General features: G+C 47.2%; 8 protein-coding genes, 3 long non-coding RNA genes and 27 pseudogenes across 20 annotated transcripts; 35 read left to right on the forward strand and 3 right to left on the reverse strand.

The window, feature by feature from the left end:
• Positions 1-5,597: 5,597 nt before the first annotated feature.
• LOC144933769 (gamma-crystallin S-like) lies at positions 5,598-30,554 on the reverse strand. Its single transcript, XM_078858860.1, has 3 exons — positions 30,472-30,554; positions 7,471-7,713; positions 5,598-5,971 (listed from the first exon to the last, which is right to left on the reverse strand). Exons 2-3 carry the CDS (start codon positions 7,651-7,653, stop codon positions 5,696-5,698), a joined length of 459 nt encoding a protein of 152 aa, XP_078714986.1. The 5' UTR covers positions 7,654-7,713; positions 30,472-30,554; the 3' UTR covers positions 5,598-5,695.
• LOC144933768 (gamma-crystallin S-like) lies at positions 26,500-29,402 on the forward strand. Its single transcript, XM_078858859.1, has 3 exons — positions 26,500-26,508; positions 27,497-27,739; positions 29,127-29,402. The coding sequence occupies exons 1-3, from the start codon at positions 26,500-26,502 to the stop codon at positions 29,400-29,402; spliced, it is 528 nt and encodes a 175-aa protein (XP_078714985.1).
• A 25,119-nt stretch (positions 30,555-55,673) lies between the features above and the next one.
• LOC144933703 (gamma-crystallin M2-like) lies at positions 55,674-58,697 on the reverse strand. The gene is made up of 3 exons (XM_078858772.1): positions 58,689-58,697; positions 57,384-57,626; positions 55,674-55,949 (listed from the first exon to the last, which is right to left on the reverse strand). The coding sequence occupies exons 1-3, from the start codon at positions 58,695-58,697 to the stop codon at positions 55,674-55,676; spliced, it is 528 nt and encodes a 175-aa protein (XP_078714898.1).
• A 5,620-nt stretch (positions 58,698-64,317) lies between these two features.
• LOC144933704 (gamma-crystallin S-like) lies at positions 64,318-68,505 on the forward strand. The gene is made up of 3 exons (XM_078858773.1): positions 64,318-64,326; positions 65,985-66,227; positions 68,230-68,505. Exons 1-3 carry the CDS (start codon positions 64,318-64,320, stop codon positions 68,503-68,505), a joined length of 528 nt encoding a protein of 175 aa, XP_078714899.1.
• Positions 68,506-75,750: 7,245 nt separating this feature from the next.
• On the forward strand, positions 75,751-76,479 carry LOC144933961 (uncharacterized; annotated as a pseudogene).
• A 31,497-nt stretch (positions 76,480-107,976) lies between these two features.
• On the forward strand, positions 107,977-127,125 carry D2HGDH (D-2-hydroxyglutarate dehydrogenase). Of its 4 annotated transcripts, none has more exons than XM_078858862.1 (12): positions 107,977-108,377; positions 108,502-108,619; positions 110,517-110,695; positions 111,645-111,824; positions 113,199-113,256; positions 115,102-115,241; positions 116,616-116,809; positions 117,230-117,398; positions 118,470-118,613; positions 119,845-119,987; positions 120,932-121,097; positions 124,949-127,125. In XM_078858862.1, exons 3-12 carry the CDS (start codon positions 110,542-110,544, stop codon positions 125,200-125,202), a joined length of 1,602 nt encoding a protein of 533 aa, XP_078714988.1. In that variant the 5' UTR covers positions 107,977-108,377; positions 108,502-108,619; positions 110,517-110,541; the 3' UTR covers positions 125,203-127,125. The 4 variants fall into 4 exon arrangements, with proteins under 4 accessions (XP_078714988.1, XP_078714987.1, XP_078714989.1 ...); XM_078858861.1 differs by having other exon boundaries at positions 108,502-108,614; XM_078858863.1 differs by having other exon boundaries at positions 108,502-108,537.
• Positions 127,114-140,925, reverse strand: LOC144933771 (PIH1 domain-containing protein 1-like). Of its 7 annotated transcripts, none has more exons than XM_078858868.1 (11): positions 140,639-140,925; positions 138,104-138,177; positions 136,301-136,370; positions 135,090-135,287; positions 134,670-134,731; positions 134,023-134,104; positions 132,427-132,523; positions 130,750-130,791; positions 130,094-130,181; positions 129,141-129,287; positions 127,114-127,923 (listed from the first exon to the last, which is right to left on the reverse strand). In XM_078858868.1, the coding sequence occupies exons 2-11, from the start codon at positions 138,173-138,175 to the stop codon at positions 127,891-127,893; spliced, it is 891 nt and encodes a 296-aa protein (XP_078714994.1). In that variant the 5' UTR covers positions 138,176-138,177; positions 140,639-140,925; the 3' UTR covers positions 127,114-127,890. The 7 variants fall into 7 exon arrangements, 6 of the variants coding, with proteins under 6 accessions (XP_078714994.1, XP_078714995.1, XP_078714993.1 ...); XM_078858869.1 differs by having other exon boundaries at positions 140,612-140,925; XM_078858867.1 differs by having other exon boundaries at positions 140,591-140,925.
• A 6,050-nt stretch (positions 140,926-146,975) lies between these two features.
• LOC144933998 (small nucleolar RNA SNORD53/SNORD92) lies at positions 146,976-147,061 on the forward strand (annotated as a pseudogene).
• Positions 147,062-150,556: 3,495 nt separating this feature from the next.
• Positions 150,557-150,642, forward strand: LOC144934022 (small nucleolar RNA SNORD53/SNORD92; annotated as a pseudogene).
• A 1,065-nt stretch (positions 150,643-151,707) lies between these two features.
• On the forward strand, positions 151,708-151,793 carry LOC144934023 (small nucleolar RNA SNORD53/SNORD92; annotated as a pseudogene).
• Positions 151,794-152,865: 1,072 nt separating this feature from the next.
• Positions 152,866-152,951, forward strand: LOC144934010 (small nucleolar RNA SNORD53/SNORD92; annotated as a pseudogene).
• A 1,082-nt stretch (positions 152,952-154,033) lies between these two features.
• On the forward strand, positions 154,034-154,119 carry LOC144934011 (small nucleolar RNA SNORD53/SNORD92; annotated as a pseudogene).
• A 1,080-nt stretch (positions 154,120-155,199) lies between these two features.
• Positions 155,200-155,285, forward strand: LOC144934024 (small nucleolar RNA SNORD53/SNORD92; annotated as a pseudogene).
• A 1,075-nt stretch (positions 155,286-156,360) lies between these two features.
• LOC144934025 (small nucleolar RNA SNORD53/SNORD92) lies at positions 156,361-156,446 on the forward strand (annotated as a pseudogene).
• Positions 156,447-157,525: 1,079 nt separating this feature from the next.
• LOC144934012 (small nucleolar RNA SNORD53/SNORD92) lies at positions 157,526-157,611 on the forward strand (annotated as a pseudogene).
• Positions 157,612-158,694: 1,083 nt separating this feature from the next.
• Positions 158,695-158,780, forward strand: LOC144934026 (small nucleolar RNA SNORD53/SNORD92; annotated as a pseudogene).
• A 134-nt stretch (positions 158,781-158,914) lies between these two features.
• LOC144933705 (uncharacterized) lies at positions 158,915-161,252 on the forward strand. The gene is made up of 3 exons (XR_013637081.1): positions 158,915-158,977; positions 160,070-160,141; positions 161,231-161,252. It is a non-coding gene; the product is annotated as an uncharacterized LOC144933705 (long non-coding RNA).
• Positions 159,855-159,940, forward strand: LOC144934013 (small nucleolar RNA SNORD53/SNORD92; annotated as a pseudogene).
• LOC144934009 (small nucleolar RNA SNORD53/SNORD92) lies at positions 161,025-161,110 on the forward strand (annotated as a pseudogene).
• A 932-nt stretch (positions 161,253-162,184) lies between the features above and the next one.
• On the forward strand, positions 162,185-162,270 carry LOC144934014 (small nucleolar RNA SNORD53/SNORD92; annotated as a pseudogene).
• Positions 162,271-163,351: 1,081 nt separating this feature from the next.
• LOC144934021 (small nucleolar RNA SNORD53/SNORD92) lies at positions 163,352-163,437 on the forward strand (annotated as a pseudogene).
• A 134-nt stretch (positions 163,438-163,571) lies between these two features.
• On the forward strand, positions 163,572-169,654 carry LOC144933706 (uncharacterized). The gene is made up of 3 exons (XR_013637082.1): positions 163,572-163,634; positions 164,724-164,795; positions 169,633-169,654. It is a non-coding gene; the product is annotated as an uncharacterized LOC144933706 (long non-coding RNA).
• LOC144934015 (small nucleolar RNA SNORD53/SNORD92) lies at positions 164,512-164,597 on the forward strand (annotated as a pseudogene).
• On the forward strand, positions 169,424-169,509 carry LOC144934027 (small nucleolar RNA SNORD53/SNORD92; annotated as a pseudogene).
• A 932-nt stretch (positions 169,655-170,586) lies between the features above and the next one.
• LOC144934016 (small nucleolar RNA SNORD53/SNORD92) lies at positions 170,587-170,672 on the forward strand (annotated as a pseudogene).
• Positions 170,673-171,753: 1,081 nt separating this feature from the next.
• On the forward strand, positions 171,754-171,839 carry LOC144934028 (small nucleolar RNA SNORD53/SNORD92; annotated as a pseudogene).
• A 1,074-nt stretch (positions 171,840-172,913) lies between these two features.
• Positions 172,914-172,999, forward strand: LOC144934017 (small nucleolar RNA SNORD53/SNORD92; annotated as a pseudogene).
• A 1,092-nt stretch (positions 173,000-174,091) lies between these two features.
• Positions 174,092-174,177, forward strand: LOC144933999 (small nucleolar RNA SNORD53/SNORD92; annotated as a pseudogene).
• Positions 174,178-175,257: 1,080 nt separating this feature from the next.
• Positions 175,258-175,343, forward strand: LOC144934029 (small nucleolar RNA SNORD53/SNORD92; annotated as a pseudogene).
• A 137-nt stretch (positions 175,344-175,480) lies between these two features.
• LOC144933707 (uncharacterized) lies at positions 175,481-177,986 on the forward strand. The gene is made up of 3 exons (XR_013637083.1): positions 175,481-175,540; positions 176,630-176,701; positions 177,792-177,986. It is a non-coding gene; the product is annotated as an uncharacterized LOC144933707 (long non-coding RNA).
• On the forward strand, positions 176,418-176,503 carry LOC144934018 (small nucleolar RNA SNORD53/SNORD92; annotated as a pseudogene).
• LOC144934030 (small nucleolar RNA SNORD53/SNORD92) lies at positions 177,586-177,671 on the forward strand (annotated as a pseudogene).
• Positions 177,987-178,745: 759 nt separating the features above from the next.
• Positions 178,746-178,831, forward strand: LOC144934019 (small nucleolar RNA SNORD53/SNORD92; annotated as a pseudogene).
• A 1,080-nt stretch (positions 178,832-179,911) lies between these two features.
• On the forward strand, positions 179,912-179,997 carry LOC144934031 (small nucleolar RNA SNORD53/SNORD92; annotated as a pseudogene).
• A 1,074-nt stretch (positions 179,998-181,071) lies between these two features.
• On the forward strand, positions 181,072-181,157 carry LOC144934020 (small nucleolar RNA SNORD53/SNORD92; annotated as a pseudogene).
• A 1,085-nt stretch (positions 181,158-182,242) lies between these two features.
• On the forward strand, positions 182,243-182,328 carry LOC144934032 (small nucleolar RNA SNORD53/SNORD92; annotated as a pseudogene).
• Positions 182,329-193,620: 11,292 nt separating this feature from the next.
• Positions 193,621-218,190, forward strand: LOC144933708 (NADP-dependent malic enzyme-like). Its single transcript, XM_078858775.1, has 14 exons — positions 193,621-193,755; positions 199,974-200,107; positions 201,692-201,841; positions 203,659-203,734; positions 205,017-205,178; positions 207,788-207,891; positions 208,418-208,527; positions 209,793-209,890; positions 211,361-211,474; positions 212,155-212,260; positions 213,788-213,930; positions 214,747-214,920; positions 215,345-215,443; positions 217,351-218,190. Exons 1-14 carry the CDS (start codon positions 193,663-193,665, stop codon positions 217,504-217,506), a joined length of 1,719 nt encoding a protein of 572 aa, XP_078714901.1. The 5' UTR covers positions 193,621-193,662; the 3' UTR covers positions 217,507-218,190.
• Positions 218,191-246,793: 28,603 nt separating this feature from the next.
• On the forward strand, positions 246,794-257,979 carry CTSZ (cathepsin Z). Its single transcript, XM_078858874.1, has 6 exons — positions 246,794-246,960; positions 251,927-252,090; positions 253,556-253,735; positions 254,268-254,418; positions 255,840-256,011; positions 256,640-257,979. Exons 1-6 carry the CDS (start codon positions 246,827-246,829, stop codon positions 256,754-256,756), a joined length of 918 nt encoding a protein of 305 aa, XP_078715000.1. The 5' UTR covers positions 246,794-246,826; the 3' UTR covers positions 256,757-257,979.
• Positions 257,980-260,818: the final 2,839 nt, after the last annotated feature.

Below are 260,818 nucleotides of genomic sequence, written 5' to 3' on the forward strand. Positions count from 1 at the left end.
CCACGTTTCGGAAGCAACACAAGCCTCCGTCATCAGGTGTAACTGCTCCAATAAAATTACTGTAGCGTGTGAAGTGCTATTCAAGACACGTTTTTTTTTATCTGTGATGAACACTGCAATTCCCACAGTTTTCATGCAGGGGGCGCGTAGGTTTGAACGACGGAGGCGTACAGACAGACGTTCGATTACGTTGGAATCGATCTGCAGAACGAGACGATTCTGTGTTGATTGCCAGAATCGATTCCCAGAACAGACTTGGCCCCCACTGACACGATTTTTGCATTTGTTTGGCGACAATTTCCAATTCTCCCCGCATACGCTAACACAATAAACAGGTCGCAGGAACAGACGTTCGATAACGTTGGTAAGCGTACACCTTCATCTGTCTATGATAAACATGATTAACGCTTGAGAGAGAACGAGGCGATTCGGTCTTGATTCCCAGAATGGATTTCCAGATTCGACTTGGCCCCCACTGACACGACTTTGGCATTTCTTTTGCGACGACGAAAATTTCCCATTCTCCCCGCATACGCTATCACAATCAACAAGTCGCATGGACAGACGTTCGATTACGCTGGTAAGCACACTACTTCATCTATCTTTGTATGATGCATATGATGAACGCTTGCGAGAGAGAGAGAAGAGCGAGGAGAGGCCAAGGAGAGGTGGCCCACTCTTCTCTCTCTAGTTGCCGTCATAATGTTCCTTAAATATTTTTTTCACTTCCAGTAACAAATTATGGACGAGGACGAAGATCCCCTCGCAAAAAAGTGTCGAAAGGCGAACGAACGAAAGCAGAGATGGTTGGCCAAGCACAGCCAGGAGTCTCTCGAAAGAAATCGTGCAGCTCGTTGTCAATCTCAACAATGTTACATCAATCGACAAACTGCTGAGCAATCCCAGTCGCGGCATGAACCAGATGCCACAGCCAATCCACTTCGAATCGCGGCTGAAACTCATGAACAATCGCAGTCGCGGCGTGCAGCAGTCGTTCAGAGTCAGTGCTTAGTTACAGAGCGTCAGAGACAAGCGTTCCGCAATGAAGCCATACATTTCGACGACACTTGAGTAGAGGCGCACAATTGCAGTCCACTGAACATCATCTGCGAGTTCTGCGGCTCGAGGAACTTCATCTCAGAACGCCCTGTTGATCGGAAAGTCACTTCGTGCTACCGTAAGGGCAAATTAAAGTTGCCAAAGCAAAAGGACATCATCGGAGTTGAGCCGGAATATCCTAAGTTTCTCCACGCATTGCTGGCTGACCCAACTCAGCCGAACCACGCTCACTTCCGCGATCATATTCGATCCTATAACAGTGCGGTCTCCTTCGTGTCGATTTGCCAGGACGAGGCCCATAAGTGTCCCAGAAATAAAATATTGAATTGCCTCGGCCATTTTGTATTATTTGCTACCCCGGGGTACTGCCATGGGGATGAACTAACCAAGGCAACCAAGACACCGCCTACAATACAATAACAGCCACATACCGTCGTACACTCACCTACGTGTAGGCCGTGACCTGCTATATTTGCGCAGTGCAACCTAGCGTTGTGACATCGTTATCACAGCTATGGGCGACCTTTTCACCGCACCTGAATGGGTCTCAAACGGGGTGGCTAAAATGTGAAGCTCGTCGCACTGAATATAGGGACATCTCTCACTCGGACACCTTCAGAGCAGCCCTGAGACCTCGCCGTGGCACAAATCAGACTGTGGTGTTGCAGCGGATTCTAATATGAACTTAAAATGTTATCTTCATTTGGCAATTCACGTTATATGTTCATGTTTAAAACACAACAAAAGAATGTATAGAAAAGTATTTTATTAGAAAAATGATTTATCTCCAGGTGCTTGGTGGGGCGGAGCCCCAACGCCTGGTTGTGAAACCAAAATATCGTTTGTAACAAAGGAAAAGAGAATAGTGCTCTGTTGTTTCATCACCCTGGTGTAGAAGGTCAAATAGTATTGTAATAAAGGACTTTGACGACACACAGCTTGGTGTCCGTCTGTCTTTATTGTTGGTTATGTCCGCTCACACTCCACTGTTCCTTTTGCGTGCCGTGCACCCTTCCCGTCAGCCGCTCTCCTCACTGCTCCCGCACACCGTTGGCTGACGGTGTGCTCGGAGCCGTCTCCAGCCACGTGGCTGATGGCGCCCGGAGACCTCCAACAACCCAGTATGGTCCCGCTCCTTGACCACGCCAACTGACCACGAGTCTCTTCCGGATCCCCCTTATATTCCCCTCACACATCATCCTGTCTCCACCCTTCACCACGCCCTTTCCGAACCTTCCAGATTACGCCCTTCCCTTCGCGCCGCTTCGGCTCCGCCCTTAGGCTCCGCCCCTGATCTTCCGAGCATCCGATTGGACCGGAGGTGGGCGGCGGACCTTCCCATACGCCCACATTACTGGGCCCCGCCCGCCAATACTCCGGGCGTCTGATTGGCCCAGAGTTGAGCGGCGAACCTCACTCACGCTCGCATTACAGTATCATTAAAATAACGTTCACTACTTCCACATGACCATCACACATCAAGCTGCATATTCAGAAATGTTCATTGTACGCTGTGTGAAATCGGGAGAGCAACGCGAGTTAGACATCTGTTTTGTGGACATGTTAAACAGCATAAATATATAAAACATGAACCCATCACATTTATTTTGTTGTGGTTGACCTCGGCATCTACAACGTTGTACGGTTCACCGTGTATAATCAGTTTCAAGGACAATGCATATATTATCAGAGTATGTTTTTTGTTTGCATTCTGACCACAAGCATTGTGGTTAATGCAGACCTGATTCCTTGTAAAAGGTTTCAGTTTGGTGTTGACATCTTAACACCTGTTTTGTTGTCAGAAAGAAGGGGAAAACCCTATTATCAATAGCAAATAACTTAAATTAACATTCCTACATCAGCATTTTTGTCTAAGTTCAGGGTTTATTGGAACTGGATGAAAATGGTAATACTTCTTTAATATTTATGAAAGAGATATATGGTACTGATGCAACTCAAGTTTTCTTGATAAGACTTGTACAGTCCCGAAAGGATAAATGCAGGCACCCTAAGGACGGGTGATCTTCGTCCACGTCCATAATTTGTTACTGGAAGTGAAAACATCTTTAACTAACATTATGAAGGCAAATAGAGAGAGAATAGTGGGTCACCTCTCCTTGGCCTCTCCTCGCTCTTCTCTCTCTCTCGCAAGCGTTCATCATATGCGTCATACAAAGATAGATGAAGTAGTGCGCTTTCCAGCGTAATCGAACATCTGTCCCTGCGACTTGTTGATTGTGATAGCGTATGCGGGGAGAATGGGAAATTGTCGTGATGGCAAAACAAATGCCAAAGTCGTGTCGGTGGGGGCCAAGTCGAATCTGGGAATCGATTCTGGGAATCAACACAATCGCCTAGGGTCTGCAGATCGATTCCAACGTAATCGAACGTCTGTCCGTGCGCCTCCATCGTTCAAACCTAAGCGCCCCCTGCATGAAAACGACGGGAGGTGCAGCGTTCATCACAGATAAAGCGAGACGATTATATATAAGACTAGCAGAAGTACCCGACGTTGCCCGGGTGAAAAATATATTTCTTAATAATCTTACATATATACACAGATGGGCTGCTACCCCTGCCCCCCCCCCCAGCCACGATCTCCTCGGCCGCTGTGCAGTAATATGTATGGCCTATAGTGTGGTGGGGTGTCGAGGCCTAGTACCGTGCAGAGCCTCCGGCCTCGCCTAAATTGCCCATCCGACTGAGGCTGGGTACTGGGGCCGTTACCTCCCCCCCCCCCCCCGCGCTACAATAATACTGTCTAATCGCTATAATTTTATTATCTACCGACCCTATAATAGTAATTGCACACATTGGGGTGGGGGGGGAGTGAAGAGGACGTGAAACTTTGATGAATTTACCTCAAAGTCGCGTGTTAATGCGTGCGCATATTTTTAACGGGAATTAAAAATGGCGTCCACCCCGCAGCGAATGCGTCGCTACCCGTTGCCACGGGCAACTGCCGTGGAAAACCAAACGGACCAATCGTGTCTCGCAAATCCCTCACATTTCGTCCAATGAAACTGCGTATGGTCCGGCGACACACAGACAGACAGACACACAGACAGACAGACAGATTTGCGATTTTATATATATAGATATCTATTGTGGAAACCCAAAATTCGATTAATAGTCATTTGGAAAAAAATCGAGTTTGCCCTTGGCCAATACACCTGTAGAGAATATGTAAATCTTAAACATCAGGAGGACCTGGGAAAGAGAGCAATATATACTGCAGGGACATCTGTACCCGAGATCAATCGTGGGAAAAATTGTATAGGCCAATCGCTAAACAAACGCAAAGTATTCCCACACAATGTGTCGCTAAGATCACTGTAGAAAATCGAGCTGGAAGGCAGGCAGCAACAAAGAAAACAATACAAAAAATACCTCAGTTAGAGGAATGTATTGTAACATTAAGTGTTGACACATTTCAACCTTAACAAACAGCCAATCAAAGAGGCAAAAAAGGGCACATGCAAAAAAGACTGGTCAAGGAATAGCTTGCAGTTTCTGCAGTGAAATTAACTATTGAATTAATTAAGTATGGGAAGATCGAAGTGGTGCCAGCTTCTGAAATGTATGTTTTTTTACTGAGTTTACGCGTAAAGTTTGATAGAATGTGAAAGCGACCTTTAAAAAAGTTTTGTTGCATTAATGTTTGTCATTTTCTGATGTTAATATTTTTGGTTATTGATGTAATATTACGAAGTTTGTACTTTTTATGTTTGTCATGAACTTTGTGTGAGCAGGGATAGAGCAGAGATCAAGCACGGATGGAGCTCCGATAGAGCACGGATTGAGTACGAATTGAGCTCCCATCAAGCTCTGATCAAGCACGGATCGCGCTCCCATCGAGAACCGATCGAGCTCTGATGGAACACGGATCGAGCACCGATCGAGTTATGACATTTTGAATATATGTGTCTATGTGTTTGAGCATGGATCGAGCATGGAGCAAGCTGCGAAATTTTGATTACCGGTGTCTATGTGATCTAGCATGGATCAAGCTGAGATATATTGAATACCTATGTCTATGTGTTCGAGCGTGGATCAAGCTGTGGTATTTTGGATACCTGTGTGTATTTGTTCGAGCATGGATCGAGCATGGAGCAAACTGTGATATTTTGATTACCTGTGTATATGTGTTCGGGCACATATTAAGCTTTGAAGTGTTTAATAACTGTTGTATTTTACTGTAAATTAGGATGAGAGTCTACCCACTGTTGGATGAAGTTGTCTCCATGCCGTTTTGGTCACTGGGTTTGTTGGACTATTCTTCACCATGATGCAAGGGGTACCTAAGAATATGAATTTGCTACTGGTATTCGCCATATCTAGGTATCAAACTAAGGTTATGGATTCATATTGCAGAGTACTAACCACTGCTCATCTCGTATATATGTTTTATTGTTGTGATATTTAGCGATATATGATTAGATCAACAAACGCACCCGTTGGTACCATTGTCAGGCATCACAAGAAATATCACACTCTCAGAGAGGTAATGCTCATTCAATCAATTTATTGGACAGAAAACCAATACAATTGTTTTTTTTAATTTTGAAGAATGTTCAGCACGAGTTTAGACCGTTACATGGGGTTTTTTTAACCTCGGTAAGCTGCAGCAAAGCATTCAGAATCGTCGGATGCAGCGCACCGACTGCATGTTCGGGCTCATTGCGCCGTACTCGCTGCACTTGCGGTAGTCGCCCTTCTCCAGCAGGTACTGGCGCCCGCGGTAGTGCGGCTCCTCGTACCCCACCCAGGCGCCGTCGTGCACCCTCACAGAGCGCACCTCTCTCATGCTGAAGCGGTCGTGCAGGTGTGAGCAGTCTTCGGTCAGCTCCATGGTTTGCCCACCGAAGTCATCATGCTGATACATGGCCATGCGGAAGTTGGAACTGTTTTGCTGAAAGAAGGGAAAAAACCGACACACAAACAGGATTTTAGATTTAATGCGTGGGGTTTTACAGCCAATGTTATGGTTCGTAATTGATTTTGTTTTTGGGGGGTTAGGCCCCGTAATGATCCTCACCGGACAACTTCAGATATCACGTGTACATTTTGCATGTGAGAATGTTTAATCAACCTGGCAGGTGAAATAAATAAAAAAAATACATTGCGCGTAAAAACTGTGGTACACGTGACAACATCCTTTATTTAGATATATCCCGGTGTTGGAGGGTCTTATGACACACATTTGAGCAGATCATTGTGGCCTTATCTAAAAAGTCATTTATGTATCAGCATTGTTAAATCTCGTTATTTTAAACAATTGAAATTAAAAAATAACTCGAGGGGTCTCAGCTACTTCCAAATCAGCTTCGTGTAGTTCTTCTTGGCAGTGGTTTTTTATTTAGAAATGTATCTTGTACTTATTGGAACATTTCACCTGGAAAATCCTACGAGATGAAACGTCGCATTGCAAAGGTGTCCAGGATGTCAATTGACACGTGCATAGCAGGCATATATATGAAAATTTTAAATATATAACCTATACCGCATTTTATTAACACACAGTTGTTGAACACAGGCCCAAAACGCCAAGCAGCCAGCAACACACATTCAGTGCGACCTGATATAGAGCCAATGTGGTGCTCAAACCAAACGCATGAACATTAAAACGCCGCATAACCCTGCATGTTTGAGTATTTCAAGTTCGTTTGAATGACAATCCAAAGGTGAAAAACATAGAAACGGTCAATGAGCAGCAACACAAATAATAGTCGACACCATACGAAATATGTACAATAATACGAGTCTACAAATCGCTTCATGGTCTTGCCCCACCATATCTTGCCACTCGTTTATCTTTCTATGTCCCCTTCTCGCCCTCTACGTTCTCAATCTTTGCTGTCGCTCTCTGTTCCTCCTTCGTCTTGCGCGCAATCCACGCTTTCGCTATTTCTCTCTTCTTGCCCCCCATCCACTGGAACAAACTTACACATTAAGCGGTCACCTTCACTCACTCAGTTTCCGCTCACTCTCTCAAAACTCAATTATTGCTCCCTAGCTCACCTCACGACCCCTTAATCCCCCCCCCCCGTCATAACCACCACCGTTACTGAACAACAGCATTACATGGCGACCACTCATTTCCCATTCATTCAATCCACCATTATTCATTGTCATCAATTCGCTTTTGCCGAATTCACGAATCACAGATTTGCCCCATTGGTTCATTTCATCTATTTAATTCACCTCATCTTCCACCGTTACATTCACGTACGTTGTACCGTTATTAATTCATCGTAAAGCGCCTTAGTTTTGGCCCTTTTAAACTATTTCAAGTAGGATGAGATAAGCGTCAGGAAATGTCGGAAGTCATCACTCAGGAGGTCACACTTTTCTTTCTGCTCCTTCCCCCTCCCCACCCCCTGTGCACTGGCCGCACGTTGGGATACTCACACCACGGATGGTTCTGCAAGAGCCGATGTGGTCGTTGTGCGCCATCCAGCGCTGGTACTCGGGGTACTCCCCGGGCTCCATGATGTACATGTTGCCCTTGTGGTCCGGACGCTCGTAAATGACCCAGGCGCCACCCTCCACGCGGATCGAGTTGCAGCGGCTCAGGTTCGACGCCATGTTCATGCAGTCCTGGCTGTACTCAAAGCGGCGACCCTTGAAGTCCCGCTCCTCGAAGAAGATGATCTGTGGTGCGCAGCCGAGTGTGGGCACACACGCCGGATATCACGAGCCGTTAAAGGTTGTGAAGTTTCTGCTAAGTGAACTTACACGTAGAATCATAGGTTTATTAAATGTACTATATGTTTTATCTAGTACTGTACTGCCATTCAGAGGAAAGGAAGTTTTCAATAATTGACGAATTGGCTTTCCTCTGAGAAAATCTTCCGTTTCTTTTCCGTGACTGTGAAAAAGAAACCACCACTCTGCTATAATGTCTACAAACATGTTCAAATCCAATTACAATTTGATTTTGTTTAGCCAGGTGAAACTCCTTGATGCCAGGATGCGTCTCATTTTCAAGAGTAACCTGGGTCACCGAATTACAAAAACAAGAGCATGAAAACACAAGTTCCACAATGAAGCAAATAGAATTAGAGAATGAAAAAACTCCTAAATGTTACTCTTTATTTAAATCAAAATATTGTTAGTCTGATTTAGAATTCACCAACAAAAGCCTCTCGCAGTGAATATAAAAAAAATCTTCAGAAACAGCACTCGTGTGTTTCGGTGTGATATTAGATTGTACGCACACAAATTGTATTATTAATATATTTAAAATGTTTGCTTATGTTTCACGTATTTGCTCCGTGTCAGTTGAGACTCTGGACACCCTTTACAAAGAGACGTTTAATCTCGAGGGATTTCAAGGTAAAATATAACACCCAAGATTTGAACCTATGTGGCCATATTTGCTGCACAGTGTGAACCATCAGCAATGCCACAGATACCCACAAAATATTCAGGGAGTGAGTAGTTAGAGCTACAATGGTGAACGCTGTGCGATATCTGTATGTATGTGTGACACGCTGTATATAGGCACATGCACACATTGATTGTTCTTATTAGCAAACCAAATGTATGTACTTTCAAACAACCACCTCTTCATCCCACCTCATATTGACAATACAATGGCGTGTACCATTTACGTAAAAACGATGCTCAGCTGAATTGTGGTATATTACCAACACACCGATACTTTACCACTTTACCTTTTTCATGGTGAGGCTGTGGTTGTCAGCGCAGAGGAGTGCACTTAGTCGAGGCTGCCGGGGCACTATATATAGGGCTGAGCGTTCCCCTTTGGTTGCAATCCAATTGTCAACCTCTCACAATGTATTCATTGTTACCCTGCGTTTAGCAAACCGTTGCTTATTGAGTGGTGCATCAGCAAGATAAATGTTTACTCTGTACATCTATATCGCTCGTGCAGCGAGCATCCACCGCGTGTTGAATGTTCACTCTCTGTAATTAGTCATTGTTAAGCTAAACATCAGGAATACATTCTTCAGAAATAGTTCTACATTAAATGGCATAATTTGCGTGAAATAGACAAGCCCATACACCAATTGTACTATATGCATTATCTAATTCATATGGAACATATCATATAAACCGCAAAACACGTAAAAAACAAGTTTAATTGTGAGAAATTAGTTGTGGTCAGCACCTAGGCTGATTATCTTACTCTGAATGATCTTCATCCGATTATCTTTGGCATCGAATCAGCTACTCGCTTTAGATTGAATCTGAATATGTGTGTAATATACACTGAAATATACCACATAGAGTGTTTAAAACACATATATGGGCTCGTTAATGTATTTTTTTCTTGGCAAATGCTGTGATGTGTATTTAATAAAACAGAGCAAGGCAGTTGATTGCTTATATTAATTTGATTTATCTTGATTTGAAGCTTTCGTGACGGCAGGAATCCATACTTTTTGATTTTTTCGGTAAGGTCACGTAGGTATAAAATTAAATGAATCACGACGTTTCGGGCGCAACACAAGCGTCCGTCATCAGGTGGGAAAGCCGGGATTTAGTTTATTTTATGCCTACCTGACTTTACCGAAAGAACAAAAGAGTATAATTTGATTCATGGTTATAATCAGAGACCCGTTAAATAAATACACTAGTGTCTGTACTTTTGTTAAAGGGTTAAAATGTCTTGACTTAAAGCTTTCGTGACTGCAGGAATTCATATTATTTGGGTCTTTCGGTAAAGTCACGTAGATAGGTTCAAAGTAGATAACAACTACGGCGTTTCGATCGAAACACAAGCTGTCGTCACCAGGAAAAGGGGGGTTAGCCTCTAAAGGCAAACTGTTTATAAAGGTTTTAAATGGACGTAGCCCAAGTGTCAGCAGCATGGGTGGGGCAACTAGTGTTAATGTTAGGGATTAAAAACGGTGTGCCCCAGCATGTAGGGGGTGCTGGAAGGTGATGTATTGAGGTGTAATAGGTGATGGTACTCGTAGTGGGTGACGACTACGCTGGTGGTGTGTTTCCACCAATGAAATGGTTGCAAGTAATCATTGCACCTCGCTTAACAGACTCACACTGTTGACGGTGCAGGTTCCTGCCAGAGGTGATGGTACTCGTAGAGGGCCTCGACGGCACTGATGGTGGGCTTCCACCAATAAAGGGCTACTGCTAGTGGTGATGGTAGTAGTGGGCAGTGATGGTCTCGGTGGTGGGCGTCCACCAATTAAAGGGTTGCCAGGTCTAAAATGTTAACATTACAGCCAGTTATGACTTAAACTGGTTGATAACGTCCTTCCAGTGATGGCTTTGTTTGTACCCATCTTCTCGGTTGAAATTGTGTCTATGTCTGTATATATGGATGGCTTCATTATCGAATCTTTGTTGATAGCCAGTCGGTTTGCAAAGTACCTTCCATCTTAGATAAATCAATTTCGTGTGAACTCACCGCATTAAAACAATAATCAGCCATGGCCAAGGTATTACTCCTACCGTGTTTCAGATCTGCCAAATGTTCACGAACACGGTCAGAGAGATGTTGCTTAGTTTCTCCAATGTAACTAATGCCGCAGACACAGCTTAGTTTGTAGACGCTGGGGTATTGCGTGTCAAGGATCACATCCTTCACAGATGGGCTCAGATCACGAATTTTATGTACTGTGTTAAATAGAACATGGATCTGGTGTTTGCTCATAATTTTGGAAATATTTTTGGTGACCCCTGCTATGTACGGCAAGGTGATGGTTTTGATTGGGTCCTCAGATGGTTCTATCCCAATGGTCGGGGTGATAGCTTTGTGTAGTCCATTCTTCTTGAGAGCTTGGTGTACATGTTCCAGTTCACTGGCTAGGTGATGATGGTCGGAATAACATCGAGCTATATGGTGTAGAGTTTTGATGAGGGAATTCTTCTGAGATGGATGGTGGTGGGAGTCAGGTTTTAAGTCGGCATCCATATGGGTTGATTACCTGTAGACAGAGTGGCCTATTGAGCCATCTGGTCTCGTTTCGAATAAAACATCTAAGAATGGTAGCTTGCCATAATTTTCCACCTCCATGGTGAATTTGGAGGCTAGGTGTATGGAATTTATGTGGTTGAGGAATTGGTTCAGAGCTGGTCGGCCATTTGGCCAGATGACGAACGTGTCATCTATGTTCCTCTTCCACAAGGACGGACTTAGAGTGGATACCTGGATGGCGTCTGTCCCAAAATTTTCCATTAAAACATTCGCTATTCCCAGAGAAAAAGGAGAACCCATTGGGGTACCTTTTTGTTATTTTCTTTGAACCTATCTACGTGACTTTACCGAAAGACCCAAAGAATATGGTTAAAATGTCCTTTCATGTTTTAAATCACGTTTAGGTAACAGCCAAAATCTTGTCCCGTGTCACTTATGACCGTGATGAGGAACATTCCTATGCTATTGTTGTCCTTGCAGCCTCGAGAATATAGCAGATAGGGCAATGTGATTGGGTATTCTGCGCGGATACAGCTAATTGTGGCATCGGAGGGCCAGGAGAGATGGTGATGGCGTGGCCTTTATCCAGCAGTAGATAGAAAATGGCTTATGTTGATATTTAGTTTGCTGTTGCTGCCATTATTTCATGTCAACTGTGGATTGTGCTGCAGCAAAGAGGCATGACACACAACGCTGCTCGTACAATGGACTCACGGATCACTTACCCAGCAGAGCAACACTGAGTCCAATTACTCAAACCCAGGGCGGTCGTGCATTGCTTTTTTACATTAAAACTTTGCATTTTTATGTTAGCAGGTAAGCCCCACTCAGCTATATAGACCTTTTTCAAAAGCGACCTAGCTATCACAAATGATACCTCAACGAAGTGGTTTTCATGTGAAAATGTATAGCAGCCAAATACTCTAAAGGTGTGTTGATTAAAAATGTGGAGGGGAAAACCCGGAGAACCCGGAGAAATATTCACGTGACCACATGAAGAACAGGCAAACTAGAAATATACAGCTGGCATCGGGGTCGGGATCGAACCCACGAGCTCCTGTATACTAGACGAAATTGTCAAAATCCCACCCGCACAATCACGGGCGATCTAATAAAAACGAATGCTTGTTTTTCCATTCACAAATACTGTACGTAGAAAAACAAATTAAATGACTACAGTGTAATGCGGGCGTAAGCGACCTTCCGGAGGTGACGTCACGGGGGGTGGAGTCATGTGACGTGGGGGGAAGGTTCGGGGCTTTAAGCGGGTAAACCGGAAGGGGAAGGCAGTCGGGGTGTGAGCGGAAAAGAGTGAGGCCACGCGGGCAAGTGTGGAGAGGGGGGGCGCCGACGGCCATCGGGAGCCAACCCCGAAGATAAGAGGAAGCTGCGGAGTGGTGTGCAGCTGGGGAGGAGACAGCCAGGAGGGCTGCGTGTTAGAGGCAGCGGTGTGGCTGCCAGGAGGAGCTGCGGAGAGAGAGAGAGAGGGGGCTGCTTGTTAGAGGCAGCGGTGTGGCTGCCAGGAGGAGCTGCGGAGAGAGAGAGAGAGAGCAAGAAGCTGTGAGAGCTGCGGAGGGAGAAGAGCAGCAGAGAGTACAGCCAAGGGGGGCTGTGTGAGAGAAACAGCAGCGGAGCTGCTGTTGTGGATCGGGCCGACATTGGAGTCAGCACCGTGGAGAAGCTACAGAGTAAAGACAGCCGTGTGGGTGTACAGCACGAACCGAATAATAAAGGACACTGAGCCAGACATCGTGGTCCAGTCGTTTATTACACTGGTGTCGGAAGTGCAACGGCATGTCGAAACAAGTGAGGAAGAAAGTTAATCCGGCGCCTGCATCGGCTTCTTCGTCCGACGACGACGAACTCCCTCCAACCGCGGATCCTGTTGGGGTGGTGGAGGAGAGCCCGGCTGAGGCGACCACGGGAACGGGAGTGGAGGATGTTGGCGCGGTGGCGGGTCCGTCGACATCATCAGACGCGGATCAACGATGGCAAGCGATGGCGGTACAACTGGAGGCACTTAAGGACGTCCTGGCGCATCTATGCCATCTCGTCGCGCCAGGGACGATGGATGATGCAAGTGGTGCTCCGCGGGCCGCCACGTTGCCTGTCCTGCCGCCGCCATTGCCCACGCGGCAAGAGGCCGCCATTTTGCGCGCTCCGTGGCGCCAAACCGCCATCTTGGCCACGCCGCGGGCCGACGCCATTTTGAATTTGCCATCACAACCACCACCATTGGAAGACGGCGGGAAGAGGAGTCGGAGTCGCCACCTTACAACAGTTAAAGAATTTTCCGTCGGTGGGGACTGGAGCGCGTTCGCCTGCCGCTTCTTGGCGGCGGTACGCACAGCAAGATGGACCGATGCGGAGGCTTTGGAGGTGTTGCCGACTCTCCTGGACGACGAATCTGTCCGATTCTTCCGTTCCATAGCGACCGATAAGAAGGCAACTTTACGTGGTGTTTTTCAAGAAATGGCCGATGCTTATGAGCCACCAGATGATGCGCATCGGCGATTCGCTCAACGACAACGAGCACCAGAGGAGTCGCCCGTGGCGTTCAGGGGTGCGGTGCTGGAGCTGGCCATGGCAGCTTATCCTGAGACGCCACAGGACCTGCTTGAGCCTCTCATATTAGGGAAAATGTTGGAGCTGTCTCGGGATCTAGGGATCCCCATGCCTGTGTGTGGGCATGAGAAGCTAACTTCCCGGATGGCTGCTAAGTGTCTCGATGCGCAATTCAACCTCCGTCGCTGGAAACAAGTGACGGCGTGGACGGGGGGGCCCGTCAAAGAAGGGGAGGCGTTGGGGTGGAACCCTGCGCAGGCCGTCTATGTTCCGGATGACCGGGGCCCTCAACAACTGACGGCCGCCTCCGCTCCATGGACGGGACGCGGCGGGCCGAGACCGCGCGCGGTGCTACCAGAACGGGGCCGTCAGGAGGCGAGGCCTGCGCTTCGGCGCAACGAGGCCGAATGTTTCCGCTGCGGGCGTAGGGGCCACTACGCCAGAGACTGCTGGGCCCGCTTCCCGGCTCCGCCGCAGCAGGAGGCCTCGGCACCGGTCAAGTCGGCTAAAGATCCTCCGAAATAGGCATGTCGGCACGCACCAGACACTCGGCAAGGCTTTCCACCTCACCCACCACCTGTGTTGCGCGATCCTATTGTTGTTGTTAAAGAAAGGCCATCGACGGGGCCTTTTCATTCAGTTACGCAGTGGCGCAAATTGGCACGGAGAGTTGTCGCGGCCGCTACGGGTTCGTCCACTGTACCGGGGTCCATACAAGGTGTGGACGTGCGCATTTTGGTTGACTCGGGGGCGTCTGCGACTATTATATCGGATGTCATTTTCCATCTGTTGGGCATTCCGTCGGGGGCTGTGCGTCCGGTTTATGGGTCGTGCGTCGCTGCGAACGGGGGTAGCATGGGTATCGTGGGTCAGGTGGATGCTAAGATATCTATTGGGGATGTGTCGGCCTCGGGTGTTGTGTTGATATCGAGATCTTTGGCGGTTCCTTGTTTGTTAGGCACCGATTTTTTGGCTAAGATGCCCATTTTGATCAAAATCAATGAGAATTGTATTGAACTGCCGGGGGGCCGTCAAATCTCGTTCCTGCCGTCGCCCTGGGGGCGACCTGCTTCGGCCGTACAAGTGCAGGCGCTGTCCGTCGCATCTGTGGACATCCCACCTGGTACACAGATGCTTATACCCTTGCGGTATCGGAAGCCCCTGCCTGATCGGCTAGGAGCAGTAGGGGTCTTGTTGTCACCGTCCGCCACGATATCAACCGGGTTGGCGTTAGTGGGGGCACAGACCATCGTCCGGCCGGATCAATTACCGTTTTTACAGGTGCTTAATGCGGGGGGAGAAAACGTCCGTGTCCCGGCCGGTACGGTTGTGGCACATGCCACTACGGCGTTTGCGACCCATGATTGTCCACATAGCCGGGGAGTTGTTGCTGGGGTTTCCGAGCCAAGGAGTTCGGATGATCGTTGGGTTGCTCATTTATGTGACGAAAATTTTTCCCTGTCCATGGAGCAACGTGGTGCGCTGCGTAAATTGTTGTTGACATATTCCGATGTGTTCAGCTCCGATGATTTGGATTTGGGCCGCACTTCCTTGCTTTACCATCACATTGAGACGGGCGATGCTGCCCCTATTCGATTAAATTCGCATCGGATGAGTCCTGCGGAGCGAGAACACGTACGGGGGGCAGTGGAAGACATGTTGGCTGCGGACATTATATCGCCATCTAACAGCCCATGGGGCGCTCCAGTCGTTTTGGTTAAGAAGAAGGATGGCAAATTGCGATTTTGTGTTGATTTCCGCAAATTGAATAAGATATCGGTGGCAGATGCGTACCCCCTGCCGCGTATGGATGACTCCCTCGACGCATTGTCGGGGGCTAAGTTCTTTTCCACACTGGACCTCTCTTCGGGATTTTGGCAGCTTCCCCTTGACGAGTCCTCACGGGAGAAAACCGCATTCCGTACGCCGCAGGGGTTATTTCAATTCAACTGTCTCCCGATGGGATTGAATGCCGCCCCTGCTACATTTCAAAGATTGATGGAGCTCGTTTTGACGGGGTTGCAGTGGGAGACATGTCTTATATATTTGGACGATATCATTGTCTTCAGCCGCACATTCGATGAACATTTGACGCGGCTGGAGACAGTGTTCACGAGGATGCGTTCTGCCAAATTGAAATTCAAACCAAAGAAATGTCACCTACTGCAACGGTCCGTCCGCTATTTGGGGCACATCGTGAGCGCTGAGGGAGTGTCCACGGATCCGGAAAAGACGGCGTGCGTCCGGGATTGGCCGACTCCGGCCACCGTGGGGGATGTTCGGCGGTTTTTGGGATTTGCCTCGTATTACCGAAGATTCGTGCCGGGTTTTGCGACGATTGCGAGGCCTTTGCATCTCCTTACGGGTAAAGGACGGAAGTTTGTTTGGGGACAGCCGGAGGAGGCGGCCTTTCGGAGTCTGCGTGATCTATTGGCCACGGCCCCAACATTGGATTATCCCGATTTCGATCACCCATTCATTCTTGATACGGACGCGAGTGACACAGGTATTGGGGCGGTGTTATCACAGTCTAAAGGGGGTGTAGAGCGTGTCGTGGCGTATGGTAGCCGAGTCTTGTCTCCTGCGGAAACCCGCTACTGTGTCACTCGCAGAGAACTATTGGCGGTTGTTTTTTTCCTACGGCAATTTCGACCATACCTCTACGGTCGTTCTTTTATTGTGCGTACGGATCATGCGGCCTTGCAATATGCCCTTAAAATTGACCAGCCATCCGGACAGTTGGCACGTTGGTTGGACACGCTACAGGAATTTTCCTTCCAAATTCAACATCGGAAGGGAGTGCGCCATGCGAACGCTGACGCACTTTCCAGATTACCGCGGCGCGCCCCTTGTAAATGTGAGTCGGGGACGCATAGGTGTTCGCCGATTCCAAACCCCCCTCAGCCGCTCACGTTGGCCGTCGAGAAGTCGGACACTCCGATGGAACCGGGACCGGCTGACGGGGTTTTGAATCTGCCGCGGTCTGTCTGGATCCGGGAACAGATGATGGATGAGTCATTGGTGTCCTTGCGGAAGCGGTCTGCTAAGGACAATGGGAGTCCGAGTACGGCTGTGGGGCCGCAAACCGCTCTCCGAGATGGTCTGCTTATGTGGCGGGAGGGGTTCCAGGAACGTTGGCGCCTGGTGGTACCAACGTCCTTGCGGTTCGAGTTGATTAGAACCCTCCATTGTGACACTCTCTTACATTTAGGGGTGCAGAAGACCTTGTTGACGTTGCAACGTCATTATTTTTGGCACGGCATGGCGACAGATGTCGTAGGGCACGTGCGCGCGTGCCCTGCGTGTGCACAACGTAAGCCGCCGAAACATCCTTACGTGCCGCCTCTCCAGTCGATTCAGGTGTCTCGAGTCAATGAATTGGTGGCGCTGGACATATTGGGACCTTTTCCACCATCGGCGAGGGGTAATAAATATTTGCTGGTAGGGGTTGAGTACCTCTCCCGTTGGCCGATGGCCTGGCCGTTGCCCGATCAGTCGGCCGCGGCCATTACCGACGCCTTTTTGTTTGGGTATATTATGGATAAGGGGGCGCCTGAGAGACTCCTCACGGACCAGGGCAGGAATTTCTCTTCTAAATTATTGGCGGAAGTGTGCGCGGGCCTTGGGACTAAGAAAGTACGGACATCCCCATACCATCCGCAGACGGATGGTATGGTTGAACGGCTGAACAGGACGTTGTCTGCCATGCTTTGCCATACCGTGAGTGAACAACAATCAGATTGGGATCTGCACATCCCCGGGGTGCTTTCGGCATACAGGATGACGCCTCATGCGGCTACAGGATATTCGCCGTTTTACCTTATGTATGGTCGGGAAAACGTGCCGCCGGTGGATGTGCAATTGGGAACTGGGGTGAAGGGACCTCGTAAACCACTTCCTGAATACATTCAGGACACGGTTCGCCGAGTCACGGAGGCGCGGGAGAATGCCCGCGTGGCTACGGCCAAAGCCCAGGCCCGGAACGAGCGATATGCGCGACGGTCTGAGGGGGAGTGCCCTTGGAAGGTTGGGGACCTAGCCTGGCTTCATTGTCCACAGGTACGTCCGGGGACCTCGCCGAAATTGCACAAACCCTGGCATGGTCCCGTACGCCTCATTGCGGTTCCCAACCCACAGTCAGCACGCGTCCAGATTGGGTCTCGTCGCTGGGTTGTGCATACGTCGCGCTTGAAACCATATGTTGCTCCCTTACATGATGCGTCATCCCCCAATGTTGCCTTGCCGGGGTCTGTTGCTGCTGACTCTCCCCTGCCTGCGTCCATTGATCTCGCTAGAGCGCCTGTCGTACCTGTTCCAGACAGGCCGGCCGTGACATTGCGGGGGACGAGGGGCCCTGCTCGGAGGACGCCTGCCAGGTCTGCGGGACCTTCGAGCCCTGCAGCTCTTCCGACCCAGCTGCGGGCACGGTCACAGGACAAGTCCAAGACTAACTCTTTAGGGACACGGGACGTCGGTGGACTTCCGGCTACGACAGGGGGATTACCCCCTGTCATTCCTCGACTTTCATCGCGTTCCCGTTCTGCGAGTGGGCCGCCGACCGTCCGGGACGGGCCGGCGACCCGCACACGTTCCAAATCGCTTACGTTTCGTTGATTGTTGCTGTCTTGTTATTTTTTTCTTACAGTTGTATTTATTGCATGCTTTTGTACGTTCGTTGATGTTAATTGCGTTGTTGTTGTTCTTGTTGTTACATTATATGCTTAGTGTCCTTTAGGGGGGGAAGCTCGGTTCGCCGCATTACGATTTGCTATTAGTCAGCCGAGGTCGGCTGGGATTTTTCTACGGGGGAGGGTGGTGTAATGCGGGCGTAAGCGACCTTCCGGAGGTGACGTCACGGGGGGTGGAGTCATGTGACGTGGGGGGAAGGTTCGGGGCTTTAAGCGGGTAAACCGGAAGGGGAAGGCAGTCGGGGTGTGAGCGGAAAAGAGTGAGGCCACGCGGGCAAGTGTGGAGAGGGGGGGCGCCGACGGCCATCGGGAGCCAACCCCGAAGATAAGAGGAAGCTGCGGAGTGGTGTGCAGCTGGGGAGGAGACAGCCAGGAGGGCTGCGTGTTAGAGGCAGCGGTGTGGCTGCCAGGAGGAGCTGCGGAGAGAGAGAGAGAGGGGGCTGCTTGTTAGAGGCAGCGGTGTGGCTGCCAGGAGGAGCTGCGGAGAGAGAGAGAGAGAGCAAGAAGCTGTGAGAGCTGCGGAGGGAGAAGAGCAGCAGAGAGTACAGCCAAGGGGGGCTGTGTGAGAGAAACAGCAGCGGAGCTGCTGTTGTGGATCGGGCCGACATTGGAGTCAGCACCGTGGAGAAGCTACAGAGTAAAGACAGCCGTGTGGGTGTACAGCACGAACCGAATAATAAAGGACACTGAGCCAGACATCGTGGTCCAGTCGTTTATTACAACAGGGAAGCGTTAACGCGAAATCTCCCAGAGAACTCTTATTATTATCATTACTATGATTATTATCATCATTATTCGTTCGGCCGCTGCCGGGTACACCACGGGATTGACACTGTGGAGACCGAGAACGCACTGATACGATGTTGCGTGAGTATGTGGGTCTCTATTTGAGACTGTGGCATCTATCTGTGGGAGTCTATGGGGTCTCTGTGTGAGTCTATGGGGTCTCTATGCGAATCTGTGGGGTCTCTATATGAGTCCGTGGGTCTCTGTGTGAGACTGTGGGATCTCTGTGTAAGTCTGTGGCGTCTCTATGTGAGTCTGTAGGGTCTCTATGTGAGTTTGTGGGGTCTCTATATGAGTCTGTGTGGTCTCTGTGTGAGTTTGTGGGGTCTCTGTGTGAGTCTGTGGGGTCTCTTTCTTCGTCTGTGGGGGTCTCTACGTTCGTCTATGGGGTCTGTTTGTGAGTCCGTGGGGTCTCTGTGTGAGCCTATGGGGTCTCTGTGTAAGTCTGTGGCGTCTCTATGTGAGTCTGTAGGGTCTCTATGTGAATTTGTGGGGTCTCTATGTGAGTCTGTGTGGTCTCTGTGTGAGTTTGTGGGGTCTCTGTGTGAGTCTGTTAAGTTTCAATGTGAGTCTGTGGCGTCTCTGTGTTAGTCTATGGGGTCTCTGTGTGAGTCTGTAGGGTCTCTGTGTGAGTCTATGTGGTCTCCGTGTGAGTCTGTGGGGTCTCCATGTGAGTCTGTGGGGTCTCCATGCGAGTGTGTAGGGTCTCTGTGTGAGTCTGTGGGGTCTCTATGTGAGTTTGTAGGGTCTCTGTGTGAGCATGTTCACAAAAGCAATCAATCAATCAGATTCCAAACTCTCCACCATGGCCAAGACTATTGAGCTCCCCAAGGATGTCTAGGACAAGATTGTAGACCTACACAAGGCTAGAATGGGCGACAAGACCATCGGCAAGTAGCTTGGTAAGAAGGTGACAACAGTTGGTGCGATTATTCGCAAATGGAAGAAACACAAAACAACTGTCAATCTCCCTCGGCCTGGGGCTCCTCCGTGTGAGTCTGTGGGGTCTCTGTGTGAGTCTGTGGGGTCTCTATGTGAGTCCGTGGGGTCTTAATGTGAGTCTGTGGCGTCTCTGTGTGAGTCTGTGGGGTCTCTGTGTGAATTTGTGGGGTCACTATTCGAGTCTGTGTGGTATCTTTGTGAGTATGTGTGGTCTCTATGTCAGTCTGTGGGGTCTCTGTGTGAGTCTGTGTCGTCTCTGTGTGTGTCTATGGGGTCTCTGTGTGAGTCTGTGGGAAAACATCCTACCTTTCTAGATTTGAAGTTTTCATGACTACAAGGATCCATACTCTTTGGTCCTTTCGGTAAAGTCACGTAGGTAAATAAAATAAAATAAATTAAATCACGACGTTTCGGACACAACACAAGCGTCCGTCATCAGGTGGGACAACCACAACAAAAAGCAGTTGCTGAAATAGGTAAAAGAGCTGCTGATAACAGGGGATTATATAGATGAGGCAAGGGGTTGGGGCCAAGGATCGGGAGGGGGGGGGAAGGAGGGAACAAATATGACATTAGGAGTAGGGAGCGGTAAATGAAAACTGCTATGCAAGACTAACATGTACAGGAAATTTCTGAATGATGGAAATGAGCAGGGCTGGGTGTAAGAGACTGGAGATGCGGATATGAAGGCAAACTATAAAGCAGTTAAGGTTTCACCAGGTTAATAACATCCTTCCAATGATTGCTCAATTTGTATCCATCTTCTCGGTTGAAGATATGTCTATTTTTGTATATCTGGATGGCTTCGTGCAAAAACCTTTGATGGTAGCCAGAAGGTTTGCAGAGCACCTTGGTCTCGGAAAAGACAATATCATGAGAGCCCACAGCGTTGTAGCAATGATCGGCAACGGCGGAAGACTCAATTTTGCCGTGTTTCAGATCTGACTTGTGCTCGCGGACACGATCAGAGACATGACGTTTCGTTTCCCCAATGTAACAATCACCACAGATGCAGCTAAGTTTCTAGACTCCCGGGTATTGCAAGTCAGGAATGACATCCTTCACAGATGGGATTAGATCACGGATTTTGTGTACTGTACTGAATTGGACCTGGATCATGTGTTTGTTTAAGATTTTGGAAAACTTTTTGGTGACGCCAGCTATGTATGGTAACGTGATGGTTTTGATCGGTGTCTCAAGGGGTTGTTTCTCCATGGTTGGAGAGACAGATGTTTCCCCATAGACTAACACAGAGACCCCACAGACTGACATAGAGACCCCACAGACTCACATAGAGACCCCACAGACTCACACAGAGACCCATACAGATTCACTTAAAGACCCCACAGACTGACAGAGACCACACACTCATACAGAGACCCCATAGACTCACATAGAAACCCCGCAGACTCACACAGAGACCCTACAGACTCGCATGGAGACCCCACAGACTCACACAGAGACCTCATAGACTCACACAGAGACGCCACAGACACACATAGAGACCCACAGACTCACACAAAGCCGTATCAGTGCGTTCTGGGTTTCCACAGTGTCAATCCCGTGGTGTACCTGGCAGCGGCCATACGAATAATGATGATAATAATGATAATAATAATCAAACTAATGATAATAATAATAAGAGTTCTCTGGGAGATTTCGCGTTAACGCTTCCCTGTAGTCATGCAATTTGTTTTTCTATGTACAGTATTTGTGAATGGAAAAACAAGCATTCGTTTTTATTAGATCACCCGTGATAGTGCGCGTGGGGTGTTGACTACTTCGCCTAGTATACAGGAGCTCGTGGTTTCGATCCCGACCCCGATGCCAGCTGTATATTTTGAGTTTGCCTGTTCTGCATGTGGTCACATGAATATTTCTCCGATTTTTTTCCCTCCACATTTTTTTATCAACACACCTTTAGAGTATTTGGCTGCTATACATTTTCACATGGAAAACCACTTAGTTGAGCTATCATTTGTGATAGCCAGGTTGCTTCTGAAAAAGAGTTATATAGCTCAGGGTGGCTTACCTGCTAACATAGAAATAAAAATACAAAGTTTTAATGTAAAAAAACAATGCACGACCGCCCTGGATTTTAGTAATTGGACTCAGTGTTGCTCTGCTGGGTAAGTGATTCGTGCTTCCATTGTATGAGCAGCGTTGTGTGTCATGACTCATTGCTGCAGCACAATCCACATTTGACATGAAATGATGGCATCAGCAGCAAAATAAACATAAACACAAGCCATTTTCTACCTACTGCTGGATAAAGGCCTCCACACGCCATCACCATCTCTCCTGGCCCTGCGATGCCTCAGTTCGCTGTATTCGCGCAGACTACCTGATCACATTGCCCTATCTGCTGCATTCTCGAGGCTGCAAGGACAACAATAGCATAGGAATGTTCCTCATCACGGTCATAAGTGACACGGGACAAGATTTTGGCTGTTACCTAAACGTGATTTAAAATATCAAAAGATATTTTAACCATATTCTTTGGGTCTTTTAGTAAAGTCACATAGATAGGTTCAATTATAATAACAAAACGGTACCCCATTGGGTTCTCCCTTAGCTCCGGTTGTAGCGAATGTTTTCATGGAAAACTTTGAGAGATATGCCATCTATGCATCCACTCTACGTCCGTCCGTGTAGAAGTGGTACGTAGGTGACACGTTCGTTATCTTGCCACATGGCTGACCAGCTATGAACCAATTCCTCAACCACATCAATTCCATACACCCAGCCATCAAATTCACCATGGAGGGGGAAAAGGATGGCAAGCTACCATTATTAGATGTTTAAACGAAAAAATAACAGATGGCTCAATGGGACACTCTGTCTACAGGAAATCAACCCATACGGATGCCTACCTAAAACCTGACTCACACCACCATCTATCCCAGAAGAATTCCCTCATCAAAGCTCTACACCATAGTGCTCGATTTAATTCCGACCATCATCATCTAGCCAGTGAACTGGAACATGTACACCAAGCTCTCAAGAAGAATGGACTACACAATCCATAAAACTATCACCCCAACCGTTGGGATAAAACCATCTGAGAACCCAATCAAAACCATCACCTTGTCATACATAGCAGGGGTCACCGAAAATATTTCGAATATCATGAGCAAACACCAGATCCAGGTTCTATTTAACACAGTACATAAAATTAATGATCTGTGAAGGATGTCATCCTTGACATGCAATACCCCGGCGTCTACAAACTAAGCTGTGTCTGCGGCAGTAGTTACATTGGGGAATCTAAGCGACATGTCTCTGGTATTAAAGTATTAGTGAACATAAGGCAGATCTGTAACACGGTAGGACTAGTACCTTGGCCGTGGCTGATCATTGTTTTAATGCGGTGGGCTCACCCGAAATTTATTTATCCAAGATGGAAGGTACTTTGCAAACCCACTGGCTATCAACAAAGATTCGTTCATGAAGCCATCCATATATACAGACATAGACACAATTTCAACCGAGAAAATGGGTACAAACTTATCAATCACTGGAAGGACGTTATCAACCAATTTAAGTCAAAACTGGCTGTAATGTTTCCATCTTAGACCTGGCAGCCCTTTATAATTGGTGGAAGCTCACCACCAGTGCTGTCCTGGCCCTCTACGAGTACCATCACCTCTAGCAACAACTTCCACCATAAACAGTGTGAGTATGTAAAGCGAGGTGCAATGATTACTTGGCAACACTTTAATTGGTGGAAACACACCATCAGAATAGTCGTTAACCCTCTACATCACCATTTAGCACCCCCTACATGCTGGGGCACACCGTTTTTAATCCCTTACATTAACATTAGCTGCCCTACCCATGCTGCTGACACTTTGGCTACGCCCATTTAAAACCTTCAAAAACAGTTTGCCTTTAGAGGCTAACCTCCCTTTTCCTGATGACGACCGTTTGTGTTGCGGTCGAAACGTCGTAGTTTATGTTATTTACTTTGAACCTATCTACGTGACTTTTCCGAAAGAATATGCATTTCTGCAGTCACGAAAGCTTTAAGATATTTTAAGCCTTTAGCAAAAGTACAGACAGTGTATTTATTTATTGGGTCTCTTACTATAACCATAAATCAAATGAATATAAGATATACATCAAAGCATTTTCCAAGAAAAAAAACATTAACGAGCCAATAGATATGTTTTAAACACTCTATGTGGTACATTTCAGTGTACATTACACACATATACAGATTCAGTCTAAAGCGAGTAGCCGATTCGATGCCAAGATAATCGGAAGAAGATCATTCAGAGTAAGATAATCAGCCTAGGTGCTGGCCACAACTAATTTCTCACAATGAAACTTGTTTTTTACGTGTTTGCGGTTTATATGATATGTTCCATATGAATTTGATAATGGATATATTGCATATTCTTAGGTTTTTTCGGTAAAGTCACGTAGGTAAAACATTAAAATTAATGAAAGTAAAATAAAACAAAATAAAAATAAAAATCACGACGTTTCGGAGGCAACACAAGTCTCCGTCATCAGGTGGGACCGTCACAGCCGAATTATCTGCATCAAGTGAAGCAATGATTCAAGATGTAATCCCTTATAAGCAAGTTGAAGGGAGGTGGAGAGGGGGGGTTTGGAGAGCTTATCAGACTGTGGTAGCCAATGAATGGAAACGTATTGGGAGGGAGGAGGAGCCGTGATCAAAGACTGCACGTAGTGCTCAACACAATGAATGGACACGTGTCGGGAGGGAGGAGGAGCGGTGATCAAAGACTGCACGTAGTGTTCAACACAATGAATGGAGACGTGTCGGGACGGTGGGTGAGCGGTGATCAAAGACTGCACAAAGTGCTCAACACAATGAATGGAGACGTGTCGGGACGGAGGGTGAGCGGTGATCAAAGACATCACGTAGTGCTCAACACAATGAATGGAAACGTGTCGGGACGGAGGGTGAGCGGTGATCAAAGACTGCACGTAGTGCTAAACACAATGAATGGAGACGTGTCGGGACGGAGGGTGAGCGGTGATCAAAGAACAATGAAGAGATTACTGTTAAACACTGGGGATGTTAACACTCGGTGAAGTAAATTAAAATAGTGCCTGTCAGATAAGATGGTCCAAAAAGTGTAATTAAGTCTTTTTTGCGTGGTTAATAACATCTTTCCAGTGATTACTAAGTTTGTACCCATCATCACGGTTGAAATTGTGTCTGTGTTTGTATATTTGTATGGCTTCGTGTACAAACCTTTGATGGTAGCCAGTAGGTTTGCAGAGAACCTTGGTATCGGAAAAGACAATTTCATGAGAGCCCACAGAGTTGTAGCAATGATCGGCAACGGCCGAAGAATCAGTTCTGCCGTGTTTCAGATCTGACTTGTGCTCGCGGACACGATCAGAAACATGACGTTTCGTTTCTCCAATGTAGCAATCACCACAAATGCAACTCAATTTGTAGACTCCAGGATACTGTAAGTCAGGAACGACATCCTTCACAGATGGAATCAGATCACGGATTTTATGCACTGTACTGAATCGGACTTGGATCTTATGTTTGTTTAGAATTTTGGAGATCTTTTTGGTCACGCCTGCTATGTATGGTAACGTGATAGTTTTGGTCGGAGTTTCATGTGGTTGTTTCTGTGTGGTGGGAGAGACAGCTTGGCGGATAGTACGGTCAGAGTATCCGTTCATCCTGAGGGCCCGATGTACATGTCTTAATTCATCAGTCAGGTGGTGTTGGTCAGAAATGCCATGGGCTCTGTGGTATAGCGTTTTGATGAGAGAATTCTTTTGAGATGGGTGGTGGTGGGAATCCGGTTTCAAGTAGGAATCTGTGTGGGTGGCTTTCCTGTAGACAGAATGTCCCAAGGATCCGTCAAGCCTCCTCTTAAACAGAATATCCAAGAATGGTAGTTTACCGTCTTTCTCCACTTCCATGGTGAATCTGATAGATGGGTGTCTAGAATTGATGTGGTCCAAGAAGTGGTTCAATGCTGGGAGGCCATGTGGCCAGATGACGAAAGTGTCATCCACATATCTCTTCCACAGGGAAGGACGCAGGGTGGATGTCTGGATGGCGTCTGATTCAAACTTTTCCATGAACATGTTGGCTATAACTGGTGACAAGGGGGAGCCCATAGGGGTACCCTCATTCTGTTTGTAGAAGGTGCCATTCCAGGTAAAATTGGTGTTGGTGACACCAACATATATTGCAATTGGTGTATGGGCTTGTCTATTTCACGCAAATTATACCATTTAATGTAGAACTATTTCTCCAAGAATTTACTCCAGATGTTTAGCGTCGCAATGACTAATTACAGAGAGTGAACATTCAACATGCTGTGGATGCTCGCTGCACGAGCGATTTCGACGTACAGAGTAAGCATTTATCTTGCTGATGCACCACTCAATAAGCAACGGTTTGCTAAACGCAGCGTAACAATGAATACATTGTGAGAGGTTGACAATTGGATTGCCACCAAAGGGTAACGCTCAGCCCTATATATAGTGCCCCAGCAGCCTCAACTAAGTGCACTCCTCTGCGCTGACAACCATAGTCTTACCATGAAAAAGGTAAAGTGGTAAAATATCGGTGTGTTGGTAATACACCACAATTCAGCTGAGCATCGTTTTCACGTAAACGGTACACGCCATTGTATTGTCAATATTGGGTGGGATGAAGAGGTGGTTGTTTGAAAGTACATACATTTGGTTTGCTAATAACAACAAGCAATATGTGTGCCTGTGCCTATTTACAGCGTATCACACACATACACACATATATTGTAAAGCATACACCATTGTAGCTCTAACTACTCACTCACTGAGTACCCACTCACTATGTAGTGCGGATCTGTGGCGTTTCTGATGGTTCACACTGTGCAGCAAGTATAGCCACATAGGTTCAAATCCTGGGTGTTATATTTTACCGTGAAATCCCTCGAGATGGAACTTATTTTTGTAAAGGGTGTCCAGGGTCTCAACTTACACGGAGAAAATACATGACACAAAAGCAGACATTTCAAATCTATTACTAATACAATTTGTGTGCGTACAATCTAAAACCACACCCAAACACACGAGTGAATTCTAAATCAGACTAACAATATTTTAATTTAAATAAAGAGTAACATTTTGGGTTTTTTAAATTCCCTAATTTTATTTGCTCAATTGTTGAACTTGTTTTTTCATGCTCTTGTTTTTGTAATTCGGTGGCCCAGGTTACTCTTGAAAATGAGACTCATCCTGGCATCAAGGGTTTTTACCTGGCTAAACAAACTCAAATTGTAATTGTATTTGAACATGTTTGTAGACATTATAACAGAGTGGTAGTTTCTTTTTCACAGTCGCGGAAGAGAAACAGACGATTTTCTCAGAGGAAAGCAAATTCGTCGAAATATTGAGAACTTCCTTTCCCCTGAATGGCAGTACAGTACTATATAAAACATAATGTAGTACATTTAATAAACCTTTGCTTCTACGTGTAAGTTCAGCAACTTCACAACCTTTAACGGCTCGTGAAATCCGGCGTGTGTGCCCCACACTCGGCTGCGCACCGCAGATCATCTTCTTCGAGGAGCGGGACTTCAAGGGCCGTCGCTATGAGTACAGCCAGGACTGCATGAACCTGGCGTCGAACCTGAGCCGCTGCAACTCGATCCGCGTGGAGGGCGGTGCCTGGGTCATCTACGAGCGTCCAGACCACAAGGGCAACATGTACATCATGGAGCCCGGGGAGTACCCAGAGTACCAGCGCTGGATGGCGCACAACGACCACATCGGCTCTTGCAGAACCATCCGTGGTGTGAGTATCCCATCCTACGGCCAATGCACAGGGGTTGGGGAGGGGGAAGGAGTAGAAAGAAAAGTGTGACCTCCGGAGTGATGACTTCCGACATTTCCTGACGCTTATCTAATCCTACTGGAATTTTTAAAAGCCCCTAAACTAAGGCGCTTTACGATTAATTAACAACGGTACAACGTACGTGAATGTCACGGTGGTAGGTGAGGTAAATTAAATAGATGAGATGAACCAATGGGGCAAATCTGTGATTCGTGGTGGTTATGAGTCTCGTGAGGTGAGCTAGGGAACAATAATTGAGTTTTTAGAGAGTGAGCGGAAACTGAGTGAGCGAAGGTGACCGCTTAATATGGACGTTTGTTCCAGTGGATGGGGGGCAAGAAGAGAGAAATAGCGAATGCATGGATTGCGTGCAAGAAGGAGGAACAGAGAGCGACAGCAAAGATTGAGAACGGAGAGAGGGGACGTAGAAAGATAAACGATTGGCAATATTTGGTGGGGCAAGACCATGAAGCGATTTGTAGACCCGTATTACTGTACATGTTTCATATGGTATCGACTATTATTTGTGTTGCTGCTCATTGACCGTTTCTAAGTTTTCCACCTTTGGATTGTCATTTAAACGAACTTGAAATACTCAACATGCAGGGTTATGCGGTCTTTTATTGTTCATGCGTTTGGTTTGAGCACCACATTGGCTCTATCTCAGGTCGCAATGAATATGTGTTGCTGGCTGCTTGGCTTTTTCCTCCTGTGTTCAGCAACTGTGTTTAAATAAAATACGGTGTAGGTTATATATTTAAAATTTTCATATATGTGCCTGCTTTGTATGTTTTTATTGACACCCTGGACACCTTTGCAATGAGACGTTTAATCTCAAAGGATTATCAAAGTGAAATGTTCCAATAAGAACAAAATACATTTCTAAATAAAAATCACTGCCAAGAATAACGACACCAAGCTGATTTGGAAGTAGCTGAAAGACCTCGAGTTATTTTTAAAAATAAAATTGTTGAAAAAAATAAGATTTAACAATACTGATACGTAAATTACTTTTTAGATAAGGCCACATAATTATCTGTCCAAATTTGTGTCATAAGACCATCCACCACCGGGATATATCCAAACAAATGATATTGTCATGTGTACCACAGTTTTCACGCGCAATGTATTATTGTTTTATCTCACCTGCCAGGTTAATTAAGCATTCTCACATGCAAAGTGTGCACGTCTAATCTGAAGTTGTCTGGCTACCATCCGCTGATGCCATTACCGGGCCTAACCCCCCCAAACAAAATCCATTTCGAAACATAATATTGGCTGCTAAAAACATAATATTGGCATTAAATCTAAAATCATGTCTGTGTGTGGGTTCTTTCCCTTCTTTCAGCAAAACAGTTCCAACTTCCGCATGACCATGTATCAGCATGATGACTTCGGTGGGCAAACCATGGAGCTAACCGAAGACTGCTCACACCTGCACGACCGTTTCAACATGAGAGAGGTGCGCTCTGTGAGGGTGCACGACGGCGCATGGGTGGGGTACGAGGAGCCGCACTACCGCGGGCGCCAGTACCTGCTGGAGAAGGGCGACTACCGCAAATACAGCGAGTACGGCGCAATGAGCCCCACCATGCAGTCGGTGCGCTGCATCCGACGATTCTGAATGCTTTGCTGCAGCTCACCGCGATAAAAAAAAAAAACATGTAATGGTCTAAACTCATGCTGAACATTCTTCAAATTTAGAAAACAATTGTATTGGTTTGCTGTACAATAAATTGATTGGATGAGCATTACCTCTCTGAGAGTGTGAGATGTCTTGTGATGCCTGACAATGGTACCAACGGGTGTTTGTTGATCTAATCATATATCGCTGAATATCACAACAATAAAACATATACAGTATACTCACAGGCCCTTCGGATTACACCCGTTGGGTTGCACTCCCTCGTCGAGGAGGCCGCTCTTCTTCTGCTTCTTTTCTACAGTTACATGCTAATTTCTCACATTAACATAGCCACTTCCGTACCCTCGTCTAGGAGGCCGCTCTTCTAGCTTATTTTTACATGCTATTGTGGGGGCCGTTGGCCCCCGGGGTCTCTCCCTCACGTATCCCCTATTCCGGTTGCGTTGCCGCACCGCCCTATTCCCCACTAAGGTTCAGCCGGCATTCGAACGCGACGCCCCTACTATTACAGCTTCGCGCAGCGCTCCCACGCTGCGAGCATACGTGCGCACGGCATCATCACCCAAACGCCATACTCCCCCTCTTTACACCGCTACGTACAGCTCTCGCACGCTGCGAGCGTGTGCCCGTCTACAGCCTGGTGCGGCACTCGCCTCCACGTCGAATAACCGCGTGACCAATGCGCACCCGTATCCGACACGTAACGAACGTACGCGCACTCACGCACACAGCTCCCCGAGCGCTCACTCACCACTGAGCACTCACGTTGTGATCGCGCACCTGTATCGTACATGTAGTGAACATACGCGCACTCACACGCGCAACTCCGCGCAGCACTTACTCACGTGGCGAACCACTGTGTACACAGTACCACACACGTTCACACCTCTCAACGAGATCACAGGCCGCGATCAGCTATTAATGATTTATTGTCTGCTACCTGCGAATGGATGTTAAATCAGTGAGTCGACGAGGCTGGCCTATCCTACTTCCCCTGGACCTATTCCCTATTTATCGGCTTATGATACCCTGTCACCTTGCTACTCACGGTTCGAAGTATTCGGCGTCCTGTGGCTTTTCCTCTATGCCGTCGGGACACGTCACGCGGACGTCCGGAGGGCAGAGCTGGGAGCCGACTTGCACGCGTGGCTCTTGAAGAGAAGTGAGATCTCTCTACCTTGCGACCATCCCTTTTATCCTCTCTCCCGTACTTCCCGAATGCTCTCCGCTCATGAGCGGCGCATATGCTAATCAATGTGCTGCGTGCGCGGCGTAAATTCTAATTAATCCCTTTCTCACGCATGCCTTTGTTATTGCAGATTATGCGGCGGAGTCCATTACAAAGGCTCGCCGTGGGAATTTGTGCACGGGCTCCCCGCGTGCGTCCGCCCTCCCGATTATTCATACTTTCCGCTTAGTGCTTTACCTTCCCTAACAATGGTGCCTGCGCGCTCAAGCGCAACCATCCTAACCATCCGCGACTACGCAAGAGCCGCCGCATTCCTGCTAATTATGCCGTCCCGTCCCTCCCCTGCTTGCCTCGTCGACACGTGGGGGGTGTGTGTGGGGGATGCGCATCAACCGCGGTGGCCGAATGCCCCTCGCCGCAACCATACCATCTTAAGGTCGGTCGCAGCGCCGCGGTGCAACGTAGCGTCGGGGGAGGTCGTCCAATTCCCTGGTCGCTGGAAACCGTGAAAGTCAATCCCGATAAGGGCTTCTCGGATAAAAACCGGTCGCTCAGGTGATCTCCCCTTCCAGCTCTATGGGTGGGGGAAAGTGCGTGCGGGTGTGTTCATGTGAGGTGAGGTGAGGGGGACGTGGGGTCGGCTCCGTCGCTTGGTGGTGGCGAGGTCGCAGATGGGGCGCCTGCTGAACGGCTTCGTGGCGGTGGCATCACACAGCCCCCCGAGGTGCCAGTCCCCGTCCCGGGTTGACTGGAGCACCTTGCTTGGGCCGCGCCCACGAGGAAACGCTGCGGGGTCCGGGGGATCCGTCCGGACCTGGTGGCTGGTCTCGGGGCGGGTGGCTCCGTCCTCTGCAGCTCCTGCGGCGGCCTCCTCCTCCACTCCAGCGGCTCTCCCTATCCCTCGGTACCTGCGGGCTGGGGCACAAACTCAGCAGCGGAAGGGTTTAGGAGCCGTCGTCCGCGTCGTCTCCTGACTGGATCAGGGCGTCTCGGTGGCCCGGCGGGGCCCATGTAGTGTGCGAGGCCCCCCAACACGAGGGGTGCGGGTACCCCGGGATTTCGGGGCCTTCGGGCGACGGGGTTCTCTCTCGCCGGGGCCGCTTTCCATGGTTTTACGCGGCGGACGTTGACCACCGTCTCTCGACCCCTCTCCCCGCCAGATTAGTACCGTCCAGGGGGAGATCTGTCGCACCACGGTCCAGGGTCCCCGCCAGTAGGTCGTCAGTTTCCCCACCTGCCCGGCCCCGACGCGAGGGGTGTGTAGCCACACCTTAGCGCCTGTCAGGAATAAGGGGGGTTCCATGCGGGGTCGGGTGCCCTGTTCCTGCGGCCGATGCGCGACTTCCCCTTGCGGGTATGCTCGGCCTCGGGCTTCTCGCAGGGTCTCCATCAGGTGTTCCACGGGGCAGCTTCCCTCCTCCGGCTGGGGGGAAGGAACGCCGAATAGCAGATCTGCGGGTAAACGAGACTCACGGCCGAACATCATTAAAAACGGGGTTTGTCCCGTCGACGTGTGTACGGTGGTGGCGTAGGCGAAAAGGGCGTAGGGGAGGTGTTCGTCCCAATCCCGTTGATTTGCGGCCGCCATACGTTTGAGTTTCCCCGCTAGGGTCTGATTCATGCGCTCCACCATACCGTTCGTTTGGGGGTGGTACGCTGTGGTTCGGTCCTTCTGGATTCCGAATTCTCGGCACAGTGCCTGGAATAGCTCGGCCTCGAACTCGCTACCCTGGTCGGTGAGGACTCGTTCTGGGATCCCGTGCTTCAGTACGTAATGTTCCACAAATGCCCGGGCCACCACCAAGGCCGTTTTATCAGGGATGGCCACTGCCACGGGGTAGCGGGTGAAATACTCTACTGCGACCAGGATATACCGGTTGCCTCGATGGGATCGCGGGAATGGCCCCTGTAGGTCGATCCCGACCAGCTGATTCATGCGGCTGACGCGGAACGGCCTTAGGGGTACCTGGTATCGTGCCGGTTTCGGCCCGCACTGCTGACAGGCGCGGCAGCCCTGTACCCAGACCGCCACGTATTGTGCCAATTTGGGCCAGAGATACTGGCGACGCAGGGTCTCTCGAGTGCGTCGTTCCCCATCGTGGCCCCCGAGTGGGTGGTCATGCACCAGCCGTAGCAGCTGGGGTCGCACCTGGGCAGGAACACAGATGCACCCCGGCTGGCCGGCCTCGGTTAACTCCCGTACCACTCCGTTCTGCACACACAACCGGGCATACAAACCGCTCCAGGGTCCTGGTAGGGCGCTCTTTTCCTCCCGCAGTGCCGCCTCCACTGCCGCCAGATCGGGATCCCGCTGCTGCGTCTGTCTCAGCTGCTCGTCGTTCAGGCCCGGGAAGGCGCAGCCGATGTCCTCCTGGATCCGTCCGATCAGGGCGGGGTGATCCGCCGGGTCCCGAGCCGTGGGTCCCGCGCTTGCCGGGCGGTTGACGGGATCCTCGGTGCCACCTGTGAGGGTCTCTGTGGCGCACACTGCACTCTCTTTCGCTGGGGGGGGGGGTCAGTGGCCGCGGCCCCTCGGGGGTCCGTTGCCTGTCGGCAGCGTCCCCCCGTGAAACACGGGCAGGCCTCCTCCGCCCTTGTCTCGGCGTACACCGTGGGCCGCCTCGACAAGGCGTCCGCGTTTGCATGCGTCCGGCCAGCCCGATACTCGATTTGCAGGTTGTACTCCTGCAACTGCGCCAACCACCGGGCCATCTGCCCCCGCGGCTCCTTGAATGTAAGAAGAAACTGCAGAGCATAATGGTCAGTGCGTACGCGACATTTCCTGCAGTACAAATACGGCCGGAACTGCTTACATGCGAAAATCACGGTGTACAACTCTTGGCGGGTCACGCAATAGTTCAGCTCGGCCCCACTCAAGGTCCGGCTGGCGTACGCGATGACTCGTTCCATCCCATCCTGTACCTGTGACAACACCGTGCCCAGCCCGCTGCTGCAGGCGTCGGTGTCAAAAATAAAATCGGTGGTAAAATCGGGGAAAGCGAGGGTGGGGGCGTGGGTGAGGTGGTCTTTGAGAGTGGTGAAGGCCGTCTGGCAGGCCCCCGTCCACTGATAGGGGTGCTTAGGGGAGGTTAGTTGGGTGAGGGGGCGTGCAATCTCGCTGAATCCCTTTACAAATCGACGATAATAGGTGGCGAGCCCCAAAAATGATCTGATCTCCGTCAGATTCCTTGGCCGTGGCCACTCCACTACGGCGCATACCTTCTCCGGATCGGTGCGCACGCCTGCCTCGCTGACGCGATGCCCGAGGTACCCCACCTCGCGTTGTGCGATGTAACACTTACGGGGCTTGAGCTTGAGATGAGCCGCTCGCAGTCGCTGGAACACCTCTCGTAACCTGGACCAATGCTCAGACAAAGATCTGCTGAACACTATCACGTCGTCCAGGTAAATCAGGCACTGTTCCCATTGCAAGCCCCGCATCGCGGGCGCATTGGTGAGTCCGAACGGGAGTACTCGAAACTCGAATAGTCCCATCGGGGTGGTGAAGGCGGTTTTCAGCCGATCCTCCTCCGCCATCTCCACCTGCCAGTACCCGGACGCGAGATCGAGGGTGGAAAAATATCGCGCTCCGGCGAGGCTGTCAAAAGTGTCGTCGATGCGAGGTATGGGGAAGGCGTCGCCGAGCGTGACTGCATTCAATTTACGGTAATCGATGCAGAACCGGGTTGACCCATCCTTTTTCGTTACTAGTACCACCGGGGCTGACCAGGGGCTCGCCGAGGGCTGAATTATGTTATCGCGAAGCATGTCCCCAACCGCCTCTTTGATCTGGGTGCGTTCGGGTGCGCCCACTCGGTACGCAGGGAGTTTGATGGGTCGGGCTGCACCGGTGTCAATTTGGTGCTTAACAAGGTCGGTCCGACCCACGTCCGAGTCGTGTTCGCTTAATACGTCGGCATACTCCCGCAGTAACTCGCGCAGCCGATCGGCCTCTCCCTTAGGTAAATCCGCCCATGGTACAAATAATGCGTCGAGCAGGGGATCGACCTCGGCTCGGGGAGTCGGGCCGACTCGCCAGGCCAGGTCCTGGTCACACTCAGGACGACCGGGGTCCTCGGCCCAGAGTGCGAACACCGAGTCGTTAGAGTGGCGTGCGTGCAGGGGGTGTACGGTGGCTATCGGGGTGCGCCGTCACAGTATCGCTGGGGTATTGTGGAGGTTAATCATCCGCATAAACAATCGGTCCCCATCTGCGTTTACCAACGTGGCGGATCCCACGACCCCATACCGTTTTGCCAACTCCGGGTGAGGAGTTAGCATTACCTCCCCTGATGGTCGGAGCGCGGGGTCGGTGGGGGATGTTGCTACCGGCACCAGCATCTCGGTGAGCGGCCCAATGGTGACTGCCGTCGCCAGGATAGCGGCCACAGGTGCGAAGCGGGGGCGCGTCGGTTCTCGTCCCAGGAACGGAATCCGCTCGCCGTTGCTCTCCATGGTGGCGCATCGCTGGCGGGGTTGCACGTTGAGTCCCAGCCGTTCTAGGAGGTCGGTACCTGCGATACACTCGTGACACAACGCACTCGACAAGTAGAACTCCTGGGTGCACACCTGGCTGCCTATGCGGACCTCTAGGGTGGCTCTCCCCAGCAACCCCATTCCGGCTCCGCTCGCCGTGTGCAGCGCGCGGTCCGGTGCCTGCAGGTGACGCACGTCGACCCCGATCGCGCTGCAGTGCGCTGCGCTCACGAGCGAGGCCACCGCCCCCGTGTCCAGCAGGATTCGGGTACGCACTCCATTTACCTCCCCTTCCACCAGCGACGTGGCCCCCGTGATCCCCGCCACCAACTCCCGTAGCCAGTCGCCCGGAGTCACCGTTTCCGCGGGCGTTGTTGCTGGAACCTGTGTGGAGATCCCTCACTCGCCATTATCACTACAGATTGTTTGTGTCGGGGCGACGTCGATTTCACCCCCCGGTGGTCCCCTCTCTAGGGGGCCCTTAGTGTTTGACATATGCATCGGCCTCGCACGGGCGAGCCGAGGGCAGTCCCTCATAAGATGCCCTCGACGGTCGCACACATAACACGTCCTGGGAGGGGTGGCGGCTCCGTAGTGGGCCCCCTGCCCGCTCCCTATCCCTGTACGCAGTTGTTCCAACTCGGACTCTAATTGAGATACCTTCCCGGCCAGCCCCCCTACTGTGGAGTGTAGTTCACCCATCTCAGACTGGATGGTCTTCATATTTTTAGTCGCTTCCTCGCGTACTTGGGTTACCCTGTCACCTACTTGGGTTATCATATCTCCCATGCCGGTCTGTAACCCAGCTACCCATCCCGGGGTGGTCTCGCGGGGTCTCTGGGGCTCTCTTGCCCGTCTCCTTATGGGGCTGGCGGGCTCCTCCTCATCCTCCTCCTCGTCAGGGATCAGGCTCGCCACGGTGTACTCCTGTCCCGACCCTCGGAGCTGCGCGCGTTCACTGGAGAGCTCCTCACACTCCAGTGCGCGCTCGACTAGGGTATTGAAAGGGAGGCCTGCTCTACTCTTTTTGGGCTGCCACCACGCGGTTAGAGCTAGGTACCTGAGTAGCTTGTCTGCAGCTAGCGCGTCAATGACCTCCTTCGCAAACTCTGGACGGGCGATCCGGGTTAGTGATCGCACGTCCTCGGCGTAGTCTCGGAAGTCGGCGCGCCTCTAAGGCCGTCTTTGCCCGTATCGCGTTGCGCGTGCCGAAACGCAGGTCTAATCTACGCATTAGTTCTTCTAGTTGGGTTTGCGCGCTTTCGGGTAGTGCCTCTACAAAGTCGGCTGCCCGCCCATCTAAGTTCAACGTAAGATGTCGTAACGCCTGCGCGTCCGACCAGCCATTAAGCTCTTTAGCCCCTATGATATTGCGGGAAAACGCTTTCTATGTAGGGGTCCCCTGGCCGGTGAACACATGCCTTACCTTTGCGTGGAGTAACGCGCTACCTTCCCGTGAAGATGTGAGGGTTCGTACGACTTCTGACACCAATATGTGATGGCCGTTGGCCCCCGGGGTCTCTCCCTCACGCATCCCCTATTCCGGTTGCGTTGCCGCACCGCCCTATTCCCTACTAAGGTTCAGCCGGCATTCGAACGCGACGCCCCTACTGTTACAGCTTCGCGTAGCGCTCCCACGCTGCGAGCATACGTGCGCACGGCATCATCACCCAAACGCCATACTCCCCCTCTTTACACCGCTACGTACAGGTTTCGCACGCTGCGAGCGTGTGCCCGTCTACAGCCTGGTGCGGCACTCGCCTCCACGTCGAATAACCGCGTGACCAATGCGCACCCGTATCCGACACGTAGCGAACGTACGCGCACTCACGCACACAGCTCCCCGAGCGCTCACTCACCACTGAGCACTCACGTTGTGATCGCGCACCTGTATCATACACGTAGTGAACATACGCGCACTCACGCACACAGCTCCCCGAGCGCTCACTCACCACTGAGCACTCACGTTGTGATCGCGCACCTGTATCATACACGTAGTGAACACACGCGCACCCACACGCGCAACTCCGTGCAGCGCTCACTCACGTGGCGAACCACTGTGTACACAGTACCACACACGTTCACACCTCTCAACGAGATCACAGGCCGCGATCAGCTATTAATGATTTATTGTCTGCTACCTGCGAATGGATGTTAAATCAGTGAGTCGACGAGGCTGGCCTATCCTACTTCCCCTGGACCTATTCCCTATTTATCGGCTTACGATACCCTGTCACCTTGCTACTCACAGTTCGAAGTATTCGGCGTCCTGTGGCTTTTCCTCTATGCCGTCGGGACACGTCACGCGGACGTCCGGAGGGCAGAGCTGGGAGCCGACTTGCACGCGTGCCTCTTGAAGAGAAGTGAGATCTTTCTACCTTGCGACCATCCCTTTTATCCTCTCTCCCGTACTTCCCGAATGCTCTCCGCTCATGAGCGGCGCATATGCTAATCAATGTGCTGCGTGCGCGGCGTAAATTCTAATTAATCCCTTTCTCACGCATGCCTTTGTTATTGCAGATTATGCGGCGCGTCCATTACAAAGGCTCGCCATGGGAATTTGTGCACGGGCTCCCCGCGTGCGTCCGCCCTCCCGATTATTCATACTTTCCGCTTAGTGCTTTACCTTCCCTAACAATGGTGCCTGCGCGCTCAAGCGCAACCATCCTAACCATCCGCGACTACGCAAGAGCCGCCGCATTCCTGCTAATTATGCCGTCCCGTCCCTCCCCTGCTTGCCTCGTCGACACGTGGGGGGTGTGTGTGGGGGATGCGCCTCAACCGCGGTGGCCGAATGCCCCTCGCCGCAACCATACCATCTTAAGGTCGGTCGCAGCGCCGCGGTGCAACGTAGCGTCGGGGGAGGTCGTCCAATTCCCTGGTCGCCGGAAACCGTGAAAGTCAATCCAAGATAAGGGCTTCTCGGATAAAAACCGGTCGCTCAGGTGATCTCCCCTTCCAGCTCTATGGGTGGGGGAAAGTGCGTGCGGGTGTGTTCATGTGAGGTGAGGTGAGGGGGACGTGGGGTCGGCTCCGTCGCTTGGTGGTGGCGAGGTCGCAGATGGGGCGCCTGCTGAACGGCTTCGTGACGGTGGCATCACACTATTTTCTCACATTAACATCACAAGATCCGTCCACTTCTTTATAACCCTTGAGCTACACCCATTTCAAACCTTTTAAAACAGTCCGCCTCAGCAGCAGACCATGCTTTCCCACCTGATGATGGACGCTTGTGTTGCGCCCGAAACGTCGTGATTTATTTTATTTTATACCTCCGTGACTTTACCGAAAGAAGCAAAGAGTATGGATCCATGCAGTCGCGAAAGCTTCAAATCAAGATATATACGAGATTAGCAGTGGTTAGTGCACTGCAATGTGAATCCATAACCTGAGTTCGATACCCAGATATGGCGAATACCAGTAGCAAATTCATATTCTTAGGCACCCCTTGCATCCCGCATTGAACAGCATGGTGAGGAATAGTCCAACAAACCCAGTGACCAACACGGCATGGAGACAACTTCATCCAACAGTGGGTAGACTCTCATCCTAATTTACAGTAAAATCCAACAGTTATTAAACAATTCACAGCTTTATATGTGCCTGAACACATATACACAGGTAATCAAAATATCACAGCTTGCTCCATGCTCGATCCATGCTCGAACACATAGACATAGGTATTCAATATATCTCAACTTGATCCATGCTAGATCACATAGACACCGGTAATCAAAATATCATAGCTTGCTCTATGCTGGAACACAGACACAGGTAATCAAACATCACAGCTCAATCCATGCTCAAACACATAGACACATGTATTCAAAATGTCATAACTCGATCGGTGCTATCCGTGTTCCATCAGAGCTCGATCGGTGCTCGACGGGAGCGCGATCCGTGCTTGTTCGGAGCTCGATGGGAGCTCATTTCGTGCTCAATCCGTGCTCTATCGGAGCTCCATCCGTGCTTGATCTGTGCTCGATCCTTGCTCACACAGAGTTCTTGACAAACATAACAAGTACAAACTTCGTAATATCATATCAATAAGCAAAAATATTAACATCAGAAAATGACAAATATGAATGCATCAAAACTATTTTAAAGGCTGCTTTCACATTCTATCAAACTTTACGTGTAAACTCAGTAAAAAACATACATTTCAGAAGCTGGCACCACTTCGATCTTCCCATATCTTATATATAAACGTCTAGCTTTATCTGCGACTAACGCTGCACTTCCTGTCGTTTTGAAGCAGGAGGCGCGCAGGTTTGAACGACGGAGGCGCACGGAAAAACGTTCGATTACGTTGGAATCTATATGCACAACGAGGCGATTCTGTGTTGATTCCCAGAATCGATTCCCGGATTCGACTTGGTCCCCACCGACACGACTTTGGCATTTCTTTTGCGACGACTAAAATTTCCCATTCTCTCCGCATACCCTATCACAATCAACAAGTCACAGGAACAGACGTTCTATTACGTTGGCAAGCACACACCTTTATCTGTCTAAGCGGAACATGATGAACGCATGAGAGAAAGAACGAGGTAATTCGGTGTTGATTCACAGAATCGATTGTCAGAATCGACTTGGCCCCCACCGACACGACTTTGCCATTTGTTTTGCCACCACGACAATTTCCCATTCTCCCCGCTAGGCCTCGGCAAGGTAAGGTAATTTACCCTTTTTACCGGGTAAAAGGGTAAAGGTAAAGGGTAAAGGTGCCGACATGCCAAGGGGTAAGGTAAAGGGTAGGGTAAAGGTAGCTCGGAAGAATTATCCGGTAGGGTAAAGAAAGCGCGATGTATTACCCGGTAAATACGGTACCTTGTTGGTTGTGATAGCGTATGCGGGGAGTCCCCGCATACGCTATCACAATCAACAAGTCGCAGGGACAGACATTCGATTATGCTGGTAAATGCACTACTTTCTTTGTATGATGCATATGATGAACGCTTGCGAGAGAGAAAGAAGAGCGAGGCAAAGGAGAGGCGGCCCACTCTTCTCTCTCTTTGCCTTCATAATGTTCCTTATGCCTTCATAATGTTCCTTATGGACGAGGACGAAGATCCCTTCGCAAAAAAGTGTCGAAAGGCTAACGAACGAAAGCACAGATGGTTGGCCAAGCAAAGTCAGGAGTCGCTCGAGAGAATTCATCCAGCGCATTGTCTATCTCAATAATGTTACATCAATCGACAAACTGCTGAGCAATCCCAGTCGCGGCATGAACCAGATGCCACAGCCCATCCACTTCGAATCGCGGCTGAGACTCATGAACAATCGCAGTCGCGGCATGCAGCGGTCGTTCAGAGTCAGCGCTTAGTTACAGAGTGTCAGAGACAAGCGTTCCGCAATGAAGCCATACATTCGACGACACTCGAGTAGAGGCGCACAATTGCAGTCCAATGAACATCGTCTGCCAGTTCTGCGGCTCGAGGAACTTTATCTCAGAACGCCCTGTTGATCGGAAATTCACTTCGTGCTGCCGTAAGGGCAAATGAAAGTTGCAAAAGCAAAAGGAAATCAACGGAGTTGAGCTAGAATATCCTGAGTTTCTCCACGCATTGCTGACTAACCCAACTCATCCGAATCAAGCTCACTTCCGCGATCACATACGATCCTACAACAGTGCGGTCTCCTTCACGTCGATGTGAGCGAAGATTGTCGATTTGCCAGGACGAGTCCATATGTCTTCAAGGTCCACGGCCAGAAAATCATCGCACATCTCACCTGCAGCAGCTTGACAATCAAGACGTAGCTGTACGTGCTTGACAGCACGCAAGCAACGGAGATACATCAACAGCACACGGCAAATGCTCAGTGTCGTCAACCTATCCTGGAAAAATGTATCACTTTTTCCAACGGCACAACAGATTCGCCAACAGCTACCAGTTGATGCGCGAAGTCGAAGCACGAGAAGTTGACCGTGCTCTCTTCAAGCGGGAGAAGAAATTCCGTTGGTCAGCATGGTGCTGAGATTTGATTGTCAGTCGGATCAACGACGAGACAACGCACCAACATCAAACGAAGTCGCGATGGTCTTCATCAACGAGGATGGCGAGCTGCCGTTCAAGCATGACATTCGCATCTATCCGAGGAATCCACAGAATCCCAATCAGTACTTCATCAACCTCAATATGGATCCCATGCTGTATCCGTACTGCAAGATGCTTTTGTGAGGGGGCGCCATAGGGGCCCCCGAACAACTAGTTAATGAATATGATAATTGTTTTTTTCCCCTTTTATCTGGCAACAAAACTGACACATTTTTTACAAGGAGTCATGTTTGCATTGACCACAATACCTGCAGTCGGAATGCAAACAAAAAACACAACTATGATAATGTATGCACTGTCTTTGAAATTGATTGGCCCACACCCGAGACAGCTTTCCTTAGAGCCTAGTCTCACATGGTGTTGGACCAGATGACGCCATAGGCGCACAACTCAAAGACAATGCACCATCAGAGTATGAGAGCTTGGGGTAACCATTTACACCATTGGAACCTCCTTTTCCAGTAGCAAAATATGATAATTGTTTTTTTACCCTTTTATCTGGCAGCAAAACTGACACCTTGGGGTATCTATTAATTCCGTTTTTCAATAATTGGTTATTTTTTCTGAACAGCTTCCCTCTCCAGTATGTTCACCCTTAGTCGCAATTTCGAAATTAGATTGATGATTTTATCATAGTTAACGTTTCCATACCTGTACACGGTGAACCATGCACCGTTGTAGATGCCGAGGTCAACCACAACAGAATAAATGTGATGGGTTAATGTTTTATATATTTACGCTGTTTAACATGTCCACAAAGCAGATATCTAAATCGCGTTGCTCTCCTAATTTCACACAGCGTACAATTAACATTTCTGAATATGCAGCTTGATGTGTGATGGTCATATGGAAGTAGTGAACGTTATTATGATACTATTTGACCTTCTGCACCAGGGTGACGAAATATGAAACAACAGAGCACTGTATTCTCTTCACTCCCTTTGTTACAAACGATATTTTGGCTTAACAACCAGGCGTTGGGGCTCCGCTCCACCAAGCACCTGGAGATGATAAATCATTTTTCTAATAAAATACTTTTCTATATACTGTTTTGTTGTGTTTAAAAAATGTAAAATATAACGTGAATTGCCAAATGAAGATAACATTTTAAGTTGTTCATATTAGAAACCGCTGCAACATCACAGTCTGATATGTGCCTCGGCGAGGTCTAGGGGCTGCTCTGAAGGTGTCCGAGTGAGAGATGTCCCTACATTCAGTGCAACGAGCTTCACATTTTATCTACCCCGTCTGAGACCCATTCAGGTGCGGTGAAAAAGTCGCCCATAGCTGTGATAACGATGTCAAAACGCTAGGTTGCACTGCGCAAATATAGCAGGTCACGGCCTACACGTAGGTGAGTGTACGATGGTATGTGGCTGTTATTGTACAGTAGGCGGTGTCTTGGTTGCTTTGGTTAATTAATCCTTATGACAGTACCCCGGGATAGCAAATAATCCAAAATGGCCGAGGCAATTAAATATTTTATTTCTGGACACTATTTTTTCCAGGGGCGTACTTAACTCCACGACTGGGGTACCAACCAATTCAAATCAGTGCTACTCCGCGATGTCAAAACGCAACGAGGACGATTGCGCTGAAACCCTGAACGCTCGTATGCACCATAGTGCATCGGGTACAACTCGTCGAGATGAGCCGATTGCCGCATCGCCGACCCTCAACAGACGAAAAATGACTGCATCATGGACATGCGAGAGCCGGGGTACTATGGTACCCCGGGGTACCGCCAAGGTTCAATTTGCATAGTCGTGTCCGCTGATCTTTTTTTTTCTTTACGCTTTTGGCAGTGTCAAAGGGGTTGTGTAGTGTGGACTTGACGGTCATGATGACAGCATTTGAGTGGATTGTTGTTTCGTTTCGTATTGTTCATAAATGCCTACCGTTGGTAGATAAGGCAGTTATATCACTTTCACGGGAAGGCCAATAACATGACGATGTTTTTTCTTAATTAGATCACCATATTTTCAAAGGTCACTCACAACAGCCCCACCTAGAGGAAATGTCAGGAGCCGCCACTGTTCACAACTGTGCCTTATGAAATGTTTAAATGTGACCTTTTCAGTAGACATAACGTTTTACAAAAATTATCCTGAAGCTGCACACGACGTGGGGAGGTTATGAGAAAAGGGTAAAAAACGAGTTGGGTGAATGTGGAAATGCACTGTGGTGTTGTGTTCTCCTATTGATCGCCTGAATATCTATGGCTGAAATATTAATTATTGATCAATAGTTAAACAAACCAGTAATTGGCCATGACGACAAAAACGCTTTCTGCACATTTAGCCATCAGCATCAATAAGCTTCCAAAGCACCTGCTTTCGAATCGCTAGCAAGATGAGCGGACGTAAATTAAATGTGGTAATATTAATCAAGCCCACGCGTGATATGCCACGTGTTAACTGGGCCTAACTCTTGCTCGCCTCATCTTTAAGCATGCCTCACAACATTAATACATTTTAAACACATCACGTTTCGATTCCATCTTAATCACACCTCTCCCTTTGACGTTACACGTCTCTGTAGCGTGACAATAAATGATGACAGAAAATAAATTATCTCTTGCATACATTTTTTTAAATATCATTACATGTAAATATTCATACATTTTTATATGCAAATCCTGACCGTTTTATCTTCGATTATTATAAATATACGAGTTGTTCGGGGGCGCCATAGGCGCCCCCTCACAAAAGCATATTGCAGTACGGATACAGAATCGCGTACGTCATGGGATCCATGTTGGGACTCAAAATATTGAGGTTGATGGACTGCTGATTGGGATTCTGTGGATTCCTCGGGTAGATGCGAATGTCACGCTCGAACGGCGGCTCGCCATCCTCGTTGACAAGACCATCGCGACTTCGTTTGATGTTGGTGCGTTGTCTCGTCGTTGATCCGAATGATAATCAAATCTCAGCACCATACTGACCAACGGAATTTCTTCTCCCGCTTGAAGAGAGCACGGTCAACTTCTCGTGCTTTGACTTCGCGCATCAACTGGTAGCTGTTGGCGAATCTGTTGTGCCAGCGGAAAAAGCGATCAATTTCGTCCAGGATAGGTTGACGACACTGAGCATTCGCCTTGTGCTGTTGATATATCTCCGTTGCTTGAGTGCTGTCAAGCACGTACAGCTGCGCCTACTGCGGTACTTGATTGTCAAGCAGCTGCAGGTGAGATGTGCGGTGATATGTCTGGCCGTGGACCTTGAAGACATATGGGCCTCGTCCTGGCAAATCGACGATCTTCGCTCACATCGACGTGAAGGAGACCGCACTGTTGTAGGATGGTATGTGATCGCGGAAGTGAGCGTGATTCGGCTGAGTTGGGTCAGTCGGCAATGCGTGGAGAAACTCAGGATATTCCAGCTCAACTCCGTTGATGTCCTTTTGCTTTTGCAACTTTAATTTGCCCTTACGGCAGCACGAAGTGAATTTCCGATCAACAGGGCGTTTTGAGATGAAGTTCCTCGAGCCGCAGAACTGGAAGATGATGGCCATTGGACTGCAATTGTGCGCCTCTACTCCAGCGTCGTCGAATGTATGGCTTCATTGCGGAACGCTTGTCTCTGACACTCTGTAACTAAGCGCTGACTCTGAAGAACCGCTGCATGCCGCTACTGCGATTGTTCATGAGTTTCAGCCGCGATTCGAAGTGGATGGGCTGTGGCATCTGCTTCACGCCGCGACTGGGATTGCTCAGCAGTTTGTCGATTGATGTAGCATTGTTGAGATTGACAATGTGCTGCACGAATTCTCCCGAGAAACTCCTGACTTTGCTTGGCCGACCATCGTTAGCATTTCGACACTTTTTTGTGAGGGGATCTTCGTCCTCGTCCATAATTTGTTGCTGGAAGTGAAATAATCTTCAAGGAACATTATGAAGGCAAATAGAGATAAAAGAGTGGGCTGCCTCTCCTTGGCCACTCCTCACTCTTCTCTCTCGCAATCGTTCATCATATGCATCATACAAAGATAGTAGTGCGCTTACCAGCATAATCGAATGTCTGTCCCTGCGACTTGTTGATTGTGATAGCGTATGCGGGGAGAATGGGGAATTATGTATATGTTTGTATATCTGGATATATTGTATATCCAGATATACAAACATACATAACTGCAACCGTGATGATGGGTACAAACTGAGTAATAATTGGAAATATGTTATTAACCATGCAAAAAATATATAACTGCACATATTTGGATCATCTTATTTGACAGGTACTATTCTACTTCACCGAGTGTTGACATCCCCAGCGTTTAACAGCACTCTCCTCTCCTTTGTTGTATTTGGATTGCCAACCAACAACTCTCCTCTCCTTTTTTGTATTTGGATTGTCAACCAACATCGGGTAAAACATCAACAAGATGCACCAACTGTTCTCTTTTAGCCCCCCCCCAACACGTTCCACTCATTGGCTTCCACATTCAGATAACGCCCTCCCCCTTCCCTCCCCCCTTAAACTTGTACTTAAGAGCTTGACTCTTGGAATTTTGCCTCACTTGAGACAGTAAATCTAGCTGTGACGGTCCCACCTGATGACGGAGACTTGTGTTGCCTCCGAAACGTCGTGATTTATTATTTTATTTCTATTATTATTTCAAGTATCTAGTTATTTATTACCTACGTGACTTTACCGAAAAACCTAAGAGTATGAATCCTTACAGTCACGATAGCTTCAAATCTAGAATTGGCTTTGAAATAGTTTTGTTGCATTAATGTTTGTCACTTTTTGATGTTCATATTTTTGGTTATTGATATAATATTACGAAGTTTGTACTTTTTATCTTTGTCATGAACTCTGTGTGAGCAGGGATAGAGCACAGATCAAGGACGGATGGGGCTCCGATAGAGCACGGATTTAGCACGTATTGAGCTCCCATCGAGCTCCGATCAAGCACGGATCGCACTCCAATCGAGCATGGCTCGAGCTCCCATCGAGCACAGATCGAGCTCTGATGGAACACGGATCGAGCACCGATCGAGTTATGACATTTTGAATACATGTTTCTTTGTGTTTGGATTGAGCTGTGATAGTTTGATTACCTGTGTCTGTGTTCCAGCATAGAGCAGCTATGATACTTTGATTACCGTTGTTGTATATGCCGGGTCTTGAAAAATGTATAAGAATAAGAATATTTTAATGAAAATTGAAAAAATGCGTAATCCGAAATTATGCTAATGTATTTCATGTTGCACATAAATTATGCTGATTAGAATGCGTGCTTGTATTAAGTTATGCAAATGTATGCGACTGTGCTAATGTATGCATTTAGGCTTAGCCTCGTTGTCTAGGGTCGTATTATCAATCGGGATAATACAATTATTCTCGCTTTAACATTTACTGATTATGTCTTAGTGTGTTTATGTCAGGTCTCCAAATTCAAATCTCACCGTAGGATACAGTTCTCATAATTATGATTATTAAGCATGAACTTAGGAAGGCACCACTCAGACACTTCTGTGTTAAACAACTTTAATTTCTAAACAAAAACATAACACTCTAATATGCGAACTCTTATGCTTGAAATTGTCAACACAGTACTCCTGGAGATGTTCTCCTCATTGATCCGTACATTTAACCCTCAATGATTACGTTGTCAAACTGGGTAATCAGAACAATCGATTAATTCCTCCTAGTAACGCGAGCATATACGGCGATAGGAAAAAGTCCTTAACATTCATGCGACGATATTCATACGAACGCAAAATTGAGAAACATATCCCGAAGGCAAAAGTAGTTATCAATTAATTAATTGGCAAGATTATGCAATTAACTAAACGAATGACTTAAATACTTCTAACAATTGTATTCATGTAACTCGACGGCAGCAATGCTTTTCACGATCAGTTGATATTTAACGCACCACCTTGGAATGACAACCCTTCTTGAAACACAAAGATAACTTTTTGGAACAATATTATTAGTCCAGATATGCGTGTTGTGTGCGTGTGTCTTGATCAATTCTTTGCGTAAAGCAGACGCCGAGGTTGGGCATTCCTTGTACCAAATTTTAGTTTGTTCCCTGCGGAGCGGTGAGTGTGTGAGGGTGGGAGTGTCATACAAACGGCTTAGTTGCTCTCTGATGCTCGGGGCGTGTCTGCAGCAGCTTGTCGGCTGGTGGATGACGAGTCGGCACGGCGCTCGCCATCGGCAGTGCGCGATGATCCCGTCATCAGATAGCGCCCGCAGCTCGTTTGCTGCTGGCGTTCCTCACTCTTGTCTTGGTTCCCAGCTGGTGCTGGTCGGTGTGTGTGGGTTGAATCCACGGCGCTCTCGCTGGCGCTCTCCTCATCCTCACGGGTGGCTGGTCAGGCTCTTTCCCCTGCTGGATGAGCTGAGTCGGCACAACGCTTGTCGCTTGTCCGCTGGCAGCTGACACCCTTGCTCGGTGGCGCTGGTGGCGCTGCTGCGCGCTCTCTCCGGCTCCGTGCTTTCTGGCGATGCCTGGTTGTGTGCGCAGCTGGTTCTCTGCGATGCTGGCTTGGTCGATGCTTGGCTCTTTCCGCCCTTTCTCCCGGTTGATTGCTCGTCGTTGCTAGTCACTCTATCTCTCTCCTTGATCGTGTAGCTGCCAGCTGCACACGGACATCTGCCCTGACTGCAGGGCTGAGCTGGCTCAGGCTCTTACTACTGCTCCGTTCTCTCTCTCCTTTGGCGTGCAGCTGCCAGCTTCACACGGACACCCGCCCTTACTTCAGGACTTCGCCTTTGCTCTGCTCAACTTCCATGCTCTCCGCCCTTCTTTCAAGAGGGCTCTTGCTGTGTGCTGCTTGTCCACTGGCACTCACTCTCAAAAGTTGTACATTGTGTAGGGGTGTCAGGGGAAGGATTCCCACCAATAGGTGGGTTAGTGGGAGGGGTGATCAAGGAGATATAAGGAGAGAACGGGCGGGAAAAGGGGGCCTTTTGCGGGAACGAGATTGGGACAGCTGGGGACAGGTGTGAATGGAAGAAAAGGAATAAATGACGAGACCCCTGCAATCTCGTGTCGGCTCCCCTTTACATTTGGTGGCAGCGGTGGGATCTCAATGGCTACAAAGAAAAATCCCCGCGGGAAAGAGCCAAGGGAAGAGGAAGCAGGGGCCGGGGATCCTTCCCATCCCAGGCAACAAGGGGGCCTGCTATCAGAAGCAGCAGCAGGGGGCCCTGATCGCCTGGAGGACCCCATGGAGGACCGCATGGCCCGCGTGGAGAGGGCACTCCAGGAGCTACTGCAGAGGCTCCCTATGGGGGGCCCGCCAGCACCGGGACCCCCACCCCCACGCATACTACGGGAGGAGAGGCCACGGGACCCGGAGGCCGACCAGCCGGCCGGGCGGGAGCCGCAACCAACCTCGTCACGCCAGCCGCCGCCGCTCCCGCCAAAACCCCCAGGGCTAAACACCCAACATGGAGAGCAGGTGGCCGGACGGCCACGTCGGCTGGGGCCCGTCGACAAGTTCGTGGCTGAGGAAGAAGATTGGGAGGGGTTTGTCCACCGATTCGAGGCTGCCTTCCATGCTCTCGAGTGGACAGACGAAGAGGCACTACGAGCGCTGCCATCTGTTCTGGGCAAAGAAGCACTCTCCTCTTACACCTCCCTTCCCTCGCACAGCAAGTCCACGCTACAGGCGGCCTACGAGGCTTTGGGGGAGATCTATTGCCCGGCGGAAGAAGCCTTTAAACGGTTCCAGGATCGCCAGCGAGGGGCTAAAGAATCCCCTTTAGCCTACAGGGGTGCGCTGCTCGTGTTGGCGAGGAGAGCTTTCCCTTGCCTGGCTGAAGAAGCGCTCGAGGACCTCGTGGTCGAGCACCTCATCGCCTACGCTTGCCGCGCCGGCGTTGTAATGCCCGTGGTGACGCCGGAGGAATGCACCTCGCTGTGGGCTGCCTGGACCATCCAAGCCCACGAGCAGGTCATGGGCCGGGCGCCACCCGTGGGCCCGGTGGCTGGCGCGGCGGGGGGGAACAGCCGAGCCGTTGCCGCGGCGCTACTGGGTCCAGCGACACCAACCGCCGAACCTGCACCGTCACCACAGGCTGCCTGTGGGGCAGCTGGGAACGGACCGCCGACGTCTGAGACGGAGCCATCACTGCGGGAGGTGTACGCGGCGATCCGGGGACTGGCGGAGCAGAGGGACCAGGGGCGCGACCAGCCGCCGCGTCGCTGGCAGCCGCCTCTACAACATCGCGCCGAGCCCCCCCGACGGAACGCCCCGTGGGTCTGCCACCATTGTGGTCGAGAGGGGCATGTGGCGAGGGGGTGCCGCACGGAGCCGGAGGCCGCCAACGTCACCTGGAACCCGCCGGGGCCGAACGCCGACAGGATCCAGGCGAGTGACGCCGTCCCGCCCGGCCTCTCGGTCGGGCCGAGCAATTACAATTCCGACGCCTGGAACTCACCTGGAGTCTCCTCGGGGTGGGCGCCGGTGGTGTCGTTTCCCGGTCCCCACTGTCCTGGTCGGGAGAAGGGGATCGCGCCGGGGATAACGCCGGGGCCTGTGATCGCGTCGCGACCAGAAGTGGCGTCGCGACCCGGAGTGGCGTCGCGAACGGACGTGACGTTGCATCCGGAAGTGACGTCGCGGCCGAAAGTGGTGTCGCGGATCGCGCCGGGAATTGCGCCGGGGCCGTGGACCGCGCCGGGAATCGCGCCGGGGCCGGGGACCGCGTCGGGGATCGCGCCGAGGCCGGGAGGGACATCGCGGGCGGAGGTGACGTCGCGGGCGGAGGTGACGTCGCGGGCGGAGGTGACGTCGCGGGCGGAGGTGACGTCGCGGGCGGAGGTGACGTCGCGGGCGGACGTGACGTCGCGGGCGGAGGTGACGTCGCGGGCGGAAGTGACGTCGCGGCCGGCAGTGACGTTGATGCCGGGCGTGGCGTCGCGGGCGGGCATGACGTCGCGGGCGGGCGGGGTTTCGCGGGCGGGCGTGACGTCGCGGGCGGGCGTGATGTCGCCGGCGGGCGTGATGTCACAAGTTACCTGCGACGCTGGCGAGTTGCCAGGGGCAACGGCCCGGGGGCGGAGGCAGCCCACACGATTGACATTGCGCCCTGGAGCAGTTCCACGGCCTGCCTCGCCACCGCTTTGCGGCAGAGCGAGACGGAACCAGGGGGACCACGCCCCCGTGACAAAGGAAAGGGAGGGGAGAAGGGAAGGGCTCACGGGAAGGCCCACCCCCCAGTCCCCACCGCCCCCTACAATGGGGGGGCCCCCCCGGGGGGCCCCCCCACACCACAAGGGGGGCCCATCCTACGTCACCAAGGGGGGGAAATTTGCACCACATAGAGAGCCCAGCCCGCAACCCAGGGGTAAGCCCACACTATGTAACAAGGGCGCGTTCACCCTGCTGCGACGCACTTCAAAGGGAGGAACCCCATCTTCGTTCCATTCACATCCATCCCCCATCATTTCACCATGCACCACAGGATAACGAGACGCCGCCTGGTCAGTGGCCGGACTCAGCCACACAATGGAGGAAGCTGGCAAGGCGGGTGGTAGCGGCCACGTCAGGAACCTCGGTCCTGGTCGGTGAAATCGCGGGAGTGTCGGCACGTATCTTGGTGGATACGGGGGCATCAGCCACGATCATCTCGAGCACCATGCACGAGATGCTGCCGGATAAAATCTGACCTTTAGTCCCCGTCAAGACAACGTTCATTGTAGCATGGGCTTCCTGGGCCAGGTTGAAGCCCCGATACAGATTGGGCAGCTTTCGGTAGCAGGACCCATCCTTGTCTCCGCAACGTTGCCCGTACCCTGCCTGTTGGGGACGGACTTTCTGAGGCGGATGCCAATGAAAATCGATCAGGCCAATGGGCGGGTGGAAGTCCAGGGAACGCATCTCCATTTCCTAAAGGCGGAGGGGGCCAGCCGGGGTGTACCCTACATGCAGGCTCTGGTCAGTAAGTCTGTCTCCATTCCCCCGGCAGCCCAGATGCTGGTTCCACTGCAATATCGGTCCCCCCTCGTGACAGCCCGACCAGACTCACCCATCCTGGTGTCTCCGGCGTCAGCTGCCATGGATCGCCATGCGCTGGTGGGAGCCGAAACTATTGTACAGAGGAACCAGCATCTGTTCATTCAGGTGCTGAACACCTCCAATAGAACAGCGACGGTGCAGGAGGGAACAGTTCTTGCCCACGTTAGTCCCTTGTCACTAGGAGCCCCAGGGACAAAGCCCGAGCTTGTAGGCAGCATCAGCCAGTCCGAGGACAGAGGGGCCGAATCGTGGATGGACCAGCTGGCGGGGCCTGAGCCGGGATTGCCGCCCGACCAGAAACAGCAGCTGCACTCGTTATTGCAGGAGTTCTCGGACGTGTTCAGCCGGGGACCGTTCGACCTAGGGCGCACAAATCTGTCACAGCACCACATCAACACGGGAGATGCCGCACCCCTGCGCCAAAACACATATAGAATGAGCCCAATGGAAAAAGGGCACATTCAACAAGCGGTGCAGGAGATGCTGCGGGCCGACATAATTTCTCCATCCTCGAGTCCCTGGGGGGCACCGGTGGTCCTAGTCAAGAAGTCAGATGGGTCACTGAGATTTTGTGTGGACTTCCGACGCCTCAATGCCGTCATGCTGCCCGACGCATATCCCCTACCACGTATCGACGACTCATTGGATGCACTGGCGGGAGCAACATTTTTCAGTACGCTGGATTTATTGTCCGGGGTCTGGCAGGTCCCACTAGACGCGGACTCCCGGCCTAAAACTGCGTTCCGGACACCACAGGGCCTGTTCGAGTTCAACTGCCTGCCTATGGGCCTCCAGACTGCGCCGGCAACGTTCCAACGCATAATGGAGTTGGCCTTAGCAGGCCTCCAATGGGAAACGTGCCTCATCTACCTCGATGACGTCATTGTTTTCAGCCGATCATTCGAGGAACACATTGACCGATTACGTCAGGTATTCCTGTGGTTCCGGAACGCGAACTTGAAGCTCAAGCCGTCGAAGTGCCACCTTATGCAGTCGTCGGTACGCTACTTGGGCCACGTCGTCAGTGAGTCTGGAGTGGCTACAGACCCGGAAAAGACGGCCTGCGTGAGGGCCTGGGCTGTTCCCACAACGGTTCCGGAGGTACGCCGGTTTGTGGGTTTCGTTTCTTACTACCGCCGGATTGTGCCCAACTTCGCAACCATTGCCAAGCCCTTGCATGTGTTGATGGCGAAGAACCAGAGGTTTTATTGGGGCCCTCTGGAGGAAGAGGCATTCCAGCAGCTGCGCTCACGTCTGACAGATGCACCACCATTGGCCTTTCCGGATTTTGGCCTCCCCTTTATCCTGGACACGGACGCCAGCGATGTGGGCATCGGCAGTGTTTTGTCGCAAGTCCAGCAGGGTCGGGAGGTGGTTATCGCCTATGGTAGTCATGTGCTTTCATCAGCGGAGCAGCGCTACTGCGTCACATGTAGGGAACTCCTGGCAGTCGTTCACTTCGTGCAGCAATTCCGACCCTACCTGTATGGTCGCAAATTTACGGTCCGCACTGACCACGCGGCCTTGCAGTATTCGCTCCGCATCGACCAGCCTTCGGGCCAGCTGGCCAGATGGATAGAGCGCCTGCAGGAGTACAGGCACCAAGTAGTGCATCGCAAAGGGACTAGACATGCCAACGCAGACGCATTGTCCCGACTGGCGCCCCAGGGCCCTTGTGCATGCACCACAGGCGGGGCACGCTGCAAGGAGGCGAGGCTGGAGGGGACGGTCATCGCTCCCGTACGCACGGCGGAGGGCGCACAGGGTGAGGTCCAGCTGACCGACCACGACCTGGGGCTGACCTTGGACGATTGGAGACGGCTACAGCTGGAGGAAGCCCCACTGCGAACACTACGCGCCTCAGCAGAGGCGGGGGGGAGGAGTACATCGTATGGGAGGATCTCCTCATGCGATGGGACCCGACAGGGCGCCGGCGATGCCTGGTAGTTCCGGAGTCGCTGCATCAACAATTGGTTATGGACGTACACGGCCGCCAGCTGCTGCACCTGGCGGGGCGGAAGACACTGTACACATTACAGGGTCGGTACTTTTGGCCAGGTATGACCGCTGACGTGCATCGATGGGTCACTACCTGCGTCGAATGTGCGCGGCGAAAGCCGCCACCCAGGGTAAGCCGGGCGCCCCTACAGCCCATCACGGTGACCAGGGTCAACGAATTGGTTGCGTTGGACATCCTGGGACCACTGCCGGTCACGCCACGGGGAAATAAATACCTGTTGGTCGGAGTCGAGTACTGCACGAGGTGGCCGATGGCGTGGGCCCTCCCGGACCAAACGGCACAGACCATCGCCGATGCCTTTGTGGGAGGCTATGTCCTTGATAAGGGGGCACCGGAGCGGTTGCTCACGGATCAGGGCAGGAATTTCTCCTCACAGCTTTTGAAGGACGTCTGCTCTATCCTGGGCACTAAAAAGGTCCGAACATCTCCGTATCATCCCCAGACCGATGGGATGGTAGAGCGGCTTAACCGCACCATAGCGGCCATGCTGTCCCAAGTGGTGGACGAAAACCATTTCGACTGGGACCTCCACATTAAATGGTCCATGGGGGAGGCAGAACCGAGGACGGTTAATTTTTTCTCCGGGGGGGGGGGGTGATGTAGGGGTGTCAGGGGAAGTATTCGCACACCTCTTAAACAACTGTGAAAGCGTAGTACAATACAACTTATCGCAATCCTAGACTTTGCAAGCGACTCAAAACATCAGGAAAAATGTAGAATAAAACTTTCAGCGATACTCTGTCGGTCTATGCCGAACTCAGCACCGATCATCACCTCGCCCCTCTTCTCTGCGAAACACCACACCCAATGCTAATATCGAGGCCATGCCCCGCAGCCTGCTCCTTTGCAAGACTCTCTGTCGCTTGTCGTAGTAGCGATGTATGGGTCGTGTCTCTGGTTATATCTGAAATTCTCTCTCCTCTCTCCGTGTCTCTTGCGAGAGAGAAAAAAAACCAGATGCCCTCTGTCACGCTCTCTCTCCACTGCCGCAGTGGCCTGGCTGCCCCCTCCCCTTTATGACCTTTGACTGGCTATGTTTTTGTTTGCATCCCCCCCCCCTCTTCATAGTGTTTGTTATCTCGAGGCCAGACACCCTATTTTATGGCTACCATGTGTTTGTGTCAAATTGTTGGAAGACAAAGGTGGCCAGGGAGGCTCTGATTCCATGGAATGCATATTATCTGGTCTTGTGTGTGTTGTACATATTTCTTGTATTTCTTATGAGTTACCCCCGGTCAAATATCTCGTATTTATTATTTGGTTTATGCTTAATCAAGATTCGTAATGCCCCTCGTTGTTACCACCATTATTCCGAGGGTTTTGCCAAGCTTTGTTATACGTCTGTGTCGCCAGGGATCGGTGTTTTATTCTCGAGTTATATTTTGATATCCGGAGGTTAGAGAGATAGCTTTAGTTTTGACTTAAGTTTTCATGATTGTAGGAGCTCATGTACTTTGGTTCATTTGGTAAAGTCACGTAGATAGAAAGATACAATAAAATATATATATATGCGGTGAATAAGAGTAAAATAAGGGAATTGATAATAAAGCCACTAATGTAGACTGCAAGCTATAATATCGACTTATTCTTATAGTCAAGCTTCGGACTTTTACCGTATTAAAAAAATAAAATTCCAGTTATCATGTCCGTTTGTGGCTCTGGAGATTTGTTTGTGAACTGTACAAAACGTTTAGGGAGGTCATGGCATATGGTCGTCTGACAACCTGGAGATTTCGCAGATCGTCATTAACCCCTATTTGCCCCGGGAATTTATTGTTTAATGTTTTTTTTTATGACCTCCAGTTGATTGGTGCTTGTGGGAGGTAGCGGGTTTGAGGGTGTTTTTTTTTATCGATTATTATTATTTAAAAAAATATTGGCAGAATTATTTTTAAAAACATTTTTGGAAAAAGGCCTATATATACAACACGGTGTCTACGTGATCTAGCATGGATCAAGCTGAGATATATTGAATACCTATGTCTATGTGTTCGAGTATGGATCAAGCTGTGGTATTTTGATTACATGTGTATATGTGTCCAGGCAGATATTAAGCTGTGAAATGTTTAATAACTGTTGGATTTTAGTGTAAATTAGGACAAGAGATGAAGTTGTCTCCATGCCGTGTTGGTCACTGAGTTTGTTGAACTATACCTCACCATGCTGCTCAATGCGCGATGCAAGGGGTGCCTAAGAATATGAATTTGCTAATTGTATTCGCCATATCTGGGTATCGAACTCAAGTTATGGATTCATATTGCAGTGCACTAACCACTGCTCATCTCGTATATATGTTTTGTTGTTGTGATATTCAGCGATATATGATTAGATCAACAAACACACCCGTTGGTACCATTGTCAGGCATCACAAGAAATCTCACAATCTCAGAGAGGTAATGCTCATCCAATCAATTTATTGTACAGAAAACCAATACAATTGTTTTCTAACTTTAAAGAATGTTCAGCACGAGTTTAGACCGTTACATGGTTTGTTTTTTTATCGCGGTGAGCTGCAGCAAAGCATTCAGAATCGTCGGATGCAGCGCACCGACTGCATGGTGGGGCTCATTGCGCCGTACTCGCTGCACTTGCGGTAGTCGCCCTTCTCCAACAGGTACTGGCGCCCGCGGTAGTGCGGCTCCTCGTACCCCACCCATGCGCCGTCGTGCACCCTCACAGAGCGCACCTCTCTCATGCTGAAGCGGTCGTGCAGGTGTGAGCAGTCATCGGTCAGCTCCATGGTTTGCCCACCGAAGTCATCATGCTGATACATGGTCATGCGGAAGTTGGAACTGTTTTGCTGAAAGAAGGGAAAAAACCCACACACAAACAGGGTTTAGATTTAATGCGTGGGTTTTTGCAGCCAATATTATGGTTCGTAATGGATTTTGTTTGGGGGGGTTAGGCCCCGTAATGATTCTCACCGGACGGTAGCCAGGCAACTTCAGATATCACGTGCCCACTTTGCATATGAGAATGTTTAATAAACCTGGCTGGTGAAACAATGATACATTGGGCGTGAAAACTGTGGTACACGTGACAATATCATTTGTTTGGAGGGTCTTATGACACAAAATTTAGGTATCAGCATTTTTACATCTTATTTTTTAAAACAATTGAATTTCCAAAAATAACTCGAGGGCTCTCAGCAACTTCCAAATCAGCTTCGTGTCGTTATTCTTGGCCAGTGATTGTTATTTAGAAATGTATTTTGTACTTATTGGAACATTTCACCTGAAAAATCCTTTGAGATGAAACGTCTCATTGCAAAGCTGTCCAGGGTGTCAATTGACACGTACATAGCAGGCATATATATGAACATTTTAAATATATAACCTATACCGTATTTTATTAAATCACAGTTGCTGAACACAGGCCCAAAACGCCAAGCAGCCAACAACACACATTCCGTGCGACCTGAGATAGAGCCAATGTGGTGCTCAAACCAAACGCATGAACATTAAAACACCGCATAACCCTGCATGTTTGAGTATTTAAAGTTCCTTTAAATGACAATCCAAAGTTGAAAAACATAGAAACGGTCAATGAGCAGCAACACAAATAATAGTCGACACTATACGAAATATGTACAATAATACGGGTCTACAAATCGCTTCATGGTCTTGCCCCACCATATCTTGCCACACGTTTATCTTTATAAATCCCCTTCTCCCCCTCTACGCTCTCAATCTTTGCTGTCGCTCTCTGTTCCTCCTTCGTCTTGCGCGCATTCCACGCTTTCGCTATTTCTCTCTTCTTTCCCACCATTCACTGGAACAAACTTCCACATTAAGCGGTCACCTTCGCTCACTCAATTTCCGCTCACTCTCTCAAAACTCACTTGTTGTTCCCTAGCTCACCTCACGACCCCTTAATCCCCCCCCCATCATAACCACCACCATTACTGAACAAAAGCATTACATGGCGACCACTCATTCCCAATTCATTCAATCCACCATTATTCACTGTCATGAATTCGCTTTTACCGAATTTACAATTTACAGATTTGCCCCATTGGTTCATCTCATCTATTTAATTCACCGTTACATTCACGTACGTTGTACCGTTATTAATTCTTCGTAAAGCGCCTTATTTTATGCGCTTTTAAAAATTCCAGTAGAATGAGATAAGCGTCAGGAAATGTCGGAAGTCATAACTCCGGATGTCACACTTTTCTTTCTGCTCCTTCCCCCTCCCCACCCCCTGTGCACTGGCCGCACGTTGGGATACTCACACCACGGATGGTTCTGCAAGAGCCGATGTGGTCGTTGTGCGCCATCCAGCGCTGGTACTCGGGGTACTCCCCGGGCTCCATGATGTACATGTTGCCCTTGTGGTCCGGACGCTCGTAGATGACCCAGGCGCCGCCCTCCACGCGGATCGAGTTGCAGCGGCTCAGGTTCGACGCCATGTTCATGCAGTCCTGGCCGGACTCATAGTGGCGGCCCTTGAAGTCCCGCTCCTCGAAGAAGATGATCTGCGGTGCGCAGCCGAGCGTGGGGCACACATGCCGGATTTCACGAGCCGTTAAAAGTTGTGAAGTTGCTGCTTCGTGAACTTACACGTAGAAGCAAATGTTTATTAAGTGTACTACATTATGTTTTATATAGTACTGTACTGCCATTCAGAGGAAAGGAAGTTTTTAATATTTCGACGAATTGGCTTTCCTCTAAGAAAATCTTCCGTTTCTTTTCCGTGACTTTGAAAAAGAAACCACCACTCTGCTCTAATGTATACAAACATGTTCTAGTCCAATTCCAATTTTATTTTGTTTAGCCAGGTGAAAACTTTGATGCCAGGATGAGTCTCATTTTCAAGAGTAACCTGTGCCACCGAATTACAAAAACAAGAGCATGAAAAAACAAGTTCAACAATGAAGCAAATATAATTAGAGAATGAAAACATCCCTAAATTTAACTCTTCATTTAAATTAAAATATTGTTAATTTGATTTAGAATTCACTAACAAAAGCCTCTCGCAGTGAATAAAACAATCTTCAGAAACAGCACTCGTGTGTTTGGGTGTGATATTAGATTGTTCACACACAATTTGTATTAGTAATAGATTTAAAATATCTGCTTATGTCTCATGTATTTGCTCCGTGTCAGTTGAGACCCTGGACACCCTTTACAAAGATAAGTTCCATCTCGAGGGATTTCAAGGTGAAATTTTTTAATTGGTAAAATATAACACCCAGGATTTCAACCCATGTGGCCACACTTGCTGTACAGTGTGAACCATCAGTAATGCCACAGATCCCCACTAAGTAAGCAGTGAGTGAGTACTCAGTGAGTGAGTAGTTAGAGCTACAATGATGTATGCTTTACAATATATGTGTGTATGTGTGTGACACGCTGTATATAAGCACAGGCACACATATCGCTTGTTCTTATTAGCAAACCAAATGTATGTACTTTCTAACAACCACCGCTTCATCCCACCTTATATTGACAATACAATGGCGTATACCGTTTACGTAAACACGATGCTCAGCTGAATTGTGGTATATTACCAACACACCGATACTTTACCACTTTACCTTTTTCATGGTGAGGCTGTGGTTGTCAGCGCAGAGGAGTGCACTTAGTTGAGGCTTCCGGGGCACTATATATAGGGCTGAGCGTTCCCCTTCGGTGGCAATCCAATTGTCAACCTCTCACAATGTATTAATTGTTACGCTGCGTTTAGCAACCGTTGCTTATTGAGTGGTGCATCAGCAAGATAAATGCTTACTCTGCACGTCTATATCGCTCGTGCAGCGAGCATCCACCGCGTGTTGAATGTTCACTCTCTGTAATTAGTCATTGCGAAGCTAAACATCAGGAGTAAATGCTTAAAGAAAGTTTTACATTAAATAGTATAATTTGCGTTAAATCGACATGCACATACACCAATGGATACATACCCATTATCGAATTCATATTTAACATCTCATATAAACCACGAACACAAAAAACAAGTGAATATTTAATAAAACCGGAGAAGGCAGTTGATTCTTTATATTAATTTGATATATAGTGATTGTAAGAGACCCGTTTAATAAATACGCTAGTGCATGTATTGTTGTTAAAGGGTTAAAATGTCCTTTGATATTTTAAATCCCGTTTAGGTAACAGCCAAAATCTTGTCCCGTGTCACTTATGACCGTGTTGAGGAACATTCCGATGCTGTTGTTGTCCTTGCAGCCTTGAGCATGCAGCATATAGGGAAATGTGATCGGGTAGTCTGCTTGTATACAGCGAATTGTGGCATAGCAGGATCAGGAGAGATGGTGATTGCGTGGGGAGGCCTTTATCCAGCAGTAGATAGAAAATGGCATATGTTGATGTTTATTTTGCTGCTGCTGCCACAATGTCATATCAACTGTGGATTGTGCTGCAGCCAAGAGGCATGACACACAGCGCTGCTCGTACAATGGACTCACGAATCACTTACCTAGCAGAGCAACACTGAGTCCAATGACTCAAATCCAGGGCGGTCCTGCATTGCGTTTTTATGTTAAAACTGTACATTTAAATTTGTATGTTAGCAGGTAAGGCCCACTGAGCTATATAGCTCTTTTTCAGAAGCGACCTGGCTATCACAAATAATTGCTCAACGAAGTGATTTTCATGTGGAAATGTATAGCAGGCAAATACCCTAAAGGCGTGTTGATTCAAAATGTGGAGGAATAAAATCGGAGAACCCGGAGAAATATCCACATGACCACAGGGAGAACATACAAACTATAAATATACAGCAGGCGTAAGAGTCGGGATCGAACCCACGACGTCCTCTATACTAGGCGAGGTAGTCAACATTTCACGGGCGATACAATAAAACGAATACTGTTCGTACAATAACAATTTGCATGACTACAGGGAACCGTTAACGCGAAATCTCCCAGATAACTCTTATTATTATCATTATTAGTATCACTATTATTGTCATAATCATACGAACCGCCGCTGCAGGGTACACCACGGGATTGACACGGTGGAGACCGAGAACGCACTGATGTGATGTTTATTGTTTCGTTTAATGTCGTCCTGTAATTCCGTTAACAAATTACTGCAACCGAATCCCTAAAAGTTTGACAATGATATAACGTCACTTGCCTAATTCTGTCCACGTCCAAATAACCAGCTGAATTCCATGGCTGCGGGTTTTTGTGTGAGTCTATGGGGTCTCTGTGTGAATCTGTGGGGTGTCTGAGTGAGTGTAAGGGGTCTCTGTGTGAGTCTATGGGGATTCTGTGCGAGTCTATGAGGTCTCTGTGTGAGTCTATGGGTTATCTGTGTGAGTGTAAGGGGTCTCTGTGTGAGTCTATGGGGTTTCTGTGTGAGTTTATGAGGTCTCTGTGTGAGTCTATGGGGTGTCTGTGTGAGTGTAAGGGGTCTCTGTGTGAGTCTGTGGGGTCTCTATGTGACTCTATGGAGTCGCTGTGTGAGGCTATTGGGTCTCTGTGTGAATCTATGGGGTATCTGTGTGAGTCTATCGGTTCTTTATGAAAGTATGTGGAGTCTCTATGCGAGTCTGTGGCATCTCTACCTGAGTCTATAGGGTCTATGTGTGAATCTGTAAGATCTCTATGTGAGTCTGTGGGGTCTCTTTGTGAGTCTGTGAGGTCTCTATGTGAGTCTATGGGTCTCTGTGTCAGTTTATGTAGTTTCTGTGTGAGTCTGTTGGGTCTCTATGTGAGTCTATGGGGTCTCTGTGTGAATCTATGAGGTATCTGTGTGAGTCTGTGGATTCTCTATGTCAATCTGTGGGGTCTCTGTGTGTTGGGTCTCTTTGTGAGTCTGTGAGGTCTCTGTGCGGGTCTGTGGGGTCTCTGTGTTTGTCTTTGGTGTCTCTATGTGACTATATGGGGTCTCTGTATGAGTCCATTTGGTCTCTGTGTGAAACTATGGGTCTTTGTGTGAGTCTGTAAGGTCTCTATGTGAGTTTTTGGGGTCTCTATGTGAGTCTGTGGGGTCTCTATGTGAGTCTGTGGGGTCTCTATGTTAGTCTGTAAGGTATCTGTGTAAGTCTGTGGGATGTATCTGTGCATCTGTGGGGTCTCTGTGTGGGTCTGCGGGGTCTCTTTGTGACTCTATTGGGTCTCTGTGTGAGCCTGTGGGGTCGCTATGTGAGTCTGTACGGTCTCTATGCGAGTCTGTGGGGTCTCTGTGTGAGTCTATGGGGCTCTATGTGAGGGGTATCTATGTCAATCTGTGGGGTCTGTTTGTGAGTCTTCAGGGTCTCTATGTGAGGGTCTCTATGTGAGTCTGTGGCGTCTCTGTGTGAGTCTATGGGGTCTTTGTGCAAGCCTGTGGGGTTTCTATGTACCATTGGTGACCGGGCTGAGACCATCATTCCAACGTCCTGGGAACTCTGGAGCTTTGCGGTTTAGGTGCTGCGAAGTCACGGGGGGTTGTTTGACCAAAACTCAACCACGCTGATCATTGTGGCTTGATAAAGGGAATAACATTGTTTTCTCGCTTCTTGCGTAGCACCTAACTCGCGTGGGTGCCCCTATCCAGAAGAGCTGCTCAGGTTTTTAAGATCCCTCAAGCTTTTTTGGCATGTCACAGTCCGCTAGAGAAGAATTTTCAAGAATGAAGCACAAATCCGCTCGTATAATAGCCATGCATGTCTGCGATGTCTTTAAAATTGGATATCATCATTAGCATCATTACAATTACGTGTATTTTTATTTCCTAACGTATTTTTGTATACATTTTTATTTGATAATTATTAGCAGAGTTTGTTTGTATTATCTGTGTACGGAACTGGATAAGTGATTTACACCATTGGAACCTCGTTTGCCAGTAAAACATATGATAATTGTTTTGTTACCCTTCTATCTGGCAACAAAACGAACACCTTTTTTTACAAGGAGTCATGTTTTCCAGATACAAGGGTTAAAAAACCAATTATCATATGTTTTACTGGCAAATGAGGTTCCAATGGTGTAAATGCTTACCCCGAGCTCTCATATTCTGATGGTGCATTGTCTTTGAGTTGTGTGCCTTTTGGCGTCATCTGGTCCAACCCATGTGAGACTAGGCTCTAAGGAAAGCTGTCTCGGATGTGGACCAATCAACTTCAAGGACAGTGCATATATTATCAGAGTTATGTTTTTTATTTGCATTATGGCTGTAGGTATTGTGGTCTATGCAAACATGACTCCTTGTAAAAAAGGTGTCAGTTATGTTGCCAGATAGAAGGGTAAAAAAACAATTATCATATTTTTTACTGGCAAATGAGGTTCCAATGGTGTAAATGCTTAGCCCGAGCTCTCATACTCTGATGGTGCATTGTCTTTGGGTTGTGCGCCTTTTGGCGTTATCTGGTCCAACCCATGTGAGACTAGGCTCTAAGCAAAGCTGTCTCGGGTGTGGACCAATCAACTTCAAGGACAGTGCATATATTATCAGAGTTATCTTTTTTGTTTGCATTATGGCTGCAGGTACTGTGGTCTATGCAAACATGACTCCTTGTAAAAAAAAGGTGTCAGTTTTGTTGCCAGATAGAAGGGTAAAAAAAGAATTATCATATTTTTTTACTGGTAAATGAGGTTCCAATGGTGTAAATGCTTACTCCGAGCTCTCATACTCTGATGGTGCATTGTCTTTGAGTTGTGCGCCCTTTGGCGTCATCTGGTCCAACCCATGTGAGACTAGGCTCTAAGGAAAGCTGTCTCGGGTGTGGACCAATCAACTTCAAGGACAGTGGATATATTATCCGAGTTATGTTTTGTGTTTGCATTATGGCTGCAGGTATTGTGGTCTATGCAAACATGACTCCTTGTAAAAAAGATGTCAGTTTCGTTGCCAGATAGAAGGGTAGAAAACTTATTATCATATTTTTTACTGGCAAATGAGGTTCCAATGGTGTAAATGCTTACCCCGAGCTCTCATACTCTGACGGTGCATTGTCTTTAAGTTGTGCGCCTTTTGCCGTCATCTGGTCCAACCCACGTGAGACTAGGCTCTAAGGAAAGCTGTCTCGGGTGTGGACCAATCAACTTCAAGGACAGTGTACATATTATCAGAGTTATGTTTTTTGTTTGCATTATGGCTGCAGGTATTCTGGTCTACGCAAACATGGCTCTTTGTAAAAAAAGGTGTCAGTTTTGTTGCCAGATAGAAGGGTAAAAAACCAATTATCATGGATAAGTGATGTGCAGCGTTGTGGGATGTAATTGCAGGAATGACGTTCTATGAAATGAAATTATTATTATTTTACGTTTCATTGACTGCACAAAAGATGACAATAAAGAGAGGCATGAAGAGGGAATGATTGCGCTCGGGAATGTCGATCAATATTGAACACACCTTAGAGTAATAATTCGTTTATTTTGGGAGGGAAACAGCAGCCATTAGAGTTGATGGAGAGGTTAAGTGTTGTGTCCGTAATGAGAGGCTTTAGACAAGGATGTGCATCATCAGCTGATTCGTTTGCCCTACATCGTGAAATGATTCTAAGAGATAGAGGAGCTACATGCAGGAAAGGTTGGTGCTCAATATCTAACTCACCCCGAGATATGCAGATGATAGCTGTGTTGTATTTATGTATGTAATGTATATTGAACTTATTTCGCACCGTGCTAATCGGAGGTGATGAGGCAAGGTTGACTGGAGACCGATTAAGGGATTTGAAGGTGGTCGGCTGGGAGTTTAGGGTCGGTTGAGAAGACTCGGGCACCACCCGAGGAACCTGTACGCAGAGAATGCGTCAGGCCACCTGGGCGCCTGTTGTGCGTTGCTCGTCACACGCCTCAAGAGAGTCCCCTTGCATGTCTGCGAGTTATCGGGATATTCAATTAAGCGCCTGCTGACATACCTCGTCCGGACTTTCCCTTCACCTCTATACAGCATTTTTCATGATGTGTGCATATAGAATCTATTTTGAAAGTATCGCACGCGTGTTCCGTTCTGGCACAATGGATATTGCACAGAACTGATATTATCCAAAAAGCTTTAGATATGTCAGGCTTGCATCAGCAGCTTTTTACCTTGTTTCTGACCTGCTGACCAATCAACTAACAGGCGGTATGTTAACACGAACAATGCACACAATGCAACGCGAGATTTAGCAGCAATGCTAAATAAGCGTGTTCACAATGGGCGGCTCTATATAAATACAGCTGTGGATCAGAGCCAACAGACTCGTTACATTGCTTACGTGTCCCTGCCTTCAAAATGAGAAAGGTACTTCGGCGCATCGTTCCAGTAGATGAGGACATCGTGTGTGTGTGTACCTGTACGTGTGTGTGTACCTGTACGTGTGTGTGTACCTGTACGCGTGTGTGTGCCTGTACGTGTGTGTGCCTGTACGTGTGTGTGTGTACCTGTACGTGTGTGTGTACCTGTACGTGTGTGTGTACCTGTACGTGTGTGTGTACCTGTACGCGTGTGTGTGCCTGTACGTGTGTGTGTGTGTGTACCTGTACGTGTGTGTGTACCTGTACGTGTGTGTGTGTACCTGTACGTGTGTGTGTGTACCTGTACGTGTGTGTGTACCTGTGCGTGTGTGTGTGTATACCTGTACGCGTGTGTGTACCTGTACGTGTGTGTGTGTACCTGTACGTGTGTGTGTACCTGTACGTGTGTGTGTACCTATACGTGTGTGTGTGTTTGTACCTGTACGTGTGTGTGTACCTGTACGTGTGTGTGTGTGCCTTTACGTGTGTGTGTTTGTACCTGTACGTGTGTGTGTGTACCTGTACACGTGTGTGTGCCTGCATGTGTGTGTGTGTGTACCTGTACGTGTGTGGGGAGCGGTAGTGTAGCGGTCAGCGTGCTGCGCTATGAACCCGGCGACCCGAGTTCGATTCCCGCTCACGGCCAACACCAGTGACGATTATCTGAACCGGTACCGGGCCTCCCCTAGGTCGACTCAGCTTCAAATGAGTACCTGGTGCGGTGTTTAAACATCGCCACTAGGGAGACAAAGGCGGCCGGGCGTGGTGCTGGCCACCCACCCCGCTGTGTGCCGTGCCAACCTTCATAGGTGCTCGCTAACAGCACTTACACCAACAGTCTGTTCAGGCTATACGGGGGATCTTTGTCTTTTTTTGAACATGTTATTCTCCTCTGATAGGTATAAAGTATATATATATGTACAAAGGGTTGCCACTTATCCGGATTTGAGCTGGATAGTCTATGTGGCATCTGTGTTCGGGTAGCAGGAATTGATTTGTACTGCGATCTAGTACTGCTACTGTGTTGAACTTTATCACAGTATACTGCAAAGTTTTGATATACGTCGGATAAATTACAAAGTTGCTCACAACACTAAGATATTATCTTGCCTAGATCTCTCACACGTCCTGCTAGGTTTAGAGTCCACTGCTAAGCCCTGTGCATAGATTTTATTTATGACAATATTTTGTTTGCGATGGTGTCGGGGGTATTCGATTGACACGGACATAGCACACACGTAATGGTATGTATACAAACATTTTCAAATTAGTAACATGGACTCTTTCATTTCATACGTGAATATCACACATAGTTAAAGACGTCACTTTTGTTTGAAGATTTAAGATTTTTCATTGCGACAGGTTTATATTTAAAAAAGATATACATTTAACAAAGAAAATATGAATATGTTAAAATAACATGTTGGTGAAAATTCTAACAGCGTATTCATTTAATCTTGATTGCCACTGATAGGATATTTCCAGAGGAAGGCCAGTCAGTCAAAATGCCATCATCTTCTTTGTCTCCCAAGAACAAGATAGATTTAAACAATAGTTTCATAAACTAATGATTCTACGTGCAAATTCACTTAAGCAGCAACTTCACAATTTTTAACGGCGTGTGAAATCCGGCGTGTGTCCCGCGCACTCGGCTGCGCACCACAGATCATCTTCTTCGAGGAGCGGGACTTCAATGGCCGCCGCTTTGAGTACAGCCAGGACTGCATGAACCTGGCGTCGAACCTGAGCCGCTGCAACTCGATCCGCGTGGAGGGCGGCGCCTGGGTCATCTACGAGCGTCCGGACCTCAAGGGCAATATGTACATCATGGAGCCCGGGGAGTACCCCGAGTACCAGCGCTGGATGGCGCACAACGACCACATCGGCTCTTGCAGAGCCATCCGTGGTGTGAGTATCGTAAATATTGCCTTGCAATGATACAATTCAACAAGTTAATAGTAGGGTTTTTTTTTCAATTGAAATATTTCACCGCTTTTAGGTTGAACAGCTCGTTTGCGAACGCGTTAACAGGGATACATACACATAAGACACGTAATGGCACCGTGTACATACACATAAGCACGCGAGCTTATCCACACATATTCACATACCCCCCCATCCGACCACATGGATGAATATGTCTTTGAAATGAATGCCCAGACGTGCTGCTCCCAGGAGCTTATTTAAGTACATTCCTGTGGAGGGAGCTGGTAGGAACGTTACGTTGCTCAGTCAATGGCCAGGGTCAACGGCGGCGTGGTGTATTCCGCAAATATGCCCGACTGTGAGGGTGGGCACAAACCGGCATGAGTAGGTTAAACGTTGAGTTTTATAAGGGCACCACGGGGTGACCAGCCCCTCCTCACCCAGCCCCACCCCTCCTACCCCCCACCCAGCCCAACCCTACCCACCCAGCCCCTCCCCACCCCCCCCACCCAACCCCTCCCCATCCACTTCACCAACGTGTACGAGCTAGTATGGCGATGTACGGGTGGAAGCCTCCATCCCACATTAAATGACCACATATGAATAGTATGCAATGTTTACGTCACTAGATAACGACGCAGGATCGCCACGTGCCAGGGTTTGACGTGGACTGTCCAACAATTGGCGTCTTGTTTTGGGTGGCGGAAATGTATTTACACCAAGATTTGGTGCCTGCACTGCGTTGAACTGTATCACAGTGTACTGCACAGTTTGGATAGACCTAGAGTCGCCAAAAAAATATGTGGGTTTGGTCTGTGGAAAAGGTAGCGACAATACCACTACATATGACTGCGATTACTTGTCATTGCTGCCACGGATAAAACAAGTAGTAAAAACGAGTATGTTTCCATCTACGGATAATCTAAATTCTTAAATCATTTTGTATATATGTATTTTGAACTTCTTTCGCACCGTACCTAGCCAGATAGAAATAGCGCGACTGTTCTCGAGTGCCGTTGTATCATCTCGACCATGGCAATGCTCTGTGCGTGGGGTTGCCGCGATGTCAAGTCAGACTGCACAACGGCTTTCAGATCGACCCTTGACCGCCCGATCCCGTCGGGACCCAATTTCTCAAACTTTATTGGATCTCCATTGGCTACCGATTGATTGAGCTCCGTGCAGAAATTAAAAGACTGTGTTAAATTCACAAAACGCTGCGCTGTCTGCAATTGCAGCTTTACAATCCTCTCAGACGTTTGAGGTCCCTACACGCTCCATGTCCCTCTGTCAGACAACGTTTCATCGATACATCTTTGAGGCTTGGCCTTTTTATGGTCCTTGGTTCTTAAATATGGAATGCTCTGCCCGTAGAAAATGGGTAGTGGTTTTTTTCGTTACGAGGGGGTGGTGTCATTGACACATGTGTTGAGCATGTTAAAGAAGATGCCATTCCTATGCATTTCCACTGATATATTGCACTGTGAGATATATCTTATATATGTGCTTTTGTGACTCATTAAAAGTTATTTTATCATCCTGTACAGCGCTCTGACACCACGTTGTGATACGTTGCGCTTGAGAATGTTTGTTAAATAAACAAAGTGTACAAAACCAAACATATGTTTTGCACTGATGGCTTCTGTATAAACTTTCCTAACGGTGGCTCATTCGCTAAACTTTGAAGGGAAAAATATTCTCACAAAGCAATGTCAATATATCAGCGATCTGTGCATGCATGTCCTTTGGTCTGTACGAGGCAAGCTAATTTTTCTTTTTTACAACGGTGACAAATAAGACATATTTTTTTATTAAACTAGGAACGATTAAAAGAGGTAGATGGAGCAGAACTGAGACAATAGCATTACAATTCGGGAAGGAGTGGGGGTTTCGAACGAGCAGCCAGAATTTCATCGTACAGCAATGCAAGGTTCGAAATTGTAACACTCTGTCCTCGAATCCTCTCTGCGGTGTGTGTTCGCAGTGCAACACCGCCAACAACCGCCTGTCCCTGTATCGCGAAGACAACTTTGGTGGCCACATGACGGAGTGCGCGGAGGATTGCCCACACCTTTACGACCGCTACAGCATGCGAGAGGCGCGCTCTGTGAGGGTGCACGACGGCGCTTGGGTGGCGTACGAGGAGCCGCACTACCGCGGGCGCCAGTACCTGCTGGAGAAGGGCGACTACCGCAAGTGCAACGAGTGGGGCGCAATGAGCCCCACCATGCAGTCGGTGCGCTGCATCCGACAGTTCTGAAGGCTCGACGGCAGAATAGCCCCGCTCGGTCATTGCTGTTCATGTGATGGAATAGTTAATAAATAAGCATGCAACAAAAAATACCAAAACGCCTTTTTGCAGTTTTTTTCCAAGGATAGACAAATGTTGTTGAGATTTGACTCTTCAGAATGCGATAGGATTTGGGGTTTTGCCCAAACTCTGCTATTTACTACTATAATGAGTCAATAATGTCTGTGTGTCTCACGCTTGACGTCACTCGACGGCCAGCCTCCCTTATTAATAATCATGAAGAGGTGACGTCTTCCAAATGGACCCCCCCCCCCGCCATTAATGATAATTAGCGGGTTACGTCACTCCACATTGGGGGGCGAGGCGCCTCCTCCCCATTCCTCAGCGTCAACTTACAACCCTCACTACAAAGGCTCTCACGTCACGCGATCTCCGTAACGCTATTGAGACATCGAAGTAGAAAGGAAGTCATGATGAACAAGGGATTATAACCTATGAATGAAATAAGTCTGTGTCACCGCGGCCTTACAAATTGCACGCGAATTGATGCAATGAATATCACGTCGCGGTCTGCTTTTCGCTTGCAAGTTTCAGATTTATTGAAATACACACGTCCTTGGACGGGCAAAAGGCTCGTTGTACATAAGAATGGTGGAAATTCGCCAGTATATACGACGGCTTGCTGTGCCGGCAGTTCTCGCGACACCAAGAATGTCATGTGGAAATTTATAGCAGAAAAATAATCTCATTATTTACTGCAGCCATGAAATTCCCCCGCACTTGTCACTTTGTGGCGTGATTATATGCACGGTTCATCACAAATATAACCATACCTAGGCAGAATACCAGTACAATACCCGATTAATGTGGATATTGTAACATTCTAACTTTAAATGCAGCCCATAAAATAAAACAAATTAGGCAAGAGAAAAATGAATCTGGGTCTGTAGTTCTTGACAGAAAAGACAATTTGGCTGGGACAGCAAACTTGACTTCATGGCCAAATTAAAACCGGTGGCTATGACTCCGTCTCATAGATGAACCAACTTAGATTCAAGAGGCATCATAACATGATGCCCTTTGGGCACCACGGTGGCTAGTAGATGTTAACTACCTAGCCTGGTATACAGGAGGGCGTGGGTTCAATCCCGATCCAGACCCTGGTGCCTGTATATTTGGAGTTTGCATGTTCTACCCGTGGATTTGTATCCAAGTCCTCCGGTTTTTCCATCTAGAACTTCCACCAGTTCTATGTCGGCTCCATAAGTTCTCAAATAGTGGAACTATACTCTTCTGAGACTATTTTGAAACTTATCCAAAAATTCTTGTATTCAATCAATGATGTTTAAATGATCTACTCCATGATGGCCGTACAGTCATTATTGTTTACGCAGAGAGACGAATAACTGAACGTATTGGCGGTACGCCGCGATTCGCAACCCGCTCAGAAAATGTTTTGCGAGGTAGTGGTGTCAAAATCAGTTCTCGTGATGTCAAAGAGGTCGGAAGACGAATGTTTATACGAGCAGCTGAACACGAAGCCTCATAGTCTGTTGCCGCATAGCAGCATCCAGCCTGACAATTCACTGGCTCGGTGTTCCAAAGGCAGATTTGACTCATCGTGCCATAGACTTGGTCGGACGGTGCCTCGATTCATTTCTGGAATAATTTCTTGGCGGACGGTGGCATCAAAAGATTATGACTTCATGTCACACGTTCGAATGTAAAAGCATCTGCTGAATCTAAGGCAACTTCTGATAGAGAGTCTGCAGCTCGCTCAATGGCAACAAAGACATCATCAGACTGTTCTATGAGGACCGGCGTGTTATGCTGCACCAGTGTACCGCCAATATGTCCATATGATGGAGACGGTGACCTACCTATAGAGAGTAACTATCGTTAAATCACCTTGACTTCATCACACAGCTGTCGTAAATCATTATTTATTTATTATTTGAGGAGCTCTTTAAAATAATCCATCCACACGAAATCATGTAGTGTTTAAAACCAACGTCTTTTCTTGACAACAAAACACGAGCACAAGTGTGACTTGGGTCATCTAGAAACAAAATACACGATATCGAGATGTTACTGCGATCAATCCCAGAGTCAACGTTTTATGCAAGAAACTGAGCAGTGCTCAGTCCCCTGGAGCCACACAGGAGGACGGAAAGGAGGAGCAGTATAATCTACAACATTTCTACAAAGTGCTATTTTATTCAACCGGGTTAACAATAACAATTATATATTGAAGAGCAGCCCCACAATTATCCAAGTTGATGAAATAATACCACATACAGCAGTGCTCACTGCCTCAAACTGATTAATACTAAAATACAATACTAATGTCAGCGGTTGTCAGAATAACGTTAACTAAAAGACACTCACAAACCAAAACTTACATTCGCACAAAATAGTCTCCGTCTCCAAAGTATCCATTGCAACACGCGGGAGGGGCGCATTGCATGACGCATGCTGCCATAGAGAGCGGCTCTCGTGCTGCTCCAACCCTCCGCGGTTCCCTTAACATCTTCGACGGCCGTTGACGTTCCGTTGCACTGGGCACTTTCCATGCCTGAGATTTTGTCCGTGTTTTTTGCAATGAAGGTTCTCAAGTAAATAATGTCGGAACAGGCACAGTCCCAGGGGTTGTTGAGGGCACGCTTTATATTTAATTGTACACATCATATACCAGTATCATGTTTTTTTGTTCATTTAATCTTTGATTACATTTTTATACCGTACAAGCAAACTACTGCATGTAGCTTAGACCGTGGCTCACCTTGCCACGGTTTAAGAATATGCGTTGTGCTTGATATCTGCATGCCCAACAGCAGCAGTGATGGGGCGACAGTAATATTTAAGAAGGCCATAATGAGTAGTCACGGTCATCTTGGATGATGGGACTGGTAAAAATCTGTTTCCAAAGTGAAAAACCATCAGGGACACGCTGGTGATGATGTTGAAGATCGGTGTGTAACCAACACAGATTTTTTTTTGTTGCAATCCAAGTATCCATCCAAACTTCAGAGCATCGTGATGCGAAAGTTGACCGCATGATGCCATAGAAGCACTGATGGCGTAACCTGGATCTCTGAATGCATTTGTTTTTTTATAACCGTGCTGTACAATCTCAGCTTGCTTAGCAATGAAATTCACAAATATTTTATTCAAAGGAAAAAAAGAAACGAAACATTGTTGAGAAACCTTAGCTTCAAATGTAATTATCAGTCAATTACAATCAACTATATAAAAAAAAACTCGTTCATATGAATGAATATAGATAATGAAATAAATTTTCGTTCAAGCTGCAAAAAAGAAAATCACTGTGCACGTAAAATCAACGCCACAACTGGACGATTTCTAATTAATCTGTATCTTTATTTATCCTGGAGAAATCTGATTAGCTATAAAGCTTTTTTTAAAAGATTTCCAGTAGGGGTGTTGCATAATGATACAAACAATACAAAAAACGATTGGAGTGCAAAGTATAGGAAAGGTAAGCAAATCACTCAAATAAATTCGTTCAATATATAAAGTAGATAAGTTCACATTACAACAGCAAGAACAGTCCCAGGCCACACCAATAAAATAGCACGTTAAAATGTAACTATCGATACACGGTTAAGGATCAAAGTTACAAGTCACATTTTTCAAGGGAAGATTTTAAGATGTTAAGAGAGGCAACAAGGTTATGCCAAAACGTTAGTTCTGGAACTGCAAAGGCTTTGTCAGCTATTATTATTCTTGTGATAGTTGGAATGATGAAGCATGTTTGGTTTGATCAGTGTTTCATAAGTGGCTGATCTGTAATCAGTGTCACGGTCATCAATGGGTGGTATAATGATGCAGTCAACAATTTGCAGGCGCGATTGAATGGGAAAACGTTCGTTTCCGTATAAAAACCCGATGGGGCGGTTGTGCAAGGAACCTTTCTTATTTCCATCAACTCTCACTTGCTATTGACAAAGGCGTCTATGCGAAGGCTGCAATTGCGATGTTATTTTTAAGATCGCTACTTAACGTAATGTTTCAGTCGTTGGAACATTGGGCAGAAGAATCACCACAAATCAAAATGAGTTCACCTTAAAACAATCCAGAGTGTTTTATTTATACCAATCATTATGAACTCTGAAAATTCTTATTCTCACAAATTAGTCTACAATCACATTTTAACTTTGAAAGGAAAACCCTACCCACTTAATTAAAACGTATGTTATTTACATATATAAATATAACTCCCTCTAATTATCCTGAATAGACATTCATTGCGAGAAAATAGGACATTAACACAGGGCTGGTATTAAATATATTTTTCCTCTCCAACGTCACAAGGCGAAGATAAATGTGGCATTCACAGTGATATAGTTTTAACTTGAACAAGGTGAAGTTAACTTCAACGTTCAAAGAACTGCAACCTGGTTGGCAAGCATAACGGCTGGCAAAAACATATGGGGACGGGACGTGCTTAGAGATGCCACGTGTCCACGTTTCACTCGGCTCTAAGTAATGTGCACACTCAGCCTAGGACAGGGGTTGGCAACCAAAACAACAAGAAGAGCCTGGGTTATTATTCGGTATAAGAAACTTAATATTTCAAGAGCCGCAATGCACTGTGGGTGAATATGAGACTCTGGTCCTTAATAAATAATGTCAATAAGCAGCATTCCTTAAAGAGGCAACGCATGCGGCTCCAGAACCATAGGTTGCTGACCCCTGGCCTAGGACAAACCAGGGGGAGACAAAAAGAGAGTACGTGGATATCTTTGTTTGGATTCACAATTAAATATATCCCCTTCATTCCCAAAAAAATAAACACATTAATAATAGAAACGCCCAACTGTATTTGTGATGAATATGATGAACGCTGCACTTCCCGTCGTTTTCAAGCAGGGGGCGCTGCAAACATACGCGCCCCGTGCATGAACGATGGAGGTGCAGGGAAAGACTTCGATTACGTTTAAATCGATCTGTAGACAGCGGTCTTCTCGTACGGCCAACTCTATGTCACCTTATCTCGATCCCGCAATCCTAAACAGGTGAAAGTCCGCATCGCACCGAACCCCCAGCAAAGGACATCTACTTAACGATGAGAGAAAATTCACACGAAATGTCGTTTACAATGAAGTCTTCCAGATCTAAAATGATATTAATAATATAAACGCCCAACTTTATCTATGATGAACATGATGAACGTTCGAGAGAGAGAGAAAACGAGGTGCATCGGTGTTGATTCCCAGAATCGATTCCCAGAATCGACTTGGCCCCCATTGACACGACTTTGCCATTTGTTTTGCAACGGCGACAATTTCCCATTCTACCCGCATACGCTATCAAAATCAACAAGTCGCAGGAACAGACGTTCGATTACGTTGGTAAGCGCACTACTTTATCTATATTTGTATGATGAATATGATGAACGCTTGAAAGATAGAGAGAAGAGCGAGGAGATGCCAAGGAGAGGCGGCCCACTCTTCTCTCTCGTTTTGCCTTCATAATGTTCCTTAAAGACTTTTTCCCTTCCAGTAACAAATTATGGATGAGGACGAAGATCCCATCGCAAAAAAGCGTCGAAAGGCATACAAACGAAAGCAAAGATGGTTGGCTAAGCAAAGTCAGGAGTCGCTGGAGAGAATTAGTGCAGCACATTGTGAATCTCAACAACGTAACATCAATCGACAAACTGCTGAGCAATCGAAGTCGCGGCGTGAAGCAGATGACACAGCCCATCGACTTCGAATCGCGGCTGAAACTCCTGAACCATCGCAGTCATGGCGTGCAGCGGTCGTTCAGAGTCATCGCTTAGTTCCAGAGCGTCAGCGAAAAGCGATCTGCAATGAAGCCATCAATTTCGACGACACTCGTGTAGAGGCGCACAATTGCAGTCCACTGAACATCACCTGCCAGTTCTGCAGCTCGAGGAACTTCATCTCAGAACGCCCTGTTGATCGGAAATTCACTTCGTGCTGCTGTAAGGGAAAATTCAAGTTGCAAAAGCCAAAGGACATCAACGGAGTTGAGCTGGAATATCCTGAGTTTCTCCACGCATTGCTGGCTGACCCAACTCATCAGAAGCACGCTCACTTGCACGATCACATACCATCCTACAACAGTGCGGTCTCCTTCGCGTCGATGGGAGCGAAGATCGTCGATTTGCCAGGACGAGGCCCATATGTCTTCAAGGTTCACGGCCAGACATATCACCGCACATCTCACCTGCAGCCACTTGACAATCAAGCACCGCAGTACGTGCAGCTGTACGTGCTTGACAGCAAGCAAGCAATGGAGATCCGTCAAGAGCACACCGCGAATGCTCAGTGTCGTCAACCTATCCTGGACGAAATTATCGCTTTTACTGCCGGCACGACGGATTCCCCAACAGTTACCAGTTGATGCGCGAAGTCGAAGCACGAGAAGTTGACCGTGCATTTGAAGCGGGAGAAATAAATTCCGTTGGTCAGCATGGTGCTGAGACGTGACCGTAAGTCGGATCAACGACGATACAAAGCACCAACATCAAACGAAGTCGATGGTCTTCGTCTATGAGGATGGCGAGCCACTGTTCAAGCATGACATTCGCATCTACCCGAGGAATCCACAGAATGCCAATTAGCAGTTCATCAACCTCAATATTTTGAGTCCCAACATGGATCCCATGACGTACGCGATTCTGTATCCATACGGCGAGCCCGGATGGCAACCAAACTGGCCTTGCAAGGCTTACGAGGGAACACAACTGAATAGAGTTGGGAACAATGCCAGCATACTTCAGTGTAAAGCAGCTCAAATGATGATTCGCGGCAACTTCAATCCAGTCATGAGTGCCGGAAAGCTGACTCAACAATGGTTGGTATATTCCAGGGGTCGGCAACCAAAATAACAAGAAGAGCCATTTCTTTCCAATTCGGTACAAAATTCAGTATTTCAAGAGCCGCAATGCATCTGAGTACATACTGTACATACGTACATATTGTCAAGAAGCAGCCCGTAAAGAGCCGCATGCGGCTCCGGAGCCGTAGGTTGCCGACCCCTGGTATATTCGTACCTGCAAGTCGCGTCCAACAATCTCAACTACAACCGTCAAAATCAACTACAACCGTCAAAATCAGCAGTGACTGCGAGCAGAGCAGTACCAAGATCTCGCAGACCACGTCACAAACCCAAAATGCAAACATTGCAGCTGGTGTCGCAGTCATCCTCCCTTCGAGCTTCGAGAGATCGCCGAGAAACACGCATGAGCGATGCTGCGATGCAATGTGGATCTTTGCGAGATGGGGTGCACCCGACCTCTTCATAACGTTCACCGCAAATCCAAGCTGGCCAGAAATCACTGACAACCTTCGATCGGGTGAGCAGCCATCAGCTCGACCTGACTTGGTGGCCCGTGTATTCAAAATCAAGTTGGACGCTCTGATTGACGATCTGACCAAACACGGCGTGTTTGTAGAATCGAAGGCGCACGTCTACACCATCGAGTTCCAGAAGCGAGGCCTTCCGCACGCCCACCTCTTGGTGACTCTGCGAGCTCAGGACAAGTTCACAACCGCCGAACGGACCGACCAGTTTGTGTGCACCGAAATTCCAACGCGGAACTATCCACAACTGCGTGAGATTGTTACAATATGCTTGATGCACGGTCCGTGCGGCGCTGCAAACCTACGTGCCCCCTGCATGAACAACGGAAAGTGCAGCAAGGAGTTCCCAAAGTTTTCAACAATACCACAATCTCGAATGTGAGCGGCTACCCACTCTACCGTCGTCGATACACTGAGCAGGCAGAAGTCAGAGGTGTTTCAATGGACAATCGATACGTCGTGCCATACAACCCCTACTTGACACTCAAGTACAATTGCACACATCAACGTGGAAGTGTGCACTTCCCTTCAAGCCATCAAGTACATCTATTAATACATATTCATGGGATTCGATTGTGCCAACATTGCTCTCACTTCGAATGGACAGCCGGAACTGCGCTACAATTAAATCACCATTTCATCGATTGCCGTTACGTGAGCATTCCAGAGGCGATGTGGCGGCTCCTCGAGTCGAAGATGCACGATTCCTCGCACACGGTGATGAGACTGCCAGTCCATCTGCCCAACCAACAGACGATAATGTTTGAAGCTGTACACGAGGAGGAAGCTCTGCTAGCAGCACAGACCGGTTGCACAAAGCTGGAATCGTGGTTCTTGCTGAACGGAAGCGATCAAAACGCATGTCAGTTGCTCTACATGGACATCCTGCAGCACTATGTCTACGTTCGAGGCAACTGGCAGAAGCGGCAGAGAGGAGCCGACAAGATCGTGTCCCACATGTACACGGTCAGCATCAAAGACGAAGAACGTTTCTTTCTTCGAATGCTGCTGTTGCATGTTCGAGGTGCGACCAGCTGTGAGTCGCTGCAGACCGTCGACGGAGTGGTGTGCAAGAGCTTCAAGTCAGCAGCTTCAGTGCGAGGTCTTCTTGATTCGGACAATGACCGGGATCGCTGCTTAATGGATGCCAGCACCTACATCATGCCGAAGCAGTTGCGCGAGATGTTTGCTTTCATCTGCTGATTCTCTCAGCCCACATCACCTTTCAAGCTGTGGGAGGACCACAAATTCGACTTAACTCTCGACTACATGCGAAGAGATGCCGACGACACCGCAATCAACAAAGTACTTTACGACATCAACAGCGTTCTGCAGCAGCACGGATTTTCTTGCAAAGCAATTGGCTTGCCAACACCAAAGGGAACCCCACCGGAAGAAGATGTGTATGTCCAAGTTGAGGAAGCAAATGAGGGCACATAACGTCTCGCGATGCTCAACGAGATGCAGCTCGACGCGTTCAACAAGATCATCATGGCTGTGGATGACGAGAATGTGACGAACCGATGCTTCTATCTCGATGATCCCGGAGGTTCGGGCAAGACCTTCCTCTACACAACTCTCATAGCGTACATCCGGAGTCGAGGACAAATTGTACTGCTATTTGCAACGACAGGCATCGCCAGAACAATGTTCAAATGAGGACGTACTATTCACAGTGGATTAAAGCTCCCAGTTCCCTTGCTCGACACTTCAGTCTCTTGCATGCGACCTGCATCGCCACAAGCCGAAGTTCTGTGCAAAGCTTCGCTCATCATCATCGACGAAATTACTATGATCTTGATTTGAAGCTTTCATGACTGCAGGAATCCATACCCTTTGGTTATTTCGGTAAAGTCACGTAGTTATAAATAAAATAAAATCATGATGATTGCTTGTGTTGTAATCGAAACGCAGTGATTTGTTTAATTTTATTTCTAACTACGTTACTTTACCGAAAGAACCAAAGAGTATGAAATTACTATGCTGCCGAAGAATGGACTTCGTTGCATCGACAAGCTCTTGCGCAAGGTGATAGGCAAAGAGAAACCATTCGGCGACAAAGTCTTCATTGTAGGCGGCAACTCTTCCCATTGTACCATGAGGAACGCGATCGGACATCGTTGGGTGCTATATCAAGGCAAGCCGGTTGCTTATGACAAACATGCACAGCGAGTGACAAAATGGGCACAACGAATGGCTACTTATAGTTAGAACAGGCAGCTTGCCCCCAGTTACGGGAATCTTCTAAGAGAGAACAATTCGAATCCCGGAGCAGATGGTGGCAATGGAAGATCTCATCGAATCCATCTTCGGCAGCATTGGAGATATGTCTATAGACGACCTATATTCTTAGGTTTTTTCGGTAAAGTCACGTAGGTAAAAAATTTAAATAAATAAAAGTAAAATAAAAAATAAAATAAAAAATCAGGACGTTTCGGAGGCAACACAAGCTTCCGTCTTCAGGTGGAACCGTCACAGCACGATTGCTGTTTCAAGTAAGAGACATTCCAAGAAAACAGTCCTTGTATATATACTGGTTGAGGGTGGGAGGAGCCAAGGTAGGCCCCTGGATATTATTGTGAGGTTCGGTGCGGCTGAAGCACGCTGCTAGGAATAAGCCTTTGTTGTGTAGACTGGTTGAAATGGGAGGTTCCAAGAGTTGTTAAGGTGCGGCTGATGTAAAGGTGCGGTTGCTGTAAATGGGACTGAGCCTTTTGTCGAGGTGGTGCGGCTGAAACCGCTGCTAGGAATGAGCCTTTGTTGTGTAGACTGGTTGAACTGGGAGGTTCCAAGAGTTGTTGAGGTGCGACTGATGTAAAGGTGCGGCTGCTGTGAATGGGACTGAGCCTTTGTTTTGTAGATGAAACAGCACTTTGCTACGTTGCTGGGATTAATTCTAGATTTGCCAAATATGTGTGATGAAACTTAAAGCAGGAAAACCAGTGTGTGAAAAAAGAAGAAGAAACTATACGGTAACTGAAGAATAGTGCCCGTCAAATAAGATTGTCCAAATATGTGTAGTTAAATCTTTTTTGCAAGGTTAATAACATATTTCCAATGATTGCTAAGTTTGTACCCATCATCACGGTTGAAAATATGTCCGTGTTTGTATATTTGGATGGCTTCGTGTACAAACCTTTGATGGTAGCCAGGAGGTTTGCAGAGCACCTTGGTCTTGGAAAAGACAATTTCATGAGAGCCCACAACGTTGTAGCAATCATCGGCAACGGCGGAAGATTCAGTTTTGCCGTGTTTCAGATCTGACTTGTGCTCGTGGACACGATCAGAGATATGACGTTTCATTTCTCCAATGTAGCAATCACCACAGCTGCAACTCAGCTTGTGCCACCTCACGTCCTGCTGCTGAACAAGGGCGTCATCATCATGCCTCTGCGGAATCTCAACCCAAAGAAAGGACTTTGCAACGGCACGCGACTGATTGTCGAGGAGCTCGCGAGAAATTTCATCAAGGCGCGGATCATCTCCGAGTGTAACCAAGGCGATTCGGTGTTGATTCCCAGAATCGACTTGGCCCTCACCGACACGACTTTGCCATTTGTTTTGCGCCGACGACAATTTCCCATTATCCCCGCATACGCTATCACAATCAACAAGTCGCAGGGACAGACGTTCGATTACATTGGAATCGATCTGCAGATGGCAGTGTTCTCGCACGGCCAGCTCTATGTCGCCTTTATCTCGATCCCGCTATCCCAAACAGGTGAAAGTCCGCATCGAACCGAACGACGAGAGAAAATTCACACGAAATGTCGTTTTCAATTAATTCTTCCAGATGTAACATGATATAAGCTTTTAATGAAGAAATACAATTATCTAATTCAAAACGTAATAAAATTCATAGATGTTTCATTTCAAAACTTCATAACAGAGCATCGGGTGCTTGCGAGTTGAGAACTAAAACCCTTACAGCTTCATGTTATCCCGACCCACTTCTACAAATCGCGGTTTTGGTTCGCGAAGCATTTTTCAATCCACCGCAGTGTGCCATGGTGTACGGAAGCAATAATCCACGAATTGTAAAGGTTCACGGATTATTGTACAGGGACTTAATGGACTTCTACTGTAATTGGTGACGGTTTTTTTTGGTACGAGACCTTCATCGTTCAATGATAAAGAGGCTCAGCGGACATGGAGTGAATAAGCATTGGAGATGAAGATCAAGAGTAATGGAGAGGAGATATGAAGACAAAGTAATGCAGCTTTTTCTGAAAGAATCCAAGCGGTACATTCCCAAGTGTTTTGCCCACTCTTGAATTCTTAGTACAATCCCCCAAACCGACATTTCCTTTCACAGGCATAAAATCATTTATTGTCGAATATACTTTTATAGCTTAATATTTAGACCGACAAAATAGAACACAATTAGTTATAGGCTGGCTATTATTTTTTTCTATTTTTGAGTACATTTTGCAACTATGCATTTAGTAACATTTCTTAGCTTAAACTCTTAGAAACATTGATGGCTTTTTAAAAATATCATCTTTTTTTAAAATATGTGATTATCTATACCACTGTAATGTAGATATAATTATACTATTCACGCCTAAAACATTCCATTAAGCATACATTAGACTTTTGCTAGAACTATGCATTCACTTCTTAGCTCACAAAACGCCTTGAAGGGGATGTTTGTCAGATGGTTGAACTTCAAGTCAAGTCTCTCAGTGCTTGCTGGAATCCCAGACGGAACACATTCATGATTATTAGTGTCACTCCCCTTTAATACTTCAAAACAATAACATTCACAATTATGCATCTCCAGACACTTCACGGAAAATATATAGCATAAAAAACGCATTAGCTATATGCACATGAAAACAAATGAGTATGAAGTCATGACTTGAACAAGACCAGTCTCAATTACACGAAGTTCAAATGTAAGAACATTCCAGACATCAGGAGCAGAAGCTGATAGAGTGCAACCTCCCATAGAATAACGGTTGTAGGCTTTGTAAGAAGTAGGCCCTCATGCTTGAGTGGAAACAACGCGCCAGAAAATAAAGTGAGATGAGGGAGGAGAGGTAGGCAGACGCAAGACCACAGAGGCTCTTTAAAACAATCGCAGCAACCTTAAAGTGAATACAAGACTTGACAGGAAGCCTTTGTAGAGACTGTAGTACTAGAGTGATATGATCACGTTTTCACCTATGGGTGAGGAGACTTGCTGCGGCATTCCCAAATTGCGAATGAGGGGATTTTGGAGACGGCAGAAGAACAAGTTGCAGTAGTCCAGGCGAGATGTAACAAAGAAATGGAATAGGGTCTCAGCAGCCAATGGATCTGTATGCAGGCAATGTTACAAAGGTGAAGGTAAAAGATGCACAGTGCTGAGAAAAGGTTTGTGAACCCATTAGGATGTTCACATATTTTACACATTTGAAACGTAAAATGTTGTTGGATTTTAATCTAAGTCCTAATAATAGATAAAGATAACCTGATCAAACAAATGACACAAACACATGATATTTTTAAAATATATTTTTCCTCAAATGATTCTAAATTCAATAACCATGTGGGAAAAAGTATGTGAACCTTTTGGTTCAATAACTGGTGACACCTCCTTGAGCAGCAATGACTGCAACTAAGCGTTTCCTATGACCGTTGGTTCGTCTCTCACATCGGATTTGAGGAATTTTGACCAATTACTCCTAACAGAACTCCATCAACTCGGTGATATTTGAGGGTTGCCTTGTATGGACAGCTCACTTCAGGTTCTGCCACACCATTTCGATGGGGTTTAGGTCTGGACTTTGACTTGGACATTGTATAAAACTAAATTTTTTCTTGTGCAGCAATTGTTTTGTAGATCTGCTTGTAGGTTCTGGATCATCGTCTTGCTGCAAGACCCACTTTCACCATGCTTGACGGTTGGGATGAGGTTCTTCTGTTCGAAAACAGTTTTTGGCTTTCGCCAAACATATTTTTTCTCATTAAGGCCAAAAGGTTCTACCTTTGACTTGTCTGTCCAGAAAACATTGTTCCAGAAGTCTTGTGGATCATCTGTGTGCTCTTTGGCGAACTTCAGACAGGCAGAAATGTTCTTTTGGGAGAGCAGTAGTTTTCTCATTGCTATCCTTCCATGAACCATGCTTGTTCAGTCTTTTTCTGATAGTTGAGTCATGAACACTCACATTAGCCAAGTCAAGAGTGGCATGCAGATCATTAGATGTTTCTCTGGAGTTCTTTGTGACTTCCTTGATGATTTCCCAGTTTGTTCTTGGAGAGATTTTGGTAAGATGGCCACTCCTGGATAGAATGACTGTAGTCTTGAACTTTCTCCATTTGTAGACTATCTGTCTGACAGTGGATTGGTGGAGCCACAAATTTTTGGAAATAGTTTTGTAATCCATTCCGGACTGATGAGCACAAATAACTATTTTTCTGAGGTCCTCAAAGATTGCTTTTGATTGTGGCATGACTTGTTTCCACACACCTGTATGGTGAAGACCAAACTCACAAAGTTTGTGATCACAAAGGAGACCCACAGAAGAGACCCACAGAGGAGACCCATAAAGGAGACCCAGAGAGGAGACTCACAGTGGAGACTCACAAAGGAGACCCACAGATGAGACCCATAAAGGAGACCCAGAGAGGAGACCCACAGTGGAGACTCACAAAGGAGACCCACAGAGGAGACCTACAGAGGAGACCCACAGAGGAGACGCACAAAGGAGACCCACAGAGGAGACCCACAGTGGAGACTCACAGAGAAGACCCACAAAGCAATGGCTCCCCCGCTTCCCTCGAGAATGGGGGGAGGGGGGGCATGCCGGGAACCAATTCTATCTCACCCAAACGTCGCCAATACTGCAGTGGGACTCACGAGCAAACTTCGGCCCAGGATCCCACGTGCGGATGGGAGTGCTGATCGGTCGACTTTCTGGGTCCAGAATTTTCTTGTAGTCAATCAATGCTGCTTAAATGATCTCCTCCGTGATGGTGGTACAGTCATTATTTTTTACGCGGAAAGACGAATAACTGAACATATTGGTGGTACACCGGTGGTTCGCTAAATATATTTATTCATTTTATTTTCCCGCGATTCCCAACCCACTCAGAAAATATTTTGCGAGGCGGTGGTGGTGGTGTCAAAATCAGTTCTCGTGATGTCGAAGATGTCGGCAGACGAATGTTTATACGAGCAGCTGAACACGAAGCCTCACAGTCTGTTGCAGCATAGCAGCACCCAGCCTGACAATTCACTGGCTCGGTGTTCCAAAGGCAGATTTGACTCCTCGTGCCCAAGACTTGGTCGGACGGTGCCTCGATTCATTTCTGGAATAATTTTTTGGCGGACGGTGGCATCAAAAGATTATGACTTTATGTCACACGTTCGAATATAAAAGCATCTGCTGAATCTTAGGCAACTTCTGATGGAGAGTCTGCAGCTCGCTCAAGGGCAACAAAGACATCATCAGACTGTTCTATGAGGACCGGCGTGTTATGCTGCACCAGTGTACGGCCAATACGTCCATATGATGGAGACGTATCGTCTGCCTATTAATTATGTTCCTTGGAATTTAGCTCGGGTCCGGCCGGTTACAACAAACGGTGACCTACCTTTAGAGACTAACTATCGTTCAATCACCTTGACTTCATCACACAGCTGTCGTCAATCATTATTATTTTATTTGAGGAGCTCTCTAAAATAATCCATCCACACGAAACCATGTAGTGTTTAAAACCAACGTCATTTCTTTACAAAAAGACGCGAGCACAACATATCTATATCCACAAGTGTGACTTGGGTCATCTAGAAACACAATACACGATGTCGAGATGTTACTGCGATCAATCTCAGAGTCGACGTTTTTTGCAAGAAACTGAGCAGTGCTCAGTCCCCTGGAGCCACACAGGAGGACGGAAAGGAGGAGCTGTAGAATCGACAACATTTCTACAAAGTGCTATTTTATTCACCGGGTAAACAATGACAATTATATATTAAAGAGCTGCCCCATAATTGTCCAAGTTGATGAAATAACACCACATACAGCAGTACTCACTGGCTCAAACTGATAATTACTAAAATACAATACTAATGTCAGCGGTTGTCAGATTAACGACACTCACAAACTAAAACTTACATTCGCACAAAATAGTCTCCGTCTCCAAAGTATCCATTCAACACGCGGGAGGGGCGCGTTGCATGACGCATGCTGCCATAGAGAGCGGCTCTCGTGCTGCTCCAACCCTCCGCGGTTCCCTTAACATCTTCGACGGCCGTTGACGTTCCGTTGCACTGGGCACCCTCTATGCCTGAGATTTTGTCCGTGTTTTTTGCAATGAAGGTTCTCAAGTAAATAATGTCGGAACAGGCACAGTCCCAGGGGTTGTTGCGGGCACGCTTTATATTTAATTGTACACAACATTTCCCAGTATTATGTTTTTTTGTTCATATAATCTTTGATTACATGTTTTATACCGTACGAGCAAACTACTGCATGTAGCTTAGACCGTGGCTCACCTTGCCACTGTCTAAGAATATGCGTTGTGCTTGATATCTGCATGCCCAACAGAAGCAGTGATGGTGCGACAGTAATATTTAAGAAGGCCACAATGAGTAGTCACGGTCATCTTGGATGATGGGACTGGTAAAAATTTGTTTCCAAAGTGAAAAACCATCAGGGACACGCTGGTGATGATGTTGAAGATCGGTGTGTAACCAACACAGATTTTTTTTTTGTTGCAATCCAAGTATCCATCCAAACTTCAGAGCATCGTGATGCGAAAGTTGACAGCGCGTGATGCCATAGAAGCACTGATGGCGCAATCTGAATCTGTGAATGTATTTGTTGTTTGCGTGACATTTATAGATCGGTGCACGAAACAATTCACGAAGTGGCAGTGGTCACGTAGGGTTACTGAGAAGTGCTGCTCTGTAGTTGTGCACGAGCATTTCAAAGGGAATATACTTATCTTCTGTATGGAATTTGGTAAACACATGCACTTGGACACCTTTATTTATTACAAAAACTATTTTTTTATTCTCTTTATTTATTTTACAAGGTAAGGCTCATTGAGCTATAAAGCTATTTTTCAGAAGAGACCTGACTGAAAAATGATAGCTCAACGAAGTGGCTTATCACTTGGAAATTTATTGTAGCCAAATACTCAAAATGCACGTTTCTGACGTCAGGGATTCGTAAACTGCGGGTGGCACAACACATTTTCCTTTGCATCCGATTACATCGGCCAACCGCCCTGGCCCGTCCGACACCCCAGACCCCGACCGCACAGACAGTGGGGAGGAATCAACCATTCGGGGATGCACATACGGCTCTAAGCGTGACGCATGGACAACCCAGCGGCGACGACCCACCCGCTCTCGCACACACCGCAGCCGTCGAACTTCCACAACTTCCACCGGCCCTTGCCATGGCCGGTTCCAATTTCGGGGATGTATGCAATGGCACTTATGGGAAGTAAAAGCCATGCTCTATCCTCTACTACACATGCCAACAAGTATACATGGCGGTGCACGTTATTCTTTTATGTTTGCGGCTTGCACCCTGGCAGCGTTTTTCTTGGCTGCCTCACCTAACAGGGTTCACACTCAACCCATTGCGCCCTGGACAACTTAGGGTTCTCGTCACACAACTTATCCATCCCTGCTTCGTCAGCTTCCACAGCATGCATCACCTATCCAATACCCATCTCCGCTATCCCTCCTCCGGAGCATGCAGTTGTGGCAGTAAGGTGGATGCCACCTCCGTCACTAGCTCTAGGGGCTGCTGGGGGATCCCTTGGTCGTCCTCCTCTTATGAAGCTGCTACAGGTGGGTTCCTATGCTTTCCTTTCTTCGGCATTTTACCATAGCCACTTCTGACATCACTGTAATGTAGCTCTCAGAGACACCTTCTTGTTCATTTATATGTATATTTATTATGAATAAAGTCCACCGACTCACTAACAACTTAGCGAGTAACCACGAGTGACTATATACACTTGGGTAACTTATGTGACTCTACGCAACTCTCCCTGTGTAGTTGGCTAGCTACACAGGAGGGGATGCATAGCAGTCACGGAAACAATATAACTCTAGCCTTCCAAGACTACAAGGTGCCCATTCCAGGACGATGAAGACAACCCGCTCCAAAATGACGACGGCGACGACAGCTCCTTGGTTACCCCACAACAGCAGCCCAGAGCCCTGTTCCAAGCCGGCTTTTATCCCTCTCACGACCCAGCCACGCCCCTCTTCCAGAATCCTCTCTCCCCGCAGCTGGCCCTGTCTGTCCAAATTACAATTTTTCGTCCGTTTAGGTTCCGTGTTTCTCCTCACGCGACCCTGTCAGTGCCCGTAGCATAAATAATTATTAATGACCACTTAGATCCCACATTACCCTAAAGTGACCCTGTCTGTTTCTGTCACGTTAATTAGTAACCATGGCCATGGGGAGCTGTACTGTTCCTACATCACCCTGGACTGTCCTTACACATGTGTAAAGGAGTACTGTGAGTTGTCAATGAGGGATGAGCGTAAGGAAGTGCGAGTTGGTGGTGAGTTATGCGAGGCCAAGGATGACGTAACATTCACGGGTCACGTAGGGGAACTTTTGGAAAGCACTTTTGGGAAAGTGGGCGGGGCCGAGCTGGGGGGAGGAGCTGCCGAAAGGGTTTTTAAGGGGGCCCATGTGATGTGCACGGGGTCGTCGTGGGGAGCCAGGGTAAAGATCGTCTGGAAGAGGTCTCTCTCCTCATCATGGGGTGATGTTGGCTGATCCCCCGCCCCGGGCAGATGGGTGAGAGGGCCTAGGGGTAGCCGGAGTGGGCCCGACGTATATAATTATCCCAGGACCAAGTGAAGGACAGAGAATAGAGTGCAAGTACACTGGTGTGAGTGTAGGATACAGTGTGAGAGCATGTATTAATAAATGTCAATCAGTCCAATAGTATTCCTCATCTCCACGTGGTTGGACTGCACTACACATGTGTAAGGACAGTATGGGGCCTAATGGCCGCAAATAAGGATTAAAGCTATGAGGACAGGCAGGGTCAAGTGAGGTAACTGGGTGAGGAGTCACCGCGGGGGGAGGGGTAAAACCCACGAGGTGTTTGTGAGGCTAAGGAAATCTTCAACAGGAGAGCATTCTGGAAAAGGGACATAACCGAGCCCAGGGGAGATTAAAAGGCAGCACAGAGCGGGGCTCAGGGCTGCTGTGGGGAGTCAGAGTCCGGGCCGTCGTCGCTGTCATTGCTTTGGATCGCCCTCATTGTTTTGGAAGGCTAGCGAAGGAAGTTATATATCTCCGCCGTGGCTACTACATTGTCGGCTCCTCTATAGTCAGTCAGTTATGTAGTAAACTTCGTGTAGCAGCCACATAGAGTCACCCAGTTGTAATATAGTCAACCTGCATCCCTCTGATAGCACGTCATCAAGTCGGGTGGACTGTATTGTATTAGAAATATATATATAACTTAAGAAGACAGCGTCTCTCAGTGCTACATTACACATGTTTTAGCGATTGAGAACCAATGGGATGCAAGGCTGCAGTAAAGGTTAAGAACCACTGCTTCAACATGAATGGAAAATTGTGTCTGAGCCATATCAGGACCACCCCTAGGTTATGATGGTGCAAATGACTTTTACGTTATTTTGGCAATATTCTCAGTTTCATATTAATGACTGGATATTGTAACTTGTTTTTCTGTTTGTGTCTTTTAAGTCCAAGCAACAAAATGTTTGGGTTTGGTCAGATGCGGTTCCCAATTCAGAAGCTCCACTGGCATTTTAAAGACATTGAATGTATCTATGATGGATTGGTCCTTTTTGTAGATTATACACCATAAGAAATTAGACAACGGTCCAAATACTTTTAACACAATAATACAGGTGTAATGACAGAGTGACACCTGCTGGCCTGGAATGGGATCACGGGTACGGTTAAGTAACAACCAATCAGAGAAGGAGGTGTATCTGGGGCAAAGGTAAAAGGTGGGGGTAGCCGAGACACTCCGGGAATCTGCTCAAAGGTTCCACGAGAGGACATGGCCGGAGGCGGGACCTAGCCACACCTGCGGGGGTATAAGGAGGAGCAGACCCAGGGCTCGGGGCTCGTGTGGAGTCGTGGGTCCTGGCTGCATCGCTGCTCGCCGACATCTCTCTCCGTTGTCCGGCCACGTGGAAGATCTCCTGCGTGGTTTCCATCACCATCATCGTCACACTAGCCAGCCAGCAGCGTAGCCGACTGATGGCAATGGGACTACGCCAAGTGATCGACTGTGTGTAGCCAGTAGAGACGTTAATACCGAGTGTGAGAAGGAATAAGTATTGGCCTGTGTTGTGCCCAGTGTGAGTAATAAATAAGTACCTTCTACACGACGTGTCGCGAAAGTCGCTCATTCCATTGGAGTCAGAAGTTGTTGAAAACATTATTTAGTGCTTGACAGCGAAAAAGGAAGTATGTCTAAGCATCAGCAAAAACGGAACCCACCTGTGGTGTCTTCCGACGACGATGAAAATGCGACTCAAAACCTCCTACCAATCCCAGGAACCGTGGTCCTGGTTATTGAAGCCGTGGCGAGTGAGTTGGTTGCGCCAGAGATGGTGGAACCGGGAGCAGCCACTCCGCACCAGCAGCCCGAAGACAGCTGGCGGATGGTGTCAGTACAGCTGGACCTGTTGTGGGCGGTTGTCGTGCAGTTGCTGACGCTCATGATGGAGACGACAATGGCTGGGCGCATTGCACTGACATCGCTGGGAAGGAGCGACCAGGAGCCGGGAGTTGACGTTCTGGTGGGAACGTCCGCAAGCGCGACAGCCGCCATTACACGTGGCATGGAAAACACGCAGCCAGAAGCCGCTATTATGGGCGGCATGGGGGAGGCGCGAACCGAGTCCGCCATTTTACAAAACAAGCGTGATACGCAAGATGCGGTACTCGCCTCTAGGAGTGAGGAAAGAGGAACCGAATGTACTCTAAGATTACCTCAAGTTAAATAATTAGTCACGGCAAGAGGCGATTGGAGCGCTTTTACTTGGCGATTTGAGGCTGCCTTTCAATCGGTATATTGGACGGAAGATGAGGTGCTGATAGCTCTGCCGACTGTATTGTATGACTACACTCTAGCTGTTTTCAGGGCTTTTCCCGCTACTAAGAAGTCTACACTTCAAGGTGCTTATGCTGAAATGGCGGACGTGTACGAGTCACCTTCCAACACACACAGCAAGTTTCTTCAGCGGAGGCGAGGGGAGGCCGAGATGCCTCTCGCCTACCGCAGCACATTGTGTGCTGGTGGGAGCAGGATCCGAAAGCCCTCGACTCGCTCATCATGGAAAGGATGTTGGGACTGGCACGAGTGATGGGGGTTGTCGTGCCTGCGTGTGACGAAGATGAACAGACATACCGGTGGGCCGCCAGATGTCTTCAGGCCCACGATAATTTGCATCTCAAATGGCGGCAAGGACAGGGGACCCCAGCCGAGATGGGGTGCTGAAGGGGTGGTCGCCACAGAACGTCATGGTGCAGCCAGCTGAGAATGAGACTTCTGAGGACATCGCTGCTGTGCTCCCGGTGTGGAGTCGGAGGAAAGGGGATGCCGCACGGCATCAGAGGAGCTGGAGACCGTGTGAGCAAGAGGATTCAATGCTACGGAGGCCCTCGCTTACCTGCTTCCACTGCGGCCAGCCGGAGCACTTCGTGCAAGGATGTCAGAACGTTCCTCGGGCAGCAACCATGACTCCGGCGCCCATAGCTCCACCCGACGGCTACATCTCAACCCCAACAGGCGAGTCGAGACACATTAGACATCCGGCCCATATTACAATTTCAGACATCTAAGGGTTCGAGGGTTATCTCCACCCAGCAAGGCACACACATTGACACCAGGCAACGAAATTGTGTTACACAGCGGTGGCCTAGCTCGGGGACACAGTGGAGGAAATTGGCGCATCGAGTGATTGCGGCGGCTGCGGGTTCTTCAGCAGTGTCTGGCTCTTTTCAGGGAAATGAGGTTTGTGTCTTGGTGGAGATGAGACCCTCGGCGACCATTTTTTCCGATGTCATTTTCCAATTGTTGCTGATGTCTGAACGATGAGTGCGACCTGTTGTAAATGTTTGCATCGTGGTGAACGGTGGGAGTATGGGTATCATTGGGCAGGTGGAGGCCCTCATCGAAATTGGCGAGTTCGCTGTAGTTGGACCCATGCTAATCTCAAGGACGCTGGCGGTGCCCTGCCTTTTGGGTACCGATTTTCTGAGAAAAATGGTCGTTAAGATCCTGGTCGATCAGTGTTCTGTGGAAATGCCGTTGGGTCGCAAGTTGTTTTTTTTGGCGTCTCTGCATGTGAGTACAACAGCGAGTGTCATGGTCCAAGCCTTTGGCAGGGACTCGGTGGAAATTCCACCGGGCTCGCAGATGCTTGTACCGTTATGCTATCGCATGCAGTTGGGAAAGGTTGATCCGAAGGCGGACGTCCTTCTGACTCCATCGAACACAGCGACCTGTGGATTGGCGCTGGTAGGCGCACAGATGGTCCTTCGCCTCGACCAGGAGCCGTTCTTACAAGTGCTTAATGTGGGTCCGGGAACGATTGTGGTCCAGGCCGGTATGGTATTGGCTCACGCGACGACCGTATTTTGTGAGAATACTGTGGATGAAACCAGTGGTGTGGTTGGTGTAGTGGAACAGAGTGGATTTGGGAACAGGATGTGGGTATAAGCGCTGTGTCAGGAGAATTCACAGTTATCTTCGGTACAGCGAAGGGAATTACAATCGCTGCTCACAGTCTACAATATTGTAAAAGTACAGAACTCCTGTTATCCGCAATCTTATTACCAGTGACTCCTGTTATCCACACGAGCAGCGTGGCCCAGGAAAACTCAGAGGACACCACGGGGTAACAACAGGATCCATGATATTAGTCGCCCCCCTCATGATGCTGCATGCGAGCATTCGTGTATATAGAGGACACTTACAGTAAGCCATTGAACAAGACTTTCAAGCAGACGAGTTATTTTAATGGAAAGTTTAATGGCAAATATATTCATGCAAAGTGTGGTAATTTTATACATTTTCAAATTACTAAAGATAGATTAAGGAGGCCTATGGACAGCAGTTGTTCAAATGTCAACTGTTTAGGAAACCCGTTTTGCAGAAAGTCCTTCAAATTGCTGCGTTCCAAATATGTAAATGTATGAGGCGTGTAGAGTACAACAGCAGAGCGTCGCTGCACGTCGACGCCATTTTGACTCCGCTTAGTCCCTACCACAACGAGAGTGCGGCACGTGGGAGAGAGAACCAATGCACCCGGGAGCTTAGGCAACGCTCAAAAGCTCCTCAAAGATGTAATTGTCGGGACTGTACAACCGTCTCCTGGTCACATCTCAGCCCAAGCTCGCAATCAGCATGCCAGAACTGACCAAGATAAACACCTACAGGCATTTCTGAAGCATTGTCAACTTTGTCTGAAGGCTAACAACTATTGTGCAAACCTACGGGCCTCAACACTAATCTACAGGACCACGTGCTGTATTAGTGCCGCTGTGTAGCGCACGTGTTATTCAGCTCGTCCCTCCATATCATAGACATGGGTCTGTGATGCCGTACCTCAACGACCATTTAGCCGAGCCTGATTGGCGCAAAGCTTATGTTGTATGCCATTGCTTGTATTCTCATTTCTTCGTTGAACAAGGTCGTGCATGTGTACTGGCAGGACGTAGCATCACTAACGTCTTCTCGCTCAAGAAAGTTTCCCTGTTATTGCTTTGAACGAAGTGGTAACGAAATGTCAGGCTGTCCTCGCAAAGTGCACATTTAAAAATACAAACCCCGGTTGGACTCATTGTGCTGAGGTAAACCCGCTTAAGGGATTTTTTGTCCACATTTACAATCTAATTTTGCCCGTTTTTTTCATAGCCTGATCACACCAACATTGTGTGCCTTCACCCCTGACTGATTCAAGTACCGTCTTTTATATTGGTCTTCTAGACCACAGCGGAAGGACAGAAGGTACATTTTGACGGCTATCCTAACCTGTACTAAAAAAGAAAGTGGTAATCTCATTGGCTACGAGTCATGGTGTTACGTTTGAAAACAAAGTTGCAATGCGTACTGTAGGCTGTTGTACATTTGCTGAATGTAGATTAAAAAAGCACAAGCCATAGCAACACCCGTACGCTCATTTTCGTCGATATACACATTTATCTTTACAACATGCCACTTCATAAAATGGTGTTTGACATTTATCGGAATGTCCCATTCAAAAGCAGGCCTAGAGTATAACAAATTTAACTATCGACGATATAGCAGTGGGAAATAGATGAAATGACTGCGAAAGCCTGTGCATCACTACAACAAAGCACAATCATAAGCCTGTTTAGTATACACTGCATTAATTTCATTATTGTTTGTGCTCCATAAGCTCAATAGCAGGATGCAGAATAACGTGGTCCATATTTTTGTCGCCATGCAACGGGGATGTCTACTTTACCACTCAATAACGGTGCAGCGGTTTTATAATGAAACAAAGCGAGCACGTTGAAAATAAATTACAAAATAGCAAGCACATGTGTGTGACAAAAGGCATGTTACACACATCCGTGTGCGTTCTGTGCTCATGGATTGCATTGAGATTGGTGGTCGAATTTAACTCCGGTATGAAGATGGGTGTAGCAGGGGTGGGAGACGATGCTGTAATTTTGGGAGTTGGATATACGTGTTTGCAAGGCACATTCTTGATGGGTTCTGTCTTAACATCTTTGACGGCCGTTCCAGCCGGTTTTTCACACGATGCACCAGAGTCGTGTTTTGGGTTTTCTTTCAGCCAATTTACAAAATAGATAATGCTAGCACATTCACAATCCCAGGGGTTGGAAATGCATTGGTGTTTTGTACTGCTTGCGTTACAATGTGAATTACAGGAGATGCCCTTCGCAGCATAATTAACAGAAAAACAAATCTCCCCCCCCCCCGCCTTCAAGGTCACTAAGTCCCCTCTCAGCTCGCAAAACTTTGAGTTGCCTTCAGCGTCTCGGTGTTTGCAGGAATCCCAGTCGGAACAGTGGTCAGCTTTTTGCTACTGCAGTCAACAGTTTCAGGCGATGATTCCGTTTTGTTGGAGCAGGTGCAAAGGTCATCCTTGCCGGCCGCAAAGCAAGCTCTTTCTCGTCCCTGGGCCGAGCAACTCCCGCACCACGCGCCCAGGACGAGCAGCGCCACGACAAACCCCATCGCGGCTCGGCTCGCACGGGACCAACACTCAACAGCTGCAACGACAACATCACGCACACCGCGGTTAAAGGATACAACGCGGCATTGCGGACACCGAAAGTTGTGCGCGGCAGTGTGGGGCCGATCACGTGGGCGATTTTATGTGCTACTAGCAACTTGCCGAATTATAGGAGTTTCACTGCCATGCATTTGAAATGTCCTCTGTGTACAAATATGCGCAGTCTGAGGTCCGTGCGCTTCTGCTTGTAGCAGGCACTCGTGTGGCTTTTTAGTTCCAGCGGTAATGAGAGTTTTGTAATAATGTACCCCTCAAATACAAAATGCAGCTCGGAGCATGGTACGGAAATAATTTAAAGAATCTTGGACATTGTTCCGTCTTAAACTTAGGTTATTTTAAATATAAAAGTTATATATATATATAAATCAGGCATAAATGATTAAATGAGGCAACACGAATGTATTTTTGTTGCAACTAAACATTTAAATGTACAACTGCGGCATCGGGGAGATAACTTACTGTAGACGCCAGTCGTCCGTTTTTATTTATCAAAAATACAATGTGTCATGTTTGCTCGAAGTGTGGTATCTGTGCTGCTATGCAGCATTTATCGTGCATTTAATGCAGCCCTCTTCAGCTGCTGTACGCAGTTACGTACTGTATATATTCAAGACTGACTTCATGTAAATTTTAGTTTAGCGATGATTAAGTGATGCATTTTGTCGACAGTAAATGTAATGTAATGCATATAGATTTTAAAGCAGATGATACTGCTGAGCATCTCAATTATGTGTACGAGTCTGAATTCGGTTTTATAAATATCTATAACCGACCTCAGATATAATACAATGTCACAAGGTAGATAAAATGTCCAAGTGAGTGCAGCGGTTTAACAAAAAAGTTACATGTCTTGTTGGAACAATGCACTTTTAAGAGAAGTTAAATGTTAGGAACTAATTAAACAATTGCACGAGGAAACGTATACTGTTTAATGCTTACATTTAGACAAAATTTATTGGTTGATTGATATAGCATAGTGTAACGCTACGTGGTGTGATATAAAAATGTTGTTGAATTGAGTCTGTGATAAGTTAAAAAAAACTCGTAAATACTAAGAATAATATAAGTCAGTACAACAAGTGATTCGACTTTCGGCTGTTCATGGCACACAATTCATAGATTAAAAATGTTTGTGTGGGTGGTTATGTGTTTGTTTAACATGTAGACTTTCGCCTGATGAGTCTGGTTGTAATTGTCGGCAAAACGTCGTACTTGAATTGTAAATGTTGTGGGTTCACTCTCCAACACACCGGTGTGCTGAAATAGTAACTAATTGGCATGTTTTGTTTACGTGACAAACCTTACTAATTGGCTGTGTCGGGAGGTGGCGGGTTTAACGACACATTTATATTTACACGATCTAACCCAAAAAACCTCTATTATGGATGTTATGTGTTTGTGATGAATGTTCCAAATGAACTCCCCTCCCGTGGACACTCTTGGAAATTAGATGTTCCATCTCAAGGGATTATCCATGTAAAATATTTTTTATAAAAGAGATTGGTGAATAATATGTTTCAACAAACTGGAAAATTATTTCACGTTCTTCATAAGTTGAAGTATTGGAACAATACTATGATGGATTTTTAATGAGAAATTAATCACTGCCCAGCAAAACCCATTCAAAGGTGATAGCATTGAGCAGCTATTAAAGGGGGTACACGTTGAATGCAAGAGACAAGTCAAATGAGGTGTTGGTTACTTTAAAGTTGTCTTCATTACGTGTGCGTTATGCACGCGTCAACCTCACACCCTTAGTAATGAGACTTTCCATCTCAAGGGGTTCTCCACGTGATATATTTTATACGATAAAAATTTTAAAATAAAAACATGCAAAACGTTGCCCTTGGACAGGTTGACAAAGGAAAGACAAAACAGCCCAACCATGTGTCCAAAGGGGAGAGGGCCGAAATGAGGGGCAGGGCCTAAAAAGGGAAAGGTGCGGAAGAGACGGGGGGGGGGGCATGATCAGGCAAAAGGCAGTGCCTAAGAAGCAATGGAGGTGGGGCATAAACAGAAAGGAGGAAGGGGCAGGGTTTACAAATGTTGAACTCCCTTATGATTTAAGGCAATAAAAGCAGAGAATGAAATATGTACATCAGGCAGTTATACCCTTAGGTTCCGTAGATGCAGTCACAGGTCAACTAATAATGTAATTTTTGTTAGACTTTATTTTTCCAAGATGGTTTAACAAAGATTGCCAACCGTCTGGGTTAACAGGGGTTTTGACCAAGGCAGTACGAGAATAGGCACCCGTGTTTCGGGTGGCAATAATTGATTTGTACCGAGATCTGAATTGAGCTGGGTGGCATCGTGTCTGTTGGGGCTAATTTGATGGTACAGGCTCGTGGCGAGTGCTTTTTGGGCTGCCCTGGTGTGGCATCAACACAGGATGGCCTTAGAGGAGTTAGGACATGTGGATGGTACTGTGTTAAACTGTCTTACAAGCTTTGATAGACCACTGGCTGACTGAAAAATGTCTGGTTTTGCGATGTGTAAAAGGTTTAAGGGTAACTTGAGACTGCCAAAAAATAGGAAGAGACATTCATTCTGGGATGGAACCACAATTTGAAATGGCATTAGGAGTTGCTGCTCGCTAAAGCAAATGTTTGGCATTATGAATGAATCCACGCTTCTTGAGGACACAAGTGCAATATTGGAGTGAAAGGAGTCTGAGTAACAGAGAGCTTTGGTGACTATAATGGCACAAAGGGAATATCTCAGCATTCTGTAAATGGCATCGAGGATCAATCCAATGCTGGATTTTTTTTTCCAAACCATCTGCTATTCTTCATGTTCTTGCGTGGCATAACCCACCGAACACATTTTACAGCGATTCAAATCTAACATTTGTTATGTCCTATCAAAATGTCAATAGGCTAAAGCAGCCAAACAAGTAAAATCCAAATATTCCATAGGCCTGTTTTAAAGAAAAATAATAATATCCAATTATCAAAGAATATTTCATCGGAAAGATTCTGTAACAAAAACAGCAATTAAATTAACACAGCCGGTGTTTTTTTTTTCAAACTTAAACTTTCCTGTCAAGAGAATCTCAATTGAGAACTCTTCCAGAAACGAGTCCTGGGAATCCAAAGGCTTTCCTGGGTAAATTGCGTAATAAATGTCGTGGCAAACACACCACAATGTTATCGGCGAACCAACACAAAAGCACAAATGGACAACTACACACAACTCAACAGAAAAAAACAATTACTCAAATATTTGGTGGGCGTTGGCAATCGTGCGCAAGCACACATTTATAGAAAGGAAAAAATATGTAATCAGTGACGTTTTGGGCAGTGGGCCTTCTTCATAGCACAGAGATAGGCAGTCCAGAGACAGTGGGGATAAGCGTTGGAGGGGCTAATAAGAATCTTGATTTGACATGCAACCACCGGCATGACTGCATCGACTTGCTCAGCTCTCATTGCCTTTAACATGATATTCTCATTGAATTCGCTCATGTACTTTTACATGCTTTTCTCATTAACTTTAACATGCTACTCTTTGTTACACATAAACTGACATTAACTTGCTAATTTTTTCATTAACTTTTACATGCTTCTCTCATTAAAACACATATTCTCTCTCTCCCCCAAGCCGTTCTAATGCTAAGTTCATTAACTTTAACATACCACGCTATTTATTACACATAGACTGACATCGACTTGCTCATCTCTCATTGACTTGAACATGATATTCTCATTAACTTCGCTCATTGACTTTGACATGCTTTTCTCATCCACTTTAACATGCTCTTCTTGGTTACACATAGACTGACATTAACTTTCTAATTTGTTCATTAACTTTTACATGCTTCTCTCATCAAAATACATATGCTAATCCTACATGCAAATCTGAGCTCTTATGCGCTACGGAAGCCCATTAACTTTGCACGTTAATCCAACATGCTAATCTAAGTTCATTTCCTTTAACATGCCACGCTATTTATTACCTTTACACTATAAAACCCCATTAACACTACTTCGGCTACCTTTGTTTTCAAAAACGTATATAAACTCTTGCTGGTAACAGCTTCTCTTCACAAGGCAGCAGACATCGTGCTGCTCGCAGTAGACATCGCGGCTATTGGGATTTTCACCTGAAGACGATGGCTTGTGTTGCTATCGAAACGTCGTGATTTGTTTTGTTTTATTTCTACCTACGTGACTTTACCGAAATAAGCAAAGAGTAGGGCTAATAAGAACTAAAAATATATATATATATTTAAATTGGCACGTGAATTAGTTACCCATCTGTCGTTATTGACTGACAAAAGATTCAATAATCAAGAGGGTTTATTAAAAAAAACTCGTGTATTAAAAGTAAAATTTTTTTAGTTATTGGCAATATTGCATTATGGGTAGACTTGTAGAGAGGTCGATGGATAATCCACTTGGGGATGTTGCAAATCCTGGGCGCAATCATCATTTCAATGGGGTTAGAGAAGCTCTGAAGAAATGTAAGGTTCAAATGGATCAAGAGGCTTGCAAATGTTTACGAGGAGAATTTAAAAACCAGTTTTGTTTGAGTTATTATTCAATTGAAACCGAATTCACGATGATTAATCTTTAACCATTTTAAAAGGGTAGATGGCAGATATCTGGCCTTCGAAAACGCGGAAAAATCTCACCGCAGGGCACGCCCAGTGCGCAACGGTTAGGTCACCAACTCTACCCTGATGGGCTCTGGGATGTTTAAAAAATACTTTAATGTTTAGTGCAGGGACACATGTAAAGGAGGCCTTTGTCCGCTTAGTTATTTTGTTGATTGTATTCTCCACAACGACGCTATTGATTATTTTGCGTTACGTGTTTATAAAGTTTTGTGCCGAAAAAGGACCCATACCGAACATCGAGGTTCCTTGCCTGTACATATTTTTGGCAATTCACCAGCATTGGTTCAAACAAGGCTAATTGCCGACCAGACACGATGTCAAAACCAGTCCAAAGTTTGCTTGAATTGCAGCAATACTGCTGAAATTATTCACTCCCAGAGGCCTGCGTAGCTGACAAAAAGGGTTGATTTTCATTTTATTTTATTCAGAGGGCCCAATATTATATAGAGGCGTATGTATATTGAACTTCTTTCGCACCGTATGTAACCAAGTGGGCTAATAGGAGGTAAATACAATAACGGTCTGCTCCATTATTGTATTTCTGTAGGATTTTTTTGGTAATCAGTGTTTCATGCTAATAAATGTTAGTGTTACTGTATTGTTACTAGTTTATTGTCAGCATTACTTTAATTGTTTTCGTTTTATAGTTGTAATCTCGTCTAAAAGTATCATTGCAGTATCGTCGTGGCTGTATTTTAGTGTTAGAATTAAATATTTACAGCTGAGAGTATTGTTTACGTAGTATCATACAGTAGAATTGCATTTTAAGCATGCCATAGCGTATAATGCTTGTTAGCAGGTCTTTGCAGCATACAGTTATGGCCGTAGAAATAGCCTCCAGAGTTCTCACGACATTAATGTTAGTGTTACCGTATTGCGATAGATCACATTTAGCCTTTTTGCTTTAGACATTGTTCAGGTTAGAATGGACTTAAGAATGTGTTAGTCTTGTTAGTTGTATTGCATTGTTAGTGTTGTTGCGTTTTATTCCTTGCTAGTATGAAGGCATTATACGTATCCCTCGATTTACAAAAGGGATGCGTTCTTAAAAAAAAAAACACGCATGAAACTAAATTTCGTAAATCGGAATGTCTTTTCCCATTAATTTAATACTAAACATTAGGGATGTGTGTAGGCCAGTCATTGCAACTCTACTCATAACCTAAAAATATATACCTTTGTCACTTTTCACAGCACAAAAATTATAATAAAGTACATGGATATTTGAAACGATTGAATAACTAATCTAGAACAATAACAATTAACCTTTTCAGGGAAGTCACCAAAAGATATTCTGCATGTTGGAATGACTAGAGAGGCGATGTGGAGGCGTTACTGTTGAATTGCAGAAACGCCGTGAAGCACTCATGAATGGGTGACGTCGTACTCTCCCGGGTGGCTTCTTGTTCTCATAGTACGTGCCGTGTTAATCGAAAGTGTCCATAATTTGTCAATTGTGTTCAGGTGAGATTTCGTAAATCGAAGGCTGCCTGTACTGCCCTCTTGGACCTATGTTACTATATTGTAATCGTGTTTCAAGGTCACACGTGGACATTGGTTATATATTTCCATGTTTTATGCAACTGGAATGCACTTTCTACGCTACTTTTGTTTAATTAATAGCAACCTGCAAAAATGAAAATATTAATTGCGTATATATCAAGTTTCATTAGTTTCAGCTTTGACATGGGCAAAAGTAATGCTCACCGAATAGCAAAGCCTGATCTGACAAGAACGCCTCTCAATCCGGGAAACAACGTATGTTAGGGAATTTACCGTTATTATCAAACTAAAGCTGATGTCGACATCCCTCACAGTTTCATCCATACATCGCTGGAGGGACAGATACAGCCCGGTCACATGACCACAGGCAGCTATCACAAGTGGAGTTTGCATGTGCTTAAGCAATGCTAATAAAATGAAGCACTCTCAGAAGGAATTGAAACTTAGGGATGTATACAAAAAAATAAGTGGAGACAGATATATGCAGGTATATTGTTCGCTTGTTACTTATATTCTCCACAACAATGCTCATGATTATTTAGTATTAGGAACAAGTTGGTAAGACGCCCATTACACTTCAACGTGGCTTTTGATTATTAAACTCAGAATATAATAACGTGATGGTCAATGCTGTAAGCGGCACAATAAGTCACTTTCGTATTTCAACATTTACAAAGACGGGACAAACATCTATTCGCAGGCAAACACAAGTCAGTTATCTTAAACAACAACAACAAATCTCGTTCAGGAGGCAAGATAATTTTAAAGAGAGATTCACAGCGGCAGAGGCTAGCTGATGGGCAAGATGTCACCACTACATAATTAAATAACTAGCACTGTAAAATTACAGTGCGGTGAAAGTCAAGGGCAAATTAAAAGAAACAAACACCAAAATACAAAAAACCATGATGCAGAACATGTGAGCAATGAACAAGGATGAACATCATATTAAAAAATATAAAATAAACAAACCTCTTTAAAACTCAAGAAATGTATAGGAACAATATTGAGAGCAAACCACCAACGTGATTGACAATGTCATAATAAACAGTGGGGCATAAAGACAGCACAAGGGGCATTGGTAACTGGGAAATTACACAAACTAAATTAAACTAAAAACTAGTGTTTATTTCACCAGGTAAGGCCCACTGAGCTAAATAGTTATTTTTATAATCTACCTGGCCACAAATAATAGCTCAATGAAGTGGCTTATCGCGTAGAGATTTATAGCAGCCAAATACTCTAAACGCGCCTTTCTAAATGTGGAGGAAAAAACTGGAGGGCCCAGAGAAAAATCCACGCATCCACGGGGAAACCATATCAACTCCAAATATACAGGAGTCAGGGTTGGGATCGCACCTACGACCTCCTGCATACAAGGCGAGGCAGTTAACATCACACCACCATGACACATGGAAGCTAGAAGAGCACAAGATGGAATAATGACACACGGGAGACAGAATCTTAAATCTAGTCGAGGAATATCACAGATATCCACAGAAAGAAGGTTATAATTCCATTAGGTGGATGATCATTTCTCAGATGAAGATGATGACGTATCCGATATTACATTGGAGGTAAACTTTGTTCAAATCCAGCCGCCTTAAACAGCAATCTTCTAACACTAGAACGGACTTTGTTAGTCTTTTGGAAATGGTGCGTGCAATCCAAAAACAAGAGAGATCGTGCGCGTGCATGGCTTCTGTCACAATTTCCAACGTGCATTTCTTCGGAAGTGTTTAATTTACGATAACGCACAATAAGATCGCGTGACGGGCGATTGCCGCAGTTTTACGTCACGTGTACGGGCTTAATCAGGAGGGTAGGGCGAGGCGCGGGTTTGACTTGCGATGTCGCGATGTGACACGGCCCAACGGTAGCGCGTTCGCCACTCGATGCAGAGGTCCGTGGTTCAAAACTGGTAGGCCTCCCTGGTTAGCACTACATGCCGTCTACATCACAGTGGACGCGATACATCCGGACATTATTTGAAACGGGTAAGACAATGTGTGCCGAATTTGAGAAATGTCCCCAGAAATGACTCGATTAGGATCACACGTCACAATTATCGCCTCCCCACTGCCAAACAAATGCCCACTCGTAGGCCAGGCACAGTCACATCGTGCCCCCCACAGGGGCAGCCACGACTGAATAGAAGTATCTTAACGCATATGTGCAGCATATAATCAGAAATGTATTATTAAATTAGGGAGGGAAGGTGCACACATCTTCACAGCGTTGGTTCTTATATCCCAAGTATTGGGATGAACCTTTTGTCAATTTGGTCGGTTTTCTCTACGGTGAGTCAATATTAATGCTATCTTACACCTGGATTTGTTCATATCGGGTCATCTCTATGCAAGTTATCGTGTCCCTGTTGTACAGGCAGAACAAGAGATGTAATGCAATTGCGCTGTCGGCTTTACATGGAAAGTACCGATGAAAAGCATGCCGTGCAACAAAATGTCAATCGACCTCATCCATACACCTCCACTATTATAAATAACCTACGGCGTGTGTAATGGGGGGTTTTGATCATATACTCGGGAAGAGCCAGGCCCTGTTATCACTTGCCACAGCCTTGGATGGGAATAAAATAAAACATAATGGTAATAAAAGTAAAATTTTAGATCGCGTTATTTGTGCAAATTCCAACTCAAATGCTGCAGAATTTGTAAAAGCGCAGTTTCCATGCGGAGGCGTGGGGAACCACAGATAAGCGGGAAGACAGCCAGAACTGGCGCTACCAATAATGATTGCCAAAGCTCTGCGATCCTATATTGAGATGTTTGGGGGAGAAAACCGGAGTTCCTGGAGAAAGCCACACGTGCGAGGGATAACACTCAATCACTATACAGATGGAAATTCATCCATTTGCTCTACTGCCATCATACCCTGGCAAGCCAGGAGATGCTGACCTTGTCCTAGGGTTGGGTTTTTCATGGATGTGTTCGATCCACAAACTTAAACCTCGACAGTGCCTGGGAACGATTGGAATTGTGCAGCCTAACCTGACCACGTGGTCAGATGCTACCCTCCCTTATCTGCAAAAGTGCTGACCTTGTGGGGAGGGGATGGCGACTGCAAGGGTCCTTCTGAAAAACACACATTTGTACATTTCCCCAGGACCGTTCAGTATAAGTGACCACTCACATTTTGAAGAAATGCACTGAAATTCATTGTATTGCTTACTAGTAAATATTAATCACCAGCATCCATTAATCACTTTATGAAATTATAATTATTATGATCACTCCACTGTTGGATGAAGGTCTCCCCAGGTCACCTCCAAATCTCACGATGCAATAAACGACCCAGAACCCACACACGGAGCCGATTGCATCGCTCCACTTCCTCGGTGGTCGCCCTCTCCAATGCGTTCCATTCCCTTGGCTGCCACTTCGTTAGTCCTGTCTCTCGCTGTAATGCCAACCATACCCTTCTCGATGCTTCTTTGTACACTTTTCAGGTTTTTCTTCATTCACGGTCCATGTTTATGATCAGGATGTAATAGCAGATAATAAGCACTGGTTCAAAAGTTATTATTTTTGCTGGTTCACCTCTGTATTGAATCGACTTGGTCGTGGTCCACCTTCAATGTTTTCCCAGAGATATCCCGATAGATTTTAGTGAACTTGTTTTTTTACATTTAAATATGATGTTGTTGTAAATGTGTGCAAGTAATTTTGTGATGCTGACGATTCCTTTTGACAACGACAGTACGCTGCTGCCGTGGGTTCATGTTGGTGAAAATACAGATGCAGACTGTGTTGAAAAACCAAAGATCTTAAACATTCCTCTGCATGAATACATTTTTACAGGAGCTTAAAACAAATAATGTGAAAAGGAAGGTGGTATTATTTTAGGATATCCCTCAAACAAGAATAAACAGTTTGTAATAAAATAATATTCGCCATTCAACAGCAATGACATGGACTGTATTCATGTAAAAATATATAAACCAAATCTACTCCCCTATTGCAGTTTGCTGGGTGAGACCTTTGTCTTGACTTAATGCCCTCAATAAACGAATTGTTTAAGTTAATATATAACAAAAAAATACCGGAAATATAATCAGGAAAATGTCATGTTATTCTTACACACAGGGCATGTTCTAATTTAAAAACCGAGTTTGAGTGAAATTCGTTGTACGAAAACCAACAATAGCGTTAAGTTACGTTTTGACCTTATCTTGGTAATATTTAAATTTATTCTCACTTATAGTCAGTAAAATATCAACCAATATACAAGAAACATAGCTAGCATGGACTTACACATGTAGAAGGGTAGTACATTAAGCACATATAATTTGTAGTAGTTCTGAACATAAAGTCAACTTATTTTATTACTGTGTTAATTACCGATAATCTTCAGAATGATGAAATGTCGCCGACTGTGCTGTCCATGCCAGGCTTGCGCGAGTGTTGGCGCCCGGCGACACGACTCATATAGGCGCGAAAGGTCCACCTACAAAATGGCACCTGATAAGAGATCGTTCTTATTATTTTTTTGAACACTATCTAATCGAGCACATTATAGCCACTTCCTGTTGACTAAATTGCTGGCAGGAAAATGAGCTGGGCCGATAGGTATTATGATAGTAAAAGGCCATGGCAATGCCCTCATGTGCTCAGTTAAGTTGTGTTTTTCTTTTTCAGGAAACTCAGACTACACATATATGGAGAACTAAACGGTCAGGGAGTGATGCGTTGCCAGAATTTCTTGTACATACTATGGGCAGTCACAGCTGTTGGAATTCAATTGTATTCAATCTAAGGAGCGCATTCCATAGGCGGGGAGCCATGGCACAATAATATATACGGTGGGTCGTCCTTGGGTCAAAGACGCGGCCACGGGATGCAGAGAATGCCATGATTGAAGGCCCGTAGGTTGCGAAACCGTGCCGCGAAGATTATATTGGTCACGAATGCATGTCGGTGCAAGCCCTCTTAATTCTTCAAATGTTTACCATAGACTTTTAATATAATCTTGATGCAGTTTTTTTTTCAGTTTGGTAAATGTATTTTTTTATAACGGTATGTTTAAATGCTGTTTTATTTAGAACTTTGTTTGCATAAGAGCTTGGATGACTGCATCAATTTCCATTGGGAATATTATAGTTTTTATAATCTAGAAAAAAATTACTTTGTATAACTTGACTCGAGAACATTCTAAGCTGCAGTCTATATTTTGTGTAATAATTCGTATCTATAGCAGCAATACTAATGCATAAAGCAAGATAATAATTAGCGACCTTGTGGATACTAATACATAAAACAATTCACCGCCTTCACAGATATGTCAATCCACACTTATTTTTTTACATATCCCATCAGCCACACCCCAGTACTAGTCACTATTTCGTGTATAAGTAGTAGGAAATTAGTTGTGTATGGATTCAAACAGACGGTAGTAATTTAAAACAGTATTACTCTTAAATTTTTATTGAAAAAACTTTGGAGAAGCCATGAGGAGATGCGACTTTATACTCATTGTAAAAACTCAACATGCAAATAATATACACGATATGATAAAGCATATTACATAAAGATATTTGATTCAGTCTCATAAAATGTATCACATTTTAAAGATTAATATTTATATTATTGAAATGGATAAGGTATATATTGTTGGAATAAATATGCAAACCGTGGCCAGTAGCGTACAGAACTGTATTACAATCTTCTAAACATGTGGTATTTAAAATTATATTACTGTACAGGTTTAACGCGTAGGTTTCGGGACCAATATTCTCCAGATGTTTTTGGGTTAGATTGCGTTAAACCCACCACCACCCGCCACAGCCAATTAGTAAGGTTTGTCACGTAAATAGAACATGCATAATGTTCGCTTATTACCATACGAATACCCCAACAGGTAATTGAACCCATTGCAATTTATAGGCATTCATTTATTACACCCATGGCATTCGCATTTGATTAGTTCACAAGTGATGACATCAAATTTATCCCTCTATTTAAGAACAAAACAGGAGTATGTCTCCACATATATGGCTGTCGTCTGATTATACTAGTTGTAATTATTGGCGAAACGTCGTACTCCAACAGTATATGTTGTTGGTTTATTCTCAGACACACAAGTGTGCCTGCATGCAGTGTGAGGGGACTAGTGGCCACGGGAGGTAATGATAGGGAAGTCAGCCTACAGTGCGAATGCACTAGTGGGCACGGGAGGTAATGACATGGGTATCAGTTGTGAGTGCGAAGGGACTGGTGGCTACAGGAATGTTCGAGAAGGGAGCGTGGTCAGGTGACGAAAGACGACGGTGGAGTCTGCCGGTAGAGCGAGCGTCAAGGGGGGACGTGGCCTCGATTGATATATAAGGGAGATGCATGGGAGACTCTGGGCTGTTGCAGTGGGATCTCCGCCTGATGTCAAGTGAACGTGTCTTCAATAAAGTGCCATCTCAAGTCATTGCACTAGTAGCGAATTGGCATGTTCTGTTTACGTGACAAACCTTACTAACTGGCTATGTCGGGTGGTGGCGGGTTTAACGACACATATGCACGCGATGTAACCGTACAGGTGTTAATTCTCATTCGTATTTTAACATTATTTCGGTCCTGTATTTGTTTAATTCCTGTTGTTAAAGGAGCCGTTAGTCTACGTGTCACAAGAGCCGGGATGTTTCGGTCCATCTGTCCAGAAAGCACCTGCCATGTTCTCACACAAAATGATAAAAAAAGCTCAAGGTAAATCAACACAAAACTTGCCACACAACAACGCCGAACCCAAGATCTGTAAAAGTTTGTGGGCAACTTGGCCGAGATATCTAAAGAAACAGGTGGGTGTGTGTGGGAGGAGCCGGCAGCTCCGTGGGATCGTCGCCGAGTGTCGAGAGAGAGCGAGGGAAGGCGCCACCGAGTGGCGAGAGGGCACAAGCGGGCTCCTTGCCACCTTTTTGCAACCACTGGCCAGAGTACAGCTAAATTAAAGTCTATTAAAACCGTGCAGTAGTGTCCTCTCAAAGTTCTGCGCAAATCAATTTCTGCCACCCAAACAGATTCCAATGTCCAAAGTGTTCATGTACAACCCGGACAGACAACAAGATGCGAGGACGATGGAGCGCCGGTGTTAGGTTAGAGGGCAAGGTGACGTGCCGATAGGTCCACATCATAACACATAATTAACGAATCAACTCAGATTCGTCAGTGAGGTTTTGGCGACGGTTTGAGAAATGGCCCTTCTTCATTACACAAAGTGCTCGCCACAAATGAACCACCAATACCTTGCTGATATTGTCAAGGAGCATAAACCATCACGCACACTCTGGTCATCCTCGCAGCGGCTTTTGGCTCGCCATCGAACAAAGACGGTCATTATATCGCGTGCTTTCAGATGCGCTTCTGCGGCTGTCTGGAACGCTCTTCCTTCCAATATTAGGAAGCCTCTGGAGGTATGCACTTTCACATCTGAATTGAAAACGCATTGCTTTAGAAATTTTTTTTAGTTTGTTGTCCTAACCCCACACCACCGGTTAGCACGATTGGCTACGTACGGTGCGAAAGGAATTAAACACGCGGTAAAGTACATGCGCCCATTCCTTATTGTCTTTTAATTACAACTTTTAAAGCGCCGCACAGAATTATCAGCCTTTTAATGAGTTTTTTTATTTGGGGAGGAAACCGGAGCACCCGGATAAAACCCACGTGGAGTGAGGAGGAAACATTATATCCCAAAGAGACGGTACCAGGTGGAATCAGGGCCGGATCAAGGCACGGGCTTTAGGGGCTGCAGCCCAGGGACCTCCCACCAGCTGGAGGGCCTCTAGATATTATTTGTGAATGCTGAATTTTATTTGTTGCTAGCCTTGTAAAAATGAATTTTTTTTCTTTAACTTTGTATTCCTTTTGAAAATATTACTGGGGGCCTCACAGTACCTGAAGCCCAGGGGCCTACACAATCTGAATCCGGCCCTGGGTGGAATCCACATTTTCTGTAGACTTCTCTTGGCGAGCCAGGGAACGGCAACCTCATCGATGCCCACGGGAAAGGCGTTTCACCTGTCTGATGCACCAATCCTCGCCTCTCGTGATAGATTACAGGCCACGTATCGCCACCACCGCCCGACCTAAAGCAGTGTCATTGGAAAATTACGTTTTATACAAAGACTGCCTTGTTATTCAATACCATTTGGCAGACAATAACTAAGCAAATACGACTCCACATGGCTTTACCTTCCCATTAGCCACATTACTTTCTGGGAGTGCATCATTTAATTGAAATTAGTTCAGCTCAAACAAAACCCTGGACCGATGTCACCATGGTCTCATCGGCAGTCAGGCTTGGTTGACGTAATGCTGAACTGCCAGACGTATATCGGCGATGACCATTCTTCCTTTAAGATACGAGTTCGTTACACTGATTGTGCTATAATTTTTTTGCATTCCCGGTATTAAACCGCATGTTAAAAAAAATCAAATAAATTACTTATCAGTTTTCCGCGCGCGCATAACTGAGAAAAGATGGAATTTATTTTATAAACTGGACCCACCGCAGAGGTTGCTGGTTCGACTCTATCTCCCGGCGCGGCAACTCCATAATGCAAAGCCCCTACCGGACTTACGCCACTGCCAGCATTGGGGGGCGTCTCCTTATTTATACTGCTGGGGCTGGGCTGTACCATATCAGTGGAAGTCTAGGGGGGGGGGTTGCGTCAACAGAATTCTCCGCTAGGCGGAGGGAGAGGGCATCATGAACCCCCCCCCCCGCTGCACAATGCGCTCGTCCTCAGCTTGCCCGTGGTGGAGGCGGCGAGCGAAGCTTCTCACAGCCGGGTTGGGTGCGAGTCGCCATGCAGAGGGAGCGCCACGATAACAACAACCACAACAACAACCACCACAACAACAACCAGCACAGCCACTAGAAGGCTGCTCCTCCACACTCCACACAGCCTCGCAGTGCTGAGCCTCAACTCGGCCCGAGGCGGAGGGATAAAGCGACCCCATCACCCACTAACCCCCCTCAACTCTTCCGTTTCACGCACAACGTAGACACACCGCATATTTCAAGGGGGGAGAACTCCACAGTGAGACCGGGCGAGTGTCTTTGACGAGCGGTGACCCGCGGCCCTGACGTACGCACCTCCGATCAGCTTAGTTGGCTACGTACGGCGCGAAAGAAGTTCAAGGTACGTACACAGAGACTTGGAGATCCACAGACTCGCATATGGACCCATGAGACTCACACAGACACCCATTTATCTTCAGAATTGCTTGTGTTAAGTTTGTTCTTCCCCAAACACCTCCGATCAGCTTGGTTGGCTACGTACGGCGCGAAAGAAGTTCAAGGTACAGCGAGGAGAGTGGAGGAGTCTCCGTGGCGTCGGCAGTCTCCCCTATCAGCAGCAGCAGCGCCGACTTGCCTTGTGAGGTGTATTAATGTCGCTGTCTCAGCAGGGTTCGCCAGAAATTACACAACTTGTATTGTCAGCCAGATGTGGCAGTCCGCCTTATAATGTTCGTTGTAGTTACTGACGAAGCGTCGTTCTCGGATTGTAAATGTTTTGGATGTTCTCTCCAACACACCGGTTAGTGCTGTACGAGTAACATAGTGGCACGTTCTGTTGTTTACGTGACAAACATTACTCGTTGGCTCAGGGTGGTGTAGGGTTTCGCGACACATGTACGCGATCTAACACAAACAAATTATATATATTCTGTTAAACTGGACTGAACTTATTCACGCCTGATTTATAGTTGAAAAACATTGTCTACATTTGATTTGTTTTCCTTCTCTTGCATCTTTTTCTCTCCACGTTTTCCATGTCGGATAAAAATAAGTAATATTTAAAAATACTTTTAAAAAACACGCTTTAATGAAATGTACCGTACGAGTAATGGCAGAATTCCGAAGCTTGCCACAACGTAAGGGGCCATAGTGAGTTACAGCCAACGTCAGTTGAGCGTGGACAATTAGACCCAAGCCGAAACATAACATGTAAAAAGAATGTTACAAAATATTTATTTTATTTTTAATTATAGAATATAGTATTGTCATCAGTAAGACATAAGCATACCAAGTTTGCAGTCGATACCACATTGGGAAGTGGGTTAAAATTAAGTTACAAGATTTGAGGATACGACAACAACAAGTGAGTTAACAGAAAGCGTGTAGTAATAAAAAGACAATGCGCCTTCGCCTCGTTGAATACAGGGATGGCGCATTCATCGTGCAGAGCGCTCCAGGGCGCTTTATTATTGTTATTGAACGACCTGTTAGCACAGAGCGCAACGTAGCAGGAGCCCACGGCCCGAGGAGCTAACTCGTGTGTCTGTCAGGATCTGGCCAGTTACAGCTGAGGTTCTACCTTGTAGCGCTTCGGCAGAGTGCTCCTCCGCCCACAGAACACCGTAGAATTACATCGCACACTCCGATTAGCATGGTAGGCTACGTACGGTGTGAAAGAAATTCAACAAACAATAAGACGAGTCGTGTTACACAAAACCTGTCAACCTCTTATCAGTGCCTACCTTATTACAGATCAGTTGAAACCTTATTGGTCCATACTCTTAGTTCTTTCGGTAAAGTCACGTAGGTAAAAAATGAAATTAAAATTAATTAAAAATAAAAACAATAAAATCACGACGTTTCGGAGGCAACACAAGCTTCCGTCTTCAGGTGAAACTGTCACAGCAAAAAATCTGTATCAAGTGATACTGTCACAGCAAAAAGTGATACAGATTTTTTTGCTGTGACAGTTTCACCTGAAGATGGAAGCTTGTGTTGCCTCCGAAACGTCGTCATTTTATTTTTGTATTAATTAAATTTTTTACCTACGTGACTTTACCGAAAGAACTAAGAGTATGAATCCTTGCAGTCACGAAAGCTTCTAATCTAGAACCTTATTGGTCACCTGGTGCCCTTATAAATCTCAACGTTCATCCTACAAAGCCCCATCGCAAAGGCAGCAACACAAACAAATAGCAATTATGTTGCGAAACAAAAACTTCTATGTATTTATTTTGATAATTGGTGTCAATGATGCTACTTATGCTACTGTATGTGATCTTGCATGCTGACGCTGCTGCTGCTTGCTTGATATGTGGATGCACACACTCATGTTGTAAATGTACAACAATAAACACTGAATATTACGAAGGGTTAAATAATACTTTTTTTTTATTTGGCCATATGATTTCTTTTTGCCCGTATTGCAACGGCTGTTCGCCGTATGGACCTGAAAACTCAATTTTTTTGTACAAAAATACGTGGTAGATAGGTATGCACAACGTACGAGTGACCCGTGTTCGTCATGTTTGCTTTGCAGAAGCCATTGTGCCACGAGAGCTGCGATGAACCTCTCGCGTCCATCGTCCTTGCCTGGCCTACGCCGCATGTGCCGCTTATGGCCTCTGAGTCGTGCACCAGGGAGAAACGCGGCGCATCGGCCTTCGTGCTGTCGGACTTCTTTGTGTACAAGGGGTCACGTGACAAGCAGTTTGCAAGGTAACAACCGTTAGATGTGCTGATGGAGGTGGAATCGAGTCACGGTATTGGTGAGAAAACATCAAGGTCATTGCTACCTGCTGCATGGGAAAAGGCACCCTCTCCCATGTACCAATGTCCATTGCTTTTGCTGTGCCTCCAGTTAAAATGTAAATTTGCATAGCTGTCAGCCCCTTATCAGTGTCTACCTTATTACAGACCAATTCAGATCTTGTTGGTCACCCCGCGCCCTTAGAAATCTCAACGTTCATCCGTATGAACTTGAAAAACTAAATTTCCCTGTGCAAGAATATGGGCAAACTGTATGGGTTGAAACGTATGAATTTGGCGCTGAATTACATCACCATTAATATTTTGTGTGGGGAAAAAACTAGATATTTTTCTTGAAGCGTGTTGTCATGGTCAGGAGTATTTATGAATGTTGGTGTTATGTCACCTATAAGAACGAGTTGAAGTATGCTTCGTCAGGGAATTAAACCATCCACTTTGGCTATGTGGCATATATGCTTTAACAAAATAGGTAAGCAGACAATGTCTCTTTCATACATCTATTCATATATATGTCTCCACATGAAAAGTCTAAATATTCTTTACACAATCTGTCGATCCCACGGACTTTTTGGGAGTGAATAATTTCAGCAGCATTCATGACAAACTGTGAACTGGTTTCAATGTGTCTCATCAGCACAGTGAGGGTTGCTTTAATACAGGTGAACTGTCAGATGTTAAAGACTAGGGCCCTCTCTTTAATATATGGGAGCTAATTCAATGAACATTAACGTGTGTGTGTGTTTAGGTCATTGTTGATTTTTTTTTACAAACATTGTGTGTCAGTTTATATTTTTGTTCATGTGGTAGGTGGGAAATGCATTGAACACAGCAAGTAGATCATTTGTTCATATGGCTCATGGCACATTTTGTTAGAAGTATGTGCTTGGTTTTGTCACAGGAGGTGGCATTGTACGAGCAGACCCGAGCAAGATGACACATCCAGTGGTGAAACGAGGCCCTTTCTCGCTATTGGAGCCTCGGGACATAGAGGTTTTCCAAGCTATGCTGCCAGAACGCGTCATCACAGATCCAGACGTGCTAAGAGCTTCTTGTACTGACTGGCTGGGGAATTGTCCTGGTACTTTCTGCACCACATGTTAAAGCTATGGGGGGGGGGTGTCCTTCAGTTAAATTGGTAACAACAAGGGCTAAAAAGAAAACTAATTCAACTACAATAGTTTTTAAATGTATCCTTTAAATTCCTCTTCCCTGCTTGCACGGTTCAGAAACTTAACCATAGTAATATGGATAATATTGGTCACGAAAGCCTACGTGTTAAATTAAGAAACTTAAACATTTGAAGTCTCTTTGATCCTAATATTTGCCAGTACCAAAATGCATCCATCATTTTGATACTGGCAAAAAGGTCCCATATATATAACTGCTCAACCCGAGCTAATACAGGTAGTTCTCTACTTACGATGGAGATGCGTTACGACGACCCCATCGTAAGTCAAAAATATCGTAAGTCGAAGATGGCCTAGCCTACCCAGGAGTCTTAAAGAATGGTGATAATTTATCAAAACAGACCAATTTACAGTACCGTGCTGTATAAACTATATACTGTATGTATTGATTAATTACAATACTGTATTGCACAGTAAAATGTAAAGTAAAATCAAGCTAAATTCTTAGCCTACCTATATGAACTGCAATTTCATAGAAAGTTTTTTCGGGAAACAATCCTATCTGCATCACACAAGGCTGGAGATGCATACATCCCGGCAGCGTCCCAATGTACAGTATCGTACCTCGTACGCTGCTGCGTCTGCCTGCCACGCGAAATTTAAAATATTTTACAATTTTGTCGTATCGCTATCTCCATCGTAAGATCGAAATATCGTAAGTCGGACCATCGTAACTTGGGGCCTATCTGTACTACTTGCATTGCTTTTATATTGTTCGCCTTTTGGCCGTTCTGTGGTCTAACACTGGTGAGACATGGCCATAAATAATGCTGTCTGGTGTAGGCTAATCAGCCTCAAAGACAATGCATATATTTCGATTTAAATCTTTCGTGACTGCAGGGATTCACCTTCTTGGTTCTTTCGGTAAAGTCACGTAGAAGGGAAATAATAAAATAATTCTCACGACGTTTCGGCCACAACGCAAGCAGCCGTCCTCAGTGAGGACGCAAGCAGCCGGAGAATGTTTATTTGCATATTTTGCCACAAGCATGTGTGGTTAATATCTTGATGCCTTGTAAATAAGTATCTATTTGGTGTTTGAACATCTTAACACCTGTTTTATTGCCAGAAATGTAAAGCCTAGTCTTATGTTTTCATCAAATATAGGATTGCTGCCTCATTCGTTCTTGCATGTGTTTAAAGTAATCTGTTGTAAACAGAATAATAATTTTCTCATGTAAATACCCTGGCAATTACTTTCTGACGACTATATATACTCATGTGTCAGAGTGCTAGCAAGTATGTTGACTGTATTTTGTTGGCAGGAAATAGTGTCCTTATGCTGAGACCACGCACCACCAAAGAAGTGTCTGAGATACTCAGGTGATTCTCCGACACACACAAACACGTGTCTTGTATGGTGGGTTGACTGTTGGTTATTTTAATATTATTTATACGTACAATAATAATGATTTTCAGCCATATTCCGAAACAAACACCATGTTAGTCATGGGGGATTTTGGACTGTACCTTCACACCGGTCAGAGCTTGTTTGTGAACTGGGGACGCAGGACCGGTTCAGATATCGCTCAGCATTGCTATGGGGAGCCTGGTGAATATTACATCGTGGAATCGTGGGTGGCTTTGGGAGGTCCTCATCCAGCAGTGGACTAATCATGGTTGATGATGGTTAATGCAATTTCTGGCAAACGTTTATTTAATCATTATTTTACTCTTATTATACCAATAATTTAACGGCACTTGCTTTATTTAACGGCAAATGCTTTATTTAATGTGCCCTCCGAATAAAACTTAAATCGCACACGCTAAATGTACTGATTAGATGATATGAGGTATTAAAGGGTGTGGGTGGGGTGAGTGCCCCCACTGCACTGCCGTCTCCCTGTTTGTTTCTGGATTTTTTGAATCACTCTGTAAGGCAAGGATTTACAATTGTATGATTAATTTGGTTATGCAAATAATTACATTTATATAGCGTTTTTCATCAAGGATCTCAAAGTGCTGAATGACATTATTAAGAGTAATAATGTAATTTATAATATGCACAATATTTTACAGCCGTACCAGTGGAACAATTGATCATTTCATCCAAATCATGCATTTTGCAGATATCAGGCGACGGTCGTAAGTAATAACGAGGCAGTCTGTAGCAGGCAGGACAGCGTATATAGGCTGTTGGAGGATCTTGACCGGATGATTTTTGAGTGTCGGCCTTTGTATGTGGCCTCTTCCAGGCACTTAAGTTTCCTATCTAATTCGATGAGTGGTGGTTCCTTCTTTAGATCTCGATATTTTGAAAGGTGGAGTATTCGATGTGCCACGGTATCACATCGTGATATCGCAGACAATGCGATACTACACCGTCACACTTGTCAAAACATAGTTTTACCGTTGCACATTTTTTTACGACTTTTGCTCAAACAATATTTTTGTCACATTTATTTTTTTGTTTGAAAACTCTGTTTGGAGAAAACTCATCACTCCTTATTCTCAGACAAATGCCCACTTGCAAGTTGCTGCTACATAAACCGTGTGCTGCATCGGGACAGCTGCAACTGGAGGTCTGCCAAATTGGACTCGATTAGCGGGAATTCGCTTGGCTAGACTTCGAATGAGCATTGGAATGGTTGAGATGAGTCGTGATGTAAGGTGCTTTCATATGCTTGAGGTATTTAAGTGCCATATACAGCAAATGATAATTATTACCCGGTCACACCCACAATGCCAGAAAACATCACAAAAACGACCTTCATCTCAAGTCTTGAGACTCGGTTGTGTAAAGGATATTAGTTTGAGCCTTTATATTTACGAATGTTTGTTGACATGTATATGGTTTTCCTTCATGCAACAACCCCGTCTCCTTAGTACTGCATTCAAGGAATATTCTGCATTGCCCAGGACATTTTTAAGTGAAATCCAGTGAATGATTCCAATTCATATTCAATGTGAAATTTTCCTGTGGGCCAACAAGAGTGGGATTGGCAATAGAGTACTGTACAGCATAGTAGCTAAATGTCTTGTTTTCTGCAGCTGTTATGGCACCAAAGCACAGCCAACTGTTGATTAATATCTTATCAGTGGGTGGGTTATCCGGGTTTAGGATTAACCATTTGTAAAAGAAGTAAAAATAATTAAATATGGTACAAGGGTCGCCAAAATATTTTAAACCTCTTTGCATGGTTTAGTTTTTTTTGCCTTCCCACAAAGGTACTGCAATGAGCGTCAGCTGGCGGTGACACCCCAGGGAGGAAACACGGGGCTCGTAGGAGGCAGCGTGCCGCTATTCGATGAGATTATTGTCTCCACTTCCTTGTTGGATGAAGTCGTCAGCTTCAATCCACTCTCAGGTACTCTATTGGCTGCTTCTCTGCGTGTGGTACATATCTTCTTCACTTTATTTGTACTATGTGGTGTACTCTATATGTTTAGGAGTAATAATAATTGGAACAATGTTTTATTTTTATATCGCGTCATTCGTCCAAATGGAATCTCAAAACGAATTAATAACACGCGGTCGGGTGCTACTCAAAATTCAAGGTATTTTCCAGGTCCTGCTTCTTAGTTTAATTTATTTTCCTTTTTAAACTGAAGTGCTCTAAGTTTAAAGACAATCCCTCAATATTTACTGATTGCTTAATGGAGTTGAAAAATGTATTGTGGCCAATACCATAATAACCCGATTGATGCCCTCCTGTTACATGTACTTTCGTCACAACGTGCTCAACTTATTGATACCAAATCCAGTTTTGCATACTGTGGTACCTCGCCATAGCATACTCGAGATTTACGAACTTTAACGCGAAGACCCCAACACTGTTTACACTGCACGGCGACATTCACGCGCCAGACGGCGCCCAAGCGTTAGGGTCCCTCACTACAGCAGTCTCTTTATTATGTACATCTCCTCTTCATATTTGTTTCCTTACATAACATATTCATGGCGACTATGTTTATACAAGTGTAAACTATATTTATATGAGAAACGGCTAATACAGAGTATAATAGGCAAGTGAATATATCTTAATATATAAATAATATACACTTACTTTTGACGATGGTTGTACAGTATAGATGCGCAATGGGTTACTGAGCATCCTCTGTAAAGGTACTGTACCACGTTACGATCCACCATCCCATTTCTTTGCTTCGATTTAAGTACTTTTGATTTACGTTCTAGTTTTCCGGAACGCATCCTGGGTGTAAAACGGGGTAAACCTGTACTTGTAGTCGCAGTGTAGAGGCATAGATGTAGAGGGCAAGAGGAGAGGACCCTGAGCAACTTGTGACTATGAACAGAATAGAACGAGATTCTCAGCTGTTGACTTTTACATCAAAAGTATCAAATTGTAACTTCACTTTTCCACGTGCATATTGAGTGGCACGCTAGCGCACAGTTGTCACACTCATTCGGTTCGTGGGAACTGAAGAAAAGATCGTAACATACTTGAAATGAAGGACACAGAGATGAGGATAAGAGACAGTTGAAATGACTGAAAGGCAAGGATAAGCTAATTTAGAATCCTAAATAAGTGTTAGTGATGTTTTAATTTTTATTTGATGAGATGCATTGAAAAGTGGGAAAATTCAGTGTCATGTTTATGAGATTTCTCTCGGCAACGTTCTGGACCATCTAAAGTTTGGATGTTAAGCATGCAAATCATTGTAGGCCCACCCCTCCTTAAGTACATTAACAAGTGTGTGTGTGGGAATTCTTTTGCCAGGTGTGCTGGTTTGCCAGGCTGGCTGCGTGTTGGAACGTTTGCATAACTATCTGTCGGAGCACAGGCACATAATGCCATTGGACCTCGGTGCCAAGGGAAGTTGTCAGATCGGAGGCAATGTGTCAACTAATGCTGGAGGAGTGCGGCTCATCCGCTACGGGTCTCTCCGTCACACAGTACTGGGGGTCGAGGCTGTGAGTACCGGCACCACTGACATGGTCACATGGCCCATGAAGCGGGTTCTCGTTGCTTGTTGCAAAGGTTCACGGTTTGAATTCAGCATGGTGCTGTGTAGTTACTGGCTGATGGTAGGGTGCTGTGTAGGTGCTGGCTGATGGTAGGGTGCTGTGTAGTTACTGGCTGATGGTATGGTGCTGTGTAGTTACTGGCTGATGGTATGGTGCACTGTAGGTGCTGGCTGATGGTACTGTGCTGTGTAGGTGCTGGCTGATGGTATGGTGCTGTGTAGGTGCTGGCTGATGGTGTGGTGCTGTGTAGGTGCTGGCTGATGGTATGGTGCTGTGTAGGTGCTGGCTGATGGTACGGTGCTCTGTAGGTGCTGGCTGATGGTGTGGTGCTGTGTAGGTGCTGGCTGATGGTACGATGCTGTGTAGGTGCTGGCTGATGGTACGGTGCTGGATCTATTGACCACGTTGCGCAAGGACAACACAGGCTATGACCTGAAGCAGCTGTTCCTGGGAGGAGAAGGCACGCTGGGCCTGGTGACTGCAGTTGCACTTGCCTGCCCCAGAATGCCCAGCTCACAAAACGTCGCTTTCCTAGGTACAGTAACTCCCAACAAGGGGATCACTTGAAAAAGAACAATATGCAATTCCTATGAATGTATATTGTATAATAGTGACAGAGACTGTGAGGTTCAAATAGAATGAGGTCAAGAGGCTATCATGAACAATTAGGTTGATATCTCCACACAATTTTACTTGTCCACACCCTGCACACTTTGTCTACAAACATCTGGCAGTTCACCTGCATTGATTGGTTCAAGCAAAGCTGATTGCTGATGAGATACTGGATGTTAAAAACCCGATTCAGAGTTTTGCTTGCGTTAAACCAATGCCACTGAGATTAAGCACTTTTAGAAGGCCGTGTGCATGTTACGAAATTTCCTCAGCCCACACTTAGTAGGTGCATACGTGATGCCGTTTGTGAATGGTTTAATTATGGTGATGAACGTGTTTACTTTCCTGGCATACTGACCCTGGTTTAATGCTGCTAAAAATGTATAAAAGAGGATGTTGACTGGAAAATTGGCTGCGTATTCCATAAGCACCTGTAATTTTGTGTGAACAATAGTCTTGTTGGCAACAAGATGCTTGATGAAAATCAAGACATTATAGAAGTGATATTGGAAAAAATTTTCCATGATTAAAATACCATCTCAACCCGCAGGAAATCTGATGCTGCTGATCTACGTCTCTCATTTGAAATGTAACAAAGAATTACGATGATGCTGGTATTGGTGCTGGTGTTTGTGTACTCGGGGGGGGGGGGGGGGGGGCTGGTGGTGCAGTGGTTGGCTCACTGCACTACGATTCCGGTGACCCGAGTTCGAATTGAGCTCACGACCAATCAGCGGCCAATATTTGAATCGGTCCTGGGCCTCGCTACCCTCAACCAACTGGGCCTTATATGGGTACGTGCTGCAGATTATGAACATCAGCACTGGGGAGATAAAGGCGACCGGGCGTGGTGTTAAACACCCACCCCCTCGTGCCGCACCAGCCTTCATTGGTGGTCGCTAACGGCACTTGCCCCAACAGTTTGTTAAAGGTTATCCGGGATAATCTTTTTCTCTGAGGGCAGGTTAAGGAGAATGTCCGTGGTGTGTTCCAGGCTGTGAAAGTTTTGATGCTGTGCTGAAGACGTTTGAGCTCGCCAGGCACAGACTGGGAGAAACGCTGTCGGCCTTTGAATTTCTGGATGAAGTTTGCATGTGGCTGGTGAACACTCACCTGGCGTTGGCTAACCCCGTCACTGGTAAAGTATAAAAAAAACGCAACAAGCAGCCGCGCGAGTGACCATGTTGGTGATGACAACGGCTCACGTGCAGACAGGAGATGGGCTGTAGAATCGTAGGACCACGAGGAGTGGTGTCGGTGTGTGGGTAGGCTTTCATCCGGCAGTGGATTTCTCATGGTTGGTGATAAATAAGTTCATACCTCAGTGGGCTTTACCTGGTGAAAAGAAAAAAAATTTCGTTTTATTTGTAAATTTTTAAGTGGTTTGTTTACCTTTCCTATACTTTGCACTCCTATCGTGTTTTTGTATTGTTTGCTGTAACGTTCTTACCCGCCCCTACTGGACGTCTTAAAAAAAACCTTTATAACTAATCAGATTCCTCCAATAAATATTCTGATAACTTGCTCAACTATCTTTAATATTTTAAATACAATTAAGGAGATCTGGCCGGATTTTCATTATACATGTGACATTGCATGGATTTTACAGCTGCTTAGCCTGCGACGTATCTGCATTATTTGGCTATAGGCCATTTCAGTGAGAGTTTTGCTGTATTTTGATTGCACCTCACCCAGTGGTCGCCATGTACCTGTAAATAACAGTACGCCATGCCAGCAATTTTTACAACACCAAACGTGTATCAGCACTTTTGAGAACGGTTTCCATTCCTCATCTGTGGTGTTTCCAGAGGGGAAATGGCAGTGTGAGTGTTGGTGTGAGCGTGAGTTTGGGTATGAGTGGAGTAGTGTGGCGGTTAAGCATGCTGCTCTATGAATCCGGCGGCCCGAGTTCGATTCCCACTCATGGCCAACACCAGTGACGATTATCTGAACCGGTCCTGGGTATCCCCGAGGTCGACTCAGCCTCAAATGAGTACCTAATGCAGTGTGTAAAATTGCCACTGGTGGCCATGGTGTGCTGTGCCGGCCTTCATAGGTGCTCACTTACAGCACATGCCCCAACAGTCTATTCATGGCTAAACAGGAGATCTTTGTCTTTGAACATGGGCTGCTGCAGGACAAATTGGCTTCATACCTGCATGGCTGCATTTCCATATCGAGTACTGCACACAAACACGCACATTGAGCACCATATACGACACATCCAAAAATATACAACTTATGTCTTTTGATTGCGAATGAATCGCTGATAGCAATTCTCTTCTTGAAACTGCCGGACGACGTATTTCCCGTTGAGTTGGTGTTATATTTGTCACTGCCCAAGATGATCGCCCGTGAACTGTGCGCAGAGCACCCTTTCTACGTCCTGGTGGAAACCGCCGGTTCGTGCGGCCGGCACGACGACGAGAAGATGCAGGACTTCCTGCAAGAGGCGATGGAGACAGCCCATGTGTCGGCAGGGACGCTGGCAACGGACCCCTCCAAAGTGCAGGTAGAGTTCGTGTTTCGTTGTTTTTTTTACAACGCAGTTGCTGAGCACAGGGCCAAAGGCCAGAACCTATCAAATGGCCAGCGGTAAACGGCACGAGCAAAGTTAAAGCTCATGAAAACTGCGCACGTACATTTTTATTTACGTGCTTGTATAACAAACAAGAGTGCAAGTCGTGAGACTTCTGGGTATGCAAACATAATTATAAATTAGCAGTGGTGTACAAGCACAATGAACAAAAACCCTTCACATTGGTCAATAAAATACACCCTGCCATCACCAAGCAATGCCATTGCCTTCCACCTCACGGCTGGTTGAACTTTCCCCATGGCTCTGCAGGGTGTCCACATGGCACACCTCTCGGTCCTCCCAGGAGTGTTCACTGTAGCTGCAGTGCTGCTATCACTCAGATGGGAATTAGATGACTCGCTTTTGGTAAAGAGTGGCTCTCTTAGATGCATGATCTCATCAAAACTCTCCTAACTACCAAGATGTCTCAGCCTTAATGTATGGATGCAGTTTTTTTTGCTCAGATATTTACTGGGACATTGCAGCCATTGGTAGTTTTAGATATGCAAGCTGAAAACTGGGAGCTCAAGGTGAGCTTTATGAAAACGTATCGTGTAGTTTTGCGTCCAACTAGGACCCAAATCCAACAGAGGGTCTTTGCGTAGAGACATCTGGCAGTTGACTAGCATTGGTTCAAGCAAGGCTTGACTGCTGATGAGACACTTAATGTTGAAACCGGTCCATAGTTTTCTTGTATTCAACCATCGCTGCTGAAAAAAATCACTCTCAGAAGGCCTTGTGGCCCATGGGTTTCTGTGGAGACAGACACGAGGAGGGGTTTTTCTGCTTCTTTTAGTTTGTAAAACTGGTGTTGATGGCGAGTGCGGTGACACGCGCATGCACATGTCACTATTGACGTGCGTATATTTGTATTACAGGCACTGTGGAGTGTGCGTGAACGCATCACAGAGGCACTTTCGCGTGATGGTTTTACCTATAAATATGATGTGTCGCTGCCAACGGAGGACATTTACAACTTGGTCGTGGAGACGCGACGGGTGTTTCAGGGTGAATCCAAGCACATTGTGGGCTACGGACATCTGGGTGAGTTTGTTTCCTGATTGGGGATCAACACAGACCATTACTAGGTGTGCATTAAACCAAGGGCAGTAAAATCACATGCTGATATGAATCAGATTAACATACTTACAAAATGATTAGAGATATTTATAAAATATCAGTTTGTTGTGTTTATATAGTATTCTATTTAAATTGTGGGCAGCTGGATTTTTCAGCGAGCCTGACCAGGACTTCCACCGATTCGTCCGACTAGCCGGGGTGGCGGTAAATTTGGTACAATTTACGGGGAACCCTGTATTGTCCCCCTACACTCTGCCACAGAAACATAGCTGCTTGATTTTGGAAATGAGTCATCTGTGGAGGCATACGGACATTTCATCACTCGTTTCCCCCCCCCCAATCACAGCCATATGTCTGTCACGCAGTCTACAGACTGGTGCGTCTGTTGAATTGTGTCTGTGTGAGCAGCACCTGCCTCAACAGGCAAATGCCAATAGTTTGCACCAAAAGCCTATGTATGTATGTATAACTTTTTGCACTGTATGTAGCTAATCGGAGATGCAAGTAAGGACAACTAAACACAAAATGCAGTTCTAAAGAAACGAGTTTTAAATTTAGATGGAAAAGTGCATAGCTCCAGTGGCTTTCTAATACCGGAAGGGCGTTCCAGGTGGCTGCAGACGCGCATCTGAAAGTGCACGGTGCAGTGACCGTCTTTGTTCGATGGCTAGCCAAAAGTTGCTGAGGATGACCAGAGTTTGCCTGATGGTTTATGCTCCTCGACAACATCAGCAAGGTATTGTAGCTAATTTATGGCAAGCACTTTGTGTGTAATGAGCGCAACCTTAAAATGTATTCGGTCAGCAACTGAAAGCCAACGCAGCTCGGTGAGCACCTGACGGACATGGGCAGATTTTGCAGTACCCGTCACGACACGTGCCAGATAATTTTATACACGCTGTAGCTACCTCTTTGGTTCTTTCAGTAAAGTCACGTAGAAAGAAAAATAAATTAAATAATAGCATATGACGTTTCGATTGCAACACAAGCAATCATCATCAGGTACGAATGAAAGAGAAAACAAACCTAGTAAACTTAGAAATATAATGCAATACAACACAGAGAGTCGGCTAACATAAGTCAACACCCTACCTGGTTGATTACGTTCTTACAAAGATTGCTAAATTTGAGAGACGAAACACAGACACATAGACACATAGACAGACACATAAGCAGAGAGAGATAACAGAGACACACAGAGAGACGCACACAGAGAGACACACATATAGGCACACAGAGAAAGAACCAAAGAGTAATTCCTGCAGTCACGAAAGCTCCAAATCAAGTTTGAACCACCTCTACGGGGAGGTTTTACTGGTAGGAATAAAGTGGACCAGCCTACAATAGATTATATCGTCCGTCCGTCCGATGTCCGATTACGTGTAGCAACATCGCCCCCTACTGAAAACACTTGGCATGACCCTACAAAAGCCTTTAGACTCTGTGAGGCTTTCCTGGCTAAACAAGTGTAACATTCCCTTATAATTCCCTCGGATAGATTTTAATCAAAACATTTAAATTAATGAGGCTTTCCTGACTAAACACGTGTAACCTTCCCTTATAATTCCCTGAGATAGCTTTAATTAAAACTTTGAAATTAAATAAAAAAACTCACAGCGCCCTAAAGCCTACAGCTAGGCCTAAAGCCTAGAACTAGGCCTCAAAGTCTCCCTTCGTATCGTACCCCCGCGTGTGTGAAAGGGAGTTAATGTTTAACAATGTTACATTCCCTGATGTTTTAAAATAGAAACATTTACATTTAAAGCTTTTACATTAATAATTATAACATTTAAATTATACATTAATAATTAAAACATTTAATCTTAATTTAGGAGCTTTCGTGACTGCAGGAATTATTCTTTGGTTCTTTTCGGTTAAGTCACGTCTAAAAATAAAATAATAAATTAAAATAAAATAACATATTACGACGTTTCGATTGCAACACAAGCAATCATCATCAGGCATAAAAGAAATAGCAACAAAAATCTAACTAGAAAAAACTATAGACAGACATACAAGCAGACAGACATCACAACGGCACACAGAGAGAGGAGCAAGCTGACAACGCGGCACGGGCACGCAAGCCTGAAAATTAGGAGGCAGGCACACGAAAATTAAATAACCTAGTAAAACACCCCCTCCTCTCTATATTTAAGGGACCGTCACAGAAACGACCCCTCTCTTTGTGCCGATGTGTGTCCTCTCTCTGTGTGCCGTTGTGATGTCTGTCTGCTTGTATGTCTGTCTATAGTTTACTAGTTAGATTTTTGTTGCTCACACTTAAAATTCTAACTTAGCAAATTTTGAAACACGTAATCAACCAGGCTATGCGTTAATTGTGTGTTAACCGACTCTCTGTGTTGTATTACATTACATTTCGATATTTTACTAGGTTATTTAATTTTCGTGTGCCTGCCTCCTAATTTTCAGGCTTGCGTGCCCGTGCCGCGTTGTCAGCTTGCTCCTCTCTCTGTGTGCCGTTGTGATGTCTGTCTGCTTGTATGTCTGTCTATAGTTTTTTCTAGTTAGATTTTTGTTGCTATTTCTTTTATGCCTGATGATGATTGCTTGTGTTGCAATCGAAACGTCGTAATATGTTATTTTATTTTAATTTATTATTTTATTTTTAGACGTGACTTAACCGAAAAGAACCAAAGAATAAAACATTTAAATTAAAAATTAACTCACAGCGCCCTAAAGCCTACAGCTAGGCCTAAAGCCTAGAACTAGGCCTCAAAATCTCCCTTCGGATCGTCCGATTAGGTGTAGCAACATCGCCCCCCCTACTGCAAACACTTGGCAGGACCCTACAAAAACCATTAGACTCAGTGGGGCTTTCCTGGCTAAACAAGTGTAATAATACATTGTTTATATTCTTTGGTTATTCGTTCCTACCAGCCCACCCCACAGGGTCCTATTAAGTTTGTTTTCTCTGTCTCTGTGTTGTCTCTCTCTGCTTTTGTCTATCTTTGTGTCTCCGTGCCTGCATCTTGTCACTCTCTCAAATTTCACTTAACTTCTAATTTAGCAATCTTTGGAAGAACGTATGTGTTGCATTGCATTACATTTCCAAATTTGACTAAGTTTGTTTGATTAAGTGTGTTTTCTCTCTCTCTCTCTGTGTCCTTGTGTTGTCGCTGTATTATTTCCTGCAGTCACGAAAGCTCAAAATCTCTCATTGACATGCTCATTTCTCTACCCCGCCCCCTCTCTCTCTATTTAAGGCCTCGACACAGAGGCATTGTTTCTGTCTCCGTTTTTTCTCTCTCTGCTTATGTGTCTGTGTCTCCATGTCTGTGTTTTGTCTCTCAAATTTAGCAATCTTTGGAAGAACGTAATCAACCAGGTAGGGTGTTGACTGTTATGTTAGCCGACTCTGTGTTGTATTGCATTATATTTCGAAGTTTACTAGGTTTGTTTTCTCTTTCAGTCGTACCTGATGATGATTGCGTTGCAATCGAAACGTCGCATGCTATTATTTAATTTTCTTTCTACGTGACTTTACCCAAAGAACCGAGTAATTCCTGCAGTCACGAAATCTTCGCTGTAGCTTGGTCATGTGTTTGTCAGCCGTCCCGTCTAGTGAGTTGCACTAATCGAGCCTTGTCGATACTATGCTACACGCCACCGGTGTTGGCTATGTCACAACTCAATGGTGGCCTCGTGTCAGAGCCCTGATATGAAAATTGCAGGACCTGACTATATAATGCACGTGGTGATCAAACGACGTTCTGGTCGAGTATGGTGCCAAGGCGTTTAAGATGAGAAAAAAAATAAGGCCGCCTTTGACCTTGCTGCCCGTATGCGCGCCATAGGTGACGGTAACCTGCATCTGAATGTCACGGTGCCTGCTCATGATGCCGACTTCAAGAAGCGACTGGAGGAGCTGGTGTACGGTTGGACGGCGCGGTGCCGAGGCAGCGTGAGTGCGGAGCACGGGGTGGGCACATTCAAACGACACGTCCTGGCAAGCACCAAATCGCCCGTGGCGCTTGGCATCATGCGAGGCATCAAACAGCTGCTCGACCCGAAGGGAATACTCAACCCGTACAAGATCTTGGCAGATTAATCACACACAGCCATGTGAAGCTCTGTAATACAAACGAGTTGTGTGATAGAAATTGAGACGTTACCAGTGTAAGGTTTCTCCAGTGAATGTCAACGTGTGTTTTGTGCCTATATGGGGAAACAAAAGTTAAATTGAATGAAACAGTACATTTATTAAATTATACATGTTTAAAACTATTTATTTTGAAAAATGTAATTACATTGGCAAATACTGTCTTGAAAAATAAAGTGTGTAATCCTCACGTGTAACAAAATACAGTAAAATCTTGGATTGCGAGCATAATTCGTTCCGGAAACGTGTTCGTGATCTAATGCACTTGTATATCAAAGCATATTTCCCCATAAGAAATAATGGAAACTCAGATGATTCGTTCCAAAATACCTTTTTAGATTTTTATTATTTAAATTTAATATAAAGTAATCAAATTTATTAATTCAATTTAATCGTGGCTGGTGTGAGAGAGACGAGAGAGGAGAGGAGGGTTATTGTGTAGGACGACTTTTACTTGCAGTACAGTTACTAAAGAACAGTCACTGCACTTGGACACAAAATAAAAGAATGCTTTACGCACACACACGTGGCCACAACACTATAGTAAACAGTATACACTCGCATGGATGTTGACTATACGAGTGAGGCACTTCGACTGAGATCGAGAATGGGAGACAATTACCCACAATCCCGCAGCGAGAGTGAAGCACCATCGGTTCAGTTGTGATCACGTGATGCTCGGCAGACAAAGCGTATACTGTACGTACTAGAGTACTCGTATTGCAAGACATCGCTCGTTTATCAAATTAACATTTATAAAAAAAATTTGCTCGTCTTGCAAAACACTCGCAGACCAAGTTACTCATAATCCAAGGTTTTACTGTTTTTTTATTCCCAGAAGCCCTCAAAAGCTTGTTCCTCATTCAGCAAATTTGTCAACAAATAACAAAAACTCATTATCAAAAACACTATGGCCTAAAAGTATATGGGGGGAAAATATAATAAATAAACAAATCAGGCTTTTAACCTGCACAATATGTACTCGCTTTCGACGTGAGAGCATGACTCAAGAGGTACTAGGAGGAACCACAGACGAGCAGGAATTCCCCTCTCCAAGTTCTGCAGTCCTCTATATATCAATGTCTTAGCGTTCAATTAATGAGTGGTTACATTGGGAGGAAATCTGAGCACCCCGAGATAACCCACGTGTGTGAGGGGGCAACGCTCTATCCATACAGGGATGGAACAGGTGGAGTCCACATGTGCTGTATCGCCTTCTGGCAAGCCATGGTATGACTCCTCGACGCCAACTGGAAGGGAGTTTCCACAACAGTTGTGATCCGCCAATCCCTCGTTTCCAGTGCTGGATTAGAAGCCACCACCACCCCGCTAATAGGCGACGTTTCGGGCAATGGCCCTTATTTATAGAGAACAGATGGAGTGAACAATAGTTGCAAGCCGCACTATATCCCATGGGGCCCTGATGAAAAATAATATTTTAATGTTTATTAGGGCAGCACAGCATTCTATCATAGTTTAATCATGTGTAATATGCTTAGTCGTGAATACTGCAGGGATTACTCCAACACACAAGCTTGCTGTAATCAGACATCCACATCCTTGTATGTCGTTTAATAACGAGGTCTGTTCTGATGTTACATTGAACTGAAACAAACCAAATATTAGTTGTAAATGCAGATGTTTAAGATACCATGATCAAACTCGGTGTTCAAAGGTCACTGCTATTGTCAACTCAGGATTATTTGGAGCAAAACACGGATAATGTAAAACGTGTGGCGTTCACGAGATGCACCAAAACACAATGCACTCCCCACAAGCTTGAGAAGCCACCCCTCCCATAGACAGTCTCTCAGTGGTACTCCCCCCACCCTTCATCAGTAACACTCAAACACAACGATAATCATGTGAAATCATTTATTTAGTTTTTTTAAATATCAAATAGGCAAGTAAACAATATTGGTCACATTTGTGAACACAAACAAGGCTACACAGAACAACTTTTGCCGCGTTTCCACAATCGATTGCCAATGGACCAGAGACGTGCTTTGACCTGAACTGTACCTCTATCTCCCATCCACAATGACCCAGTTTAGTTCCGAATTAATTTTGTTTAGCCAGGCGATAACTAGGCAAGGACGACCTCGTATGCAAGAGGCACCTGGGTCACCAAATAATCCGACCCCAGGAGAGCACACCGCATCAGGAATCGAGGAGCATCAGGGTGGTAGTGGTGGTAATGGTCGGGAAGTAATGAGCGCAGGTTATCTAACTTGAGGTTAAATGTCCACACCGTGTGTCTGACACTGTTAATTGGTTAAGTGGGTTTGAGTGAGATGAGCGATATCACGGCTGATGCTTCTTGTAGCTACGGTGACAACGAAGCAATGTCACGGGTCCTGCCGCCATTGCTCCAACGTCAGCACTGACAGTGGTGCTGTCTCAGCACGGTCCCGGCATGCTCATAGCCGCGGAGGCCTACTCTGAGTTGTATGCACGTGGCCTGATGACGGTCCACCGTGGTTACAATATGCTGTGGACACTCGGCATGATAGAGCTCCATAGACATTACTCGCCCTCAAAGTAAACAGAGGCCCTCACTCAGGATTGGAGTGCAGCACAGACGCAACAAGAAGCCTGAGCTCCGTCATTTTAATTCTCTGTTGCGTGGCAAGACCTTTACTCCTGAACGGGCATGGTGATGTGTAGGATCTGCAAATAAAGCACAACACTTTGAGTGAATGATCCATAAGTATTTGCAGTACTCGGTCTATACTTGTGACAGCATTCTACTCTGAAGTATGATTAGTTACACATTTGGAAATAACTGAAGTCATACGAGGCTAACTAAAACTCAGGAATTATATTTGTATACAGTCTAGGGTACCACTCACTGTGCATACGGAAATGTGAAGTTTCAGTTGAATGGGATCACACCCACCTCTCAATTTGTTACTGTTGGTGTAAAAGTCAACAGCTGAGAATCTTGTTCTACTCCTCTCAAAGTTACAGGGTACTCAAGATCCCCTCCTCTTCTCTGCTTCTGTGCCTACTACATTCTGACTGCGTGTATCGACTGCATTTTTCAACTCTGTCAAGCACCAAACACACATTAAAGGACTGTCTTTAAAATGAGATCACATCGATGCCTATAACTCATGATTAACATATTGGTTCTTTCGGTAAAGTCACGTAGAAGGGAAATAATAAAATAATAAAAATAAAACAATAAAACAATTCTCACGACGTTTCGGTCACAACGCAAGCAGCCGTCCTCAGGTGAAAACCAGGTCTGTCGAGGCGACAGCGTCTGAAGCAGCGTCTGAAGCATTCAGACGCTGTCGCCTCGACAGACCTGGTTTTATTATGTCTGAAGCATTCAGACGCTGTCGCCTCGACAGACCTGGTTTTCACCTGCTTGCGTTGTGGCCGAAACGTCGTGAGAATTGTTTTATTATGTTTTATTTTTATTATTTTATTACTTCCCTTCTACGTGACTTTACCGAAAGAACCAAGAAGATGAATCCCTGCAGTCACGAAAGCTTTAAATCGAAATCATGACTAACATTTAGTAATCTTGTGCCTAACAAACGGGCTGCTGGGAGAAGTGCGTTTCAGATGAGGGCGGGGGTCGGCAACGTGCAGCTCCCGAGCTGCACATATAGCTGCACGCAGAGCTGCATGTAGAGCTGCACGTGTGTTTGGTGCTTGCATGCAGAGCTGCACGCAGCTCTTTAAGGTCTGCTTTGTGGCGTTATTGTGATTTTTACCGAATTTAACAAAAAATGTCCCTTGTTATTTTGGTTGCTGACCCCTATATAGGGTGACTACAGAAATTCTGCGTGTCGTGTTGAAGCTTACACATTTGCCCGTGTCTTGTACTGTAACACACGCATTTATGAATGTGTGTGCGCGCACTAATGGGATACCTTGGTGTCACGATTGAACTGGGCTGAGCTCTCCTCCTGCTGTACACACCACGGCAAGTCGAATTCTAAACAAGGCAGGCGACTTGGTTGCGTGGACAGCACCACTCGGTCTTCTCCCAAGTCCAGCTGTAGGGAGCTGCTGGATGTCTAACACAGCATAGAGGCACTATTTGTGAACTCTTGACAGTTATACAGCAAAACGTGACAGCACTTAACAGGGCATCAGCAATTTGTCAGAGCTTCTCGGTACCCGAGAGGATGCATATGGATTGTCCTTCCCGGCACCTCTGATTAGCACGATTGGCTACGTACGGTGCGAAATAAGTTGAACTTACAAACATATAACGAACAAACTGCACAGTGGTCTAAATTACCACGTGGTACATTTGCGCTCGTAACTCAGGTAAAAGGTGCAGCTCTGCAACGTTTTTGAGAAAAATCCCAAAGCTCCCTTACATAGAGACCATTAACAAACACTCGGGTTGTTAACCGATAAGCATTTTCAGAATCGATTACCTGGTTCTAAAAGCAAGGAACTGGTAACCGTTTCCAGTGGAGGGTTAGGAATGAATGCGCGAATCAGCATTCACTTCGATGAGCATGGTTAGTTACATACGGTGCAAAAGAAGTTCAAAGTACAGACATGCACACAAGTGAGTTTTGGACAGTGCTCATTTCCACGACTGGCTACTCATAACTGGCTACTCCTTGCCAGTAAAGGGAATTCCACATTCTCATGAAAGAAGCCAGTCCATCCATAATATGACCACTCTTGGAGCGTTGACATGTCCTAGGGGTAGTGCGTCCGCTGCTTGTTTGTGGAGGTTCACGGATCGATCTTAATTCCTGGACTTTCCAGGTCAAACCCAGGCAGGTGGCAAGTCTGGTTACGCATGAAGCTGTAGTGTTATGGAGCAGTATACTGGTAATGTGCTCCAATGTATTGCGATTACCATCTTCGGCAAGTTAATTTCCGCAACCAGAAAACGCGGCTGTCCACTTGCGGGCTCTCGCAGCAGTCGGTACTTTGGCTGAACGATCCTGCGCACATGAGCACACATGCGCTGTAACACAACCGTGTTGAGATTCACCTTCATGAGAAGTAACTTATGAGTGATATCAAATTTAATGATCGTTTGGAACAGCAAAAATAATGACATTTTACGTGATATGCGTAACGATAGAAAGACCTGAAAACGTAATACGATTTAAGTTTTGGACCGTTCAAATTAGAGGGATAATTTTTTTACATTTTATCCTGACCTACGGGAATTTGTACCCGGAGGTTTTGAGGGGCGCTAAATATGAATGTACATTTTTTTTCTATCGACCCTTCTGGGGTAATTTTGGAAACTAGGGGGCACACACAAAGTGGGCAAAGACTGAGACCAGTTTACTTGAATCAAAGCAGCGGCCGGGGTGAGGAACTTCACGTTTCTCTCTTCCATATTATAATCGTCGTATTGCTCTCGTGATCACTTGAAGGTCTGCCGTTGAGTGATTTTCTCGACCGTGCCCATTGGGATGGTTGTTATCCAATGTGTTCCTGCCAAGAGCTGGTGGCCTGTACATCACCGTGTACGTACAAGTACTGTGGCTTCATACTCACGATTCTCTATCCTTGGGTTGGTTACTCGGTAGTTGTGATGACCTGAGAAAGGCACGGTTAATAAATAGACACGTTCATGTTCTATCACCATTTACACTTTGTGCAAACAAGCACGGTGGATGGTGAGTCGCTGGAAGTTACCAACTCGTCAGATAGTTCTATATATAGAATAAGACCCAGACCTATATCCCTTTTTAATGCATATCATTGAATATGAAATACAGTAGAATAAAGATATTGCAGGTTTGTATGACTGCGGAGCAAATCACGTCCCCTGAAAAAACACTGTTCAGTGGCCGATCCAGCCCCCATCTGCCACCCTTCCCTCTCCATTGGTCGCGGCGCAGTTCAACAGCTGACAACGAAACAGACTCACACAGAGACTTAAACAAAGACAAAGATCCCATGTATAAACTTAACAAACTGTAGGGGCAAGTGTTGTCAGCGAGCACCGATGAAGGCCGGAATGGCATGCAAGGGGGTGGGTGGCCAGTACCACGCCTTTGTCTCCCTCGTGGCAATATTTACACACCACACGGAGGTACTCATTTCAGGCTGAGTCGGGAAGCCCACGATCAGTTCAGATAATCATCAGTGGTGTTGGCCGTGAGCGAGAATCGAACACAGACACACAGAGACACAGATACACACACACATGCATTTTCTGTTACAATGTGGGTAGCCTACGCGATGGTTATTCATGTTCCCCGATGCCCGCGTGAGATCGGGATTTTATTGTACATGCTATTGGCCATGTAAAAGCACAAGTTATTTACATTTTGTAAAATGCAGCTATACTAGTTCAAAAGTAACGATTTTAAATTGGAGACATGATTGAAATGTTTTAAGTAACTTTCTAAAATGTCAGTTTAACACGTAGGCTTTCACGACCAATATTATTCATGATCAAGTTTTTTGGTGAGATCGTGTAAATTTTAACGACGCATTTATATTTACACAAAATAACCAAAAAAACCTGTTATAATGGTGAGATGCCATCGTGCAGCTAGGGCAGGGGTCGGCAACCAAAATAACAAGAAGAGCCATTTCTTTCCAATTCGGTACAAAATTCAGTATTTCAAGAGCCGCAATGCATCTATGTACATACGTACATATCGTCAAGAAGCAGCCCGTAAAGAGCCGCATGCGGCTCCGGAGCCGTAGGTTGCCGACCCCTGAGCTAGGGCAATACACAGCTGGACAGCCCCTACTTCCCACTTGCCCTATTGAAGCTTCACTAAGATTGGACAGTCCAGAGTGGGAGCAGAGAATTGGTCCGTAGTTAAAGAGTGGAAAAATCCGACGAGGTAAACTGATTATACTTATATATAACACGAAATATTCACAAGCGTCGTTGAGAATACAACTAAATAAGACAATACGCATCATTGAAATACACGTCACTCCACATATAAAATGTAAGTTTTTTACACATTCCATCAGGCAGTTCACCAGCATTTGTTCAAACAAGCCTGACTGCTGAAGAGAGACCGAAATGTCGAAACCGGTTCGAGTTTGTTTGTGCTGAACCAATGCTACTGTAATTATGCACTCCCAGAATACAGTGTGACTTGATGGGATTTGTACAAAATACTTTTATTTATTTTACGTAGATTATAGATAGGTATGTGGAGGCGTATTGTCTGCTTCGTCATTTTGCACATTCACGGTCATTACCCGGAGGACAGCTCCTGGATGACGGGGCGAGGACGCGTTCGTACGTGCTGCTGGGACAGGGAGCCCATGAACTTGCGGTTCTTCAGCAGCTTCCACTCTGACACAGCGACACGTGTGACCCGGTCGGTGTTTTATTAGCCAAGCATGACGAGCAAAACATGGCGATTCACATCTTAGCCTCAATTATTGACTTTCATGTGATTATCATAGGCAAATGAAGACATTAACAGTAATTTAGATAATACGAAGACGGAAAACCAGTATTTTGTACATTGCCTAATTAACAGATATAATTACTCTGGTATTTAAATGCCAAGTTCTGTGAACTCTAGGATGTTTAAGTGCATCAGTCGTGCTTCCAGCTGTGGGCTCTTCAGTGTTTGCCTAACCACTGAAGCAATCACGAACAAGTTTACCACGCAACATTGACAATGCTCGAAACTTTATAATTAATTAGTTGGTGAGATTGACAGCGGAGTGACTTGAAAATGTTTTGGCCTTTAACATTTAAGAAAATTTTAATTCTCCCGTGAGCAGATCGAGACGAGCGAACAGGGATAGATGGGGTCATGTGGTGAGCACAGGCTAACCAGTACGTGAAGATGCAGCTGATGGCAAGGACAACTGGCAGGTGCCGTTAAGGCTACTGTGAGTAACACCGACACTAGCCATACTTGTCCTCTGAGGGCTCTCGTGACCAAAGTGTTCTACTCCACATTCAAAGCGCATCAAGTGAAGGAATTCTGTCAGGAGTCAGAGATCCGGAACTGGGTACAGAGCCCCAGCCATGCTCCGAGTCGCTGGTTATCTGCTGTAAAGACTACTCCCCATTACGCTGTGCCAATGGGGACAGTCATGTAGAGAAGACAACGTCTGTGGATTTGTTTAACACGTAGTAGCAGGCTTTCACGACCAATATTATCCATAACATAGGTTTTTTTGGGTTAGATTGCGTAAATATAAATATGTCGTTAAAACCCACCACCACCCGACACAGACAATTAGTAAGGTTTGTCACGTAAACAAAACATTCCAAATCGTTACTCGTTCAGCACACCGGTGTGTTGGAGAGTAAACCCACGACATTTACATGTCGTGGGTTTTCATCAGGCGACAGACAATTGTGGAGAAATCCTCCTGTTTCGGTATGTGGATTTCCGACTACAGGGCCCGGTTGTACTGCTGGCATTTGGCATTGTCAGATATCAATAAATATCAACTGTTTGGTGCACGAGTAGAATCGAGGGCAACTGGCTGGGCAAGGCAATGTTATTACACTTCATTTCGAAATTGGAATTTGTATTTCCGTATCCTGGGTGGAGCAAAATCAGCTTATCACCACCCTGCCAGGGTTCATAACACACGTACCACTTTTCAGAAAGTGACCAGCTGTAAGTAGCAATTTGGATAGACTGGTCGTTACATTGGAAATGGAATTTCCACCATGAGCTCAGAGCATCCACCAAAAATAAACAAGAGACACGTCTTTTCATATAAGCAGGGAGATGTATTCACTGTTGACTTATCAACGGTAGTTTTACGTATGAAGCGACCCACAGAAATGCTCTTGTGTAAGAATATTGCACCGATAGTCACCTTTGTTTATCTGAATGTGGTACTTGTCCTCCAATCCCTCGAGCACCACGATGAGCAGGAAGTTCATGAAGAGTTCACTCCCCTGACACACGCAGTGGGAAAGAGCAATTGCCTAATCACTCAAGACAAGGGTAACATGTTCACATATCTCACCGTTGTCGCAGTTTGTGCACACATTGTTACAGGTTGGCCAGCCAGGTGGCTCAAATTGTCCCTGGATTCCACCTACTGTGTTAACTGTGCTGTCATTTATCAGAGGAAATCAAACAAACAGCAAGGCAGCCAGGCGGTGAGCTGGTGTCAACAATTGCCCAAGCTCTGCAATCCTATATACATATGAAGATGTTTTTCACCAAGCTCATGAGCGTTTATATATGTGAGGAAAACGGAGCAACAGGAGAAACCCATACGTGTGATTTGGACAACACTCTATGCATGTGGAACCAGACAAGAGTCCACATTTAATTGTACTGCCTTCACCTGGCAAGGCAGGGTATGGCACCTTGACACCCATGGAAAGAACAATTTTGAGATCCACCAATCCAGTTGCCTCCATCGTGGCGGATGACAGGCGTGTGCAGTCACCACTGCCCGGCTGTAGGGGTTGAAGCGTGGCGCACCATGAACAATGCAAAGGCTTTACCCACCTTTGCCCGGTCATAGAATTCCGGGTTTATGACCACGTCGTACGCCGTGCAAACATTTCCACCTGTGAACGACACGAAAGTATTACAAACATCCCCAATATAGTTGGCGCCAAGTCTAACTGCCTTATTCTTAGGTTTTTTTGGTAAAGTCACGTAGGTAAAACATTTTAATTAATAAAAGTAAAATACCTACGTGACTTTACCGAAAAAACCTAAGAATATGAATCCTTGCAGTCACGAAAGCTTCAAATCTAGAATCTAACTGCCTTCCCAATTGCCTATGGTTTTCTGTGCCACTGAATCATTCTCTACGAGAGTGAACGAACACCGTGCGCATTACAACCTATTAAATGACCAATTATAATTATCAGTTGCAACACTGGGGAAACTCAACACCTTGTTTATGCTGTAACCACATACCTGTGTCAAACTCATCGTGTGGCTCTCCAAGGCTCATGGGCACGCGATAGGAGGTGGGATCGCTGGAGTCCAGCAGCGCAGCCAGCTGCTCCTCCGATATCGACGGAGGAGAAGGCACCGCGGGCGACGTGCAGACGTTCACAAAAACCTTGCCAGGCTGCTCTCCCTCGGGACCCCCTTGGGTTTTTACACACAAGCCTGCATAATGGAGAAATGTCGAAGAACCATGAACACATTGTAATTATTGTGATGAAAAAAGAAATAGGTTTTACCCTTTTGGCATAAATTTGAAATACAGTGGTCCCTCGGTTTACGATGCCATCGATTAACGATATTTCGATTTAACGATCCGCCTTCCGTGGGGTCCCATAGTGTCTAGTGGCGACAAATTTTCGATTAACAATAAGTGTTTACGATATCACACGGACCCGCCAATTTCGGCCAATCAGAGCGCTCCTAAGTGGACTCGGCAGACCTCAGCCAATCAGCGACATCTCCTTCCAAAAAATTTCTCCCACCCTAACTTCTCCATCAACCCCTTCAATCTTCTTTGCCTAAGGTAAGAATTTTTATTTAATGCTCTATTTATATACCTTTTTTATGCTATATTTATTCATTATTTATCAATGTGTCCATTAATATTAACACTTTAATATGTTCTTATAACGTTTAAATATTATAAACTATATTTTTAGGGTGAAGAAGGTCAACTTCCGATCGTCTTGGACAAAAATTAGCCTTTAATATGTATTTGCTATATTCCATTGACGATAATTTCAATTAACGATGGTTTTCGTACAATCAATTAATATCGTTAACCGAGGGATCAATGTATTTGCTCAAACCGAGCTATGAATGCTTTGCCTTTGTATTTTTTCCTTTTGGAGTTATCTGGTCTAACGCTTGATAGATCCATTTAATCATACGTATGTACGTTGAAACTTCTTTCACACCGTACAAAGATAATGAGACTCGCGTCTTTTGCAAGCGAAAGCCAGGTAAATTTCACCATTTCACCGAGCTATTTGTTGCACAACAGGGAGGTAAGGTTCAGCAAGCACAGCTCAATTGTGGCTGCTCACACATCCATCTCCCAATTTATCTATGAATCCTCAGATAATCGTTTTTAACACCCCTGGTCTCGTCGTACTAGTCGCCTTGCATTTGTGATATTTATTTTAAATGAGTAATGATTGGTAATGTGCAGTTACCTGGCGAAGGGGTGATCTGATTTGATGGAGGGACGGGCACAGGATGAGCTGCCTGGGCTTCTTCTACAGCCTGGAGACATAACGTACACACGCTTAACACAACGACAACAAAGATCCCCCGTGTAGCCTTAAGGTAAATGCTGTTAGTGAGCACCGATGAAGGGCAGCATGGCTCATGAGGGGGTGGGTGGCCAGCACCATGCCCGGCCGACTAGATATCTGTGAAAAATAGCTTTATATCCCATCGGATTCCTCCAGTATAAATAAATATTCTGATTTTGATTCTGTCTCCCTAATGGTGATGTTTAAACCACTGCAGGTACATGGATCTGTAATGGAACCCATGGCTACAACATCGCCAAATGGCTCCTTTATTATCCAAACCAGCAGTGGCCAATACGTGGATCGTGATTAAAGGATGGAGCGCGAAATATTTTTTTGTGGATCTCAGCACAAATCAGAACACTGACATAAGCACATAACAATTCTCGGCTGATGGCAAATGAAAATCCCCGACTAAGACTTATACATACAAAATATAATTTCTACCAATAGATGGTGGTAATATTTTGTCTACAGTGACGCATAGTATAGGGTAGTTGTTGGCCATAGCTTTCTTGTGCTTCATGAAGCCCGTTGAGATCAGCCAAAATTGATCACGGTGCTCGGTGTATTCGTCGCTGTTTATCCAAACCAACATGCTCATCACCCCGTTGCGTAGGTTGCACAACATTTTATATCTTTGAAAAAGACTGAGCACAGGCCCATCAAACAAAACAACACAACGTTGATTGAACACCGCACAGATGAGACGAAATAATGGACATTGTTGACTAAAGTCCAATTTCACCTTGTAATGGATTGGCGTTAGTGAGTGCTGGTGTCACTGGTGAGCACTGGTGACTGCTGGTGTGTTCGTGAGTGCTGGTGAGTATTCGTGTTAGTGAGTGTTAGTGAGTGCTGGTGAGTATTCGTGTTAGTGAGTGTTAGTGAGTGCTGGTCAGTAAAAGTGTATGCTGGTGAGTGTTAGTGAGTGCTGATGAGTGGAAGTGAGTACTGGTGAATGTTAGTCAGTGTTGGCGAATGCTGGTGAGTGGTGATGAGTGTTAGGGAGTTCTGATGAACGTTCGTGAGTAATGGTGAGTGTTAGTGAGTGGTGGTGAGTGTTAGTGAGTGCTGGTGAGTGTTCGTGAGTGCAGGTAAGTGTTAGCGAGTGTTGGTGAATGCTGGTGAGTGTCAGGGAGTTCTGATGAACGTTCGTGAGTAATGGTGAGTGTTAGTAAGTGTTGGTGAGTGGTTTTGAGTGTTAGTGAGTGTTGGTGAGTGTTAGTGAGTGTTGGTGAGTGTTAGTGAGTGTTGGTGAGTGTTGGTGAGTGTTAGTGAGTGGCAGTGAGTGTTAGTGAGTGGCAGTGAGTGTTAGTGAGTGGCAGTGAGTGTTAGTGAGGGCTGGTGAGTGTTGGTCAGTGTTAGTGAGTGTTTGTGAGTGGTTTTGAGTGTTAGTGAGTGTTGGTCAGTGTTGTAGAGTGTTAGTGAGTGTTGGTGAGTGTTAGTGAGTGTTGGTGAGTGTTAGTGAGTGTTGGTGAGTGTTAGTGAGTGGCAGTGAGTGTTAGTGAGGGCTGGTGAGTGTGGGTAAGTGGTGGTGAGTGTTAGTGAGTGTTAGTGAGGGCTGGTGAGTGTGGGTGAGTGTTGGTGAGTGTTAGTGAGTGTTGGTGAGTGTTAGTGAGTGTTAGTGAGTGTTGGTGAGGGTTGGTGAGTGGTGGTGAGTGGTGGTGAGTGTGGGTGAGGGCTGCAGTCTCTGGATACCTGCAGCATAAGGCGCCTATAGAGCAGCTCGTCCTCCTGGGTGCCCAGGTGCAGCAGCTCCGTGTTACTCATCTCTATCACGAGCACACACACAAGCAGTCAGCCAGGGGCTGCATAGCACGCACCCTGTACACAACAATCTGAAATACATGCATCCTATATGACATCTACACAGCACTGCAATGCATGCACCCTATACGACATGTACACAGAACTGCAATACATGCACCCTATACGACATGTACCCAGCTCTGCAATACATGCACCCTATACGAAATGTACACAGCACTGCAATACATGCATCATATACGAAATGTACACAGCACTGCAATACATGCATCATATACGAAATGTACATAACTCTGCAATACATACACCCTATACATGTACCCTATACATGTACACAACACTGAAATACATTCACCCTATACGTGTAGTGACATAGCGCCGTAGTGACATAGCGCCGACTGCTGTCCAGGGCGGAGCCAGGCCGCGCCGAGTAGGATAAAAGCACTGGAGAGCGAGAGCTCCGGACTGCCGGTTCTGGGAAGGGGACTCATCTCGTCGTCACCGTCATCTTCACCGCCTTCGTCGCTGCTAGATAGTTGTTGTGTCTAGGCTAGGCTATACGACTTGAGAGGAACGAGAGAACGAGGGCGAACCTGTGAATCCAAGAGTGTTAATAAAGAAGGTTCCTCCTCAAGAATCCTGTCTCTCGCTCCGTCGACACGACACATGTACACAGCACTGCAATACATGCACCCTATACGACATATACACAGCACTGCGGTGTTGCGTACATTTCAAATTGCAATTGCGTCTGCGAGCAAACTTCTCTCGGTGCAGAGTTTTCACTGCAGCCTGAGCGAGTGGTTGTTGCACTGTACGTGTATGGTAAGCACTGCACGTGGGGTGGCGGATCGTGACCACCACCATCAGTGATGACAGACACATGCGATGGGAGTGATTTTTTTTTGGAAAGCTGAATTTAATCATGAAACATTAACATGGCAAATAGACAAACTTTTCCTTTTTTTTTTAAACGCAGTTGATAAACACAGCGATCCAACGATCCAGAGCGTCAAGTGGTCATCAACAAAACGTAATATCAATGTTGCTATAGATATCCGAGTTAACAGGTTATTTTAAGTGCTCAGGGAAAGGAGATGTGTGAGGATTTCCAAAATGAAATTGCGCAAAGCAGAATAATCACAAACAGTAGCGTTGTTGACCTGTCATGTGGTGGTGGGGTTAGTTGCTGTGACCTGCAGTATAGTGAGTTGTAACTGTGTGAGAATTGAGCAAGGGTGGCAGTACGGTACGTATGTACTGTATATACTTCTTTTGCACCGTACGTAGCGAACCGTTCCAATCGGATGGACACCAAATGTGGCCGTTCTGGTACGGTACGACCATTTTTTTTCAAATTCCATTACGGTACAATGTTTTTTTTGTACGAAATACGAAAAGAATATCGCGTCGTACCGTACTGCAACCCTTGGGAGTGAGTGTGACAGTGATGTTCTCTGGCTCCTACAATTATTGAACGTAATTTTTGACCACCCAGTTCGAAAAGCTTACCATAACTCTACCTGTGGAGATATCATTTGGTACAGATTGCAATGGGAGGCTTGATCAATGCCCGAGTCAGGTTAAGGCAGGGGTCGGCAACCAAAATAACAAGAAGAGCCATTTCTTTCCAATTCGGTACAAAATTCAGTATTTCAAGAGCCGCAATGCATCTATGTACATCATATCGTCAAGAAGCAGCCCGTAAAGAGCCGCATGCGGCTCCGGAGCCGTAGGTTGCCGACCCCTGGGTTAAGGGATAACTCCCTATTGGTAAACCATGTTATTTATGGCGATGATCTGGTGATTGATGTTGCTGCTGGAAAGTTCCACTGAGAGGTGGGGCCTTACCACCAGATCCTTGGTATTGTCATCAAACACTCCACCCCCTTAACTCCCACGAGTGACGGGGCAGTTGTGAAGAGAGATACGTTTCCCATACCTAGGCAGTATGCTTATGATCAGTTCCCGTTTGGCAGCAGGTCCCACTCCGAATTAGTCGAGCGGCATTATAGTTTCATTGGCTGCGCAACGCTGTTTGGAAGCTCCCACAGGAGGATGTGGAGCTGAGTGGACCTGCCGATGGCTGGTACCAGCGGGTGTCAAGATCGGCCTCTGTGGAGGAGGCTCGTGAAGGGCACTGCTACTGGGCAGTCGGAGGCAGTCGCCCTCCAACAGCGGAGGGCGGGTAGATAGAACACAGCGAGGTGGCACGGCGGGGAGCACCGGTGGTGCCTCTCTGCCAGTCATCTCAGTCAACTCACGACACTTGGGTCTGTCCCGTGACCTGCCAGCAGCGAGCATTGCAATACTTCACGTGGCCTCGAGGTGCACCTAGCCTGGCACGAGCGCTTGCGGTGACGTCACCACCACTTGCGGCTGTGTTGAGTGCGCGAGGTGCCTTGTTGTTGTTGTTACCCGCAGTGTTGTTGTTGTTACCCGCAGTGTTGTTGTTGTTGTTGTTACCCGCAGTGTTGGTGGTGGCTGAGCGCAGTCACGGGCGATAATAAACAGCCAGGCAAGGAAGGCCTCAACGCGGGTCGGGATGAATCAATGAATGAAGCAATGCAGTTCGCACGTCAACGACGGCAATAACGGCAGACGTAGCGAGCGACGGATGAGCGACGGGCCGAGGCAGGCGACGAGTGACCTGGAAGGTGAATTCGCCGAGCTCGGGGTCAAGTCGGCGGCCACCGCTCGGCTCGTGGTGGAGGCGCGCGAACTCCGTCGCCAGAGGCCCCTTGACGACCACCTCCCACCCTGCACCGCGGCGCGCGTGACGCGCGGCATCCGGGTCAGGGGTCGCGCATCGCTTCCGGATCACGCGCCGCGCACGTGGCCGTGGTTCGCACGAGGTGGTGGTAGTGAGAGGGGGTACCGTGGTGGTAATAGAGGGGGTCTCGTGGTGGTGAGAGAGCGGGTACTGTGGTGGTGTGAGAGAGGGGATGCCGTTTTGGTGAGAGGGTCCGGTGGTGGTGGTGAGAGGGGATACCGCGGTGGTGACAGAGAGGGGGTCTCGTGGTGGTGAGAGGGGGTCCCGTGGCGATTCCCCCGCGGGATGTTACTGCCATGAGTCGCAGCAACCCGCGTAATGGGCAACGGCAGTGAAACGACACTGCGACATTTTGAGCGCATAACATCGCGTGATTGCTGCTGATTCTGCTGTATAAGTAATCCAGCCACACGAAAGAAGTGACCGCCTAGCTGACCCTCGCCATGGCTGAGAAACAGAAGACTGAAGAGGTCGATGTCGGTTCGACGAGAAGACGTCGAACCATCATCACGATGGAGATGAAGATGGACATTATCAGGCGGTCCGAGAAAGGCGACACTTCTGCGGCCATAGGCCGTGCACTAGGCCTCAACCGGTCGACGATCGGGACGATAATAAAAGACAAAGAGCGAATCGTGGAGCACGTGAAGATCGCGGCGCCTGTGAAGTCGATCATCATCACGAAGCAAAGTGGCGTGCACAGCGAAATGGAAAAACGATTGCTGATGTGGATCGAGGACCGGAATCGGCGGCGTGCGCCCGTAAGCCTCTTGCAGATCCAGAAGAAAGCGAAAAGTCTCTACGAGCATTTGAAGCTGAAGCTTGGCGAGGGTGCGAGCAAGAGTGACAAGTTCGTCGCGAGTCGTGGATGGTTTCAAAGATTCAAGGCGAGGGCGAATTTGCGCCACGTTAAATTGAGTGCGGCGGCCACCGCGAGTGCTTATGGTGAAGCAGCAGCAGAATGCCCAGACGATTGGGCCGATACGATGAGCGAGGAGGAGGGCTTCAGTGCCCAGCAGGCGTTCAACGTGGACGAGACGGGAAGTTTGCGCAAGAAGACGCCTGGTCGCACCTACATCGCAAAAGAGGGCGAGCAAGCGCAACGGGTTGGAGCTGCTGCGGACGATTCCGGCGCGGTTGGGGACACCGTGGACACGGCCGCTGACGAAGTGGCCGAGGAGTTGGGAAAGCAACTTAAGCCGGAGGTTGAGGCTGATGATGATGATGCTCAGCAGTTGCTCGGAACCCATTCGCAAGAGCTCACCAACGTGAATGTCGTGGAACTTGAGGCACAGACGTTTGCAGGCGAAGCTGAGGTCGCTGATGTTACGGAGCCAAAGAGATTCACAACCAAGCAATTGGCGGAAGCTTTCCGGCACTTTGAAGCTGGCTTGGCTCTCCTTGAGGCACAAGACCCCGTCGCGTCTCGATTCGCCAACATCGCCAGAGTTGTATGCGGTGGGCTGAGTTGCTACAAAGAGATTTATGAAGAAGAAAAGAAGGTTGAAAGGAAGCCAGAGCCGACCCCATCAACATCGTCAGCAATAACTCCAGAAAAGTCTCCCGAAGGGTGTCCTGCACCAGCCTCCTCGCCTGCATCGCTGTCTTTTTACAATTAGGCATCTATCCTACACAAGCAAGTCAGCATGAGTGTACTCAAGGTAAAGAAAACAACACGGAGTTTTGCTATGTTTTATTTACTAGATTGTATTTGTAAAATGTTACGTGCAAATGTAGGACGATTCTTATGAGTTTAACAACAATGCTTCCCTTCAACGATTTTAACTTGATTCCTCTTTGTCGTGGTCAAATCTAGTAATCCTAATTTCGTCCACTTCCCGTTGTCCAATCAATTCCACATTTTGCACACATACTCGGATCCGGTGACAATACATGCCTGTATCAAAATCGGCATCAATTAATTCGCTACTTTAAAGCAATTTACATTTTGTATGGACGCAGTATTATCTATATACAATATTTGTGTGTAGGTCAAAAACGCTGCGGTCCCTAAACCGTGGAATCGGCACAAAAAGCAGGCGCCACGTGTCTCAGGCGACATTGACGCACTTCTAGACCGCGAGTTGAACGAAGTTGTTAATAAAACCGTTTACTTTTTTAAAGGAGTTTATTTGTTGTTGAACCGTAACACATTTCAAAGCATTGACCGTGCGCGCATTTAAATACAGAACATTATTACACTTATTGTGTTACGGACTTACGAACGGTTCTACTCACGAACGGGTCTACTCACGAACGGGTCTACTTACGAACGGTTCTACTTACGAACGGTTCTACTTACGAACGGTTCTACTTACGAACGGTTCTACTTACGAACGGTTCGACTTACGAACGGTTCGACTTACGAACGGTTCGACTTACGAACGGTTCGACTTACGAACGGTTCGACTTACGAACGGTTCGACTTACGAACGGTTCGACTTACGAACGGTTCGACTTACGAACGGTTCGACTTACGAACGGTTCGACTTACGAACGGTTCGACTTACGAACGGTTCGACTTACGAACGGTTCGACTTACGAACGGTTCGACTTACGAACGGTCAGTTAAGGCTACCCGGGAGATCTTTGTTGTTGAGGGGAGGCGCGCAAGGCCTTGGGGGCAACGCACGTGGTCTGCCGGAGCGTGCCGCGGGGTCCCCACCGGCGTTCGCTGGAACGTGTGGACACGTGGTGGCTTCGCGTGGAAACGTGGCTTTGCGTGGACACGTGGTGGCTTCGCGTGGACCTTTTCGTTCGCATTGCTTGACCGCACTTGCGAGGCAGGTCACGACGCGTCTTGTTTTGCTTCTGCCACTTTTTGAATTCCCTCTCGTCTCTTCCCCACCATAAACTCAAATAATCGCTCTGCTCACAGTTCAAATAATCGCGTTCACCCATATGTCTTTCGTTACATCCAACGTCGATAGTGCTGTTTGTTGCTGGCCACTTAATGGGGTTCTAGGCCCGTCCCCAGCAACTATTTAAGAAAATATATCTCCAGTTTTATGCCAAATGTAACAAAATAAATCAGCGTTTGAATCGTCACTCGTTGCCTGTTGGATTGAGAACGTGGGGAGTTCTTCCACGTGTTGTCCAGTGGGAGCCGCAGTGAGTGTCCGTGGGAGGCCTCTGAGGCCCATGAGCTGACCACGAGGTGAACCTGAAGGAAACAGCCAGGCACGGGGGGGGGGTCACACAAAAGGGAAATAAATGACACGGAAAATGCCTTCATTCAAATGCGTTTAACGGGAACATTTGCAAGGATATTCGCTCATTGGTGAAGCAATTGTGAGAAAAACACAACATTTTGTGCATCGGTAATTGGGACAGGAGTGGGGATGCATCGGTAATCAGGACGGGCTGCAGCGTCTGTAATAACACGAAACGCTATTCACGTCTCTCTCGCCCTTTTACGATGCGCAAAATAAAGTTAAACTAACTGCGGGTATGCTTTCTTACATTCTCCGAAACAGTAGCGAATGTTTTTTTACACTTATTTAACTTGCCCTGTTGACCGTTTATATTCTTTCAAATCTTTGACGCATTTTATCTTCGGATCTACGAAATCTTCCGAGCTGAATTTTTCTACACACAGACTCGTCGTAGTCTCGCGTGTGACAATTTAAGATTACATTTAAAAAAAGTCTGGTCCAAGTGCCGCCAATCCTGGGCCTATTCGTGTTTTTTTTTTACTTATTTTTGTTGTCATTAATACCCGTACATTCGACATGTTTAATTTGCGTTATGCAAGCCACCCACTTTTATTCAGCACATCAAACTTGATTAATTCTGTGGTCAAAATAATGTATTTTCTGCTGTTGAGTGCAAATAAAAGTGCGTGCATTAAAAATCTTGATTTCTTTTTTAAACCATCATGGGACCTCCTTTACCAGTACCAAAAATTGATAATAGGTTTTCCCTTTTTTTCTGCCAACAAAACAGGTGTTAAGATGTTAAAACACCAAACTGAAACCTTTTGGCGTCCTCCGGTCGCACACCGTTTGGGACGAGGCTCAAAAGAAAGCTGTCTCTGGTGTGGACCAATCAGTTTCAAAGACAATGCATATATTATCAGTGTTTTTTGTTTGCATTCTGACCACAAGCATTGTGGTTAATGCAGACATGATTCTTTGTAAAAGGTTTCAGTTTGGTGTTTTAACATCTTAACACCTATTGCCATATTAAAGGGGAAAACTTATGATCATTTTTTTAAACCAGTTTTATAGTTATCAAACAGCTCACTCGGTGCTCTGGCGTTGCCAACATTACTGCGTGACTGCAGTCATGTCGGGAAGCCACAAAGTGACACGGCTAGGAGGATGGAGGAGGATGGGGTGAGGGATGCCAAGTCACACAGCTGGCAGTTAATGATAGATTCTCTCTGGGAGGAAACGAGTTTGCCATTCATAATACAGGTGTTTTGGGTTGCATCGCGTAAATATATAAATGTGCCGTTAAACCCGCCACTACCCAACACAACTAGCTCACTAACTGGCGAAACGTCGTACTCGTATTGTAAATGTTGTGGCTTGGCTCTCTAACACACCGGTGTGCTGTGCTAGTAATGAATTGGCACGTTCTGTTTGTGACAACCCTTACTATTTGGCTGTGCCGGGTGATGGTGGGATTAACGACACATAAATTTACGCAATCTAACCCAATAAACCTGTATTATAGATGATATTGGTCGCGAAAGCCTACGTGTTAAACCGAGTTTGCCATTAGTGCGTTCAGTGGGTGGGCAGAGCACTTCGGTGCGCTTTGCAGTTGGACCAGCACGTGTTCCCAGAACGCATCGTAATGGGAGCTCATGTTCGTCAAGGAGCTGGCCCCTCTTGGCGTGGAGCGTTCGGTGTGGGGTGGCTGCCAGAATCCACCCGATCGTTTTTGCGAATTCACTGTTTCCCGGACACGACGTGCACGCACTCAGTGGCCGAGTGGGAGCAGCGCTCTGCGCACCGTTCATTAGGAGGCAACTTACGCCCCGTAGTGCTGCTGCAGAGCGCCTGCCCCATTGATAGCACCCCGGGTGATAATTTGAGTCTGAATACTGTACGCTCTGTTTACAGAGTCGCCCTCGGCCTATATAAGTAAAATTAGGGCGGTAACGCGAGCAAACGAGATTCTCAAGTCATAAAAAAGTGCGTAAGGTGCAGTAAAGTGATTAAATACGTCCAGAATCAGATTCGATATTTGTTTATTCTGGAGGAATCCGCTGAGCTGTGAAGCTCTTTTTCATGGATGTCCGGTAGTTGCAGGTCAGAGCAAGTCAGAACGTTTCAACAACAAACAATACAAAAACAATGAGTGCAAACTATAGGAAAGGTAAGCAAAGCACTTAACAAATATATACAAACGTCCATTATAACTTGCAATTATATGCCAATAAAACATAAACAGGCAATTAATTGCAAAGGACGAGCATTTACAATGGATAAAGTTGGCCTGCTAACTCCACCAATAGTTACCAAATTAAACGGTTATGAAGAGTAAGTCCTTTGAGACCTTACTCACCATTTGTTATAGGCAATTAACGATGGTATTTATGGCTAAAACTGCCAGGCTATTTATGGTTATACCTGTAAACTCTAACGTTGTACTTGGCTTGACACTGAACTTCCAACAGCTACATCCTGCCTTACACAGAATATCACTCCTGAGTTACAATGACCGCTGTGCGGTTTGTTCCTTAGCTCATGCCAATCAGCACGTTCATTCCTAACACTCCACTGGAAACTTCACCAGTTTCCGACTTTTAGAACCAGGTAATTGTTTCTAAATGGTTATCGGTTAACAACCCGAACGTTTGTCAACGGGCTCCGTATGTATGTATGTTGAACTTCTTTTGCACCGTTAAGTAGCCAACCCCGCTAATCGGAGGTGTGGCGAAGAGACAAATGAAAGGATCATTGGGATTTATTGTCTCTACGTTTTTGTCATTCTTTAAGCCATCTTAGTACTCTTTGAGATGCATTATTCCCAACAGCTATATCCACTTCCTGCCTCACACAGAATATCACTCCTGAGTTGCAATGATGATGCTTGTGGCTGGTTTCGCTAAACTGTTCTGAGAGGAAATGATGCCTTTGTGTTCCACTTGGCTGGCTGAGCGGCTCACAGAGACCCACTCACTGTACAGACAGTGTGCCGGTGCTAATTCATTACCTAGTCACTTCTTTTATGTTGTTTTATAATGTGTGTTGGTGGTGTGCTTTGTGGTTGCGATGTGCAGGTTCAATAGGCGCTGTGAGGAGGTGTTGTATGGAGAGCTTCTATTCAGGACCACGAGCACCATGGCAACAGGTGCACTCACAGTGACACAGGGCCAACATGGCTCGCGTGGTCCTCCACAGGCATTTTACCGAGCCATGCTTCACTGGACTCACCAGACATTGTCGTAGCCTGGAACTAATCGAGAGCTCTTTGAGATTCAGTATTTTGTTGTCATTAAACTGAGAGCCAGATGAGATTGCTTTGTCCTGTTCTTTAAGCATAGGACACCACTCAGATTGACTACAGCATTTAATTAAGGTATCAATATACAGGCAGTCCCTGATCTTGCGTACACGCAACTTACGAACACTTGCACTTATGAAGGAGATTCCATGAGAAATTAATTTTTCAACCATCCAACTTGCGAACTTGAACTCGCACTTGTGAACTGAACCGCGGAACTATTTGGTTCGGCGCAGCGATCCTCCGCGCGATGAGTCTCAGCATCCCACGTAACACCCAACGGGAGTGAACCGGTCGGCGACATTTTGCATCCATAACCTCGCATGCTGTTTATGCTTCTGTGCATACGTTTAGATATCGTTACTGACCCTCACCACATCTGAGAAAACGAAGACTGACGGAACTGATGTTGGTTGGTCGAGAAAACACCGCACCATTACTATGAAGGTGGACATAATCAAGCGGTCCAAGAACGGTGAAACGCCTATGACCATGGGATTAGGCATTAACCCGTCCACGATAGAAAAAATAAGACAAATATCGAATTGTCGAACATGTGAAGGGCTCGGTGTCTCTGAAGTCCACCATAATTACAAAGCAAAGGGAGTGCTGTGATCAGCAAAATGAAAAAACAGTTACTTATATGGATTGAGGACCAGAATCGGCATGATGTGCCGGTAAGCCGTATGCTGATCCAGGTAAAAGAAAAACGTTTGTACGAACATTTAAAGGCTAAGCTAGGTGAAAGTGAAGAGTTTGTTGCAATAGATTTAAAACGAGGACAAATTTAGCGAAACATTAAATTGAGTGGGGAAGCTGCTAGTGCTGATGTTGAAGCAGGTCTTGAATTTCCAAATTGTTTGGCCGATGTAATTATTGAGGAGGGGGGGGTTAAGTGCTCAGCAGGTGTTCAACGTGGACGAGATGGGAAGTTTTTGGAAGAAGATGCCTGATCGTACTTACATTGCAAAAAAGTCTATGCCAGGGTTTGAAGCTGCTGCGGACCATTCCAGGGCAGTTGTGGACACGATAGATTGATGAAACGGTTGAATTGGGAAAGCAACTTCAACCGGAGGTTGATGATGCTCAGCAGTTGCTCGGCTCCCATTCGCAAGACCTAACCAACCTGAATATCATGGAACTGGAGGCACAGACGTTTGCAGACGAAACTGAGGTCACTGACATTCTGGAGCCCAAGAGATTAACAACCAAACATTTGGCGGAAGCTTTCCAGCATTTTAAGCTGGCTTGGCTGTCCTTGAGGCACAAGACCACGACGCGTCTAGATTCACCAATGTCGCAAGAGTTGCCAACGATGGGCTGAGTTGCAACAAAGAGTTTTATGAAGAAGAAGATAGCATCTGTCCAAGTTTCCTTTGGTGGGGTTTTCATGAAGTTTGAAAGGGAGCCAGAGCCGACCCCATCAACATCGTGAGCAATGTCTCCGGAAAAGTCTCCTGAGAAGTCCCCTTCACCATCCTCGCCTGGATCACTATCTTCCAATGAAGCATCTATCTCTCTTATACAAGCAAGCCAGCATCAAAACTCGAGGTAACGAAAACTATTTTTTTTTATGTTACTTTTGTTTTATGTGTTATTTATTCTACAGGTGTGTCGTCTTGCTTAACGAGTGAGATACGTTCGGCAAAAATTGCTCGCTAAGCGAACGCTCGTTAAACAATCGTCGTTTTCCCATTGATGGACTCCCCCCATGTTAAAAGCTGAGATATGTTTCAACCCCAAAAATGTTCTACTCTAGAACAACTTTTTTTAAATGTGAGAACAACAAATGACTGTATAATTGTAAAATAAAGTAAAACATCAAATGTAACGCCACACATGAAGAACCACAGTGTAAGATCCCCCATATATCCTACAATATCACCTTACAGCCACATTTGAAAAAAGACACTCGCTCGCAATCTCTCTCCACTCCATCACACAGACCCCTCGCGCCCTCTCACACTCAGTAACATGCACACCTCCCCTCCCCCGAGACAAAGATCCCCCTTATAGCCTTAAACAGACTGTTGGGCAAAGTGCTGTTGGCGAGCACCTATAAAGGCTGGTACATCACAAATTGGGCTAAATTCAAATTGCTTTCGTAAAAAGAATGCTTGTTAAGCCAGACACGCCTTACAGGATTTTTCCCAGTGTTACATGCAAATGTACAATATAAATTTTTATTTATGAGTTTACCAATGTTTATGTTTTTTGTTGAACCGTAGAACATTTAATGACAGTGTATGTTACTATTTAAATAGAGTACGTTATGTTCCAACTTACGAACCAGTCGACTTATTAACAAGTATCAGGAATGGAACCCGTTCCTAAGTAGGGGACTACCTGTGACCAAAAAAACACAAGAGTGGCACTTAAACTGCTGGTCCAAAGAAAGGTGGAGGAAGTGAAGTTTTCGATGACCCCTTATGGGCCATCCATTGATTACGTATGCGTGGAGGGGGAAGGAGGGTTAACCCAAATGCGTACGCTTGCGTATGGGGGGTCGACTGACAATGTACGTACGCATAGGAAACGGGGCGGGGGGGAAGCCTCGATAATTTGTCTACATTGGCCTTCAAATGAGCCACAGCTCAGTTTCTTCAGCTGTCAACAAGTACTACTGGGAGAAGTAGGACTGTCAGAGAGGTGTCACTTGTATGCCACCGTACCCCTGACTGCAGCTATCATGCAGCTCGGCAAAATAAGTGGCCAAGGTACGCAACTTAATTCTTTAATGCAGCCGGCGGTGGACTATCTGTTTGCTTAAACACTTAAATATTATTTATCCTTGATCGTTTTTGCGTGGATTAAATATCGGCCGTGCGTCAAACGTGCGTACGCAGGTGGGGGGGTGTAAGAAGTCCACGTGCATACAGGGAGGGGTCAGGTTTTTACAGTTTTTTGCCTTCGTACTGAATGGATGGCCCCTTACGGTACAATTTGGCAATCAACTGTCAGCAGCTGACAGGCTCTTGAATTAACATAGAGCGAGGATTAGTGTGAACGCCTCAAAATAGATGACTTGCGAATATATAGATGAGTAATCTAAACCTCTAGTAGCAGCAGCATTCAATGTCTGCATGGCTTGATACTGAACTCCCAATGGCTACATTCAGAGTTCCTGCCTCGCACAGAATATCACTCCTGAGTTGCAATGATGATACTTGTGGCTGGTTTCGCTAAACTCTTCTGAGAGGAAATGATGCCCTTGTGTTCCACTTGGCTGGCTGAGCAGCTCACAGACCCCAATTCACACTGCACTGGCACGGCATGGCAGTGCTTGTTCATAACCTCGTCGCTTGTCTGTGGTTCTATAACGTGTGGTGGTGGTGTGCTTTGTGGTTGTGATGTGCAGGTTCACTAGGCGCTGTGAGGAGATGTTGTACGGACAGCGTCTATTCAAGCCCAGGACCACGAGCACCATGCCAACAGGTGCACTCACAGTGACTTGTACCCCTTTTTCTACTGGAGCAGTCTTGCCAGCACAGGGCCAACATGGCTATGATGTTTTTCCACAGAAATTTTACGGAGCCAGAACCTAGCCATTCTACGCTGGCCTTACCAGACATCATCGTAGCCTGTGACCAATTGAGAGCCCTTGGAGATTCAATATTTTGTCATTAAACCATCTGATAGCCAGATGAGATTACTTCTCCCTGTCCTTTGAGTGTAGGCCACCACTGAGATACAGTGCAGGGTTTATTTGGGTTGTTAAATTGGTTTTGTTTGCATGGCACTTGGACATTTTTAACTTACAAACTAATTGAGTGGCCACAGTGATGTACCGGTTAAGATGCTGGACATCAAAGATGATTGGTAGGTCACGTGTGGTGGGGTAAAGTGGGGGTATGCCCTCATCTTCCAAGACGTCTGGTCAGCATGGAAGAGTAGACCAAATACCACCAAGAACTTCCTCCAGTGGAGGTTCTACCACCAGCGGTGTTGTGCGCAAGCAGTTGCTGAGCTGCACCTTCACCTTTTGACTGAGAAACGAGGGCAATGTACCACGTGGTGACTTAGACCGCTGTGAAAATTTTATTTGTTCCCACGTACCAATCCAGGCGTTAATTCTTAACATTACACTGGAAACATTTACTGATTCCTGACTTAGATCCAGGTAATCAATTCTAAAAAGCCTCATCGGTTAATAACTCTAGTGTTGAGTAATGTTCTCTATGTAAGGGAGCTTTGGAATTGTCTCTACATTTGTAATTATTTTAGCCCTCTTAGTGCACTTTGAGGTTCACTTTTCCCAACAGCAATTTCCACTTCCTGTCTCTCACAGAATATCACTCCTGAGTTGCAATGATGATGCTTGTGGCTGGTTTCGCTAAACTCTTCTGAGAGGAAATGATGCCCTTGTGTTCCACTTGGCTGGCTGAGCAGCTCACAGACCCCAATTCACACTGTCCTGGCAGAGCATGGCGATGCTTGTTCATAACCTCGTCGCTTGTCTGTGGTTCTATAACAAGTGGTGGTGGTGTGCTTTGTGGTTGCGATTTGCAGGTTCACTAGGCGCTGTGAGGAGGTGTTGTACGGACGGCGTCTATTGAAGCCCAGGACCACCAGCACCATGCCAACAGGTGCACTCACAGTGACTTGTGCCCTTTTTCCACTGGAGCATCTGAGTCTTGCCAGCACAGGGCCAACATGGCTCTTATGGTTTTCCACAGGAATTTTACGGAGCCAGAACCTAGCCATTCTACGCTGGCCTAACCAGACATCATCGGAGCCTGTGACCAATTGAGAGCCCTTTGAGATTCAATATTTTGTCATTATTAAACCATCTGATAATCAGATGAGATTACATATTCCTGTCCTTTGAGTGTAGGACATCACTGAGATACAGTGCTGGGTTTATTTGGGTTAAATTAGTTTTGTTTGCATGGCACTTGGACATTTTTAATAGATAAACTCATTGAGTGGCCACAGTTAAAATAACGTTAGGATGCTGGACATCAAAGATGATTGGTAGGTCACGTGTGGTGGGGTAAAGTGGGGGTATGCCCTCATCTTCCAAGACGTCTGGTCAGCATGGAAGAGTAGACCAAATACCACCAAGAACTTCCTCCAGTGGAGGTCCTACCACCAGCGGTGTTGTGAGCAAGCAGTTGCTGAGCTGCACCTTCACCTTTTTAGTGAGAAACAAGGGCAATGTACCACGTGGTGACTTTGACCGCTGTGCAATTTGTTTTGTTAGCACGTGCCAATCCAGGCGTTCATTCCTAACATTACACTGGAAACGATTATCGGTTCCTGACTATTGGAGCCAGGTAATCAATTCTGAAAAGCCTCATCGGTTAATAACTCTAGTGTTTAGTGATGGTCTATATGTAAGGGAGCGTTCGGATTTATTGTCTCTACATTTGTAATTATTTTATCCCTCTTAGTGCACTTTGAGATACATTTTTCCCAACAGCCATTTCCACTTCCTGCCTCACAGAATATCACGCCTGAGTTGCAATGATGATACTTGTGGCTGGTTTCGCTAAACTCTTCTGAGAGGAAATGATGCCCTTGTGTTCCACTTGGCTGGCTGAGCAACTTACAAAGACGCACTGACACTGTACAGGTACTGTATGGTGGTGCTAGTTTATGACCACCTTGCTTCTTGTCTGTGGTGATATAACGTGTGGTGGTGGTGGTGCGCTTTGTGGTTGCGTTGTGCAGGTTCACTAGGCGCTGTGAGAGAGGTGTTGTACGGACAGCGTCTATTCAGGACCACGAGCACCATGCCAACAGGTGCACTCACAGTGACTTTTGTGCCCTTTTTCCACTGGAACATCTGAGTCATGCCAGCACAGGGCCAACATGGCTCTGTTGGTTTGCCACAGGAATTTTATGGAGCCAGAACCTAGCCATTCTACGCTGGCCTTACCCAGGCATCATCGTAGCCTGTGACCAATTGAGAGCCCTTTGAGATTCAATATTTTGTCATTTTTAAACCATCTGATAGCCAGATGAGATTACTTCTTCCTGTCCTTTGAGTGTAGGACACCACTGAGATACAGTGCAGGGTTTATTTGAGTTGTTAAATTAGTTTTGTTTGCATGGCACTTGGACATTTTTAACTGACAAACTCATTGAGTGGCCACAGTGAAAAAAACGTTAGGATGCTGGACATCAAAGATGATTGGTAGGTCACGTGTGGTGGGGTAAAGTGTGGGTACTCCCTCATCTTCCAAGAAGTCTGCTAATCATGGAAGTGTCGACCAAATACCCCCAAGAACTTCCTCCAGCGGAGTTTCTACCAGCAGCGGTGTCTTGAGCAAGCAGTTACTGAGCTGCACCTTCACCTTTTGACTGAGAAACGAGGGCAATGTACCACGTGGTTACTTAGACCGCTGTGAAAATTGTATTTGTTCGCACGTGCCAATCCAGGCGTTCATTCTTAACATTACGCTGGAAACATTTACTGATTCCTGACTATTAGAGCCAGGTAATCAATTCTGAAAAGCCTCATCGGTTAATAACTCTAGTGTTTAGTGATGGTCTATATGTGAGGGAGCGTTCGGATTTATTGTCTCTACATTTGTAATTATTTTATCCCTCTTTGTGCACTTTGAGATACATTTTTCCCAACAGCCATTTCCACTTCCTGCCTCACACAGAATATCACTCCTGAGTTGCAATGATGATACTTGTGGCTGGTTTCGCTAAACTCTTCTGAGAGGAAATGATGCCCTTGTGTTCCACTTGGCTGGCTGAGCAACTTACAAAGACGCACTGACACTGTACAGGTACTGTATGGTGGTGCTAGTTTATGACCGCCTTGCTTCTTGTCTGTGGTGTTATAATGTGTGGTGGTGGTGGTGCGCTTTGTGGTTGCGTTGTGCAGGTTCACTAGGCGCTGTGAGAGAGGTGTTGTACGGACAGCGTCTATTCAGGACCACGAGCACCATGCCAACAGGTGCACTCACAGTGACTTTTGTGCCCTTTTTCCACTGGAACATCTGAGTCATGCCAGCACAGGGCCAACATGGCTCTGATGGTTTGCCACAGGAATTTTATGGAGCCAAACCTAGCCATTCTACGCTGGCCTTACCCAGGCATCATCGTAGCCTGTGACCAATTGAGAGCCCTTTGAGATTCAATATTTTGTCATTTTTAAACCATCTGATAGCCAGATGAGATTACTTCTTCCTGTCCTTTGAGTGTAGGACACCACTGAGATACAGTGCAGGGTTTATTTGGGTTGTTAAATTAGTTTTGTTTGCATGGCACTTTGACATTTTAACTGACAAACTCATTGAGTGGCCACAGTGAAAAAAACGTTAGGATGCTGGACATCAAAGTTGATTGGTAGGTCACGTGTGGTTGGGTAAAGTGTGGGTACTCCCTCATCTTCCAAGAAGTCTGGTATGCATGGAAGTGTAGACCAAATACCCCCAAGAACTTCCTCCAGCGGAGTTTCTACCTGCAGCGGTGTCTTGAGCAAGCAGTTACTGAGCTGCACCTTCACCTTTTGACTGAGAAACGAGGGCAATGTACCACGTGGTGACTTAGACCGCTGTGAAAATTGTATTTGTTCGCACGTGCCAATCCAGGCGTTCATTCTTAACATTACACTGGAAACATTTACTGATTCCTGACTATTAGAGCCAGGTAATCAATTCTGAAAAGCCTCATCGGTTAATAACTCTAGTGTTTAGTGATGGTCTATATGTAAGGGAGCGTTCGGATTTATTGTCTCTACATTTGTAATTATTTTAGCCCTCTTAGTGCACTTTGAGGTTCACTTTTCCCAACAGCAATTTCCACTTCCTGTCTCTCACAGAATATCACTCCTGAGTTGCAATGATGATGCTTGTGGCTGGTTTCGCTAAACTCTTCTGAGAGGAAATGATGCCCTTGTGTTCCACTTGGCTGGCTGAGCAGCTCACAGACCCCAATTCACACTGTCCTGGCAGAGCATGGCGATGCTTGTTCATAACCTCGTCGCTTGTCTGTGGTTCTATAACAAGTGGTGGTGGTGTGCTTTGTGGTTGCGATTTGCAGGTTCACTAGGCGCTGTGAGGAGGTGTTGTACGGACGGCGTCTATTGAAGCCCAGGACCACCAGCACCATGCCAACAGGTGCACTCACAGTGACTTGTGCCCTTTTTCCACTGGAGCATCTGAGTCTTGCCAGCACAGGGCCAACATGGCTCTTATGGTTTTCCACAGGAATTTTACGGAGCCAGAACCTAGCCATTCTACGCTGGCCTAACCAGACATCATCGGAGCCTGTGACCAATTGAGAGCCCTTTGAGATTCAATATTTTGTCATTATTAAACCATCTGATAGTCAGATGAGATTACATATTCCTGTCCTTTTAGTGTAGGACATCACTGAGATACAGTGCTGGGTTTATTTGGGTTAAATTAGTTTTGTTTGCATGGCACTTGGACATTTTTAATAGATAAACTCATTGAGTGGCCACAGTGAAAAAAACGTTAGGATGCTGGACATCAAAGATGATTGGTAGGTCACGTGTGGTGGGGTAAAGTGTGGGTACTCCCTCATCTTCCAAGAAATCTGGTAAGCATGGAAGTGTAGACCAAATACCCCCAAGAACTTCCTCCAGCGGAGTTTCTACCAGCAGCGGTGTCTTGAGCAAGCAGTTACTGAGCTGCACCTTCACCTTTTGACTGAGAAACGAGGGCAATGTACCACGTGGTGACTTAGACCGCTGTGAAAATTGTATTTGTTCGCACGTGCCAATCCAGGCGTTGATTCTTAACATTACACTGGAAACATTTACTGATTCCTGACTATTAGAGCCAGGTAATCAATTCTGAAAAGCCTCATCGGTTAATAACTCTAGTGTTTAGTGATGGTCTATATGTAAGGGAGCGTTCGGATTTATTGTCTCTACATTTGTAATTATTTTAGCCCTCTTAGTGCACTTTGAGGTTCACTTTTCCCAACAGCAATTTCCACTTCCTGTCTCTCACAGAATATCACTCCTGAGTTGCAATGATGATGCTTGTGGCTGGTTTCGCTAAACTCTTCTGAGAGGAAATGATGCCCTTGTGTTCCACTTGGCTGGCTGAGCAGCTCACAGACCCCAATTCACACTGTCCTGGCAGAGCATGGCGATGCTTGTTCATAACCTCGTCGCTTGTCTGTGGTTCTATAACAAGTGGTGGTGGTGTGCTTTGTGGTTGCGATTTGCAGGTTCACTAGGCGCTGTGAGGAGGTGTTGTACGGACAGCGTCTATTGAAGCCCAGGACCACCAGCACCATGCCAACAGGTGCACTCACAGTGACTTGTGCCCTTTTTCCACTGGAGCATCTGAGTCTTGCCAGCACAGGGCCAACATGGCTCTTATGGTTTTCCACAGGAATTTTACGGAGCCAGAACCTAGCCATTCTACGCTGGCCTAACCAGACATCATCGGAGCCTGTGACCAATTGAGAGCCCTTTGAGATTCAATATTTTGTCATTATTAAACCATCTGATAGTCAGATGAGATTACATATTACATATTCCTGTCCTTTTAGTGTAGGACATCACTGAGATACAGTGCTGGGTTTATTTGGGTTAAATTAGTTTTGTTTGCATGGCACTTGGACATTTTTAATAGATAAACTCATTGAGTGGCCACAGTTAAGATAACGTTAGGATGCTGGACATCAAAGATGATTGGTAGGTCACGTGTGGTGGGGTAAAGTGGGGGTATGCCCTCATCTTCCAAGACGTCTGGTCAGCATGGAAGAGTAGACCAAATACCACCAAGAACTTCCTCCAGTGGAGGTCCTACCACCAGCGGTGTTGTGAGCAAGCAGTTGCTGAGCTGCACCTTCACCTTTTTAGTGAGAAACTAGGGCAATGTACCACGTGGTGACTTAGACCGCTGTGCAATTTTTTTTGTTAGCACGTACCAATCCAGGCGTTCATTCCTTACATTACACTGGAAACGATTATCGGTTCCTGACTATCGGAGCCAGGTAATCAATTCTGAAAAGCCTCATCGGTTAATAACTCTAGTGTTTAGTGATGGTCTATATGTAAGGGAGCGTTCGGATTTATTGTCTCTACATTTGTAATTATTTTATCCCTCTTAGTGCACTTTGAGATACATTTTTCCCAACAGCCATTTCCACTTCCTGCCTCACAGAATATCACGCCTGAGTTGCAATGATGATACTTGTGGCTGGTTTCGCTAAACTCTTCTGAGAGGAAATGATGCCCTTGTGTTCCACTTGGCTGGCTGAGCAACTTACAAAGACGCACTGACACTGTACAGGTACTGTATGGTGGTGCTAGTTCATGACCACCTTGCTTCTTGTCTGTGGTGTTATAACGTGTGTTGGTGGTGGTGCCCTTTGTGGTTGCGTTGTGCAGGTTCACTAGGCGCTGTGAGAGAGGTGTTGTACTGACAGCGTCTATTCAGGACCACGAGCACCATGCCAACAGGTGCACCTCACAGTGACTTTTTTGCCCTTTTTCCACTGGAACATCTGAGTCATGCCAGCACAGGGCCAACATGGGTCTGATGGTTTGCCACAGGAATTGTATGGAGCCAGAACCTAGCCATTCTACGCTGGCCTTACCCAGGCATCATCGTAGCCTGTGACCAATTGAGAGCCCTTTGAGATTCAATATTTTGTCATTTTTAAACCATCTGATAGCCAGATGAGATTACTTCTTCCTGTCCTTTGAGTGTAGGACACCACTGAGATACAATGCAGGGTTTATTTGGGTTGTTAAATTAGTTTTGTTTGCATGGCACTTGGACATTTTTAACTGACAAACTCATTGAGTGGCCACAGTGAAAAAAACGTTAGGATGCTGGACATCAAAGATGATTGGTAGGTCACGTGTGGTGGGGTAAAGTGTGGGTACTCCCTCATCTTCCAAGAAGTCTGGTAAGCATGGAAGTGTCGACCAAATACCCCCAAGAACTTCCTCCAGCGGAGTTTCTACCAGCAGCGGTGTCTTGAGCAAGCAGTTACTGAGCTGCACCTTCACCTTTTGACTGAGAAACGAGGGCAATGTACCACGTGGTGACTTAGACCGCTGTGAAAATTGTATTTGTTCGCACGTGCCAATCCAGGCGTTCATTCTTAACATTACACTGGAAACATTTACTGATTCCTGACTATTAGAGCCAGGTAATCAATTCTGAAAAGCCTCATCGGTTAATAACTCTAGTGTTTAGTGATGGTCTATATGTAAGGGAGCGTTCGGATTTATTGTCTCTACATTTGTAATTATTTTAGCCCTCTTAGTGCACTTTGAGGTTCACTTTTCCCAACAGCAATTTCCACTTCCTGTCTCTCACAGAATATCACTCCTGAGTTGCAATGATGATGCTTGTGGCTGGTTTCGCTAAACTCTTCTGAGAGGAAATGATGCCCTTGTGTTCCACTTGGCTGGCTGAGCAGCTCACAGACCCCAATTCACACTGTCCTGGCAGAGCATGGCGATGCTTGTTCATAACCTCGTCGCTTGTCTGTGGTTCTATAACAAGTGGTGGTGGTGTGCTTTGTGGTTGCGATTTGCAGGTTCACTAGGCGCTGTGAGGAGGTGTTGTACGGACGGCGTCTATTGAAGCCCAGGACCACCAGCACCATGCCAACAGGTGCACTCACAGTGACTTGTGCCCTTTTTCCACTGGAGCATCTGAGTCTTGCCAGCACAGGGCCAACATGGCTCTTATGGTTTTCCACAGGAATTTTATGGAGCCAGAATCTAGCCATTCTACGCTGGCCTAACCAGACATCATCGGAGCCTGTGACCAATTGAGAGCCCTTTGAGATTCAATATTTTGTCATTATTAAACCATCTGATAGTCAGATGAGATTACATATTCCTGTCCTTTGAGTGTAGGACATCACTGAGATACAGTGCTGGGTTTATTTGGGTTAAATTAGTTTTGTTTGCATGGCACTTGGACATTTTTAATAGATAAACTCATTGAGTGGCCACAGTTAAAATAACGTTAGGATGCTGGACATCAAAGATGATTGGTAGGTCACGTGTGGTGGGGTAAAGTGGGGGTATGCCCTCATCTTCCAAGACGTCTGGTCAGCATGGAAGAGTAGACCAAATACCACCAAGAACTTCCTCCAGTGGAGGTCCTACCACCAGCGGTGTTGTGAGCAAGCAGTTGCTGAGCTGCACCTTCACCTTTTTAGTGAGAAACAAGGGCAATGTACCACGTGGTGACTTTGACCGCTGTGCAATTTGTTTTGTTAGCACGTGCCAATCCAGGCGTTCATTCCTAACATTACACTTTAAACGATTATCGGTTCCTGACTATTGGAGCCAGGTAATCAATTCTGAAAAGCCTCATCGGTTAATAACTCTAGTGTTTAGTGATGGTCTATATGTAAGGGAGCGTTCGGATTTATTGTCTCTACATTTGTAATTATGTTATCCCTCTTAGTGCACTTTGAGATACATTTTTCCCAACAGCCATTTCCACTTCCTGCCTCACACAGAATATCACGCCTGAGTTGCAATGATGATACTTGTGGCTGGTTTCGCTAAACTCTTCTGAGAGGAAATGATGCCCTTGTGTTCCACTTGGCTGGCTGAGCAACTTACAAAGACGCACTGACACTGTACAGGTACTGTATGGTGGTGCTAGTTTATGACCACCTTGCTTCTTGTCTGTGGTGATATAACGTGTGGTGGTGGTGGTGGTGCGCTTTGTGGTTGCGTTGTGCAGGTTCACTAGGCGCTGTGAGAGAGGTGTTGTACGGACAGCGTCTATTCAGGACCACGAGCACCATGCCAACAGGTGCACTCACAGTGACTTTTGTGCCCTTTTTCCACTGGAACATCTGAGTCATGCCAGCACAGGGCCAACATGGCTCTGTTGGTTTGCCACAGGAATTTTATGGAGCCAGAACCTAGCCATTCTACGCTGGCCTTACCCAGGCATCATCGTAGCCTGTGACCAATTGAGAGCCCTTTGAGATTCAATATTTTGTCATCTTTAAACCATCTGATAGCCAGATGAGATTACTTCTTCCTGTCCTTTGAGTGTAGGACACCACTGAGATACAGTGCAGGGTTTATTTGGGTTGTTAAATTAGTTTTGTTTGCATGGCACTTTGACATTTTAACTGACAAACTCATTGAGTGGCCACAGTGAAAAAAACGTTAGGATGCTGGACATCAAAGATGATTGGTAGGTCACGTGTGGTGGGGTAAAGTGTGGGTACTCCCTCATCTTCCAAGAAGTCTGGTAAGCATGGAAGTGTCGACCAAATACCCCCAAGAACTTCCTCCAGCGGAGTTTCTACCAGCAGCGGTGTCTTGAGCAAGCAGTTACTGAGCTGCACCTTCACCTTTTGACTGAGAAACGAGGGCAATGTACCACGTGGTGACTTAGACCGCTGTGAAAATTGTATTTGTTAGCACGTGCCAATCCAGGCGTTCATTCTTAACATTACACTGGAAACATTTACTGATTCCTGACTATTAGAGCCAGGTAATCAATTCTGAAAAGCCTCATCGGTTAATAACTCTAGTGTTTAGTGATGGTCTATATGTAAGGGAGCGTTCGGATTTATTGTCTCTACATTTGTAATTATTTTAGCCCTCTTAGTGCACTTTGAGGTTCACTTTTCCCAACAGCAATTTCCACTTCCTGTCTCTCACAGAATATCACTCCTGAGTTGCAATGATGATGCTTGTGGCTGGTTTCGCTAAACTTTTCTGAGAGGAAATGATGCCCTTGTGTTCCACTTGGCTGGCTGAGCAGCTCACAGACCCCAATTCACACTGTCCTGGCAGAGCATGGCGATGCTTGTTCATAACCTCGTCGCTTGTCTGTGGTTCTATAACAAGTGGTGGTGGTGTGCTTTGTGGTTGCGATTTGCAGGTTCACTAGGCGCTGTGAGGAGGTGTTGTACGGACGGCGTCTATTGAAGCCCAGGACCACCAGCACCATGCCAACAGGTGCACTCACAGTGACTTGTGCCCTTTTTCCACTGGAGCATCTGAGTCTTGCCAGCACAGGGCCAACATGGCTCTTATGGTTTTCCACAGGAATTTTACGGAGCCAGAACCTAGCCATTCTACGCTGGCCTAACCAGACATCATCGGAGCCTGTGACCAATTGAGAGCCCTTTGAGATTCAATATTTTGTCATTATTAAACCATCTGATAGTCAGATGAGATTACATATTCCTGTCCTTTGAGTGTAGGACATCACTGAGATACAGTGCTGGGTTTATTTGGGTTAAATTAGTTTTGTTTGCATGGCACTTGGACATTTTTAATAGATAAACTCATTGAGTGGCCACAGTTAAAATAACGTTAGGATGCTGGACATCAAAGATGATTGGTAGGTCACGTGTGGTGGGGTAAAGTGGGGGTATGCCCTCATCTTCCAAGACGTCTGGTCAGCATGGAAGAGTAGACCAAATACCACCAAGAACTTCCTCCAGTGGAGGTCCTACCATCAGCGGTGTTGTGAGCAAGCAGTTGCTGAGCTGCACCTTCACCTTTTTAGTGAGAAACGAGGGCAATGTACCACGTGGTGACTTTGACCGCTGTGCAATTTGTTTTGTTAGCACGTGCCAATCCAGGCGTTCATTCCTAACATTACACTGGAAACGATTATCGGTTCCTGACTATTGGAGCCAGGTAATCAATTCTGAAAAGCCTCATCGGTTAATAACTCTAGTGTTTAGTGATGGTCTATATGTCAGGGAGCGTTCGGATTTATTGTCTCTACATTTGTAATTATTTTATCCCTCTTAGTGCACTTTGAGATACATTTTTCCCAACAGCCATTTCCACTTCCTGCCTCACACAGAATATCACGCCTGAGTTGCAATGATGATACTTGTGGCTGGTTTCGCTAAACTCTTCTGAGAGGAAATGATGCCCTTGTGTTCCACTTGGCTGGCTGAGCAACTTACAAAGACGCACTGACACTGTACAGGTACTGTATGGTGGTGCTAGTTCATGACCACCTTGCTTCTTGTCTGTGGTGTTATAACGTGTGTTGGTGGTGGTGCGCTTTGTGGTTTCGTTGTGCAGGTTCACTAGGCGCTGTGAGAGAGGTGTTGTACTGACAGCGTCTATTCAGGACCACGAGCACCATGCCAACAGGTGCACTCACAGTGACTTTTTTGCCCTTTTTCCACTGGAACATCTGAGTCATGCCAGCACAGGGCCAACATGGGTCTGATGGTTTGCCACAGGAATTTTATGGAGCCAGAACCTAGCAGTTCTACGCTGGCCTTACCCAGGCATCATCGTAGCCTGTGACCAATTGAGAGCCCTTTGAGATTCAATATTTTGTCATTTTTAAACCATCTGATAGCCAGATGAGATTACTTCTTCCTGTCCTTTGAGTGTAGGACACCACTGAGATACAGTGCAGGGTTTATTTGGGTTGTTAAATTAGTTTTGTTTGCATGGCACTTTGACATTTTAACTGACAAACTCATTGAGTGGCCACAGTGAAAAAAACGTTAGGATGCTGGACATCAAAGATGATTGGTAGGTCACGTGTGGTGGGGTAAAGTGTGGGTACTCCCTCATCTTCCAAGAAGTCTGGTAAGCATGGAAGTGTAGACCAAATACCCCCAAGAACTTCCTCCAGCGGAGTTTCTACCAGCAGCGGTGTCGTGAGCAAGCAGTTACTGAGCTGCACCTTCACCTTTTGACTGAGAAACGAGGGCAATGTACCACGTGGTGACTTAGACCGCTGTGAAAATTGTATTTGTTCGCACGTGCCAATCCAGGCGTTCATTCTTAACATTACACTGGAAACATTTACTGATTCCTGACTATTAGAGCCAGGTAATCAATTCTGAAAAGCCTCATCGGTTAATAACTCTAGTGTTTAGTGATGGTCTATATGTAAGGGAGCGTTCGGATTTATTGTCTCTACATTTGTAATTATTTTAGCCCTCTTAGTGCACTTTGAGGTTCACTTTTCCCAACAGCAATTTCCACTTCCTGTCTCTCACAGAATATCACTCCTGAGTTGCAATGATGATGCTTATGGCTGGTTTCGCTAAACTCTTCTGAGAGGAAATGATGCCCTTGTGTTCCACTTGGCTGGCTGAGCAGCTCACAGACCCCAATTCACACTGTCCTGGCAGAGCATGGCGATGCTTGTTCATAACCTCGTCGCTTGTCTGTGGTTCTATAACAAGTGGTGGTGGTGTGCTTTGTGGTTGCGATTTGCAGGTTCACTAGGCGCTGTGAGGAGGTGTTGTACGGACGGCGTCTATTGAAGCCCAGGACCACCAGCACCATGCCAACAGGTGCACTCACAGTGACTTGTGCCCTTTTTCCACTGGAGCATCTGAGTCTTGCCAGCACAGGGCCAACATGGCTCTTATGGTTTTCCACAGGAATTTTACGGAGCCAGAACCTAGCCATTCTACGCTGGCCTAACCAGACATCATCGGAGCCTGTAACCAATTGAGAGCCCTTTGAGATTCAATATTTTGTCATTATTAAACCATCTGATAATCAGATGAGATTACATATTCCTGTCCTTTGAGTGTAGGACATCACTGAGATACAGTGCTGGGTTTATTTGGGTTAAATTAGTTTTGTTTGCATGGCACTTGGACATTTTTAATAGATAAACTCATTGAGTGGCCACAGTTAAAATAACGTTAGGATGCTGGACATCAAAGATGATTGGTAGGTCACGTGTGGTGGGGTAAAGTGGGGGTATGCCCTCATCTTCCAAGACGTCTGGTCAGCATGGAAGAGTAGACCAAATACCACCAAGAACTTCCTCCAGTGGAGGTCCTACCACCAGCGGTGTTGTGAGCAAGCAGTTGCTGAGCTGCACCTTCACCTTTTTAGTGAGAAACAAGGGCAATGTACCACGTGGTGACTTTGACCGCTGTGCAATTTGTTTTGTTAGCACGTGCCAATCCAGGCGTTCATTCCTAACATTACACTGGAAACGATTATCGGTTCCTGACTATTGGAGCCAGGTAATCAATTCTGAAAAGCCTCATCGGTTAATAACTCTAGTGTTTAGTGATGGTCTATATGTAAGGGAGCGTTCGGATTTATTGTCTCTACATTTGTAATTATGTTATCCCTCTTAGTGCACTTTGAGATACATTTTTCCCAACAGCCATTTCCACTTCCTGCCTCACACAGAATATCACGCCTGAGTTGCAATGATGATACTTGTGGCTGGTTTCGCTAAACTCTTCTGAGAGGAAATGATGCCCTTGTGTTCCACTTGGCTGGCTGAGCAACTTACAAAGACGCACTGACACTGTACAGGTACTGTATGGTGGTGCTAGTTTATGACCACCTTGCTTCTTGTCTGTGGTGATATAACGTGTGGTGGTGGTGGTGCGCTTTGTGGTTGCGTTGTGCAGGTTCACTAGGCGCTGTGAGAGAGGTGTTGTACGGACAGCGTCTATTCAGGACCACGAGCACCATGCCAACAGGTGCACTCACAGTGACTTTTGTGCCCTTTTTCCACTGGAACATCTGAGTCATGCCAGCACAGGGCCAACATGGCTCTGATGGTTTGCCACAGGAATTTTATGGAGCCAAACCTAGCCATTCTACGCTGGCCTTACCCAGGCATCATCGTAGCCTGTGACCAATTGAGAGCCCTTTGAGATTCAATATTTTGTCATTTTTAAACCATCTGATAGCCAGATGAGATTACTTCTTCCTGTCCTTTGAGTGTAGGACACCACTGAGATACAGTGCAGGGTTTATACTGGTAGGAACGAAGTGGACCAGACCACCAATAGATTAATGTGTCCGTCCGTCCGCGTTTGTCCGTCCGTCCGTCCGCGTTTGTCCGTCCGTCCGTCCGCGTTTGTCCGTCCGTCCGTCCGCGTTTGTCCGTCCGTCCGTCCGTGTATCAACATCGCCCCCTACTGCAAACACTTGGCATGACCCTGTCTGACAAGATGGCCGCCCGCTCCCCCTGCGATATGTGAATTAAACAAGATGGCCGTCGCTTCCGGCGCATCACGGCAAAACTTTAAACTTCGCTTCAAAATTACTTTACTGAAACGCTGCACGTTTATTTAAAAACAATTACTTTACTGAAACGCAGCACGTTTTTTTAACACAGAGACAAGAAACATTTATTAACACAGAGACGAGATACATTTAATCGCCTTATTTGTGCACGAAAAGCACGGCACGAGGCCTACTGCGGCAGGCTTCGTGAGGCCTAGTGCGGCAGGCTTATTAACACAGAGATGAAACGCAGCACGTTTATTTAAAAACAATTATTTTACTGAAACGCAGCACGCTTTTTTAACACAGAGACAAGAAACATTTATTAACACAGAGACGAGATACATTTAATCGCCTTATTTGTGCACGAAAAGCACGGCACGAGGCCTAGTGTGGCAGGCTTCGTGAGGCCTAGTGCGGCAGGCTTATTAACACAGAGATGAAACGCAGCACGTTTATTTAAAAAAAATTACTTTACTGAAACGCAGCACGTTTTTTTAACACAGAGACAAGAAACATTTATTAACACAGACGAGATACATTTAATCGCCTTATTTGTGCACGAAAAGCACGGCACGAGGCCTAGTGCGGCAGGCTTCGTGAGGCCTAGTGCGGCAGGCTTATTAACACAGAGATGAAACGCAGCACGTTTATTTAAAAACAATTATTTTACTGAAACGCAGCACGTTTTTATAACACAGAGACAAGAAACATTTATTAACACAGAGACGAGATACATTTAATCGCCTTATTTGTGCACGAAAAGCACGGCACGAGGCCTAGTGCGGCAGGCTTCGTGAGGCCTAGTGCGGCAGGCTTATTAACACAGAGATGAAACGCAGCACGTTTATTTAAAAACAATTACTTTACTGAAACGCAGCACGTTTTTTTAACACAGAGACAAGAAACATTTATTAACACAGAGACGAGATACATTTAATCGCCTTATTTGTGCACGAAAAGCACGGCACGAGGCCTAGTGCGGCAGGCTTCGTGAGGCCTAGTGCGGCAGGCTTATTAACACAGAGATGAAACGCAGCACGTTTATTTAAAAACAATTATTTTACTGAAACGCAGCACGTTTTTATAACACAGAGACAAGAAACATTTATTAACACAGAGACGAGATACATTTAATCGCCTTATTTGTGCACGAAAAGCACGGCACGAGGCCTACTGCGGCAGGCTTCGTGAGGCCTAGTGCGGCAGGCTTATTAACACAGAGATGAAACGCAGCACGTTTATTTAAAAACAATTATTTTACTGAAACGCAGCACGCTTTTTTAACACAGAGACAAGAAACATTTATTAACACAGAGACGAGATACATTTAATCGCCTTATTTGTGCACGAAAAGCACGGCACGAGGCCTAGTGTGGCAGGCTTCGTGAGGCCTAGTGCGGCAGGCTTATTAACACAGAGATGAAACGCAGCACGTTTATTTTAAAAAAATTACTTTACTGAAACGCAGTACGTTTTTTTAACACAGAGACAAGAAACATTTATTAACACAGACGAGATACATTTAATCGCCTTATTTGTGCACGAAAAGCACGGCACGAGGCCTAGTGCGGCAGGCTTCGTGAGGCCTAGTGCAGCAGGCTTATTAACACAGAGATGAAACGCAGCACGTTTATTTAAAAACAATTATTTTACTGAAACGCAGCACGTTTTTATAACACAGAGACAAGAAACATTTATTAACACAGAGACGAGATACATTTAATCGCCTTATTTGTGCACGAAAAGCACGGCACGAGGCCTAGTGCGGCAGGCTTCGTGAGGCCTAGTGCGGCAGGCTTATTAACACAGAGATGAAATGCAGCACGTTTATTTAAAAACAATTATTTTACTGAAACGCAGCACGTTTTTTTAACACAGAGACAAGAAACAATTATTAACACAGAGACGAGATACATTTAATCGCCTTATTTGTGCACGAAAAGCACGGCACGAGGCCTAGTGCGGCAGGCTTCGTGAGGCCTAGTGTGGCAGGCTTATTAACACAGATGAAACGCAGCACGTTTATTTAAAAACAATTATTTTACTGAAACGCAGCACGTTTTTATAACACAGAGACAAGAAACATTTATTAACACAGAGACGAGATACATTTAATCGCCTTATTTGTGCACGAAAAGCACGGCACGAGGCCTAGTGCGGCAGGCTTCGTGAGGCCTAGTGCAGCAGGCTTATTAACACAGAGATGAAACGCAGCACGTTTATTGTTGTTGTTGTGCATATTGGCAGTGGTACCTGACTCGGATGAATCTGCAGCCCGGCAGCGGCAGAGCAGAGGCAGCGAGAGGCCTCGTCGCTGCTGCTATTCACTCGCTTATAGTTCTACCGTGTTCACTACATCTGTCGTGTTCACTACATCTGCTGTGTTCACTACATCTCTGCCGTGTTCACTATCATCTCTACATCTCTGTCGTGTTCACTATAATCTCTACATCTCTGTCGTGTTCACTACATCTCTGTCGTGTTCACTATCATCTCTACATCTCTGTTGTGTTCACTATATCTCTGTCGTGTTCACTATCATCTCTACATCTCTGTCATGTTCACCACATCTCTGCCGTGTTCACTACATTTCTGCCGTGTTCACTACATCTCTGCCGTGTTCACTACATCTCTGCCGTGTTCACTACATCTCTGCCGTGTTCACTACATCTCTGCCGTGTTCACTACATCTCTGCCGTGTTCACTATCATCTCTACATCTCTGTCGTGTTCACTATATCTCTGTCGTGTTCACTATTATCTCTACATCTCTGCCGTGTTCACCACATCTCTGCCGTGTTCACCACATCTCTGCCGTGTTCACCACATCTCTGTCGTGTTCACTACATCGTATTCACACGCAAGTATTTCTACTTGTGCTGCAATCTTTGATTATTTAGCTGCTGGCTGCATGTTTGGTGGCGATGCTACCGTTATAGCAGCACCAACTGCGGTTGGTTCTGGGTCCATGGAAACGACGCTTTTCACTGCGAGTTTGTAAAGGGTTCCAGCAGCAAATGAGGTCTCTGTTTCAGCAAGCATCTTTTCAACGTGGGCGTCCAGACAACCATTGGGGTCTTCAAAGTCGTGGTTGTTTTCGGTATCCATGTCGTGCGCGCGAATAAAAACTCGAAGTGCCAAACAAACACTGCTCAATGTAGTACTGTTATATGAATATGCCAAACGCCCGTTTATTCAACTCTATGTAGACGACATAAAATGCACCAAGGTGCCGTTTATTCCCTCTATTTTATTTCACCTTTATATACTAGTAAATGCATTCGAGTTTCCCCATCTAAGGTCAATAAATCTCAGATGTGATCGTTTGGAAATGAAAGACTACGAGTCTTTAAATCTCACAGCGTTTCTTGTCAAAACAAACACTTTTAATTAACGTTACACTAGAATACAGTAATTTTTTCTTTAACTCTATACCCCGTCGATATCCCTGTACCGGTACTAAGTATTATTCCTACCAGCCCACCCCGCAGGGTCCTGTTTTGAGTTAAATTAGTTTTGTTTGCATGGCACTTGGACATTTTTAACTGACAAACTCATTGAGTGGCCACAGTGAAAAAAACGTTAGGATGCTGGACATCAAAGATGATTGGTAGGTCACGTGTGGTGGGGTAAAGTGTGGGTACTCCCTCATCTTCCAAGAAGTCTGCTAATCATGGAAGTGTCGACCAAATACCCCCAAGAACTTCCTCCAGCGGAGTTTCTACCAGCAGCGGTGTCTTGAGCAAGCAGTTACTGAGCTGCACCTTCACCTTTTGACTGAGAAACGAGGGCAATGTACCACGTGGTGACTTAGACCGCTGTGAAAATTGTATTTGTTCGCACGTGCCAATCCAGGCGTTCATTCCTAACATTACACTGGAAACATTTACTGATTCCTGACTTAGATCCAGGTAATCAATTCTAAAAAGCCTCATCGGTTAATAACTCTAGTGTTGGGTAATGTTCTCTATGTAAGGGAGCTTTGGAATTGTCTCTACATTTGTAATTATTTTAGCCCTCTTAGTGCACTTTGAGGTTTACTTTTCCCAACAGCAATTTCCACTTCCTGTCTCTCACAGAATATCACTCCTGAGTTGCAATGATGATGCTTGTGGCTGGTTTCGCTAAACTCTTCTGAGAGGAAATGATGCCCTTGTGTTCCACTTGGCTGGCTGAGCAGCTCACAGACCCCAATTCACACTGTCCTGGCAGAGCATGGCGATGCTTGTTCATAACCTCGTCGCTTGTCTGTGGTTCTATAACAAGTGGTGGTGGTGGTGTGCTTTGTGGTTGCGATTTGCAGGTTCACTAGGCGCTGTGAGGAGGTGTTGTACGGACAGCGTCTATTGAAGCCCAGGACCACCAGCACCATGCCAACAGGTGCACTCACAGTGACTTGTGCCCTTTTTCCACTGGAGCATCTGAGTCTTGCCAGCACAGGGCCAACATGGCTCTTATGGTTTTCCACAGGAATTTTACGGAGCCAGAACCTAGCCATTCTACGCTGGCCTAACCAGACATCATCGGAGCCTGTGACCAATTGAGAGCCCTTTGAGATTCAATTTTTTGTCATTATTAAACCATCTGATAGTCAGATGAGATTACATATTCCTGTCCTTTTAGTGTAGGACATCACTGAGATACAGTGCTGGGTTTATTTGGGTTAAATTAGTTTTGTTTGCATGGCACTTGGACATTTTTAATAGATAAACTCATTGAGTGGCCACAGTTAAAATAACGTTAGGATGCTGGACATCAAAGATGATTGGTAGGTCACGTGTGGTGGGGTAAAGTGGGGGTATGCCCTCATCTTCCAAGACGTCTGGTCAGCATGGAAGAGTAGACCAAATACCACCAAGAACTTCCTCCAGTGGAGGTCCTACCACCAGCGGTGTTGTGAGCAAGCAGTTGCTGAGCTGCACCTTCACCTTTTTAGTGAGAAACAAGGGCAATGTACCACGTGGTGACTTAGACCGCTGTGCAATTTTTTTTGTTAGCACGTGCCAATCCAGGCGTTCATTCCTTACATTACACTGGAAACGATTATCGGTTCCTGACTATTGGAGCCAGGTAATCAATTCTGAAAAGCCTCATCGGTTAATAACTCTAGTGTTTAGTGATGGTCTATATGTAAGGGAGCGTTTGGATTTATTGTCTCTACATTTGTAATTATTTTATCCCTCTTAGTGCACTTTGAGATACATTTTTCCCAACAGCCATTTCCACTTCCTGCCTCACACAGAATATCACGCCTGAGTTGCAATGATGATACTTGTGGCTGGTTTCGCTAAACTCTTCTGAGAGGAAATGATGCCCTTGTGTTCCACTTGGCTGGCTGAGCAACTTACAAAGACGCACTGACACTGTACAGGTACTGTATGGTGGTGCTAGTTCATGACCACCTTGCTTCTTGTCTGTGGTGTTATAACGTGTGTTGGTGGTGGTGCGCTTTGTGGTTGCGTTGTGCAGGTTCACTAGGCGCTGTGAGAGAGGTGTTGTACTGACAGCGTCTATTCAGGACCACGAGCACCATGCCAACAGGTGCACTCACAGTGACTTTTTTGCCCTTTTTCCACTGGAACATCTGAGTCATGCCAGCACAGGGCCAACATGGGTCTGATGGTTTGCCACAGGAATTTTATGGAGCCAGAACCTAGCAGTTCTACGCTGGCCTTACCCAGGCATCATCGTAGCCTGTGACCAATTGAGAGCCCTTTGAGATTCAATATTTTGTCATTTTTAAACCATCTGATAGCCAGATGAGATTACTTCTTCCTGTCCTTTGAGTGTAGGACACCACTGAGATACAGTGCAGGGTTTATTTGGGTTGTTAAATTAGTTTTGTTTGCATGGCACTTTGACATTTTAACTGACAAACTCATTGATTGGCCACAGTGAAAAAAACGTTAGGATGCTGGACATCAAAGATGATTGGTAGGTCACGTGTGGTGGGGTAAAGTGTGGGTACTCCCTCATCTTCCAAGAAGTCTGGTAAGCATGGAAGTGTAGACCAAATACCCCCAAGAACTTCCTCCAGCGGAGTTTCTACCAGCAGCGGTGTCTTGAGCAAGCAGTTACTGAGCTGCACCTTCACCTTTTGACTGAGAAACGAGGGCAATGTACCACGTGGTGACTTAGACCGCTGTGAAAATTGTATTTGTTCGCACGTGCCAACCCAGGCGTTCATTCTTAACATTACACTGGAAACATTTACTGATTCCTGACTATTAGAGCCAGGTAATCAATTCTGAAAAGCCTCATCGGTTAATAACTCTAGTGTTTAGTGATGGTCTATATGTAAGGGAGCGTTCGGATTTATTGTCTCTACATTTGTAATTATTTTAGCCCTCTTAGTGCACTTTGAGGTTCACTTTTTCCAACAGTAATTTCCACTTCCTGTCTCTCACAGAATATCACTCCTGAGTTGCAATGATGATGCTTGTGGCTGGTTTCGCTAAACTCTTCTGAGAGGAAATGATGCCCTTGTGTTCCACTTGGCTGGCTGAGCAGCTCACAGACCCCAATTCACACTGTCCTGGCAGAGCATGGCGATGCTTGTTCATAACCTCGTCGCTTGTCTGTGGTTCTATAACAAGTGGTGGTGGTGTGCTTTGTGGTTGCGATTTGCAGGTTCACTAGGCGCTGTGAGGAGGTGTTGTACGGACGGCGTCTATTGAAGCCCAGGACCACCAGCACCATGCCAACAGGTGCACTCACAGTGACTTGTGCCCTTTTTCCACTGGAGCATCTGAGTCTTGCCAGCACAGGGCCAACATGGCTCTTATGGTTTTCCACAGGAATTTTACGGAGCCAGAACCTAGCCATTCTACGCTGGCCTAACCAGACATCATCGGAGCCTGTGACCAATTGAGAGCCCTTTGAGATTCAATATTTTGTTATTATTAAACCATCTGATAATCAGATGAGATTACATATTCCTGTCCTTTGAGTGTAGGACATCACTGAGATACAGTGCTGGGTTTATTTGGGTTAAATTAGTTTTGTTTGCATGGCACTTGGACATTTTTAATAGATAAACTCATTGAGTGGCCACAGTTAAAATAACGTTAGGATGCTGGACATCAAAGATGATTGGTAGGTCACGTGTGGTGGGGTAAAGTGGGGGTATGCCCTCATCTTCCAAGACGTCTGGTCAGCATGGAAGAGTAGACCAAATACCACCAAGAACTTCCTCCAGTGGAGGTCCTACCACCAGCGGTGTTGTGAGCAAGCAGTTGCTGAGCTGCACCTTCACCTTTTTAGTGAGAAACAAGGGCAATGTACCACGTGGTGACTTTGACCGCTGTGCAATTTGTTTTGTTAGCACGTGCCAATCCAGGCGTTCATTCCTAACATTACACTGGAAACGATTATCGGTTCCTGACTATTGGAGCCAGGTAATCAATTCTGAAAAGCCTCATCGGTTAATAACTCTAGTGTTTAGTGATGGTCTATATGTAAGGGAGCGTTCGGATTTATTGTCTCTACATTTGTAATTATGTTATCCCTCTTAGTGCACTTTGAGATACATTTTTCCCAACAGCCATTTCCACTTCCTGCCTCACACAGAATATCACGCCTGAGTTGCAATGATGATACTTGTGGCTGGTTTCGCTAAACTCTTCTGAGAGGAAATGATGCCCTTGTGTTCCACTTGGCTGGCTGAGCAACTTACAAAGACGCACTGACACTGTACAGGTACTGTATGGTGGTGCTAGTTTATGACCACCTTGCTTCTTGTCTGTGGTGATATAACGTGTGGTGGTGGTGGTGGTGCGCTTTGTGGTTGCGTTGTGCAGGTTCACTAGGCGCTGTGAGAGAGGTGTTGTACGGACAGCGTCTATTCAGGACCACGAGCACCATGCCAACAGGTGCACTCACAGTGACTTTTGTGCCCTTTTTCCACTGGAACATCTGAGTCATGCCAGCACAGGGCCAACATGGCTCTGTTGGTTTGCCACAGGAATTTTATGGAGCCAGAAGCCAGAACCTAGCCATTCTACGCTGGCCTTACCCAGGCATCATCGTAGCCTGTGACCAATTGAGAGCCCTTTGAGATTCAATATTTTGTCATTTTTAAACCATCTGATAGCCAGATGAGATTACTTCTTCCTGTCCTTTGAGTGTAGGACACCACTGAGATACAGTGCAGGGTTTATTTGAGTTGTTAAATTAGTTTTGTTTGCATGGCACTTGGACATTTTTAACTGACAAACTCATTGAGTGGCCACAGTGAAAAAAACGTTAGGATGCTGGACATCAAAGATGATTGGTAGGTCACGTGTGGTGGGGTAAAGTGTGGGTACTCCCTCATCTTCCAAGAAGTCTGCTAATCATGGAAGTGTAGACCAAATACCCCCAAGAACTTCCTCCAGCGGAGTTTCTACCAGCAGCGGTGTCTTGAGCAAGCAGTTACTGAGCTGCACCTTCACCTTTTGACTGAGAAACGAGGGCAATGTACCACGTGGTGACTTAGACCGCTGTGAAAATTGTATTTGTTCGCACGTGCCAATCCAGGCGTTCATTCTTAACATTACGCTGGAAACATTTACTGATTCCTGACTATTAGAGCCAGGTAATCAATTCTGAAAAGCCTCATCGGTTAATAACTCTAGTGTTTAGTGATGGTCTATATGTGAGGGAGCGTTCGGATTTATTGTCTCTACATTTGTAATTATTTTATCCCTCTTTGTGCACTTTGAGATACATTTTTCCCAACAGCCATTTCCACTTCCTGCCTCACACAGAATATCACTCCTGAGTTGCAATGATGATACTTGTGGCTGGTTTCGCTAAACTCTTCTGAGAGGAAATGATGCCCTTGTGTTCCACTTGGCTAGCTGAGCAACTTACAAAGACGCACTGACACTGTACAGGTACTGTATGGTGGTGCTAGTTTATGACCGCCTTGCTTCTTGTCTGTGGTGTTATAATGTGTGGTGGTGGTGGTGCGCTTTGTGGTTGCGTTGTGCAGGTTCACTAGGCGCTGTGAGAGAGGTGTTGTACGGACAGCGTCTATTCAGGACCACGAGCACCATGCCAACAGGTGCACTCACAGTGACTTTTGTGCCCTTTTTCCACTGGAACATCTGAGTCATGCCAGCACAGGGCCAACATGGCTCTGATGGTTTGCCACAGGAATTTTATGGAGCCAAACCTAGCCATTCTACGCTGGCCTTACCCAGGCATCATCGTAGCCTGTGACCAATTGAGAGCCCTTTGAGATTCAATATTTTGTCATTTTTAAACCATCTGATAGCCAGATGAGATTACTTCTTCCTGTCCTTTGAGTGTATGACACCACTGAGATACAGTGCAGGGTTTATTTGGGTTGTTAAATTGGTTTTGTTTGCATGGCACTTTGACATTTTAACTGACAAACTCATTGAGTGGCCACAGTGAAAAAAACGTTAGGATGCTGGACATCAAAGTTGATTGGTAGGTCACGTGTGGTTGGGTAAAGTGTGGGTACTCCCTCATCTTCCAAGAAGTCTGGTAAGCATGGAAGTGTAGACCAAATACCCCCAAGAACTTCCTCCAGCGGAGTTTCTACCAGCAGCGGTGTCTTGAGCAAGCAGTTACTGAGCTGCACCTTCACCTTTTGACTGAGAAACGAGGGCAATGTACCACGTGGTGACTTAGACCGCTGTGAAAATTGTATTTGTTCGTACGTGCCAATCCAGGCGTTCATTCTTAACATTACACTGGAAACATTTACTGATTCCTGACTATTAGAGCCAGGTAATCAATTCTGAAAAGCCTCATCGGTTAATAACTCTAGTGTTTAGTGATGGTCTATATGTGAGGGAGCGTTCGGATTTATTGTCTCTACATTTGTAATTATTTTAGCCCTCTTAGTGCACTTTGAGGTTCACTTTTCCCAACAGCAATTTCCACTTCCTGTCTCTCACAGAATATCACTCCTGAGTTGCAATGATGATGCTTGTGGCTGGTTTCGCTAAACTCTTCTGAGAGGAAATGATGCCCTTGTGTTCCACTTGGCTGGCTGAGCAGCTCACAGACCCCAATTCACACTGTCCTGGCAGAGCATGGCGATGCTTGTTCATAACCTCGTCGCTTGTCTGTGGTTCTATAACAAGTGGTGGTGGTGTGCTTTGTGGTTGCGATTTGCAGGTTCACTAGGCGCTGTGAGGAGGTGTTGTACGGACGGCGTCTATTGAAGCCCAGGACCACCAGCACCATGCCAACAGGTGCACTCACAGTGACTTGTGCCCTTTTTCCACTGGAGCATCTGAGTCTTGCCAGCACAGGGCCAACATGGCTCTTATGGTTTTCCACAGGAATTTTACGGAGCCAGAACCTAGCCATTCTACGCTGGCCTAACCAGACATCATCGGAGCCTGTGACCAATTGAGAGCCCTTTGAGATTCAATATTTTGTCATTATTAAACCATCTGATAGTCAGATGAGATTACATATTCCTGTCCTTTGAGTGTAGGACATCACTGAGATACAGTGCTGGGTTTATTTGGGTTAAATTAGTTTTGTTTGCATGGCACTTGGACATTTTTAATAGATAAACTCATTGAGTGGCCACAGTTAAAATAACGTTAGGATGCTGGACATCAAAGATGATTGGTAGGTCACGTGTGGTGGGGTAAAGTGGGGGTATGCCCTCATCTTCCAAGACGTCTGGTCAGCATGGAAGAGTAGACCAAATACCACCAAGAACTTCCTCCAGTGGAGGTCCTACCACCAGCGGTGTTGTGAGCAAGCAGTTGCTGAGCTGCACCTTCACCTTTTTAGTGAGAAACAAGGGCAATGTACCACGTGGTGACTTAGACCGCTGTGCAATTTGTTTTGTTAGCACGTGCCAATCCAGGCGTTCATTCCTTACATTACACTGGAAACGATTATCGGTTCCTGACTATTGGAGCCAGGTAATCAATTCTGAAAAGCCTCATCGGTTAATAACTCTAGTGTTTAGTGATGGTCTATATGTAAGGGAGCGTTCGGATTTATTGTCTCTACATTTGTAATTATGTTATCCCTCTTAGTGCACTTTGAGATACATTTTTCCCAACAGCCATTTCCACTTCCTGCCTCACACAGAATATCACGCGTGAGTTGCAATGATGATACTTGTGGCTGGTTTCGCTAAACTCTTCTGAGAGGAAATGATGCCCTTGTGTTCCACTTGGCTGGCTGAGCAACTTACAAAGACGCACTGACACTGTACAGGTACTGTATGGTGGTGCTAGTTTATGACCACCTTGCTTCTTGTCTGTGGTGATATAACGTGTGGTGGTGGTGGTGCGCTTTGTGGTTGCGTTGTGCAGGTTCACTAGGCGCTGTGAGAGAGGTGTTGTACGGACAGCGTCTATTCAGGACCACGAGCACCATGCCAACAGGTGCACTCACAGTGACTTTTGTGCCCTTTTTCCACTGGAACATCTGAGTCATGCCAGCACAGGGCCAACATGGCTCTGTTGGTTTGCCACAGGAATTTTATGGAGCCAGAACCTAGCCATTCTACGCTGGCCTTACCCAGGCATCATCGTAGCCTGTGACCAATTGAGAGCCCTTTGAGATTCAATATTTTGTCATTTTTAAACCATCTGATAGCCAGATGAGATTACTTCTTCCTGTCCTTTGAGTGTAGGACACCACTGAGATACAGTGCAGGGTTTATTTGAGTTGTTAAATTAGTTTTGTTTGCATGGCACTTGGACATTTTTAACTGACAAACTCATTGAGTGGCCACAGTGAAAAAAACGTTAGGATGCTGGACATCAAAGATGATTGGTAGGTCACGTGTGGTGGGGTAAAGTGTGGGTACTCCCTCATCTTCCAAGAAGTCTGGTAAGCATGGAAGTGTAGACCAAATACCCCCAAGAACTTCCTCCAGCGGAGTTTCTACCAGCAGCGGTGTCTTGAGCAAGCAGTTACTGAGCTGCACCTTCACCTTTTGACTGAGAAACGAGGGCAATGTACCACGTGGTGACTTAGACCGCTGTGAAAATTGTATTTGTTCGCACGTGCCAATCCAGGCGTTCATTCTTAACATTACACTGGAAACATTTACTGATTCCTGACTATTAGAGCCAGGTAATCAATTCTGAAAAGCCTCATCGGTTAATAACTCTAGTGTTTAGTGATGGTCTATATGTAAGGGAGCGTTCGGATTTATTGTCTCTACATTTGTAATTATTTTAGCCCTCTTAGTGCACTTTGAGGTTCACTTTTCCCAACAGCAATTTCCACTTCCTGTCTCTCACAGAATATCACTCCTGAGTTGCAATGATGATGCTTGTGGCTGGTTTCGCTAAACTCTTCTGAGAGGAAATGATGCCCTTGTGTTCCACTTGGCTGGCTGAGCAGCTCACAGACCCCAATTCACACTGTCCTGGCAGAGCATGGCGATGCTTGTTCATAACCTCGTCGCTTGTCTGTGGTTCTATAACAAGTGGTGGTGGTGTGCTTTGTGGTTGCGATTTGCAGGTTCACTAGGCGCTGTGAGGAGGTGTTGTTCGGACGGCGTCTATTGAAGCCCAGGACCACCAGCACCATGCCAACAGGTGCACTCACAGTGACTTGTGCCCTTTTTCCACTGGAGCATCTGAGTCTTGCCAGCACAGGGCCAACATGGCTCTTATGGTTTTCCACAGGAATTTTACGGAGCCAGAACCTAGCCATTCTACGCTGGCCTAACCAGACATCATCGGAGCCTGTGACCAATTGAGAGCCCTTTGAGATTCAATATTTTGTCATTATTAAACCATCTGATAATCAGATGAGATTACATATTCCTGTCCTTTGAGTGTAGGACATCACTGAGATACAGTGCTGGGTTTATTTGGGTTAAATTAGTTTTGTTTGCATGGCACTTGGACATTTTTAATAGATAAACTCATTGAGTGGCCACAGTTAAAATAACGTTAGGATGCTGGACATCAAAGATGATTGGTAGGTCACGTGTGGTGGGGTAAAGTGGGGGTATGCCCTCATCTTCCAAGACGTCTGGTCAGCATGGAAGAGTAGACCAAATACCACCAAGAACTTCCTCCAGTGGAGGTCCTACCACCAGCGGTGTTGTGAGCAAGCAGTTGCTGAGCTGCACCTTCACCTTTTTAGTGAGAAACAAGGGCAATGTACCACGTGGTGACTTTGACCGCTGTGCAATTTGTTTTGTTAGCACGTGCCAATCCAGGCGTTCATTCCTAACATTACACTGGAAACGATTATCGGTTCCTGACTATTGGAGCCAGGTAATCAATTCTGAAAAGCCTCATCGGTTAATAACTCTAGTGTTTAGTGATGGTCTATATGTAAGGGAGCGTTCGGATTTATTGTCTCTACATTTGTAATTATGTTATCCCTCTTAGTGCACTTTGAGATACATTTTTCCCAACAGCCATTTCCACTTCCTGCCTCACACAGAATATCACGCCTGAGTTGCAATGATGATACTTGTGGCTGGTTTCGCTAAACTCTTCTGAGAGGAAATGATGCCCTTGTGTTCCACTTGGCTGGCTGAGCAACTTACAAAGACGCACTGACACTGTACAGGTACTGTATGGTGGTGCTAGTTTATGGCCGCCTTGCTTCTTGTCTGTGGTGTTATAATGTGTGGTGGTGGTGGTGCGCTTTGTGGTTGCGTTGTGCAGGTTCACTAGGCGCTGTGAGATAGGTGTTGTACGGACAGCGTCTATTCAGGACCACGAGCACCATGCCAACAGGTGCACTCACAGTGACTTTTGTGCCCTTTTTCCACTGGAACATCTGAGTCATGCCAGCACAGGGCCAACATGGCTCTGATGGTTTGCCACAGGAATTTTACGGAGCCAAACCTAGCCATTCTACGCTGGCCTTACCCAGGCATCATCGTAGCCTGTGACCAATTGAGAGCCCTTTGAGATTCAATATTTTGTCATTTTTAAACCATCTGATAGCCAGATGAGATTACTTCTTCCTGTCCTTTGAGTGTAGGACACCACTGAGATACAGTGCAGGGTTTATTTGGGTTGTTAAATTAGTTTTGTTTGCATGGCACTTTGACATTTTAACTGACAAACTCATTGAGTGGCCACAGTGAAAAAAACGTTAGGATGCTGGACATCAAAGTTGATTGGTAGGTCACGTGTGGTTGGGTAAAGTGTGGGTACTCCCTCATCTTCCAAGAAGTCTGCTAATCATGGAAGTGTAGACCAAATACCCCCAAGAACTTCCTCCAGCGGAGTTTCTACCAGCAGCGGTGTCTTGAGCAAGCAGTTACTGAGCTGCACCTTCACCTTTTGACTGAGAAACGAGGGCAATGTACCACGTGGTGACTTAGACCGCTGTGAAAATTGTATTTGTTCGCACGTGCCAATCCAGGCGTTCATTCTTAACATTACACTGGAAACATTTACTGATTCCTGACTATTAGAGCCAGGTAATCAATTCTGAAAAGCCTCATCGGTTAATAACTCTAGTGTTTAGTGATGGTCTATATGTAAGGGAGCGTTCGGATTTATTGTCTCTACATTTGTAATTATTTTAGCCCTCTTAGTGCACTTTGAGGTTCACTTTTCCCAACAGCAATTTCCACTTCCTGTCTCTCACAGAATATCACTCCTGAGTTGCAATGATGATGCTTGTGGCTGGTTTCGCTAAACTCTTCTGAGAGGAAATGATGCCCTTGTGTTCCACTTGGCTGGCTGAGCAGCTCACAGACCCCAATTCACACTGTCCTGGCAGAGCATGGCGATGCTTGTTCATAACCTCGTCGCTTGTCTGTGGTTCTATAACAAGTGGTGGTGGTGTGCTTTGTGGTTGCGATTTGCAGGTTCACTAGGCGCTGTGAGGAGGTGTTGTACAGACGGCGTCTATTGAAGCCCAGGACCACCAGCACCATGCCAACAGGTGCACTCACAGTGACTTGTGCCCTTTTTCCACTGGAGCATCTGAGTCTTGCCAGCACAGGGCCAACATGGCTCTTATGGTTTTCCACAGGAATTTTACGGAGCCAGAACCTAGCCATTTTACGCTGGCCTAACCAGACATCATCGGAGCCTGTGACCAATTGAGAGCCCTTTGAGATTCAATATTTTGTCATTATTAAACCATCTGATAGTCAGATGAGATTACATATTCCTGTCCTTTGAGTGTAGGACATCACTGAGATACAGTGCTGGGTTTATTTGGGTTAAATTAGTTTTGTTTGCATGGCACTTGGACATTTTTAATAGATAAACTCATTGAGTGGCCACAGTTAAAATAACGTTAGGATGCTGGACATCAAAGATGATTGGTAGGTCACATGTGGTGGGGTAAAGTGGGGGTATGCCCTCATCTTCCAAGACGTCTGGTCAGCATGGAAGAGTAGACCAAATACCACCAAGAACTTCCTCCAGTGGAGGTCCTACCACCAGCGGTGTTGTGAGCAAGCAGTTGCTGAGCTGCACCTTCACCTTTTTAGTGAGAAACAAGGGCAATGTACCACGTGGTGACTTAGACCGCTGTGCAATTTGTTTTGTTAGCACGTGCCAATCCAGGCGTTCATTCCTAACATTACACTGGAAACGATTATCGGTTCCTGACTATTGGAGCCAGGTAATCAATTCTGAAAAGCCTCATCGGTTAATAACTCTAGTGTTTAGTGATGGTCTATATGTAAGGGAGCGTTCGGATTTATTGTCTCTACATTTGTAATTATTTTATCCCTCTTAGTGCACTTTGAGATACATTTTTCCCAACAGCCATTTCCACTTCCTGCCTCACACAGAATATCATGCCTGAGTTGCAATGATGATACTTGTGGCTGGTTTCGCTAAACTCTTCTGAGAGGAAATGATGCCCTTGTGTTCCACTTGGCTGGCTGAGCAACTTACAAAGACGCACTGACACTGTACAGGTACTGTATGGTGGTGCTAGTTTATGACCACCTTGCTTCTTGTCTGTGGTGATATAACGTGTGGTGGTGGTGGTGGTGCGCTTTGTGGTTGCGTTGTGCAGGTTCACTAGGCGCTGTGAGAGAGGTGTTGTACGGACAGCGTCTATTCAGGACCACGAGCACCATGCCAACAGGTGCACTCACAGTGACTTTTGTGCCCTTTTTCCACTGGAACATCTGAGTCATGCCAGCACAGGGCCAACATGGCTCTGTTGGTTTGCCACAGGAATTTTATGGAGCCAGAACCTAGCCATTCTACGCTGGCCTTACCCAGGCATCATCGTAGCCTGTGACCAATTGAGAGCCCTTTGAGATTCAATATTTTGTCATTTTTAAACCATCTGATAGCCAGATGAGATTACTTCTTCCTGTCCTTTGAGTGTAGGACACCACTGAGATACAGTGCAGGGTTTATTTGAGTTGTTAAATTAGTTTTGTTTGCATGGCACTTGGACATTTTTAACTGACAAACTCATTGAGTGGCCACAGTGAAAAAAACGTTAGGATGCTGGACATCAAAGATGATTGGTAGGTCACGTGTGGTGGGGTAAAGTGTGGGTACTCCCTCATCTTACAAGAAGTCTGCTAATCATGGAAGTGTCGACCAAATACCCCCAAGAACTTCCTCCAGCGGAGTTTCTACCAGCAGCGGTGTCTTGAGCAAGCAGTTACTGAGCTGCACCTTCACCTTTTGACTGAGAAACGAGGGCAATGTACCACGTGGTGACTTAGACCGCTGTGAAAATTGTATTTGTTCGCACGTGCCAATCCAGGCGTTCATTCTTAACATTACGCTGGAAACATTTACTGATTCCTGACTATTAGAGCCAGGTAATCAATTCTGAAAAGCCTCATCGGTTAATAACTCTAGTGTTTAGTGATGGTCTATATGTGAGGGAGCGTTCGGATTTATTGTCTCTACATTTGTAATTATTTTAGCCCTCTTAGTGCACTTTGAGGTTCACTTTTCCCAACAGCAATTTCTACTTCCTGTCTCTCACAGAATATCACTCCTGAGTTGCAATGATGATGCTTGTGGCTGGTTTCGCTAAACTCTTCTGAGAGGAAATGATGCCCTTGTGTTCCACTTGGCTGGCTGAGCAGCTCACAGACCCCAATTCACACTGTCCTGGCAGAGCATGGCGATGCTTGTTCATAACCTCGTCGCTTGTCTGTGGTTCTTTAACAAGTGGTGTGCTTTGTGGTTGCGATTTGCAGGTTCACTAGGCGCTGTGAGAGAGGTGTTGTACGGACAGCGTCTATTCAGGACCACGAGCACCATGCCAACAGGTGCACTCACAGTGACTTTTGTGCCCTTTTTCCACTGGAACATCTGAGTCATGCCAGCACAGGGCCAACATGGCTCTGTTGGTTTGCCACAGGAATTTTATGGAGCCAGAACCTAGCCATTCTACGCTGGCCTTACCCAGGCATCATCGTAACCTGTGACCAATTGAGAGCCGTTTGAGATTCAATATTTTGTCATTTTTAAACCATCTGATAGCCAGATGAGATTACTTCTTCCTGTCCTTTGAGTGTAGGACACCACTGAGATACAGTGCAGGGTTTATTTGGGTTGTTAAATTAGTTTTGTTTGCATGGCACTTGGACATTTTTAACTGACAAACTCATTGAGTGGCCACAGTGAAAAAAACGTTAGGATGCTGGACATCAAAGATGATTGGTAGGTCACGTGTGGTGGGGTAAGGTGTGGGTACTCCCTCATTTTCCAAGAAGTCTGCTAATCATGGAAGTGTCGACCAAATACCCCCAAGAACTTCCTCCAGCGGAGTTTCTACCAGCAGTGGTGTCGTGAGCAAGCAGTTACTGAGCTGCACCTTCACCTTTTGACTGAGAAACGAGGGCAATGTACCACGTGGTGACTTAGACCGCTGTGAAAATTTTATTTGTTCGCACGTGCCAATCCAGGCGTTCATTCTTAACATTACACTGGAAACATTTACTGATTCCTGACTATTAGATCCAGGTAATCAATTCTAAAAAGCCTCATCGGTTAATAACTCTAGTGTTGAGTAATGTTCTCTATGTAAGGGAGCTTTGGAATTGTCTCTACATTTGTAATTATTTTAGCCCTCTTAGTGCACTTTGAGGTTCACTTTTCCCAACAGCAATTTCCACTTCCTGTCTCTCACAGAATATCACTCCTGAGTTGCAATGATGATGCTTGTGGCTGGTTTCGCTAAACTCTTCTGAGAGGAAATGATGCCCTTGTGTTCCACTTGGCTGGCTGCGCAGCTCACAGACCCCAATTCACACTGTCCTGGCAGAGCATGGCGATGCTTGTTCATAACCTCGTCGCTTGTCAGTGGTTCTATAACAAGTGGTGGTGGTGGTGTGCTTCGTGGTTGCGATTTGCAGGTTCACTAGGCGCTGTGAGGAGGTGTTGTACGGACAGCGTCAAATCAGGCCATGACCACGAGCACCATGCTAACAGGTGCACTCACAGTGACTTGTACCCCTTTTACACTGGAGCATCTGACCCGTGCCAGCACAGGGCCAAAATAGCTGGTGGATTTCCACCGGCATGTTACCAAGTCAGAACAGTGCCATGCTACGATCGCCTCACCAGACATTCCTGGGCTGTGCATCAGTTTAGCTCCAGAGATCTGCACAACGTTTTTCCACAAATTTAAAGACTCCATCTCGCACCACGAGTGACGACTCCGTATTCTCGCTAAGGGTTCCCATTTTGTGCGTTGAATCCAGCTTTGTGAGGTTCGATTGTCTTCTGAAGAAGAGAGATAATTTCTGTAGGCCTTGGCCAATCCGGCGTGGCTGGGTTGGGACCAAGGGAACCATGTTGCTGTGCCCTTTGCACCCTCCCAGTGTGCGTGCGTGGCATCTGGCACTTGTTATCTTTCACTTGATGAACAACATGGGCTGTTACTCTGAAGCAATCGACGTTTGGATGACTTGCGTTTAACCTCTCCAGCATTCTGATTAGCTTCCAGCCGCACATTAGAACTCGAGCTTTTGGGGTTACGGCAGTTGCTCTAATTGCATGAGTCGTAATTATGTAAAAGTATTTTGAAAGGGCGCTTGGGACGATGCCAGCACCAGGATTGGAAGGGGTGGCAGTGCGAGCGTCGAGCGTATGGCACGACATGGTGTGAACGTGGTGCAATCCACAGCAGTTGCTGATTTTCTCGTCGTGCTAAGCGATGTATCGGTCCAAAATGCCACGTTCCTGTAAGGTGTGCATCGTGAAAGTACGTTGGCGCACACCAGCTCATGTTGTAACGATAACGAGTACAAGGGAACGAGCATACAAAAGAAACCTCACCACTTGTTAACTAACACTGCCTGATAAGACTTTACAGACATTGTCTCCTTTTATAAAGCAGGAGAGAGAGAGATAGATTGCAGTTTTGGAGATCAAACTACACACTGGGGCTGTGAGAAAACCTGAACATTTTTATATAAAGTTGCCCAATTGTACATCAGTAGATGGTGAATATCAAATAAACTAATCGAAAGACAAAATTAATCAAGGAATCTCTTTTAAATAAAAAGTATGACCTCACCCAGGAAATATGGCAATTACCGTCATAGGCACTGCCTCACCTGCACACGGCGGTGTGTGAGCTGACCCCCACACCCCGGGGTCAACGTGACCACAGCCCACTGGATGTGGTCGGTGACAGGCCACGTCCTCCTCGCACTCCGTCCGCAAGTGGCCCGTGACCAGACTCGACAGTGGGCCCTCCCTCCTCCTCCCCGATGCCGATGAAGCGGCTGTCGCCTAACTCGGCAAGACGAGCGAATGATAGTAAAATAAAACATCTTCATCAAATCCGTAGATTTGGATCCTGGAATAATAGGGCAGTGAGGCAGAGCCTCTGTCACCTGTCGTGTTTCCTGGGAGAGGTCGTAGCTCAGAAGATTGTAACCTGACGATAGAATGGTTTTACATGTGTCGGTGTTGACTGTAACATTGTGTTTACTTTACTTAATTTACAATAATTCATTTACAATAATAATTTGTATACCAGCTTTGGGCTGGTATACAAATTCGGAGACCTCAGTCAAAATTACAAAGTCATTCTAAGGCATATGGAGTACTATTTTGTAGGTATTTGTCTCGTTAAAAAAATATATGGCTCGTCATAACTGACACGTAAGTGTGACACATACACGAATCTGAACCCTCACTATCCATCTCAGTGTGGATGAACAAGTTATTTCATGTTAGCATAACACCATGGTATATCATGAGCACAGAAGTGTACAATTTATTACGATGAGAACTACACTGCTATTTGGATGACTTACTGTGCCCAAAACAGAAGCCCGCTTGTTTCAGAAGTTCGCAGTTGGAATTCAGCAGACCGCCCTGGTTATTACCGCGGCGCATACTAACTGTAAAAAATGCTCCGTGCCATCTGCTTCACGCACAGTGGACAAAGATTCCTGGGACATAATTTAAAACGAGGCAATTTTCCGGCATTACGGGTCAATGTTTTCCCATTTGACAAATTACACCACAAATGACTCAAGTGGGATTATACGGAGCAATCGGCGCCCCCCTACTGGCAGACTGATGGTCCCTTACAGAGTGTTACAAATCTAAATGCAAAAGATGATTGACTGTACGTATACCCACATCTTTAAAGAGTTTGAAATGTATGTTTGATGTTGTGGAGCTGCAGCTGTTTGACATTCTCTTTGAGCGTTGGTGATATGTTTCTGGATTAGTGCTAATAAATATTCCATGCGCTGGGAACAAGTGCCCATTTCTCTGGTAGTTTATTGTGTTGTAAGTTTTGTAAACGTGTTATCGTTCGTGTACCGAAGCACAGCTTAACACATTTAACTGACTGTATCTATTGTAATCGTGAAATTATTTCTCGATTAAAATCGTGTTATGTCCATGTGTTCAATCCAGTCGTAAAATAATTGATTAATTATGTATCTTTCATGGAAATGATATGCAACTGTTTCCCTGGAAAACCAATGGCATTGGAAGAACAGAATGGAACAGTCTGAAGCATCCTCCCTGGGGCCATCTGAGCTACTCGCTGTTCCAGGATTGAGAACTCGCGAACGACGGCATAGGAATGATTATACCCAGCACCACACTCCTATCCCTGTGTGGGCCCCCCTTGCTTGAAAAACAGTCTCCCATACAGAATAAGTGGTGAATCTGTCCAAATAGCTGCTTCAAGACCTGCCCCACCAATTTGACAGAATTAGGTGTCACTTGAAATTATATCATCTGGAGTTTAAGTACGCTAGCTGGGATTAATGGGTTTTCCCCTTACCAGGCCTGACGCTGCTTATCCGATGTTCTGTTTACAATATCCTGATGCGTGATACGATACACATTTCTAAATCCTGTAACATATGGAAGTGTTTGTCGGAGTGCAGAAGCCACCAACACGTGTTCCTGCCTTTGACACTCATTGATTATAAGTCAAATATATATAGTAATGCTATACGTAATAAGTATTTGTACACTCGCAAGTCAGACGTGCTGTGTGTGTGTTTTTAAGCAAATCTAGACTTAACGCTTTCGTGACTGCAGGAATTCATATTCTTTGGTTCTTTCGGTAAAGTCAAGTATCTACATAACTTTACCGAAAGACCCCAATCATGTTTTTAAGCAGTTACGAAGCAAAGGCCCAAAACGTCGAGTGGCCAACAACAAACAGCGCTAAGTGCTAAAACATTTTGTGAAATGAGAGCTTGGGGAAAATAGACTGATGAGGAGGAAAGACGCAGAGAGAAGTGGTATGACCTGCAGTGGGGCGAGTGAATGTGTTGTGACCTGCAGTATCGCAGTAAATATGCAACATTGGCATGTGGTTGGAACCGTTGAATCAATGTCCCAACATCACCCCAACGTATCGTATTTCCTGGGATGGTTGAACACGAACCTCCGATTAGCACGATACAGTGCGAAATAAGTTCAACGTACATATGTAATGTGAGGATATATCCGGGTTGCTGACGGATCACAACTCGTTACGATGATTGGCTCTGCCGGTCCTGGCCCATAGCCAATGGGGGGAAGTGTAGGGGCGTGGCCCTGACGTAATGGGAAGGTGACATCTGTAAGTAGAGGATTGGTTCTGCTGGCTTTAGCCACAGCCAATGGGGGGATGAGTCAGGGGCGTGGTCCCGGGAGCGTACGATGGAGTCTAGAAGATTCCATAGAGGTTAACCAGGATTGGTGGAAAGGTACCACGTGACCCGGGTATTAAATAGGGGTGGAGACGAACAACACGTGGTCAGATCTGGAACGTACGGAGGGTGAAGCCACACTGGAGCGGGGTCCAGGCTGCCACGTGGCCGCGCGTGTCTCTCTATCCCTCTCACGCTGTCTGTCAGCAGCGTGAAGGAGTAAGATAGGAGTGTTGTGAACGAAAGACAAAGACCGGATTCCAGAAGTCGCTTCCACGACCTTTATTACATTGGTGACAGAAGTGCTTCTTGAGACCGTTTGGACAATTATTAGAAAATGCCCAAGCACCTCAAGAAAAGAAACCCACCGAATCTTCCGTCGGATGAAGATGTCAAAGCGGACGAGGACGAGCTGCTGGGAGCCACGGGTCCTCTACCGCTGTCTGCCGCTCTCCCCGACGCCGCGCATCGACGACAGGCCGGCGAGGCGACGTCTCCGGCTGCGGACGAGGGGTGGCGTTGGGTGGCGGAGCCGATAGAGTCGCTCCGTGCGATCCTGCTAAATCTTGCAACAGCGGTCGCGTCATCAGCGGCCCTCGGTCGGCCGCGTGGAACTCACCCAAGGGCAGATGACCAAGATCTTCAGCGGGAAACGCCGTCCGCCATTACTCCTGCCGCGGAGGGGGAGGCCTCCATCTTGGGCGGGGCTGCTGCCACGGGGCCGCCGGACGCCATCTTGAGCTGGGCTGCTGCCACGCGGCCGCTGGACGCCATCTTGATGGAGCCGCGTGCTGCGCGGGGAGCAGGATCTGACACGCCCGAGGCCTCGTATATTTACCGCGGCCATCGCCTTCCTCAAATTCAAGAATTTGTCGCCGGGGGCGACTAGAGCGCGTTCACGTGGCGGTTCGAGTCAGCCTTTCGGTCGGTGCGATGGACTGAGGCAGAAGCGCTGGAGGCTCTGCCCACGCTATTGGACGACATCTCCTTGGCAGTCTTCCGCTCCATCCCGGCGAGTAAGAAAAAGACGCTGCGTGACGCTTTCGCGGAAATAGCGGAGTTCTACGAGCCGCCAACGGCGGCTACCAGAAAATTCATGCAGCGGCGCCGAGGAGCGGATGAATCGCCCTTGGCCTACCAAGGGGCGCTGTTGGCGCTTGCCATGGCCGCCTACCCCGATTCGTCAGCCGACTCCTGGATCCTCTCATCCTTTCTCACGATATTTATTACACATACAACGCAGTGTGGAATAGAGGAAACAGGCAGTGTCTGGGGATACCGTGTCCTCAACACGGCCGGGGAAATCGACAAGCGAAGTTCACGGCAAGAGGAAGCATGTTAGGTGGAGTAGCGATAAACGTCACGGTGGCGAAATGTTAACTGCCTCACCTGGTACGCAGAAGGACCGTGGGTTCGATCCCGACCCTTGACGCCTGTTGTATATTTGGAGTTTGCATGTTCTCCCCGTGGTGGCGTGGATTTGTCTCCGGGTCCTCCCGGTTTTCCCCTCCACATTTAGAAACATGCAGTTTACAGTATTTGGCTGCTATCAATATCCACATGATAAGCCACTTCGTTGAGCTATCATTTGTGGCCAGGTCGCTTCTAAAAAAATACCTATGATAGCTCAGTGGGCCTTACCTTTTAGAACGGGTTTAGATAAGAAAGAGTGGGTGTGCCAAGTGCTGTGGGACTACCACCACCACGAGGAGTAATTGTGAACGCTACGTATGTGTTTGTACGTTGAACTGCTTTCGCAGCGTACATAGCCAACGTGAGCAGAGGCTGTACAGCTCTGAATGAGCGCCGAGCTACCTGAGTTGCAATAATGTGTTTTGTATAATTAATGACGGTTAAAACCTTAAAACGGGGATATCTCGAGTGACATCGACAAAGTCGTGATGTTGGGCAGAGTACAAAGTGCAAGGGGTCAAATTGCGCAAAAAAATCTTCAAGATAACACTTTAGTGAAATAAGAAAAAAAACTCGTGACGGGCACACGGCGAGGTCGCTACGCGGGGGGTGTGTCGTGGGCAGTCGCCTTCTGCTCCATTCAGAACAAGTGATGCGAAAGAAGCAGTGGATTAGAGCACACGACAAATATACATCGTCCGTTATCTATTGCCTCGTGAATGACAGTGAGAGCCCGACATGACACAGGCCTCGGGGAATGCGATTACAGCACCGGCCGCGTTATGATTACAGCCAACGACCCGTGTGATGACGGTGGGACTTGCATGTGTGTGTCTCTGTGTGGGGAGCGGTGGCGCAGTGGTTAGTACTACGCTGTGATACGAACCTGGCGACCAGAGTTCTATTCCCGCTCACGGCCAACACCAGTGACAATTATCTGAACCGGTCATGGGCCTCCCCTAGGTCTACTCAGCCTCTAAATTAGGAATTGGTGCGGTGTGTAAACATCGCCACTGGGGAGATAAAGGCGGCCGGCCGTGGTGTTGGCCACTCACCCCCTCGTGTGCCGTGCAGGCCTTCATAGGTGCTCGCTAACAGCACTTGTTCTAACAGTCTATTCAGGCTATATGGGGGATCTTTGTCCTTTGTCTTGTGGAATATCTTCGCCGGTGAGAAACATCCAGGCTGGCCTGCCTACGATTCATTCTGGGTTTAACCAAGCTGGATTGTGTGAGGAGCTCACAAATCCTTGAAGGATCTGGACACAGGCCCATCGGTGAGCTCCGGCAGGCAAGGCTGCGTTGGCTGGGTCATGTAGCCCGCATGCCCAGCCACTGCATGCCTAAACAGCTTTTGTTCAGCCGGATCGAGAGGGCTTAACTGGCGCGGCACGGGCTGGATAAGAGATGGAGTGATGTGGTACAGGAGGATGTGGAGCTGAGCGGACCTGCCGATGACTGCTACCAGCGGTGTCAAAATTGGCCTCTGTGGAGGAGGCTCGTGAAGGACGCTGCTGCTACTGGGCAGAGGGAGGGCGGAGGAGCGACGCTCACAACAACGAGCGGAGCGCCGGGTGGCTAAAACATCAAATTGGCAGTAGGGGACACAGGTGGTGCATCGGCCACTCATCTCAGTCGACCCGTCGCACCCGCTGGGTCTGCCCCGTGACCTGCCAGCGGGCGTTCGACACTTCACGTGGCCTCAACGTGCACATAGTCTGGCACAAGCCTCGTGGTGACGTCACCACCACTTAGTGGTGAATGGCGGTTGTTGTATCTCAGTGTGTGAGTGTGTCTCGGTGTGTGATTCTGTCTCAGTATCTCTGTGTGTGAGTGTGTCTCCGTGTGTGTCACCGTGTGTGAGTGAGTGTGTGATTGTCTCCGTGTGTGAGTGTGTCTCCGTGTCTGAGTGTGTGATTGTCTCCATGTGTGAGTGTGTCTCCGCGTGTGTATCCGTGTGAGTGTCTCCGTGCGTCTCCGTGTGTGATTGTGTCTCCGTGTGTGTCACCGTGTGTGAGTGAGTGTGTGATTGTCTCCGTGTGTGAGTGTGTCTCCGTGTCTGAGTGTGTGATTGTCTCCATGTGTGAGTGTGTCTCCGCGTGTGTCTCCGTGTGTGAGTGTGTCTCCGTGTGTCTCCGTGTGTGATTGTGTCTCCGTGTGTGAGTGTGTCTCCGTGTCTGAGTGTGTGATTGTCTCCATGTGTGAGTGTGTCTCCGTGTGTGTCTCCGCGTGTGTCTCCGCGTGTGTCTCCGTGTGTGAGTGTGTCTCCGTGTGTGAGTGTCTCCGTGTGTCTCCTTGTGTGAGTGTGTCTCCGTGTGTGAGTGTGTCTCCAGTGGCTATTTGTACCACTGCCCCATGGTCACACCGATGTCATTGCCTCATCGCATCGTTACGCTCACGGTCTCAAACATTTAACGCTGTTGGGGCGCTCCGTCTTGGCAAAATGCAGCCACTACAGCTCTCACGGTGGTTGTCAAGAGGACCCAAATACGAAGCTTTGGCACACACTGCCCCCACGCTCGTTACGCGACTGGAAGGCACGGGACTGACTTGAATGGTGGGACCCAGCCACGCATCACTGTCCCATTCGGTGCGTGCTGTCCGGCAGCAGCAAGCCGTGTGCGGCTACTGACCGATGACTTCCCAGTGCACGCCACTCCGGAATCCATCGTGAAGCGCATTCGTCCTGCTGGAGCCCGAATTCACTACCGTTCATCCATCCTGATGGAGGTTCATAACGCAGCGGCTGAGGCTGCTTAGTCGAAGCCTAAGAGAAGATTCGAATGAGGGAGTTTACCCGTTGCCTTTTAATTTAGTTTTAAAAAATGAAAGTATTTTGTGTAAAGAAATTCAAATATGGCTAATTCCACCACTGAAGTGGGCAGAGGAACTCTATGCATAGCCTCTGTGAATGTTACAAATCAATACAAAGGCAATACGCACCTTTTACATATCCCAGATACATCCAATACATACCCCGAAACGTAAACATGTATATTTTACCCGTCCCATTGGCCACACAATACCTTATAGAAGTGCAGCATCTTAGCAGCATTAGTTCTCCACAAACCACATTTATAGTCTGCCAGCATATCATCAGCAGTCAGCCTCTCGCTTAAACAAATGCCGGGGGACCGCCAGATGTCTCAAGGCAATGACTGCCCCCTCTGGTAGATGTGCGTCCGAGTTTGAAGCTAAACTACACGACAGATTTAAACGTATTGTTTGATGCTGCTGCTGCATTGAGAGTGATGGTGAACAAGCATATATCATAATTTGGAGCTTTCGTGACTGCAGGAATTACTCTTTGGTTCTTTCGGTAAAGTCACGTATAAAGATAAAATAATAAATTAAATAGCATACGACGTTTCGATTGCAACACAAGCAATCATCATCAGGTATAAATGAAATAGCAACAAAAATCTAACCAGAAAACTATAGACAGACATATAAGCAGACAGATATCACCAAGATACATAGAGAGAGAGCAACACATAGTCACAGAGAGAGAGAACATCTCTGTGACGAGGCCTTAAATAGAGAGAGGGGGCGGGGGCGGAGAGAGGGAGGGGGTTAGAGACAAAATAAGCATGTCAATGGGTAGGAAGACGGGTGGTAAAGTACGCAAGCTTCAAAATTAGGAGAACGAGAGATAGACACATTAAATTAAATAACCTAGCAAAATATCGAAATGTAATGCAACAAAGAGAGTTGGTCAACACACAATTAACGCATAGCCTGGTCGATTACGTATTTCAAAGATTGCTAAGTTAGAATGTAAGTGTTTTTTGTTTTTCTCTCTCTGTCTGTGTATTTAGTGTACTTTTTCTGTCTCCACTCGTTTTTTTGTGTTGTTATGTTCTGCTCTGTCTGTGTCTCCGTTCCTCGTGTTTTGTGTTTTGTCTCTTTTTGGAATTTTCATACTTAAATTCTAACTTAGCAATCTTTGAAATACGTAATCGACCAGGCTATGCGTTAATTGTGTGTTGACCGACTCTCTGTGTTGCATTACATTACATTTAGATATTTTGCTAGGTTATTTAATTTAATGTGTCTATCTCCCGTTCTCCTTATTTTCAAGCTTGCGTACTTTACCACCCGTCTTCCTACCCATTGACATGCTTATTTTTTCTCTAACCCCCTCCCTCTCTCCGCTCCCGCCCCCTCTCTCTATTTAAGGCCTCGTCACAGAGATGTTCTCTCTCTCTGTGCCTATGTGTTGCTCTCTCTCTGTATCTTGGTGATATCTGTCTGCTTATATGTCTGTCTATAGTTTTCTGGTTAGATTGTTGTTGCTATTTCATTTATACCTGATGATGATTGCTTGTGTTGCGTGACTTTACCGAAAGAACCAAAGAGTAAGCATATATCAATAACAGTCGCCTTAACGGGAAAGTAGAGGACAGTATATAATCGGTGTCGTTTTGGTAAAAGCTATATGAAGGACCATTGTCCGAAACGTCGCTGATTATATATTTATTTTAATGCCACTGTTATTGGAACATGTGTTGACTTGTAGACGTATAGAATCTGCCAATCTCCGTGTAGTTTATGACTTCGGCTTGACATCACGAGATTGGTGCCAGAAAGATTCGGCACTACTTGAGCACATTGGCACGAGACGGAGAAAAGTGGAAACAAAATATGACGAAATGTGCAGCCCATGATGATTGTCCACATGGTCGCGAGTAAAGGTTGAGGCACTGTGGCCGCAAATGACCGTTCATTCCTCCTCCCCGCCGTGGGGAGGAGGAGGAGGTTAGGAGGGCGAGGCGCTGGGTGGGTGGGGGTCTGGGGTGGGTGGCGTGGTTTTATCTCCCTCCCCGCTGGGGCCGGCGAGACCTTCTTCTCTGCGCTCTTCGCCACGGTCACTGTGGACGCGATGGCGGCACGGCGCGAGGATGACGGCGGCTGCGGGCGCGGCTTCACGGAGCTGCGAGGCTACAGCGTCACGCGCAACCCGCACCTCAACAAGGCGAGCAGCAGCACGGCAGCCCGCATCGCGCACACCACACGGCATGCACCCCGCACTATGAACACCGCTCCGCGTATCCACGCACTGTGCGCCACAAACCACGAACCATGAACCCCACTCCCCACACCACGCACTCCAAACCACGCACCCAGCACAACACACCACGCACCCTGCACCACAGACCAAGCACCCTGCACCACAGACCAAGCACCAAGCACCACACACCCAGAACCCTGCACCACGCACCACACACCCTGCACCACACACGCTGCACCACACACCCTGCACCGAACCCTGCACCGAACCCTGCACCATGCACCCTGCACCACGCATCCTGAACCACGAACCCCGCACCACACACTACACACCCTGCACTGCCAGCACCCCGCACTTTGAACTCCGCACCCCGTCGGGTGCTTACTGAGCACGCGATCGAGTCCCGGGCTCTGGACGCGCTCGCCCCTGCTGCGTTCAACAAGTGTCTGGGGGCGCGCGGAGAGGAAACTGAATCGGGTTGCCACCTGTGCGGGTTTTACCCACGCAGAGTGGCACTTTGGGGAATTGGCATTCTATCTGTGTGTGGGAGTTTGTGGATACTGTATATCCAGATCATGGTACTATACCGCCGGTATTGTGTTGAACTTATTACAGTATACAGTACTGCGCAGTAGTTTGATAGACCTAGGGCTGACTCGAGACACTCGCCCACTCATTCATCCACGTACTCATTCATTTCTCAAGTCACTCAGCAACTCACCCACGCGCCTCTGTTGCCACCTGTCCGGGTTTTACCCGGTACAGTCCGGGAATCGGCATTCGTGCTCGAGTGCCGGGGATTGATGCGTACCGACACCTGGCGCCGCTGTTGTCGTTTCCACTTCGTCGCAGTTTCCTGTGCAGTCGTTTTGCCAATAGTCCGAGGCTGATGCTCTGTGCGAATATTCGGCATCACTGAAATCCCGTGGCACCTCTCGTTGGTCATCGGCTCTCGATGCATTCAGCCGCTGTCTCGTCTGCTCGCTCGTCTGAACATCCGAGCGAGGGTCGTCCCATTGTCTGGAGAAATCCCCGCCGGGGTCTCGTGCCGTCAGCACGGCCCTTTTGAACGCGGGCAATGTAAAAGCCACGCGGTGTTAAAGCCCTTTAATGTGTGCGGCGAGCACCACGTGGTTATGTGGTTAGCGCGCTGCGCTACGGACCCGGCCACCGAGTTCGATCCCCGCTCTCGGCCAACACCAGTGACGAGTATTTGAACCGGTCCTGGGCACCCCCTAGGTTGACTCAGCCTCAATGAGTACCTGGTGTGTAGCAAACATCGGCACTGGGGAGACAAAGGCGGCCGGGCGTGGTGTTGGCCCACCCACCCGCTCGTGTGCTGTGACGGCCTTCATCATTGCTCGCTAACAGCACTTGCCCCAACAGTGTGTTACAGGCTATGCGGTGGATCTTTGTTTGTGTGTACCAATACTTGGGGAGCAGTTAACGCGCTACGAACCCAGCGATTCCCGCTCTCACGGCCAATACCGGCGACGATTATTTAAACGGGTGCTGGGCCTCCCCTAGGTCTACGCAGCCTCAAATGAGTAATGTGTAAAATCATCGCCACTAGGGAGACAAAGGCGGCCCGGCGTGGTGTTGTTGGCCACCCACCCCCTCTTGTGCCGTTCCGGTCTGCATAGGTGCTCGTGAACAGCACTTGCCCCAACAGTATGTTAAGGTTATATGGGGGGAATCTTTGTATTTGTCAATACTTGGCGCAGTGGTGCATCTGTCAGTCATCTCCGTCAACCCATACCACCTGCTGGGTCTGTCCCATTGTTGTGTCAATATTTGTCACTGTGTTTGTTGTGTACCTGTGTATGTGTGTAGCGGTTATCGCCTTGGGCTACGAACCTGGTCAACCCCAGTTCGATTCTCGCTCATGGCCACCAACACCAGTAACGATTATCTGAACCGGTCCTGGGCCTCCCCTAGGTCGACTCAGACTCAAATGAGTACCTGGTGCGGTGCCCGCTAACAGCACATGCCTCAAAATATATTCAGGCTATACAGGGGATATTTGTTTTTGTGTTAACTGAGCATCGCCTCAGCTGCTTCTGCTGCTGCAGCTACATGTGTGGCCAATTTCTGAAGTAGGGTGAGCGGTGGTGCAGTGGTTAGCGCACTGCGCTCCGAAACAGGTAACATTCCTGTCAACACCTTATCAGTGCCGACCTTATTACAGACCTTATTGGTCACCCCGTGCCCTTATAAATCTCAACGTTCATCTTACAAAGTCCCATCACATGGGAGAAACACAAACAAATAGACAATATAATAAATGTTTGCCAGTATTTAAACGGCAGTACGCCGTATGGACCTGAAAACTCAATTTCCCCTGTACGAGAATACGGGGTAAACCGTATGGGTTGACAGGTACGAGGTAACCTGAGTTCGATTCCCCGCTCATGGCCAACAGCAGTGACGAATATGCGAATTAACAATTAAGCATTAAATGAGTAAGGCGGCGGGGAGACAAAGGCGGCCGCGGGTGGTTCAGGCCACACGATCTCCTCGTGCGCGTAGCCAATCAATTAGCATGAACATAGTTTACATTGAGCACCAATACTGTATACTTGCACATTGCGCACTCACCATTCCGTTTATGTGCACGATTGTTATGTTAATTGATTTATGTGTACGAATCGTACACTGGATATTCGTGTCACGCCATCTGGAAGTCCGTTCACCCTGTGTTTGGTAGACGTGCTTTGCTCTGAGTTATTAACGAGAGAAGTCTCCAGACCTCATGTTGATCTGGGTGGTGGTGGTGTGCTGGTGATTATTTTAAGTTCAGTCTGTACAGTGACGGTGTCACCCAGACCTCCCCCTCACCCCACGATCGCCCCACTCTGCGCTCACCCCGTACCCCACATTCCTAGCCCACCCCCGCAGCGCGCTAACCTCCACCCATCATCCCACCCAGCCCCCCCTCTCATCCCACCAGCACCCACCCTCTCATCCCACCAAGCCAACTCCACGCCAACGTTGGCCCAACGCATGTTTGATCAGCTCATCCCAAAGAGCAGTGCAACCAGATCCTCCGGGTCAGGTTCACTCAGCCAAACCGACTTCATTTGTATCCTAAACTAGAACACCTGGACACTTAATGTTTCAAATAAATAAGCAGACGATCTCCCTCCAGCGACGCTATTGATTATGTTGTATTTAGTATAATATCGTTTTGTATTGAACTTAGACTCGTGTCTAACAGAGAGGGTCCTTGCCTATGGACATCTGATGAGATTCTGAATGTCGAAACCGTTACAGAGTTTTGCTTGTGCTGAACCAATTCTGATGAAAGTATGCACGTCTAGAAGGCCGTGTGGCTGATGGAATGTGTACAATGTTCTTGATTTTTTTTATGTGGAGATTAGTACGTGTGTGAGGTCCATGGAAGAGAAAGGTTGCTTGGGTGGTTAGTTGGCCTCTGATACGAGGCTATAATTCTGGCAGGCCGTCTCATCACTCTGTTTGAGCCGACGAATGAGTAAGGCGTCATCATTCTATGATTGAGGTTTTTTAATTTATGTGAAAAAATACCATCAGCGGGTTCCACTAAGATGGGCAAATTCTTCGTCTGCCGTGTGGTTTGCTGTTGAATAGCAGACTTATTGTAGGGGAGCAGCAGGTTGTCAGAGATAATTGTTTTTTTACCCTTTTATCTGGCAATAAAACTGACACCTTTTTTACAAGGAGTCATGTTTGCATTGACCACAATACCTGCAGTCGGAATGCGAACAAAAAGCATAACTCTGATAATGTATGCACTGTCCTTGAAATAGATTGGTCCACACCAGAGACAGCTTTCTTTAGAGCCTCGTCTCACATGCTGTTGGACCAGATGACGCCAAAAGGCGCACAACTCAAGGACAATGCACCATCAGAGTATGAGAGCTCGGGGTAAGCATTGACACAATTGGAACCTCATTTGCCAGTAGCAAAATATGTTGATTGTTTTTTTACCCTTTTATCTGGCAACAAAAGTGAATTTTCAAGGACAGTGCATACATTATCAGAGTTATGTTTTTTGTTTGCATTCCGACTGCAGGTATTGTGGTCAATGCAAATGTAATAACAGCCATAGAGGGTTCACGTGGGGATTGGCTTGCCGGTCCTGCTTGTAGCCAATAAGGGTTGAGATAGGGACCATGGCCCATGCGTCATCACGACAGGTCATCAGGAGTGATTGGCCTAGCCATTCGGGGCCCCAGCTAATGGGGAGCCGGATGAGGGGCGTGGTCCCGGGATTGACAGGGAACCATCGAGAATGGTCGAAGCTGTCCATGAACGATTGGCTGGGGGAACCACGTGACGAAGGTATTAAGAGCGAGTGAGAGAGAACGATCGAGGGCAGACTGAAACTGACAAGAGCAGGGTCACGCGCGGACGGGTGCTCGGGTTGCCACGTGCGCGGTGGGGACTTAGTGCGTAGTCTGTCCTCTCTCCGTTGTCTGCCAGCAACGGAGAGTGAGTGAGCAAAGTGTATTGTGGAGTGGAAATAAAAGGACTGATTCCGAAGCCGTCTCCTGAAGGATTATTACACAAACATGACTCCTTGTAAAAAAGGTGTCAGTTTTGTTGCCAGATAAAAGGGTAAAAAAACTATTATCATATTTTGCTACTGGCAAATGAAGTTCCAATGGTGAGGTTGTCAGAGGTTTAGATCACGGGTTCTTTAGCCAGTCCAGGTCCTCCGAGTGATGGATGGCTTCTCTACTTCCCCCGAATGTGCAGAGGGTGCATGAACTGACGAGGCGGTCCATTGATTGTAACGCTTGCCACATACATCGAGTGGGCTGTTTTTAATCTTCCGCTTGTGGAGGAGATAAGCGCAGCGACCTTGGTCCTTTTACCAGTCCTCCTAATCCAGGAGGTAGCCCCTTGTTACTACTGCGAAGGGCAGCGTTGACCTAAGAAGGCAACACTCTTACCCAGGGGCGCATATTTGGAGGGGTAAACGCAGCGTGGCGCAATGCATAGGGGCCCAGTTGGCCACATGGCGACCCCGAATCAACAGATAAAGAAAAAACTGATAAAAAATTATAATAAGAAAATATTACAATTCACCATAAATGTTTGTTACTGAACACCGTAGATTTTTTGCTCACTGACATGCGCATGAAAGCAAGATGCACGGTAACTTAATTGTGAGTAGTATTGTTACCTTCAAATCTTTTTTTGTTAATACTGTTACTGGCGAAGACTGTCTTCCTCTAAACCCAATACACGGTGCAACTAAAATAACATATATGGTTATAGCCTAACATTATTGTATGCGTGGTGAAAAACATCCGTAGCTATTTTAATAAAAAAGTAAGTCAGGAGAAAGGTGGTGGGTCCACAGTCGTATCTTGCATAGCAGCTGTGCCCCTGACATTACCCAGATGCAAAGCTGCTTGAGGATTGAAGGAACCAATGACCAAACACACGCAACTATGACTGCGAGAGTGCATTCTGTACAAACCGGCGGCTTGCACCATCAAATTAATCATATATTGACTTATTCGATCGACTGGTGTGATATGTACTGTGTACTTGCATTCGATGTAAGTCACAAATTTAACATCTGTGTATACTTGTCATTAGGCGTTGTTATGTACGTGTGTGTACGTGGAGAGCTGTGGTGCAGTGGTTAGTGCACTATGCTACCAACCCGGCAACCCGAGTTCGAATCCTGCTCACGGCAAACACCAGTGGCGATTATCTGAACCAGTCCTGGGCCTCCCCTGGGTCGACTCAGTTTCAAATTAGTACCTGGTACGGTGTGTAAATATCGCCACTTGGGAAACAAAGGCAGTCGTGCGTGGTGGTGGCCTTCACTATACGGGGGATATTTGTCTTTGTTTGCATGTTTGTATACGCGTCAATACGTGTTTGATATCTATTGTCAATCAACACCCCGGCACTCTTACAAACTAGATGTCCCATCTCAAGGGATTTTCCAGGTGAAATATGTTGTTTGAATAAATAAACAGAAAATTTACATTCTTCCTGAGAGACACGTAAGGTGTATTGCTCTACGAGATTTCTGGAGGGATTCTTCATCACGTGGCGGGATGAATTGAGGATTAAAAAAAACAAGACTGAAAATGAACGATAATAACGACCACAGCATTCCCCTCATCGTCTCATCGTCGCCTTCCCACTGTGACGCCCTCTCGACGTTGCCTCAACAGGAAATGGCCTTTGGGCTGGAAGAGCGGCAGCACCTGGGGATTCACGGACTGCTGCCACCCTGCTTCCTGTCGCAAGATGTGCAGGTGCTGCACGTCATCAAGAACTTCGAGCGGCAAACCAACGACCTCGACCGGTGCGTCCGTGCGTGGAGTTCCATCGCCAGTGTATGAAGCGACGCCAATCAAATTTTATCGATCGATCGTTATTTTACGCGCCAATGTCACCCTCAATGCGGTTGGACGTTGGTGCACATTACAGCAGGGGCATGTAGCAACACTCGAGATGTAATAGTTGCTTCTGTTGACTGGCGGTATTTTTGAGATCGTTGCATGCTGAAGCATAATCCCCAATGTAGGTTTATGTGGAACAGTCTCCCACGTTTATGCTGAGCTTCAACTTGTGATCACATAGGATATCAGAAAACTATACAAAAACATTTTTTACCAGGTAAGGCCCACTGAGTTATACTGCTCTTTTTCAGCAGTGACCTGACCACAAATGATCGCCCAATGATCTTTCTTATCACGTGGAAATGTATTCATCCAAATACTCTAAATGCATGTTTCTGAATGTGGAACGAAAACCGGAGGACCTGGAGAAAATACACGCGACCATGAGAAAAACAAGCAAATTCCTAATATACAGTTGTCAACGTTGGGATCGAACCCACGACCAGACGAGGTAGTTAACATTTTGCCACCGCAGCACCCCAAATGTGAACCTAGCATGCATCAGACTCTTAATGTAGTGGGATCGGAGGGATGGCAAACAGCACAGTCAGATTTGAAGAGGATCTCTCTATGGTGAATGTTCTGCCACAGATGTCTCTGCTAGTTCCATCTGACTCTGTAAAACGTGGAGCCCTAAATTTTAACCAGAACCTTTCAATGAGAATTTCTTTAGATGCACTCTGTGCCTTCAATACCGTATGCTTACACGGCAGGGTGACGTAGAGTGGTAACACTCGTGCCTCACGGTAAGGAGGCCCCGAGTACATCTGTTGTGTAGTGAATGACGACTCGGAGGCAAGTTTCTAGGTAAGGGCTTGCGCCGGTTTATTGACACAAGGGAGTAATAAACTGCACCAGAGGTAGGTGTCCCTACACTGGGTCCTTCACGGGGACCTCGGGTTCTATCTGCTGCTAGCCCGGCTATCTCTTGGCTCTCTCACTCGAGTTGGGACGGGGGCTTAACCAACACCGCTCTTGCAGACTTCTCTCAGCCTTACCCCTGGCTATCTCTTCAAACGCTCTCCATCCCAGGCTCCCACAACGACCCTGCTTTTGTCACCCGAACCTCCTTAAGTACCACGAGGTGACATGACGTCATCGCGCCTCACCGCGCTCATGAAGTCATATTTCCATACTACTCTACACGTTTACCGATTTGGGTGCCTTTCTGTGCGGAGTTGGTTATGTTTTCTGCCCAGTTCTTCGTGGGTTTCCTCCGCGCTCTCTGGTTTCCTCCCTTGGAAAAATCCATATAACTACAATGTAACCGGTATTGACCAAAACATCCCAATGCTGAAAAAATTACCTGCAAATTACTGAAGTTGGGATCACACACAGCAGCAACATTGTCCCCTTCTGCCGAAAACCTGACAGGACCCTCCTGAAAAAAAGACTCTTGAGACTGGATGAAGCTTGCCTGGAATTAGCAAGCGGAATAATATCAAGCTTGCATAAAACATACTAGGTACGTGTGTGTCTGTGCATAGATATATCCTGCTGATGGGGGTGCAGGACCGTAACGAACGCCTCTTCTACAAGGTGCTCATGTCCAACGTGGAGCGCTTCATGCCGATCGTCTACACCCCGACCGTGGGCTTGGCCTGCCAGCAGTACGGCCTGGCATTCCGCAGACCTCGGTAATGCTGACCCACAACAAAGATCCCCCCACCGTGTATAGCCTTTACCAGACTGTTAGGGCAAGTGCGATGGGAGAGGGTTTGCCAGTGCTCTGAGTTCGCTACTGTTAATGCTGAGAGCGGTTTGTTGTCACAAGTTTTTTTAATGAAAATATATTCACCTGGGAATCCCTTAAGGTGGGACATGTCGTTTGCAAGAGTGCCCATGGTGTCGATTAACACACACATAGCAAGCACGCAATCACGCAATCACGCACACATGCACACACAGAGACAACACAGACAAATATCCCCCTATAGCCTTGACAAACTGTTGGGGCAAGTGCTGTTAGCGAGTATTACGTATGAAGGCCGGTACAGCACACGAGGGGGTGGGTCGCTAAGCACCCCGCCTGGCCGCCTTTGTCTCCCTAGTGGTGATGTTTACATACCGCACCAGGTACTCATTTGAGGCTGAGTCAACGAAGATGAGGCCCGGGAAAGGTTCAGATAATCGTCAGTGGTGTTGACCGTGAGTGGGAATCGAACTCGGGTCGCTGGGTTCGTTGCACAGCATGTTAACTTCTGGCTTACCGTTCCTCACACTTATACACTCACACATACACCCACACACTCCCACAAAGACAAAGATCCTCCTTACAGGCTTGAACAGACTTTTGGAGAAAATATTTTAGCGAGCACCTATGAAGGCCGGTATAGCCTTCACATCCTGTTGGGGCAAATGCTATTAACGAGTAGCACCTATGAATGCCAGAACGGCACACGAGGTGGTGGGTGACCAGCAACCAAGCCCGGTCGCCTTTGTCTCCATAGTGGCGATGTTTACGCACAGGACCAGGAACTCATTTGAGGCTGAGTCGACCTAGGGGAGGCCCAGGACCGGTTCAGATAATTATCAATGGTGTTGGCACCGATACACATGCACATGCATACCAAATGTGTATGATACGTATGCTTAACATTATATTTATAATTTGTGCTGTTTCTATTTATCCAGTGGATATCACACACAATAAAAAAAAAGCACAGAAATAATGAATGATATTGGTACACAACCATCTCTTCATATAGAATGCATTCGAGCCGTCGCAGTTGAAGGTGTACTGTGATATTTTATTCGAGATTTTATTAAGATGAGACTGGTGGCGTGTTCCATGTTGACACAGCTCCGTCTTATTTTATATTTGTAGAGCACCTTCACTAAGAATCAATTAGAATTTTTACTTATACTTGAGGAATCCGATGGACTATAAAGCTCTTTTTCACAGATATACATTCGGCGCGGGTAAGAACGTTACAATAAACAGTACAAAAACATGCTAGTAGTGCAAAGTACAAGAAAGGTAAACAAATCACCCAAACACATACCGATACAACTAAACCATCCCCATCCTATCAGCCAAAGCCCACTGAGGTATATTTATTGTTCAAAATTGACCTGGCCACAAATGATTGCTCAACAAAGTGGACATGTATTACAGTAGCATAATAATCTAAACACATGTTTAGACTATTTAGATAATTTTGCTGCTTTAGAGCGCTTAACGTAGCTAAAAACAAAGTGACAGAATAGAATGATTTCGATGGCAGGGGCATGCGAGGTTTGAGGATTAAGTGACCATGGTAGAGGGTACTCTGGTCACGAAAGGGTAGGGGAGGGATGAGGAGGAGTGGAGGGGGGCGAGGAGAGGAGAGGGAAGAGCAAAGGAATGGGGCAATGGTTAAGAGAGGAGTGGGCGGAGGTTACTGTGTCTGGGCGAAAGGGCACCTGTCCGGGGTTTTTATTTTACTGGGCTGTTTGCCCGCCTGTCTTACAGGGGGCTGTTCATCACCATCCACGACAAGGGACACATCGCAACGGTCCTCAAATCATGGCCGGAGAGTGACATCAGGGTGCGTGCTCTCAATCGAAGCCTCCTACTAACGGCCCACCTGTTACGTGTTCTACCTTAAAGACGAATAATAGCGTCATTAAATCTAATCCAGATATGATCAGTAAAGCTGAATGTAAAAAAAGGCCCTTCTCTCAGGAGCCGGAAGCCGGATGGGGCGAGGTCTTCGAGTGACACCAACTCAACATTGAAGGACTCTCAAGGCCTAAATATGACTTTTTCTGGCCAGTAACCCGAGGGAAAACAACGTGGACGTCATCGCCCTACAGGAGACGCACGCTGAGGAGAGCACGCGGATGGCGAGTTACAGAATAGCCCCTCGTTGCTGCAGCAGCATACCGCCCTAAACACGGCCTCCTTGCCACCTTGACCAGGGATGATGTCATGTGGAAATGGTTTAAATTTAAAACATTGGGGAACCCAACTTCCAGACGATTCTACCAATAAAGTGCGAGTCACATGCATTTATAGTATTTGGCTGCTATAAATTTCCACGTGATAAGAAACATCATTGCTTGGTATTGGAAATTATTTCATGACATTTGGGGGGGAAAATGTTAATTCGGAAAGGTGATACATTTGTAGGAATGTCCGCACCAAGATACACATTATTTTATGTTTGTTCACACGGTGTACCGTTTCCGAAATACACAGTGTAACGGATGGACACTTGCACATTGCACAGATAGCTAGTAGCTCGATTCAAGGACAATTCTCCGTCCAGCTTTTACGGAAGTCAATTCCTCCAAGACAGCCGTTAATGACGAAGCTGAATTTGGCGAATTGGCACTTTTGATGTCAAGATTTGCAGCTCTGCCGCCATGTCAGGAACACATAAAATTGCAAAACGTTGCTGATTGTGAGGAGTCAGTACAAAGTGACCTAAACAATTACCCCAACACTATGTGTTTGAGGCCTTTTAGGCTGGTCATTCTGCTCACTGTACTCGCCAAGCCTTACTGTTGTTTCAGTTTCAATATTAATTTATTTCTTTGAAAGTTGTTATCTGCTTTTTGCAAATGACATCACTCGTGCAAGTTGCCTGTAATGGTGCCCAGTTTTCACACGGAAGCCCGAGGAAACCGCATGCTAACAGGAAGGCAGCCAGCGCTGGCGCCACAAACAATTTACCCAAGCTCTGCAATCCTCTATTGAGACCTTTGACCAAACTCCATTCATAGGTGTTTATATTACATTCTCGCACTGATGAACATTACGGACGACACACTGCGTGCCCCCCCCCATCCCTGCTTCTCTCTCTCTTTGTGGCTCCCTGCTGGCAGGCGGTGGTCATGACAGATGGGGAACGAATCCTGGGACTGGGCGACCTCGGCAGTTACGGGATGGGGATCCCGGTGGGGAAGCTGGCATTGTACACGGTGTGCGGAGGGGTGCAGCCGCAGCAGTGCCTACCCGTGATGCTGGACGTGGGCACGGACAACCAGGTGCGTATGCAGAGACAAAGATTCCCCCCCCCCCCCCCACCGTATAGCCTGAACAGACTATACACAAATGCAAATATGCACATGGAGAGCCTGTAACAGACTGTTAGGAAAGTGCTGTTAGCGAGCACCTATGAAGGCCGGTACAGCACATGAGGTCGGTGGGTGGCCAACACCACGCCCGGCCGCTTTTGTCTCCTTAAGCGGCAATGTTTACACACCGCACCAGGTACTTATTTTAGGCTGAGTCACCCTAGCGGAGGCCCAGGCCGAGTTCAGATAATCGTCACTGGTGTTGGCTGTGAGCGGGAACAGAACTCGGGTTCGCCGGGCTCGTAGTGCAGTGCGCGAACCGCTACACGACCACTCCACGAGGCTACACACACGCACGTGGACAACGCATGCAGAGCCAGACTATACGAGCACAGGCCCAAAGGCCCAACACGTCAAGCGGACAGCAACAATCGGCACTCTCAAAGTTGTAAGAGATAAGAGTTCACACCTTCCTTGAATTGGGCAAGGCTTTGAGGGGAGAGACAATGGGAGGGCATTCCACAGTGGAGTATGGGGAGGGAAGAAGCAATAGTAAGAGAAGTGTTGTGACCCCGCAGTGTGTGATGGTGGTTGAACACAGTGTGGGTGAGACGAAATGGTCAGTGTCTGGTAGACCGAGTCTGCAAAGTGGGTGGAGGAATCAATGAGTGAAGTCCATGGGAACAGTAACCATGGCTATAGTGATAGAAGAGTATTAAGGAAGTGACTGACTGCCAGCGGGAGTGCAGAAGGCAGTGCGCCATAGCCACACAGCTTCCTGGGAGTGCTTAGTTTGAGCAGTTTTGATTCGTTAAACGTCTGGCAGTTCATCAACGTTAGTTCAAGTCTGACTGTGGATGAGACACTGAATGTCAAAACCGATCGAGATAGTTCTTGTGTGGAACCAATGCTGCTGAAATTGTGCACTCCCAGAAGGCCGTGTGGCGAATGGGATGTGGATAAAATACTCTTAATTTTTACGTGGAAAAACAGATTTGGAAAGGAGGCATATTGTCTGCATAGTTATTTTGCTACAATAGCTAATGTGCAACTGAACTTCTATTATAGAGCCTCTTTATACGTTTAGGGCAGGGGTCTGCAACCTTTAAGACATAAAGAGCCACTTGGACCCGTTTCCGAAGGAAAAAATAAACTGGGAGCCGCAAAACCATTGCAACATTTAAAACAAATATAACACTGCATATATTGTTTCTTACCTTATTGCTATATATATAGGATCGTGCAGTCAGCTGTCAATCTGAATAAAAAAATGACTTTTTCACTTAACAATGTAAAATATATTTTTGCAAATTAATAGCTAAATTACCTGGTTAATGGGATTTTTGCTCCTGAACCTCAGTGCACAGTGTCTGCACATCAGGGCTGTAAGACGTCACCTTCATTTTCACACAGGCTTGCAAGCTGTCATCTGTGAGGCGTGATCGATGTTTGTTTTTAATATAGTTCATGTTGGAGAAGACCTGCTCACATACATATGTGGAGCCGAAGATCGACAGGACTCCAAATGCATACTTTTTCATGTTTATAGAAGTGTTGGGGATGGCATTCCATGTTTCGAATACAAGTTTGTCCTGTTTGGGAAGGTTTTCAATATCACTCCATTTATGATTCTGAGCCAGAATGGCCTTCTGACGGGCAACATCCTCAAGAGTAGCGGTCAAGCATTTGAACTTGGACACCCATATATCTTTGTCGGCTATATCGGCCAGTTCCATCTCAAGATCAGGTTGACTTACACCTGCAAATGCAGTCATATTCAATAGGGATGGATCGATCGCCAGGGGAGTGACAGGGAAGGATAATGTCGTTTTTTCCATTCTGAACTCACAGAATCGTTTCCCAAACGAACTTTGCATTGTGGTGATTGCAGACTTGAAATATTCCAAATTTATCGTATCATGACTTTGTTTGAACTCTCTCAAAGAGGGAAAGTGAGACAGTGTACCTCTCTGTAAATCTTTGACAAACACTGTCAACTTGCGCTCGAATGCCAAAACCTCCTCCAGCATGTGCAGGGCTGTGCCTCCTTTCCCCTGCAGGGTTGTATTTAGCGTGTTTAGATGTGCTGTCATGTCTACCATAAAATGTAATTTTTCCAGCCACTCTGGCTGTTCCAGCTCAGCAAAGGTGAGCTCTTTGCTGCCCAGGAAGGTTTTTACTTCTTCCAAACATGTGACAAAGCAACGGCAACGTTATTGCCTGTCACCGGGCGGGCAGTGTGGAGCGGAGCGGCGACCTGTCAGCAGCGGCAACGCCAGAGCAGGTGTCACAGTGCGCCTCCTCCCCTCGCTAGCATCCGCCCCGGAGCCGCGGTCAAGGTTCAAAAGAGCCGCATGCGGCTCCGGAGCCGCAGGTTGCCGACCCCTGGTTTAGGGGTAAATATCACTGCATGGTCACTTGTTCACTCAGGTAAATGAGACATTGTCTCAATGGGTCCGAAATTTAATTAATCAATTGATCCATAATTGCTATTCTGCATTTGATTAAAAAAAAAATCGTCGAATTTGTCTTCATCGACTGATTCTTGTGTTTTTTTCCCATGCGCCTTACTCTTGCAGTCACTGCTGGAAGACCCATTTTACATCGGACTGAAGCAAAAGCGAGTGCGCGGAGCGGCCTACGATGAGTTCATCGACGAGTTCATGCAGGCCATCGTGAACAAGCGAGTAGCACCACGCTTTGCCATTGCGCGTCGCACACACCCAGGAGACGCCGGGATAGGATTTTACATTTCTGTGTTTTTGCTCAAATTTAGATTTTAATAGTTTCATTAGCGTCGTGAGATGAGATGACATGACATTTTTACGTTTAGAACTCTCACAGCACTTCACCTCCTGCCAGAGGGGCAGCCTTGGAGTTTGATGTCATATCACTCCTGGAGTGCCTTCAATAATTTATTCAACACCTTGATGCATACACTCGCTAGAGCACTTCTTTGGTTCCCTGCAATTTGTTTTCAACTTGGCAGCAACAATTTGTTACCCAAGCTTTGGTTTTACAGAAAACTAAGTGGTGATTTAGTTTGTGCTTATGTTTGTCCTTAAAGCCTGCAAACCTTCATCACCTGAGCCTGCTTTATAACGTCTTCTCATGGAGCTCATTCACATCCACGTGTGCCAAGCCTGGAAAAGATCATGTGTAATGTGTAAATGGATGCCAATTGTTGTTATTATTGTTGATTTGGGCAGATATGGCAAGAACTGCCTGATCCAGTTTGAGGACTTTGCCAACACCAACGCCTTCCGTCTTCTCAGAAAGTACCGAGACCATTACTGCACCTTCAATGATGACATTCAGGGTGGGTGCTTCTTGAGGTTGCTTTGCGAGTTTTGTCTGAGTAGTATGGAGTACACAGGCATCGTTAGCGTCGTTGTGGAGAATATAAGGAAGACAACAAATTTGCCCATGACGCTTGCCTCCTTCGTGTATCAGTCCCCTCTGCTTACTCAGATACGATTCCTGTACCAATCCTCATCACTTTACTCATTCCCCTATATCACTACTACCACTACCATGGTTACTGCTCAACTGAGCGTCACGCGTTGATTCCTCCACCCATGTTGTGGACTCGGTCTACCAGACACTGATTGTTCTGTCTCATTCATACGGTGCTCACTCACCACGCTGCAGGTCACATCAACACACCCCCCCACTCACCACACTGCAGGTCACAACAACACCCCTCCACTCACCATACTGCAGGTCACAACAACACACCCCCCACTCACCACACTGCAGGTCACATCAACACACCCACTCACTCACCACACTGCAGGTCACATCAACACACTCACCCACTCACCACACTGCAGATCACAACAACACACCCACCCACTCACCACACTGCAGGTCACATCAACACACCCCCACTCACCACACTGCAGGTCACAACAACACACCCACCCACTCACAATACTGCAGGTCACAACAACACACCCACCCACTCACCATACTGCAGGTCACAACAACACACCCACTCACTCACCACACTGCAGGTCACATCAACACACTCACCCACTCACCACACTGCAGGTCACAACAACACACCCACCCACTCACCACAGTGCAGGTGACATCAACACACCCACCCACTCACCACACTGCAGGTCACAACAACACACCCACTCACTCACCACACTGCAGGTGACATCAACACACTCACTCACTCACTGCTCACTCACCACACCGCAGGTCACCTGACTTCTCTTTCTGCGTCTTCCCTCACACCCGCTCCACTTTGGAATTCTCTCCCATCGTTTCTTTTCGAGAGATATTTGAATAACCTCGGCCAATTCAACAAACGTGTATAACTCTTGTATCTTACAACTCTATGGTGCTGTCTTAATTTAGGAGCTTTCGTGACTGCAGGAATTATTCTTTGGTTCTTTTCGGTTAAGTCACGTCTAAAAATATTTTTAGACGTGACTTAACCGAAAAGAACCAAAGAATAATCTATGGTACTGTTTGTTGCTGGCCGCTAGACGTTTTGGGCCATTGGGACTGTCATTAATTTAGCTTGCATCACCTAACCACCACGTGTTGTTGGGTCGCTTAATGTTCAAGGTACGGCAGCGGTGGCGTTAGCGGGCATTCTGGCGGCTTTGCGAATCACAAAGAACCGTCTCTCGGACCACAAGTTCCTGTTCCAGGGAGCGGGCGAGGTGAGAGCAGCAATGGGGCTTGTTGGAGCTGTATGTACGTTCGATATTTGACCATGTTGAATACCTCGTGATTTGGTGACTTCGTGTTGTCGAGAATCGAGGATACATTAAATACGTTAATTAATTTAGGATATGGTGAATACGTTTATGAAATATATTGTTAACAATCAAACATAAATAAAATAAAACCTTTACAACAAATGCTGTACAGTATCATATTCCCGTCTTGGAAACGTCTCATAGGTGCCACTAACTGACGATCAACGGCTGTTATCAAACTCATTAAAGTCTAATTTTGTAAAAAAATAATAATATTTCAGTAGGAGCCCGGTACAGAACACAAACCACGACGTAGGGAGTAGTGGGGTGGGGTACAGAAACTGCCCGATGTTTGAACACTGTGCTCTTGAATTTAGAGAAGGGGGGAGATCGGGCTCGCTGCTGCAGCGTTCACGTAGAAAGAATGTATACGGGAAGTGGAAGGTGAGGAAATAGGAACTTAAGAAACAAAGTGGAGGGAGCGGGTCGGTCGGGGGCATTTCGGAATGAATAATTTACACGTGATTGGTGAACGTATCAACCTGCCATCGTCCCTGAGAGCGGTGATTGCCTCCCGTCCAAACCCCGGGGGAAGTAAGGTAATCCTTGTGCCGAGCTAATGTCCATTTTTAAAAACCCTCCTTACCAAGGAACCCGAGGACAGAAAAACTTTAGCAATCCTATAAATTGTGTAAGTTAAAGCTTGTGATAACTATAATTCCGCAGGGAAGTTTCGACGATAAAGCGTCATTAAATTCGGAGATAACATAAGGGTGATTAGGACTGCTCGTACCTCTCTTGTCAAAATGTGCAAGGTCAACGGGTTATTAATAAAATAACATACTGTTACAAATTAACAACGATAACATCTATGATATCGAAAACATTAATTACAAAAATATAATTTTTTTTAAACATAATAATTTTGCCTTAGACCAGATGGAAGCCTTATTCTTGGGTCTTTCGGTAAAATCACGTAGATAGGTTCAAATAAAATAACATCATATTTTTGTTATTTTCTTTGAACCTATCTACGTGACTTTACCGAAAGACCTAAGAATATTAATTCCTGCAGTCCTGAAAGCTTTAAGTCAAAATCATGGAAGCCATGTTGTATGGGGCGGGGGGGGGGGGGTCTTCCTGGCAGCTGATTGGCTGATGCAGTGGGAGTGATGATGTAATCCCGAGCGACGGCAGGCACACCCACAGCCTTGCTATCTCACTAACACACCTCACGTATCCTTGAGTTGTAATCAGGTTTTTTCTTAATGGCAATTTGGTTCTTACTAGTCATTCACTGAATGCCAGAGTTTCCGAGTTTTTCTTTCTGCACTCGGGCCCCTGTACCTTTGTTACCGCTGCACTGATCGCTGTGTGTGTGCATGCAGTGTATGTGTCATGTTGTACAGTGCAATTTGACGTCGCTTTCAGGCGGCGATGGGCATTGCGGGGCTGCTCGTGATGGGCATGGAGGTGGAGGGGACACCGAGGCAGAAGGCACTTTCGCGCATCTGGATGCTTGATTCCAAGGGACTTATCATTAAGGTGAGGGACGGAGTTCTGAATTGCTATTTTTAAGGCAACTTGCACCTGGGTGGAACCATTCCAGATATATATTTCGGCTTAGAATAGTATCTTAGCCAGGCTCGATATAGGCTTGCCACCTTTTTCCACAGACCAAAGATATATTTCTCAGTCTATGTCTATTAAAAAACACTCTTGTGCCATCTACTGCAATTAAGATCAACATATTACCACCAGATCTCTGTACAAATCTATTCCTGCCGCGCGAACACAGATGCCAATTCCCGAACTGTACCGCCGGTTCAAACCTAGAGAGGAGGTGGCATCCTTAGTTAAAAGTCACGCACATATGTGATTTTACTCCTTGTATGGTGATGAAACATATATTTTTTTTCTTCATGCCTGAGCTTGACGTTGATTGCCAGTGTCACGTAAGGATAGCATTGAAAACGTGGATTCGAATGGTTGTGTTTCACCTCTGTACGGTAAGTGTTGCTTGTGTCTGCCATCTATGTGAATGTTCTGTATCCCTATTTCCGTATCTCCTTTCAGGTGTATGTATGTATGTTCAACTTCTTTCCCACCGTACGCAGACAACCACGCTAATCGGAGGTGTGAGATTAGAATAACATTTTTGCCCAGAGAAATGCTGTGTTAGTGCGTGTGTGAGTTTTCGTTTCTGTGTTGGGTGTGCATGACAGAGCCGGGATAATCTGACCTCAGAGAAGAAAGAGTTTGCTCAAGACCACCCCGCAGTGACCACGCTCTCTGAGGCCGTGCACACGCTTCGACCAACCACGCTCATTGGTGCGTCGAGGAACAACATTCAAGTGGCACAAAACTGACGAGTCCTACATTTTACGCTCAAAAGTGTGAATATTCAGACATGTCCATGTCGGTAGTGTAGTGAGTTTGATTCCCGCTCATGGTCAACACCAGTGACGATTATCTGAACCTGTTCTGGGCCTCTCCTAGGTCGACTCAGCCTCAAATGAGCACCCAGTGTGGTGTGTAAATATTGCCTCTAGGGAGACAAAGGCGCTCGGCCATGTTGCTGGCCACCCACCCCCTTGTGTGCTGTGTTGGCCTTCATAGGTGCTCACTAACAGCATTTGCCCCAACAGTCTGTTAAGGCTATACCGGGGATCTTTGTCTTGTCTGCGTAAATATGAGGGGGATGCAGGTGTGCTCACCTACTGTAGCTCTAGGAGGGGTTTAGCATCGATCAAGCAGTTCCATATTTCCGCGGAGTCATTCACCCACGTTCGTAGCCATGTGTTTACATGTGTGTCAGATCAGGGGCTGATTTGTTGGCCCTGTCCATTTATGGGAATTGCGCCATATTAGCTTCTTGTGCTCAGGTATATGTGCACCATTCTATTTTTGCTCAGAGAAATGGTGCTTAAAGTAATCCACAATTTAAGACAAATGGATTTTTTCTCAACGTTTCTCATGAAAATCACTGAATCAGAATGATAATGTTTATTTATGAGCTTTCATTTGTGGCCAGGTCGCTTCTGAAAATTATCTAAAAGCTCAGTGGGCTTTACCTGGTAAAATAAGAATAGGATCGTTTTAGTTTATTTATTTTTAGTGATATGCTTACCTTTCCTTTACTTTGCACTTCCATCGTTTTTGTATTGTTTATTGTTGTAACTGTCTCACCCGCCCCGATCGGACATCTGCAAAAAAGAGCTTCACAGCTCATCAGATTTCTCCAAGATAAATACAGATTCCAATTCACGAATCGAGCTTCTTGTTCATACGTACAGTAGAACCCCTATTAACGACAACCCCTGTTAATGACTAATCGCCTAACGACGGGCCTCCATAGAGCCCAATGTGTAGTGTACAGTGGTGTAGTGTATAATTTAGTGTATAGTGTAGTTTATAGTGGAGTGTAGAGTAGTATAGTGTATTGTGTAATGTATAGTATTGTATAGTAACGATAGGCCTCCATAGAGCCTAATGTGTTCACTTACCGACCATTCCCCTGTTAACGACGGGCTGTTGTCAGTACAGTCAATATTAATAAATACATCGATTAACCATGTTTCTTTTAATATTATGTGTTTATAATGTTGTTAACATCTTTATGTATTAATATCCATTGTTACAATGTTATAAAGTAGTTTTGTGGGTGAAAAAGGGTAACTGTTGATGCTATTGGACCGAATCAAGTCTTAAACGTGTATTTTTCATACTCGATTAACCAAATCACCGAATGACAGGTTTAATGGAACCAATTACCATCGTTAAGAGGGGGTTCTACTGTTATTTGTGTTCGCCGAGAAGTCCCCAGGGCCTCATGGTTTGCATCGTGGTTCTGCACAGGTGTCGCAGCCATCGCAGGAGTGTTCACGGAAGCCATCTTGCGCGATATGGCCTCTTTCAATGAGCGGCCGATCGTGTACGCGCTCAGCAACCCAACCAGCAAGGCGGAGTGCACGGCTGAGCAGTGCTACAAAGCCACCCAGGTAAAGTAGAGTTCCTACCACAGCCAGTGTGTTATGGTTGATACCACATCCCAGTGTATTATGGTTGATACTGCAGCCCAGTGTATTATGGTTGATACTGCAGCCCAGTTTATTATGGTTGACACTACAGCCCACTGTATTATGGTTGCTACCACAGCCCACTGTATTATGGTTTAACACGTAGGCTTTCGCGACCAATATTATTCATAATCAACGTTTTTGGGTTAGATCGCGTTATGTATAAATGTGTCGTAACCCTCCACCACTAACGTAGCATATAATTACAATAACACACATTATAACTGATTACTAATCTACAACTCACATCGTAACAATTGCCTGATTACTAATCTAGTATATAATTACAATAAACCCCCCCCCCCTCCGCCTCAAATCGTTGCACCTGATGAGTTAAATGATTATTTCACCCTGCTGCTGCTCTCTTTAAGACCGGGAGCAAGAGCAGAGCCTCACCATTCTGGCGAATTGCCCGATGATTCTGAATGCAATTATCAGCGAAACGTCGTACTCAAAAATTGTAAATGTTGTGGATTCACACTTCAACACACCGGTGGGCTAAAGTAGTGAACTATTTGTCTTTTGTCAACGTGACACTTTTTTGCTGATTGGCCGTGTCGGGTGGTGGAGGGTTATGACACATTTATAAATAACGCGATATAACCCAAAAACGTTGATTATGAATGATTATGTATTATGGTTGCTACCACAGCCCAGTGTGTTATGGTTGCTACCACAGCCCATGGCAGTCTGTTAAAGACGAAGCGGGGGGATCTTTGCCCTTGTATACATACGCAGGGTCAAGCGATTTTCGCAAGTGGAAGTCCATTTGGCGAGGTGAAGCTGGCAGATGGACGCGTGTTCCACCCTGGCCAGGGTAACAATGCGTACATCTTTCCCGGTGCCGCACTGGGCACTATTGCCTGCGGTCTGCGCCACATCCCCGACCAGATATTTCTGTGCAGTGCACAGGTGAGTAACGTCACATGGGTGCACATCACCCCATGCATCTCACTGGTTTGGACTGATGTCATCTTCTCCTTCTGCATCGTGGGGGTTTTCTCTGGTTGCTCAAGTTTCCTCCCACGTGCATACACACTCATTATTCGGCTATACATATCTTAATATAGAGAGGACTTTAGAGCTTGTTTAATCATTTGCTCCAGCTCACTGCCTGGCTGCCTTAATGCTTGTCTGTGGTTGCTCAGCATTTTTAGAATCAGTGCACATGAATGAAGCGATACAAAAATAAAATATTAACCATTACTTTGATGGTCTGTGGTTTGGTTGGCGTAGTATATTTATTTTGATGTGTACTTGTCATCCAGGTGATTTATATATGATTACCTATGTTGAATACCAATGCTTGAATGTGTCTGGTAATTTGTCATGGCAGGCACTGGCAGGGCAGGTGACCGACAAACATTTGGCTGAAGGGAGACTTTTCCCACCTCTTAACACCATTCGCGATGTCTCCTTCAACATAGCTCTCAAGGTGAGCATTCATACAGTCTGCTATAAAAGTCGCACTCATTACACACAGAGTGCTTGCTTAAATTAACCACAATACCTTGCTGATCTCGTTAAGGAGCATAACCATCACACAAACTCCGGTCATCCTCACACTGGCTTTTTGCTAACCATCAAACAAAGAAGGTCAATGTGTCACACGCTTTCAGATGCGCTTCTGCAGCCGTCTAGAACGCTCTTCCATCCGATATTAGGAAGCCACTGGAGCTATGCACTTTTACATCTAGATTGAGAACTAATTTCTTTAGAACTACTTTTTGTGTTTAGTTTGTTGTCCTTCCCCCGCACAATAGTTTAGCACGGTTGGCTACATACAGTTCGAAAGATGTTAAACATACATTAATACATACAAATATCACAGTTTACCTGGTGGCCGTTGACTGTGATTGTCTTTAAAGAGATGCAATACAATGTTTAACCTGAGTACACACCTTAGGTATGGCAATATGCAAACTTAAAAAGTGCTCAAACATATATGGAGCAATGTTCGCCTACTGTGATGGTCTTTATTCAGTTATGGAAATTCCATATTCCCATTGCAAAAGCCAATCCATGTGTAGTGACATGGAATGGGTCACTATGGTGCGTGGCGCTGGTTGCTGGCAGAGAAGGGGATCTGTGGGTTGTAGCAGCCCTGTCTGCCAGCAGGTCATGTGATTGGCCAGAGACAGGGTTGTGGGGCAAAGGTGATAGAGGAGGCACGTGAGGTAAAGCCCGGGAACCTTCTAGTAGGTTCTAGAAGGGGGCGGGGCCGAAGGCGGAGCGAGGCAATGCTGGGTGGATAAAAGGAGGACCCAGAGCAAGGTTCGGGGCTGTTGTTTGGAGTGGAACCCGTCGTGCTGCTGGAGTCTTTGTCACCATCTTCACGTCATCGGCATTGTTAGTCACACCATAGTGTAGTTACTCCTTGTACCTGTGAAGGCAATAATAAATAGTGCCTCCTACTATTAGTGTCTCTGAGTGACTCACTGCACATGCATAGGACAACCATCGATTGCATTCCAAAAAATCGGCATTCGTTGTGTTGACCTCACAGGGATTATGGGCCAATCTTAATTTTGGAGCTTTCGTGACTGCAGGAATTATTCTTTGGTTCTTTCGGTAAAGTCATGTATAAAGATAAAATAATAAATTAAATAATAGCATACAACGTTTCGATTGCAACACAAGCAATCATCATCAGGTATAATGAAATAGCAACATAAAATCTAACCAGAAAACTATAGACAGACATATAAGCAGACAGATATCACCAAGATACATAGAGAGAGCAACACAGGTACAGAGAGGGATGATCGTCTCTGTGGGGTGGCCTATTTAAGGCCACCCCACAGAGACGATCCCCCCTCTCTATGTATCTTGGTGATATCTGTCTGCTTATATGTCTGTCTATAGTTTTCTGGTTAGATTTTATGTTGCTATTTCATTATACCTGATGATGATTGCTTGTGTTGCAATCGAAACGTCGTATGCTATTATTTAATTTATTATGTTATCTTTATACGTGACTTTACCGAAAGAACCAAAGAATAATTATGGGCCAAGTTAACCATTTGAATGCGTGACCATCCAGATGTGAATCTAGTACTCTGCAACTCAGCTGGGTACATTGTTTTTAATATGAAAAAAGGCTCTGAGAACTGTACTGCTAAGTTATCAATTCACGATAAAAAATAATTGGTTGGCATATCTACCTCACTTTGTCTTTCCTCCACGATTCCGTCTTGTTTCACTGAATGTTGCAATGGCTCCGTTATGCCTTCTCTGTGATTCCCCCTTTAATCCCATGTTTTACGTAACACCCTGTCACTCCTGACTCGTCATTGTCCCCACATTCCTCCCTTGTCACACCCAAACCCCACGCGTTTGCAGGTCGTGGAGGAGGCATACCGCATCGGCCTCGCCTCGGTACTTCCCGAGCCGGTGGATAAGCGCGCCCTCATTCAGTCGCATTTCTTTAGCCCCGAGTACATATCTTTCTTGCCAGATATATACACATGGCCCACACACACTGCCAACACACAATGAGTGCGCCACCAGAACTTTAACTGCCCACGAAGCATGTAATGATGCGTGGATCCATCAATTAAAACGCATTCTTTTTCTCGAAATACATACAGCACATTCAATTGTCAGAATCTGCCCAAAAATGTGATTTGCATATATGTTGCATCATGTGCAGCCAGGGGTTATTCAATTCAATCTTAAAACATGAATGGATTTTTCTATTGAATTGTGACCCAGAATATTTGACAGTTCATTAAATCATAAAAGTGGGGGGAGGGGGGCATCTTTAGATGTCTCATGCCCCCCCCACTGCCACCCCGAGGCCCAGCCTTATGCCTTGCTCAGTTAGCAGAGCTCTGATTTTGGTTCTAAAACATCAATAGAACTTTCAAACACGAGAGTAAATGATGATGGCGATGCAATGGTGGTGACGACAGCCACTGATTAACAGACACCCACCGTTTGAATTGATGTCACCGACTGTCGTGATATTCTAGCATTTTGCAATGCTATATTGTGAATGTGTTCAATTTAGGAACTGTAAACAAAATGTTGAATTGTAAAAATGGATCAGCTTGATTACTCAAATGCAATGTCTATTTGCACTAAATTATTGTGCAGCTAAGTAAATTATGCCGTTGTTAAGCAATTGCCTTTGAACCTGTGTGGTGATGTAATGTGAAATGCAATGGAAAATAAAGAGAAAAATAACCCACGGTATTGAGTATGATCAGTTATAAAACGAGTGTTGGCAATTTATACAGTGTTCACATTTGTTTTTACGGAAATCTAAATTGTATTTAATTTCAAATATTATTACCTTGGAAAGGAAAGATGGGAAAATAACCAACAAGAATTTTTTTATATTTGGGAGGGTTCATTTTCAACATTTTCCAGCAATTGTGCAAAGAGAAATGATCCACTCGGCTGGGTTCATGAGTAATTTGTTCGACAATTTTCCAGGAGGAATGGGTGGGGTGCCATTTTGCACCCAACCTCGGGTTGTCATCTGCCTGGTTTGACTTGGACAGCCCCGAGAATTAGCATCCGTGTTCAGACCGCAGGAATATATTTGTACCGAGATCTGGTAGTGATATTGTGTTGAACTTTACTACAGGACGCTGCACGGCTTTCATAGACCTGGGCTAACTGAGAAACGTGTCTGGGTTTGCGCTGTAGAAAGAGTAATCAACCCTTGACCAACGTGGGCAGGCAATCGTAAATAAGCTCGAGGTGTGACAGGTATTCTGGCGCAGGTGTCGGCGCAACTCTGCGAGGATCCTTTTTTTGGCGCACACATACACTCGCGTAGGTAAATTAAGTCGTGTGTTTGTCAAATAGCTCTGTGCCTGCAAAGGGACAACAGTGGGCTCATTTTACAAAACCGTGGCCACACTTGTACGGTGCTGGACCAACTCTCCAACTTGCAGGGCGGTGTGGTGAGCAGCACCAGTAGTTGAGTGCAGCTGCTTTCCTGTTACACACGTGTACGTACGTGCATCGAGATGAAAGCCGATAGGTCAACACAGCTAACGCCGCTGTACCTCGCCATCCCTTCTGCCTGATCCTTAAACTACATTATCTGCGCCGGTGTGGCCCCCCTCTGTAAATTAGTGACACTGCTGTACGCAAAGTACTTGAGTAAGTTTTCGCATTAGGCTACTGTTCAGACATTGCGACGTGCCAGTGAAGGACCCACCGAGGCACCAGAGGGGGATATAAAAGAGCTATTTTATAATTTGGACATGGTATCCAAGCATGATGTCCTCCTATTGCTAGGGACTTCGAGGCCCAGGTAGGAGTCAATAATGACGAGTGCATGTACTGGGGCGGCATTGTGTAAGCAGGGATGTGATATCGGGGTGGGGGGGAGCACCGCAGCTGACTAACAAGTGCAATTGGCTGTGTCGGGTGGTGGCGGGTTTAACGACACAATTATATTCACACGATTAACCCAAAAAAACATGTATTACGGATACCGACTGCAACAAGTCCACCAGCACTCGGGTAGACCATATAGATGGTCTACCCGAGTTGTTGCGTTGTGTTCCAGCGTTCTGTCATGCTGGAACTCTCCTCGTACGAAAAAAAACCCACCGTGTTCCAACGATGTGGCTATTTACTGATGTGCCATTTGCACGCAACATGTGTGGGGGTCGCTAGCCCCCGAGATCCCTCCCTCGATAATGCCAACGGCCGGGCTAACATCATCAATCGCCCCCCCGCTGCTAAGCGATCCGCTGCTAGGTTCCTCACCCATGGTGTGGGAGCCGTCGCCCGAGGATTCCCCTCCACCGCGGGTCCGCATAGCAGGCATGGTTAATTACGTACGCGCACACCCACACACAGCTCCACACGCGATACCCACTCTTGCGCCGCTCTGCGCCACGCTGGCCGCTCACGTTACGATCGCGCACCTGGAGTACGCCGATTACGCACGCCGAGAGCTTACGCAAGTAACGAGCACACGTAAGCGGGGCACACGCCGACACAACGACTCAAGTTGCCGCCGCCGTGCGCGCGAGACAAACCGTACAACAATGTGCAGCCGATTACGCGCTCGAGCCGCGGGGTTGGGAGTCAGGGGCCCACCACCGCGCCGCACTTTACGCAAGTAACGAGCACACGCAAGCGGGGCACACGCCGACACAACGACTCAAGCCGCCGCCGCCGTGCGCGCGAGACAAACCGTACAACAATGCGCAGCCGATTACGCGCTCGAGCCGCGGGGTTGGGGGTCAGGGGCCCACCACCGCGCCGCACTTTACGCAAGTAACGAGCACACGCAAGCTCGCACAAAGCTAACAGCTTCACTGCGCACCGCGGTTTCGCACACGCGAGCGGGGCGCACGCCGACACGACGACTCGTCCCCTCCCGCACTCGCGCGTGCACGTCAACACAAGTATCGTACAAGGACGATTCTCCTCTCACACGGCTGCGTAGGCACGCCAACACACAAAAGTGCTCTCCCCGGGCGTTAACACACACACCTCCGTACCCGCACAATCGTACAGAGACCACGGCCTTTACGCATACAACGACCACACACCCGCGAATGCAGTGCACGCTAATACCACGTTCAAAAACACCCAACAACACGGTTTTGTTACTACGCTCGAGATTTTATGAGCCCTTGTTAACCCACCGAGCCACCCGTGTGTGTGTGCGGGCCAGCAAGGCGCTTCTAACCCACTCTCTGGTGGCGTGCAGCCCTATTCTATGCTGCGCTCTCTGTTAAACCGCTTTCCTACTCGTCCTTACCCCGAACTAACCCTCTCCTACGGATCCTACTCTCCGCTCTGAGGTGTTGTAAGGTGCGTAATACGATACCGTCTGTAGTTCTTGGTGACCTTGCGGCGCTCAGATCGTCCTGCAGACAATCTAGCGGCTCGCCCGATGACTCCCTCGTCGCTGACTCCGTGTCAAAACTCCAGAAGAAGAGAGTTCCCTACTGCCCCTGCGTTTTCTTTTAAACTATTCACATCAAAGGCTAGGCGCCCCCGTCCCGACCGCCTTGGTCTCTCGACCAATCCTGAGCCTAGGATTTCCCGCTCTTTTGCGATCCCGCCGGCCTTTGACCTTTCGACCAATCAGTCGCCCCGGGTCCTGATCCCAGCTATCTGCCCTGCTGACCCATGTTTGTGTTTGTATGCGTTTCTAACTGCGGGGCTCTCTGAGCTCGCCGTGGTCGTGCGATCTCAAATCCGCCCACGGCGCCGCAGTGTTACTTGGCCTGGGAAGGGTCCTGTCCAATTCCCTGGCCCTGAGAAACCGTGGGGTAACCCCCCGAGGGGGCCCTCGGGTGAAAACTCAGGGTAGGTGACCCGACCACGAGGCCCTACGTGGGTGCGGGTGCGTGCTTATGTGGGGGGGGTGATGGGGGGCAGTGCGGTGGTGGAAGCCGGGCGGCTCCCTGGCTCAGCAGAGCGGCCCCGTCGCTGTGGCACCACATAGCCCCCCGGGGTGCCAGTCCCCGTCCCGGGTTGACTGGAGCACCTCGCCTGGGTTGCCCCCACGAGGTATCGCCGCGGGGTCCGCGGGATTCGCCCGGCCCTTGTGGCTGGCCTCGGGGGTGGCGGCTCCGTCTCCTGGGGCTCCGGCGGTGGTCTCCTCCTCCATTCCAACGGCTCCCCTCGGCCTCTGGCACCTGCGGGCTGGGGAACAAACTCAGAGGCGGTGGGGTTTAAGGGTCGCCGTCCTCGTCGCCCCCGGCCCCGCCCGGGGCCCCTCGGAGCCCGGGGCTCCGTGGGGCCCATATACTACGCGAGGCCCCCGGGCACGGGGGGTGGGGGGACCCCGGGGTTTCGGGGTACTTGGACGGCGGGGCTCCCCCCCTCGGGGGCTGCTCGCCACGGCTTCAGTCGGCGGATGTTGACCACCATCTCCCGGCCCCTCTCTCCTCCCTGAATCAGCACCGTCCATGGTGAGATCTGCCGTCTCACAATCCAGGGTCCTCGCCAGTAGGTGGTCAGCTTCCCCACCTGTCCGGCACCGACGCGGGGAGTGTACAGCCACACCTCGGAGCCCGCAGTGTAGAAGGGGGGCTCCATACGGGGTCGGGCGCCCTGCTCTTGCCGCTGGTGCGCGGCCTCTCCGTGCGGGTAGGCTCGGCCCCTGGCCCCTCGCAGGGTCTCCAGCAAGTGCTCCACGGGGTGGCTCCCTTCCTCCCATTGCGGCGGAGGGACACCGAACAGCAGATCTGCGGGCAGGCGAGACTCGCGACCAAACATCATTAGGAACGGGGTCTGTCCTGTAGATGTGTGAACGGCGGTGGTGTAGGCGAACAGGGCATAGGGGAGGTGTTCGTCCCAGTCCTGTTGATTCGCGGCCGCCATGCGTTTAAGCTTCCCGGCCAGAGTCTGGTTCATCCTCTCTACCATCCCGCTCGCCTTGGGGTGATACGCCGTGGTTCGGTCCTTCTGGATCCCGAACTCTCGGCACAGCGCCTGGAATAGTTCGGCCTCGAATTCACTACCCTGGTCGGTAATGACTCGTTCGGGGATCCCGCACTTAAGTACGTAGTTTTCCACGAAGGCCCGGGCCACTACGAGGGCTGTTTTATCCGGGATAGCCACCGCCACGGGTAGCGGGTGATGTACTCCACCGCTACGAGAATATATCGGTTGCCCCGGTGGGATCGTGGAAAGGGCCCCTGCAGGTCGATTCCGACCAACTGATTCGTCCGACTGACTCGGAACGGCCTCAGGGGTACCTGGTACCTCGCCGGCTTTTGCCCACACTGCTGACAGGCTCGGCAGCCCTGCACCCAGGCGGCCACATCTTGCGCCAATTTAGGCCAGAGATACTGGCGACGCAGAGTCTCCCGGGTGCGCCGTTCCCCATCATGGCCCCCGAGCGGGTGGTCGTGTACCAGTCGTAGTAGTTGGGGTCGCACATGGGCGGGAACGCAGATGCACCCTGGCTGCCCAGCGTCGGCCAGTTCCCTCACCACCCCGTTTTCTACACACAACCGGGCATACAAACCGCTCCAGGGCCCTGGTAGTGCATCCTTCTTCTCTCGCAGTGCCGCCTCCACCGCCGCCAGATCCGGATCCCGCTGCTGGGTTTGTCGCAGCTGCTCGTCGTCCAAGCCCGGGAAGGCGCAGCCGACATCCTCTTGGATCCGCCCGGTTGGGGTGGGATGATCCGTCTGTCCCCGGGCTCCTTCTGCAGGGGTTCCTGCGGCGCACACCACACTCTCTCTCGGGGGGGGGAGTTTAGTTTCCGCGCGCTCCTTGGGTTCTGCTGCCTGGCGGCAGCGTCCCCCCGTGAAACACGGGCAGGCGTCTCCCTCCCTCGTCTCAGCGCGCACCGCGGGCCGTCTTGACAAGGCGTCCGCGTTCGCGTGTGTCCGCCCTGCTCGGTACTCGATCTGCAGGTTGTACTCCTGCAGCTGTGCCAGCCATCGAGCCATCTGCCCCCGCGGTTCCTTGAATGTAAGGAGGAACTGCAGTGCATAATGATCGGTGCGCACACGACATCTCCTGCCGTACAAGTACGGTCGGAACTGTTTACACGCGAAAATCACGGCATACAGTTCCTGACGGGTTACGCAATAGTTCAGCTCGGCCCCGCTCAGGGTCCGACTGGCGTACGCGATGACCCGCTCCGTCCCACCCTGCACTTGCGACAGCACCGCGCCCAGCCCACTGCTGCAGGCGTCAGTGTCCAAAATAAAATCGGTGGTGAAATCTGGGAAAGCCAAGGTGGGGGTGTGGGTGAGGTGGTCTTTGAGTGTGGTGAAAGCCGTCTGACAGGCCTCCGACCACTGATAGGGGTTCTTAGGGGAGGTGAGTTGGGTGAGGGGGCGTGCAATCTCACTGAATCCCTTTACAAATCGACGGTAATAAGTGGCGAGTCCCAAGAATGACCTGATCTCCGTCAGGTTCCTCGGCCGCGGCCAATCCACTACGGCACGCACCTTCTCGGGATCGGTGCTCACCCCTGCCTCGCTGACTCGGTGTCCGAGGTACCCCACCTCGCGCTGCGCAATGTAACACTTACGCGGCTTGAGCTTGAGATGGGCTGCTCGCAGTCGCTGGAATACTTCCTGCAGCCTGGACCAGTGTTCGGACAGCGACCTACTGAACACTATTACGTCGTCCAGGTAAATCAGGCACTGTTCCCACTGTAAGCCCCGCATCACCAACTCCATCAACCGCTGGAACGTCGCGGGCGCGTTAGTGAGTCCGAACGGCAACACTCTAAACTCAAACAGGCCCATCGGGGTGGTGAATGCTGTTTTTGGCCGATTCTCCTCCGTCATCTCCACCTGCCAGTAACCGGACGCCAGATCGAGGGTGGAAAAATACCGCGCTCCTGCGAGACTGTCGAAGGTGTCGTCGATGCGGGGTATGGGGAAGGCATCGCCGAGCGTGACTGCATTTAGTTTACGGTAATCGACGCAGAACTGGGTTGACCCATCCTTTTTCGTTACTAGTACCACTGGGGCTGACCAGGGGCTCGCCGAGGGCTGAATTATGTTATCGCGTAGCATATCCGTGACTGCCTCTTTGATCTGGGTCCGTTTAGGCACGCCCACTCGGTATGCGGGGAGTTTGATGGGTCGGGCTGCACCTGTGTCAATTTGGTGCTTGACCAGGTCGGTCCGGCCCACGTCCGAATCGTGCTCACTGAACACGTCGGCGTACTCCCACAATAACCCGCGCAGCTGATCGGCCTCCCCCTTAGGTAAGGCTGCCCAAGGCACATGTAACGCATCCTGCAGTGGAACAATCTCGGCTCGGGGGGTCGGGCCGACCCGCCAGGCCAGATCCTGGCTGTCCTCGGGGCGGCCAGGGTCCTCCGCCCAGAGTGCAAACACCGAGTCGTTCGAGTGGCGAGCGTGCAGGGAGTGTACGGTGGCTACCGGGGTGCGTCGTCGTATCATTGCCGGGGTACTGTGTGGGTTAAACACACGTATAAACAGCCGGCCCCCATCTGCGTTTACCAGTGTGGCTGACCCTACCACCCCGTATCGCGATGCCAACTCCGGGTGAGGAGTCAGCATTACCTCGCCCGATGGTCGGTGGGTTGGGTCGGTGGAGAGGGTTGCCACTGGCACCAGCATCTCGGCGAGAGGTCCGATGGTGACGGCCGACACCAGCGTAGCGGCCACGGGTGTGAAGCGTGGGCGATTCGGCTCCTGTCCTAGGAACGGAATCCGCTCCCCGCTGCCCTCCACTGTAGCGCATCGTTGCCGGGGCTGTACGTTAAGTCCCAACTTTTCCAGGAGGTCCGTTCCTGCAATGCACTCGTGGCACAACACACTCAACACGTAGAATTCCTGTGTGCACACCTGGTTTCCTAGACGGACCTCGAGGGAGACCTTCTCCAGCAACCCCATCCCGGCTCCGCTTGCCGTGTGCAGCGCGCGATCCGGGGCCTGCAGACAGCCCACGTCCACCCCGAGCATGCTGCAGTGCGCGGCGCTCATGAGAGAGGCCACGGCGCCCGTGTCCAGTAGGATCCGGGTGCGCTGCCCGTTCACCTGGCCTTCCACCAGCGACGTGGCTCCCGTTATCCCTGCCACCAGCTCCCGCAGCCAATCGCCCGAGGTCCCCGCGCCCTTGGGTGTTGTCGTTGTAACCTGTTTATGGATCACTCGCTCGCCATTATTCTCATTATCGTCTATTTGTATCGGGACCGCGTCAATTGCACCCCTAGTTGGTCCGCTCACTAGGAGGCGTTGGAGTTTAACCCCCGCGCCTGCCTAGCTCGGGTAATTTCAGGACAGTCTCTCACTAGATGCCCTCGGCGATCGCACATATAACATGCCCGGGGAGGGGGGGCGGCTCCGTAGTGGGTCCCCTGCCCACTCCCTCCCCCCCCATTACGCCGCTGTCCACCCTCCGCCTCTAGTCGGGCTACCCTCCCAGATAACCCTCCCACCGTGGCGCGTAGGTCCCCCATTTCGGATCGGATGGTCTCAACGGAGGATTGCAGTTGGGTCATATTTGTATTCGTTTCCTCGCGTACCTGGGTTACCCTCTCACCTACTTGGTTTACCTTGTTGTCTATCTGGGTTACCTGGCCGGAGACATCCTTTATACCCGTTTGTATACCGGCAACCCATCCCGGGGTTGTCTCGCGGGACACTGGAGGCTCTCTTTCCCGGCCCCTTACCGTCCTCGCGAGCTCCTGTTCCTCCTCCTCATCTTCCGAGAGCAGGCTCGCAATGGCGCGCTCTCGTCCCAGCCCCCGGAGCTGCGCGCGTTCGCTGTGAATTCTTTCACACTTACGTGCGCGCTCGACAAGGGCGTTAAAGGGAAGACGTGGGCAGCTCATGTCCGGCTGCCACCACGCCGTGCGAGACCGGTACCGCTGGATTTTCTCGGCGGCCAGTTCCTCAATAACATCAGTTGCGTACCCCGGGCGTGCGATCTTTGTTAACTCGCGCACATCCTCGGCGTAATCACGTAGATCCTCGCCAGGTTGACGACGGCGCGCCTCTAAGGCCGATTTTGCTTCCTCCTCGTCACGCGTGCCAAAACGCTGATCGAGTCGGCGCATCAGCTCCTCTAGCTGTGTCTGTGCGCTCGCGGGTAACGCTTCTACAAAATCGGCTGCCCGCCCATCAAGATTCATATTAAGTTGACGTACTGCCTGCGCGTCTGTCCATCCATTAATTTCCTTGGCCCCTAAGAGATTGCGGGCGAATGCCTTCCACGAAGGGGCCCCCCGGCCGGTAAATATTAGTCTTATTTTAGCGTGAGGTAACGCGGGGTTCCGTACCGCTTCTGACACCAATCTGTGGGGGTCGCTAGCCCCCGAGATCCCTCCCTCGATAATGCCAACGGCCGGGCTAACATCATCAATCGCCCCCCCGCTGCTAAGCGAACCGCTGCTAGGTTCCTCACCCATGGTGTGGGAGCCGTCGCCCGAGGATTCCCCTCCACCGCGGGTCCGCGTAGCAGGCATGGTTAATTACGTATGCGCACACCCACACACAGCTCCACACGCGATACCCACTCTTGCGCCGCTCTGCGCCGCGCTGGCCGCTCACGTTACGATCGCGCACCTGGGGTACGCCGATTACGCACGCCGAGAGCTTACGCAAGTAACGAGCACATGTAAGCGGGGCACACGCCAACACAACGACTCAAGTTGCCGCCGCCGTGCGCGCGAGACAAACCGTACAACAATGCGCAGCCGATTACGCGCTCGAGCCGCGGGTTGGGGGTCAGGGGCCCACCACCGCACCGCACTTTACGCAAGTAACGAGCACACGCAAGCGGGGCACACGCCGACACAACGACTCAAGCCGCCACCGCCGTGCGCGCGAGACAAACCGTACAACAATGCGCAGCCGATTACGCGCTCGAGCCGCGGGGTTGGGGGTCAGGGGCCCACCACCGCGCCGCACTTTACGCAAGTAACGAGCACACGCAAGCTCGCACAAAGCTAACAGCTTCACTGCGCACCGCGGTTTCGCACACGCGAGCGGGGCGCACGCCGACACGACGACTCGTCCCCTCCCGCACTCGCGCGTGCACGTCAACACAAGTATCGTACAAGGACGATTCTCCTCTCACACGGCTGCGTAGGCACGCCAACACACAAAAGTGCTCTCCCCGGGCGTTAACACACACACCTCCGTACCCGCGCAATCGTACAGAGACCACGGCCTTTACGCATACAACGACCACACACCCGCGAATGCAGTGCACGCTAATACCACGTTCAAAAACACCCAACAACACGGTTTTGTTACTACGCTCGAGATTTTATGAGCCCTTGTTAACCCACCGAGCCACCCGTGTGTGTGTGCGGGCCAGCAAGGCGCTTCTAACCCACTCTCTGGTGGCGTGCAGCCCTATTCTATGCTGCGCTCTCTGTTAAACCGCTTTCCTACTCGTCCTTACCCCGAACTAACCCTCTCCTACGGATCCTACTCTCCGCTCTGAGGTGTTGTAAGGCGTGTAATACAATACCGTCTGTAGTTCTTGGTGACCTTGCGGCGCTCAGATCGTCCTGCAGACAATCTAGCGGCTCGTCCGATGACTCCCTCGTCGCTGACTCCGTGTCAAAACTCCAGAAGAAGAGAGTTCCCTACTGCCCCTGCGTTTTCTTTTAAACTATTCACATCAAAGGCTAGGCGCCCCCGTCCCGACCGCCTTGGTCTCTCGACCAATCCTGAGCCTAGGATTTCCCGCTCTTTTGCGATCCCGCCGGCCTTTGACCTTTCGACCAATCAGTCGCCCCGGGTCCTGATCCCAGCTATCTGCCCTGCTGACCCGTGTTTGTGTTTGTATGCGTTTCTAACTGCGGGGCTCTCTGAGCTCGCCGTGGTCGTGCGATCTCAAATCCGCCCACGGCGCCGCAGTGTTACTTGGCCTGGGAAGGGTCCTGTCCAATTCCCTGGCCCTGAGAAACCGTGGGGTAACCCCCCGAGGGGGCCCTCGGGTGAAAACTCAGGGTAGGTGACCCGACCACGAGGCCCTACGTGGGTGCGGGTGCGTGCTTATGTGGGGGGGGGGGGTGATGGGGGGCAGTGCGGTGGTGGAAGCCGGGCGGCTCCCTGGCTCGGCAGAGCGGCCCCGTCGCTGTGGCACCACACATGTACTAAAGTCCACGCACGCGCAATGCCTCACTTCTCCAAGAATCCCGGGTAGAATTTACAGAATTATGTCATATTTATGCTTTCATAACATAAGGCAGAGTTCAATTCAAATTTCAACAGTTGTAGTTTAGCAGCCAATTGGAATCCTCTATTCTAGGTTTTAAAAAGAAAAAGGCTTTCACGACCAACAGTATCCATGAGAGGTTTTTTTGGGTAAGATCACGTAAATATAAATGTGTCATTAAACCCGCCATCACCGAACAGCCAGTTAGTAAGGTTTGTCATGTATACAAAACATGTCAATTAGTTACTAGTTCAGCACACAAGTGTGTTGGAGAGTAATACCACAATGTTTACAATTTAAGTACGACGTACTCGAATTGGCTGTCGCATGATGAGTTGTTCTTGGTGGGTGGGGCTCAATCTCCAAGAAAGAATTGGAGTGAATACCTGGCCACTGCTGAGATGTATTGTAAGGTCACGAACCGGTTGAATGCACCTCACACCACAGTAAACTTGAAAAACCCACTTGTATAAACGCTTTTTTCAAACATAATTCATAATGGGCAATTTCTATGTCTTCGTTATGGCAGGCAGGAAAAAGCAAAATGTTTAAACGCGTTTATAGTTGAAGATGTACGCATCGTTACCCTGGTCGGAATTGAGTTTTTACAACCAGTTCAAGGAGGCGGTAGATGCTGTGTGGATCGCAGCGACAACGCCATTGTCTAGGACGTCACCGCAGTCGCAGTTAGGTGATTTATTTGATCTCCAATTTGTGACCGGTGTATACACGCCTTTTCCCATGTTGTTGCGTTCCAGGCAATCACAGAGCTGTCATATGCGGAACAGCACAGGGGGATGCTCCTGGAACCAGGTTACTTGGAGGTTTGCAGCGGCGAGAGACATAACACAGTGTGAACAGGAGTCACACAAGCCAATGGTGGAATGCTTTGATGTTGACTGCTGGCCGAGTCGCCCTTGAATACGCTTCTTAGCTCAATGAGCCCTACTCGGGAAATACACTTCTAATTCTGACATTGCCCCCAGGGAACAACATTAGACATCCAATCTTAAAACCAGAGCACACAGGGCTGAAGATATCAATTGAGAGCATGAAGTAGCTGCTGCAGCAATGAGAGTGGAGATAATGAGTAAGGTAATATGTTTAACACGTAGGCTTTCGCGACCAATATCATCCATAGCATAGGTGTTTTGGGTTAGATCTCGTAAATATAAATGTGTCGTTAAACCCGCCACCACCAAACACAGCCAATTAGTAAGGTTTCTCGCGTAATGAGAACATGCCAATTCGTTACTAGTGTAATAAAGGACTCGATCACTGGGTCTGTCTCCGTTGTCCTTTATTTGGGTTCTTTACACTTGTCCCACACGGCCCTCGCTCAGAGCCTCCCCGCTTGGCAGCTCCACAGCTGCCTTCGCTCCCATAGCCTTTCGCGCTCCTGCAGCTCCACTGCAGGTCCCTGGTGCAGCCCTCCGGCTGCTCTCACTGCAGCTCCACCGCTGCTCCCCGTTCTTCCGTGCTCGGTCACCGCTGGCTGACGGTGCCGAGTCTTACTGTGTGTGTGGCGATCTCGCCACTCTCCAACCTCCGCCCTGCGTGGCCTCACTCTGTCTCTGTCCCCAACACTCTCCCGTCTCTTCCAGTATCTCTCCCTTATGACCTCACCCCTCTCTCTCACGTGACCTAACTCCTCCCCCCCGTGACGTCATATCCGCAAGGCCGTTTACGCCCGCATTACACCACCCTCCCCCGTAGAGAAAATCCAGCCGACCTCGGCTGAACAATAACGACAACGAGTAATGTGAGCGAACACAACCATCACACATGCAAGGACAACGAAGCATACAATAAATATAACAATAACAACAAGAACACAACAGTAAAATTCAACGAAATGTAAGAGACTTTGACCGCGTGCGGGTCGCCGGTCCGTCCCGGACGGGCGGCGGCCCTCCTGCAGACCGGGAACGTGACGGGGTTTTAGGAGCGACAGGATGAAGTCCTCCTGTCGCTATTGGAGGCCCGTCAACGTCCCGGTCCCGTGTCCCTGAAGGCCCAGCATCGGGGGTGTCCCGCAATCGTGTCTGCGGCGGGGTCGGAAGGGCGGCGGGGCTCGGAGTCCCCGCAGCCGTGGTACGCACACCCCGAGCAGAGTCCCCTGCCTCCTGTAGTGTCACGGCCGGCTTGTCTGTAAAAGGCACGACAGGCGCTCTTGCAAGGTCAACAGGCACAGGCAAGGGTGAGTCGGCAGCAGCAGACCCCGGCAAGGCAACATCAGGAGATGACGCATCAGTTCGAGGGGCCACATATGGTTTCAAGCGAGACGTGTGAACGAACCAACGCCGAGATCCAAACCGAACACGCGCAGACTGTGGGTTGGGAACCTCGATGAGGCGAACCGGCCCTTGCCATGGTTTATGTAATTTAGGAGAGGTACCTGGCCGCACCTGCGGGCAATGAAGCCAGACCATGTCCCCCACCTTCCAGGGGCATTCCCCCTTAGAGCGTCGAGCACACCGCTCGTTCCGGGTCTGGGCTTTGGCCGTAGCCATGCGGGCCCCTTCCCGCGCCTCTGTAACACGGCGAACGGTGTCCTGGATGTAATCAGGAAGAGGCTTAGCGGGTCCCCTCACTCCAGGTCCCAACTGCACATCCATCGGCGGCACGTTTTCGCGACCGTACATAAGGAAAAACGGCGAATATCTTGTAGCCGCATGCGGCGTCATCCGGTATGCCGAAAGTACCCCAGGGATATGCAAATCCCAATCTGATTGTTTTTCACTCACCGTGTGTCACAACATGGCGGACAAAGTCCGATTTAGCCGTTCGACCATACCATCCGTTTGTGGGTGGTAGGGAGATGTCCATATCTTTTTAGTTCCAAGAGCCGCACACACTTCCCGCAACAATTTAGAAGAAAAATTCCGGCCTTGGTCTGTGAGGAGCCCCCTTGTCCATAACGTACCCAAATAGAAAGGCGTCTGTGATAGACGCCGCTGACTGGTCAGGCAACGGCCAGGCCATCGGCCAGCGGGAGAGGTACTCCACCCCAACCAGCAAGTATTTATTACCTTTAGCGGATGGCGGGAAGGGTCCCAAAATATCCAACGCCACCAATTCGTTAACTCGAGACACCTGAATAGACTGTATCGGCAGCACATATGGTTGTTTAGGTGGTTTTCGCCGGGCACAATCGGGACACGCGCGAACGTGACCGACGACATCTGTTGTCATGCCATGCCAAAAGTAATCTCACTGCAACGTCAATAGGGTCTTCTGCACCCCCAGATGTAAAAGCGAGTCCTAATCAATTCGTACCGCAAGGATGCCGGTACAACCAGACGCCAGCGTTCCTGTAACCCTTCCCTCCACATCAGCAGACCATCGCGGAGAGCGGTTTCCGGCATACCCAGTCCCCCACTCTTCTTCGCAGGCCGATTCCGTAACGTGACAAATGAATCATCCAACATTTGTTCCCGAATCCACACAGCCCTTGGAAGATTCAAAATCCCATCAGCCGGTCCCGGCTCCTTTGGAGCTTCAGGCACCTCGACCGCCAACGCAACAGGCTGAGGGGGATGCTGAATCGGCGCACATCTATGCGTCCCAGACGCGCACGCGCAAGGGGATCGCTGCGGCAACCTAGAAAGCGCGTCCGCATTCGCGTGACGCATCCCCTTCCGATGGTGAATTTGGAAGGAAAATTCTTGCAGCGTGTCCAACCACCGCGCCAACTGGCCGGATGGTTGGTCCATCTTGAGAGCATACTGCAAGGCCGCATGATCCGTGCGTACAATAAACGAACGACCGTAGAGATACGGTCGAAATTGGCGGAGAAAGAAAACAATTGCCAAAAGTTCCCTGCGTGTGACGCAGTAGCGGGTTTCTGCGGGAGACAAAACCCGGCTACCGTATGCCACCACGCGCTCCACACCACCTTTGGACTGAGACAACACGGCCCCAATGCCCGTGTCACTCGCGTCCGTATCCAGAATGAAGGGGTGATCGAAATCAGGATAATCCAACGTCGGCGCCGTAGCCAATCGATCGCGCAGGTCCTGAAACGCTGCCTCTTCTGGCGGTCCCCAAGCAAATTTTCGTCCTTTACCCGTAAGGAGGTGCAAGGGCCTCGCGATCGTCTCAAAATTCGGAACAAACCTCCGATAATATGAGGCAAACCCCAAAAACCGACGTACATCCCCCACCGTGGCCGGGGTTGGCCAGTCACGGACGCACGCTGTCTTGTCCGGATCCGTGGCCACCCCGTCCGCACTAACGATATGCCCCAAATAGCGCACGGACCGTTGCAGTAGGTGACATTTCTTAGGCTTAAATTTCAAATTAGCGGAACGCATCCTGGCGAACACAGCCTCCAACCGCAATAAATGCTCGTCAAATGTGCGGCTGAAGAAGATAATATCGTCTAAATATATCAGACATGTCTCCCACTGCAACCCCGTTAACACCAGCTCCATTAACCTTTGAAATGTGGCAGGGGCAGCATTCAACCCCATCGGAAGACAGTTAAATTGGAATAACCCTTGCGGCGTACGGAAAGCAGTCTTCTCCCGCGAGGGCTCGTCAAGGGGAAGCTGCCAGAAACCCGAAGAGAAATCTAGCGTTGAAAAGAACTTCGCCCCCGACAAGGCATCGAGGGAGTCGTCCATACGCGGCAGGGTGTACGCATCTGCCACAGACACTTTATTTAATTTCCGAAAATCCACACAAAATCGCAATTTGCCGTCCTTCTTTTTAACCAAAACAACAGGCGCGCCCCATGGGCTGTTAGATGGAGATATTATGTCCGCAGCCAACATGTCATCCACTGCCCCTCGAACCTGATCTCGCTCCGCCGGACTCATCCGATGCGAGTTTAACCGAATAGGGGCAGCGTCCCCTGTGTCAATATGATGGTATAGCAACGAGGTGCGTCCCAAGTCCAAATCGTCGGAGCTAAACACATCAGAATAACTCAATAATAATTTACGAAGCGCGCAACGTTGTTCCCCGGAAAGGGAAGCATTTTCCCCACACAATTCGGCGATCCAGCGATTATCTGCGGCCCCAGGCCCTGAAACACCACCAACCATGACCTGGCTGCCCAGATAATCCTGTGCCGTAAACGCCGTAGTGGCATGTGCCACAACCGTGCCAGCCGGCACACACACATTTTCGGTACTTGCATTAAGCACCTGTAGAAACGGCTGCTGGTCCGACCGGACAATAGTTTGTGCCCCGACGAGTGCCGATCCGCCCGTAATGGTGGCGGACGGCGACAACAAAACCCCAATTGCACCTTGACGACCAGGCACAGGCTTCCGATATTGCAAGGGGATAAGCATCTGTGAGCCAGGTGGACTATCAACAGATACCTCGGACAGCGCCTGCACCTGGGCGACCGGAGCAGGTCGCCCCCAGGGCGACGGTAGAAATGAAATTTTTCGCCCACCCGGTTATTCAATGCAGTTTTCATTAATTCTGATTAGAATGGGCATCTTGGCCAGAAAATCAGTTCCCAACAAACAAGGAACTGCAAGGGACCTCGAAATTAACACAATTCCCGAGGCCGACACTCCCCCGATAGATATTTGAGCGTCCACCTGGCCCACAATGCCCATGCTACCCCAGTTCGCAGTGACGCAGGAATCGTAAACCGGACGCACGGCTTCTGGTGGGATGCCCAACAGATGGAAAATTACATCCGATATAATGGTCGCGGACGCTCCGGAATCCACTAAAATATGCACGTCCACCCCTTGTATAGAATCCGGTACAGTGGACGAACCAGTAGCGGCCGCGACGACCCGCCGTGCCAATTTACGCCACTACGTTACCGAGCGACGTGGCCCAGTCGATGGCCTCCCCCCGTTATTAACAACACCCGGATCGCACGACAACGGTGATGAGTGAGGTGTCAAGCCTTGCCGGGTGTCTGGTGCGCACCGACTTGCCTGTCCTGGAGGATCCTTCCGTGGCACGTCCGCTGTCGAGGCCTCCTGCTGGGGCGGACCTGGGACACGGGACCAGCAGTCCCTGGCGTAATGGCCCTTACGACCGCAGCGGAAGCAGTCGATGTCGTTGCGCCGTGCTGCAGGCCCCCCGTCCTGACGCTTCCGTGTCGGCGGCGCAGAGCGCGGCCCCGGCCTGCTGCGGGCTGACCACTGAGCAGAGGCGGCTGTCAGCTCCTGCGGGCCCCCCCCGTCAGGAACGTACACCGCTCTCTTGGGATCCCAACCCATGGCACCTCCTTCGACGATGGGCCCCCCCGTCCACGCCGTGACTTGCTTCCAACGGCGCAGGTTGAACTGGGCATCCAGACATTTAGCGGCCGCCCGGGATGTCAGCTTTTCGTGGCCACACACCCAAATCCCGGGACAGCTCGAGCATTTTTCCCAAAATGAGAGGTTCGAGCAGGTCAGGCTCCGTCTCCGGGTATGCAGCCATGGCCAACTACAATACAGCACCCCTGTATGCCACCGGCGACTCCTCGGGTGCTCGCTGGCGTTGAACAAACCGGCGATGAGCATCATCCGGTGGCTCATATGCATCTGCCATCTCGTCGAAAACTCCTCTCAATGTTTTCTTCTTCTCGGCCTTTATTGAATGGAAGAATCTCACCGACTCGTCGTCGAGAAGAGTCGGCAGAACCTCCAATGCCTCAGCGTCAGTCCACCTTGCAGAGCGTACCGCCGCCAAAAATCTGCGGGCGAAAGCACTCCAATCGCCACCGATGGAGAATTCGTTAACAGTTGTGAGATGACGACTGCGACTCCTTGTAGCGCCGTCCTCAGCCGATGACTCATCACGCGGCAGATTCAAAATGGCGTCGCATCGCAACGTGTTCAAGATGGCGGCCTCCCGCCGCAGTGAGCGCAAGATGGCGGCTTCCCGCCGTTCTTCTCCTGCCACGCCCAAGATGGCGTCTTCGTGCCGCGTGGCCGATGGCGCCGACAGCGCAGGCAAGGCGGCGGCCTGCAGACCACCATCGGCTCTCCCCACCGCCGTCCTCGGCGTGACGAGCTCGCACAATTGCGCCAGCACGATTTTCAGTGTCTCCAGCTGCGCCGCCATCTGTCTCCATCTCAAGTCCGCATCCTCCGGCGCCGACGGGTCCTCCGCTGCGGCGACGTCTTGGACTCCCGGACCCGTACTTGTTCCCGCACGGATCTCCTCCTCCATCGCAGGCAGGTCCACCACCTGAGGAAGGTCGTCGTCGTCGGATGATGTAGCAGATGATGGCGCAGGAATATTCTTTCTTCTGAGCTGTTTTGACATGCCGTTTCACTTCTGACACCAGTGTAATAAAGGACTCGATCAGTGGGTCTGTCTCCGTTGTCCTTTATTTGGGTTCTTTACACTTGTCCCACACGGCCCTCGCTCAGAGCCTCCCCGCTTGGCAGCTCCACAGCTGCCTTCGCTCCCATAGCCTTTCGCGCTCCTGCAGCTCCGCTGCAGGTCCCTGGTGCAGCCCTCCGGCTGCTCTCACTGCAGCTCCACCGCTGCTCCCCGTTCCTCCGTGCTCGGTCACCGCTGGCCGACAGTGCCGAGTCTTACTGTGTGTGTGGCGATCTCGACACTCTCCAACCTCCGCCCTGCGTGGCCTCACTCTGTCTCTGTCCCCAACACTCTCTCGTCTCTTCCGGTATCTCTCCCTTTAGACCTCACCCCTCTCTCTCAGGTGACCTAACTCCTCCCCCCCGTGATGTCATATCCGCAAGGCCGTTTACGCCCGCATTACACTAGTATAGCACACTGGTGTGTTGGAGAGCAAATCCACAACATTTACAATGTGAGTACGCTTACCCCTTAGGTAGATACACTCTGGAAGCGTAAGAGGTTAAAGTGCTCAAAGTGAAGAAGCCATAGAGAGGGCGAGGAATGTAAAGCAGAAGCTTCTCGGTGATGAAAATTGGGAATGCCAGGGTGGATGCTGATGTTGTCTTGATGGTGGAGTGAGTCTGGTCGACCAACGCACGGGTGAGTGCAGGAGTGAGGCTCGGGCAAGTGTTCGAATGACGCAAGTAGACCGAGGCACGGGTTAGCGGTGGAGTTCGCCTGGTAGACCAGGGCACGGGTGAGTGCTGGAGTGAGGCTCGGTTAAGTCATTGGGTGACACTAGTGAATGGTAGATCGAGGCTGGTAGCCTAAGGCACGGATGAGTGATGGAGTGAGGCTCTGTTAAGAGGTGGAGGCCGGTAAACCACTGCACGCGTGAGTGGTGGAGTGAGACTGGTTGACCAGGGCACGGGTGAGTGGTGGAGTGTGACTGGTTGACCAGGGCACGGGTGAGTGGTGGAGTGAGACTGGTTGACCAGGGCACGGGTGAGTGGTGGATTGAGACTGGTATGTTGTGCACCCGAAATGAAGGACGTGGGCAGGTGCTCCAAATCGAGTGCAAACACATTTATTGTGTTCAATCTGTAAAATGCAACAGTCCGTGTGTCACACACAGCAATCCTCAACCGAGTCGCCATTAACCACGTGACTGGTGTACAAGTCGGTTAATCAATAACAGATTCTCTTAAACACAATTATACTACTGTTAATTTAATCCTAAGCTGTATGTCTATCTATAACATCCACTTTTTCGGTATCTACACACATTAGTACTGTATGTGTACAGTATACGTACTGTACTTGTCACCATTGTACAACTTACTACTGTACATGTGTTCTATTCTCAATAGCATTGCAAGTAGTCATACTCTGGGTGCATGGGCATGGTTATAGAATAAACAGTATTAGGGTTAGATAATTACAAGTATAAACTACAGTACATCCTCCTCCTATAGAATATATCACAAACTAACAATTCAAAGCCAAGCTTGAAGTCTAGAACAATTCTAGAACATTTATATAACGATCAAAAACAACCTTTGGGTTCTTTACCTGTAAAATGCAACAGCACGTGGTGTCACACACAGCAATCCTCAACCGAGTCGCCATTAACCACGTGACTGGTGTACAAGTGCGGTTAATCAATAACCCTGCCAGCCACCAACAGGCCCAACTCAGTTACCATATGCTGGTGTACAGACGTGCATTGATGTACTGCACAGCACATAAGGACTTTCACAAAACCACATTTTACTCCCTTGCTGCACGAGGAAATAATTAAAAGAGTGGTCAATTGCTAATGTGCCACACTGCCCTACAGAATGAGTGTTGCCTCGACACTCCATATCCCCCCTTGCAAACCTTTTGCAGTCTTTTTCCTTAAACTGGTAATGAAAATAGTTTATGAAATCGTGAAAACAATTAATCTAGGGATCATATCCCTTCCAAGATAGCGCCACTCCATAAGCTCTCTATTTTGGGTGAGCTCCAACTCTGTGTGCACAAAGAGACAGGAGCCCGAGCATTGTATTATGCTTTTGGAATTACCAGACACTGGTATTATTAAACCATGCTTCACATTTTACTGACCAGAAATGGTTAGGATTCTTTTCCCAGTACCTGTCAAGATAAAATACTTTGCAGCATGTTAAGGCCCTGTGGAATTTAGCTCTTAGGTACCTATTTATCGGCCTATCAACATACTTGAAACCTTTTCCTCGTCATTTTTTTTCATCTTAAGCAATAACCCCTTCTTACCATATTAAACACAACACTTACAAAAAAAACATCTTAAACAACTTTACAACCATATGACCACAGCTTATAGTTTGTCTTGATCATCCATTTTGAAGTCAAAAGTCCCTTATTTCACCATGGTCTCCAGTAGCAATCAACAGTTATCCCTTGTGCTATCAGGCTCCTCACGATGGTAGGTTCGCCCAACTTGTCATAGGTGAGTGTCTTTGGCTGTCTCCTCTCTCTTTGAGGGTGGAGTTTCCAGTTGTGATGACTCCTCTCATCCTCTCCATCACTATGTTCCAAGTTTCTTGCAGATTCACTTGCTGGACTCAACAGCTCTCCTTAATTATGTACAACCAAATCGGTCTCATTGTATTCTGATCTCTTCGGCAAGATCTGCCCCTCAGGTTGCTTCAGTTAACTGATATTCACTCTCTGAATCTGTCTCCTTGTACCAGTTGGTGATAAATGTTCCTCGGCTGCTGCCGATAACTGTTGTTCACCGTCTGTCTTGTGTGGGTGGAATTTTTCAGCTTCTGGGTTCAATGGTGACTCCGTTTCTTGTATTACTGTAGCTTGCTGAAGAGTTTTTGGCCTCTGTCAAATCCTTCCTCCATTTCCAACTCACTGTCTGTTGGTTCCTGCGTGTCTTTCCATGGGCCTCTTGTCCTTGTATGGTGAGTTTTCTTTGCTGCTTTCTTACTCCGTTGTTTTTGTGATGGCTGCTCAATTTGGAGGAAGTCACAAGGTAGCAGCAAATTCCGATGAATCACCTTGGTTCTCCCATCAACCGCTCTCAGGTTTAACCTCATAAACTGGGCTGTCATTACTTTTTCTCCCAATAACAACATACAGATTGTCCTACCAGTAGGAGCGAATTTTGCCTGGTTCCCATTTCTCACACATTTCTTCACCACGACACGATTGCCTTGCTGTAGCTCTGCCCCATGAATTTTCTTGTCATACTGGCCCTTCCATTTAATGGCTTCTTTTGTTGCACAGTCGGATGCTTATTCTGTAGGCTTCCACCATTCGCTGTCTCCACTTCTCAACATATTGCTTATAGGATCCTTCCTCTCCCTGGTGTTCAAAACCAAAAATAAGATCCACTGGTATTTTTGGAGAGCTCCCAAATAGGAGATAAAAAGGTGAGAATCCTGTGGCTTCACTACGAGTACAATTATAGGCATGCACTACCTTGGCTAGGGAGCTCTTCCAATCTGTATTCTGCTCTTCAGTCAGAGTCCTTAACATTGACAGCAGGGTCCTGTTGAATCGCTCCACCTATCCCTTACCCTGTGGGTGGTATGGGTTAGTGTGGGAGCCTCTTATTCCACAATTTTTATTTCATTTGGCCATCATCTGATTCGAATATTCTCTTCCCTGATCATGGTGTATTTTTGTGGGGAAAATTAATTTAAGGACGTAGTCATTGAAGAGCTTGTCAGCCACTGTTTATGCTGTTTTGTCGGTTCTAGCATAGGCTTGAGAAAATCGTGTAAAATGATCCGTTACAACTAGGATTTATCATATCCCTGCTTACATGTTTCTAAGTGTAGGAAATCAATGGAAACCATCTCAAAAGGGTATGTGGTTTTGATGTTAGACAAAGGTGCCCGTGTTGGTGTGTTTGGATTTTTATTCTTTAGGCAGTCACATACCTTTGTGACAAAATGGTCGACGTCGTTCTGCATCCTGGCTGAATAAAATCGATCTCTGATCAAGTTCAATGTCCTTTCCACGCCAAGATGGCCCATTTGCTGATGCATTTCTTATAGACCAAAGGGTGATACAGTTTAGGCAATACCAGCTGAGACCTGGTATTGGTTTTCCGGTACAGAATTCCCTCCCTACTGATGTGAAGCTTTGCCCATTCTCTTAATAATGCCCTCACGTCTCGGTTTTCTGTCTGGCTTGCTTTTACCGTGGGCCTTGATTTTTGCTTTTGGGATTGGTTGCACCGAGCCAGCTAGTGAGTCACAATCCTCCTGTATTTCAATGGCATGGAGTGTTATCAATTTGGACCAGGCTGTTGAATCCTCATGCTGAATGGTGACTCCCTGCATTGTGGCACTAATCACCTCTGGGCTGACTTTTTCAGTGCACTGAGCTTTGTATCCATCAATGTCCAGTGGCATCCTTGACAGTCTATAAGCATCTCTATTGGTTCTACCCGAGCGGTACTTGATTGTGAAATCAAAGTCGGCAAATTCGGCAACCCATCTTTGTCCAGTTGCATTGAGTTTGGCAGTGGTGAGGACATAGGTGAGGGGATTATTGTATGTGTATACCACAAACGAAGGGGCATGATACAGATAATCCCAGAAACGTTCACAAACTGCCCACTTCAGTGCCAGAAATTCCAGCTTACCTGAGTGAAGGTGGTAATTTTTCTCTGGTGGAGTGAGAGTTCTGGACCCATATTCTATGATTTTCATTATTCCATCTTGCTTCTGGTAAAGGATAGCTCCCATGCCTTCTTGTGAGGCATCGCAATGTAAGACGAATGGTTGATTAAAGACTGGATAGGTGATCAACCATCTGTATCAGAACCCTTTGGTGGGAATCTGTCCATATTATTGATGTTTTGCTAAGCAGTTGGCCTGATTTTGTTCCCTGCACTGTTTTGTTGTTTTGAAATTGCCTAGGTGTTGTTAAAAGCAAGTCATACAGTGGTCTGGCAATACTTGAAAAGTTCTGTATATACGACCTGTAGTAAGAGACGAATCCCAGCATCTTCCTGAGCTCTCCCACTGTTGCAGGATCGCTTGCTTTAAGTGCTTGCACTGGGGAAATCTCTTCTAGGTCCATAGTATAGCCATCTTTTGATACAAATTTGCCTAAGTATCGCACCTTGCTCTGGAACAACTCACATTTCTTGGCTGTCAGTTTGACACCATGCTATTGATACCGACGCAAGACCATTTGTACATGCCACACATGATCTTCAAAGGACTTGCTGTGAACAAGGTTGTCATCCAGGTAAGGCTGACAGATTTCATCCTGAAGGCCAGACAGGCAGTCCTCCATGCTCCTCTGGAATTCTGCTGGTGCTGAACTCAAACCAAAGGGGATACCCACCCACTCATATAATCCCCATGGTGTGATAAAAGCTGAGGGGGCGACTTTCTTCATCGAGGAAGCCTTGATGGTAGGCTTTCCCTTGGTCTAAAACAGAAAACCAAGAACTCCCACTCAAACTGTCAAGCATGTATTGGATCCTTGGAATAGGATGCCTGTCAGGAACAAACTTCCGGTTCAGTTCTCAGTAATCACAACATAGTGCCAGGCTTCTGTCTTTCTTCCTTACGCAGACAATGGGTGAAGAATATGATGATCTTGATTTTGTCACCCAGCCTCGATTGATCAAGTCTTGCAGATACTGCTTAACTTCATTATGCAATTGTTTTGGGACTGCAATGTACGTCTTTTGCACTGAAGTCCTATCCTTGAGGGTGATATGCCTTTTCAATGAAGGTATACTTCCAACATCATTGTCATTCCTAGAAAAATAATGCCATTCCTCTCTGAGCATCATCAATGGTGGTGATTTGCTGTTCCTTTGTTAGGTGGTCCAGTTTTACCAGTGGGTCCAATTTTTCACCTTGCTCTTGAACTTTTGGCCTCAGCTGCAGCCCCTTAGCTTTTGCTCTACCAGTGGTGTGGTCACCCTGTGTTTCTTGGCATGTCTAATCCTGAATACGGGTGGCTTGGTGATATGCTACAGGTCTTACTGCTGCTTGATACACATATTTCACTGGCTGTAGGGTGACCCACTGATCAAGTATGATGTTGTGTTTGGTCGTGTTGATCACTGATATTGGTATGCAGGATGAGTTGCCTCTACTCAGAGTCACCAGGACGTCATTGGTGTGTAAACCCTCTGGCCATTGGGGCTTCCCTTTAGGGACAAATAGCATCACTTCATCTTCCTCCAGCTGTCCCAAATGAGCACGACTTCGAACCATTGTGGTTTGAGCTGGTGGTAGCACCACTCTCTGTTTGCCTGTCTTGACTGCCCCACCATCACTGTTGCCAGAAGACAACAGGTGAATGAGGACGTTTGTGTCTCCCCGAGTGATGGAGAAAGCCGCACCCACAACCCCCACTTTAATGGGGTCCGCAATTGGCTCTCCTCCTTCCACCAGCCCATTGATGACCTCCTCGATGACATTAAAACCAATAATGGGATCTTCTGCAACCATGGGGTCACTGGATACCAGCATTGGAATGAGAAAGCACTGACTGGTACCCATATTACTGTTCAATCTGAATGCCACCTCTATCCAGCCTGTGAATGGTATTTCTGTGGTTGGCAATCACAGAGGTCAGACGTTGCTTGTAGTTGGCCACCAGATTTGCACACATCTCAGGAGGGATTTTGTCCCACTCCTCTTTGCAGATCTTCTCCAAGTCATTAAGGTATCGAGGCTGACGTTTGGCAACTCGAACCTTCAGCTCCCTCCACAGATTTTCTATGGGATTAAGGTCTGGAGACTGGCTAGGCCACTCCAGGACCTTAATGTGCTTCTTCTTGAGTCACTCCTGTGTTGCCTTGACCGTGTGTTTTGGGTCATTGTCATGCTGGAATACACAACTACGACCCATTATCAATGCCCTGGCTGAGGGAAGGAGGTTCTCACCCAAGATTTGGCCCCGTCCATCGTCCCTTTGATGCGGTGAAGTTGTCCTGTCCCTTTAGCAGAAAAACACCCCCAAAGCATAATGTTTCCACCTCCATGTTTGACGGTGGGGATGGTGTTCTTGGGGTCATAGGCAGCATTCCTCCTCCTCCAAACATGGCGAGTTGAGTTTATGCCAAAGAGCTCCATTTTGGTCTCATCTGACCACAACACTTTCACCCAGTTGTCCTCTGAATCATTCAGATGTTCATTGGCAAACTTCAGACGGGCATGTACATGTGCTTTCTTTAGCAGGGGGACCTTGCGGTCGCTGCAGTATTTCAGTCCTTTACGGCGTAGTGTGTTACCAACTGTTTTCTTGGTGACTATGGTCCCAGCTGCCTTGGATGATTGACAAGATCTTCCCGTGTAGTTCTGGGCTGATTCCTCACCGTTCCCATGATCATTGCAACTCCACGAGGTGAGATCTTGCATGGAGCCCCAGGCCGAGGGAGATTGACAGTTCTTTTGTGTTTCTTCCATTTGCGAATAATCGCACCAACTGTTATCACCTTCTCACCAAGCTGCTTGGCGATGGTCTTGTAGCCCTTTCCAGCCTTGTGTAGGTTTACAATCTTGTCCCTGACATCCTTGGAGAGCTTTTTGGTCTTGGCCATGGTGGAGAGTTTGGAATCTGATTGATTGCTTCTGTGAACAGGTGTCTTTTATACAGGTAACAAGCTGAGATTAGGAGCACTCCCTTTAAGAGTTTGCTCCTAATCTCAGCTCGTTACCTGTATAAAAGACACCTGGGAGCCAGAAATCTTTCTGATTGAGAGGGGGTCAAATACTTATTTCCCTCATTAAAATGCAAATCAATTTATAACATTTTTGACATGCGTTTTTCCGAATTTTGTTGTTGTTATTCTGTCTCTCACTGTTCAAATAAACCAACCAATAAAATTATAGACCGATCATTTCTTTGTCAGTGGGCAAACGTACAAAATCAGCAGGGGATGAAATAATTTTTCCCTCACTGTAGTTTTGATGGTGGCAGTGTTTACCTGTTCCCTTGCTGTCTTTGTTTTTCTGCTGTATTGTTTCAATGAAAGACAGCAGATTTGAACATATGCACAGGCCTCATCATCTTCTTCTTGGTCTTCAACTTCATCGAGTACTCTTTCTGCCATTCGAATCAAAACCCATCTGCTTTTATCTTCACCAGTCTCATCATCATGGAAACACTTCAAATATCTGCATGTTTCCATGAGCTGGGCTCTCTGCAACTGATTCAAAGCAGTACTGGACTTGTCCTGCAGCTGTTCCAGTGCCATGATGTGAAGACCGTTCAGATCCTTGCACGACTGTCTTTACATATGCTGCCTGTACAATTGCTTGGTCCGTCTCGTTGGAAGAGTTGATCCCCGTCAGTGAACTCTGGGAAAATCTCCTGCCAGGCTCACCAAAATATGTTGCACACTCGAAATGAAGGATGTGGGCAGGTGGTCCAAATCAAGGGCAAACAAATTTATTGTGTTCAATCTGTAAAATGCAACATCACGTGTGTCCCACACAGCAATCCACAACCGAGTCGCCATTAACCACATGACTGGTGTACAAGTCAGGTTAATCAGTAACAGTTTCTCTTAAACCCAATTCTACTATTGATAAACCATCTTTGTCTTTGACAATAACCTTTGCACTTCACTATTCGAATATTACTTTAATCCTAAGCTATATGTCTATCTATACCAGGGGTCTGCAACCTTTAAGACATAAAGAGCCACTTGGACCCGTTTCCGAAGGAAAAAATAAACTGGGAGCCGCAAAACCATTGCAACATTTAAAACAAATATAACACTGCATATATTGTTTCTTACCTTATTGCTATATACAGGATCGTGCAGTCAGCTGTCAATCTGAATAAAAAAAGGACTTTTTCACTTAACAATGTAAAATATATTTTTGCAAATTAATAGCTAAATTACCTGGTTAATGGGATTTTTGCTCCTGAACCTCAGTGCACAGTGTCTGCACATCAGGGCTGTAAGACGTCACCTTCATTTTCACACAGGCTTGCAAGCTGTCATCTGTGAGGCGTGATCGATGTTTGTTTTTAATATAGTTCATGTTGGAGAAGACCTGCTCACATACATATGTGGAGCCGAAGATCGACAGGACTCCAAATGCATACTTTTTCATGTTTATATAAGTGTTGGGGATGGCATTCCATGTTTCGAATACAAGTTTGTCCTGTTTGGGAAGGTTTTCAATATCACTCCATTTATGATTCTGAGCCAGAATGGCCTTCTGACGGGCAACATCCTCAAGAGTAGCGGTCAAGCATTTGAACTTGGACACCCATATATCTTTGTCGGCTATATCGGCCAGTTCCATCTCAAGATCAGGTTGACTTACACCTGCAAATGCAGTCATATTCAATAGGGATGGATCGATCGCCAGGGGAGTGACAGGGAAGGATAATGTCGTTTTTTCCTCTCTGAACTCACAGAATCGTTTCCCAAACGAACTTTGCATTGTGGTGATTGCAGACTTGAAATATTCCAAATTTATCGTATCATGACTTTGTTTGAACTCTCTCAAAGAGGAAAAGTGAGACAGTGTACCTCTCTGTAAATCTTTGACAAACACTGTCAACTTGCGCTTGAATGCCAAAACCTCCTCCAGCATGTGCAGGGCTGTGCCTCCTTTCCCCTGAAGGGTTGTATTTAGCGTGTTTAGATGTGCTGTCATGTCTACCATAAAATGTAATTTTTCCAGCCACTCTGGCTGTTCCAGCTCAGCAAAGGTGAGCTCTTTGCTGCCCAGGAAGGTTTTTACTTCTTCCAAACATGTGACAAAGCAACGGCAACGTTATTGCCTGTCACCGGGCGGGCAGTGTGGAGCGGAGCGGCGACCTGTCAGCAGCGGCAACGCCAGAGCAGGTGTCACAGTGCGCCTCATCCCCTCGCTAGCATCCGCCCCGGAGCCGCGGTCAAGGTTCAAAAGAGCCGCATGCGGCTCCGGAGCCGCAGGTTGCCGACCCCTGATCTATACCATCCACTTATATCGGTATCTTACACCCATTATCGGTACTGTATACGTACAGTATAGTACTGTACTTGTCACTATTGTACAGTACAACTTACTACTGTACATGTGTTCTTTTCTCAATAGCATTGCAAGTAGTCATACTCTCGGTGCATGGGCATGGTTATAGAATAAACAGTATTCGGGTTAGATAATTACAAGTATTAACTACAGTACATCCTCCTCCTATAGAATATATCACAAACTAACAATTCAAAGCCAAGCTTGAAGTCTAGAACAATTCTAGAACATTTAAATAACGATCAAAAACAACCTTTGGGTCCTTTACTTGTAAAATGCCACAGCACGTGTGCCACACACAGCAATCCTCAATCGAGTCGCCATTAACCACGTGACTGGTGTACAAGTGCGGTTAATCAATAACCCTGCCAGGCACCCACAGGCCCAACTCAGTTATCGCATTCTGGTGTACACACTCGCATTGATGTACTGCACAGCACATCAGGACTTCAATAAAAACACACTTTACTCCCTTGCTGCACGAGGAAATAATTAAAAGAGTGGTCCATTCCTAACGTGCCACAGGTTGACCACGGCACGGGTGAGTGGTGGGGTGGGGCTGGTAGACCACGGCACGGGTGAGTGGTGGGGTGGGCCTGGTAGACCACGGCACGGGTGAGTGGTGGGGTGGGACTGGTAGACCACGGCACGGGTGAGTGGTGGGGTGGGCCTGGTAGAACACGGCACGGGTGAGTGGTGGAGTGAGACTGGTAGAACACGGCACGGGTGAGTGGTGGGGTGGGCCTGGTAGACCACGGCACGGGTGAGTGGTGGAGTGGGCCTGGTAGACCACGGTACGGGTGAGTGGTGGGGTGGGGCTGGTAGACCACGGCAAGGGGGGGGGGGTGAGGCTCGGGCGAGTGGTAGGCGCAGTAGGCTGAGGCTGGTAGCCCGCCCCCCGTATATAAGGCCGCGCCATCCATGAGCCGCCAGACTAGAGCACAATGGCGGCGCTTTGTCACTGCGCCGTTTTCGGCCTGCTCGCGCTGCTCTCTCCCCTCTTCCTCGTCTCTGCCATGGCGAACGAAGCCCGCGGGTGCTTCTCTCCGGCGCACGACAGACACCTCATGGGAGTGAGGTGAGCGAGAGAGAGTCAGGGAGCCCAGTCACTCTGAGCAGCCCTGTGAGTTACTATGGACGTACTTTACCGGCACAGGAATGTGGAGTGTGCAACTGAACATACGTGGAGGGTGGCTGGTGCAGTAGTTCGGGACACAAGTTCGATTGCAGCTCACGACCAACATTGGCGAATATCGGAACCGGTCTTGGGTCTCCCTTAGGTCGACTCAGCCTTGACTGTTTAAACATCCGCGCGGTCACCAGTGACCCTCACGCAGGAGGCCCACGGGCTCTGGGTTCTCAAGTCTCATGAGTTGATGGTTTTTAGCCCGATTACCAATGACTGGCACAGACACACCACATTAACCATGTACGACCGTCTTGTCTCACTCTCACCATTGTCCAATACTTGTGTGACGCACCAACAACCTCTCCGTGGGAGGCTGGTTATCGGGGATGTTTCTCAAATCACCACAGATTTGACATGTATGCGTTTATTGTGACACTTAACTTTGGGAATGTCCAAACCCTTCCTGTCGTTCGGTTTATAATGAATACAGTACGCAAACAACTTACTTCCTTCTCAAACCCGTGCCACCGCAAAAAAACCCAAAGTATTTTGTTAGACATCCCATCGGCCTTCTGAAAAGGCGATTTGGGCTGCAATTGGGACAGCTCTGGGCTGATTTCGACATTAAATGTCTTATCTGTTGAGTCACACTTGCTTGACAAAGACTTTAACAGACTTTTGGAGCAAATGCTGTTAGCGAGTAGCACCATTGGTTCAACAAACACTCTTGTTTTGATTTGACATAAAGTGTTGCTCCTTTCATTAATGATTTACATTTTCGGTTGAAGGGACTAATGTATCAACTGGACGAGTCTCTTGAGTCTGGGTCTCTGTGAGTCTACGGGACTTACACTGCTGTATCTATGGGACGTTTTTTGCCAGCATCAAAGTGTGAAGAAAAGGATAGGCGTTTACCCTTTGGCAATGAAACAGAGAGGTGTTAAGATGTTAAAATAACCAAAAGATACATTTTTTTCGCAAGGCATCAAGTCTGTATTAACCACACATACTTGTGGCCAAACATGCACTGATAATTATGAATGCAATATTTGAAACTGGCCTACACCAGTGACGGCAGCCTTTGTTGTGGCCATGTCTCACCAGTGTAGTCTTAAGCATGTAGAGCTCTGGTCGCGCAGTTCTATATCTACGTGACATTTGTGTTGCATGTTTGCCACATGAACCTCATGGCGGGACCCCCGAGTCCCATAAGCCCCCGGCTCTCGCATAAACATTAGAATGTAAACAAAAACTTTGCTCTTTTTCACCAGTGGGTTTGAAGGATGGTGGCAAGCGTTGTCTTGTTAAACTATGCCTTTAAAACTGAAAACTACTTACCTGCAGTACCTCTATTTAGATACATTATCTAAAAAATAATTTACACTCTGTCAATCATCGTGTTTCTCAGTGTGGATTTGTGAACACACTTTGTAAACAGTACATAAAATAGTACGCGTTTTCAATGCGCTATTCATATTGTAACAAGCGTTTATACCAATGTCACTCGACAGAGTAGTGGGTTGCTGCTCCTCTTAACCACATTGATACGAGCGCTGTGTGGGGACTATGGCTTAATCGCCAAAAAAAACTATCGGCACAGATGCATACGGGCAAGAGATGTATTATCAAACAGTTGGAATTAACGGTGCGACGCATCTCATCTTTTAAATATCTGGACACGACATGACAAGAGAATGATCCGCGCCATGTGAGTCACGGGCGTTTGTGTGCGGTGGGACGGAGTCGCCAAAAATAAATAAATGAATTACGATTTTGACTTCCGTTTATTCGGGACCCCGGGGTACCGCCATAAGGTTCACATGTACGTGTCGTTTGTCGACCTGACGCCTTGCAAAAGGTGTCTGCAGTATTCGGTGTTTGAACACCTGAAAACACCCGTTTTTCTTGCCAGAAAGGGGTAAAAGCATCTTCTTATTTAACGCGGCTGTATTGTCATAACCACCCTTATTCAGAGAAACAAGGACATTTAATTAAGTGCTTTCCTAGTTTCAGATTATTCCGGTGCCTTGAGAAGTAGAAGTGTGTAACAACACTCATTAAACACTGGAGTTGGCGATGATTATGATGCTGCTTGCTACGTTGGCAGTGGTTCACAGCCACGCAAACTCAACGCGTTCGTCAATAACTATTTTACATTAAAATAAATAAAACATTTTATACAACGCTTTTGAGCCATAGCCCTTCGAATACTCTGGTTTGAGTGCTGTGGAGTAAGGCCATTGCCTGAATCGGCGCCTATTCGTTTTTTTTTCTTTTAAGGCCACAGTTTGATTGACCAATGTTGGATATTGGGATAATTAAAATTAAACGTAAAAACACAAGAACCCCGTGTTACTGTGAGTATATCCATGTATCATTGTATACGTGTGTGTGTTATTTTATAGAGTATAGACCAACAGTGTACAGTATGCCATATGCCAGGTACAGTATGTCCGACGGTTCACCTGCCGCCCCCATCCCCCACCACGCTCCCCAATCAACAACAATAGCCGCCATTTGCCACCAAGTGGCTGTGACCCTTCCACTGCGTTTGTGCCAGGCCAGGTGCACCTTAAGGCTACGTGAAGCGTGGAAGTCTCGCTGGTGGGAGCTCGCGGGACAGTCCTAGTTGCCATCGGTTGACTGAGATGACTGGCAGATGCACCACCAGGTCCTGCTGCCTTTTAGTCACCCGTCGCTTCTCCGCCTCTCCGTTGTTGCTGATGGGCGACTGCCTCCAACTGCCCAGTGGGTGCCCTTCACGGGCCTCCCCACCCCCCACCATGAAACATTGTGGGACATATATGCTACTTGAACATAGTTTATACATTCTACACAATGCCTTAGTTCTCGTGCATTTTCTGTTACATTACGCATTGCATAACACATTCTAGAGTATAAAGTACAGTGAAACCTCGTTATTTCGGTATTTGATCATTCATATTTGGGGATAATTCGGCATGGCTGCGCTCATATGCAGTATTAGTAATTCGCCATGAGCTGAATTGCCGTACCGAAAGGGTCCAATTTCGGCATGCACGTGGAGCGACTTTGCGCGCCATTACCAAAACAACGTCTCAGTCTCGTGGCGGCGTGCGTGGTGAGCGTTAGTACAGAGCTGTTGCTTTCACTTTACCTAGTTTATGCACTCTGTGCAAGCCAACTCTCTCAAATGTTGTCTACACCAACATCAAGACGTGATAGAAAGGGATTGAAGTATAAATCCCTTAGTTTGCGAGACAAATCCAAAGTTTCGTATATAATTGATGCATGGTGTGTGTCAATGCATATGGTGTGTGAAGAGTTTGGAAAACAAATTTGGATTTTTTTTAAATCCTTGATATTAAGTTCACGTGCTTGCGTGCTTGCTTGCTTTCTTAGGACCGTGCAAATCTTTCGGTTGTTTTTTAACCTTTAACCCACTTCCCGTGATCCAATCGAGCTGACATTTTGCACACAGACTCGTTGTGCTTGACAATTAATTTTCGTGAAATTTTTTTTCCAAAATTTTACACTGTTTAGGGAAAAACAATTAAATATTTAATTACCAATTGCTTAATTGTGGCAGACAATCATCTGACCCATAGGTGGCAGCCATCTCAAGCCAGAGGACGAGAAGACTGTAGCCGCCCGTTTCATGATGACGCAAATGTTGACTAACCACATGGCATGAAATCCCTGCCCCCACGCTGTATAGTGGAGACTATTTATAGAGCAGTTAAATTGAAGCCGCCAGGTTCTTGAAAGTGGTAAAACGGGTTAACGCTGGTGCCCTCGGGAATATACGGGGCATGTCAAGAGGTGATCTTTCATTTTTAAATCCTTTATATTAACTTCACTTGCTTGCTTACTCAAGAAAAACAGAAATGAATAATAAAATGAAACCGATACCACGCATATTAAGGATTTATAGTGAAAAACTTAGTTTTTACGGGTTAATTTTTTTCTCTTTGTGCAGAAGGCACTGAGGAGTACCATTGTACATCATTCGGAATATTGGATAATTTGGCAAGGCCAGAGCCTCATGTGGCGAATTCACAAGGGTTTACTCTGTACATTATATCTACTATTGTTTTGCAATTCTTACATTTTACGAATGTCTTTAGTCAGCTGACCTCATACGGCTTATGCAAAATCCAGCTAGGTGGGTCCAGCTAGCCTCGGTTTTACTGTATTGAATGTACAGTGCTCTTAGCATTGTCTAGACAACCAATTCACTTGAGGTGAATGTTTGGGCCATACTAATGACTAAACTCGAGACCACCAACTCAAGCCGAAATGTGTGTGTGTATGTTTTGTGTATCTTTAGGCTCGTGTATCGAGCATGAGTGCGTGTACGTATTCATCTCTGTATCCGTACGTATATGTGGTGGTGCACGCCTGTAATCGACCACTGTGGAGGCAGCGAGGGTTGAGGGATCACACAAATGTAAAACTCCTTCCCCGTGGGCATCGAGGTATCATACCCTAGCTCATTGTTTCCATCCTGTACGGGGCAAGAGAGTTACACCTTTGCGTGGGGTTTTTTCCGGGTGCTCCGTTTTCCTCCCACTTGTATTAACAATCTTTCATTGGCTCAAATCATCTTAAAATAAAAAAAACATACAATGCAGGACCCTCCTGAAAACGAGTCGTGTGTATTTTCTGGATACGTAAGGAAATCAACAAGACATTAAAATATTTGTCTGTCTGTGTCACCGCATGTCTCATTGTGTCTTGTCTTTTGCTACCCAGTACTTATAGGAGTAGTGTCAGTGTGTATTGTTTTATTATAATGATGATGGTCATGATCGTAATATTGTGCGTGTGTTCGTGTATATCTGTCTCAGTATATCCATGTGTCCATTTGTTTCCCAGGACTTACCTGTGCATGTGTGTGTCTCTCTCCACACCCCGGTGTGTGTCTGGTTGGCAGGACCTACCCACGGCCCCATGAGAGCATGTCTGTGCAGGATCTGCCGGTCGCGTGGGACTGGAGGGACGTAGGAGGGAGGAACTTTGTGAGTCCGACTCGCAACCAGCACATCCCACAATACTGCGGCTCCTGCTGGGCCATGGGATCCACCAGCGCCATGGCCGGTAGGTGCATGGAGGGAGTTGGGGGCCGGGGGGGGGTAAAGATTTCATTGATATTATCACCAGTGGTGATGGCTTATGTTGTTGCTCTGGAGACCGGGATATCAATGATCGATGTTCGCTTGTCGTGAATTCTCACTTAACAGAGTGGGCCGTGTGAAGGCTGCCAATTTTCACTCCAAGCACCTTTTGAAAGACCCAACACAGAAGATCTCTGGGTTTGATATTTCACTAAGCTCCTGGTCCACCCTAAATCGCATCCACTGCACAAACCCGATGCACAAATGGAAAATGAAAAACTCTCCAGTGTGCGATTTGTGGTCATCCAGAACGGGACTGTACAACGTATAACGACGCAATGCCCGATCCACAAATACGAAGGAGATATCAGTGATACATTTTGCTGCTCCTGGTGTGGTTATCTGGGCTTGATCATCTGGATGCGAAATTGTGGTCGTTGCTCTGCATCTACATTAGCTATACGAAAGAAGAAGAGGCCAGTGGTGGGTGGTGATAATGAATTGAATGCCACCACTGGTGGTGATAATGGTGGAGGAGGTGGTTTTTGTGACATTGGTGGAGATGGTGAGGGTGATGGTCATAATAATGATTTCAGGTTATTATTCTCAAAGAGAGATATCGACTCGTAGGCTTTGAGGATGAACTACAGTCGAGCGTGAAGGCAGCAGCCATGCGGCGAGCCCGCACCAACAATTACCCCAGTTCTGCGGTCCTCTGTATATTAAGGTGTTATTGGCCAATTAATGCATGTTTACATGTGGGAGGACACCCGAACAGCTGTAGAAAACCCATACATGATGAAGGGGAAATGTCGAGTCGGTATCAAAAATAAGAATAGGTTTTACCCTTTCTGTCAATAAAAACATGTGTTAAGATGTTCAAACACCAAATAGATTCATAGCTCAGGTTTAGCAGTTTTATGTATATACAATACTATATGTAACTACTCTCAATGTCTTTGTATTGTTTGCCTTTTGGCGTTCTCTGGTCTAACACTGGTGAGACAAAGCTATAAAGAAGGCTGTCTTTGTTGACCAATCCGTTTCAAATACAATGCATACATTATCAGAGCATGTTTGTGAGTTGTTTTGCATGGTATGCCACAAGTATGTGTGGTTTATGCAGACTTAATGTATATATATTTGGTGTTTGAACATCTACACACTGTTTTATTTCCAGAAAGGGCAAAATCTATTCTTATATATGCGAGGGGGAAACACTGTCTCATACAGACGGAACAGGGTGGCGTCTGCATTTTTGCTTAACTGCCTTCCGGCGACTCGGGGTATGGCACACCTTCAATGCCCCCACAGGAAGAGAATTTCACAAAATCATCTGTGCAATCCATCAACCGACGCCTCCACAGTGCCGGTTTACAGGCGTGTGTAGCCACCACTGCCCGGCTTATAATCAGGATGTCTCCACCTCCTCCTCTCTCCTTTTCTAGACCGCATCAACATCCGGCGTGGCGGAGCCTGGCCACTGGCCTATCTCTCCGTGCAGCATGTGATCGACTGTGGAGGCGCTGGCTCCTGTGAGGGAGGAGACCACATGGGAGTGTGGAAATTCGCTCACACGCACGGCGTGCCGGACGAGACGTGTAACAACTATCAGGCTAAGGACCAAGGTGAGACACACACGGGGCATGTTAGACGTGACGTGTAATAACCAGATGGATCTACTATTGCTGTTTTTGTTTTTTTTCCAGGTTAAGCCCACTGAACTATGATCTATTTTTCAGAGACGACCTGACTACACATGGCTTATCATATGTGGGAATTTATAGTAGCCAAATAAACTAATATTGGTCGCGAAAGCCTACCTGTTAAACCAAATAAACGAATGGAATGTTTCTAAATGTGGAGGGCAAAACTATTTACTAGAGAAAGGCAATGCATTCGTGAAAGATGAAATGTATTCACAAGAGAGATGGGAGATCCATTTACTTGAGAGTGGAATTGTATTCACGAAGGAGAGCTAGCAGATACGTTGACCAGAGATATGGGATGTGTTCACTCGAGAGAGGAGATGCATTCTCTGGTGACCATGAAGATGGTCATTCTGGTGATAATGATGTTGATGATATTACTGCCGCTAATGTTGCTGATGATGCTACTGCTGGTGATGATGATGCTACTATTGCTGATGCTGACCCACAGACTGCAATGGGTTCAATGAATGTGGCACATGCACCACATTTGGGGTTTGCTTCAACATCAAGAACTTCACCCGGTGGAGAGTGGGCGACTACGGGGCGGTCACAGGGAGAGAGAACATGCAACGCGAGATCTACAAGAACGGACCTATCAGGTGAGTGAACTAGTGAATGGATGGGTAATTTCGTGAGTGGATTAGTAAGTGACCGACCATGTACATCTCAAAAATGTATGTATGCAGGTGACGGTCCTTGATGCACAGGGCACAAACCTCGACAACGTGTCCTTCTGCGGTAGCCCATTGCACTATGACCCCACTGAAAATAAATCTTGGGGTTATCATGGATAGAAGCTTGACCTTTCTCGCCCCACATAAAACACGTCTGTGAATACATGAAATCCAGAATCGCCCTGCTGTAGAAACTTGGAGGAACGACCTGGGGGCGCCTCGGCTGATGTGCTGTGAACTGCCACACCCTATCACTGGTCTACTCAGCGGCACAAATAACAATGTGGATTATAACTGGAATACTGAAACCGGCACCAATCCCCGTGGCTCCCTGTTCTGGAGAACATTCTGCCGCCAAATATCCGGACAGACAAAGTTTAAGGGAGTTTACACAACTCCTTGCCAACGACAACTTGCCCATCAACCAGGGCCTCAACATTCTACCTCGCTGCTTTCTCAAGTCCTGATGAGCCCCCTTCTGGGAATGCACTGTCACCATCCTGGAATCTTGTACGTACAAACGTGGAAATTCTTTCGCACCGTACGTAGCCAACCGTGCTAATTGGAGGTGCGGGGTAAGGGTAACAAATTGAACACAAAAAGCAGTTCTTACCAGGATTCGGAGGAATGCTGCTGAACAATGGAATAACACGGACGTCCAAAATAAACACATCATTCGAGATCCAAAACTTGCGCCTCCTGGTTTTTTTTTTATTACCTCAAAGACACTGGTGTAACCATCAATTGCATCAAAACATCAACAAACTGATGCTCACGTCTCCTTTGTGAATGGAAAATTAGAAGACGAGCCGCAGTGCAAATGCGGCCATGCAACTCAAACTATGGAATATATCGTAAACCACTTTGTTCTGCGCTCCTTCAATGGAGGAATAGTACATTCATACAAACTCTCTCCTGAATGCCTCTCGTGTCCAGCAGACTTTGACATTGGCAATTAGCTCCTGAACAAGTTGCCGTATGCAATAATAATAGTAGGTGAGCAGGTGAGTGAATGGGTGGGTGAGCGAGTTGGAGTGCATAGCTGTGGTTTGACCACGACTGATGATGCTTGTATAAGTGTATATGCGTGTGTTCATATATACACATGTATACATGTCTGTGTGGGCAACTCTGTCTCCGTGTCTCTTTGTGTCTTGGTGTTGCCATGTATGTGTGTCTGCATGTGTATGACTTTGTCTCTGTGTGTGTGTCTCCCGACTTTGTCTCTGTGTGTGTGTGTGTGTCTCCCGACTTTGTCTCTTTGTGTGTGTGTGTGTGTCTCCCGACTTTGTCTCTGTGTGTGTCTCCCGACTATGTCCATCTCTGTTTGTGTGTGCGTGTCTCAGCTGCGGACTGATGTCCACCTCGAAGTTCCACAACTACACCGGCGGCCTCTACACGGAGTTCATCCCTACCCCCTTTGAGAATCATATCGTGTCGGTGGTCGGGTGGGGCGTGGACAAGGAGGAGGGAGGCGCTGAGTACTGGGTTGTCCGCAATTCCTGGGGAGAGCCCTGGGTGAGTCGCCGTTGTGTGGTGTGACCTTTTATAGTTGCTTGCTCACTGGAAGAGTAGGGGGCGATGGTGGCGATATGTTACCTACCTCGCCTGGTATGCAGGATGTCGTGGGTTCAATCCCGACCCGATGCCTGTGTATTTGGAGTTTGCACATCTCCCTGTGGTCGTGTGGAATTTTTCTCCGGTTTTTACCTTCCACGTGTAGAAACGTGAGTATAAAGTATTTGCCTGATAAATATCCACTTGATAACCCACTTCGTTCAGCTATCATTTGTGGCCAGATCGCTTCTGGTAAAATAAAAATGGTAAATAAAAATAGGTGCATGAATGAGTGGGTGTGCGGTGGCACAATGGTTATCGCTATGCGCTACAAACCTAGCAATCTAAGTTCGATTCTTGCCGACAACCAACATCAGTATCGAAATATCTGAACCAGTCTCAGGCCCTTCCCTCAGTCGACTCGGCCTCAAATGAGCACTTGGTGTAATGTGTTGTGCCGCCCTTCATAGGTGCTTGCATTCCTCCAGTCTATATAAAGATTCTGATTCTGTTAACAGCACTTGCCCCAACAGTCTGTTCAGGCTCAATGGGGGACCTTTGTCTTTGTGTGTATCTCTGTGCGAGCCAGGGAGAGAACGGCTGGGCTCGGATTGTGACGAGCTCCTACAAGGGTGGAAAAGGGAACGACTACAACCTGGGCATCGAGCAAGACTGTGCTTATGGGGACCCCATCATTTCCCCTTAATGCCTTATATCCCTCCCCCCTCTATCCCCAACCACTAACCCTTACGGCATCCTATAATAACCATATCCCCGTCTCTTCCAATCACTAACATCTATAAGCGCTATCCCTAACTCTCTAAACCCTAACCATAACGCTTAATCTCTAAAATCTAGACATATCCCCTACTCTACCCCTGTCCTCTAACCCCCCCCTATCTCTGCCACATACAAAGCAATGTCTGGGGGTTTTTAATCAGGAACATCGACTCTTGATGCTTTTACTTTGAATCGGTGCACAGCTAACAAGTACTAATTATCACAAATCCAGTGGGTTTTACATATCCCTTATTTTAATATCACGTTTGCACCAGTGTTATGGTTTATGCTATCGGCGTCGCATCACGGGATGAAGGATCCATTTGGAAACCCTCGCGGTGAGCAGTGCACCACCCTGTATGTTAGAGGACAGCCTGCAGAAGTGGATATCACAAAGCTAGCCCCGAGCTCATCTTCAAGAAACATTCTTGTCCACACACAGAAGGCAGCACTTTCTCAACCACCCCGCCATATCAGAGTAATGTTCACTTTTTAAACCAATGTTTATTCTCAGAGCTGGAATGTAGCCAAATTAAGTGCGAAACCAAATTTAATGTGTTTAGGGTGTTTTTGTGAATGTATTGGCAATCGGGCTGAGACCATCAACTCGCTGCACTTTTGATTCCGAGTCTTCGTGCCTCTGTGTGAGCCACTGCTAACTGGGCTGAGGCCATTGGATTGGAACCCAGGACCAGCAGAGATATCACACCCGCCACTGATGTTGATCGTGGGCAGGATTAAAACTCAGGCAGGTTCATAGCACAGTATGCTAACCACTGAACCTTCTTTCCTCCCGCCCCCATCATCACGTGTCTGTCAAATGTGTAAGGTTAATGGTGGTGAGGTGCGCTACTTGACAGAAGGGACTCCACTAGAGGGAGCTCAAGAGCCCCTATAGAGGGTATTTGGCCTATTCTTCCACTCTGGCGTAGACGTGTCAAATGTGTGCTCGTTTTAATGCGTGACATTGGGTTATGCGTTTTAATCTGTTGCGTTCTTTTTTTTTACATTTTCTGTCTTTTCTTGTTGAACGCGAATGGAGATTCTACATATTTGCAAGTGATTTTGTAATACCAATTGCAGCGCTTGGGTTTTATGACGGTAATTGTGATTGTTTTTAATTCTGAATAAACTCCGAGGCGTGCTTCACGAATTCATTATTTCAATCGACCCCCCCCACCCCAGCCCCCTCAAAAAGGACACGGTGAGAGAGTCCTGGAGGTGGGGGTGTAACCTACACCAGGACCGGTGAGAATTCACGAGTCTAGTATGATAATTATTTGCCAGAGTGATCTGGGCCATTAGTCTGCCTGTTGTGGGCGATTAATTCGCTGTCCAGTCCCGATTGAGTGATGTGCAGGTAACTTTTGAATTGGGCAAATCATACTGAGAGAATTGGGCCCAGGAATGAATCGCCAAGTGGATTATGCTAATGAAGGTGACCTTGATCTTCACCTCCGATTACCACAGTTGGCTACATACGGTGCTACCGAAGTTCAACATAAACCTTGAATACCCATAATGCCCATGTGCCAACAACATTTTAGAATGTTTTAACAAATGAGTAGTCATACACTTGATTATTGCAGTGTTTGTTTCTCAACTACTCATCGGTAACTTCGGGAGCCAATATAAATACTTTTATTTGGTAACAAAAATAAAAATGTAGGGCTTCAACTCATTCCTTCTGTCTCTTAAGTGCTTTCTGTGCTACCAAGAAGGGCCGTTGTCCAAAACACCCCCGATTACATATTAGTCATCTAAGGCAAATGTGTCGAGACACGTTCCGCTCACAAAGGCGTGCAAGCTTAAGGCGCAGCCCTGCAAGAGCACGCACACGCCGTTGCTTGCGGAAGGGCCTCCACCCGCTGGAGCTAGGCCTCGGCAAGGTAAGGTAAAAGGTAAAAACAACGACCCTACCTTTTAGCTTACCACAATACAAATCACTCTACCCTTACCTTTTACCCTTTAGCAGGTAAGTTAAAAGGTAAAAACAACGATCCTACCTTTTACCCTACCTTTTACCCTTACCCCATACAAATTACCCGATTACAGGGTAATTACTGGGGTACTGCACATGAAAAAGGTTTATAACGGTAAATTCTAGGTAGAGCGCTTTATTCATATAGAATACTCTCGATGATTCCAATTTTACACGCTTTCTTTGAACTCGCTCTTGTCGTTATTGTTGTCGTCGCTGTCGTATCCTCAAATCTTGTAACTCAATTTTAACCCACTTCCTAATGTGGTATCGACTGCACACTTGGTATACTGATGACAACACTATATTCTATCATAAAAAAAAAATATTACATCTTTTTTTATATGTTACTAGCTGTACTACCCGGCTTCGCCCGGGACTTATATCCACCACGCCCGGCCGCCTTTGTCTCCCCAGTGGCGATGTTAATACGCCACACCAGTTACTCGTTTTGAGGCTGAGTCCCTCCCTCACCACTCTCCCTCCTTCACCACTCTCCCTCCCTCACCACTCTCCCTCCCTCAGCACTCTCCCTCCCTCACCACTCTCCCTCACCACTCTCCCTCCCTCACCACTCTCCCTCCCTCAGCACTCTCCCTCCCTCACCACTCTCCCTCACCACTCTCCCTCCCTCAGCACTCTCCCTCACCACTCTCCCTCCCTCAGCACTCTCCCTCCCTCACCACTCTCCCTCACCACTCTCCCTCCCTCACCACTCTCCCTCCCTCACCACTCTCCCTCCCTCAGCACTCTCCCTCCCTCACCACTCTCCCTCACCACTCTCCCTCCCTCAGCACTCTCCCTCCCTCAGCACTCTCCCTCCCTCAGCACTCTCCCTCCCTCAGCACTCTCCCTCCCTCAGCACTCTCCCTCCCTCAGCACTCTCCCTCCCTCACCACTCTCCCTCACCACTCTCCCTCCCTCACCACTCTCCCTCCCTCAGCACTCTCCCTCCCTCACCACTCTCCCTCACCACTCTCCCTCCCTCAGCACTCTCCCTCACCACTCTCCCTCCCTCAGCACTCTCCCTCCCTCACCACTCTCCCTCACCACTCTCCCTCCCTCACCACTCTCCCTCCCTCAGCACTCTCCCTCCCTCACCACTCTCCCTCACCACTCTCCCTCCCTCAGCACTCTCCCTCCCTCAGCACTCTCCCTCCCTCAGCACTCTCCCTCCCTCAGCACTCTCCCTCCCTCAGCACTCTCCCTCCCTCAGCACTCTCCCTCCCTCAGCACTCTCCCTCCCTCAGCACTCTCCCTCACTCACCACTCTCTCTCCCTCAGCACTCTCCCTCCCTCCAATGAAAGCGGCGAAGGCGTCGCTACCCGTTGCCAGGGGCAACCGCCGTCCAATGAAAGTGCGTATGGTCCGGCGACACACAGACAGACAGATTTGCGATTTTATATATATAGATGTTTCGGCTTGGGTCTAATTGTCCACTCTTAACTGACGTTGGCTGTAAATCACCACGGCCCCATACGTTATGTTATGCAAGCCACTTCCTGGAGTCATGGAGTTCTGCCATTACTCGTACATTTAATAAAAGCGTGTTTAAATATTTTTTAAAATATTACATTACTTATTAAATGGAGGCCACGGACTGCGCCACGGAGCTTTTAGCGGTAAACAAGTTACCGTATTTACCGGGTAATACTTCGCGCTACCTTTACCCTACCGGGTAATTCTTCCGAGCTACCTTTACCCTACCCTTTACCTTACTCCTTGGCATGTTGACACCTTTACCTTTATCCTTTTACCCAGTAAAAAGGGTAAATTACCTTACCTTGCCGAGGCCTAGCTGGAGCTTTAAAGCTCTTGAGTGGTATTTTGGCCTCTGAACCTGCGCATACGCACACTGTTCCCGACCACATCGGACTTGCCAAGCGACTGATACGTAATGATGTGGGGGGTTCTCTTTTTACCCCCCCCCCCCACCAAATCAAATAAAGTCGATATCAAATATTATTCACGTGTCCCTGTTTAAATGAAGACGAGCTTTCAGAGGT

The sequence above is a fragment of the Lampetra fluviatilis genome, chromosome 8 (genome assembly GCF_964198595.1).
Source record: "Lampetra fluviatilis chromosome 8, kcLamFluv1.1, whole genome shotgun sequence".
NCBI lineage: Eukaryota > Metazoa > Chordata > Hyperoartia > Petromyzontiformes > Petromyzontidae > Lampetra > Lampetra fluviatilis.

What these genes read in the sequence shown, in the direction of transcription:
- LOC144933704 (XM_078858773.1), top strand. An exon ending in CTTGCAGAGCCATCCGTGGT is followed by an intron (nt 66,228 to 68,229) that starts GTGAGTATCGTA and finishes GTGTGTTCGCAG; the next exon opens with TGCAACACCGCCAACAACCG.
- CTSZ (XM_078858874.1), top strand. Translation starts at nt 246,827, where the DNA reads ATGGCGGCGCTTTGTCACTGCGCCGTTTTCGGCCTGCTCGCGCTGCTC. An exon ending in ATCCACCAGCGCCATGGCCG is followed by an intron (nt 252,091 to 253,555) that starts GTAGGTGCATGG and finishes CTCCTTTTCTAG; the next exon opens with ACCGCATCAACATCCGGCGT. An exon ending in ATTCCTGGGGAGAGCCCTGG is followed by an intron (nt 256,012 to 256,639) that starts GTGAGTCGCCGT and finishes TGTGCGAGCCAG; the next exon opens with GGAGAGAACGGCTGGGCTCG.
- LOC144933708 (XM_078858775.1), top strand. Translation starts at nt 193,663, where the DNA reads ATGGCGGCACGGCGCGAGGATGACGGCGGCTGCGGGCGCGGCTTCACG. An exon ending in GCAACCCGCACCTCAACAAG is followed by an intron (nt 193,756 to 199,973) that starts GCGAGCAGCAGC and finishes TTGCCTCAACAG; the next exon opens with GAAATGGCCTTTGGGCTGGA. An exon ending in CCTTCAACATAGCTCTCAAG is followed by an intron (nt 215,444 to 217,350) that starts GTGAGCATTCAT and finishes ACGCGTTTGCAG; the next exon opens with GTCGTGGAGGAGGCATACCG.
- LOC144933768 (XM_078858859.1), top strand. An exon ending in CTTGCAGAACCATCCGTGGT is followed by an intron (nt 27,740 to 29,126) that starts GTGAGTATCCCA and finishes CCCTTCTTTCAG; the next exon opens with CAAAACAGTTCCAACTTCCG.
- LOC144933769 (XM_078858860.1), bottom strand. Translation starts at nt 7,653, where the DNA reads ATGAACATGGCGTCGAACCTGAGCCGCTGCAACTCGATCCGCGTGGAG. An exon ending in CTTGCAGAACCATCCGTGGT is followed by an intron (nt 5,972 to 7,470) that starts GTGAGTATCCCA and finishes CCCTTCTTTCAG; the next exon opens with CAAAACAGTTCCAACTTCCG.
- LOC144933703 (XM_078858772.1), bottom strand. An exon ending in CTTGCAGAACCATCCGTGGT is followed by an intron (nt 55,950 to 57,383) that starts GTGAGTATCCCA and finishes CCCTTCTTTCAG; the next exon opens with CAAAACAGTTCCAACTTCCG.
- LOC144933771 (XM_078858866.1), bottom strand. Translation starts at nt 140,476, where the DNA reads ATGCTCGCTGCTGGCAGGTCACGGGACAGACCCAAGTGTCGTGAGTTG. An exon ending in AATTCTATGACCGGGCAAAG is followed by an intron (nt 134,105 to 134,669) that starts GTGGGTAAAGCC and finishes TGCGTGTGTCAG; the next exon opens with GGGAGTGAACTCTTCATGAA. An exon ending in CAACCCAAGGATAGAGAATC is followed by an intron (nt 130,182 to 130,749) that starts GTGAGTATGAAG and finishes TCATGTGCGCAG; the next exon opens with GATCGTTCAGCCAAAGTACC.
- D2HGDH (XM_078858862.1), top strand. Translation starts at nt 110,542, where the DNA reads ATGAACCTCTCGCGTCCATCGTCCTTGCCTGGCCTACGCCGCATGTGC. An exon ending in CTGGCTGGGGAATTGTCCTG is followed by an intron (nt 111,825 to 113,198) that starts GTACTTTCTGCA and finishes TTTTGTTGGCAG; the next exon opens with GAAATAGTGTCCTTATGCTG. An exon ending in CAGCTTCAATCCACTCTCAG is followed by an intron (nt 115,242 to 116,615) that starts GTACTCTATTGG and finishes TTCTTTTGCCAG; the next exon opens with GTGTGCTGGTTTGCCAGGCT.